Source organism: Struthio camelus, chromosome 4 (genome assembly GCF_040807025.1).
Source record: "Struthio camelus isolate bStrCam1 chromosome 4, bStrCam1.hap1, whole genome shotgun sequence".
NCBI classification, from domain to species: Eukaryota; Metazoa; Chordata; class Aves; order Struthioniformes; family Struthionidae; genus Struthio; species Struthio camelus.
The window spans coordinates 76,326,797-76,539,508 of record NC_090945.1 but is presented as its reverse complement, the minus strand read 5'-3'; the positions used below and the strand labels follow the sequence as shown (position 1 = coordinate 76,539,508).

The following is a 212,712-nucleotide window of genomic DNA, read 5'->3' as shown; positions in this document are numbered from 1 at the left end:
TCAGTTTTTTAAACTCAGTTTGTAATGAGAAAGGTGTACAGATTTTTATAATTTTACAACAGCAGAGTAAGATTTCTAGAGCTTAAGAATTATAATAGAAATGGACACAGCACCTATTAGCTTAATAGCATTTCATTCTTTTTCACTGATAAGTACTTTTTCCCTTGATGTTGAGGAATGCACTTGTTAACATTAGGTTCGACTCGGGGTGTGAATGAATGAGGATATATGCTATGAAAGTAGCAGTTTCCTGAAAACTTTCAAAATTAAAACCGAATTGAAAGTCACACTAGAATCATGCTGGTATTACAATTTTAGAAACCAGGGGAATTTACAGTGGCATTTTGTGGCTTTCAGTTCTAGATGGTAGCTAAAAATTGTTTCTTAATGACAGTGAATGAAACGAACTGGTTATTGGAGCTCACTTCCCAGTGTGGCCCCCTATCCGTGTCAGAGAAACGCGGTAGCAGTTTGAATCAGAGCGAGGAGTGAGCGAGTAGGCTTGGAAACTGATATAACTTGATACCATGCTTTAATGGAGTGTGCTGTCCGAGTATATCCATGACATAGTGTAACCAATGTGACTTTGCACCCACTCAGACTATACCTGTGCTGAGGGTAAAGAGATAAAAGGGGAAAGTTTTTGTACTGTTTGCTCATTTTGATCCATAGGATATGTTATTATATATTTTATTATATATCGTCTGTAGTGGGACTCAACCTAAAAAAATAGTATTAGCACCGTGATAGTGAGAAATATTTAAAACATCTCTGTATTTTTAAGGGGTTTTACCATGTCTGTTTCTTCTTATTTTTTGGAAGGATTTTAATATTGATTTGATGTCTTGTAATAGGGTGTGTATTTGCACAGCTAAATGACTACATTTTTTCCTATCTTCCAGCAAATTAATTGCTTTGTTCTAATCAAGACCAACACTACACTGATAAAACTTAATAAGGGACTCTTTGAACGTTGCACTTTCCTTGTGTCTTGGAAATGAAAACCTGACCTCATAAGGGTAAAAACTTGAAACTCAGATACAGTAATTAGAGTCTATATTAATCTCTGATTGGTATTTTAGATGAAACAAGATAGCTTACCTTGGGTAAGTGCGCCTTAGTGTCTTCCCTGTGGAGAGTAATACAGAATTCTTCAGCTGGAAAAAGAGACAGCTGAGGGGAGATATAATGATGAGTTGAGTGCCATGAAAAGGGTGGATCGGGGTTGACTGTTCACTGTCTTTTCTAACACAAGAATTAGAGGCCATCAGATGAAGCTAGTAGAAGCCAGGTTCAAAACAAAGAGGTGGTTCTTCACGCACGAGTATTAGGCTGGTGAAACGCCCAACCGAGGGATGACGAGGATGTGAAATGTTTACCAGGGCTGCACTTGGAAGAAGTGAAGAGAGACCCACTGGGGATCACTAAAGAGATGAAGCACATAGGATTCAGGAAACCTCTTGAGCTGTGAATCACTGGAGGTGGAAAAGAGCCATTGGTGAAGCGGTCCCTGTGCTTGCTGGGCTCTTGTTCTTCCCCGCACACACAACTCTGGCCACAGCCGGAGGTGGTGCGGCACTGGCTGGACCTTTGCCTGAACCACTATGTCCAAGCTTATGTTTCTGTTTGCAGCCAGAGAGCTGCTATTTCAGCCAAAGGGTGTTTGGAGAGCTTGCACAACCCTCACTCAGGTGCCTGGGCCTGCGCCTTCGCTTCCTGCGCTTTGCTTGCCAGGGGATGAGGTGAAATCCTGCTGTTTGAGCTGAGGAGCTGCTTATGGAAAATTCAGATGTACAAATTCAAGACCATTTGGCTATTCAGCCTCTGTAAATCCATAGCTAGGATAAACTAGATGGTTACCTTAAGGCGTGAGTATAGCGTTACAGCACTGGGACGGGGTATGTTCACCTAAGGGAAAATGTGTATTTATCATAGTTCTTTCACCATCTTTTGAAGGGAATTTAATTGTGCTTTTCTTCCCAGAAGCTACTGAGCTCAAAAAAAAAAAAAAAGAAAAAAAAAGCTGTTTTAAAATTCTGAATGCAGTAAACTGAATTTGATTGTATCAAGGACTGGAATTTAACAGCATTGGAGAACGAAGCTGAGGGCAGGAAAATGAAGGATGTAGAAGAACTGAGTTTTCTTTAATGTAGGGAAAAAAAAGTTGGCACAATGCCTGGAAACCCTGTAAGTCAAGGAACATGGGGAAAAAAACCTATTCTTCCATATACTGCACTGTTTTATTCAAAACCAAACCTGAGTATGAAATGCCAGCTATTGGAATATTGTTTAAAACAATGACTTCTTAGTTAGGAAATTCATTACTTAGACTTAGAATAATATTAGCTCTACTTTTCCATGTCTGGCAGAGTATAAAATCTAAACCTGCTGGAATCAGTTGCAACAGATCATGGAGTTAATAGAAATGAATGTGTACAGCTTGTCTCTGGCTGATGTTTGCCAAGATTTGTGCTATAAGGATGTTGTCCAGTTTTAATTACTGTGTGACTTCAGCATTATAATATGACTTTAAGTTGCCTCATTATACTGTGATTTCCACTACTAATGAAATCTATTAGCAATTTAAAAAGCAGGCCTATTGAAGCACTGCTTGATAGCTTAACCCTTTATCTTGCCAGTTAGCTCCTAAAGGTAATCGGATTGCATGTGGCTTTATTTCTCTTCTACTTTGGCCAGCTTTCCTCTACTGAAACTCCACTTGTATGGAAAGTTGCTCTTGTGTTTCCTCAGTCTCAAAAATGATACATGAAAGGAGAATTTGGTCTTCCAGGCCTCCTGAAGGACTAGATGACTGGTCCCTCTCTTCCAGATGAGAGATCTCCACTGAAATGGTGTATCAAGTACCTGAACCTGAAACTTAAAACTGGTAATTGCAGTGATATCCAAAAGACACTTAGAAAAAACGGCAGCATTTTAAATCTTGTTTAATGTACCAGTTTTCTCATATTTCATTCATTTTCATGGTATCTGATTTTCAAATGGTAGTTTCAATCTCATAGTTTCAGCAACAGGGACTTTTTTTTAAAGGCTCTGTGAAGGATAAAAGAAATACGTGTAAGCAAACTTTAAAAGGGACTTCCCCTTAAGGAGTACTCTGACAGTGCGCCTTGTCAACAGATTTGTGATGTAGCACACATGCAAAATAAACCACTGTGCAGTTTAGCTCTTGGGGCCTGCATAACAACTAAACCAATGTTTTATAAAGGCACATAAACAGGCTCTGCAGAGAGGCTTTACAGGGATTTACTGCTCTGCGGGAAGGAGTCGATACCTAACTGTATCATGTACTTTCTCATGCCCCTGAAAGTCTTCTGGGGGCTATTTGGTGTCTTTCAGAGATGGTGAGTCCTTCTTGCCCTATTTTTCCTGCCTGAAAGTTTTGGTCTGTTTTCTTTGCTTTGCTACAGAGTGCATTGCTTTATTTGTCCTTCTCTTCCTGTGCTGGAATTTGCATTTCTTAACAGAAAACTGTTAAAGCACAGTTGCCTCCTTGTCTTATTGGAGTACAAACAATCATGGTTTATGAGTTTGATTTGATTTTTTTCAGAGGTTGCCTGATTTTCCCCACAAAACTGAAGTTCTTGCCTGTAGTGTTTCTCTGCGGTCATGCCAAGCATCTCTGAAGCAGTGTAGACAGGGAACACTGTCATTCAAAATGGTCCCTACTAAGGCACGGTGTAGCTGGGTGACCCCAGCGAGAGGCGTGCAGTGGCGCAACACGGTGCCGGTGATGCCCGGGTGCCACCCAGAGGTGGCAAAAGTGGCTTTCAAAAGTCCGCAAAGGTTTTGAAAAGTTTCCAAGGGCTCAGTTAGGCAGAGGCCACCACCCAACGGCGAGTCCTTATCAAAATGTGGGAGAAGCCAAAACTGTTGCAAGTTCAATGCACCCCTCCTAATTTTCAACCCCTAGTTGGGTGTTGTGTTAGCAGTGGCCTCTCTTTGGCATCGAGAGGCAGATTTCCAAGTGTTGTGGGAATGTAGCAAACCAGGGTGACAGCAGCGTGGCTCTGCGGACCGTGAGGGTGTTTACCCTGCGGCAAAAGCAAGTGGCAGATCCAAATATGTCACTCTGCCTATGCTCTTGCAACAGCATTTGAAGCTTAATACTGCAGAGCCCGGGTGCTGAGCAACGGTTAGGTCTGTGGACCCTAATCCAATGCCAATTAAAACACAGGAGAAACTTTTGTTGATTTTACTAAAATATTTCCTTGCTGTTGACACACTTATTTTAGAACAACTTATCTTATTTTTAGCCTGGTTGCTCGTAGTCATTTCAGAAAACCATTATCTACTCAGAAGTGCTGGATGATCAGGTGTCTGCAAATCTCGCCTACGTTACTCAAAAGCGTTAGCACATCCAATATATATTACACACGTACCAACGTGTTTTCTAAATTGTTTGTGTGGAAGATAAGGAAAGCAAGGTGCTTATATCTTTTCCATCCTAAGTGACTGCCCTGTTGCACAGTCTAAAAATGTGGTTGCACAGAATTTGATTCATATTCTTGTTTTGTCTGTGGTTTTGGTTTTTAGCATCTATACAATGAATTTGTGACATGAAAATGCTCACTGGATTAATTTCTCTTGCCTTGTCTCCCCAAAGTATTGGGGAATCCTGCACCGCACAAGAATGTTTGTAGAATCTTAAGTGTGTCAAATTCATTTAAAATGTTAATTGTGTGTGTAGTAAGTAAATAATTTATACCACTGGAGCTGATACTATTTCACTGACGTCTAATTTCATTATAGGGAAAAATGGAAAAAAATTATTTTCAGTTATTCACAAGAAACAAGTCTATGCTAAAAAGCATTATATGTGAACTAAAGTTGATATATTTTACAAAGAGGGCATTTTATCCAGAGCTTTGTTTGTGATAGAGCGGTGACTGAACCAGGCCCTGGCATAAAGAAGGAACGGTGGCTCTCTTCCAGGCTGTCGCACTGCTTGCCCTTGTATTTTCTCATTTTCAGAGCTCGGCTCCTGGCAGCCTCCCGCCATTTGAACCTAGCACAGAAGTTATATCGCAGCTTTAGGGAAAATATAAGACAGTATAAAAATGGCCTGCGTTTTATTAGATTTCATAAAGATGTATTTTTAAACCTAGCTTACGCAAATAAATTCCTTTAAAAGGGAATTGTTAAGAATTTTTGCCCAATATTTAAATACCTTAAAGATAGCTCATGTTCTGGAATTTAATAATAGTGGGTTAGATTTTTAGCTTTTAATTAATTCCTTTTGCTCCATTCTAGCAATGCAAAGGGATTGCAGATCTGAGGTAAGGCAGTAGCTGAATGTTTTCCCGGTATAGTGCAAACATCCTGCAGCTGCTCTTCTGCGTGTTCTTGGTGGGTTGGCTAACTGTGCAACTTCCGAGTGGACAAAATGCATCAAAACTGCTCCGCCTTGCGGCAGGCACTGCTAAAAAGTAGAAATGCTCTATCTACCAGAGAGCAAACATGGAGCAAATTGGGGGCCCAGGGGATGAATATCTGTGTACACTAACTTGAAGCAGTGACATGATGGTCCTGAAAGGTCCCCTTCTCATTCACCACCCCCTCCATCTGTGCTTCGGGCGCTCTGTGCCAGAGAAAGGAGGCATGCAGAAATCTGAAGTGCTAATAGAAAATAATGACTAGTGGGACTGGGATGAAATGTAAGTCTTTCAGGTCTATGCCAACATTGCGATGCCACCCAAGATAATCTCGTATCACTTTGCAGTGATGATGTTGAGTCCCGTCCCCATCTGTACCTAGAGCTGTAAGACTCTAGAGCAATCCTATAGCAGGCCTATAGCCTGCATCAAGCCTCATGGCAAGTACTTTAAACACTGCTCATCTGCTCCACTGGATAAGACCATGCAGTTCAAGTCCAAGTCCAAGAACTGTATTCTTAAATATCTTGAATCTGCTCTGGCAGGACCCGCCAACCTGTATCTCATCTCCATTTGCTGCTTGCAGAAGTTACAAGCAGTTGATGTCAGTCTTGACAGACCCATCTAGGATCTTATTCAGGCAAAGGAGCTTTGCCTTTTTTTTTAATCTCAAGGCATTGCAACTCACACTGACAAAACTTATGCTGGTTAATGTCCAGTTTCAAGCCTCAGTTCCAGAGCAGGCTGATAAACTCAAGGCCAGCTAGCAGTTCATCTTACTAAAGCTAATCCTCTTGGAGCGGCATAATCTTACTTCAAGTTGGGGCACAAACCCCAAACTAATGTCTCCCTGTTAATATGTTGAGAACAGCCAGTCAATCCTGTTCAGGTTGTCTGCAGTGTTCAGTGGCACCCATGAGATGTTGTGTCCCTTGGAGAGAGAACGGGGGTCTTTCTTAATGACGTGAGTCTTTGAGAAGGTGCTAGAGGGCTAAGGAAGTGCTATTGGTCTGGAATAGGTCAGTCTGCTAGAGAACGCTGATTCTCTAACTGTATCGTGTCTATTTATGTTGTGCTCTTGTGAGCAAAGGGACAGATACAGAAAAGGTTTGAGATTTCTGCCATTCAGTGCAAAGACATAGAACTAACCCTTGCCGTGGCTTGTCTCATGACAGGGCTCACTCTGCAGTGCCATCACATTTCTTTTTCCTTGCTAGGCAACTGCATAGTTAACAGGCTTGGGTCTTGTGTGAGGAAAAATAAGTCCAGTGTAATTCAAAATAGCCATAACAGAGCTGATCTGGAAGTCCTTCTGGGCCCTGATTTCTCTCTTAAGAGAGCCTAAGTGGGACCCTCTTGCCTAACTTTAGGTGACTATTCTATAGTTGTCTTTACATGTAGGCACAGCTGCTTAGGATACAAATATAATTGTTAGAGATATAGTTAATACTGTTAATGGGGTATAAGGAATAATTTATTTCATCCTCGAGGTGTTCCACACATTTGGACAAGTGGCTTGTACCTTAAAATCTATGTCTCCAGATTATACTGGGAGTCTAGATACCTAACTCAGATGTAAATACACATGCAGTAGATCCGTAAAGTTCGGTGGGGTGAATGTGAGCTGCCAGTTTCTCCTGATGTGTGAACAATAACGTCGGTGACAGCTCAGGTATTACTCTGCAGCAATTACGTTTCTGCAGCAATTACATTTCTGCAGCAATTACAAGGAGTGTGGCACTGGAGGTACAGGCAAAAAGGAAAAAAGAGAGTGAGAAAGAAATACAGCTGGCATATTGGTCACATGGTGGAATTAGCTAAGTGTGTTCTTAAGGCCGGACTGAGGTAGTGAGCAGTGCACAAATAGCTTTGAAGGCAGGATTCATGCAGCAGGGAGAGGGCTGCTCACTGAGAGGGACCCCAGCCTCGTCCTCAGACATCGTCCCTGCCTTATTTTGGGGACTGTGCAGTGGAGGACCTGTAAGTTTTGTCAGGGATGGACTCCCTCTTCTCCCTGTTTTGCTGGCTCTCCCACATTTACCCCGGGGCCTGGGCTGGAGGTCCCAGGGACGTGTTGGGGCTGCATCATTCATCATGCTCGTAAACAAGAGCTCAGAGGCAGAGGAACGGAGGAGAGAAGCTGGAGCGAAGGGTAATGGAGGGAGCTGAGGAAAAAAGGTAACAGGAGGAAGAGACAGGAGGAGAAAAGGGGTGAAGGGCGATTTGAGCCAGACAGGAGAAATCTACCCTTCGAAAGGGAAGATTTCAGCCGCCTTCAGCTGCAGAAGTGAAGCCACCTTCCCTCACACATGCCTGACTTATAGACCGTTTTAAAGCTTGCCATGGGGGCGTCTAATATGCTAATGAAGAAAGTGGGTGGAATAGCAGGAATTTGAGCGCAGCTAAAAATGTACATGCTTAACAATTGCAAATCAGCCTGTGCTGAAGTTACCGAAAAGGGTTGGCATCAGGTGAAGGTGGGTGCCTCTACACCTCTTCTTGTCAGTTTTCAGTGAGCACATGGCTAAAAAAAATCTTACGCCTCTCTATATGGGCCTACTGTTTCAGCCAGGGTTGTTGATAAAGGTTTGTATCCAAGTCCCTGGAAAATGCAGTTTCCTGCTTTCTACTCTTTATTCATAGAGTAGGAGGAACAGCCTCTTCATGCAAACACACCCTAGACTGGTTGCAGGCATAGTAGTTTAGATATGTCATGGCATCAAGGTGCCATGAACAGAACGAAATACCAGCTTGGAACAGACCTCTTCTAAAATCTTGGTTAATTGTTGTGACTAGATCCAGGTCATTGTATAAATGAAATTTCTGCATATAGCATCTTGTAGCAAAGCCACGAATCCCCCACAGACTTGTGTGGTTAGCTGGATGTGATCATAATCTGATTTTATTTTTTTGCAGCTCAAGCTGAGCTATTCCATTTTTACTTTCATATTATTTGATTTTCATATCAGAACTAATGTTTTCTGGACAGGGGCAGGCTCTTTTAATATATAAGCTGCAACTGCGGTGGCTGAGTGTGGCTTAAAGAGTGATTTCATAGAGATGAGAGCATGAAGCCATTGCAAAATCAGTATGCATAAAGGTGGTCAGTTGAAAAAAAGAAAAAAATTCCATGTTGTCTGTATTGTTTGATACTGTATCCTGTCAACGCAAAGCCACAGATGCCAATGGGAGAAAAGTAAATACAAGGTCATGCTCGCAGATTTTCAGTTTGATTAGTATGTTACTCTTCAGGAAAGTAAATATTGGCAGGAAGGACTAGTGTGTGAATGGGTGAAACAGGGCTACACCCTCTGGGGAAGAAGAAGAACAAAAATCAAAAAACACACGTTCCTAGGATGGCTGAAGCTAGAGGAGGGGATGCCCAGAGCTGCTGCCTGCGGCAGCACAGGCCGTTGGAAAGGCTTTGCCTTTAAGTGCGGCGTTGTTTGGGGTCCTACGCTTGCTGTTGCAGTAGGTAGGCAGTGGGGAAAGGCTGTGAAGCACTGGGGTAGGGAGAGGAGAAACAGCTGGATGTCCTCTGACCAGTGGGTGATTCACAAAGTCTGATAGTTTTAGCGGAAGGTAGGCATTGCTCGGAGGGTGGAACGAGCGGTGCGAGATGAGAAGTTACTAGGAGAAAGCGAGAGCAAAGGGGCAACCTCCGAGGGGTACAAGTGAGATGGAGGGGGTGAAAGTGGTGGGGAGAGTGGCGTGAACGAAACGGTAGGTGTTAGAGCAGTTTGGGTCCCTGGAGAGAAGAGAAAGGGGCATGGTGTAGGCAAGTCCAGAATTGTGAGCTGGAGGGTGAGGGAAGCCAAGCCGGGAGAGCTGTGAGCGGTGCTGGAGAAACGGGGGAGGTGAGAGGAGTGAGGGGGAGCAAACACTTGGGTGAAGGCGTTTCTTTCCATCCGAGGATTATCTGTTAAAACGCAGCCGCTCCAAATTTGTGCTTGCTGGATCCCAGCTGCCTAGACACCAGTCTTTTGCAGCTGTGCTTTTGCCAGCCTTGCTGCCACTAGGGGAGGGGAGGATGATTTATAAAAAGATTTGTTTTTTTTCTGTTACAGTGCTGCCAAGGTCATGCATTTCTTTGGGACTGTGAATATGAACAGGAAAGTCTGGGGCGGGAGAGGCTGGGACAGGACTCCAGTTCTCTCTGGAAGCTAAAAAGACGTAGATTTTTTTTCCCCAGCATCTGTGAAACTGCTCTGGGTGTGTGTTGACACCCAGAGGTGTTTGGCGTGTAGGAGCCCATGCCTTTTGGGTGCTATGTTGTTTAAGGTCCATATGAATAACTTTGCAGCCTAGGGTGCTTTTTGGCTTGACTTGAGCCCAAATTTTGCTTTTCCCTTGCTGGAAAAAACAGAACAAGCAAAACGATTTCAACTTTCTTGCACAGTGCGAGTCTTTAGCAAGAGCGATGCAATGGCTTTTCTCTAGGCACTGCTCCAAAACCGACAGAAAAGAGGAGGTGGTGTCTCACCTCTTGCCTGGTGGTGAAGACACCGCTTCTGGGTGGGAGCGGTCGGACTGAAGTGGCTCCTTTCCTGAGGCAGGTCCGAGCAGAGCCTCCCACGTCCGGGCGCCCTGGGCGGCAGATGTTAGCGGGAAGGAGAAGGCTCCTTCAGGCACTGCTGGTGTGGCTGTTTGCCCTTATTTTAAAAACTTTCAAAACTCGCTGACCTTGAAGCACGTGAGTATTAGTCGCTGTTCTGGTGATTAGGCTCCTGTATTGCGTCAGCGGGACTGGTGAGTTTTGGTACCTGCTCCCAGGAGCAGAAGGTGGGAACGATCTCAGCAACAGAGACGAAGGTAATCCTTGAGTGTCAGATAGCTCCAGAAAGGTTTGCAATGTGGTAACTGCGCCTCCAGATCCCCCAAAGGGAAAAAAAAGAGAGGGGGGAAGGTTTGTGCATCTGTCCCGCAGCTCCGCTGAAGCCCGTGCTGCTGCGTAGGAAGCACCTCGTTCCTCCCCAAAAGAGGAAGAAAACGCTGTATTTCTCAGACTAGCCATACTTTTAATGACCTCCGAGTTGCAGGCAGCCATCAGGTTTTATAAATGCGTCTTCGACACAGCACACTTCTGGTTCCCGCAGAGGCTCTAGATCTGACACCGCTTCGTTATGCTGACGATCCCACCGCCTGGAATTGCCTCCTGACCCAGGAAGCTGTGTTTGGACTTTATAACAATAATGTCAGCTAAGGCCTGGGAATAAGATCATCTCAGGAGGCAACGCTGCTCCAGTAGTTGGCTGCCATATGTTAACTTCAACAGGCAAGAAGAAGAAACTGGCTTTGAAAGAAGAAAAGCTTGTTACTTGAATAAACATAGAAGTGTGCAAAAATACACATGGGGGATCAGTTACTCATTAGAAAAGATAATGACTTGTCTTCAGCTTTGCAGCAATAGGTAGATTTCTCAGAAACACGAATATTGGTCAGGAAATAACGTAAAAATTGAGAACACCAATGAGTTTTCAGTCATGTGACAGCCTCCCCTCCATCTATAGGATAGTTTCTCCACAGGTACAAATGCAAATGGATGTGTGTGTGTGTGTGTGTATAAGCTTATCTTTTCCATTTAGGTCTAGCGCACTAACTGATGAAAAATATTAAATTTTATTATTTAATATTGATGGCTGACTCAGCTAATTTACTTTTCATTAGCATTTAATGATTTAGGATGCTTGTTAATATTGTTTCATTATTACTAAGGAGCTCAGAGTCTCAGCCTGGGTTTTTATTAATTAATGTTAAATTTAAAGAAATAAAAATCATTGCAATGTGGGAAGTGAGAAAAGGGCAAACGTACAAAAGGCAGCATGATCATTATGTGATATCCCTCCTGCAGCAAGGATTTCTGCCACTTTCTGCTTGCTTATTGTCTGCATTTTTGCCTTTTCGTTTTCCCTTGATGAAGACAGTATAAAGTGAAAGTGATTGCGGAAACTGAGGGATTTTAGCCTTTGATACAAAAAGATTACAGCCTGCAAACATGATAAAGATTTCCTAGTCTTATTTTGAAACTATTCGTTGACATCAGCAGTAGCAGGGTCTGGCTCTAAATGCATTTGGGTTATGTGCGCCACAGGAAATGTTCGGTATTATGTGTAGCAAATTTAAGAATCAGAACTTGTCTATCTTTAAAAGGATAATGGAAGTTTCTTAGAAAACAACAACCAGATTTTACCTGCAGTTTCCCTGGTGGGATGAGCTATAATACAGGCTCCAGCTCTCAGAGCTGCCGCATTCTCTGTCCTCCAAAAGCCAGGTCTTCCCTCTATTAACTGTTTTCAGATTTCCTCACTTAAATGCATTTTCAGTGCTTTATGGAGCCTCATTTGAAACAGGCGTTAAATGAGGTCTGAAATCTAATGTTAGATGCCTTAGCATTTCTTGAATGTGCTGGGGATTGTTTCCGTATTTTCATAGTTTCTCTACTTGTTGTTATTACATTGGCCTCAAACACACCTGAGCGTTTTCTCCCTTTATGGAAAGCTACCTTCAGTGCCTCAGGAACAGTGAATCATAGATGAAGTGATTTAAGAGGCTACGGAAAGCAGCTCCGCATGCTCATCTGCCTGACTTTTGAGTCAACCATTCCATGCACGCGGGCGCTCGCAGAGAGAAGCGGGCTAGCGGGTTTTCAGGTGCAGCGGCGCTAAGCAAACTGTGTCTTTGCCCGAGAGCAAAGGTGACTTCTTTCACGGTGGGCCTCCGCAGAGATCTGCACGGTGTGCAGTCTTGCAACATCTTAACGTGAGAGCAGCTTGGCAGTCTGTGGCAAAGACGCACAGTGTTGCTGCTGGTTTTGGCTTATCCACCGCTCTGCATAAAGGGGAAGCAAGTGTTTGCACTGGTTGTGCGTTGGCCTCGGATTAGTCAATTCATGAGGTTGGGCTGAGGGCCACTGATTGCAGCACTGGTGCACATGAGTAAATAAAAATGGCTCTGCTTACTGGAAGAGGCTTAAGCTCCATGCTGCTTTTTTGTTTCCCATTACGGCCTTTACATTCGGCGCTGTGCACAGTGGCCGTGGGTTCTCCGTGGAGAGGCCGTGGAGTCAGGCATGAACGCGAGTGTTTGCTAGGAGAAGGGACGTCCCTTCCCGCGTGGTGCCTCTCTGCTGTTGGGGTCATTCCCAGATAACCGCAGGCCTGCGTTGCTGCATTGCTCTACCTGAAAAGGAATAAGATTGAGGAAGGGTTAAAATGAGACCAGTTTACGTGACTGTGGCTGTTTGTGCACGTGAGGTCTCTTTCCCCAAGTCTGCTCCCCGACTGCCCGCGTACGCACACTTGTGCTGCCCGTGTTCAGAGCGTCACAGTGATAACAGGCACAAACCCCTGCAGGATACCTTGTCCTCCATCCCCATGAACTCCTACTTCCTGCTGCTCTGGGGGGTTTCTAATTCAGGACAAAAACAAAATCGCCATATCTCTGAGTAGCTTGTTTGCCAATGAGATAAAAGCTTTCTTCCACCAAAAAATGTGACGTATTTAATTTTTACTGATTTTAGGAGAAGCCTGATGAAGGCAGACTATGTTCTGGTTATAGGTAGCCCACAGGGTCACCAGTCATTTAACATAACTTACAGAAGGCATCCCAAATTTTGCCTTTTCTCTATGGCATAAGCCCTGTTCAGACATCTCTCTGCTGAACCAGCGCAGGCAGCGTACATAGGGATTTTTAGTGATTCATATCTATCTGAGGCCTCAAATCACTGTTCAGTTGTTATTCAGCCCTTACTCAGGGGTATTTCCCACTATACGGTGGTGCTTCTCCAGCAGCGCCTGGAAGCAGCTGTGGCAACTGCTTCCTTTGATAGGGGGGCTATTTCCACAGCTTTAAAGAGGTGCCATCCTTCTCCCCTCCCCGTCTGGTCTTCGCTCCTCTGTTCTCCTCTTTCTGCCGAGCTTTTGGGAAGTCTGGATGAAGCAGCAAGCTAATGGCTGTTTCGCTTTCTTTGCACTATTTGGAGGAGCCTGGGTGGTAAGCAGATGGCTACAGGCCTTTGTACAGGAATGATCACCTAAGTCGGGAATGGGGGTAGGAAGTGGAAATCTGTGTTCCAGCTTTGCCAGGTGTCCCCAGACAGCTCAGCCAGACTCTCCACACCTTGTATTTCCCGTTTGTGAAATGAGGGAAAGTAAGACAGGTTGATTCCTCGAGTCTCTTGTGAAGCTTTATTTATTTCAAATCTTCAGCCAACAATTGATGCATAAGGGCAAAGAATTTTTTTCTGCTTGTTTGTTTTCTGCTGAATCTTGGGGAGACAATTCCAAATTCACTTGGTTCTTGCTTTTCCAAGCCTAGCTGACAGAAGGAAAGTTTTGCACATGAAATTACACCTGCATAATTATGCTATCAAGATTATTACTGTGGCAACAGTCGCAGTAGTAGGATAGCACATCCGGTAGAAATCCCCTCACACATTACAAACCATCAGGACAAACTTGTGCCGGGGTAGCTGCTCTGAACCACAGGGCCTTACTGGCATAGCCGTGTTGGGTTAAAGCACAAAATCACATCCCTTCCCTAGCTGCGCCGGTAAAACTTCAAAGGGTAGAGCAGAACTTAAGCAAGGACTAGGATATTCCTTCTGCTGCTGTGGCTCTGTGGCTTTGGGGTGTGAAGAGGTGTGGTCCCTGCCTGACAGCCTGTGGCTGGCGAAAGCCTCCAGCGTGGCCACGGTTATACCAGCCCAACCTGTGGGGTTTGGTGGTGGGGCAAGGTGGGGCTGAAGCAGACTCTCCTGGTGCAATCTGAGTGCTACTAGCAGTGTACTCTGCAGCCCTGTGAGAAGTGCTTCTCCCGTGTCGCCGTCTCGGCCAAGCACGTAAGGACAGACGTGGCTTTGTTCGGGTAGCTGCAGAAGGGAGCTTTTTAGCACACTGAATGTTTTGTCAGACTAGCGTGTATTTTCTTTCTTCCTAATTTTCCTAGTCTGCTGCTTAAGGACTGTTATTATAAAGAACTGCTGGGCAGGTAACCATCTGTTAATGAGTAATTCTTGTGTCTGATATTGGCATCAGTCTGTTCCATATTTTGCAGGATAGTTCATTAATACAAGGCATTTCCTGAGGAGGCTTGTTCGGAGCTCCTTGTTATTACTTACCATGCTTTTAATTAGCTAGCGAGGGGAAGGAGATGGGAAGTGTCGGAAGGCTAAATGCTTTCTGATTGCAAACAACACTGGATGAGGTCCTCTGGAGGTGCTCTTGGCGGCTCGCTGAGCTCGGGGAGAGGAAAGGTGTTTGCTGGAGATCATCACAGCAGGTGGGGCACTTTGTAAACTCTTCACTCCCCGTGGTTTGGGCAGAGTATCTTGCTAAATGGCGTTCCCATCTATCCGCAAAGACATTAATGATTAACAACGATAAGAGCTCTGCTTACTTAGAAAACTAAAATACCCTAAAGTCAAGTAAATTGCAGTCCCGTGTGAAAGCTCGTTGCTGATTCACCCTCCTGCTTCGGCACAGCCCTGGAAAGTTACCTCTGCCAGGCAAAGCTCTGCGAAAGGAAAGCAAAGATGAAAGTCTGTGCTCCTTTCGCTCTTGTCTTGGCTTTGACTCTGAGCTGTGACTGTTCAAGGATGGTAAGTCCGATTCTTGTGTTTTGGAGCTTACCTACATGCTGGCAGGACGATACTGCCTCGGGGTTGAGTGAGCGAAGCCGCCAACGAGACCAAAAGGAAGAGCGCTTCCAACGAGACACAGACAGGGATTTGCTAGATCAAGGCTCACAGCACTACTGACTAAGCGCGGGCCTGTAAGATAGCTGGTGCCATAGGTATTAGTTACCTGCATTTAAAGAAATTACTCACATCCGTGCCCTGCCAGAGAGGGAGAACGGGCGGCAGGGTCTACCCCAAGTGAAATACTTTACAGAGGCATCTGAGAAACGTGATGATACAAGCAGGTACCTGCAACAGCACGGAGCAAGAGTGCAACCCACCAGACTCTGCTGGTATGTGGTAGCCACACATCCTAGCTGAGGTAGCCACCTACCCCTATTACTGCTTTCATGCCACGTTCTTCAGGGCTTTCAGCATGTGTTTTATTGTGTTTTGTTTTCGGGTATGTCTGCACGACAGCTGCAGCGCTGCTGAGCTCGACTCTGCTAGTTTGCTTAAGCCCTGCCATGGGCTGGCTTTCCTGGTGGAATAGCTGTTCAGCTAACGCCCTGCACCCACAGCTGTGTGGCTCTATGGTTATTCTTACTTTGCTAGCTAGGTTAAAACTACCTCAGATATGCTTAAATGATGCTAAACTCCTAACCATGGATACGTCCCATATCCAGTTCTGCGTTCGTGATCTGCTGCTTGCATGACTGCTTTTGTGATATTTTTATTTTACTACAGTATAGCTGTCAGCACCTTTGGTGGCAGCAGCACTTTATTACCATTTTTTATTACTTCTTATGGCTTACACACAGCTCAGCCTAGTGCTCTTTGCTTGCTGATCAGGAAACGCAAATGAAGTAGGGATTGCTTTTTAAACTAATCCCCTGGGGGATACAGCTAAATGGCAGGAAAGGTCGAAGTCGGGGTTATCATTTGCAACTGTGAACTAGCTCCAGAATACATATATGCTTCCTACAGAGAGAAATAGGAGATATATACCCTGTTAATAGGAAGATATAAGGGAGAAGAGCTTCAATGTTTTTTGTGCTATGCTGGGTTTTCCTGGCCCTCTCAATAGCTAGTGTTTATCTACTCTCTTCTGCTAGAACGTGCCCCAGCTATAATTACACATAAATAATGAAATCCTTGCAGCAACAGAGAGCCAAAATTTCATGGCAGTCCTGGAACGTACATTTGTCTCTGCTGTGTGATTCCCAGGGCGAATTTGTGTCTCCAATCCACATGCTTTTTTTTTTTCTCTTTGTAGCACCACAGAGCTGGGGCACGAAGCGGCTCAAAACATGAGTTCACTCGCCCACAAGGTACAAAGTCGAATCCCATAGGTTTCACGACAGTAAGGACACTCTGCCTGTCTGTATCCGTGCTGTGCAAATAAGTAGTAAGCCTGTCTCTGTTTCAACATGAATTCTTGAATAAGGAATATGGAATGGTTATGACAATATTACTTTCTACGTAGAGAGGAATTTGGGATTAGCTCAGGAAACTAAGGTAATTTTCCTTCAGGCAAGGATTAATGGGAAGGTGCTGTGGTGTATATTCTCTTATACCATGGTGTGGCTGTAGATGTGCAGCTCCCTTTATTTTAATCAGGGTGCTGTCTGCCCTGCAATTTTAAAGTATATAAGCTCTTTGGATGTATGGGTTCAATTTCCACCAAGTCAGTGGAGCAGCTCTTGATCTTTCTGAGAGAAGGATTTGAGCTCCATGTAAATTGCTCCATTGCGTTTGTTTTGATGGCACCTTAAAAATCAGACAGCCTTGCTGTGCATGGACATTACAAACCATTTTGATTGTCCTGTGCTTTTTCTGTTATGGACTGCCTGCATTCGGCCATTAGTGGTGCCTTTATAGCTTTGGGACCTGTATGACCTCTGGGATGAAATATGTCTTCTAAATGGACGTATTTTCACAACTCTTCCAGCCATTTTTAATGGGAGGTATGAGACAGCGAAGGTAAATACCTGAATATTTGACCAGTTGGTTCAGACAATGAAAACCAGGCTTGAACAGTGATAGCAAATGAACTGGCAGTAGCTGCCTTGCGCTGGCAGATAAATGACAAGGTAGGGCAGATAAAGTAGCCACAAATCTAACTGGTTAGGGAGAATTTGGGCCACAGGGCTGGGTTATTTGTCCATATGCCATAGTGCTCATAACAGGCCTCAGCAGCTTTTTGAGGTGACCAGTCTGGGCTTGTGGCTGAGAGTTAACAGACATGACACGTGTGTGCAGACCTGCCTTCCAGGAGCTCAGATCATGACCGAAGGAGCAAACCCAGGGCAAGTAACAACTGTACTTTGTCACAGAGGAATGGAAATACGGGGTGCTCCGAGGTCTGCTGTATTTCCCACGTGCCACCTGCAGCAGTAGCTGGCTTCACATTCATGCTCTTGATTCTTAAAACTGATTGCTTTTAGGTTAATAGTAAAATAATCTCCCATGGTTTTGCACTGGCTTTTTTTTTTTTTTAATCTTTGGTCTCTTTCATTCTAAAGACTCAACTTGAAGTTTTTTTCTGTTAGACTCTCATTGCTCTTCCTTAGACTTTTGGCACTGAGGTGGCGAATGTAGTGCTTGCCCTTTTTAGATGTACATCTTGCCCGATCCCATCTACTTCTCTCCACTGGTAAGGGATCTGCTTATCCCAAAGGAAGATGATATGATCAGAGTTATCTGTCACCCCCTGGCCTTTAAAACCCTGTCTCTCCTGACTATTTCTATATCAATTTGCACTGTTGGGTGCCTTAATTGTTTTAAACTGATGTTATAGTGTAATACGGAGCCTAAAAAGATACTACATCAGAAATCAATTTAATGTGCTATTACAATAATATATAACTAGAAATGATAAGTGCAATTAATGAGTGTAATAATTGACATTTGATGTACCAAGAATAACAATATACTTTGAGCTGAAATGATCTGAGATTTTTCTTCCACCACAGAACCCATTAATCTCTGCTGCTTTAGTCATTGCATAGGAATCTAGGCCTCTTCTTACATACTGGAAGTTGCAAAGACGCAGAATCCAAAGTACTGTTGAAAAACTAGAAGATATGTATCTTTAATGCAGTGCTTTATAAATATACTGTAATATAAGATATCACTGTGGGTTGGTGTTCACCTGCATGATGGGGGCTTTTTATTCTTGTATTTCAGTGTTTACAGAGGATGGAAATTTATGTAAATTTCCTTTTCGGTATGGTGGACGGTTTTACCACTCGTGTTTATCAAATCTATTTTCCCGAAAGAAATGGTAAGTTAACATTGCTCACAAAAGAAGACAATGTTTAAACAAAAATATATTTTTGGTTTTAGTGCTTTAATCTTGTTTTCATAACAATTAACGTGGGCTTGTCCCCACGCCCACCGGGAGCAACGAAGTTCTCCTGCTGATGTCCATGGCCCTCAGATCAAGACTCATGCCAGAAAGGAGCAAACACCAGAGCAGGGTCTCCACGGCCACTTAAAGCTCAAGAACTGCAGAAAAGTCTTTTCCCTGGCCTTCGTACTGGAACTGCAGTTATATTTGTCAGAATGTTTTACAGAGTATTATTTTACACAGTAAGCAGAAATGCTGAAGCCACCTGATGGAACCCCTCCGCTCAAGGAAAGAGGAGGTAGATAAATACTGGTAATAAATGGCACTCCTTTAAAGAACTGTTTGACTTGTGTGGGCCGTACACTTTGTACTGCACTACAGCATGTTTTTTGAGGGAAGGGGTTTTTTTCCCTTGTCTCTAATTTCTGTCCAGATTTGCACAAGACCCCTTTTGGACGGTGTAGTAGTAAGAGTTGAGGTAATACTGCTGTTCTTTAGGTAATGATTTATTCTACTAATATGCTTAAAGCCAGGGATCCTTATTTTGGGCAAAGGTTATTTCACATATGTGGAAGCTTTTACAAGTATTCATTATTCATTTACTTACATTTAGGGTTAGAGGCAGTTTGGGTTAGAGGCAGTCAGGTGGGGACCCTGTTGCAGTAGGAACCAACCAAACAAGACTAACTCTGCAGAAATATCTATCTAATGCAAACCTATCTCTGCAGGCACACCTATGCAAACGTTTCTAATGACTGTATTCACAGAAATCAAAGGCAGTAAAGCAGGGTACCAGTACCAGTAATGTGTGGGCACCAGAAATGTGAAAATAATGCACAGATAAGATACAGAAAAACACTTATAGGCATTATTAGAGATAAATTAGATCATTTTATAGAATGGGCTTGACTTGCGCATGCAGCACATGCATCTGTGCTGCATGTGCTGCAGCACAGCAGCACATTTTTTCATCATCTGTATTTTTTCATCATCTGTGTCATCTTTCTGTGATGGCACATCTGTTTTAAGTGTGAAGTGCTGGTGTAGTATAAACAACACAATACCTACTTCCTTATGCATATAGACATAAAGCTTCAGCCTAGGAGATTTCTGATTTTCCTCAACATTGACAGATAGCAACCGGATAAGAAAAGCCTCAAAGAAACAAGAGTGCCTTAACAAAAGGAAAGGAACTGGAACAATTTTCTAGTTTGAATCCTGTCACTGATGAGCTGTAGCCACAAGGAGCTTCACCTTTGGGCTCACTGAATTTCATGTAGTATTAAAGATGGTTCTTATTAATACACGACATCCTGTGTATTTGCTTTTAGCTAGTTACGCCACAGAAATGGAAAACCAGTGAATGTATGGGGTCCAAGGTTAGAGTGCACTTTAGAGCTGACCATGGACAACTTCCTATTGTGCTTCCTATTTTGGAAAAGCCATTTGCAAGTGAGGAGATCAGGAGAAGGACAGCTGGAGCTGCCTGGTTGTGACAAGCCATCTCACCTCAGCAGCTGACCTTCTGGCCAATGTTCACTCTTCTTTCATAAGCTAAAAGCAACTCAGTGTGTAACTTCAGACACTGTAATGCCAGGAAATGAGGCCTGAATAGCAATTGGGAGACCCGCTCTGGGCATTTTTGTCTAACTTGGCACGAGGCCATGCTGGACTGATGCTGAACAACTTCTCACAGAGGACCCTACCAGGTGGCAGGTGAGGGCAAGGCTTATCTCCTTGCCACGTGTGAGCTGCTAGTAAGGATGGAGACTGTAGTAGGTGGAATGCAACCTGGCTCTTCAGAGATGATTGCAATGAAACACCAAACCAGGAGGTAATGGTGGATTGTCCTGTTCATTGAAAGCTTTCTAGACACTTGGCTTAATCTGGATGTTTTCTGTGCAATAATTGGCTTTTGTGCCTGATCCAGATCCAAGGGTAGCCACTTTAGATATCTTTCTGCATTTACTTCAGTGAGCTCTGGATTATGCACCTAATGAGTCCGTTTTCTTAGTCCTGAGGCTGTATCATTAAAAGCAGTACTTTATACTATGGGCCAAAGCCTGCTCCCACTAGCTTTAATTTTGTTATATATATTCTAGTACTATCTATAACACAGATACAGTGCACCATCCTGTTGTGTTAAGTTCAATAAAAAGACAGACCTCCTTCAAAAAACAGCTAAAAGCAGTCTCGACCTAAATATAAGATAGGCTGCATCATTTGGGTGTTGTGTTAGCTGCTGTGTTAGTTCAAAGGAATAAACACAGTAAGATGATCAGACATGACCTTGTGATTTATAGCATTAACAGTTCAATATCTGTCAGAGTTCTGACTGCAGAAACCCCACCCTGCTTATTCCGGCAGTAACAAACAACACTATATTTTTATAAACATTTATTGAAAACACAAGAGAGAAGACAAAATAATTGCAGTTTGCAAAAAATAAACTTCCTTTAACAGTATCCTGTATTGCATTTCCCTTTAATTATGATCTGTTTTCACAGATAGATCCTTATTTAGCAGTCTCTTATTAGGTGGCATGTTAACTTACCTTTTCTGTTAAAGTAAAAAAAAATAGTTGGAAGTATTGCTAAAGTTCATTCCTACCCCCTTTAAGAGAAAATATTTCAGGAACAAACAGAATAGCAGTGCAATGAATACCCACGACAGCAAAACCCATTTGCAGGGCTGGCTCTTGGGGGTGGTTTGAGTTGCAGCCCTGCCAAGGGATGGGGAGTAGTGTCGGCCCCTGCCTGCTCTCTGGCAGGGAAAGCCTGTGGCTGGGCACTTGCAGGGTGAGCTGGCTGATTTGGTGGAAAACTGCAAAGAAGGAATAATCTTCTGCTGGTCAGTGAGATGAATTGACTTTACTGAGGTCCAGCCCAAGGGAAGTGGTGAGAGCATGTGGCTGATGGGGTGAGAGGTGGGAGGGTGACTACTCCTTTCAGTGACTTAGCTTGGCTTAGCTGCCAATGCCAGGCTGGTCCATAGCTGTGGCATCTCTTTTGGCACACTTTGCAGGTCTTAAGTGGTAAATAGTTTTATCCTTATGCATAGCTGGTCTAGCAAGCAGCTTTTGTTGGGAATGCAGTCGGTATATTAGCGTTTGCTTCACCCAGCGGCATTTTCTGGTGAGCAGAGAGTTAAGCATAGTTGAAGGCAAGCTGTTTCGTCTCATTAGACGTGCCAGCAATGGCAATGCTGGTTGGTAGCCAAGGTTGTTCTTGAGAAGCTGCTCCTTACTTCCTCAACCCCACCTCCTCGAAGCAGCAGATTTTTGGCTCAGGATAGGTCTACTGCTTTGACTTTGAAGATGTTGACTCATATTCCAGAGAAGTCTTGTCCTGTTCAAGATTGCTGGATGTATGGTTGCTCATTGCATCAGGTCACAGGGATGAGCTTAGGGCTGTGCAAGAAGCCTATGATCTTACCATCCTCTCTGGAAACAGGCAAATTCGATCCCCTGGCCACGTACTGAAAACAACATTGCAAAAGAAGTCTTCTTGGCCAGCTGACAGAAGGCAGAAGAAAATTGTTTTCAATAGTTTATGCCAGTCCTGGGTAGGGAAAGAACATGTGGTGGTGGGCAACAGAGTGACCAGAGACCAAGCACCAGAGTCCAGATTTTGCTGGAGCTGGTGACATTGGTGGTTTCTCTGGTGTTTTACGTATAGTCAGGCCCTCTTTCTTGATCAGGGCAACACCTAAAAAGGTCTGAGGGAACTTATGGTCCTTGAACATGCTGATAGCAACAGGCATGATGATAGAGCTCATTCCTTCCAAACTATCTGGCTACGGCCTGAGGCTTTGTTTGCTTTCCAGAAAGTTTTATTTTTAAGGCTCCCCAAATGCTGCTAATGGGTAACAGAGCCCTCCCCTCCTTATTTTGCCTACCAGTTAGGCCTAATTTGTGATGCACCGTTTTGGTCCATCCTAGTCCCGATCCCATTCCCATGTTGTTTACCACACACGAGTTTAAAATGTTGTTTAAATCAGCCCCAAGTAATAGACTTTTCTGGTGTAATTAATTTAGTATCTCTCCCTTTAGGCTTTTATTCTTTTATCAACAATTTTATGTGATAGGCTCATGTAAGACATTGGTACTCTCACAAATTTAGAGAATGAGCTCAAACACAAAGAAATGGCACAAAGAAATGCTACTCAGCCAGTATTGGTCAGTATGACTGCTGGAGGTAAAATCCTGTGAGAGACATAAATGTCACCACATTTTTGGTTGGTCTCCCAGCAAAGAAGAGATTTTTAAAAGGAAAGAAAGGAGGATAATGAAGTAGCTTTGAGGATGTCCTGAGCTTCTCCCAAACAGTAAGTGAAACATGGCAGGAAATAAAGGAGGTTTATATGAATATGCAAAATGTCAGGCATTGAGGGGGCAGACTGGCATCAGAGGAGAGGATCAATGTCTTTGTAGCCACTGCAAGATGATAGGGAATGAGGGGGTCAGTTGTGAAGAGCTTCGAGTGTGAGGGCCAGTGGACTGCGGGAAGCCAGTGGAAGAACAGTGTCAGGGCCTCTAATGACAAGAAACGTTTAGGATGGAAAAAAATGTGGTTCTCCATTTGCTCAGAATTTAGCTGTTGCTGGATAGAATCCAAAGACTACTACTTTTGGTGTAAATTGTTTTTTCCCCTAATGATCAGAATATGCTTAAATTCTTTGTGACAAATATCCAAGTATTTCTCCATTTGGGTGTAACTATACAGGGCCTTTTTCCGTTCCGCTCTCCCATGCTGCTCAATGTAATGTTGCTTTGCTAAGTCAATGATCGTGTTAGTTATAAAACTCTGGATTCTCCTTCCTCGCCATTGGTGGTACAAATGAAGAGTTAAAGTCTGAGGCCATTTTGCCAACAATGACACAAGAAGTACACCGCTGAGAATAACTTTTAGCTTGCTACTCAATTTAATGCTAACGTGGAACAGACCGTCCTGAAAGAGCATGAGCCGCTCCCCACCAAAAGGGCATGGAGAAATTTCCATTAACTCCCAGCAGAGCTGCATGGGCCTTAATGTCTGTGAGAAAACAGCATCTTTAAGAATGTGGTGCATTAATCTGTATTAGGCTATTGAGCACCTTTCCTTTTATGCCCCTTATTTAATTGAGGCCACCAAGCTTAATATGCATGGCCTGCTCAGAAGTTCTGTGGGAACTAAAGCATTTTAAATGTCACATAGCATCTAATTAAGAAGCAAGATAGGGCAGTTAAAATAGTAATGTGCTCTACAATAAAACTGCAGTCTAGCTTGTGAAGTCCTGCGGTGAAAAGATACTTGATAACACAACTGCTCAATGTATGATAAAACTGAGCAGAGTAAAGATAAATTAGCCGGCACTTCAAATAAAGCACCCTCCTATTTCTTGTAGCACCCTGTAGCTATACGTTCCCCTGTGCAGTGACAGCTGGTGCAGCTGATATTTATTATGCTGCATTAGAACTGGTCAGGGAGGTTGTTTTGGTGGAGAGAGCATTGGGATGGGATGTGGACCTCCTGGGTTCAGCCTCAGTTCAGTCACACACTCCTTGGGTGGCCTTCAGGAAGCCTCTAAGTCTACCTCCTCTGCAGAGCGAGGATGTACTCTTGCTACGCCCGACAAGTACTATGAGTCTTGAAGACAGCAGCCTGATGAGGGCAATAAAAGTGCTCAGATAAACCAGTTGTCAAAGTTTGTCTCTCTGGGGCCTCAGCAGGATTCCCATAGGCAGTGCCGTGTGCAGGATGCAGCCCACTGCTCTGAAAAAAGGGGAGCTTATATCTGTGCATTTGGAAATCACCTCCTTGTCAGTCATTTCCTCATTTTGTCAGGCCAGCTAAAAAGTAGAAATACTTTAAAGGAACTGGTTGCAAAATATGTTTGCCACTGAAAGCCAGGAAAAGTCCCTCTGTGGACAAAGTCTTCTGCCTCTGCAGAGTGTTAAAGGTAACAGACAGGGATCAGAAATCGATTGGGTCCTGTTCTGATTGTTTTGTAATGAATAAAGGAGATGTAATTTACTTGCTCTGATTTTGGCTTTTATTCTTTCTTTTTTTAATTTTAGAAAGAGAAAGTAAGTCAAGTTTTTCTGGAGGATTCACTGGAGATCTCAGGTTCTGCTTCTACATCTCATTCTTAATTTATCTTTAGAGAGAAGTGGCGCAGAGCATCTTGAACAAAAAAATCTTATTTTTTCTCAGGTGTTTTTTTATAGAGAGCTTGAATTAAACAGATTTTAATTAGGGAAAAAAGTCTGAATTTCGAGGGGATCAGCTGAAAAGAGTGAAGACCACATAGCTTCAGTGCAAAAATGTATATTTGGCATTTCTAGACTAGTAATAAAAAGAAGGCCCTTGCATATAATGAAGTAATGCTTTTAGGGGCACAGTGGTTTGCAATGGCCCTCAGCCTGGAAACCCTCATGAGCATCTTCCTCTTGGCAGAATCTTTATTTAAAGTAAGAATTCCCACAAGGCTGCTCACAGATTCCTCCACCAAGAGCGGGGGCGAGGGGAGAACGTCTCGTGCTCGCCCTTCGTGCTCAGTGCTTATGAAGGATGCTCCTGCTTCAATTAGTGCGACATTCAGGTTGTTTAAAGCTGCGCTAAACTGCATCTTTGATTCTTTTTAGGTGTTCAACAACACACAACTATGACCGTGACAGGCAATGGGGATACTGTGCTTCGTTACCTAAAGACTACTCAGGTAAGGCAAACCACTGCTGAGTTGCTCCAGATATCTGGCTCCTACTTTGCCTTCTTCGGTAGGAAGGAAGGGTGTCTTCTGTGCTACTTTTATCTGCAACTGAACAAACCTTGACATTAACTGTTTCCGGAGTCTCTCAGTGACTCCCCATAGCCATAGCATAAGGTTGTGCTATCTTTAATATACTTGCTAGTGACCAGTTTGAAGTCATGGAAGGAAATTATGGCCGTGCCAACATGGAAACCTGAACTCCTGTGGAGGTCGAGCACAGCGGTTGTTGTTTTCCTCTCCCGCACAGCTTGGACGGGCCTTTTAGCTTTCTCCTCACTTAATCAGTTACATTTTCTGGCTCCAAGGAATTAAAGTTTTTAAAAGGGGCAGAAACATTTCCCACCCCGTACAACACATTTCCATCACCTACAGCTATCCTTCCTCAAGGTCTCAGAGAAAAGTGCAGGCCTTCAAAAACAGCCTCCCTCACTTGGGAGAATACAAGGAGGTAGGTGCACCCATGGCAGGACTACTGAGGAACAGTGCAACGATTACTCAGCTGAGCAATGCCACAGCTTCATGTGGTCACCATGCTCAAGTGCTGCAACCACCTCACTCTGATAGTCCGTCTGTCTAAAACAGGAAGCCAAGGTCTGCGGCAACCTCTCCTTTCTCTGTAAGTCAATTTTAATTGAGTGGGTTGTTTATTTTTGCAGAGCCTGACCTTGTAAAATGCAGACTACTAGCCACCGTAAGGTCCTCGTAACTTCAGTGGAAACGGGGGGGGATTCTGAAAGGAGACCGGAGCGTTATAGTCTGTTCCTAGGACATATTTTAGACTAAAGATACATTGGGAGTCCCCTTTCTCAAACAAATTATATCACAAGACCATGTTGTCAGATACCCTCTTTTCCACATGGCCCCATAAATAGCCTGTGAGTGTCTTAGGGCAAAATGAAACAGGTTTACTCAAAAGGGTACAGAGTGCCTTTGTCTTGCAGAAATGGCCTGTCATCTGACAGAAACGACACTTGCCACTTGGAGTGGCAGTTTGCAGCCGCCCCTGAGCTGAAGAAAGTATTGCATGAGGGTCCCTGACACACTGAGTGAATGCACTAAGTCCCAGACTATTGTCTGGGCAACGCGCATCTCCGTCCTCAGCGGTACCTTGATAGCTAGCTTGTCTCTGTCTCCCCAGCTTCAAATTTAATGAGCTGGCTGCTTGTGCATCTCCTTCTGAGGCATCTAACTCATTCTGTTCATTTTATAAGGAACCTACATCTCTAGTTCTCCATTTATATAGTGACAGACCAGCACTGAAAAGTTCAGATATTGCACTGATCAAACCTGATGCACCTAAATCTATTTTTGGATGTGCGTCTAAATGCCGATAATCCTCTTTTCTCCTTCATACTGCTTTCAAATGCAACCTGTCTTGTTTAGTCTGCAGGATCCACCTAGATAGCCTCACAGGGTCCCTTCTCACTTTCAAATGAATGGCATGTTTTTAGCATTCGCTCACAGGGAGTTTTCCGTCTTGTCAGGAGCCCTATTGCCAAACTGATTACAGTCTACCAGGACACTTGAAAAGCCAGTGTTAGCTGAATCATACTGAGAGTCTAAAATGAAGTGGTGTGCAGCAGCATCACTTTAAACTTAACAACTTCAAATTATTTTCCAACCTGGCTTTAAAACAGATTAACAGGAGATCAGAGACAAATGACTTAACCCCAAAGCAAGTAGCAACATCAGTGCCTTTGTAATGCAAGCATGTCAAACAGGGATGTATACTTTATGGACAGTTTGCACTCAAAAGAATCTAGTTATGAGTGTTTCACTTACTTATTAATGAATGTCCTCCCAGAGCTTAAAATGTTGGAAGCAGTAACTAGTGACTGCTTTGATCCCCAGTGAAACACTAACTGTCCAGGCGGTTGGTTAACAGGAAGGCTCCTGCCTCACCCTCATCTCTCTCCCTTCTTTTACATCCTTACTGTTTTTATTTTTCCCCTCCTAAGAAAGCAAAGATTTTCCAGGCCCTTTTCATTTCCCACTGTAGTCTTTCAGGTCATGTTTCTGTTGTGCTGTTTCTCCATTGCCATGGAGAGATGCAAACCATCCCAGCATTATCTGCTGCTCCTCTGTGCAGGAAAGCACAGGGCTAATGCACAGCTGCCACCTGAGTGCAGCGTGCCACACAGACCCCCTAGTTAAGCTTGCACAACTGTCATCACTTTTGGGCCCCGAGACAGTCCATTTGGCCAGGGTGAGTATCTGTCCAAACCCAGTATCTGCTTCTCCAGGCCTTCCCAGCGAAGCTGGAGAGAAGGTGGTCAGAGGTGTCCCACAGCATGTGTCTCCGAGTCCCTCTGAGGGTTGGATTTGCCAGGGAGCACTGAATCCTCTCCTTCTCCACACGTCTGGCTGGGCAGTGCCTTGTGCCAGCTAAGAAGGAAGAAGCAGTCAGACAGAATAATACTGAATTTTTAAATCTGACAAATATATGAGTTTATTGTGAAAAAAAAAACCCACTGAAATATACTACATTCTTGAGGGAATCTCAACCACTTTGCAGGCACTTGAAAAACATGAAAAAAAAAATATTTAGGGGGAGGGGAAGAGAAAGTATCCTTCAGCTATGAAAGGTTTGTGTATATACACCAGGGTGGGAAAAGGGACTGCTGGAGAGCGAAGGCTGAAGCATAGACTCTCTCCAGATCCAGCCTAGCATGTGTACATAACAAGTTTACTTGAAATCATTGGGGCTGCTTACAAATTAATGTTGAGCAAGTGTTTAAGGCACTGATCTAGAAAAACACTTCTGCCAACTTCCAGAGAAAGTTTAACCCAAAAGCCCTTAGCTTCAGGATAAAGCTAAGCTCATGTACAAAAGCTCTGCTGAGCGGAGATGATAGCACTGCATTCATCAGAGCCAGGCTTCACAGTAATCACACGCTGAAGCACTGGTTCAAAGCCTATTGAAAGCAGCGGGAGCTTTATGACTGCCCTCAGTGGTCATCTGTTCAGGCTTCAGCAGGATCCTCCACCCTGTGCCCCAGAAATCCCCAAGGAGTGCCGGTGCAGGAACCGATGAGGGACTGCTGTCACACGAGGGGGACTCGAGGGGCTCAGCCCCGCTGTGCGTGGGCAGGCTGGGAGCCTGGGCTTCATCTGAGCCCCTTCAAACACATGGGCCTGATGGGCTGTGCGTATGCATAAATGCCCCTGTCTGTGGGACTTCCAGCTCTTAGGCAGTCTGTTAAGACTACTGCTTCAACTGGGCTGCTGAGTGTCTGGAAATCTTGGGCAAATGGCCAAAAACGCAGGAAGGCCCAGATGGGCCTTGTGACTTCTGCAGAAAATGCCAGATAGCAGTTTTTTTTAAGGGATGCTTGGACTGATACGGAAAGAAGAACTAGAACCATGTGGGCTGCACATGCAGAAGGAAGAGCATCATCCTAGGAGTGACTCTGAGGAAGAGCAGGCTCAGTTCTCGGGAAGGCACGTGGCAGAAATAAAAAGCTTTGGTGAGAAAATGTGGTTAGAAAGGTGAGACAAGCTCACTGCTTGTTCGGCAGAGCCTCAGAGAGGAGAAGCTGCAGTCAAGGAGACTGTTAGCAAGCACCAAGTGTTTTTCCCGTGAGATGGATGCATTGGGGGACTCCCGTGAGAGTGGGGATGCATTGGGGGACTCCAACAGGAACAGTAAGGGAAGACTGAAAGTGCTCTCTGCAGGTTTAGTGTGGGTACAAAAAATGACCTGAGTGCTGCTGTACTAGAAGATGGCCTGAAGAACAAGTCATGGTTTGAATGTGACAGAATAGGGAATACAGAATTTGCCTTTGAAGAAACATTGCAGCATTAAAAATTTCATAACTATCAGGTGGCAGGAGCAGTAGAGTAGTCACTGCCTTTACATGCCCTCCTTCGATGTTATCCTGCAGTGAAACTACCTGGGAATGCAGCCAGGACAGGTATTTGATATCACTTACACCACCGCACTCTGAAGCAAAAATGCTGCTCTCGGCAGAGGGACCTTCACATTCACACTGCTGCAGCAAAGTTCAGGAACGAGTCTTAAGTGCTCTGCATCAGCTTTGCATGTGTGTGGCTGCATTTTTATATGTTGCATGTTATGCTTAGCAAGACATTGTCTAGTTGAAGGAAAACTGACTCTACAGTTCCCCTTGGAGTGTTTGATTAGCATTCAAAAAGAGTATTCAAATGCAGTCAAGCTGCTGGGCCAGCTCTTCAGCAGGTATACATGTGATATTAGTTGACTTCAGGGAGATATACCCCGTGACACCGTTTAAAATCAAGAACTTCTGCTGGCCAACACTAAGGCTCTTACAACTTTTACATTGCACAGGGATGAGTGTGTAATCTTGGCACCCTCCCTCCTCTCCCACCTAGTTTTCCCATGATTTAGAAAATTCCTTTAAAATATAGAGATATACTGGACTGGGCCAGTTTAATCTTGTTTGGTCTGACTTATTTAGCTGTGCCCTTTTTCTCCAAAACTTTTGGCTTTATCCAGCTGTCCATTCATTTTAGAAATAATCCAAAAATCCATAGCAATTTTTTTTTCTGTCGGGAACTGCCCTTTGTGTAATTTGAAAGAGAGATGCATAATCCCAGTCGTTTATGCTGAAATGTGAAATATGCAGGCCAGTGGTCTGGGCAAAAGAAACGCTCCAGCCTCCCCTCCCCAGTGTAAAGGCACAGCTCCATCTCGTGGGCATTTGTCCCATCTCCTTCCTGATGGTACTGGCAGCCCCGGCAACCTCATGCCTCCCTGAACCCTCCAGCGTGGGACAAGTTACTCTGGGCGAAAAGGTTCAGCTCAGTGATTTACTACTATATGAAAGTTTTTGAAAGCTGGGTAAATAGAGTTGCTATGCAGCTTAAAACAAAAACAAGTTAAATTGGCTGGATAAACATTGTTTTAGTTAGATTAATAGGTGGCGTTAAAAATGACAGTGCGTTGACCCAAAACGGTTAATGTAACCAAGCCGACGCCTAGCACAACAAAGCGTGGCTTATCTGGCTGTTATTAACACTGACTTCTTATGTGGCGTTTCTAGATCACTGTGCAAACAACCCTTGCCAAAACGGCGGGACCTGTTTTTTTGCTCATGGCCATCAGATGTACCACTGTGCCTGTCCCGAGGAATTCACAGGAAAGGACTGTGAGATGAGTGAGTATCTTCTTCCGTGAGGTGCTACAAATAAGTAGAGCTTATTAAAGTTGGCTTAATGAAAAGGTAGTGCTGTTGTGATGGGAGAGACCACTGCAGCATGAGTGTTTGTGTAGGCGGGTTTCCAAATGGTTATGACAGACAACCCATTACTGGCAGGACAGTTGAAAATAGCTTGATTATACAGTTATAAATCCAAGTATGTTCTGAGCCAGTGAAGTATTAAACTATGGGAAGCACAAAGCGCCTCTTCCCCTCCCTTTGCTGATTTTAAGATTTAAATATCACTTACATGTTTGGAAACGACTAATAATACCATCTGGTAGGTAGGGTAGGGAAATATGAAAAAGCAGCAAAATTTGAGGTGACACCTTGTCCCTTATGTATATGCAGACATAGGACCATTAAAATTTTTACTGCTATGGCAGCTTTACAAGTATGCAGTTCCTCCACCTCCAGCGGATTTATTTCCAAAAGAGGTCTCAGGCCAAAAGGCTTTGCTTGGGTTATTCCTCCAGTTTTACAGCCGTTGATGTCAGTTGTGTCACTCCCAATTTACTGCACTTCAGGAGAAGAATTGGCTTTTACACACAGGGTTTTTTCAGTTGTGCTTGCTGTTGTTTAGTGAAGCCTTTTTTTCTGCAGCTTTAGACTTCTCTCCTGATATGTGCAAACATGCCTTTTCAGTCTTGGTGCTCCAAAGCACTAACTCCATCTCAGCCCATCACCTGTGAGAATTAACATCTTTGCCTGCAGGTACTTGGAGTGGCTGCTACAGTGGCTGCTTCAGTGGCCTCCACGCCACGGTGGTTGGCTTGTCTGAGAAGCACTGCCAACAACCATATGTCTGTTCAACAAGATGGTGCCATCCCTTGCAAGAAATAACCTCTGAAAGCCTGTGTTATTTTTTACACTGTGTTTTAGAGAAATGTTTTGACGACAGTCTCCATGAGTTCTTCGATATGGACATGAGCTGGTCAAGAACCCAACAAGGAGTGGTGGAGCAGTGTGTCTGTGTGGATGGCCACACTGAGTGCCAGCAGATTGAACACCAAAGTAAGGGGCAATGCTGCCTGGGCAGTATTTTGTATTACCTCTGTCAACCTGCGTGGAGTGGGGATAAATGAAAGTAGGGATGTCAAAGCCCTAGTGGTGTTATACACAGTAACGCTGCTTTTGCAGCCCATGTACCCCACGAGAGAGAACATTTTAACTTTCCTTTCCATGTATGAGCAGTAACATTGATCCAGGAAATCACTTCAGTATGTCCATCCTTATTTGAGGAAGCAATTGAACACTTTAAGCTGAATTTTAGGGACACACCCACATTCTTTCTTCAACAGGGATGTGATCCCGAGCTGCGACACGTAAGAATGTGCAGTAGATTAAATAATAGAAGTGGTAAAATTTCTGACCTTACGAGCTTTGTTCCAGAGCTGTGATGTGCCTGCGAGCCACACCCTGCCCTACTCTTTCCTTGCACACCTACAAGCTTCTTAAACTGTCATCTCACCTCTAGGGTGTCTTCCCAAGCCTATCCTGCTCCTGAGTTCCCAGCGTACGGACTGTACCCACCTCCAGCATCCCATTGGCCCTGCATCTGCCCCCAAGCCCCGTCGCTTTTGGGTGGACGTACCCATTCCTGGCTAGGGTGATGCTTCTGAGGTTTTGCAGCCTCCTCCTGATTTGGTGGCTGCCAGGGGTCGGGTGCAGCTGGTCACCTAGCTGGAGGGCATGTGCTTCAGGTATCACTTATCTGATGAAGCCAGCATGGCACCTCTGTTTTGGAAGAGGCAAGAGAGAGGCCTCATCTGCATATGAGCTGCAGTGTGGCTACCCTGTCATTCAGCCAGGTTATGCAGTCTGCTAATTATGACTTTTATCCTGCCCAGACTCCCAAGTAGCTTGCAATACTGAGTAAGCTGCATAAAAGCCCTTTGAAATAGGTAAGAGCTTTAATTCCCACTTTACAGAGCTGGAAAATGAAGCATGGAGAAAATCTGGCTTTCTGGAACACATTGTGAGTCTGTAGGAGAGCTGGGAAAATCACTGTAACTTAATATTTCCTTTCTGATTCCCAGTCACAGTTTCTAAATACCTGACCAAGCTCACTCCTAGACAACTTGTTATAAATGTTAATGCAGCCTAGGGGCAAACTTGGAATTGGCAGAACCCTCTGTACACAAAGAAATGCTAATACCACCATCGCCACCACTAGTAAAATAATCATCACCCCTGTTTTATCTCCTGTTCATTGATAATATTTTCAATAGCTATGCTGACATTATTCAATAAAAACAAAAACAGTGAGCCAGGCCTCAGTGGGAATATATAAATCAGCATAGCTTCCTCGTCTTCAGTTTGTATCAACTGTAGGTCTCAGTAAAAAGGGAAAACGTTCCCCCAAATATACATACACAGAGAAGGTGTACTAAAATAAGCTAAACTGGACTGCTTCTCTTGTATAGCCTGTATCTTTCATTTGACGTCTAGTTTCTGCTTGTAGGTTGCGTTCAAAATCCTTGCCTGAACGGTGGTGAATGTAAAATGATTACCTTCAATAGGAAAATTGTCTGTGATTGCAAAGGAGATTATGTAGGAAAGTACTGCAATATTGGTAAGTATAACAAACTGCTGGGGAAGGGGGCAATCCAGAGTTTTCACATGTGTGTGAGGCCGGTGTTTTCCAGCCGCTCTGTTGTATTCTGCCTTTGCAGATATTTCGCGTAATGACTGAACTGGAGGGTCATGCAGAAGGTAGCACACAAGTATTTAATGCATTCCTCCAGTGTAAAACATAACACATTCTTCTTCATCGAGACCGTGATTCTACAAATATTTATTCATGTCCTTAATTTTATGGAGAATTAGCCACAAAAATTTTAATCCAGTTACTCATGCCCATAAAATTGAGCACATGCTTCAATCCTGTAGGAGTGGAGCCCCAGAGTTGTATGCTAGTACAAACGCTTCTTCACCAATTCATGTGTTTTATGCTGTCCCCTCATGAAGTAAGGATTTATATTCTGAAAAAATTTAGCAGCTGGCTATATTTGGTAGCCTTAGATTGTTGCACAAGAAGTAGATGAAGATAAAAGGGCACACATTTTATTTTGGTTGTCCTCCACCTTAAATTAATAGCGCATTTAACTCAGCATAGCTTGGCTAAATATCCTTATTTGCACTGATGGATTGGGTAAGAGAAATCTGGCTTTTGATCCTCCTTGTTAGTTCTGTGTTGCTTCTTGTTTGAGGCTGCAGAGGTTTTAATATAACTCTCCTATAGAAGATTTAACATTTCTTGCTGGAGGGGTGAAATCTATTAAATCTGTGCACTATATCTTCAAGTTATATCAGTAGCTACTTTTCAAATACAGCGAGTGTTGTGCATAGCATGATTCTTGCACGTCCCTGGTCTACGAGGAGGAAGGAGATTGTAGCTCTGCCTCTGTGTCCTTTAGCTGCACTAGTAGAGGCTTGTTGCAGGCTTTGCCGATGCCGTTGCATGGGTTTGGGTGAGGGGCACGTGTGCAGCCTGGGAAGGACTCTGCACTGCTCATCTTCAGAGGAAAGTGCTTTTCAAATACATATTTAGTTATCAACGTCCCATGCCCAAAGCTGCGAAGCTGTTCGTAAGCGTTGACAGAGTGTGGCCTGGATTACAAATATCAGGCTGACAGTGTTACAGCTCTAATTCTGGTATCTGTCTGACTAGCTTCGAGCAAGAAATAAGCAGGTGCTCTTTGATTACTTGAAAATAATAAAGCAAGCATTTGGTTTGCTAAACAAATGGCTTTAGATGCTCACGATCCATCTGCATTCGGCTGCCTAACACCCACACACAAAACAGGGAACTGAAAGAGTGTGTTTATCTGTCAGGGCCTCGCAAACAAGTTTAAAAATGAAAACGTCTTTGCCAGGATTTAGTCATTATAAATTCAAGCAAATAAATTAGTGCTGGGGTCTGCTGACCTGATAGTAACATCAGACAAAAGCAACAGCGTTCTGATGAAAGCACCAGGGGTTTGCAATCTCACAGTATGTGGAATTGATTTTTAAATATATGTTGGATTAATTTATTCTTCAACCCTTCAATTTGATGCTGTGAGCACAGCTGGCTTTTCTCTTTGTTTTGCTTTTTGCTATCTTGTATAATGTTCCTTGCCTAACAGGACTGAGTTTTGAGCTTACCCTTAAATCTGAATAGCCTGTGGTTATAAAGCTTGATTCAAAGAAAGTTACAGCATGTTCAAAATGTAATTTATTCTAAATTATTCATTTATAGAGTCAACCTTAACCCCAAGATGTGATCCAAGAATTTCTTCTCTTCCAAAAAAGGAAAACAATCAGCGTAGTAAACGCGGAGTACCCCAAAATGCTGGGTTGTGATATCTCTGAGATCACAGTGATGTCTTTTGCTCTTGACATTTACAAAGACTAACCAATTTTAATATGTTTTTAATAGAAGAACGGCTAATTTTTTTTACCAGCACATCCACATATATTAATAAATGAAGTGCCATCCTGGGTTAGATCCAAAGTCTAATTACTATTGAGACTCCAGCGTAGGCAAAGTAGAGGATGGCTGAGGAGTAATGTAAGTAGCCGCAAATGTACTGAGAAATATTTCTCCTCATTTGAGGATTTTTCTCAGCAGAAGGCTGAGCCATCATATTTCATATTCCTTTACCTGTTTTCCACAGATTAGTCTGAATGCTTTAGCACTCATTTGTGCTTTTGCCTTTCACAGCATGCTGTGTCAAGAAGTTCCAGAATTTAAAAAGCTGTGATGAGAAGCAGCATTGGCTACTGTTAGTTTAAAGCCAACTGCCTGATCATTTCATTTTTCCCTGCTTCGTACTGTGAATAACAGAGATTAATCATAATTTCCGTGATTTTATAGAAGTCTATTTGTCTGCCTGTTAGTTATCTCTTCTTAAAACTACGGAGTCCCAGTCAGGGCGCAAAATCACCTCTCCCCTGTTCTTATAATTCTCCTGCAAGCAACCGTTAGAGCCAAACCCTTCTCATAAAGGTTGTGCAATTGCTGAAAAGTTATGAGCTGACTTAAAAAATACAGGAGGTGGCAAATGCAACACAGTAGATATAAGTAACAAAGATCTATATACAAAGGACTGTGTCTAATATAGATTTCTATTCTTTGTAGTAGTACATTATTTTCTAGACCTTATAGAGGAAGCCGCCAGTACTAAAGAAAGAACTTTCATCTTAAAAATATTCTAACACAATTTATGCATAAGATTTCAGTGAAGCATAATTCTAAAGGTAATTGCATACTAGATAGTAGAATTAGATAATAGATATTTGAATTAGATACAAAAATCGCTCCCAAAACAGATGCCGTTTAATGTTATTCAAGGATCCATTTTTAATTAAGTTTAATTCACAATAATTGCACTTAAATATGCACTTGTAAATTTTCGGAAAGAAACCATTTTGGTGTTAAGAGTAACTCTGGAGACACAGCTCTTGATGAGGGAGCTCTGAATCCAGGCTCTATGTGAAAAACTTAAAATGAATTATCTAACAACCTGTTAGATACCTGTTTTATTTGTACTGAAAGTGTTACAAAAGGGCCCAGGCCCAGCCACATGGGCGGTGATATATGTGAAGAAGTGATAAGTAAGCAACCTGTGAGGGTGATATTTTTACCCCCAGCCTAAGCTGGTATAGTTCTAGCCTAGTAGTCAGCTGAAAGGGGATTGTGAAGATTAGTTTTTTGAGGCGAAGTTTAACTTCATGGGAGGAGATAACTGTCTGTCAGACGGTTATAAATAAGAAATTGTAAAATTACATCGATACTTTAGGTTTCTTTGTAGAGGTAGGAGCCATGGTAGAGATGTTGGCTGAATATAGCGGAAGATAAAGGAAAAGAAAGAGCAGGTGCTACTTGTCCAGAGGATACAGGCTATTCACTTCTGCTAGGTATTTACGCAGATGTTAAAGAGGTTAGTGGAGATGTTGAAAAGGAGTTGTAGAATTTTTTTTGTTGGGGGGTTGGTGCCTTTAGGTTTCTGTGGTTGAAAAACCATCACTGTGTTCAGACTGCAGGCTTCAGCTGGAGTGCAAATGGAAGCTAGTATGTATTATGCTTAACTTCGGGGTTAATAGTGGTTTCTTCCAATCCTTTTCCTCCTTCCTGTGGAGTTCTTGCTTTGGTGTTGTTTTTTCGATGTAGGATGCTAGCTAATTTGGAGGTCTCATTTTTATTTTTAGCTTTATTCTTGATTTTTTGGGGGGGTATGTTAGTAGGGTTTATTTATTCTGTTTCATTAGTTGCCAAGCCTTTTCCTGAAACATTCAGTCTGTATTGATAACTTTATTGTGTTAGTGTTGATTGGAGGAATAGCTGGTAGTTATATGTGGGTAAGTGAGGCGGGATTTAGCTACTCAACTGGATTTTGTGTTTAGAATCATTTTATTCCTTGGGTGATACAATGTTCTTGATTGCTAGTTGGGGTTTCCTGGGGGAGCTTTTCTGTTGTGTTAGAATGGATATAGCAGCTATTCAGGGTCTTTTCTTGTGGAACTATTTCTGAAAGTTGGGTAATAAAACCATTGGGATTGATGAGTTGAGGGTAAATTTCAGTGCTTTTTGTGCTTAAATAGGTGATGCGGTGGGAGGCAAGCATAGGAAAAGTCTGTTTGGATTTGCAGCGCTGTGGTTGTGGGTTACAGGAGACGCTAGGCTTGAGAGTGTTGGGAGGATGGCACGGGGCTATGTATTTTGAGGCGTCTTGGATTATGTGCTTTGAAGTTTCTTGGGATTAAGGTTTAGGTAAGAGTAATGTTTTTTCTAGTATTTTGTTCATGATGAAATATGAAGTTTTGGGGGGTATTTTTGAAAATCCTTCAGTAGTGTTTGTTTGCTTGTTAGGCTATGGGTGAAGGGATTAGAGGGATAACATAGCTTTAAGGAAAGCATGGGTTGGATGCTAATTGTGGTAGATATACAGTTATATAAGAAGATGAGTGTTGCTTTATGTCAGAAGTAGGTTGAGGATTTTTAGAAAAGTAAGATGAGTGAATAGCTGAATATATAATTACATGCAGGAAAATAAATGTCTTGGCCACATCTTTGAGGGTTAAACTGGGGGAGTCTGACATAATAAAAGCAGACAAAAAAAGACAGGGAACCCACCTTTTTAGCGGTTACATGCTTGACTGAAATAGAATGTTTGCAGTTTTCTGCCAAAAAAGGTTGTTTATTAAAGAAATTCCATCTCTAAGGGCAGGAGGGGAAGGTTTAAATCTTTCTCTTCTGAAACTTTAAGAAGTTCATGAGTCTTAACTTTTTGGTTTATGTTTACCAATGTTATTCTGCAATCTACTAGAATGCTTTCAGGTTCGTGTTTAATTCTTTATTTTCTAGGATTCCAGGGAAGAAAAAAGTAATAGGGTGAAGTATAATAACAAGGTGAGTTGGTGGAAAATAATAAAAGGATATTCAACCAGCTGGCTCCCCATTGAAGTATGTCTACTTCTAATAGTTGAAGAGGATCTGTAAGTGCGGTTGGGATGTTTTCTGCTGTTTGCATGTGTGGAGCATTGGGATTAGTAATAAAATTAGGATGGAAGAGAATAAAGCTAGTGCTCTGCCAGGGTTGTTAGGGCTAGAGCATAGATGGCAGAGCAGATAAAAAGTAACATTATGGTTTGATGTAGTTTGGAGGAGTGACTAGGTGGTTTGCAGGGGTAAAGTTGTATGGGTCCCTTAGGAGGTTATTGAAGGTTAGGGCAAGGGTTAGTAAGGCAAAGATAATTAAGAGAAAGCCTATGGTACCCTTGCAGAAAAAGCAGGGGCGGGCTGGGATTTTACCAGATTTTGAATTGTTTCAAAGAGAGTTGCTTGAGCTAGTGTCATCGAGGAAAAACTAGGTATATTAGGCTGACACCTGTAATGATAAATGGTAGGAGAAAGTGAAAGACAGAGAAGTGAGTGAGGATGGCATTACCAATGGAAAATGCCCCTCAGATTCATTGCACTAAGATAGTGCCAATATAGGGGATAGCAGAGAGGAAATTAGTGATAACTGGCTTCTCAAAACAATATTTACAGAGGTGGTAGATGGGAGCAATAACAGCGAGGCTACTCCAATGTCTCAGGTTTCTTTTTAGAGTTAGGCAGTATAAAGGTCCTGGCTGATATAGAAGAAGACACAAACAAAGAAGAAGGGAGCACTGTCTGCATGGAGGTTATGGATGAATCATGTACGCTGGACATCTCGGCAAACTTGGGCTAGAGAAGAGAAAGCTAAGAAGACGACAGTGGTATAGTGGAGAGCAAGGAATAGCTCCACGAGGACTGAGGATAAGGCAAATACCAAGCAGTCAGCAAAAATTTATTCAGTTAGAGATAAGTGTAGGTGGGAGGTCAACAGAGCACTGCTTATTTTTTGGTGTTGGTGGGTACTAAAGTTTCTGTGGTAAAATACAGCAGTGCCTTTTTAGATGACAAATTTTTGCTGTAACCCTAGTACAAGCTAGTATGATTTGTTGATTTTTTTTTTTTGAATTATGTTTCATTTTAGGACCAGTAGCAACTGCTTGGTCCTTACTCTTACCATAGGGACCTTGGCTTGGCAGCAGTGTTAGTTATTGAGTGTTGGTTAACTCAAGGACTAACTGCAGTTTTAGTCCTATTTTGGTTTTATTTAAGAGATAGGACAGTAGTATTGGTTAATTTTTAATTAGTTTTAATAGAGCGTGTGCCTTTTCCTGAAATGTGAGGCAGCTGACATCCTTTGGTTCATAAAATCTGCTAAGTTGTATAATTGTTAATTAGGGAGATGGTTGAAGGGAAGATGTGGAAGACCTGTGGTATGGCAGTGCACAGGCTTTCAGCTCACCTCAAAAGTTTTCAGGCTCATATAGCGTTCCTTTAGGCTACAAAATTGACTTGCTCTTTGGACCATGCTCTTAAGATCTAAACACAAAGACCTACAGGTACAGGCAAAAGAATGGGAGCTTTGAATGCAAATTAGGCACTCAGATGCTTTTGAAAAATCCCATGAGGTAAACCATGCAAGAGGTAGATTCCCTATCAAGGTAATATAGCACTGAGATCTGTTTGTTTCTGCTAGAATTTCTTTTGCCTGCTTACTGACAATCTATTTCCTGAAGATGTTGCTCCTTTTAAATCTGTATACCTGGATATTTGATTGCATTGATCGCCCTGTAAATCATAACTGTTGTGCTAGAATTTAAAATTATCACTAGAAAAATGAAATTGAAAAAAAACCCCAGTCCTTCCTGTTATTTAGGTTATTACCCTTCCAAGCTGTAATAGAATACTAGGAGAGTTTATAGATTTCTGAACTTAAATCTTTATGTGAAAGGATTCAGCTTACTAAGAAAGGAGAAAGTAGATTTGTAGACTAGCTTTTAAGACGAACAGAACTCTCTTCAATTTTAGCTCAGTTGATCTTGTAAGCATTTGCAAGCGCAACGATATGAAGATACTTTGTAGGAGAAATACGTTAGTAAGCCTAGCTGCAGTGAATGGAGTCTGCAGTCTCCTGGAGTTATGACGCAACTTTAAGAGATCTTTTATGCTTTACAAATCCCTTTGTTTTCCCAGGACTAAACCAATTCTTGTTTTACATGTTAAGTTTCTACTAGATTTAATTCACTACAAAGGAACGCCAATTTTTCCAGTATTTCTGCATAGTTTTTGGCTCAGGCAGATTGTTTGTGTGTTTCATAATCAGGCTACAGTTCCAGTGGGGATTTATTTCAGTGTTAGGTGCTGTCAGCCTGGAGCTTTTGTTGCTATTCAATGCAACAAAATTATTTATTTTGTGCATTATTTATGTGCATTATTTGCTGTTACATTAAATCATAAGCCCAAACAGAAATACTGGAAAAAAAACACATACAAATATGTATATATAAAAATATATTGCAAACAAATGATAAAATTATAGAGTTTATTCTGAAGGTAAACCAAATTTTGCTTTGGGAAGATGATTAAGAGCAGTGCTAGGTAAACGTGAAGGTTTTTCAAAGCTCTCAGCATGGCTTTTTTGCATTTCACATGGGACTGTCTTGCTGCCTTACTGCTCTCAGAATACCTGAGGGGTTTTGAATGCTTTATACAATGAAGCAAGACACCTGTAAGAGCAATCTCTGTGAATACTGGAGACTCCTTTCCGTCACACATTTCTTGCCGGTTCAGACTAGTGGTTAGTTGTGTTTGCAACTAGGTAAGCAGCAGCTTCCTGCAATCCAAGCCTTTCGCAGCTTTCATCCCCGAGGTGAACTCACAGCTACTAGCTGTTTGCCAGGAAAGGCGTCAGGCAACTTGTAGGTGAATCACGCAAAGACTGTCCCTTCTGCAAACATCCAACCGAGCCGGAGCTCACCCAGGAAAGAAAATTAACTTACACCCTGTAAAGGGCTCCGAAACCGAACTGGATGTGTGCTTGAAGGACATTTTGGATGGAGGATGTTCTCCCAATTACACCAAGACTTTAGTTTAGTTCATGATTTTCCAAAGACCTTTTTCATCTGGAAAATTGGTAATTAAGACACGGGGGAAGATCTCTTATAAGGGCAGTTGTAAGCAGAGTGAGGGCTTTTATTCTTGTCCTCTTCCCCCTTCCTGCCATTAGAACTTACAGAACAATGCAGACTAGAAATTAATCTAACAAGGCATTTAATAAAATTATTACAGGTTGGGCAGGATTAAGACAAAGCATTATTGAATGTAAGGGTTTCCTAAAACTGTCCTGTCCCTGGATTAGCACCATCAGAGGGAAAAAAATATATTAACAGAATGAAATAGAATGTATGTGGCTGGCAAAAAATACGGTCAAGGCTCAAAAACATTAGCAAAATGGCTGACAAGATGTTTAAGGGGAAAAAAAAAACCCAAGATGCATTGTTTTCTACAGAAAAACTTCTGGAAGATACTCATAAAAATGTTCAGGTATGTAACTACAGAACTTGAGACACAATCTGGGGACAGAAGGATCTTGTCAAATGTTTTCAGGAAGTTAGCAATTTGAATTGGTTGGATAACTTCTGTTTTGATTTGCTTTTAATTTGGTTTAAGATCTGAAACTGCTTTTTACTGAGAATGTAAAACACAAAAACTTGGTGTGACATTCTAACAAAATGTGCCATCCCGACACAATGAGAACGTTTTATGTCAGTTACTTAAACCTCTGGGATTTTCAAAACAAAGCATAAAAGGGAGTTAGTTATTTTAATAGTTATTTTGTATTAAAAAAATTTTTTTTTAACCTAAAAAGAAGATATGGACATAGGTCTGCAGAGTAACTTGGAGCTAGGTTTTTAGGAAAGCAAAGTTCCCTCTGAAATTTTAGGCCGGTTCCACTCTGGCATTGATTGGCAGCACCAAAGGGAAGTGAATGAACAAGAGGATTACATATGTTCTGCCTTCCATTACTTTCTTCCACATAAGAAAATAAATATATTGCAGAGTTATGAGAAGCTGCAGGAGCTGTAAAGAATTCAGAGAGAACAGTTCCCAGTCAGAGCAATCCCTTAAAGCTGCTGAGAGCAGACCACCTACACACTGTTGCTGACAAAGAGGGAAAGGAGATTTTTCAATGCTGCAACAGTTGATAAAAAACTATTAATTAGAAGCAAAAGGGCTATAAAACTGCAAAAGTTCCAGAGAGTTATTTTTAAGAACCGTTTGTCCCTGAATTACAGAAGATAATATGAATTAGGCTTTGTGTATAATTTTTGCTGGCTTTAGATGCATAAGGAGGTGCCCTTTAACGAGGTGTGATGTGGATACTGTAGGGCTACTGCAAGCTTGTCAAATGAAGGTTGTTGGAGCGAAAAGCAGACTGATGGAAAGCTGCTGACGACTGTGTTAACCTGAATGTTTCTCTACAAGTTTTGAGATGAAGAGTCTCTACTCTATTCCCAAAATACTCCTTAGAAAACCAAAAACAAACAAAAAACTGTTTGAGAGCTATTACTGTTGATCTCAGCAAGCTCAGTATGTGAGCCAAACTTCTTCGTTACAGGGGAACATGAGGGATGATTTAGAAGGGGGCCAAATTCTTCCAGTTATAATCTCCTGGCAGCTTTAGCACTGACTGGCAAACATGCAAAACCAGAGGTACATTGGATTTTAAGGCTGACAAGGTTGAGCACAATTTGTAAACACCATCTGCAAGATGTCCAAGTCATTGGTATTGCAGAACATGGCCCTGATCCTGTTTTGAAACAGAATCTGTTGTTTCATCCTCCCAAAAGTAGGCAAGCTAAATCGTTTTGGAATGTAATAAATACAGCACAAATAAAAACAGCACCTGGTACTTCCATGGATAAATGAAAGAATTTAGCATACAGCATGATGGCAACAGACAGGCAAACAGAGCCTTTTAACTTGCTGCTTGCCCAGAAAATAAATGGCAATGTTGCCAAGAAATGGTTGCTATTACTGGAGATATAAATGGAAGACAGCTCTTTCTGATGTAGTCTTTTAAGATTATGGTTGTTAAAATACATGGTTTTTTTTTTTTAATATTATATTCACCCTTGCTGAAATAAAAGGAATTTGATTTAAAGGAGGGGGGGGGATCAGGAAATGCTGTTGCACCATCTCAGAAGTGTCTGCCAAGCCAAGCGAGGAAGACAAGTTGGCAAAGTATTTGTCTGCTAGCTCACATTAAATTCCCACACCAATGTCCTTGACATCATGGTCCCAAATTTATGCCATGTGTTTGCTTGTAATTTTGAGTTCTGTTGCTACACCGATGACTGAGGAGGATAATCAACACCAGCAGTTTATTACTGTAATTCAGTGTTGATTATATGCCCCATTTCCCATGCCACCTTATTCTGTCAAAATAAACACCTCTTTGGCAATAGCTGTCCACGTTGTGGGTTGTGATAGATCATCCTCACAGTTTCTTTCTCAATAGTTAAGCAGTATTACGGTATTATATATTTAAGTATGTTTATATGTTTAAATGAACATTCCAGCAGTCTTGCAGATGTCATGGATAAGTCAGACTGACATGGCTGGGATAAGAAACCCTCCGGAGCTTGGTCACAATTAATCCTCTTTGTACATTAGATGGTTTTGTGTTTCCTTTGGGATAGTCTGAGCTGTGTTTTGAGGTGTAGGCTTTCTGCTCAGGGTAGCTATTTGTATACAAATGCATCCCCATATGCCTTTCAGCCATGATGCTGGTATGTGCTGTTGATAGATCTTGGCAGCTGAGTATACAGGTCGCAGAATGTGTATGTGTCAGACCTATCTGAAGAAATACCCCATGTGCAGGTAACAAAGACATAGGTTTTGAATATGGGAATTCAACCTACTAGCTTAACTTTTGTGAAACTGGTGTATTTGCAATATGTATATGTATAAATGTGTACCTAAAAATATGTGTGTGTGTGTGTGTGCGCGCGTGTGTACACATACACACACATATACAGGTGTGTTTGAGGCTATTAAAAAAAGTCTTTTCCAAACTCATGCCTTTTAAGCATTCACTGGCTGGGCAGGATTGTTTTGGCTACCTTACAACATAGAGATCTCTATGTGAGCTGCCTGACTTAAACTCCCTTTATTGTCAATGGAGAACCAGTCAGTGCAGTTAAGAGTGTTTGGCAAGATTCATCTCATTTAAAAATGTCACCTAAAACAGGCTAGATCAGTTTTGCTCTAGAAATGCCCGTTTCTCTGAATTGACTAAAAAGGGAGCCTCCAGTTATGAGCTGAGTTGTAAGTGTCTAAAATTAGGCTAGATGAATCCCAACCATATTGCTGACTTTGGTGCAAGCTTGCTGACTAAATCTTCCATATACAGTAAAAATGTTAGGACTAATTTTCTGCCGTATTGCCTGTTGCATAGTTATCGGTGTATGTGTAAAATGAGGCTAACTCACTATTCATTTTAAATAGCAGTTTTTGCCACTCACTGTTTTTTAAGTTCTCATTTGCTGGAACAAATTCCTGCGAAAGGCAAAAGGCACTATAGAATTGGGCCCATTGACTCTCTTTTGGGGCCTCAGACATGAAATAAGTATTTATTTAACGTGTAATGTGTTCTGATCCTGACCCGTAAGCTATGTTTTGTCAGTGCCTAGCCATCGCTGCTATCTTGGCAATGGTACAGACTACCGAGGTACCGCGAAGACGACAATTTCGGGACACAGCTGCTTGCCCTGGAATTCAGATTTACTTTACCAAGAGCTTCATGTCGACAGTGTCGAAAAAGCAATATTGCTAGGCTTGGGACCTTTTTCTTACTGCAGGTGAGAAAAGTTCTTGTTTGTTGTGTATTTGTAAGCCAAGAGGTGGATGCACTGTGGGAGCAGCTTTGGCAGGGAGAAGAGCCAGGAATATCAAAGCAGGTGTTTCCCATATCTCGGAAAAGCTAGACTAACTTTAGCAGCCTGACACAAGGGATGTACGTGTGGAGAAGACTGGATCTGGTAGATAGGCTAGATCAAAAGCTGGGTCTGCCAAGAGAAGGCTAGACGTAAAATGATGTCTGGAATTCCTGGTCCTTTTTTTTCCCCAGAATTTTTTTTCACATGGGACCACAGCACAAAAAATTTGAAATTGTTCATAACTGTATATTCAAAAGGAGAAAGAAACGCACTAGCAGACTGAAATGGTTAATTTTTTATTTCAAATTCTTAAATTGTGAAATATGCAATATGAAAGAAGACCATTTTTTGAAAATGAAAAGTTATTTCAGAATGAGAAATCAAAACACTGTACTTACATAATGTCAAAATGGGATGTCAAATTTCTTTCTCAGATTTCTTCCAAAACAAAATTCTTGCGAAATAAGATTTCACAGCATTTTGATTTTGATGGAACTGCACAGATGAGAGACTACATTTTTACTAAAGCTTTCTGTTCAGTTATAATGCAAAGGTTTAGGGTATATAGGCTTTCTCTCATTTATGCTTCCCCTGTCTCTGAGGTCTTCATGAGATCGATGGATATTCACAAATAAAGGAAATGTTTCCATTTAGAGTGATTTCTGGAGACGAGTAAACGTTAGAAATGGTAAAGTTTAGATGCTTCTCCATAACTTACTGGCTGATCTGTATTTATTTTTTGTGTGTGTGGAAGTCAAACTAGAATTTCAGGAAGATCAGAATGTACTGTACTCCCTAATTTGTCTGGTGATGAAAAGCATGAGTGCTCAAAGTACCCCTTCTTCTCTGTGATCTAAAAGAAGCTAAAGAACAGTTCCCTATACCCTCCCTTAACGCAGACTGGCTTGCTTTCCAAAGCTTGGTCCTGATTCAAGCGCTGAAGTAGGAGATTTACAGTATCCCTGTACAGCATGGCAATTTATTGGGCACATACTTAGCGCTCTGATAAATACAGATCCCTTCGGTTTGTATCATTTCAGTGCAGTATTCCCTTGCAGATTTGAAATGCAAAGAATAAAATGGTGTAGGAGCTGATGTTATCATATTCTGTAGAGCTGAGAAAAAAGCTTTTCACTTTTGTCACTTTCTGGGGATATCTCTGCTATACTATATAATCCTGCAGATATCTCCTTCTTCAAATAGTCTAATTTAGAAACATTGTTGGTGGAAGATGACTCAACCTGTATTGCTGCTTCAGTTCTGAAAATGTGAAAGTGCTTTAATCTTTTTCTGAAGAGCAATCAGATTGAAAAGGAAAAAAAAAGTGAAGAATCTTAAAATAATAGATACTGTTTCTGATAAGTTCAATTGAAATTAGAATACTCTTTATCTGGAGCCCTGAACTACCTTGTCTGTTTTTTTTTTTTGGTTATTCTGAAGATCTTTCTCAGTCGTCAAAGTTTCCCTGTATTCTTGAATGAGTAAACTGGGCAAATTTCTGGTTACTTATGCAGCACTGGCAAAGACAGTTTTGCTGTGTCATGGAGAAACCTAGTGGAATCAAGTGAAAAGACCCATTTCACACAAAAGTAAAAAAGGGCTAAATTGATTTTTTTTTCTCTCTTAAAATGCTTTTGAGGAATGTAATATTTTCTTTAGGTTGTCTTGTGTTTCCACAGACTCTCCAGGGAATGTGAACCTGAGCATCTTCTTTTTCGCTAGTTATTCTTGTTACGGATTTTTTTAATGATTCTACCTGTGTTGGAATTTCCTCACTTAAAAAATTCAGCTCAAAAAGGAATCACTCCCATGGGATTTAGTCCTGAAAATAGCTGAGCTGAAATCTGCTAAAGTACCTCAGTGTGGGCTGCAGTTAAACCATGTGAACAGGCTCATGCATCCAAATACTTGCAGGAAAATTTTATTGGCATTGAATCATGTGCCTGCATTTTGGGTCCTGAAGAACCTTAGAAATCTGGCCTCTGAGTATATGCTCAACCAGCTTAGCTGTAAGCATGAGTAACCCTACTGAGAGGCTATTCGGGGCAGCTTTGTTAGGTCAGGTTCGGATGGCTCAGCGCTTGGCTGTCCTCTCAGTCCTCTGCATGGTGCAAGAGAAATAGCAGAAAACATCTAGGAAGTGTGGAACAACATTGTGGTTAATGCTTTGTAATTCATTCTCCCCTTGAATTAATTAGAAATCCAGATGATGATGAGAAACCATGGTGTTACATCATGAAGGACAACAGTTTGTCTTGGGAATATTGTAACGTTCAATCTTGTGGTATGTAAAGGTTGTCTTAAAATCCCTGTTATAAATTAATGGAGAAGATTTATTGATACGAAAACAAGTTTTCACTGTGCAATTTTGAATATTCTACTGTTCCCAGAATGTTAAATATTTTACTGTTTGCAGTAAATCAAATGACCACAACAAGCTGCTTTTGCATTTTTTGGAGTCATGATACAACATGAGATTTTTTTTTTCCTACAATACAGTAGTGTCACACTACCCCTTTCACAGTTTAGTGACCACAGTCATCCCAAGAGCACCAGAATTTCTGCTAGAACATGTAAGACTTCAGAAATGAATGATGCTTTGATACAAATTGTCCTTACTCAGGGAAGTAGGCTCAGAGGAGGGAACGGGCCTCTGTGAGTAAACAGAGGACTGCATCCTGACGGCATACGACGTCAAGTGTATTAATTCCAAAAACTAAAGAGGTCTGCTCTTCACCTTGATCAATATTTAACTGTTGTTAATGTTAAAGCAGGCCTTTAGAACAGTCATAATCTGAAAAGTCATTGTATAAAGCAGTCCTTTTATTCCACACTTATGATTCAAATACATGTGATTTATGACATTAACACATGTGATTATGACATTAATATTTGTCCTTGCCATTAGAATGACAAAGCTCAGACCAGTATATGAAAATGAAGATGTGCTGTGTTGTGCATTGTGTCTCTGCCAGTAATAAAGGTTATATCTGTACTGGTTAATGAAACAGTTATACATCCCAGGCGCATTTAATTTGTACTAATATATGTCTAGCCAAAGTGTTTGGCAGAGATATAGGTTTCAATCTCGCCACTCTCCTGAGTGAGATTCAGTTGCATGTGAACATTTAATGATAATCTAATGAGTCTTTATTTGAAAGACTCCTATGGAAGTTCCAGTCCTTAGAAATCACTAGGATTTATAGTCTGATACCGTATCTCTTTATATTTCAGCAAGCAAGGAAAGGAGGCCACCAGCTCCAGATACTGTGGATACTTTTGCAATTGCCAGAAGACCATGTGGGAGAAGACACAAAAAAAGAAGTTTTGTAAGACCCAGGATTGTTGGGGGATCTTCATCTTTGCCTGGATCTCATCCCTGGACAGCAGCTATATATATTGGAGAGAGTTTCTGTGCTGGAAGCCTTATTCAGACTTGCTGGGTGGTCTCAGCAGCACATTGCTTTGCTAACAGGTAAACTCATCTATTAGTATGACAGTAGGTCCCCTCCTCATAGTCACAGCCTGCTTGTGAATCACAACAAGCCTGAATTGCAACCACAAAAAAGAAGATGAGATTATAGAAGGCCAATGTTTTAAAGCAGATATGGGCAATTTGAGTGCAATTCGTGAGCTGACAAATACCTTGGAGACCTGTTCTCCCGCTAGCTTTTATCTTGTTCCTTAAGTAGTCTTAAAGAAGCTAAGTGACCTGATGAAAAGAATAAGGTAGTGCTGGGTCTAAGAATGGCAGGATGTAGAACAGGAGCTTGCACACATAAGTATCTAGGGAGGGGTAAAAGTATTTAGCTTCTTTTCAGTTACCTGGTTGCATGTTTATGCCTGCTCTGAGGTATAACAAAGATGACTACTCTCGTTGCTGTGTGATGCCTGCTCTGAGGTATAACAAAGATGACTACTCTCGTTGCTGTGTGTTATTCAAAAAGGCTGAAACAGCCAAGCAATGGTTTATTAGAGGCAATAAATTACTGTTGGCTGACAAAAATAGAGTGGGCTGAGCTTTTCCAAGAGCCAAAGGGTAGAATTGAACCACTGTTGAATTTTGGTGGGATTTCGGAGGCAAATTTCCTTGAAAGATTTTTTTTTCTTCCAGCTGTAGGACACTGGAGAAAATGTTGGCTATAGCTCTTATTTTATTTGAAATATTTATTTTTCCACAAATGCTGAATACTTTTCCTGATTTCAGTTTGATCACAGTGATGGGAAAAATATTACATCATTTCACACCCATTGTTCCTTTGCATCGTGAAGAAGCCAAGAGAAACAGAAAACCTCATGCCAGAATACATACACTGATAGCTTGTAGAGCTAATAATACCGCTGTGAATGCTGTACTCAGGCATTTGGAGCTCGAGCCACAATGCATTTGTTGTTTAAATGTTGTGAAATAGCTACTAACTTTGGCAGCTGTTCAGGACATTTCCACCCACTTCCAGCTGGTGGTTTCATACATACAGATTTTCCATAATTGCTGCACTGTAATTTGCGTTCTTCTGTATGGGTAGTACCTCTGAGTTAGCCACAGTTTCAACAGTTTTCCGCTAGGCGACAATAGATACCTGTGCAGCTAACTTTTTGTGTTCTTTGTTTTTTGTAACCCCTCCCTTTTTCCCCCCCTCTTTTCCTGAATAAATCACCATTGATTCATAGATAGTCATAGTAGAACCATTTAGTACCTTTATTCTAAGTACTGTCCCAGAAGGAAACTTCCACTTTGTTTTACAGGCCCCAAATCTGATTTTCAAAGGGGTCGGCTTACATTGTAAGGACACGGAGAAAATCCTGGCCTTACATGTTCATTGAAGAATCTTTTATTGTCTTCTATTTTCCCAGTCATTAAAAAGAAGTAAACTTTGAGCTTTCCTTTGTTAATCATAAGCGTAGTTGCTGTTGTAGGAGAGCTGCCTTCTCTGTGCACTGCAGTTAGTCAGAATTTTTCATCTAGGTAAACTAGCCGTTGTGTATTTGTATCTGACAGGCAATGGCAATGAGCACAAACACAGAGACGACTAGGAAAACTTAGTAGTGTTGATCACTCTGTGTCCGTTAATGATGTATGACAGCAGATATTTCCTACTCCTGCAATGGATAATAAAACATAGAAGTTTTCTGATGTTGACGACACCTGCAAACTAAGTTCATTGTAGACTTAGGCACGTGCCGATCAAATTGGTTTTAAAGCAAGAGCAAAGTTTGAACTCCATCATTTTCAAAGCTGGAGAGTTTACTACTTTTCCAAACACTTCCTGATTCTTTTGAAATTTCCCTTTCTTCCCAACTGTTGTACTGGTTCCTATTAGTTGTCCATCCTTGGACATTGGATATAAGAGTACTGTGGTTTTTTTAAAGTAAGCAGTTGATAACTGAGAAAGATGGTGTGAATTACAAAAACCAAAATCTCCTCTGAATGTGGTTTTTCCCATCAGATCAGTGTGCTGTTGAGACCTTTTTCCACTGAGTGTTTTGTGATTCTAGACAGCAGACGTAACACGGATCGATTTAATCTCGGCGCCAAAGTGGTGAAAGCTATTAGGTGAACGCTGCCCAGATCTTCCTGAGTTGTTGATTTGCCAGCACCTCTAAAATCTTGACCCATGCCTGTAATATCTTTAAAAGCCTAGTTTCCTAGAGAAATTTGCCACTGACTAGTTTTCTGGTCTCTCATTTCTTCCTCATTGTTTATACTCATTGGCAAAGTCTGGTCAAGATTGGCAGAGAGGTAATTAAATTTCTGGTACAAGGATGCCTGCAACCCCTACTGCAGTTTGTTGGACTGCCAGTAGCTGGGCAGTGGTATATTTGGTTTGCCTTTTCTTTCTGTCAAGGAGCTGCAGCCTTTAATCAGGTTAATCAGGACCCACAGAGTCTGGGTGTCCTTATAAGACTAGTCCTCTTTTTCCCCACCAGCAGTAGGTAGGGACCCTAGGAGACAGATAGGTATTTTGAGAGGGTAATATAACGGATGTGGTGGGAAGCTGAGGTTATTACAGTTCACGGGACACACAGCCACTAGAAATTAGATTTTACTTGTCCTGTTAATTACAGAACTGCTTGTTCTTTCTTTTGTGTTTCAGTCCACCAAAGTCCACTATTACAGTAGTTTTGGGTCAGCATATATTTAATAGAACGACTGATGTAACACAAACATTTGAAATAGAGAAATATATCTTGCATCCTCAGTATTCGGTGTTCAACCCTACTGAACATGATATTGGTAAGTGTTTTTGTTCTTACAATATTATATTCTGTTTAGCGGACTTAGTTTATTTATTTCAGTTGTTCTGCCTTCACAGTGGAAAAATCAGAGACATTAAGAGAGGCTTTTGATAGCAGAGGGTTCTACGAGAATTATAACAGCATCTGAAAGCTAGACAAATTCAGATGAGAAATAAATTGCAAATTTTAAATAATTATGGTAATTAGCCACTGGAGCAATTTACCTAGATGTATGGCACATTCATCATCACTTCAAGCCTTTGTATGATTGGGCGTCTTTTTCAACTGAACCAAAAACTGTGGGCTTGATGCAGGAATTACTTGGAAAAATTCTATTGTCTGCATTGTATAGAGGATCTGACTAGATGAATATAATAGCCCCATCTGCTCCAAAAAGCTAGGTTACTAAGAATCATTTTTTACACTAAAGAGAGATTTAAAAATCAGCTGCCTTATCAGTCAAAAGTTAAATGCCCTTCTGATTGACCTTATAACATTAGTCAGAATGACAAAAGATGAGAAACTCACTTCGTTTTTTCTTGATCTGCTCTTATGGAAGCTGGCATGTCTCCCTGGGGTATCAAGCTGTGTGAGCACTTTGTCTATGAGCTGTATAGGGATATCTTAGCTTAGGAATGTGCTGGCTTTTTTGCTCCTGGATGGTGAATATTTCCAACTGTATAGCAAAATGCATTCAGATGATGTGATGGTGGGAGCTCTGTCATAGTAGTACGAATTGAACTTGATTTGAGGCACTACTTTGCTCTGAACTAGCCTGAGGTAAATCCAAGTTGGCACTTTGAGATCCCCTAAATCTTTTGATTGCTCTGAAATGTGGCATGTCTCACAGATATGCAGTGTCCAAGTCTGGGGCTGGTTGAAGATGGAGATCCTAAGACAAGCTCCATTGAAAACAAAAGCCTGATCACAGGCAGAAATCTGGAGGAAAATAAAATGTGGGGGCATGTTTTGCCCGGTCAGTGACTTCTACCGATGCAACAGAAGATTTGTTTGGTGCTGAAACTCTATTTCAAAAAGAAACAAACCACCACATGAGTGTTTGCTGGGAAGTAAAGAGGACTTGGAAGTGGGCAGAGTTGGCGGGGAAGAGAAGGCGAGGAAGAGCAAGCTGTTGAGTGCTGAAGTGCACTTTGTGTTGGCTCCTCACTTTGTGAGATACTGTTTACATGTACCACAAAAAACAAAGAACCTTGCCAGTAGAGAAATAAGATTATCCAGTGGGATCTCTTGCTTTCCACACAACTGTGCTCAGAAAACCTCCAGCTTCTGAAAGCCATGATATAAAGTGCTAATGTACGTGCCCAAGTTGCCTCAGCTCGGCCACCTCTGAGTGGTGTGCCCAAACCAGACAACTGGCCTTGTTACACCAAACACAAAGTCCCCTCATGTGCTCTGCTGCCAAACACAGGCAGTTCTCTACAGAGGACCAGCATTTCTGCTACTTTTGTTGTCTCCCTTCAGGATCAAGCTCATGATGCCATATAACTCTGTATTTACACTTGTTAGACTATGTGCACCTCCCTCCTCACAAGCTTGCCTGACCACTGACCCATCCTTCCCCCAGCGCAGTGAGGTGCAACGGTCACACATGCAGGTTCAGGACAAGCACTACATCACCCAGAGAGACCCAGCTCACTGAAATCCTCTCATAAAACAAGCAAAGCTCTGCTAAAATGGTTCAAATAATCCCTTGACCAGTCAGGACTGGTCCAGAAATTTTGCTGTTTTTAGCCCTGTGAGGGCAGAGTAAAGGTTGAGGAGGTAGCGTAGTTTTCTCTCATGTTCTGAAGCGTGGTTTGAAATACCCTAATTTTTCATTCCTTAGTTTTTGAAAACTTCAATTTTGCTGAACTCAGTGATAGCAAGGAGTTTGAATTACGTCAGCTCTTTCAGTAATTATATTTTTTAATCAAACTGGAATTAGGCATGTGGCCAGACTTTCAGAAACAGTGAGCACTTACACATCCCACTGGTTTCAGCTGAAGTTGTGGATTTGTCACTGTTATTTAACTTTAACGTGGGAGGAGGCATACATATTCTCCATCTTCCCCCTTCTCTGCAAAGGCAGTGAAGCAAAATCTACTCAGTGAGTGCAGCATAAAACAAATATTCCCTCAAGAGGAGGAGCTGAATGTTTCAGCCTTCAATTTACTGTGAAATCAGGTGCTGTTGAGATGAGTCTGTCTGTCTTTGATTGAAATATCTTAATTAAGAGAAGCTTAGGGGATAATTAAAGTTGTATTTGAGACCCATTGCTGCCAATCCCATTAAAAAAAGAGAACAGTCGCTTTATTTCTCCTCTATTTTCTGTTCTGCAGTTTTGATTAAGCTGAAGAAGAATGGCCAGCGTTGTGCCGTCAAGTCCCAGTTTGTCCAACCGATCTGCTTACCGGAAAGTAACACCGTTTTCCCTGATCAGTACAAATGTCAGATTTCTGGATGGGGACACAGGCATGAAAGTAAGTTAAATGACAGAGTCAGTGTCTGGGGAAAAAAATGATGATAATCAAAACATAATGCTCAAGGATATGTTATACAATTTATGGTTTCAGAAAATACTTTCAAAGGGACTTCTGGTGGGATTCATTTTACCTGCCTTTAGATGTTTACAATATAACATCTGAAACAGTCATTCTGAACATCCTTAATAGTTGCTGGAGTTTGGAGTGTGGTTCATTTGACCAAATGTTTGCATCTATTTTAGGATGAGATGAGTTGACAACTCATTAGGTCTCTGTGGAGTGCAAGGGGAGCCCACAGCAAGCAGCTTAGCTGTAGGTACCAACACCGTCCGTACCTGCATTGAGTCAACTGAATCCCACCCCTGGTTTCTCAAGGTGGATAGGAATGAACATAAACTAACCACTGTCAATTTAAACAAAAGTCTGGGACAGAGGAGATCTTTACCTTCACCAGGCAGGAAACTGGAAACACCTATTGGGGGGGGGGGCAGTGAGACCTGGGGCTAAACAGTGCAATGTCCAGCTTGAGAAAGGTGAAAAGAAGGAAATACTGCTTCTCACCCGGTGAGATGGGGAATTTCAAGACTGCAAGGCTTGACCATGCTGCTTTGATGTGGGGACTGCAGGGACCTGTGTAGACAGGCAAGGACGACGGGGAAGCCTGCTGCCTCTTTGGTAAGAGGTTTAGCAAGAGCAAATACAGTCCTGATCTAACTGTGCGATCTAAAAGTAACAAAAGGTAATGGAGCTTTTGATTAGATTATGATGAAATATCACATCTGGAAAGAGGAGTGGACTGAAGGGCTAAAACAGGACTGCTGAGGGAGTGTTCCTGAATCTCTAGGAAATGAGAGAACCTGAAGTGGATTAAAGCCTGGATAGGAAATGGTGCTATTTTAAAGGGCATGGAATCTGACTGGAGAAGCAGAAAGTGATCTGATCATTTAGAATAACTAATATCTTCTAAAGAGATCCACAACATGAACATCACTGAGATGTTAAGCATGTTTGTATGTTGTATTTTGCATTGTATGTCCATGTTACGCTCTTCACGTTCTAAGAAAATGACTTCTTTTTTTTTCTCTCTGGGAATTTTTTAAAGATGTGTCTGGTTATTCAGATGTTCTGCAAGAAACACTGATACCAATTATTCCTGAGGAGAAGTGCAGAAGCCCTGAAGTTTATGGAACAGAAATCAGTGAAAATATGTTCTGTGCTGGATACTTTGATAGCAAGTCTGATGCTTGCCAGGTAATGTGAATTCGCTGCCTGGAGCTGACTCATATGTGTATTATCATAAGATATACTGCAGCGTTACAATACTTCCTTTTGACATTACTGTGACATCTAATTGCTTAGCCCAATTTCCTAAAGAAGTGAAACGGATGTGTCCATAGCGTTTGCTTCCATGGTAATTTTTTAACCCGCTCACTGTCAACTAAGTTCCTCAGAGAAGCAAAAACCTCCAAGGCATTAAATCCCTCCTAGCTTCATAAAAACCAGCTATGCAATGGATGAGTTGCCTTAGCTTGTGGCTGGGAGATTGCAATGTGATGGCAGTGCTCCAGTGGCCAGCTGGCAGCTCTTGCAGAGCCAGCGCCAGTAGCTGCTGCCCCTTGCCTGCGTGGAAATAAGGACACCTGGGTGGGAGGTGTGGAGCAGTGGTGGGGCTTGGAGGGGGAAGGAACCGAGGTTATTATAGTGGACGGATTCTAACAGTGTAGAGTATCAGCCTGTTGGAAACTGTATTTCACGACTCCCACCCTTCATGGAACAACCTCGTCTTCTTACCGCTTTGCAATTCTTCTTGAGTTGTGTCACACTCCAGCTCTGAATGAGGCGACAGAGCTGCTGTGGCGATAGATTAGACTGCTTTTTAAACTAAGGACCAGGCTGTTACTTGGATAAACTTTTGATTGTATCTTTAGTTGGTATCGGTTGCACTCCTTTAGCACTAATTTGGGGAACAGCCAGCACATGTTTAATATTTGGCAGTGGGATTAAGTAAAGAATATAATGTGTACTGTGCGCTGGAGCCCCATAGAGATCATGAGTGTCCCAAGAAAGGTGAAATGGTAGCAGCCAGCAGTGGCTCAGGGTTTCCATGCCAAGATGAGAGCTGGTTGTGGTTATTGGCTCCAAGAGTTCCTACTAGCTAGAGAACTGTGAACTACCTTGCTTGCTCAGTTTTCATTACTTTGCCCAGGAAGTAATACAAGTATTCAGTGTTATAGTTCTGTTCTCACTCCCCGCCCTGGAGAAACAGAGCTGCTCAGGAACAAAGGAGGGAGAAAGAAGGTAAAGAACGAGGGAATGAAGGAGAGAGGAGCTGCACAAAGACAAAAGGTCTAAAGAGAGCTGCAAAGTCTGAGAAACACTGATTTAGAGTCACAGATGTTGCTGCAATACAGTGCTCATGACCTGAAATCATTATTAGTGAATCAATAATTAATTTTTTTCCTTGACAGCAGACTTGTAGTGTGGTCTAAATAGCAATAGCGTAGACCTCTTAATGTCACAACAAATGTAGCTGACCTTTGAATTTTCTTAATGTATGCTCAGGAAATTAATCTATAAACCATGTGATATGTATACAAATATTTCAAGACCAATAAATACCAAGTAGACAATGTGTTCTGCTTGATTATTTTAAAAGATTTTTCTTGGTAACTCTTTTTTTAAATCAGTGAATTGATACAGAAATTGCAATCAGTAGAACTTCTGAGATGTGGAGTAATAAGCAAGGTCCTGAGAAGTAAATTAATCTCAGAGACAAGACTGCATCTGATGTTCCTCATTTGTCAGAGAAATCTCCTAATACAAGGCAACACAATTTTTCTTCCTGCTTTGCTCTCAAAGGAATTTCTTTTTAAATAGAAAATAGATATTTCTCCTTAGTCTCAAACAATTTGGTTTATGATTTCAATGGCATGCTAAATGCTCAGTAGCATCGCATTCAACACATGCCGGTGGGCGCAAGCCATGTAAAATTGCAGCATCACACAGTTCCATGGAAAAGTGTATGTGTGTGTGTATGCAACAGCTCTCTGAACACTTTTGTGATCTCTGAGGGTTTCAATACACTGAGAAACTCTTCAAATATTCTCTGCCTTATGTAATCTATCTATATTACAATTTAAAGTGTTAGCCCTAAGGACTGACTGACTCCCATTGAAACTGAGCCAAGTCATCCATGCTCTTCAGTAAGCATCTGATTCTAAGAGTGTTTCAAAAAGTGTCTTTGGCAAAATCTGGTATTTTGATACCTGTGTTTAATGTGGAATAAAAGAATCCGCCATCGTAATTCAGAATGTTTGCATATGAGATTTGGACTAAAAAAGTGAATATGGAAGCACTAGCCTACTGAAGTTTGATTTTAGAAATTGCTCTTATTGAATTTTTTTTTAATCATACCTGTAACTCCATTTAATGCATGGTTACAAGAAGGTTAAAGTTTTTGCATCAGAAATCTCATTGTAGAAGTCAGAAACATAAGTTATCTTTTCCAGCGAGTCTCCCTTTGGGACTTTCTCTGACTGCTCTTTTTCCAATTATTTTCTGTCAAATTAGATAATCTTTCCTTATTTTTAACACAGGGAGATTCTGGTGGACCTCTGGCCTGTGATAAAAATGAAATCTCTTACCTGTATGGAGTTATCAGCTGGGGAGATGGCTGTGGCAGAGTCGACAGACCTGGAGTATATACGCGAGTGACCAACTATGTAAACTGGATTAACGAGAAGATAGCCCCCCGAAGAAGCACAAGTTGAACACACAAACATGCTACCATTGCAAGCAACGTTCAGCAGTCTTTCAGTTTCACTCAATTGGCGTGAATATTTTATCATAAAATAATATGAAAACTGTCATAGTAATTTTTTGCAATTTCAGAACTGACCCCTGAAAGTAGGCCTAATCCAGCTGATGTTAGTGTCTTTGATCTAGAATTGTAGGGCTGTGGACAGCTCCGTGTACGAGCCTGTCTTTATTTGGCCTAGTGATATACAAACATATCAAGAAAAGTTTACCAAACCCACAACTGTTGATGTCTGCCTGGTGGGGTGCATGAAAAGAGTTATTTGAGTGTTTTCACTCAGTTTCTGGTGGAGGTGTCAGACCTTATAAGCAGCCCATAACAACGTTGTCTTTGTATCCTCAGCTGAGTTTAAGAACATGAAGAAAGGAAAAGGGAGGAGCACCGAGAATGAAATTCCCTTCCCCTTGGAAGCGAGCTCTTAAAGTTCAGGTTGAACGACACCAGCCGAGTGATATAGATCAAGCTGCTCCCCAGCTAACTGCAGCAAACCACTTCTGGGGAAAAAACAGAGGATTTAGGTTGTGATTCAATGAAACATGCTAGAACATTTTTATGTTCCACTGACACAAAATTAGGGCTGTGCTTCAGAGTGCTGCTGAATTTGGTCTGCAATTTTCCAGCACGGTTAATGTAACACCCCCTGAGAGCACAAAGTTTATTACTGAAAAATACTGAAAATCAGTGCACCTGGTTTCAGACGGCTATAGTTAGGACCTTTTGCAGACCCTTATCAGCTGCTCCTCATCCTGAGGACAACAGTGGGAATACTTCACCTTGACAATAAATACTTCTAAATATTTCTTAAATTTGACACTGTTTTAAAGATGTCTTAGATCTTGTTCTGACAAATTGTTTGACTGTTTTGATAATTCAGAAAGGTGGGTTCTGTTCTAGATTTTTAAAATGGATGGCTGGGGTGAAGAGTTTCGTAATGCTTTGCTTGCATGGACCGTGGAATTATTATGGGAACAATCAAAGAAGTTATTACAATATATAGCTGAGGGCTGTGGCTGTGTGCACTGCTCTGTTGGCAAAAAAGGCAGAAACTGCTTTAATATTAAAAGAAAAAAAAGACTCATCTGATAAAGAAGAATGGAAACTTACAACTTTTTAAATACAGGGAATCTTTGGCCATGTCAGTGATGTATATTTGGAAGTGCTGATGTGAAATGTTTTTATTCTCTAATAGTGAACATTTTTGAATTGTCTTAAGTGTTTCAGGCAAAGCTAGTTTTCAGGATATAGAATTTAAAGGTGATGATTGGAGGCTCAGAAACGTATTTTCTGGTAGTACCAGCAGTATCTTCATGGGTCTCTTAGTTGTGGTGAATTATTTCTGTAGCTAAAAGAAACTTTGTAAGGAAAAATAACCAAAAACTGAATTTGTGTAAGGGCAAAGATATAACAATGTTAATCTAGATAAATTATGTAAACTGTTTAATAAAAATGTCTGTGGTCTGTTTCTTGGACTTTGTCTGTGTTGTATATGATTACAATTAAATATATGAATCATTATGTAGGGTTGAGGGCTGGTGAAAAATTAAATAATACTCTTCTGTTCAGGAAAGTGTCTGAAAAGCTCTGCATAAGGATGTATTTCTGCTAGTGGTGTTCCCAGTTTTATGCAAGTGTCGCACAAAATTTCCAGTAGACAGAAAATATGGAGTGGAGAAGCCTGAGTCGCAAAGCTGAGATCTGATTTTCAGTTACAAATACTGTGAATACTAAAAATGAAGGCTTTATTTTTCTGAAGCACTAAACAGGCATTTGAAAAATTGAGATGCAACTCTGGGGTCCTGATGCCAAAACAATCTGAAGACAGGTTGTTTGGGTCTATCTCGTTGGCCATTTGCAGTATGAGGCTGGCTCGGTTAACGCTGTGAAAGGACTTCCACCTTTTACAAGACTTACCGTACCTGCTGATGAAAGACGTGCTCAGTCATCACGAGGGAAGTATTTACTCTCTTTGGGAGTGATTCATTTGGAATAACTTTTGTTGTGCCTTGCTAATAGGTGTCAACCCAAAGCTTATGCCACTCTGCACGGCCGTAGCTGTTCTGTGACTTTGGTTTCATTTTGAAATTAATATCCACCCGCACCAAGTATGCTTTTAATCTAGTGGTTTTGTGTTGTTTATATTCTTCCAGCCTTGCTGCAAAGAGGGTGGCTGTTTGATAGCACACTACTACTAGGTTAGTGGCTCTGACAGCTTCTGTTGCATAGAGCTTTTTAGCTCTCTTGTTCTCAAAACGCATGCTGTTCATACCAGTGTGCTGCAACAGCCATACATCAATAAAATCCTTTTTCAAAATATGTGGAATGTTCACAGATGAAATAGTCCATTTACTGTCTTGAAAGGCCTGTATGACAAATCTGCAGCTGATATTAACTGTCCTATTTTGAAAGCATTAAACTTAATTTGTGGCTTTCAGAATAGCCTCTCTGTCCATTGTTATTGCACTGATTTGGTAGAACTAAACCTCATGACTTGAGGATCTGCTCTTTAGTGAATAGCCCTGTGTTAACCCCTCAGACCCAATCACTAGCCTCCCTAAGCTCTGTGGCTGTAAGCAGGGAAGCAAATTTCCAGGTTAAGCAAGGGGTCCATGCCCTGAGGATATCGTTCCTATGTACTATGTTCCTGGACTCTCTGCCTCCTGCCTTTTCTCTTGAGCATTCCCCGTGGTAATTTTGCCCCCACTTTTTCCTCTCTTTAAGCGCTTATTACTTTGGTTAGAATGAAAATCCAGCATAAATTTACTAGCAAAATTTTGTCTGATGGGAATTTTCCTAACATTTATCTAGAAATTGAATTAGGATGCAAAACCAGTTGAACAAACACACCTGAAATTCATTATGAAACGCACTTAAAGATGGTTTTATTAAATTACATGTTATTGCAGGCAAATTGACCAATTAAAAGGAGAGACATAAACGCAAACATCTAAAAAAAAAAAAAACCCACCCCTTCTATTATACTATTGAAAGACAAATGTACTGTGGTGTTGTTTAAAAAAAGCTGAAGAACTAATTACCATCAAATAAGATGCAGTAGGAGTATTTTTGGAATAATGGACTCTAATTAGGCCATCGCTCATTGAAATAAATCTGAGGACATCATTAGCACATCTTATTCTATTAATTGTAGCAGCTCCGCGTTCTGTGCAAGTGGGCTGTTATCTTGTGACAGTTGCATTACAAAGCAAAAAAAAAAAAGTATTTTTATCTGCGGTAGTTAGCTGAATGTCTTCTGGCAGCCGAGGGGATCGGTAATTACGCTTTCGGAAAGAGGAGTGGGGCGGTACGGCAAAGCCGCTCGTTTAGAGACGCACGGAATGGGGTGTCTCGCCCGCCGGCCCCGGGCCCCGCTCCGGATCCCGCTGCTGGAGGGCGGCGGGGGATCCGGTCCGGGCTTTCGCGCCGGCCCTCGGCCGAGCCGGGGCGCAGGTCGCCCTCGGCGGTCAGCCGCAAAGCCCGGAGCTGGATCGCCGCGGGAGTTGGGGTGGGCGGCGCTCAGCTGCCGAAGGAGCGCCGTCGCGGCGGCCCTGGCGGGGGCCGTCGCTCTCTGGGTGCCCCGTCTCGTGCTATCCGAATCGGAGGAAAAAAAAAACCAGAAAAACAAAACAAGGCAATAAAGTACCACAATAAAACAAAACTCGTCGAGTTTCCTGGGGCCACCTTTCCCCTCCGCGGCCCGGCCCCCGGCCAGTGGGGCGGGGGGCGCCGGGGAGGGCCGCGCCGCGCCGCCCTGGCCGTGCGCCCGCCTCGCTCCCTGTGCCTGTGCGGGGACCTAATAAAGCTATTTTGAAAGTGACCCCTCGGCCAGAGCGCGGGGAGGGAGCAGCGAGCCGGGCGCAGCTGTCCGGAATCATGACTGAAGATGACGGATTCCGTGGTGGTGGAGGGTCACGTCAAGTTGAGAGATGGAAAAAAGGTCCCCGCTCTCGGCGCCCCTTCGGTCCGGTCCCGCTGCGGGCCGCGGCCGGGGGTCCCCGACCGGCTCCCCCCCGTCGCGAGGGGCTGCCGCGGGAGGGGAGAGGGAGCCCGCTCCGGCCCTGGCTAACCCTGTCCTTTTGCCTCTCGTTGCAGTGGAAGAGTAGGTGGCTGGTGCTGCGCAAGCCGTCCCCGGTGGCAGGTAAGAGCGGCGGGGGGGGGCCCAGGCTGTGCCTTCCCCGGCTGTCCCCCTCTCCCCTCCTCCGCCCGGCCAGGGGGAGGCACCATTTGGGGCCCCAGAGAAAGCGAGGCGCCAGCTGAGTTTACACAGCCCTCCTCGAGGTTGGGTGCCGCAGGAGGAGAGCGCCCCGGCCCTCAGCGGGGCTCTCCTCCAGCCATCGCTGCTCTTTCCTCTTTTTTGTTAAAAAAAAAAAAAAAAGGGGGAGGGGGAAGGAGTGTGAAATTATGGGCTCAGTTAGCAAGAGGCCAGGCGGCCAAAAATAGAGGCTACTGAAAGAGCCCCGAAGTGTAACGAACGCAAAGGCGAGGAGGGAGCGCAGGAGAAGCTGCCGGGCTTCATGTTTCCTCCCTCTCGCAGCTCGCGGGGGTCTGGCTGGCGGCCGTTAACGGCTCCTGCCGCAGCGCTTCGCCGCCGGCCTTGGCGCCGCCCCCGCTGTGGTAACCGGCCCCCCAAAATGGCGGGGCGTCCCCCCCCTCCCCTCCGCCAAATGGCGGGGTGCTGCCTCCCCCACCCCCAAAATGCTGGGCATGCCCTGCCTGTGGGAGACTGCTTGTTGCCTGAGTGGAGCCCGGGGGTGGCTTCCCTGGCAGGTTATACGCTATGTACCCCTGCAGCCCCCTCGTAACGCTGCCGCTGGCAGGAGTTTTTCTGGCAACGATGAAACCCGCGCGCTGGTGCCAGGTTATGATGTTTGGAGCGGCCGGAGGAAGCGCTGCCAGCGACTGTAAATTCAGACCTTCAGAATGAAGGTTTTAGTAGCTTCAAGCAATCTGGGCGTTCTGACCAGATATGAAGTAAAACAACTGAAAAACCCACGTTCCAAGGCATGACTATTCGTTTTTGGTTCCTGTTTAAAATGTCAGTTCAGAGTTCTTAAAAAAAAACAAAACAAAACAAAAAAAACAGAAATTTTTTTTCCCCCCCTTAGGGTGGCTGTAAAAAAGTTGACATGTTAAGTTTGGTGGTTATTTTGAATCAGTGTATTGACATGAAATATTTCAGTTTAAAAAGAAAGTGGCATTTTTTGAGTTGAAAACTTAATTTCTGTGTTTTTGAAGGGAAAATTGAAGATTTTATTCAAAGCTGATGTTTTGCTACTGGAGAGGGGAAAAATAGGTTTTAAGAAGCCCATCTTTTTCTAAAGGGGAAAATATTTGGCCCGAGAAGTATGTATTTCCAGGGCTAATTGTTGCCCACGTTTACAAAACGTGAATCCACAGTGCTTTGGGATGGATTATGGAATCATTCTGAGGTTGTTGCTGGCAGACTTGTTGTTTTTGTTAATAAGTGAACCTCAGACCCAACTCCTTGTTACTTGAGTTATTGCAGTTAACTTGTTAGCGTCTTAAATAGTTATTTTAACCTATATCTTGACTGAATTTCTTAAACTTCCCTCCCTGAATGGGCATCTGTTGGTCCTAGTGTTCATATTTAGACATGTGAGTATGGGTCTGGATTTCTAACATGAGGAAACAAAGTTTGAAGGGAGGAAGGGAGGGGAACTTTCTTTGGAAATCTACTGACAGATAATATAGCTTATTTCTCAGAGATACTATTTTTATTATAGCCATTTAAATTAGCCACGTTAGCTAACCCCCAAGGTTTTGCTTATTTGTTCTGTAAATCTTAGTTTTTCTTTCTCCAGACAGGCAGCTGTATTATGGAATCCTTAAATCTCGTGGTTGCAGCTGTTTCTGCTAACAGGTGCAAGAAAACAATTGGGAATGCATGCAGAGTTTTGCTTTAGTTAACAGGCAGTTCAATCCTTCCGTCATTTTTCACCTCTTTGGAGATTTGCCAGCCCTTTTCACAGTAGAGGCCCCTTGCCAGGGTTCAGAGCACACCACCCCAACATTCACTAAATGGAGCACACAGGGCTTTCTCCTTTGCAGTGTGTAAATCAGCTTAAGCAATGGATATTATAACTTCAATATTTACTGTTAATTTCAGTTAGAATTGAGTGCTATATGATAAGAAGGTACCCTGGAGGAAGAGGCTATTGTTATCAAATGCAAAAGGTGAGGGAGTGCTTTTTTTTTTTCTCTCCTTGCCCTTTGCGTTTGATCATGAAATGCCCTTCTTCCGTGTGACTGTGACATTTGGATTACTTTCTTGCATTGCATAGTTACTGGGTAATAACAGCTCCAGGAAGGGGTTAAAAACAAATGGTGGCACAAGCAAATACTAAAAAAAGTAAGTATGGCACATAATGATTATTTAGCAATAGCTACTGTGTAACATTTAACTAGGAAACCTGAGCTGACACTAACAATCTCCCTGGCCATGTAGCCTGCTCACCATTTAGTAGTTGAGTAATCTGTGAACTACTGTGAGAATTTCATATGTGGTTCAATATGTTCTAATGGAAATATAGATGACAATAGTCTCTCAGCTTTAGTGTTTATAATGTGAACAGCTATCATAGAGTAACTGCTAATGTTCAGAATTGATCAGTCAGTTATCTTCCAGATGCAGAAGGCTATCTGGAAAATCACTGGATTTTGGAAAAGTAAAATAATTGGGAAGAGTTTTTACTTGCCTTCTTGTTTCTGACCCTGCAGATTACACTTGAAAAATGCCTTCAATATTTATTCTCTGCATGTGAGGGCTGTGAATTGCTTAGTGGGGGAGGAAACAGAGTTCTTGATCAGACTGACCCTCCAATTGTCAAAAGCACTTTTATTTTGAATCAGAGTACTGAGAATTGTGTTGTGTTCTGTTCTGCCTCATCCTCTCTGACAGTTTTGCTTCTTTTAGATTGTTTGCTCATGCTGGTGTACAAGGATAAATCTGAACGAGCAAAAGGGCATAAGGAGAGGAGCAGCGTGACCTTAGAAGACATCTGTGGCTTGGATCCTGGGCTCCCCTATGAGGGCTTGAATCACACGCTTGCAATCATCTGTCTCTCTCAAGTTGTGATGCTGGGATTTGAGAACAAGGAAACAATGTATGCGTGGGATGTACGAATCCGCTACAGTTTGGGGGAAGGTAACCTTTGTCTTGTCATATTCATTTTTTTTTTTTTGCTTTGAGAAGAAAGCAAAGAAAAGCAGAGCTAAAATGCAAATAATAAAGTACAGTTAAGGAAAAAACTGTCACTCATTTGATGGTGAAGAGTCTGTTCTTTCCTTTGCATCTTAAAGCAGCTGTCTCTTAAGATACGTTTTGAGTATATTACTGCTCAGTACTGGCTGCTAACTGTGAGAGCTTTCAACTTACTTTTTGATTGGGCCACTGAAAGCTTTTAGTGATCCAAGTTCCACTTTTGTCCCTGCAGTTTATTTGGGTTTTTGATGACAGGATTCAGGGTAAGCCTGATTTAAGAGAAGTCGAGTCCTAAATAGAACTCGACTAGTTAAATCCCGGTTTAAGGAACAGCCTACTAGCCTGGAAGGTATTATCTTCGGTAAAATATTTCACTGCTAGTGCTTTCTTTCAGGGTGGGACTTCTCGTAACAAGGAGTGTCATCAGACAGTTTTCCCACCTAATTTCACTCTTATGCACTCCCCCCCACCCCCGTCAGCAGTTCTAAAATATACAGTGGTGAATGAGGAATGGCAAACTGGCAATCCAGAGTAACTAGCCTTTAAGTTTATTTAGTGATGATCGGGGAAAGAGGATGGATGTGTGGAGGTTGCACATTTGCTGTCTTAAACAATCACTAGCTACAACATATTGCAAAGGATATATAACAGTGGAATCGTTCCACTGCAATGTGAGCACAGAAAGGTGGTCTTGGAGTTTTACGCAAGTGTGATATAGCTGCTGAGCTCGTATCTGTGAGCAGTATCAGAATAGAGACATATGGATATACCACTCGGAGCTATCAAATACAAACTGTTGCACAAGGGGAAGGGCTAGAGTGGGTCCCTGAACAACACAGGCACCTATAGCTGGAGTAGGTGGCGCGCTTTGAAAATGTAGCTGTATTGTGTTCCAGTTCTATTAGTTTGCTAAATTTGGGATCTCTGTACAGCATAAACTTGTACTAAAAGAGCTGAAGGAGAGTGCGCAGTTGATAGAGCAGGTCTGGTTTTTGTGATCTTGCACTGGTGCAGGCCTGGCATGGAAGGAGTATTTGATCTAAATGTGGATGTGAAGGTGGTGGGGGTGATAGTGATGGAGGAGCAGAGGGGAAAGAGAGTTAAAGAAAGCCTTGAATGAGGTAAGGATAGAATTTGGTTTATGGGATGAAGCTGTAGTTCCAGATGCAGCACTGGAGTAGAGACAGAGGATGAGAGTGTGTGTGTGTGTGTGGGTGAAGAAATGAGGAAGTCGGGGCACAGATATAATTGGTTGAATTGGCAATAATTTTCGGAACACGTCAGTTGCGGAAAAGCTCAGAAGAAGGACGATAGACCAGAGCATAGAAAACTTGGTCAGGATTTTATCTTTCACTGCAGACTCAGTTGAGTGTAGAAGCCAAATTGAAGGGAATTTAGCTATAATAGGCAGAGTGGAGGCTTTTATAGGGAGAGAGGCTGGTTGACTATTGGGTCTTTTTTTCTTAAAGACTAACAAAGGTGTGTTCTTTGCCCTGGGACTATGGCGATTGGGTGCTGAAAATAGACTGTGGACAGATGACCGCAGAATCTGAGAAGTAAAATTAAAAAGATATTGGGAAAAGAGGGGCTAGACAGGGAAGAGGAAGGTTTTACTGAATTTTAACACTGAAAGTCTGGCCAGGTGGGGAAGGAGAGATGAAGAAGACAGTGCCATATGTGCCAGTGAATTGGGGGTTATGAACCTGGAATGCTAAGGTGGAGAGGAGTTGATGCTGTGAGGATCGCAGAAGTGAGCAAGGTACAGGTCAGGTGTGAAAAAGAGTGCTTGAGCCCACAGCTGATACTGAGGAAGTTGGGAGAGAGGTCAGTGAATAGCTTTGAAGAGGAAAAGATTAGCTAGAGGAAGTGAGGAGCTTAGTACCTTTTCTTCATAGGTACATTCAGCTAAGCAGCTGTGGTTTTTTTTTTTCTTTTTTTTTTTTCTTTTTTCCTAAACAGGAGAAGTAGATGGCTGTGGAGAATTTTGGAAAAGTGATGACTTCTCATGAAAGCAGCATATGACAAAAGCTTGACATCCAGACTTGAATTTTCCTCTACTTTGAGGTTGATCATATTTGGGTCTTCTGTTTCTCTGCAGTGCTCTAGAATCTGAGCTGCAGCTCTTTGTTTTTGGCCACCATTGTAGCTTGCAATGGGTTGTGGCAGTTGTGCTCCATTCTTCATTTATGTGAGGCAGAAAAAAATCCTGCTGCTTCTGTTCCTATTGTTTTATTACTAGCAAAGTAACTCTGGAGTTAACTGCTCAGATGTGTCTGAATAGTATTGAAGATTCCTTATTGAATGTTACTTATCTGGGTGGTTTTGACATCTTTTTCATAGCTTATAGGTAAACAGCTTGTGTTGTGCAGTTGTGTGCCCAAAAGGGGACATCGTATGAATTTTGATTTGCTCCCTAGCAGTACTAGTGGCAAAGCCATAAGTAGAGCTGTGGTTAGATCTATCTCGGGCTCCTTATACATTTCTCTCAAATGACTTTGTGTCTAATTCTGCTGGAGCCTTGGGGAACTTACCAAATGCATGTCATAGATGAGGAGTTGACTTACTGCTAGTTGGTAACTAAGAATAAAGACAGTATTTAGATGAGAAGCAAGATTCAGACCTGGATGAAATTCATGATGCTTGAAGGAACAAGAGGAAGGCAAGAGTGGTTGTAAGAAATGAGACTACTTGAAGGTTACCCTGTAGATTCCTTAGTTAGGAAGCTGTTTGTATGATTTCTTAATGGCTGATCAAAAAGCTAAACCTATGCACTTCTTGATTAAATGCTCCACTGAAAATCTTTGACTGGAAACATAGCAGTCCTGACACTTTTCCAGGTCAAGATAGACTTTGTGTCTAACCATAAGGCAAAACCTTAGAGGAGTAGTGGAGGTCAAGACAATCGTTTGAAATTTAGGAGCTTGCTCACCTGAATTGTTCCCTTGAAACACTTGAAGATTTGAGCCCTTGAAGTGCTCCCATGAGTTTATTACTCAGAATGCAACAACTCTGGAGGAGGAGAAGGGAGACGAGCCTAGAACAGCCCATATTTCAGGTGAGGATCCTTGCAATATGGGGGTTATCAGAGTTGGGATTTGAAGTTGAATCTTGTAAACTCAAATGAGAGTGGTGTTTTTCTTTTTTTCCGCTCCTCTGAAGTTTGAGTTGTGAGATATGAAGAGTTAATAAACATTCTTAGATGTCAGTTACCTATGAATCATTTAATTTCCTAGTCATTTTTAGATGTCTGGGCATCTACATTCACCAACTCCCAAAAGATTCACAAAGGCAGGAAAACATAATTTTCCCCATTTTACTGCTAGGGAAGGCAATACGTGGAAAGGAGTGAAGCAATTTTATTAAAGGTTGCAAATGAGTCAGTGACAGACCTCTGGTTAGAACTTGCCTGTTCCTTTCAGCCTTGCCTTTTCGGCTCCTTGGGCACTGTTAAATGTGCTTGCATTTAGGAAGAAACAGACACAGGCTGTTGGGAGGAAGAGATAGAATCCCTTGTAGGGATGCAAGGATGGGAAAAGGGTACGACTGAAGTGGGGACTAGATATCTCAAATTAGCCAGTTAGGATGTAGCCTGGAAGGCTTTGGATAAATTAATGTCTAATCAGTTGTAGCATTAAGGCGAGATGCATTTTTTTTTTTCCAGTACTAAATTGGCCTAATAGAGAGTAAAGAGCTTATAGCTACTTGCATGGAGTTGTCTGGGCTTCACCTAAAATCTGAATGATTGGTCCACGTCCACACCACTAGGCTCCATCTTCACACCGTGGTTGAACAAAATGACTTATGTTACAGAAGTCACAGTACTTTACTCCTGTTTGCTATAGTAACTCTTTTTTTTCTTCCTTATCTAATAGTTCATAGGTTTCAAGTTTTTGTAGCACCTGGCACTAAACTGGAGAGCGGGCCTGCTACCCTGCACTTCTGCAATGACATATTTGTCCTTGTAAAAGACCTTCCTCCTAGTGTCATGGGGCAGTGGAAGCTCTCAGATCTGCGTCGATATGGAGCTGTCCCAAATGGATTCATCTTTGAAGGGGGTACCAGGTGTGGCTTCTGTAAGTACAGTTGGAAACTACCTTCTAAAAGTTATTTTAAACCTTTTGTAGAAATGTACATGCTAGTTTTGTCAATGTTGAATTCTGAGAAATAACTATGGAGCTTTCAGTCAGACAAGCAGCCTTGTGTTATCAGAGAGTATGTTCTACGAGTAGATTTCTGTAGGCTTCAATGCTGGTGTTCAATAAAAATGTGATTGTGTGAAATCCTGACTGAACGTTGCCACATAGCTCTCCAGAAGACGTTTAGTCAGCTGTTGCTACTGGACACAGAACAAGAAAGAGGTAACGAAATTTTATGGCCTGTGTCATGCAAGACAAATGTAAAGCAAAATGTTTTAATGTCCTGATAATGAAATTATGGTTAATTCTGCTGCTGTTTACAGAGGGAGAATTATACAGAGGCTTTGAGGTTACAGGCAGAATCAAGGCTCTCGTGTTAACGCTAATGTCTAAATCCAGTAGAGGACTTAAGTTACCAGCTTCTAGGAGGCTGCTGCTGCTTCCCTTCCCCATTAGCGTCTTTGCCACTCTACGGAAACGTAAGGTTCATGGGATCAAAAGGAAAGAAAGCAAGCTGAAGCATGCTTCTGTAGCCTAGTAGCTAAGACACCCCTTTAGATGGGGAGAAACCTCTGGTTCTAATATCTTGTTTTAGGACTTCTCACCTCCTCACTTGAGGAAGATGCAAAGCATCTATGCGGAAGCTGTGAAAGAAAGGAGAGCGTTAATGCAGCTGGTCATAATATCATATACATCAGCAAATTTTTTGATTTGGAAAAGTCTTTTTGAAGTATCTTGAATCACTAAGGTGCATAATAACTAAGTGGTCCTACTGTTCTGGTTTATAGAATAGAATAGTTGATGGAGTGATTAATTTGATACTTGCCTAAATTTTAGAATAATACCCACTGAGATTTCAGCCTCAAAGAGTTTGGAGCCACTCCATATGATGATCTGTGATCGCAGATGGATATGCGTATCACCAGTTCAGATGTGAAGCTGTTTGACTTGTGTATTGGAATGTGAAAATAATTGATTTCTTCAACTGCCAATCTAAAAAATAAAAGGATTCTAAGCTGATCCAAATCCAAAGATTATTATTCCTCAGAACTCCTAGCCCAATTTGGGAAGGAAGGGGAAATACATTATTTTGACTGTTTTCCTATAGTGAGAGCTTTTGATTCCGTTTGTCTGTTGAAAAAGGACAGACCTGACTTACAAAGATGGCACATATGGACTATACTGCTTTACTGTGAAATTCCCAATTTAGGGCATTTGTAATGTGAAAGATTCTGGTTCAGATCTTTCTGTGGCTGATTTAGAGACTGTGTTTCGATAGTGATCTGTAGCCTTTGAAGGAATGGGTTATAGGTGTAGCCTGGAAGGAGACAAATCTGTTTTCTTTTAAGGTTATTCTGTTTCACTTAAATATTAAGCGGTGCAGGATCTGGAATCCAAGTGTTTTATTTCCTGGTGGTGTGGTCTAGACCTTGAATTAACTGAATAATTATAGCATTTAAGGGGAAGTCAGAAGTCACCTCCCCCCCGCCCCCCGGTGGATCGTGCAATTGGCCCAGTCTAAACTTGTGTAGGTCCATCAACACCTGCAGAATTGGTTTGAATAGGTTATTTTCCATGCAGAATAAAGCAGTTGTTCACTTCTGCCACTGTTTGCAAAAACCCCTTTAAGTGCAAACTAGACCTCTGTTGGTTTTAAGTTTGTGCACTTTTGTGCAGATGTAATTTGGATCCAAAACCTACCCCAGAAAATCTGCATTCTGAATAAATGCCTCTGGAAAAGTGAGGGTTGGGTTTTTTTGTTGTTTTTTCCTGTAAGCATTCTAGAGTTGAATCATGTTTTGTTTGTTTCTTTCCCAAAAACTGCTGCTGTTTCTGGGCAGTTTTTGTACTGTATCAATTTTTGAGCTAATGAAATCTAGGATTATTTAAATATTTAGAACTTATATTTAAAAAAGTATAGTGAACTGAAATGGAAATGTTAGCTGCCTTTACGTTTAGCAGTGGTTAGATTGATAACTGTTTTAGTCTGTGTAAACATCTAATTCATCAAATAAGAGAATATACAACTTAACTATTTGGTTAGTCTTCCTGAGGCTGCCTAGGGAAGCAGAACATCTGTGTGTTTTTTTCTATTTTATTTTTTGTTGGGTAAAAGGTACAACAGCCCTGTGATATGTTGGCATCAGTTTTTCCTATGACTCTTCAAGCAGGTGCCTCCAGGGAAGAGCTTATCTTCTTACCACTAAGGGCTTTAAATAATGACTTGAATTTGGACGACATAGCTGATTGCAAATGGAGTGTCTGTGGATCACAGGCATTTGTTTTATGCAGACTTCCATTGGAATATGGAAGGAGACGACACATTATTTTGAGCGATAGCCGAAAAGGAAAATGACTAGTAGAAAATAATGATGGCTGTTAAGACTTTGTTCCTCTGAAAAAGGAAACAATTGGGTCTTTCTCTCTCATGCCTTTTCCAGAGGGACTGTTCAGCACTGTCTAACAAAGCGTTTGCAACACACCAAATAGCCCGCTTCTTATGTGTGTTACTCTCTCTGGGAGGGACACTGTGATTGGGTGTGCAGAGGAGATATTTAGGACTACTTAGTGTATATGGCCTTTATGAAAAGGGGATGAATGGATATGATTCCAATTTCAGCTTACTTTTATCCTTTCAAGAATGAAAGGGATAATTGCAGGTCAAAATGAAATGCACTGAGTTGTTTATCACCCTTTGTATGTGGAAGGATCTTTCTTTAGTGGCTGCCTCAACCAAGGCATTTGGAAAATGCAGGATTCACTGGTAGAGCCGAGTACTTTGCAGGCTCGTTTGTGATGTCTGTCTTACAACTAGCCAGCAATTTTCTACTGTGGTGTTTACTGCTGTACTCAAACCACCTCGGTGTGTGTAACGCGGATGCCAGGAGATACACAGGGTGAGGCTGGGTTTCGAAGCCCAGTGCCATCAGGAATGAAGGATGAGTAAAGAAGTCTCTCTGGTGTTTAATGCAAGATTTTTTTTCCCAGAAAGATTCCTAGAGGAGGTAGAGACCACTGATATTTCTCTAATAACCTGTGTAGCTTTGAGTCCTGCGAATTAGCAGAGGAGAAGGTCTACAGGTAAGCTGCAGCAAATTCTGAGCCAGTCTCCTCCCTGCTGGATTATTGTCTGCTTACAAGTGTCTCCACGGCAGTTTCCTAGGAAGCCCTGAAGAGCCTTGCAATGTATGTTCCTTAGTTGTATGACTTTACCCAAACCTTTTGTTCTTCCATTACATATTTGCTGTGTGAAGATTGCCTGTGTCCGGAAACCTGAGTATAGCTCCTACATGGTCACTCATTTGAGGTGACCTAACTGCTGATCATTCATCAACAAGGCACTTGGATATAATGGTAGAGAGCGAAGGTGCATTTCCATAAGATCTAACTAGCATAGTTGGTCCTCAGTTACTGTGTTTAAGCAAACATTCCATCTGTTCTCTTCTTTATCTGTTCTCTTCCTTTGATTTCATAATGAAATGGATCTGTGCTGTTGACTATGCACTGTTTATTCATGATCTGTATTTATGATTGGAATGAAATACAATACTCGTGCTTATCACCCTGCAGTTCTATGTTATGTTGTTAATGACTTTCCTGAATAAAATCAAACCAGTAACATGAATTGTTTTTATGTTATATCAAAAATGTTCAATAGTTTGCATGTGAATATGGACCACCTCAGCCTGTGCATTTCATGTTGAGTACAGTGTTTAGGGAATAACAATTTCGATCTTTTTGTTTGTATTGCATTTGGGTAGTGAATGCTAACACACATTGCAACATTACTAATATATTAGGAACTCATTTACTTTTAATTAATCTGAAAGAATTATTATTCTTTGATACAAAAAATATTGCCAATTCACAAAATATTGCCAATTCACAATAATGATTGGATTTTGAAAGCTAGCAAGTAAATGAACAAAAAAATTCATTTAAAACAACTTTTTCTGTCAATTTTTGCATGGTTGTATGGTAATACAAATGAACGCAGCAACTTATTTTGAAAGATTAGTGGTGCTTTAGTATAGGGAATTTGCTATAGCAGCTCTTTTGTGTTAAAGTATTGATGAATGCTGTCTGTTATGCAGCACTGTAGAATGCTAATTACTGAACATCTATGGTACAGTAAGTAGATAATGTTTTAGAATGAGATTAGAGAGGAACTTCCAGTTTGGATGTCACAATCTAAAAATCACAGAATCATTGAGGTTGGAAGGGACCTCTGGAGACTGTTTAGTCCAACCCTCCTGCTCAGGCAGTGTCAACTAGAGCAGATTGCCCAGGGCTGTGTCAAATTAGGCTTGAATATCTCCACAAGCTCTCTGTGCAACCAGTGTTAGACCACTCTCACAGTAGAAGAGGTTTCTTATGTTTAAGTGAAATTTCTTGTATTTCAACTTATTCTCATTGCCTCGTGTCTTCTCCTGGACACAACTAAGAAGAATCTGGCTCAGTCGTCTTTGCTCCCTCCTGTCATGTATTTATATACATTGATAAGATTCCCTCCTGCGCCTTTTTCTTTCCCGTGCTGAACAATCCCCGCTCTCCCAGCTGATCCAAGTCCTTAATCAACTTTGTGGCCCTTTGCTGGGCTTGCTGCAGTACGTTCATGTCTGTCTTGTACTGGGGGGCCAGAACTGGACACAGTGCTCCAGGTGTGCTACGTAGTGCTGAGGTAGAGGGGAAGGACCACCTCCCTTGATCTGCTGGCAATGCTTCTTTTAATGTAGCCTGGGATGCTGTTGGGGCCTCCTTTGCTGCAAGGAAGCACTGCTGGTTTGTGTTCAATTTGTTACCCACCAGGACCCCCAAGTTCATTTTTTGCAAAGTTGCTTTCCGGCCAGTCAGCCTCCAGCCTGTACCGGTGCTTGGTGTTATTCCTGTCTTGGTGCAGGACTTTACACTTTCTTTTGTTGAACTTCAAGAGATTCCTTTTTGTCCATTTCCCCAGCCTCTGAATGGCAGGACAACCATCTGTTGTGTCAGTAACTCCTCCCAGTTTTGTGTCATCTGCAAATTGCTGAGGGTGCAGTGTCCCGTCATTTAGGTCATTAATGAAGATATGTTGGCCCCAGTATTGACCCCTGATGTACAGTACTAGTGACTGGCTTCCAGCTGGACTTCCGGCTGCTACCTTTGAGCCTGATAGTTCAGCCATTTTTCAGTCCACCTCCCTAGTCACTCAGCTAATCTGTAGTTTATTGGTTTGTCAATGAGAATGTTATGGGAGACAGGGTCGAAAGTCTTGCTAAAGTCAAGATGAGCAACATCCACAGGTAATCACTTCATCAAAAGCTATCAGGCTGTTCAGGCACGATTACTCCTTTGTAAATCTGTGCTGATTACTCCCAGTCACGTTGTTGTCCTTGGTACGTTGGAAATGATTTCTGGAGTTATTCGCTCCATCGTCTTCCCAAGGACAGAGGTGAGGCTGACTGGCCTGTAGTTTCCTGAACCCTCTGTCTTCCCTTCCTGAAGATAGGAGTGAGATGATGTTGTTATTTTTCTTCTCCTCCAGTCCTCAGAAACCTCCCCCAGTCCCCGTGACCTTCCTTGAGATAACTGAGAGTGGCCTTGCAATGACATTGGACACCTGGCCACCTGTGGCTGCATCCCATCAGGCCCCAAGGACTCATATGTACAATTTGTTTAGGTGATCCCTAACCTGATCCTCTTCCACTGAGGGTAACTCTTGCTCCAGAACTTTCCCGCTGGTCTCAGGGGCCTGCGTTTCGTGAAGGTGAATTGAATCTTACCAGTAAAGACAAAGGTGAAGAAGATGGTGAGTGCCCAGCTTTTTTCATGTCCTTTGTCACCACGTCCCTGTTCCATTCAGCATTAAGCCAACGTTTTCCCATGTTTTCCTTTTGCTGCGATATATTTGTAGAAGACCTTGTTGCCCTTCGTGTCCCTTGCCAGATTCAACTCTAGATGAGCTTTGGCTTTCCTGACCTCACGCCTGCATGCTTGGGCAGTGTGCCTGTAATTCTCTTGGGTCATCTGACCATACTTCTACCTCTTGTACACTTCCTTTTTATATTTGAGTTTTGTCAGAAGCTCCGTGTTCTTCCATTCAGGCCTCTTACCACTTTTGCTTGACTTGCGTTTGGAGGAGGTAGTCCTCAAAAATCAAACAGCTCTCCTGGACCCTTTCTCTCTCCAGGGCTGTGTTCTGTGGGATTCTTCCAAGCAGGTTCCTGAACAGGCCAAAGTCTTTTCCTGCGGGCTGATTCTCAGAAGTGGGAGTTGATATTCTAGGTCCATAGGTAAGCCGTTTTTTGAGAGAGAGAGAAAGAGGAGAGGACTGGAAAACAGGAACCTTCTCTGACTGAAGGTGCCTGACTGGAGAGGGCATGCTCTTTCTAAAACATCACTAGAAAACGTGAAGTGATGGTGCTGCTGTTCTGTGTATCTTTTCTGGTTGCTGTACTTCCACAGAGAGTGGGAGACCTGGGTTCCAGGCCTGCCTCAGCCTGCAGAGCTCCAAGTGTTTGTTTCCCTCCTGCTGAAGAGTGATGGGCACCTAGAGAAAGAACAGCTTTGCATCAGTGGAGGGACTGCAGTTTGCCTCGCTGTGTAACTAGGAATGCAAATGTCACTGGGATCAGAAGGGAAAAATAGAGTGCAACTCTGTAGCCTTGTGATCGGGAGCCCAGCTGCAGGTAGAGATGCTAGATTCTGGTCACTGTTCCCAACCTTAAATGCTTAGTTGTGTAAGAAAACCCAGAAATAATGAGATGTATAAACAGCCCTCCTTAACTGTAACTTGCTCTAGATTCAATGCAATTGCTGTGCTTTGAGATTGCCTGCTGATTTGGGCATGTTAAGTGCTGCTCTATCTTATCTCCATGTTGCAGAAAGCCTAAATGATTCATTTCACAGGCCAGAGTGCGAGCTGCCTGAGGAATTTTGTGGTGTAAATATGCGTGGAGGATAAAAATGTGAACGGTGCTGAATTTGCTTCTGGAGCATGAGGCAACAGGATTACTTACGTTATACCAAAATTCAGTTTTTTCTTAGAACCTTAATATAACTTCTGGATGTTGCTTTTAACTAGTGCAATATTCTGTGTATGCCTGATTCTCATACAAATGTAAATCCCCAGGAATGTCATTGTCAAAATGATACTGGTGTAAAAAGGAACAAAGGTGATGCCTTGCCTTCCAAAGGGAACTTACCTGGTTACAGGAAGATTTGCTGCATTTCTTGATATATCGTTAATTGAAATGGTCTTTGAAGCTGCGGTGAGGCATGCACAAGTAAAGAATTTGATTTCTGAATGACTGTCAATTGTTTCTGAAGGTCCAACATAATTTTGAGTATTGGTGTTGCCATCACTCTTTAATCCTTTAGAAAGAAATAAAGTGTGTCTTAGGCATGGAATGTGGTCTTGGGTTTTGCAGATCCTTTTATATCTATGTTCTTTTAAAAATTTTCAACCTAAATCTGTACTTTTATCCTAGATTGTTATTGTGCCAGCATTGTCCTTTAGCATAATGTTCTCTCTCTCCCTGATGATTACCTCCTAAAGTATTTATAGAGCGTTTATTTATCCTATCTATCTGTTTTGTTAGGTTAAATAAACTTCTCTGTCTTGATTTTTCCCTATAAGATGTGGGAGTCTCTCAGTAGCTCTTCTATGTGTTCCTCTTTTTTAGTATGAATTAATCTTTGGTTATGGGCAACCTGAGCTATGGAAAAGTATTTTGGAAAGGGTTCTGCTACGGTTTTGTCCACTGCGTTAGTGCTTTCTTATTTCTTCAGAAATGTCTATCTTGATACCTGGGATAGCTGAGAACCTTCGGTTGCCATGGAAGGGTATTTTTGCATCTTGTCCACTGCATGTGTGCTGTGTTTAAAAAAAAAAAAACCAACCACATTCATTTTGGTTCAAAATAGCCTGCCATGGCTGGAAGCTTTTTGCATGCTGAATTGAAGTTTATCTTGTTGTAAGAGCTGATGCCCTTAACTGAGCACTTACAGACATCTATCTGTAAGCTTAACCACATTTAAATATATGCTGAGTCTTAGTATCTGACTAAGTACCACCCCTAGAAGAAAGTGCTTTTGTAAATGGAACCGAAATAGAAATGTAACTCTGATTATTCTTAACAGAAAAGCATTGGTAAAGGGAGAACATCTTTCTTCAGGTACTTGACTCTTTTTTTCACCTCATTCTTCTGTAGTTCTTCAGCAGTAGAACATAAGTGTTGCAGCAGTAGAACATAGTGTTGAGGGGAAAAAAATGGTTGGTTACTATAGCAATTGTTTTAATTCTTTATCAAAAGCACTTTCCAGTACCCTGTCATACAAATGTTATATAATACTATGCTGCGTCTATTAATGTTGCTTTCCTATAGGTTAAACCATCCCTTTGCTCCCATTCTTCCTGCAAAGTTCTGAATGTGGAGGAATAGTAAATTTAAAGATTTATTGATAATAAATTTCTTACTAAGAGGACCTGATGATCTTGTAGTGTAGGTGGCTTTCCTTTGCCATTCCCCCTCCCTAACCCCCCGCCCTGAAACCCCAGAGCAGAGTTCAGTTTTGGACATTGCTGTGGTAGAACTGAGGTCTAAAAAAAACCTGAATCTTTCCTACCATTCTGTTCCTTGCTTCCTCAAAGAATTTTTCATAAATGTGAAGTACTTTTAATTAAGCTTTTGAATTAGTTGCTCAGTGGATGTTTCTTTCCAACTCCAGAGTGTTTGGTGCTCTATCCAGATAGAGGGAAACCATCTGAGATAATGCTGAGATTCCAAACGTTAAATCTAGGTACGTTTTCAAGACAGATTATATTTAAGCAGGGAAAAAGCATTTACAATTTGCATTTCTCTTGCTCTTGATATCACAATTACTGCATTGTACTTCAAGAGATTAGAAAATACTTTCTTCTGTTTCTGGAAGCTGCAAATAAGTTCATCTCTGGGGCAAAATTCTTTTCTCCGTCTTCCACACCCCCCAGCCTCTGTAGCGGAAGCTCAATAACATGTACGATTTACCAAAAAAATGTATGGGGCATTTGAGAGGTTTGCTTAGAGGAACAGGTTGGAAAAAAACAGCCTTTTGTTTTCCTAGTTCCAGAGCCTAGTTTGAAGTTGTCCTGTGTTTTCCTCCTGACTCTTAGAGGAGAGGAACTTGTAAGGCCCCTGGCTGCTCTGTTTCAAAGAACAAGTGATACTGCTGCAGAGGGGTGCAAGATGAGCAGGTGTATTTCTGCGATCTTTTTGATATTTTTGGTAAAACGATGTGCTTCCCTTCCTTTAGTCTAAAGACTTCTGCAAGTGGCTCTTAATAGTCATTCTGAAATAGTGGAAGTGGCTATGGACACACTAGAAAGGCCAAAGGAGAAGAGCCGTATACGAAATGGAAATTTTTATGGGATTTTTCTCAAAAGTTGTAAGCGGTTGAGATGGTTGACCTAGAGCAACATCTGGAATTTCTTACAGATACTGGCTTGTGTAGATGAAAACTTCTGTGTTAATGTGCAGACATTGTTCTGTTGCTGTCTCCTATGTAGGCTTACTGCAGACTGTAAACCGTATTTTTACTTGACTATTTTGGTTTTAGTAACCACGCCCATGTCATAGTTGGCAATTACGGGAACCCCGATTGGCATTTCCAGCAGAGAGGACAAGGCCTGACTGAGCCAAGTAGCTTAGGATTGAGGCATGGTGATGGAACAGCATGGTGATTGCCATGACCTGAACTGCCAGGGTTGGTACCTGTCCTGTAGCTAAGAGACTTCAGGCTCCAGCATTGTCTGGCAAGTGCTAGGAGGCTAGGAGTAGTAATTCATGGCGGATGACTGACTTCCTCCGTGGTTTCACGGGTGGTGCAGTGATGTAAGTAATTTGCTGGTACTGTGCATTTCCGTGATGTGATTGCCCAGGGGTTTGCTTTTTTAATATGACAAATTAAGTCAAACATTAAGTATTATTAAACCTTGCTTAAAACCTGCTTAGAGGTTTTGTGAAATTGACAACTTTTCTTTAACATATGGGGGACTGTACAACGCTTTACTGCTAAATGCCGCTGAGGGCTGGCTTAGTGTTTCAGCCTTGTGCAAGTGGCTGCAGACTGCTTTTGCTATGTCTCTTACACCACGGAGAGAGAATGAACAAGCTCTTTGGTCCAGTAAACAGCTGCATGGTATTACAGTGATGCATACCACATACTCCTCAGCTTCCAAATGCTTGTGCACCAAATCTGTTCCAACACATGACTAAGATGTATAATTTCTAGTAGAGAATTTCTCAACTGCTTTTTTTTTTTTTTTTAACACTATGGGGAAAAAAAAAGCAATTACTGTTTTTTAATGTATGTTTAAAACATAATTCAGTTAAACCCCAGCTAGTCATTCGTCTCTCCTGATGTGTTTTGCAAGGACCCCTCAGCTTCTTTCTTTTCAGTCTAGTTCTGTCTAGCAAAACAAGAAATAAAACATTTCTTGTGAGGGTTGATCAGATATTATGGTGATTATGTGAACAACAGAGTCTACAAATAAATATTTTATGCATATGTGTATATTAGATTAGTACCCATGTGCAAATGTGCATGCATTATTTGCACTAGTTATATAAAGACTGCCACATTTGCTTTTGGGATTCTTTGCAGAAATCATCCCTTCTGTTAATTGGCCACCTCACATGGAAATGAATTTTTGCCCATATTTACTGGTTTTGATTCTGTTAAAAGCATAGGGTTGTAGAGGCTCTTGAGGGTAAGTAGAACTTTGCTTAATAATAGTAATAAAAGAAAGAAGTTTTCCAAGCATACTTCAGCAATCTTCTTTTTCTAAACAACAACATGAATGTGTAGGAATTTGGCAAGTTATCAAGCCACAGAGTCCACCACTGTGCTTGAGAGATGGATGTCCTCTGTTACGTTGTCTCCATATCCTGCTTGCTTTTGGTGCACGGGATGGGTACATTGTGTGGCCAGAGCCCAGCAAACCCCTGTGCTGCCCTGCTCCCTCGGGAAAGGCATATCCTCTGGCTTCTGGCATCAGTGTGATTCGCGGGGGAAGAGTCTTAAGTTCAGGCAAACTGATTTCCTAGGCTCCCTCTGTTCAGCGGGGAAAAGATAAAGTGGCTCAGAGCAATAGCTAAATTTTGAATCATTCTTGAATATGGGCTTTGCACTCAGCTTTTTCCACTGCAGAGTTCTGTGAGGCTTAGGGATCTGTGGGGGAGAGGAAATGGGAGGTTAGGGGACAAGACTGAACGAGTGACAGTCTGAATCTCTGGTAACAACCTCTGGTAACAGCCTAGTACCTGGCAGGCTGCATAATTAGTGTGGTAATCTCCTAGATGGTCTCTAATAGTAAAGGCAATGCATGCACATGTGCAGTGAGAAAATGTGGGACAACTTGTTTTAAAAAAAAAAAAAAATAGAAAAACAACATCAGAGAAGTGCAGAGGAAGATAGCCTTTACTCTGGGTTACTCTTCCTGTGCTTACGTGTATGTGTGTCAGTCTTCTAAGTTGTTTGAACATAGTGTTAATATTTGTATATCCTGCGTCTTGAGTAATGTTTTTGAGACCTTGTACCCTAGAAATGATTGGCAAGCTAACCTCTAAGTATAGATATAGCTTGTACCAGCAAGTCTATTCTAATGCCAATAGAATTTATAGCAGTTCCCGAAAGGAAACGAACTGTACTAGGAGCAGGGTTTTTCTTTCTTTGACTAGAGAAGTGTTGACCAGTAAGATGTGAAGCAGAAGAAATGTCGTGGGGCAAGAAATCGAGTTATGAAGATGCAGCTAGCAACATTGTCTTGAGTGGATATAAGCAGAGCACAGGCAGAGACTTAGATGTGACATAAGCTGAGAATGATATGAGACTGTGAATCAGAACATGTTCTCTCCTGGATGGTTAGTTTCCTGCTTGCAAGCTAGATCAAACTTACTGAAATAGTTCATTCGGTTTGTAGTCTGCTCCTTGCTGTCCCCTTTCTCTGAATCCCATAGTCCCTTGTCAGGCAATCAAAGCATATCCGTTGCTTAAGTGAAATGGTATTCTGTTTCATGTGACTGGACGTGTGTCTGGAATGCAATGGGAGGTGCAGGCATTTTGGTGAAGTTCAGCTCTGCTGCTTTAGGTAAAAGTGTCAGAAACATACATGTGCATGTCTCTCCTGAGTCACAAGTCAAACTCACGCCCAGGTTGGGAGCCCAAGTCTTTAGGAGAGTAATGTGCAAAACTTTACTGCAGGACTAAGACTGGGTATTCTGATTTTCTAGTGTGCGTGGCTCTGGTGAACTAGCAGCACTTCTTATAGGTGTGTATACTGGTTAAATATCTATTTCTGTCTGCTTATTATTTTTTTTCCTGAAGTCACTTGTTACAGGGATGGGCTGGGGGGGGACGACGGACTTTTGCCTGACAGCTTTAGATTATCAGAAAGACCCAACTATACTCTTTTTTTCCTGAAGTGAGTCGCATTTGGACTGATAACTTTCAAAAATGTTCTGTGGAGCATTTTCAGTCTTGCATGTTGCCTATGTAGCCATGCAGCTCAGAACTTGTTTGTTTGTTTAGTGATTCTCATTCTAATTTGCCTAGGGCTATTCTTAATGAACGGAAAGCAAAATATCAGATTGGAGCAAAGGGTAAAGATCTGATGACAATGTGTGGAGTCTTGTTGCATTCTGTTAGTAAAAGGCACCTTGGACTTGGTCTGAGCTGTCTTAGAAAGTAGAAAAATGGGTGAAATGGCTACTAATTTATAACATGATTCAGCAATATAACCAAAACCTGATCCACTGTGATGTAAAAGGCTGCTCTTTGTTAAAATTGGGTAGCGGTAGAATTAACCTGGTTCATATTGATGAATACACTTTCAGAATCCCTAATATTTGCAGAGCCATGAGTTTATCTTCAAAGTTTCAGGTGTAACTAAGAATAAAAGACCCAAATGGTTGCTAGGCACACGGCTTGTATTTTGGCATTGTTCTGATTGCCCAGGTCTCGGAAAAGTAGCGTAAAAGATTAGGTAGCTATTGAATCTATGTATATTTTGATGATGTCATGTGTGCTGACCTGAAATTTTTCTTTCTGTTTTTTTTCTCTGTAGAATTTGTTGATTTCTGTTCATGACTTGTACTTAGCACTCTTTGGATTGGTATATTATAACTAATGTCAACTAAATATATTTCTCACGTATTGAGGTAAAAAACACATTTTTATGCTGTGCTTTCTTGCAGGGGCTGGTGTGTTTTTCCTTTCTTGTGCTGAAGGAGAGCAGATCAGCTTTCTGTTTGACTGCATCGTCCGTGGCATCTCCCCGACGAAAGGCCCTTTTGGTTTGCGTCCAGTCCTACCAGGTTAATATAGGAAGTATAGAGTAACCACGCAAAGCAGCAACTTGCCATGTCTAGCACTTATTGCTCTGATTGTAATAACAGCTTGCAGATTCCAAGGGCATAGAAAGTGCAAAGTGGTTTTCATTCTGAAATGTCACAGTATGAATTTACCAATTCAACGTACCCAGTTTCCCCTGCTGCTCTGGCTCATTCATGTTTCTGATGATACTGCTAACTTTAGCCTTCTCTTATTTAACAGTACTAAAAAACAGTAATTTGAATTGAGCTGAACCCTAACATTTAGTTTTAAACTTGCACAATTCAACTTGAATCCATGTCTGAATTACTATTTTGATAGTTTAATGAGCTGAAACCTGGAAAACTAACTTCTGGGGCATTTTAAGTTCATCCCAAACACTTAGGAAAAGTCCCGCCAACCTTAGAAAACTTTTGTCAGGCCTCTGGATCACATTACAGTTTTGCAGCTTGAGCTTTTTTTCTGATGTGTGAGGATTAAATTCCTTTTCCTATTTCATTACAGTGCCTGCAGCATTTACCACGTTCAGAGAGGAAATTAGATGGAATCATAGTAAGCCCTATTGCCTTTTGACTTTAGCAGATGAAGAAATGATAATAATATCGAGTTGGAAAGACTGTGCCAAACAGGGCAAGAGTGTGAAAAAGGAGATTGCAGAAAAATATCTGTGAAGTGGTGGTGGGAAGGGAATAGGCTGTAAGAATGGCAAAGGATGAGGCAGGATTTGTAGAAAATGTGCAGAGTTTCTGTTCAAGTGTTAGGCAAATAGTGATAAAACTCTGTCAAACTCTTATTGTTACAAGCATGAAGATAATCAATTGTGGGAAGGAACGTGAAGGAAAAGATTAGGTTTGGGTGTGAAATTTCTGGAAAAGAATTAGTTAAATTAAGGCAAGTGCAACACATACAAGGCACATACATGTCTTTTCTTTCCCATAGTTGTAACACCAAAGTAAATAAAATAACCAAGAAGCACAGTAGGCAGTAAAACCTCATTCTTTTTGTATGATTATGTGTGCTTGCATTGAACTAAGAAGAGTGTAAAAAAACCTGAAAACCAGAAAAACCCCCAACCAACCAAACCAACCCCCCGACACTTAAAACTTTGCCAGTAAAGGCATATTTTTCTACGTTTCTAGAATGGTGTTATGCATATAGAACCCAAATCTTCCATTTAACAGAAATTTATGTCTAGAAAAATTATGCTCCCAAATTACCAAATAAGGTATTCTGTATTACTAATATATATTATTCTGTTATCTTTGCAAAATAATTGCTTTTTTTTTTTTTTGATGCATTCTCTCAGTCGTAGACTTTGAAAAATCTTTTTTAGGAGTATTTAGAAGTAAATTTGCTTTTGCATCTTACAGCTATCAGTTTGGCCCTTGTGTTTGTGCATTATTGTACTTAGGCACATACTACCTTCCCCTCCTTCTTTGAAGGAGTCTGACCTTGCTGAGTGCATGGAGCAGATGGGGGGTATATCATGGGGATTAACTGATGATTTGTAGTGAGATTTGTCTCATCTGCTTCATGGACCTACCTCTAAAATGAGATGAAGAAGAGGGATCTGTCTTGCTTGTCTCATCTGCTTCATGGACCTGCCTCTAAAATGAGATGAAGATGCGCTTAGCCACTAGATAGCACTTTGTTTCCTTGGACAGGAGCAGTGGCATCCATTCTATGTTGCATAGGGAAATGTGCTGCGGTTTTTGCAGACTCCTCTGGGGCCCCTTTCCCAGATACTTTGAGCCCTATAATTTATATTTTCCTGTATCTCTGCTGTCGTCTCTCCCAGTTTCCTGTCACCTCTTCTATGCGTGCCCCTTCACGCAAACTTTGTTTTTTATATTCTCCCCAGACATTCCTTTATTATCTCATTGAAAAGCTTGCACAGACTTGTTTAATGCACATATACGTGTTCAACACTGATGATTCATCCATAGACTAATTTTCCTTATCAATTATGCCATTACACAGAAGGTACTGTATTACTTGAAAAGACCAAGTCTCTCCCAGCTGCATACTCTGTCTGGCAAGAGTACTGAAATTCACGCAAACTGTTGAAAGTGATATGTTAAATAGGTTAATCATCTGCACACCTTAGCTAACTAGATCAAAACTTCCATGTTATGGATTGTACCCAGAAACATATAGTCAGTTACTGGTATTTGCTGAGTGCAGAGTGCTACACAGCCTTAACCGTGCTTTATGTATGCAATGTTCTGGTTTTATGTAATTTAATTTGCCTAGAAGCCTTCCTAGGAAGCAGCTTTCTCTCCACCGTTTGCCTTTTGAATTTGATTTCTTGCTTTTGGCTATGCCACTCCAACTACTTAAAGCAAACATGCTTGAATAACTCTTAAGTATTTTCAAAAAAGGAAAACACAGAGGGCATCTTTACAGAGAAAAGAACTTAATGTGGTGAGAAGAGGTTAGATTGACAGTGTTCTTGGACACCAGTACCCACAGAACAAATGCAATGTAGGGCAGTAATGCAGTCAGCATCTACTTAGTCTATCTTTGGAAAAAGGATAACGAATAAAGCCAGTGGCTCCTTATGTACAAACAGTTTAGTTAACCGAATACTAAATGGAGCACTGAAATATTTGAATATCAGCATGGAATTTATAGGAAGCGACAGAGGCAGGATTGAAGAGAAGGACTGGAAAATGACCAATTCTCTTATTTTTTTAACTCGCCATAGTGATTCTTTAAACAAGCATAAAATGCTCCGTGTCCAGAAGGAGCTTGTAAACTGCATGTGCAAGGGAAATTTGCTTAAGTACAATGTTCACATCTGCGCTTCAGGAATATAGTTTTGAAAAATGTAGCTTATTTCTTTGAAAGCTTGATATTCTTTTAATATGAATGTATTTGCTCATTTCTTGTATTTTATTATGTCATCTGTAAAATATACAATGAAAATACTGTGCAGTGGAACTGTTATACTTGACTGACCATTGCAAGGTATCAGAATCTATTCTGATCTCATAGCTGACCTTATTTTGAGCAGGAAGTTAGACTAGAGGCCTCTTTGAGGTCTCTTCCAACCAGAGTTATTCTGTGATTCTATGGGAGTGGCTAACAAATGAATGTGAATACTCTCACAATAAAAATAATCCCATATGTGTGCATCTAAAAGAAAATGTAAAAGGAAGAGAAGGTTAGAAGATTGTTACAGTTTACTATTGCGTGGTGCTTAGTTTTGGAGCCCTTCAGTGATGCAGAGCTGTACCAGTATACTCACTCTGGTAACTCCATTGGCAAATTGAAGGTTTTGATTTGTCAAAGGCTGCATGATCAGGTCTTAAATTTGAGGCAGATGGCACTGAGTGGGAAAGCAAAGGTAGTGTAGGTATCTGTAGACATTTTTAGGTAGCTTAGCATTTTAATAAGTGACTTCATCAAGGTCACTGGATGGATTGCTTTTTCCTCAGCTGCTAGTTGAAAAATAATTGCCGTAGTTGGCTGCTTCTGTGGTAGTGATTTTTTTTCCCCCTTTCCTTGGAGAACGTCTTTAGAAAGCAGACCAGAGAATTTTATGTTCTTGTCTTGACAGAAGTCTAGATATTGACAGAATGAGTCACTGATTGCATGGTTTGTAACCCATAATGAATTTGCATGCATGTTATTTGAGAAACGCTTGTTTTCCAGGTGTGTGTTACATTCTTCCTGTTCACTTGTAAGATTCCTCTGAAGTTCCAAACATGAACACAGCAAAAGCCTAGCAGCCTGTCAGTGATATCTTTTGTTGCATGGGCAGATCAGTACTCCGCCAATCTGGCGAAGGCTAAAGGACAGTCTTGGTCCTGCAAGCTGGAGAGACCCCAAGTGTAATGTTGATAGTCTTGATGCTCTCTTTTAATTTTGGAAGCTTTTCCAGGCTGCTCTGTGACTGACTGGAGAGTGTGCAGTGCTGCTTGCTGAGGATCTATCTGATGTTCTTTCTTTTTGTCGAAGCTTGATGCACCTTTGATCATTGCAAGACAGCTCTGTGGCTGCCTTCTGCAGTATCTGTGCCAAGTGGATCCTCCTCAGACTTTTACATCTTTTCATTCCTCCAGACATCTTACAAGGTGTGGAGATGTTAGCATGAAGGTGAGGGTCCAGGTCTAATTTGTGAATGTACCTACAGTTACAAAGGAAGACAGGGCAGATGTTCAGCCTAACTTATCTGACTTTGTTTAACACAGTAATTAACCAATGCTGCATTTGAAGGATGCATATAATTTGAGAATATCTTGGGTAGCTGTTGACTTAACTTGATATGATACGTTCTTGTTGACAGGTGCTTACCAAACAACCCTGGAGCTTTGAATCACTGTGAAACTTTATTCATATATTACCGAAGTATTCAAAATCTCCCACGATGAGCAGCTGATGTGGCTCTAATGAATATCCACCAACGTAATATAAAAATAAAATCTCCATCAGAGACATTTTTAGTCCAGCCAAATTTCAGGCAATCCTTCTGCTTTGCCCCAAAGCAGTGTTTAAGGAGATTTCAAAGACTGCCTTGCAGAAAAGGTTTTCCTTCATAGGAAGGGATGCATTTCTGTTTTGGAAATAATAAAGTGCTTCCTTAATTGAAAGGCCTGAGCAAATCTGATTGCCTAGATTCTATAGGACTAAATCACATCAGAGGGTAGATTTGTCTCCAGTTTGGGAAATGAAGGTACTAATTGCACTTACAGTTGCTGGAGCTACTGTAGGATGTTGTGTGGGCTGGAGCTGTCTGAACTTCCTTGGGCAGCTGTCTCAGTACTGGTCATGCTGCTGCTATCCTGCTGAGTTAGTGATATGGCAGATTATTGCATATTTGTTTAGAGGCTTTGTATTGTGCGTGTACAAAGCGTAGCATGATGCCAGCAAATCCATCTTTACTGTTGACAAAAACATCATCGTCACTGATTTTTATTAGGCCTTATTTCTACACAGATGACAGGAGGTTATAGGTTCTGTTCTCCAAAAGGTGTAGGCCAGTGACTTCAGTCCTTAGTCTGCTCTTGTAGCAGAATATCGTGATGAGCACTGGATAATCTGTGTCTGAAAATGTTGGAATAAGAATTTGCTGCTTTTGTGGGAGTGATATTGTACATGTTTTCCATAAAGTCTTACTTTTTTGCATAGAAGATTAGATGATAAATAGCTTTATTCTTTTAAAGTTCAGGGTGAAACAAAGAGTAAGACTACAGCAAGACTGATGAACAATTACTTTTAGTATTTGCCTAAGACTTTAAGTCTATGTACATATGGCAGGCTTTGAAGTTGTTTCTTCAGGTGTCTCCCAGTGCTTGCTGAGAAAGGGTTCTTCTAGTCAGTCTGTTTTCCATAAGACTGGGCAATGAGAGGTCACAGCATGTAACTATGAGCACAGTTTTCAGACAGCAGTTTCTGTTGCATGAGCTACATGGCAGGGAAAGAGTATCTACCTCCTGTCAAAGGAGATCCTAAAGGGGATGTTTAACAAAACAGTTGTCAGACCTATGTGACAAAGAGAAGACAAATGCATGGAGATTCCCTGTCATTAGGTGAAACCTGTTGCGCTCGGTAGCTGTGTATTAGCTGATAGGGAAGTTAGTATTGCTGGCAGTAACAACTGAGTATGTGTAATGCAGAACTTTCTCATTTGCTTTCTCTTCCCCTGCCCCCTCCTTCCTGCCTTGTATTTTATTACAGGCCAGTTTTGCAGGATTGGTTGCCTGACCTTTTTTTTTTTTTTTTGTTAGTTGCAATATCTTTTTTGATTTGCAAGAGGGATATCAGTTACTAAAAAAAACTAATAGTTGCATATGTGCCCTAGTAACATTTAAAAAAAACTATATGCAATCCTATTTCAGAGGAAAGTGGAAGATCTTTCCTATTAACAGCTTTTTGTTGTGAGAAGGGTTGGTGTCTGTTGCATCTTGGTTTGACTTATTTGTTGATCTTTTATGCCAGCTGTATACTGGGAGTGTTTCTAAAACATCTTTGTTGAAACTTTTTGGACTTGAGGGCATTTAACTAGATACAGCAGAGGTAATTGGAGCAGAGGACAATCTGAAATAGGTTCAAGTAGCAGCCTGTAACACTGTATGCCACTGGGCAGATCCTCGCTTAGACCTGTCTGGGTTGCTCTGTAGGTGCTGGTGGCCAAATCTTGAGTCTTCCTTTGGCAAAGGTCCATATGGAAGCGATGGGGGTTTCATTTGAGTAAGCGCTTACACAGGTTGGAGCTAGTGAGTGCTTAGTATGAGTTGTATTGCAGGGGAAGTAAGGGTTTAATATGGAGATAATCCATATCAAACAGTCCTTTTCTGTTTTGGAGGTTAGATTTGGAGAGTGTCAGACATCAAGCAACTATGAGGTCACTGTTTGGGCTGGGAAACACAGAGGTCACGGACGCTGTTTGTCACAGGCTGTGATGGGCAAAGTTACCCTGTCCTTGCTACAAAATCTTTAACTTTCGGTATGTGCTGCTATTTCAGGACCGTGTATAGTATGTCTGGCTTGTGCTCCTAACCTCATCCAGACTGATGAGAAAGATGAAAAACCCCTCTATGTGGGGAAGAAAGCTCAGCATTGTCACTTAGGTTCTTGTGAAGCACTCAGATCTATCCAGGGTAGTTCAGAAAGTTAATGGGGTCAGGGAGGAGAGATGTGGCAGCTTGTTTCTCAGGTAGTTAATAATGTAGGGATTCTCCTAGAGCTTCAGATCACGTGGAAAAGCTGCTTCTCCTGACTGAGCTTGCTGACCGAGCTTGCTTTGACTGCTGTGTGGAGGTGAATGTTTACCCTCACGTGTTGACAACAGTAAACTCAAGTCTTTTAAAATGAAAAGACATGGGTTGAAAATTAAACTGTTTTCAGTATTTCAGCTGGTTATTATTGTAATGACTCAGGCAGAGCAATGTATCTGTGTTCACTGCCCCCCCCCCTTTTTTTTTTTTTTAACTCTTGTTAAATGATTCAGTGATTAAATGATTTTTGTGGTATGCCTTTACTACTAGGTTGATCAGATACACAAAAGTGGCAGTTGTGAGGAAGCTAGTCTATTTTTTGTCTGTCATGAATTCCTGTCTGTGTATAATTATATGGACTACTGAAACTTCTAATAGCGAGCAAGTTAACAGACCATATCCTTTGCAACTGCCGAACGTGGCACGCTTGTCAATGCTGTTGCAATAATCTGTAAGATTCCTCTTGGGATGATAGTGATGATTTCTTTCAACATCTGCTTTTACTGTTGTGCCTTGTTGGAAACCAAATGGTTTAGAGGAAACAGGCCCGTTTCCCGCCGAAAGTTCTTCTACATTCTGTACAACTTTTGATCTTTCTCTTCGTAGTGAAATGGAAGGAGCTTCTTTTGGTGAAGCAATTTTAGCTGAAATGGCAAAACCACTGAAATGTATTGTAGAGAAAAATTCTCTACAATACATTTACATGATTTTTATCATTCTAATTTTAATCTTATATTAAATGGGAAAATAGAGACCCACTAGGGGTTTATTTACTCTGTGACTTCTGATATTAATCAAACATTAAAGTGATGTCTTTGTAAATAGATGATCTGGATCGGTTATGAGGATATCAAATAGTTTAACCACTGTGACTCCAGTTTTATTATGTAGATTTGCACACTTGTAGGATGTGGTCTTTCTTAATGATAAAATTCCCACTGAGATCAGTGAAGTCAGGACTCCTTCTACAGGTCACATGTTATTACCTTTTTCTGCTCTACACCTGATAGGTGGTAGTTACCCTTGTACCTGTTGCCTTGAGTGCTGTGGTGTTCAGGGTTCTGTCCCTGATGGTGACTCATACAGACTTTGGGTATAAGCTCCAAAAGTCTGTGACACTTAGGACTCTGATTGTGTAGCATCTCTCTGGGATATGCTGTAAGGCAGACTGTCCTATACGTTTTCTGATCAAGATTTCCCTCTTCTGTAATAGAAGACCTAAAATAAGAATGCACAGGGGAATACATCTTTTTTTTCCCCTCTTCTTTTTACGTGTCTTCCATGTCCCTTCTTTTTATTTATTTATTTTCTGTTCCTTTTTAAAGATCCAAGTACAAATCCAGCTTATTCAGAAGAAAGATTGGCTCATGAAGCTTTGCAATTAGAGAAGCGCTTGAGCTTGCTGTCCCATACAAGTCGCCAGGGCAGTGGAGGTAAGAAATATCTTTAAAGCAAAAAAGATAAATGGCATTCCCCTCCTTCCCAGGCTGTAGGATGTTTATATATATAAATATAAAAATATTTCAAAAATATATAAAATATTTATGTTTATTATATTTATATATAAATATAGTGTGCATATATAGTGTGTATTTATATACACATATATATACAGTGGGATGCTAAGCTTAAAAGAAAATAAATGTTTAGGATATTTGATTTGGCTGCTCTTGCTTGTGGGGTAGTTTTTAACAGCGTTTTGTAAAGGCCATTGATGTGGATTGGAGGTTTTTAGCTGACAAGAGCGAGTTTTGGATCAAACATTATTAATACAGGAAAATCCTTTAGTGTGTTGAATCCTGCTGAAGTTGTGCATATGCAGCTTGAAAAGAACTGTGTGCATAAAGTTTGATGCTTGATTCAGTACTTTGTCTCACAGTTTGGAGTGAGTCAACTGACTTGTACAGTTCACACAGCAGACTTATAGGAAACTTTTGAAATAAAACCCAGGACTTTTGTGCTTTGGTTCTATTTGTTATTATTCTTTTTCTTCATGGTAATATCTGTACATGTCCCTTCTGGAGTTGTTTACATGTGAAAGCAGAATTGGTGCTTAGCACTGGATTTGTAAAAGGATCTATGGCCTGAACTGCCATTTTAATTGTTTAAGAACAATTCTAGTTCCTCAAAACCTCTGCTTTGCTCTCGAATTTAAAGTTTGCAAGCTTAAAAATTGACCAGTAAAGATCCTCAAAAGCTTAATTATGTGCCTCTGTACATGTCCATGACTACTTTAGTCTTAACACTGCTGAGTAATGTGGCTTGCAACTAAATTCCACTTAGACTTGCTGAGGTTTTTCTTAGTTAGAGTATAGCTACTAGGCTGATGCAAAATAAATGAGATCAGATAGACATGACTATCTTTTGTCCAGTCGCTCAGTGGTTAGAAAACACGTGGTCCAGATTCATATGTATACTCTGCTTGAGATCACTTCTGTTTATGTCCCTGTTATTCTAAGAATGTCATAATCCTCAGAGAATGAGGAGTCCCGTAGTGGGGTTTTCATAATCTATTATTTGAGTTTGGCATAGGAAAATAAAATATTGATGGGAAATACTACAATAGAAAGAGCCTCCCTCTTAATGTCCCTCCCTCCCCAACCATTGCGTTGCGCTCCCGTTTGCTGCGAGCGCATTTGCGTGAATCTGGAGATCTGGTTTCTGCCACTGCCTTGGAGAACATAGAGCATTTTCTATAGGATCCTGAGAGAGCTTCCCTTCCAAAGTCCTTGTCCCTAGAATAGTTGACTAGGAGAAGTGATTTCAAATAAATTCAAGAATTTTATTTTTTTCAATAAAAATATACAGTTTTTGTAAGCAGAGTAACTTTTATTTCACAGATACATCTCTTGAGACTCTGGACATATTGCTGAGAAATACACCAAAGTTTTTGTATTTCATGCCTTCTGACTCAAAGGCTGTATAATTTCATCTCAGAACTTACTCACAGAAGGGTCACAAGCCAATGTCATGTAATGAACGCTGGGGGAAAGGAAAGGATTAGATTTCACAGGATGAATGTTGCTGTTCTGTGGTAATATATATCTAGAATTACTCCACAGAGAGCAGGAGAATTGCTCTAAATATTTGCCCCAGCAACTGAGAATAGAAATAGTTTTGTAATACCAGAAGCTCAGGTCGTGCAAATAAATGTGATTTGCAGCGGACCCTTACCTACCCATCTGGCAACTTATAGCCCAATATTTAAAAATAATACCTACAAAATAATCCTGCTATCAGCCTTTGTTTTCACATTGATTTTAAGAAGGAGGAAAATAACTTTGCACATTATATGTGCTGTTACAGGAGAATGTTTTTTGTGGTGAAAGTCCCCTCGAGTCCTTTCATACCAATGATTAATTTTTTCTTAGAGTGGGTGCCTTGCATGGCTCCAGTCACCTATGAAAATATCCTACTTGCAAGTATCAGTGAGAAAAAAAAACTTCTTGCAATATGTGCGTAAATGGATCTTGGGAGATCTTTTCATATATGGAAACGGAAATGTTATCTTAATAGTAGTATTCCTATTTTTGTTTTTTCCAGTGATGTATGGCTGTGTTTTTGATATGGATATTATAGAGATGTACAGTGTAGGGGACATCAGAGAACAGGACAATCTAAATTGGATTTTATTTTTGCTATCTCTTTAGTGTTCGTATTGATACCATTCAGGTAAGGTATAAACGGATAAAGTAAAACAAGATAATCATTTGGCTGATTCAAATAGAAACATTGAAATCTCTTGCAAGTCTTTGGGGTATAGGTAAAGGAAAATTTTCTTCAGAACATCTTCAGATATTCTGAGAATGTGGAATTTTGTGACAGTTTCCTGTGGTATAAGATAGGAGTATCTGCATTAAACTAACTAACTGTACAGGGGTAAAATACGGTTGAGCAGGGGCAAACTGGGTGCATAAACTGTAAAAAGGTAGCCCTGAATGCAATATGTTCCACAATGTGATAGGGTTATGGTGAAGTAGTATATACTACTTGTGTTTTATTTTTCCTTTGGGGATAGGAATTATTGCAGGCATTCTGGCTTTTTGGTAGAAATTCTCCTTACAAAGCAGATGGAGTCTCGCAATGCTTTCTGTTCGTACATTCTCGCCACACCAGCAGTCTATCCGCTGTGCTTTAAACATGGGTTGATCTGCTCTCTTTTTTTCTAGGAGATGATAGAAGTCTTTCAAGCTCATCTTCAGATACCAGCCACTCAGATGTTAGTGTTGGGAGCAGATTGACAATTTGGCCTGAACAGTCTTCAGCCAGCACTTCTCAAGAGAGTCACGGACTGGCAGCAGCAAAGGGCATTCATCTTGGGGAAGAAAAGACCCATCCGGAAGGGGCACGTGGCACGAGTAAACCACCTCCAAAGCCTCTCCGATCCAGACAGCTGCAGGAAATTGGTCGTCAGAGTTCTTCTGACAGTGGAATAGCTACTGGTAGTCACTCTTCTTACTCTGGAAGCTTCTCTTCCTATGCTGGGAGCTTGGACATTTGCCATGGTGATGAGTTTGGATCATTGCTAAGCTTGCCATTGAACTTTCCTTCAGATCAGAATTTATGTACTTGTCCTCACAGTGAGTCCCGGAGAGGTGCAGGCTCAGAGTATCAGGTTCCCAGCTCTCTCAAACATGTTTATGATATCCCCAGGAGTTTGTTACAGGCAGCTGGTAAAGATGTGCAGCTGAAGAGTGCAGATTCCACGCAACCCAAGGACCAGACCTTCTCACCTCAAGGCACTAGTGACCCAAAATTGCTGGTACCACACTTGGAAGCACGGAGGGCACCTGAGCACAGCCAGGACAGAGGGAGGCCTTCGTCCTTACTCTCAGAAAGCACCAAGGACTCAAGTGATGAGACATACGTGGATTTTGTTTCAAGGTGGTCAGATACAAAACCACAAGGAGAGGTGTCAGACTCCAAAAGTAGTGAGTTGGCACCACCTAGTGGAGTCTCAGCTGACCCCTATGACATATGTAACCCCCACCTTGGGATGACAAGAGCTCTTTTTTCAGCTTGTCCAATCTGTGGTGGAGTAAAGGTAAATACCCAACACTGAGCAGATGCTAACAAAGCCTTCCTTAATTTAACACCGTTAATTTAAAAATTATTTAAGTTACAAGTCACAAACGTTATTATTTTCTTTATATTTTTGACAGGTAATAACTTTTGTGGTGTTTATGCTCAAGCTGAGAGGCTTAGTACATGGTTTTCTCAAAATCTGTGCCTGATCAAGAAAACATTGAACAATACAAGCCATCAATCCTTACTTCTAAATTGACCAGTTTTGATTTTAGGTGTACGGAAGTGACTTGAAGTGGCGGTGCTAGAAGCTTTATGGCACAGGGGAGGGCTGAATTTGTCCTATAGCAATAACCTAGCGTGAAGGACATTGATCTGTCTTGGTGCTGGTGTTTCATGAGAAGAAGAAAGGCAGACCAAATAGTATGTGCTGCTATCTAGGGTGACTACAGTGCATATTTTTATTTTTTTGGGGGTTTCCTTTCATCATGTTAGTTTGTGAGCATGCCTCACACAAGAAGCAGCCAGATCAGTGAAGCTTCTCACTGGGGAAAGAGAAGATAGTCTAATTAGCATGCCAATTCACAACAGGTCACCTAATCCGGTATCATATTTATAACTGGTGGCCAGAGCCACATGCTTTAGAGGAGGTGTACAGAAACTCATTACTCGTCCACTAACAGGATAGCCTCTTTCCAGAGAAAGTTCTTTTTGATCACCAGTTGCAGAAAGGCTTAAATCCTGAAGGATGGAGATTCGTATGCCTTTTCTAAACACATTTGTTTTCAGTTTCTGTTGGTATGATTTGGAAATTCCTATAAATTTCTTTTGAATGCTACTAAATTCTTGGCTTTTTATGGCAGTAAGCTTTATAAATTAATTGTGCATTGTATGAAGAACATATTTCTGTTTCTGTCCCTTCTGGGGAAGACTTTGTTAATGTTTTTGCTGAAGTGGAACAAGATAAAGCTGTTTGTGCTTAAGGGGTCTTGAAAGGCTGGGAGGGTTAGAGAACGTGTTCAAATATAGGGAATGTGTGAAGTAGAGGTTCAGCACAGAGATGTTTGTTTGAGGAATTAAGTACTGCCGTTGAAGTGTGTACATTTTAAATGAGCATGTGGGATTACATAAATCAGTGCTGTGTAAAGGGTTTGAGTGCATAGTATGCTAGAGAGAAACTACAAGATTATAAGCTTGAGGGACTGTTTTGTTCTGAAGCTTTTCATGTGTTTGTATCATTGACTGTCTCCGCAAGCCTGCAAACTAGAAGATGCTCTGTCTGAGGTACTTCTATGGCCTCCATCACGGCAGTGTGTGAGCACCTTGGACATTGCCTTCTGTCGTATATTTATTGTTGCAGCGTTTGGGAGGTAGGGAAGCGCTGGTGTAACAGGCTACAGTGTGTCTACCCTGATGGTCAGGGTCAGTGTTTTTTCAAGGCCATCCTTGCCAGCTGTCTATGTCAAAGGCCCTCTTTAGCCCTCCAGCCTACTTCTGAAAGCTCTGTTGGACTCGAGGGCCTGTGAATCAGCCTCCCGGTTCTGTTCTTTCTGCAGTGTGCTGCTTGTATCTGCTGCCTGTAATTAGAGAGGTGTGGGGAAGGAGGCACAAGACTGTTTCCTAAAAGGGCTCTGCCCTGGGATCAGGAAGCTCCGGGATTAATTTGTTGTAAGCAGCAAGGAAAGAATTAGCTGGGGTGGGGTTAGCTCACATGGTCTAAATGTTTGTGGGTGATCTAACTTGTCAGTTTAGACATACCTTCAGCAATTTATTGAAGTCTACCCTAGGGGGTGGCAGACAGGCACTTGAAATTGAGTATCCCATTGTAAATCTTCAAAACCATTAAGGCTAAATTATGCCACTCCTTCCTTAGCTACCCGTTTGCTCCCCCACCTCCCCCAACTTCCCAAGTCTCATTTTTATTTTTCATATGTACCATCAGGTTTTGTAGTGATTCTCGTTGCCCTAATAATACCAGTTGGCAAGAATCTCAGGAATAATCAGAATTTTAAGTTAATGACAGAGAAAAAATGGTGCAGCGCTCCTGCTAATTCTTGCTTTAGCATGAGATATGTTGTTTGCTTCTTTTTTCCTACCCATTTGAAAGTATTCTGAAAAGAGGCTTCATTAAATGATTCATGGGTTTGTTTCTACTTTTAAAAGAAAAAAAATAACCTTTAGATACATTTTTCTGAATAGTCAAAATGAATTATTTTAGCAGTGTTCGATGGACACTATTTGTTTTTTCTCATCATGAATACCGTGAAAGCACAAATCCATATGCTGTAACTAAAAATTAATTCTTATTGCTCATTCTCTGAAAAGAATACATCTGAGAAACAGTTAGGGCCACATTAGGGCTACAGTTAGTTTTCGCATTTATTCAAATTCATGTTCAAAAGGCTTTGTGCCAATGTTTGGCATGCCTATGCAATTTCAAGTTAAGCTGTTAATTAAATTTTGCTTAAAATTGTGTTTTTAATTGTTTTTAAAAGCCTACTATTTAGAGAGAATGTGTGACCTGGATAAAGCAAAGTCTACAGCACCTAAGTATCTCTTTATTTTCTGCTCTGTATGTAAACTTTGGAAAATCAAGGTGAGATCTGGGCAGGGTATAGGAGTTCAGCATGTGAAGGGTTGAAGACAGGTTGCAGGATGGAGTCATGCATATGGGGAAGGATGGTGGCATTTATGTTTAGGATGGACTAGGTTAAGAATCACTTTGCCAGTGATGAGGATGATGGTGAAAATAATGTAGGGAGAACATATTCTGGGAAAGTGCCAAGATTCAAACAGAACATAGGGCAAGGAATTTGTGTTTCACTCTGGATGAAGAATAGAAATAACATGAAAAAAACCCCACCAAACACTGCTTCTATTACTTCTGTATCATATTTTGTATTAGACATTGGGGATTAGTAAGCAAGCGTGCAGGGTGTTTTGTGTTCTGTTGTATGTTGCCACAGTGTGCTGAAGATGTCTTTCATTACACGCTTGACAAGGTGTGCCTTTGCCACTTAATTTTTTACCTAGGTGAGTTCTTTGTGTAGTATAAGGATATTTTAAGCTCAGAATGTTGGATTGCTGTGGGATTTTAAAGTAAGCTGCAGAGATTTATTATTAGGCTCTATTTTTCAATTTTCAGATGCCTGGCTGATAACGGTAGGAATAGCATTTCACCGTACGTATGTTGCTCTGTAACTTCGTTTGATGCTATAGCTTGAGAAACGTTGTCAACCTTTTCTATAGGGTGTCTTTTTTTTAAACTCCATGATTGTTTGTAAATTTTCTTAGAAGTCTGAAAATAAAATTATTTTCCAACTGCTTTTGTCCCTTTCCATCTGCTAAGTACTGTTTTTATTTTTGCTTTGCTTTTTCTCCCCTGATCCTCCTCCTCTTACGTTTTGAATGAATGTGGAACAATTATGGCTGTTTCTTGGTACTACTTAGTGTGGTGTGCTCGCATCGGTGTTGACAACTTGAAATGTGCCTATTAGGAGGAATGACTTTTCTGTGTTTCTGGCTTACCCTAAACTCATCTTTATGTTGGTGGGAGTTATTATGTGCATAGAAATATTGCTTGATTACAGTTTTGATAGTAAACTTGTCATGACAGGAGAAAAGAAAGCACCAGTTTGTTGTATGTGTCTGCTATCGTCAATCATGTATTGATATTCAGCCACCTATTTTTGCTGATCATTTGAAAATACCAAAAATTCCTTGGAAATGAGGGTCCCAAATTAGGAGCAACTCTATCCAAATCATCTATAAGGTTCCTGCTGTGACAGTAACTGAACGCCTCATAAACTTTGAACCTCCCAGCATATCTGTAGTAAGCTGAAATGCAGGAATGCTATGGTCTCAATTCACAGAGGAGTTTAGGTGCTTTGTCATGTAGCAGGATCCATAGCCGTGAGTGGGTAAGATCCCCTCCCTACACAATGATAGGGAGATCTGGTACCTGCTTTTGGGGGTGGGGGAAGCCGATCCCAGATTAAGTGGGGCATTGCTCCAATTAGCTGTTAGGAAATGTGTCTCTTTTAGTCTGTTCTGTAGAAACTGCTTTATTTTGAATTAAAAAAAATCAAGTACTCAGTAGCTCTGAGAGCAGAGGCCATATGCATGTTTGTACTGTGATCCTTGAGCAGGCACCGTACCCAGCCTATTTAATCACGCACTACCGTGTCCTTGCAGTGCTTGTTAATCAAATGCACCCTCTTGTGAGTGCAGAGTCTCTTGCTAGATGTAGAGCAACTGTGAATACCTGTTTCCATTGTGCGCTGTAGAACAGGGAGAGCCGAGAGAGAAGCGTGGCTAATGTGAGAGGCAGAAAAAGGACTTGAGCTCTAAAGAACAGCTTGCACTGTAGTCTGTTTTGTTGTCTTGCCTGGACTGATTTAACTAAGGTCACGAAAAGCCTGTAACAGGGTGGAGATGTACAGGGTTCAGAAGACTAAGGTTGTGAGACTTAACCTTGGTTTTAGCTGGAAAGTCTCCTTTCGTTGTAAAGGTCGCTTTTGAAAGTGGTAAATGAGAAGACTTGTAAGGTGTAAATTTATGTAGTGAGACTGGAGAAATAGTGGCTGCAGATTACATTGCCACTTCCATGCAATTGGGAATGTTTTAAGCGTTTTTGGTTTTAATCAAGTACTCTTCTAATCTAGTACTAAAATAGGTACTAAAGAAGTCATGATACATTGTTATATACAACTTCATATAGCTGATTTTTTTCTATTAGAGCCTTCACCTCTTTCCCTATGAGAGTGAACGCTTTGTTTATAGTATGTGTATTTCCCTGCCTTTCTCTTAAAGTATAGAAACATGATTATTAGTAATTACACACCTTTTACATCACTTTTCAATAATGTAAAAAAGTTAAAATTTTTGAAGTGCAAGGCTATAACAGTTTATGCTTTGTAGCACCTTCAAAAAAGCTTCAGGCTATCTACACGGGCAGTTGTAAATTCTCAGTTGAGAAGGATGCATTTGTCATCAGTGGCATTGCTCCTGCTTGTATTTCTGTGTAAGCGCCACAGCTCTGGGCAGTTCACAGATACATACCCACTCACCTGCTAGAATTCCTGTTATGTGAGATCTAAGATTTGTCATCAACTGCAGTGGGTGCTGCATAAATTACAAAATGAGTTGCAGATTTTTTCCATGAGTAAATTCTTAATTTACCTTTTTGTTCAATTCATTAAAGTTTTGTTCTGGATTTTTTTTTCTCCTTCTTAACACAACTTCACAGCGGGAAAGAAGCCTTCATTCCCGCTCTCTACATTAGGGCAGTAGGTAATACCGGCAAATTCCAGTCATAAAAGCAATCTATTTTTTTTTTTTTTAAGGCAACACACAATAACAGAACTATAACAGGAACAGTTCACACTTCAGAGGAACCTGGATGTCAGTAGTCAGTATTATTTACCTGAATGACAGTGTGTTGTGAGGCTCTCTTACGCTTTGACTACTGCTTCTGGGTACTGTTGGCATTTGGCATAAATTAGAAAATTTGCATTTGTGCTCTCCTCCTTTTATGATTTAATTACACTTGCTTTTCTTTAAGTCCTGACTGCGATACTTTAACCTGCAGTGAGGTGCATCTTCAGTGATCTGTATCACCACTAAGTGAGGTAACCTTATGCACTGGACAATGATCTGGCAATCTGGCATTATACTTCTATTGCAGTTTTTGTAAAAGGCACTGAAACTGTTACAACAAAGTAGTGGCATTCACAAGGCTTTGCCCAGATTCAAAAGCATCTTTAAAAAGACCAGTTCCCCTTTGACATCTTTCTGGAATAAAAGAAATTTGTGATCATTGCCCTTGACACTAAAATGCAGTCGTTTCTGGAGCTGGGTGTCGGTACGAACAAAAGCATGCAGCAGCATGATGCATCTAAGACTGGAGCAAAAGAACATTCTCCTGTTGAAACTGGCAGGGAAAAGGGGCATAAAAAACGTCAGGCTCAGGGCTTGTAGGTGCCTTTTTTTTTTTTTGTTTTGCTTGGCCAGGAACCCAAGTCTTCCACAGAGTTAACTTCCATCCTCTTATTAAAAAGTCCTTTTGGGACTACTTATGTGCTGTTCTAAGATGTTGCTTGAGGTAGTCCACAGGGGAAAGATGATTCCCCCCGCCCTTGATTTATTATCATTATTTTCTACAATATTATAATGCTTCTTGGAAACAGGCTTCACTCCGAGTAAGCAAGAAGACATCTTGTTTCCATGTACTTTGCTATTGCTGATAAGGTCTGATAAATGTGACTAGACTCTTCCGAAGCTTGCTCAGAGATCACTTACTGGATACAACATTGGGCATCACAGTGAAATGCAGGCATGCCAACCCCACCAGAGCTATGCAGATCTGACTGTTGCTCTTGGCACTGCAGGGGGCTGCCTTCCATCTTACTCAGTGAACAACGCAAATCTGAAAAACAATATAAAATGAAGATACTTTCTGTCTATCACCCCATAGTGTTTGTGACAAGAGTAGAAGTTCTAGTCTCCATTCAGAATAGTAAGAATTAAGCTCTCGGCGCTTTGGGGGATCGCGCACTAAGCGGAACAGATGGCCAACCATGTGCAATGGGAAGGAAGTGCCTGCCACAGAAACACTGGTAAGTGAAATAGTATCAATAATACCAAGATAAGAGTGTCTTTCATAGGTGCATGGAATGTAGGCAATGCAGCTCTGCAGAGTTGATTCTTCTCTGCTAAATAGATACAGTTGCTGGATTGTTCTTCTGTCAGAGAGCCAGTGAAGACATTGATAAATTGTGGTATTGACCTTTTATACCCCTTAGAAAGAACAAATGGGAAAATCTGCTTCCTCCCCAAAATTCAATCAAGTAGGATAATAGCTTTTATTATTACCACAGCTGACTGCTGCCCCTTCCTCTGCTGGTAGCAACAGCTTATGTGAAGAGTGAGAAAGAAGTGTCTTGAAGGAGGAGGAGTCTGATAATGAAAGCTGGGGAAAAATTACTGCCTTTGGAATGTAGAGTTTATGGGGTTTTTGTTTTTGGTTCACTGGTAAAGAGAGTTATCAGATCGCCAGGAACATGGCCCAAATGGGAATGTGGAAGAAATCATCTCTCTCTCTTTTCCTTCTCTTCTCCCAAATTGAAATCTATCTCTTTTTGTAAAAATTCTACAAAATCCTGTAAAATAAGTTAGCAGGGAACGTTTTCTGTCTTCATTTTCCAAAAAGGAGAAAGAAAACATGAAAACAGAATAGGAAAGGACACATTACACTGAACCAATCAAGCTGAGAGAGATGTTAATTCCAATGCCAGCCCCAGGCTGGAAGCCCTAGGTTTGATTCCCACCTGATGTATCTCCTTCTGCAACATCATAAGCAAATTTATGTAGAACCCCCCCGCCCTTTCCCTGACTTCCCTTTCCACAAAATGATTATAGTGCTTATCAGTATTATATTTTTAAGATCATGGTGTAAAGAAAGCTATGCAGAAAATGTTCTGCTTTGATTAACATTCACTGATGCAAAAATAATTGCATGGCTCAGAAAAGGAATTGGTGAGTGTCTGTAGGATAGCAGTCACATGGTCTGGATGTCTAGAGGGTTGAAGCTGTGAGTAGATGGTCAGTGGGGTACCCACCTTTCCTAACAATCCTTTTTCACAGAGCCACTTAAAACTGGAAGCGTGTGAATTAGATGGATGAAATCTGTTAAAACAAAACTGTAGAAACTGTGCTTAAAATTCTTCTACAACCCGTAAGTTGGGGCAAATGAATGGCATTTGTTTTGGAACTGAGATGCCCGATACACCTAATACTCCAAGATAGCTATGGAAATCCAGTCAGTGTGGCTGATAATGTCCCGGATGGGTTTATAATCAGATTAGATCTGTAAGGTATCAGTTGTGTAGTCGTTGTGACTTAGGCAGATTGTAAGTGTTTCTAATATAAGGGTGCAACCCTATACAGAGTTGTACTGCTTAGTCCTTAAAGAGCAAATGAGGCGCTCTGGTGTTGGCCTAGTAACAACATCTTTATTTGTATTGTGATTTTGGCATTGGTTGGCAAGAAGATAGGAGGTGTAGCAACAAAAGGACTAAAGACAAAATTGTTACCTGCTCCACAAAAAACACACTGAAACCAATCTGAAGAATGAATCATGAACGTTTATATTTTCAGACCAATACTTTGTACTAGAAGGATTAGAAAACGTAGGTAAGCTGTTCTGGTATAGAGAGAGGAAAAAATGAATAGATGCCTGCCAAACAGTATCCAAGAGGGACGATTTTAAAGTTGAAGTTTTTTTCTTTCTTTTTCTTTTGAGAGTCATATAGGTAAGAAGTTTGAGATTAGGATTGAACTAGGAGTTTTACCTTATCCATGGTTTTGCTACTGTGGCTTTGACCCACCTACCGCTTTCCTCCAATCTGTAAAATATGGATAGTACCTCTCAGGGCTGTTGTCAGGACTGATTAGATCATGCTTGTGTAGTACGTTAGATGTGGACAATTCTATCTAAGTGCTAAATATATTACTAAATGTAATGCTTTCTAGGTTGCAATGAGAGCTAGAAAGTTGTTTGCTTTTCATGTGAACTGTGGACAGAAAAGGAATTCTAATAGCAATGTTAAAAAAAGAAAATCAACCTGCCAGGATGGAGCAGCTGCTCTATGACTTTTTTTTTCCAATGGTGGGAAGTCTATCACTAATTTTTTATAACTTCAACAAATAGTTCAAAGCCATTCTCTATTAAATGAAGGGTCAGAGCAATGGCACTGAATGTATTATCTGTAAAAATACTTTTTGTGTGAAATTGAACTTGAAGAATGGAATTTTTCAAGAACCAGCAAAGTTATTGAGAAGAAGTTATTAATGCAGGAACCTTCTGGATACAGAAGGTATGCAGATGAAGACATGGCAATTGAGATTTCTTCTCGCTAACTCTGGGATTAACCTGAGTGCTGAGCAGCTTTTTTGACACTTAGAAAGGCGCAAGATATCAAGAACATGCTTGAGAATATGACGGATGTTCAAGCAAAGTTGTTATAGCAGTAGAAGGAAAAAAAAACAAAACAAAACATAAAAGCTGACCACAACCTCATCAAAGATTTTCTCTTTCCTGGAGAAATTTGCAATTTCAGGATCCATAGACACATATACTCTGCCCTTAACAAAGCATTATGGAGAGGCATATTGAGTCAAATCTAGTTTTGCTAATTCTTTTGATCTAGTGATAATTTTTGATTTTTTATTTTTGTTTTTTCTTCCTTTGAGATCAGAAACAGTTTTACGCGAACAGGGATTGAGCAAAACTGCAGGCCTTGCTCCCCAGTAGGATGTGTGAGAGCAGATGACCACAGGGAACTTCAGGAGCAGCTCAGTTTGAGGCTCTTGCAGTTAGGTGTTTCAGCTAGTCAGTTGGTCCCATCTTAAATAAGTAGACACTCACTGAACAGAATTGACTCACTGGGTCAGTTCACTCACATTCAGCTCACTGAGTTGAATTTCCTTGGTGCTGGGCTAACTTAGCTTTAAGTGTAGGAACACTAGACCAGAATCAAGGTGACACAAGGAAACCTTAAAGTTAATTGAGCGGTTGAGTGAATCTTTGTATAGTGTAGAAAATGCTGTCTAGTTCACTTTTACCAGTTACACGCAACCACTTTTGTTCCATTCCTATGTAAGGATGCGGAGGGAAGGACTTGCCTGCGTTCTGGCCATCCTTGTTAACGTAATAATATTTTGACCATTAAAGGATCCCTTGAACAACTCTAACTTGCTTCAGGGTTTAACTTAACTCATGGGTGTAGGACTAAAATGTGGGAAAAATATAACACGGGGCGACTGTTGCTTTTCCATCCCCTTCTGCTTCAGGTCCAGTGAAGGTTTGATGCACCAATCTGCAACAAAACATGATTTTTTGCTGTCGTCGTTTTTTAAGGTTAGACTGAGCTTTTTAGGGCAAGGAGGGTATTTTAAGCCTGAAACAAGTGACTGTTACTAATTTGATCCATGTGATAAATGGCATAGAAATGACAGCCAGGATGGGATGAGTGAATACTAGTCTTGCAGGCAGATTCTAGGCTGCAGTAAAGCCTCTTTTACTCTGCTTGTACGTCTCCCCTTTTCTGTTGTCTTCTGTGTGTTTCCATATTTCCTTTCCTAAAGAAGGGTTTTTCTTTCATCTGAAGGAAGAGAGTTCATGAGGAGGCTTTCTTTGATGCTGTGCAATCCAACAGAGGTCCAAAGGGCAGATAGGAAAGGGGGCTTTAAAGTCGAGATTTTGCTCCGAAGTCTTGAGACATCAGGATGTTGGGTATTTGCAGTATGAACTGCAGCAGCCAGCTGTCAATCAAGCAGAATGAGTGTTTCAACAGCTGGGAATTGGTGGGACATGAACTCTGGCTGTGTTCCCTCTTCCCTAGCCCCATCTCTCGCAGGGGTCTGGATTCTGTGGAATCCTCTGCTAATTCAATGCTGATTGGAAGCAATTTTGAATGTACCAGACATTCGAGCCCGGAAAATATTAAGGAAATCAAAACCTTTTCCAGCTCTGGTTTATTACAAGGGCAGAAATGTTAAGTGGGCTATATCAGGATTAGTAACTGTATCCTTGAATCCTCGGTAGCTCTAGGAAAACTTTTCCGGATGAAGTTTGCCAATTCAACTCATTCCTTGGGAGTCAAAGTCAAGGAGAGCATGTGTGCTATGGAAATAACTGCTCTAGAGAGCTTTGGAAAGCTACAGAATAATTATACCTAATAACTTATAACCAAGCTCTCCTATGTAGGAAAAGCCTGTGAACAGCCCCCATGCATAGTCAAGTATCTGTATCCTTTGAAGCAGTGCAGCTTAATTATAGTTTCATTACCTTTGGCAAACTATAATTTCAGTGATGGGCTGGGGGTAAAGGAGAACACTTATTTTAGTCTTACTATTTCAAGCCTTCTCTCCCTCGTTTGTCCTTTTAGTCCTGTCCGTTTCCTTCTAATGATGATCACTGATTATCTTGTTAGTTATTTTTTGGAGAACTTGACTAACTTTAGCTATAAATGTGAGGTTAGAGTTGGAAAACAGAAAAAAATGAGCGCAAAGGTAGCGGTGCAAGCTTTTCTTTTCTAGTCGTTACTGGTTCATGATTTAGCTCACTGTAGTTCTGTCTATCTGTGGAGTAGGATGCACAGGTTATCACAGGTGTGTATGTTGTGTGTGTGTTTTTCCTCCCCCCTTCCTGTCCTTACATGAAATGAGCTGGAAGGAAGGAATCAGATACCAGTCTAATGTAAACTGGCAAAGCTCCAACAACTACAGAACAGGCCCAGGTGTATTTTTAGTGCTTGTCCAGGGTAGCACAATCTAATTTATTGCTGTGGAACAAGCCTCTTTGGAGAAAATAGAAGCAGCAGCAGACTTTTCCTAGAGCAAGGTGGACATTTCAAAGCCTTACATTTTAACGTAAATGCCACAATCATTGGTTGCCTTGCTCTTGTCTCAAAGAATCTGTAGATGTGGGTCTTAATGTGTCTGTTCCGTCTGATATTTCTCTTTGTCAGCTTTTGAAATATTTCCATATTTGAGCCCTTCTGCACTTCCTGTTTGTTGCTGTAGCTGTGCTGCAGCACAGCTTGAGTTAAATGCTCAATGCTTAAATGCTTGAGTTTTCCTTATTTGCAAAGACTTCCTTTTTCTTCTGGAACAGATGTCTCGGTATTAAAGTCTTGTTGCAAACAGAAAACTTGTGTGAAGGGAAGACGTACTGCAATTTTATATAGTTGGCTGAATTAACTTCCTGTTAATCTGAAACCTTGTAACAAGAGTAATTGTGGTAAGTTAAGATGCTTCTGAGTATAGTGTCAGAAAGGCTATTTTACACTGAAAATTTCCAGAAGTGTCTGTTAATGCTTGTGGGTTGAAGTTCATCCCCTTTCCTGATCGGAGGAGAAATGATTCAATGTCAAGAAATGAATGAACTGTTGAACCTTTTGTCTGATATGTCCCTTCTGGTGTAAATTTGCCATAAATAGCTCGTTTGCTAATCAAGAAGGCAAGAGTATCTGAATCCCTGTGTGTGTATGCATGTGTATGTTACGATTGTCCTTTTCATTTGTTTTCACGCTCCTCAAGGGAGCTGCTAAACAGTTCTTCTGTATATTTATATTACCTTTTAAAATCTTGGAACGGGCTAACGTTCCTTCTGCTGGAGAACTCTATTTCCATTGAGATGTGCAGTGTAAAAGTGTAGAGCAACACTTTCCATTTGTCAAACTGTCCTAATTTCACAGGCATTTCTGCTGCAATGAGATGCTCAATAGTGGCACAGGTAGGCCTGTGAACATTAAAATACAAAAGAAAGGGATCATTTGAGGTGCTGCATCCAGTCTCTGCTGCACCTGGCTTCTTCTGTTCTTTTGTACACTGAGCAAGAAGAATGGGCTCACAACACCACACCACTTATTATCTGCACAGTTACTCTTATTCATAGCTATTTGGATGCCATCTGAGTCTTATTTTCAGTGGTACAGTAATTTTATCTGAGGTCTCTGCCTGAGTGGATTTCACTTGGTACAAAATGAGTGGGATTTAGCAGATCTATTGTATGAGAACACTGAGCCCAGCAAATGTGGGGAAACTGAGCGTATTTTAAATATCTAATGTTCTTGTCGTGGTGTAATGCTACCCCCTGTTGGAAATTGGAATATATGGAATATAAATTGGAATATATGGAAGTAAAGCCTGTTTGACGTTATGTTCATGACTTTCAATTACACTTCATAGGCCTTTAAATAACTGCCAATCTGATTTAAAAAATATATATATTTATAAGGGTAAATATAAAAGATTTTTCCTTCAGCATTCAGAGTTAAATTCAGTTTAAAATGTTTTCTTTTGATGTTAAAATACAACAGCATGCAAAGATTCTTGAAATTTTGTTGTCTTTCTCTAATAGGCTATATATTTGTATTCTGGTAGTTAATGTTGATTTTTATTGTTCATAAATATGTCTACTCAAAAAGACCTTATTGCTTGTAAGAGAGAAACACAGTCCTATCTTTTTGCATGGCTAAAGCTGCTGTAGACAATGTTACTGAGCTGTATTATGAATAACAGTATATGTGTGTTCACCTGTCCAAGTGGCAATGGTTAAAGTAATGCTCAGGATGCCCCACTGAGCCTTCAGCAGTCAGGACAAACATATATTTGAACTCTTGCTTAAGCCTTGCACTTAGAGTTAGTGCATGTATTTTAGGAGAGGTGGCTTAAGTATCAGGAGTCTAGCTGAACAAGGCTTGGAAGAGGAGAGAAGGGAATGTAGTATTTTGTGAAACCATCCCTAAAACCTTCTCTCGTGTATTAAACAGAAAACATCGATAGAACAGATTAGTATTATTACTACTGTATTATTATTAGTATTATAATATTAGTATTATTATTACTGTATTATCTTGGACTAGAAAATATGCTGGGTGTCCTGTGCTCAAAAAAGAAAAAAAAAAATTGTTCCTTTGCATTAAAATTCCTGAACCAATCTTCTGCTGCTGTAAATCATCACAGTTCATCTAAGGAGCTGGAGGGATGTCAATGTACCTACTTTTTTAATTACCTGGAGGAATTGACCCTCTTTATTATGGCCTTAAGCATCTATCGTATGATGAACCTACAATATGTCAGGGTTGCCTGCCTTCGATCTTAGACCTGAATTCCTCTGAAGAGGAATCTCATATTTGGGGAAAAAAAAGAAGTTATTTCTGAGCGGAGTGGCTTTGATGGTTTATTTTAATGGCAATTGTGTGAGGAGGCTTTCATGTTCCGAATGGCAGAATGACTGTTATGAGAACGATCTGGTGAAAGATGAGGTAATCAAGGCTGATCTTAATACATTTCATTGTGTGTCTAGCATCAATTCATAGGTGTATTTGTTCAGAGCTACGTGCTCTGGAATCAGGAGATGCTGTGCTCCAGTTGTCATATCTGATGAATATACTTCATGACATTTGCATGTGGTGTTTTTATTTTTCATGAAGAGTTGTTTTTAGTTTCTGCTCCTACTCTCTAAACCCTGCTTCTGTTCTGAGCATGTTTATCAGATGCAGTGAATTGTTCTCAGAGGCAATTTGAGATGTCCTGCTTTGCCATTTCTTCTGGCTTGCTCAACTCCTTTACCTAGTCATAGCTCCTGCTATGACTATTTTGTTGTTTTTGTCATCTTAAAAGTAGGCAAGCTTGACTTGTAGTAGTGACTGGAAGCAGACACAAACTTCACTGATGTGTTTACACCAGATATTATATATGTATTGGATAGTGTATTGGATAGTGTTGCATAGCTGTTTCCTCTAGAATTTTGCCCGAATACTTTTGTGCATAATGAGATATGCCTGTGATGTTAGAAGGATGTTATTTTGGTGGAAAAGTCAAGCCCTTGACTGTTAAGGAATTGACAGATTTACAGTTGCTCATGCCATCTTGATTTTTACCCACACGAGTCCTTCTTGGGCAGTGAATAAGGCAGACAGCCCAGGGAAAAAATGCCGTGTGGCCATGTAAATGCATGGCAGTCCAGTTGTTCCTCCAGCTCCTGTTGTGACTGTGTGGTATGCAGCATTCTAGGACCCTTTTTAAAAAGGAGAAGACAAGACCAAATCATGTTCTTTACTGCTGTGTCAGCCCATGCCCATTATATTATTAGTAGCAGGGCTTGAAATTTGACCATTTGACATTGCAGCAGAGACTCCTGCCATCTGAATTTGAGGGCTATCGGTGGCAGCTGGAGATGGCTTTTATCTTGGGGTGGAGGCTGGGCAGCTGGAGCCGTGTACTGGCTTTTGTGGTAGCCGTGGCAGAAGGCTCAGCCCAGTTATTCTTTCTCCCTCTTGAGCGAACAATTTCAGAGGATGATAGAGGGAAAGGGTGATTTCATTTCCTAGCTACAGTGTGATGCCAGTGGTCATACACTGGATTGAGCCACTGCCTCCCAGCGGGCAGCTGGGAACCCCATGGCAAGAAGCGGAAAGGCCCCTCTCAACAAAAGCTTTGGAGTGGAATAGGACTTGCAAGTCCTAATTGAAGCATTCCTCTGTAAAACATAGAGAGAAAAGAATTGTATACAAAGCTGGACTAGAACTAACAAACGGTCTTCATTTGTTTTTCGTTTTTGTTTGTTTGTTTGTTTTTGTTTAAACAGCACCTATAGCGCGTAGGTTAGTTGAGCTGTGATCCCGCTAGTTTTTAGGAGGTATATTTTAAAGTGACACAGAGCACTGGTTGCCAGTGCCACTAAAATCATCAGCTTCGCTGCTTCAGAAAATAGCTGATGTTTGGGTTTGGCTGAGCAAACTGAGATGTTTCTGAACTGACTTCAGCAATCTTTCTGTAAGCCAGCAGGCTTGCGACAGATGAAGCTGAGTAATCAGAAGTTCATGGCTGAAATTGGAGCCCTGCACCTGAAGCATGCCTTGGACAGGAGCTTGTTTCATTTGGAGTTGTTATGAAGGAGTCTAAGATTTTACCAGTCATGTAATTGTTGTAATTTTGTTGAAAACCTGATCAACTAGGCATTGTGAAACGGCCCATTAAAGCAGATGACCTTTAAAGGTTACTTCATGTGTCCGTATTTGTTGACCTTTCTCGGGAACTGATTTTCTGTGGCAGCCTAGCCGTTCCAGCTTTAAACTTCACTGGCAGTTTGCTCCAAGAATAAGTCATACTTATTGTATTATTACTTGTTATACTTGTTAATTATTATATTATAACAAGTTACTACTTGTTATACTTGTTAATTATTACATTATTACTTGACCAGAGGATCAAAGACTACCCTAACTATCAGTTTCACAAGGGACTGTTTTTTTTGCTGAAATATCTGAGCTTTGCAGAACTTTGGACATGCTGAAGACTTTTTATTTCCTCCAATTTTCTAAAGGCAATTTAGACTTTTCCATTTTTGTTATGCTAATTCAAGATCTCTGTTTAGGATTTCCGATTGCATCCTTTGCTCCTTTGTGAAGTTGCTCACAGTTCAAGATATTATTGACAGAAACACAGGTCCACCTTGTTGATTGAGATAATCCTAACAGTTTGGATTTAATGCTTTTAAATATCGCATCTTGTTTGAATTATGTTTGATTGATGTTATGATTGCAGAAACTCTTCAAGAGCATCTCCTGAGAGCCTATTACCTTCAGTAACACCCTGGCATTTTAAATTCAATGTAGGTCATGTTTATTTCTTCTGTGGTTCCTTTTCCTAGTGTGGATTACTATAGCTGATTCCGGGCTTGATAAACTGCTGATCTCCTCACCGTAGGACTGTTGGTGCCCCTTCTAGGCACAAGATATATCCTTTGCAACTATTGTTTGCTACTTCCCTCCATGTACAAACTACGTGAAGCAGCAAAAGGATGCTGATGGAGGGTCATCAACTCTGTGCAGCAGGCATGAGAATGATCCTTCGTTGTTAGAGAAGCCTGTTTCATGTTTTCGACTTTTCAGGGTGGTGGTGCAGCTCTAGATCATATTCTTCCTGTAAATTAAGCAGCTGACCAGTGTTGCGGTCTATTCACTTCATGTATGTGTGTGTTTTTGTATGTGTAGGGTAGAAATCTCACAATGCAAGTAGTTGCTTCTTGAATATGAGCTCTTCTTTCACAACAAGTCAGGACCCTCTTATTTGTTTTGAGCCTTTCTTTCGGTCTGAGGATCCTGACTAGGGGAAAGCTTCATATATATGCTCAGACTAAAGCAACTGGTGCCTAAAATCTGTACATCTAGGCCCTTACTAGGTTCAGAATGATGGAGCTATAAAAAGCTGTCAAACTTAGATAAGCTGAAAGAAAAGCTTTCTTTCCAAAGATACACACAGGGAATGACAGAAGCTGTGGCTGATGAGGTGTGTCTGAAATGTTGACAGTTATCAGGCAAATGGCATTTCATTCCTCTTGCCAGCTATGAAGGAGCCCAGCTCAGCATTACAATCTACAGAAGGTGATCTGCTTTTTCTTGGAAGTGTGGTTTCCTCTTTTTTAATTGGCCATGTTTAAAAACACGAAGCAAAAATGTTTTGGTTCTGTGAAAATATGTGTTTTGTTTAGAATAGCTCTCTCTTTCTACCCTTAGAGCCAGTACTGGGAGGGCTTAGCTGGAAGAGCAAATATTCCCTTCTTTCTGCTCTGTCCATCTCACTCGCAAGTTCTTGGCCCCCTTTTTACGCTACAGAGATGGGCTTACAAAATAGTTGTGATGCCTCTGTCAGTATGAATCTGGCAAAAATTCATCCAATAGGAGGAAATTGTGTGGAACAGTTAATCTTTGCTCGTTTCACAGCTTAGATAGGAAGATCTGCACTTTGGGGCTGCATCTTGTGTCCAAAGACTAAAGCTGCCATTAGCAGCAGCGGAGCGGGACTGGGTATGTAGCCCAGGAATGTCATTTCAGTATATAGAGACAGGTATATTTCTATATATGTCTATCTATATCTATATATTGGACTGTATATGTGACTAGTAGTGTTTTAAAATGAAAACGGATCTGGTAAATCGTATGTTTCATTTTTCAATTTAAAGTGATCATATGGATTTTTAAATTTTTTTTTAAGGGAAAAAGAAGGTAAAGACAAAGATTGCTACCAGTTCTCACAGGATAAAAATCTTCTGTGATTGTAAAAAGGATTTATGTGTCATGATGGTTATTTGCACACACACAAATACATGCCAAAGCTTAGGTTCTGTTTAGCTGGTTAGGGCAACAGGGCTAATCTGTGAATAATGATCCAGCGTATCAAACTAGTGGGTTCTTCTAACATACATATTGAACCCTACCCAAGATATTTGGAAGCAGAATATCAAAAATGAATGTCATCTGACAGCAGCCAGATCACTACCAGAGTTAAAATAGCCCTGGACATGTAGTTCATGATGTGCGATATACAAGTGGTGCATATCCGTTTACTGGGGGTGTTGTAACAGTGAGGTGGTTTGAACTAAGTCCATGCATCATACATTTCAACACTCAGCTCTTGGGTCACAGGTAAAAGAATCTACATTAGAAAGGATATTTTAGCTAAATTATTTTATGAATCATAGTAGATTTGTTGGAATTAGATACACACGTTGCTAGTTATTGTCCAAACGTCATGCCAGGCAAAACAAAGGCATGTTATCTGCGTAAGTTTAGTTACCCATTTTCTTCTTTGGCCTAATTGTATGGTAGTTTGAGATTTGTATTATACTTCGCATCTGAAAAGCATGCATATACATTTGCACATTGTGCCACAGTAGTTTTAAAAGGTTCTCCTACAGACAAGAACGTGATTTGTCTTAGTTATGTAGAATAAAAAGGTAGCTTGCAAGCCTCTGATCCCGTTCTTTCTAGTGAGTTGCCTTAGTAGTAGCCCTTGTGAGTTAGTGAAATTTCTCTCTTATTATAGCAGGAAGCCCCATAGTTGCAGAAGAGAATGTGATGTCTTGGAATGAAAACGAAGACAGCAATTTTATAGTCTGGAAAAATCATTTGATAACAAAAGACTTGTTTTATTTTATTATCCTTGACTTTTTTTTTGTCTAATCATATGCGATTCTCCAAGTTATTTGATGTCTTCCATCCATTCACTATAATTCCACTGGTATTTTATCAGTATGTACCATATCCTATCTAATTTTACACATCTAACTTCTGTTTGCATCTTTGCATCTTTCTTTTTCAAATCTAATCTAATCTTTTAATGACGACTTTGGATATTTTTGATATCATCAATCTAGCTTTTAACAATTTGCTTAACCTTACCCACCTAATCTGTGCATTTTTCTGAACAACTATTTAGAATTTATTTTGTAAGAGTGACTAGGAGTTTCAGTCGTGAAATAAGACTCCATTTTGGAACAAACTGTACATATATTCACAAATGTCATCTTTTTAGTTTTCAGTCATTTCCATATCAAATATGATGCTCAGTATAGAAGGAAAATGATGGTTTAAGTTCTGCTGTCACATTCAGACACCTCTCTGATTGATTTTAACTCGCAGTAAGCAGTGCATCACCCCCATTCCTCAAAAGTTTCTGCAACTGAAATGTCATTAAGGGTTCAGTAGCATTGGCTTTTTAATCTTGCTCTTTCTCGCAAAAGTGCTATACTTGTGTAATCCTGAGAGGAGGGAAAAATAGCAAACCTTAATTTGTAAGTAAAGCAAGTAGCTCTAATTTGAATCTACATGGTGAACTGAGGTCTTCGGTAAGTAGGAGCCAAAGCTGTTTTGCAAATAATAACTTTGCCTTAAGTTAAAAAAAAAAAAATCAATCAGTTGTTATAAAAAAAAAAAGTACTCACTTTATTATTTGTTTCTTTGCATTACTGTTGCTTGTAAGATCTGTGATGATAAAAGAAGACCCTGCTCTGGGAGGTTATGTATAAACAAGGAATTAAAATGCCATCCTTTATTCAAAGAGCTTTCAGTCTCCTTTCAGGTCTTGTGCTTTCTGTCCTCTATCGCTATTCATGTTTGTACCATAATTTAGGCTATTCTGATGTGTAAAGCATAACGGAAAAAGAAGTTAAACGTTTTTCAGGGTTGTTGTCTAATTTCAGGCATGGAGTCCATGCCGTGAATGACAGTGAGTCTGTGCAGTTTAATGAATTTAGAGGCAAAAGAACAGAGAGGAAGATAAAGGGTTTTATTTTTCCCCTAAAATAACTTCGGATTGAATTTGCAAACTAAATAGCTACAATTCCCTTCCTATCCTGAAAGTTGTTTAAAAAAACAAACAAGCAAACTTTTTTTTAAAGCAAAAAAGTTGCCAAAAAGATATGAAATCCCTTCTCAGTAGCAAGATTTTATCCATTTCAGTGCTGCAGTTTGCCATTTTTTAGTCCGTTAACTGAACTAGCAGGTGCTGCTTTCAGGGCAGTGTAATCCACTTTATATCCAGAGAGACAAGCAAAATCTGGGAAAATGTTTTTTAATATTATGTTTTAGCAAACCCTTAATAAAATCTTGAGGATGGGGAAGAAGCATTTTTCAACTCTGCTATAAACAATAGATACCAAAAATTGTCATAAATTCTACTGAAATGGAAAAACAGTAGGTTTCCTAAATAAATGGAATATTCCTCACAGTGGACTCCAAAGTCCTCTGCACTTTACCGGTGCAGATACCTATGCACATTCCCCATTGAAAGCAGCAACTTCTGTGGTGGCACACAGTAACTAGAGACACAAATATCATCCATTTCAGTTTAAATTAATAATGGGACACCATTTTCTGAAATACTAATTTTTTTGTTTCAGAAGTGAACTGGAAACAGTTACTTAAATTCAGCGTCTCATATGCTAAAAAAATACAGCTAGCATAAATACCCAAGTAAATATCGAGGCTGTAGGTGGCATGTCTGCAGTAGGATCAGGCGGGAACATCTTGTCCCTGGTGTTCTTTTCCATGTTCAAGGTTGTTTTGTGTTGCGCTTTTCAATGCTGTCCTTTTTTAAAACTTAAAAAAGGTTTGATTGAGCTCTTTTAATGTATATTTTATTGTCTGAAACGGAATCAGTATATTCTTTTCTCCTCTTTTTCCAGTTAATTCCAAGTTCCATCAAAGCCAGTGAGAGTTTTTGCACTTACTTTAACTGAGGTTTTTACCTAATTTTTAATTCTGTCTTATTTTGTTTTTTAATTTTTGAATTCACATTTTTAACCTCTGAAAAGTGGAAGGCAGCTCAGAAGAAAGATTTGCAAGTAGTAAACAAATGGAAGTTGAAAGTTATTGGTATACTGTGAAGAAAGTAAGCTCTGATTCTTGCATCAGAAAGCACCAGCACTTGAAAGTAGTCTGACAGATCGTTTCCCAGAAAACACGATGACTGGGTGTTTCAGTAGTCAGATTTGTCTAGGGGAAAATGATTCCTGCGCTTGCTTTCCCCCCCGCCCCATCCATCTCATCCTTCAGTGTTGCCTTGTTCTGAGTTAAACTGTATATTGTATAATAAACTTTGCGTCTTAATACGTTTGCCATATGAAAATCTTGTGCAGGAATTTGTGTGGCTTGAATTTCTGCGTGGATACTAAGTAAATATATTTTGTTTTGTGCTGAAGAATTTTGGGGGAAGTTAACACAGTGCCTATATGGAGTGGCAGATAAGTAGTGTGTGTAGAGTCCTGAGTGCTTCTCTAAAGAGAGAGGAAGCGGAGCCAGTAGAGCAGTATCTGAGATTACAAGCAAGTCTTGCATTCACAATAAGAAAATTACTGTCAGGTGTTAACATAAAACAAAATATTATTGCTTTGGAATTTTGCAGTATTGTTGCTCAGCTCTAACAGATGTATAGTGTTTTTCCGCTGTGAAGCCCAAAAGTTGCATTTATTAATTGAAAAGAATGAATGATGATGAAGAGTACTTGTTCTTGCCAAGGTCACAGAAAGAAGAGAGATCTCTTTGGGTGAGTGGTGTACAGCAGCGTAGAGTAGACTGACTTCATAGCCTACCGTGATGTTGTAGTGCAGGAGCAGCCTTGATATTGGCTGGAGATCAAATATGCTACCTGTGAGGGTATCATCCAGATGAACTTTGAATGACATAGATAATTTACTTGGGGAGAAACCTGGCCTGCACCCATACTTCGGAACACACTTAATGTTAAATGTGAGTGAGCACTGGTGCTCCATGCCTGACTGCTTTGAGGTGTCCCAGCTGCCACCGTATCACTATGGCAAGAGCAATGCAAAGAAGATGACGTGGTACAAAGCTTTTATAGAAAGACCCTGAAGTCACAGGTAGGATTTGTAGGCGGTTTAAAGTCAGTCTGAGCTCTAGGATATGATGTGTTGGTTTTATGGAGTTGAGCTGGGGATCATTCCAGGCTCCTGGCTGCTCACAGCACGTACCATTTCAAGCAGATACTTAAATACATTAATCCTGTTACCCATCTTGGTGTTGTCTTCCTCTGAATGTAAATTTTGTTGCCTTTTGCAGTTTAATTCAGGACTGATTCGATAGTGCTAAACTTTGCTGTGCCTGCTAGAGTTGTTGCAAGGCAACCAAAGTAAAGTTAGGTAGCCTTTACTAAGGTAAACGAAGGATTCACAACTTACATATGTGTGTTCTGCACACCTTCAGGTGTTGTTTTGCTCCTATTCTTGGCTTTTAAAACACAGGCTAAGCCTTTTTGGTGAAGTGATTTATCTGCCATTTTTCCTATACTTTGTGAAGTTGCTATGTCTTTGTGAAGAGATTTTTCATTCTAAAATTTTCTGTTTTCTTTAGGGAACAACAATTTTACAGTCTGGAGTCTTACCAGCTATACCAGGTAGGAGCTATTTAGTTATTTGCTTTGTTAAATAATAACATTTAAGTAAAAATTTGTGATGAGAGAAACAGCAGATTGTTGGGAGTAGGACTAAAGACTGTATTGCGAAGCATCCTCTTTGATTGTTTTTGCTGCGACTGTAGTATCTTTAGTTGCAAGGGTTAATGTGTTTGCTTTTCCTTTCCTTTTGTAGTCTAAAGAGGCTCAAAGTTGTTATTTTTCATATAAAGCCACTTAGTGCTTTTTCTGTTGACACAGTCAAAGGTCAAGGAAGTGTTCTTTTTAGGCTATGTTAGCACCAAGGGTAAACTTGGTTTGTGAGTTTAGTGTGTAGACCTAGGTTTCTAAATAGCACATGAACATGGGTTAGTTCCTTACCTGATACAACCTGGAGCTGCCTCTCTCATGTCAGTGGAACTGCTGATTGACAGACAAAATCAGTAAAGGAAGGAAGCCAAGTATCTGGCCTGAAAGGATGATTTAGGCACAGGTAACACATTGCCTATCTCTGCGCTGTACATCTGTACAGTAAATATCAATAAAATGTCATCTGGAGTTCTTTATTTAGCCAAGTTGGTCTGGCACCTTTGGTATCATCACTTCACCTCAAAGACAACTTTTCACAGCTCTTTGAGTATGGTAGGGTTTGTGTACTGTGTCCATCTTATTCCTTATAGAAATTGGTGCAAAAATGTCATTTAGCATCTCAAGCATCTATATTCCTTAACTGCTCCCTTGCTTCTTTGAAAATTCAGTGGATCCACTAATTTTATCAGATTCCCTGCTTTCAGTAGATGTAAAACAACTGTTTTTGCTTAGGTTTCCTTATTACTTTTAAACATCTTGGCAAATACATAAGGAAGTATAGCTGCTTGATGCTTGTATGAGTGAATCGAGTTAGATACCTAGGATCAGGAGGTCTCTTTGGAGAAGGTCATGAGTAATTCTGTTCCTTTGTGTCAGCAGGGGAAAATCTAGAAGCATTTAGCAGATCTTGTTCCTAGTTATTCCATTCCAGTCAGTGGAATTACTCTAGATTTCTAAAGGTGCAAGTAGAAGCATGAATTGGATCATTACCTCTAATTTTATCTTTCTTCCTGGTGCTCAGATTTCTAGTCGTCTAATCAACCAGAGGAAAGCAGAGGGCTTTGTATGAGGGAAGTGTGTGTAAATACAGAGGAATATGGGTTTTAGCTGCATGTGGTGGGTATGATATTGTCTCTGCATTAACTTCAGTGCTAAATTGATTGTGGATGCAAGTAAAACGTGACAAAAACTTAATCTTGGACTATTCATGCTGATGAAGGAGTTAGTTATCATGATAAAACCTACCATTAAGCAAATTGGAAATGCAGAAATACAGGATAGATTTTTGGATCCACAGAAAGAGAAGATAAAATAATGGAGAAATTTGAGTAGGCTTTCATATGTTGTGTAATGGGAAAATATTGCTTAAGAAAAAAAATGAATGCATTTTGCAATAAATATAAAATGATGTAGGCATATGCAGCCTTTAGAGCTAGTGACTCTTAAGTTATTAGCCTTCTTTGTGCCTTCTTTGTCTCTTAAATAGTCTCATTATATACCGGTAGAACTTTATTCTTAAATACTATACTATTTTCTCAGAGTACAAAAGCAAACAGCATTTTTTTTGGTCTCATATTTATTATCCGTAGATATTTCATTTTAAAGTATTGCCTTTTATATTTGTGGTCATTTCAAGTATAATTGAATTGAATTTAGTGTTGCAGTGCTTTGAAAATAATACTGTCATATTTGGATTCCTTGCTTTCACCATCTTTAATCCAAGCCACATGCTGAGAGTCTGTTTACTATAGCTTTTTAACAGAGGTCAAGGTAATGGATGCTTTGGAGTTATGTGATGTAAGTATGTCCGCTCTAAAGTATAATTAATAAGTTGTATTTGTGATCATTATGCACTCAGAAAACTGTGATAGGAACTTAGGTTCATCAGAGTAATTCAGATTGCCTGTTATCTGAGGCTGCTGGATTCAGGAGGCACCTAAAGTTAGTGCCTTTTGGACTAAGAAGTTCTTATGGGGCCTATACGTAGTTTGTCGTGAATAGTGAAGAAATTTTGTAGCCTGAACTAGTGGATGCAAATTCAGAAATATGCACGTGGATTTGTGTTTCAGGAGCAGCTTATGTGTTTTGAATTAAGGGGTCATGAATGAGGGGCACATTCAGTGTTGAGAGCTGGAACCCAAACCCAGCACTTTCCTTCACGGAAGACTAAGATAAAGAGCTGATTGTCTTGATTATCTTCTTTCTCGTGCTATAAATCACAGAACTGTAGAAAAAGCAGGGCTCAAGGGATTGTTTAGTTCATACCTCTGCCCAAGATTAGGACGTACTTATGTGTGTGTCTCCAACAGTTCTTTGTTTAGCATGTTCTGCAATGACGGAGAATCCTTAATCCACCTAAACCATCCAAAGTGCTTTTCTATTCCCACGTTTAGACTGCATTTCCAAATAGTTAACTTTAATCTTTCTTGCTGTGATTTAGGCCTGTTACTTAAATCTTGTGCTTCTTCACAGGTCGTTGCAGCAGCTTAGACAGGAAGTTCCATCCCTTCCTTACAATACCTTCTCGCTGTTCTTCAAAATATTCAGCTTTCCTCAGTTGAGGAGATCTCAGCCCTATATTTCCTGTTTTACTGATGACGTTTAAACCGCTAACTGTCTTGTGAAGGGAAAAAAAGGCCACTTTTTCGGTCCTGAGTTGCCAGCCCTTCCAAGTGAACCGAGCAGTCAGGAACCGAAGACTCTGTGAAGCCATAGGCTCCTATTTAGAGGAACCAAATTCAGAATTGGAATGGGTTTGCAGAAGTGCTTAGGCTCCCTTTACAATCCCTGGAGAAGGCATTTCATGCAGGCTCTCTGCACCGTTGTTTCCAGAAGCACTTGTCCCTTCCCATTAACTATAGGGAGTCTGAATGCCCAGGCATTCCCAGGAGCCAGACCCAGCCTCAGGCATTTCAACACCCAAGTTAAACAACTGTAGTGGGAGGTCTGAATTTGACTCCCATCTCCATTCATGACCTCCCTGTACTTCAGTGCAGCAGGTTCTGGCAATGCAAAAATCAATAGCTGGATTGGAAAATAAGCCAAAAAATCTCTTTTCTCCCCCTTAGAAGCAGTGTACTTGCATATTGATAAGTTTTGTGACTCCTGAATTCTCTTTTCTGTCTGTGCAATTCAATTTTTTCCATATCGTAAATGAGCAAATTCATCAGCGTTGCAACAGACTGTCTTGCTATCTGGCAGCCTCTGTGCTTGTAATGCAGAACCTACACAATGCTTGACTAGAAATGTTCTGAGAAGCTGAATTAAGGAACAAACACAAAACAATGCTGTGGATTGGAATTCCGCTAAAGTGTCGATATACTAACTATGAACACAGCATCTCCCGTAAATTGTTCTTAGGTAGATAGGGAGCCAAGGAAGGGAGAAATGAAGAAAAGAAAAGAATAAAATTAAGTAGATAACAGAGACAATGGGTGCTGAAAATGAACTCAGCTGTCTGGCAGCTTAGCTTTTATGATGAAGAAATAGGCTTTCTTCTTTACTTTTTGTTGTTGCTGCAAACCTGTTCAGCCTGATGCACCTATACACCTGTTCCAAGCTTAGGAATAAGCTTCAAGGAATTAATTTAGATCAGTGAGAAATAAGAATTTGGCCTGTACTGTGTTGGCTATTGTTGTTTACGCTGAAAATAGTTTATAATTCACAAAAGTTTAATAGGTCATCAAGTTTTATAAGTTAGCAGTTTTTCAGATGAAGGAAGACAAAGTACACTGTGGTACTTCCAGTGAGGCAGCAAAGGACTGTGTACTGAACAGTGTCCACCACAACGATGTCATACATCATAGAGCTAAACATTTTAATAGAACAATATTATTATAATGAGAAAATGATTAATAAAACCCTGCCATAATATGACATGTTCTTTCTTGACTGTGCTTTATTTTGTAAGTGCACTTAAAATAATTCCTCTAGGAGAAGAAAATTAGGAGCTCAGCAAAAGTGGTTTAGGTAAGCTGATTAAAACATGCAGTGCGTTTACAAGCTAAACCTTGGCCTTAGCGCGTATCTGAATCACTAGGAGCATAATAAGAAAAAAATCTTCGCTGTGAAACCAGCCACTAGTGAACGATTCAGATACTGCTGCTCCAGCATCAGGGCTATGTAGATCCAGCAGGTTTCTGTCCCCTGCTTTGTGGGAGGCAGAAAGTAAGTCCATGACAGTGATCCTTACAGGGTTCCTGATCTGCCTCCCCATGCCTTCTCTGACACTGACATCTGGGGAGATTATAAATCCCAACCCTCTAGATAACAGAGATGAGGAACCTTATTTGCTAACGTAGTGATTATTTTGGCTTCCCCCCACCTTAAGGAACCTTCATTGTGACCTTCATTCTTGGCCTACACAGATCCTGACTTAGGTGCATCAGGACTTTTGGAACGAAAGTGTCTAGTGCAACTCTGAAAGTATAGTTTTCAGAAAAACAGACAATGAAATCCTCGGCACAAAAAATGGTGATGATTCTCACCTAACAGGTCTGTGTTTTTAAGGGTGGAAGGTTGGGCTGTAGTGGCCCTACAGCATGGCAAAATGAGTAATAGTTACAGGTGGTTACGTCGTCTGGAGCTATTTTTGAACGGTCCATGTGCCTGAATGCATTTCTGGTTAGGAGAGGTTCTTCTACTTCTGAAATTCCCCGTTAGACAGGAAGCATTTCTGAACATGGTGAAATTTGTAGAGCAAATAACCATTCTTTTAAGTATTCATCACAGCTTTTATGTATTGCAGATAATGCTATTTGTATGGCATAAAATATATAAAAGCACTTTGAAAACAGGAGAAAAACAAAATCAAGGGAAACTTTAGAAGTCAATTGTACCAGGAAGTCTTTTATTATATTTACATGGCGGGGGGGGGAGGTGTACTTCCAATCTTTCTCCTGTAAAGCAGTAAGTCTAGGCTTTGGATGCTCTTTTAAGTAGGGGGTTTTAAGTAGCGGGGGTATCCATCCTCCAAGATGGATAAGCTGACTGGCTGAGTGGATCAAGGTACCTCATGATAAAGATAATTGTAATTTAATAAGAAGCAGGACTTTATCTTGGAGCGTAGTGTTTTCTTCTGTCCTGACTCCTTGTCAGAAAATCTAGCCTTCAAACTTTGCCCTAATCTGTGGAGGCAAAGGAAAGGCTGAGCAGGAGGAAGTGAGTGCTTAGCATTTGCAGGGTATGTATTGCATGTGTCTGCTAGCTGGTCACACAATAATAAGTAACAGGATTTGAAAATGTCACAGGCTGGGCTCTGTTTAGAGTAGTACTTATTCCGGCTTTTCTCATATCTGTTACTTTTGTTTTCCCCATGGCTTTTTCTTGTGGCGCATGTGCTGTAAATTGCACTTATTCTTGAAGAGTGGGCATAAAGTAGTGACTATGATGTTTTAAAAAAAAAATTCAAATAGTTGCTTTTGTTCTATCTACATCAGATGTCTGAATTCTAATCATAGGTAGGAATACAAAATATTCTGGGAGGAGACAGCAAACTTTCACTCTGTCACATTTTGAATATCTTCTCCCTCTTGCATGTTGAGGAAAGTGGAATGCAAATAATTTTCCAGCTGAACTACTCAGTTTTAACAAAGACTTGAGAGAGTCAGCCACACAGAACTAGATGGCACTGGAAAGTGGAAAAAATAATTCATAATCGCTTGGAAGACAAAAACAGTGATGGAAGGGCGCATCTGTCTCCTACTGGATGCTTAATGTATTCAGAAATGTATCTTGCTAATTGGCTCTTTCCATTGCTGCAAGAGTTGTCCTAGGATTCATGAATGATAAACAAGCCAATATTTATGGTAGCTATAAAGAAGAAGGAAGAAAACATCTGGCCTGATCTCTGTGGACGCGTGTTTATACAAGGCAGTTCAAAGCTTAAAGAAAATTCCATGAGAGATTTGACTGTGTAAATATTTGTTAGTCACCAGATTTGAACGGGAGAAAAATGCAACAGGTCAAATCCTGAAGCATTAGTATGGTTCTTTTAAACCAGCTCCAAATGGGAAAACTTCAGTTTGACCATAAATGGATTTGAATATTTTGCTTTGACTTTCCTTTCCTCTCCTGTGTACTTTTCATAGATCCTGAAAATGTTGTTTAAAAATCCACCTTCCCTGCAGAATGGTTTCTACTGAATTGCACTGAGGGTTTTTTTTGGGGGGGGAGGAGGGGGACCTTAGTTTTGTGATGAGGCTGCAATTATCCGAAAGCTGTTGTCTTCTCCCAAAAGCAAGGCAAAACTTTCACCTGCACAAGGTATATTGTGGTACTCTTAATAATGCAGAAATGGAATGCTCTGATAAGGGAAAAAGGAAAACCAAATGCAGTGAAAATATAAGTAAATCCCCTAATATAGAGCATGCATGCTTTAGTTGTCCTATTTTTGCATTTATTTACATCAACAATCTCATTAAACACAAAATTTCAAAGTGTTTTTACTGGTTAAGTTCTCGCCAGGGTATGTTAAGGTTCTGCAATCTGATCTCGTGCTAACATACGAAATCAGTTCCTGAGTACATAGGCTTTACAATTATTGTTGTAGCCTTGGAATACACTGAGTATACTTTTTGAGTACACAAATACCAGAGAACTAAAGGTTTTAATTCAGTTATGTGTTTCTGAAATACCTGTTTACTACTGTTAATCCCCATTTCTCGTTAAGTGATATCATCTCTGCTTATTATTGAGATTTTATATTACAAAAGTTTAAACAGAATTTTATAAGCATGTACATTATTAGAATTAGAAAATATATTATATGGAAATAAGAAAGAAATTAAGAAAATGTTTTCTTTAGATTCATAGGTGATGTAGATTTCTTAGGTCTGAGACTATTTATATTACAGAATTTCTTCAGAGTTAAAGTTATGTTGATTTTGGATGCTATTTTAAAAACAAGTTGCAGAAAAGGGTCCCACCTGTTCAGGGACTATTCATCAATTTAGACGAGTGTTAATTCTGTACATGATCCTAAACACTCAGCAGCACATGGCACAGCTGCTCTGTCACTAGTGGTGGGGTTACTCATAACCAGAGCCTCCTACCTTAGTTCTGTTAAGTCCAATTTACTTGCACAAGAAGCTCCCTTGAACTTATTCATGTTAGGAAGTGAATGGCACTTATCCTGATGAAGGTGCCCACAACAAGAACAGCAGAGGCAAGAAACTCGTGGTTGGATAGGGATAATGCTCACTGAATAGGCAGGTATAACGCTGATTAGTTTGCTAGTTAAGTAAAGTAGGGATGGATGTATGTATGTGAAGAAACCACACTACGTGTGTACTGTTCTGGATGCTCTGAATTGCTTTGCTAGCTTTTGTTACCTCAAACTTCCATACCTAATACTGTAGTTAGGGCAGATTCTTGCGGATCTGAATAGGGCTGGGGAAAGGAGACTGACTGTACTGTCTGCCATGCCCTCAGGAAAACTTTCCTGGCTGTAACACTTGGAACAGTATTTCACAAGAACCAACTGTGACCTGGATTCAAACCCTGCTGCAGTTAGATCCTTCCCTTAACCTTCACCCTGTCTCGAATTGTTACGTGTTCATGCTGAAAACTGGATGGTGGAAAACTGGATGGGGATTGCTGGAACTGTGATACAGTTCTTCCTATTAACTTTAATGGGTTTTGGATCCAGTCTGATGAGATTTTTAGTGACAGCTTTAAAAATTGTGGTTGGTTTATACCAAAGCTACCTTATGGATTGCAGAGGCAACTCCTTACTCTGAGTCTTCCACTGCCATTTTACTCCTCAGTTCAAGACAACTGTCCCTCCAAGTAAGTTACTACTCAGCACGGACAGCACCCAGTATCTCAGGGGTTTATAGAGGGCATCCTCTCTTCCAAAAGGAAGACATCAGAAGAATTCAAGTATAATGGCACAACCTCAGGATAAAGAATTCAGCAAAAAAAAAGTTAAAAAGAAATTAAGAACAGTGGCTTATACTTCTTACCAGAATTTTTTGTGATGTTTCAGAAACATTTACTAAGAATGCTGAGGCACAGCAGGTACCTAATAATAGCAACAGGAATTTAGAATTAAGATGAATATCTCTTCTTGAAAGCAGGTGCTTCTTCTGTCATGGCAGCTTCTGGATCTCTGAAAGTGCATAAAGGGCATGCTCTGCAAGCTGGTAGGTATAAGTGGTTAGGAGATATGTGTGTGCACATAAGTTTAACTTAATTTAAATTTAAAATGTTAAAAATAATGCATGATTAATTCCCTATTGTAAGATATATATTTCTTTGATTTTTTTTCTGCTTTGCAGGGTTTTGTTAGAAAGGCATTGACAGATGGGATAAGTTTAGAAGAGGCAGTGACAGATGAGATAAGTGTCATTACATAGGCAGTAATCTTATTCACAGCAGTAAAATGCTGCCAGCACTTTAACAAAGGGCAGTCACAAAAAAAAAAAAAACCAAAAAAACCAAAAAACCAAAAAACAAAAAAACCCAAACCCCACAACTCAGGCCATGAGAAACCCTATATCCAGCAATGAGGTGTGGGGAATAAAACTTCCCATTTAAAGATATTTCATGATAATGGAAGAAAACACCAACACCTGCAAGTAAGCAGATAAAATTGTGTTTGTAGCCCAAAACTAATCCCAGTGTGTCGATACTATGGGCATAGCTTTTTAGCTTGCCTTGTCTGAACTGAGGTGCGGTTTGAGGTCATGAGGGGAGCTGGGCATCTTTTTCCAGCTTAGTGCTCTGGAAGCACCAGTGATCTTGTGCAGTCAGGTTTCTTGTGAAGATGATGATTTACACTTGCAAAGCAAAGTTATCTTTGGAAGGGCTAGTTTAAGCACTTTATATGGAGCTTTGTCAGAAATGTTGAAATTATCCATCATGCTGGGGGTGGAATTTTAACATGAGTCTTCCAGATGCTCCCAAGATCACCCACCCGCTTCTCCTTGATTCATGCATTCAAGACGGCTTTGCTCCCACATCCGCATATAGCAAAGCACACAATTAACTTCAGTGGCCTTCAGTGTGGATACCTGTAAAAATGCCCTAGCGCTTATTTCCTTGCTGTTGCACTCATCAGAAAACGCTCACACCACCACCCCAGAAAAGTAAATGCTAGCCACTGTTTGTCACCTCTGACATTTTTTAGTATTATTTAGATTGGAAGGTTAGAAGTGAAAAACAGAAAATAATGTGCTTTGTTTTCGTTGTACAATTTATTAAGCCCAAAGCCATTGATGATATTTCTGTATTCTAGGTCCTAAAGGTGGTTATGAGATGCTGACACTTCCTGCAGAACCTGGAAGTCCTACCAGCCCAGAAGAATCTGGTGAGTAAAGGTCTTTGCAACCAGTTGTAGCAGAAGACACTAATGTCTCCTCTTTTTTTGTTTGTTTTTTTGTTTTCCTTTCTTCCTGTATGTTGTGTATCTCTTTCAGATATTAGTTTTTCAGATGTTGCCCTGTGAATGTGTCAGCTTTACATGCACATACACACACACATGTGCGCACGCACACAAGCACACACGTCTTGGGCCTCTGTTTATGGTATTGGTTGTTGTATTTTCTGAGTTATTTATTTGTATTGCAGATGTCTGAGGATGGTGCTTACATAGGGTCTAAAATGTGAGTAACTCTTTACTAAAGGAAAGTTTGAAGCCCCAGTATCAAACACCATACTTTTCTTCCTTCTCCAGCGATGCTATCTTTTCTTTCCTTTTCTTTGCTTTTTCACTCTTGAATGCCACCATATTTTTGATTTTTACTTTTCTGGTGTTAGGGTTTTTAACTAGTTTTTTTTCTTCCTTTTTCCCCAGGCAGTCATTATGTTCTGCCAATTCTGTCACGATCTCTCCACATTATAACTGTATATTTCAATCTTTTTTTGTCCCAAATTCACCCTTCGTGATAATCTCAAATCCTGGTCCTCTAAATCCCCATCCTCTAGCCTCAATTGATTGAGAAAGTGCTGCTGAAAGCATTGTCCTTGTCCATGGCGCTTTATGCCCTATTTTCTAAGCAGGAGCTTTTGGCTGTTTTCTGCTCTTCAAATAAATATCTCTCTTCAAATAAATATCGCATAAGCCAGGTTTTATAGTCTGAGGGTTTTTTTAGTAGGAAAAATGAAAAGCAAAGTATTTCTGTGTTTACGAAGAAAGCCTGTCTTCTATTAAAACAGCACAGACTAAACAACAGGAGATTGTTCCTTTGCTGACATTAGAGTCTGCCCAACTTCATTCCTGATATGTTTTTTCCTTTGGGTCAAGTTATAGCAGAAATATATATATATATTTTTTTTTTGGCCTGGGATTTCTTTGTTCTTCACACTTCTTTTGCCTCTCTTGCGCAAAGCCTACCGATTAATAGATTGTTCTCCATATATGCTTCTCAGGAAAATACCTTGGGTAGTCTAGATGAGGTATTACATTCAGCTTTTGGAAACCTGTCCACTGTTTAGTTCTGTAGCTTGCTTGTTTTCACACCAAGTAGCTTTGAGGAGTTTTCACTCAAACTCCTGGTACGTCTCTTTAACAGTGTATAGAGAGACCTCAAAATTATCCTCTCCTTCATGACTGTTCGTGGCCCTGTATCAGTCCTAAGCCTGTCATTTGTTAACAACTTTAACTGTTTTCCATGCTATGGTTCTGCCAGATCCCTTTTGCTATGGTCAGGCCGAATCCCTTCGAAATCCGGAATAATTTAGCAATTTCTGTAAACAGTGTTTGAAGATACAGTGATTTCTCTTGCTTGAGTATCTGTTGGCCTATCCCATTCCCAAAACTTTGCCTTGGAACAATTACTTGAAATCTGATGATCAGAAAAATGGTGGGCTACATCATGGATGTTCCATTGTTTTCTTTACGAAAATTTGTCAAAAAAAAAAATGGCTGTCTTTAAAGCCTTTGAAAATTGTGGACTGCCTAGTAGAGGCTCCTTTGATTTAAATAGCTTAAATCTGGAGAGATTCCAATATCCTGGAACCTACTTCAGTCTTTGACAACTCTTACTATGTATGAGCCATCTCTGCTGTTCATAATACAAGGTAAGAAGAAGAAAATATTTTGTTAATGGTCATTCACAGCTGCTGTTGGTAGGATATAAGAAGTCATTCTCTTCTGTGCTCTAAATAGCTGTGGCCACCTTCTTGCCTCTCCATTTCCATCCAGAGAGTTCCTGACTGGTCTCAAAAGGGAAGCAATGCCTGGGACAGATGAAGTTTAGAGGTGAGGTTTCTGTGGGGGCAAGGAAAGACTGAATGGGAGAACTTCAGGGAGAGGAAGAGACCGAGTGTGATACTGTTTTTCCCTTGCACTCCTCAGTCCCGAACTGAATTAACTGCTGGTCCTAAGGTGCTCTCTGTGCAGTTCTTAGCACTCAGAAACTGTCATTTGAGCAATTCAGAGAATATGTGGGAGCAATTTTGAATTCCTTATTTGGTATAGGATTTTACATTTCCATTAGAGATGGGCTTTCCAAATGGAAGTCATGGCATACTTTGAGCTGGATTCTTCCTTTCCTAACAGCTGATCAACCACACGCAGGCATCTTATTACCTCTTATTCAATATAGTATGCTTTTCTCAAGTGATGACAGCCAGTGCCTGGGGCTCTGAGTCTACTGCATGCCTATGATAACTATTTTCCCATCAGCTTACTCAGATACATGTAAATGTGTGAGTGCGGAATTATTTTGTTCTGGTTCTCGAGAAAGCTAGATTTGATTATGGACTAAAGTATTAAAAACAAAACAACCCCCCACCCTCCAGCCCCTATGCTATTGCCAAAGACAAACCCTAAAGAAAGAAAATGGGAAATGTGTTGCAATAAAATGCAATAGCAGTGGGAGGCCAGTAGTGCTAATCTAATGTATTTTTTTTTTATATTTAACAAACTTTGTGAAAAAAGAAAATGAATTCAGAATGAATGATGGCACTTAGGCAGTAACAGCAGTCAAAACCTGTCTTCTCTACAAACTCATTTGACAGAAGCATTTTAGTATCAAGTACTTGCTGATTCGTGCAGGCTATGGAGCATTCCTCCTGGTGCTAACTGAAGTAGGAGTCAACAGCAGTACCTTGCTCTGTAATTACTTAAATGATAACTTCTTAGCACACTCAGGGCTGTGCATCTACCTGTGTCTTTAGCATGTGATTGTGCTGTGGAAGAATCATTGATGTTCTCAGGACCCCTGCTCCCTCGGCCCCTAACTACTTTCGTTGCCTGCCTAAATGTATGCTGCTGAGCAAAAGCAAAACCCAGTGAGTGCTGTGGCCTTTTGGGAGCAAAAAAGCTGCTCAGTTGTCTTCATGCAAACTCTGGAGCTCTTGAAGGAGTATCCTCAAAATAGGCTTTCCATTTTGTCCTGTGAAGTGCTTCGAGTTGGGTACAGCTCGCACAAAGGACAGTTGATGGGAGAAACTGTGCATATTTGAATTCTGGTGATGAGGGGTATTTGCATGTAGTATGTCAAGTGTCAATTTGGCACATGAGAAATATTTCCTGATAGTTTAGCTTCCTCTTAGCCTATCTTTTTCCTAGATATTTTTAGATGGAGAAATTCTTCTATCTCTTTGGGGTTTCCTCTAATGTTCTTATGATCTTTACTATTAGATCGGTTCTCTCACTATCTGATCTACTTCTTTCCTGCAGTTTAAGTCTTTTATTACTGTCTGTCCCTACTAGACATTGTTCCTGTCTTTTTCAGCTCAGTGCAGGGAGGCTGTCAACATTGTCTCCTCAAGCTTGCCTTGCCCTTATTTAAACAATTCTTCAGTCCCTTTTCTCAGGGCATAGTTTCTAGAGCCCTAGTAATTTTGGTTGGTCTCCTCTGCATGATATAATCGTCTCCATGTGTGCCAAAGACAGACTGCTTCCCATGAAGCTTTACTGTGCTAGAGTTGAAAGCCTTGGGAAGTATTGCGTTGCATTCAGTACTTTGGCCTGAAAATTTCTGCATAATGTTTGCTTTCTTTCACATCAGGGATGAGATCACAGGCCTGTGGTCTGCATAGATTCTGACTTAGTCTGTCTTTGAGGATCTTTACTGCAGAATCCTTACTTTTCTCATGTCTCACCTGGGAGGCTGGGAGGAATATAGTGTCTGGCAAGCTGCTTTCAGAATATTTGATGGCACAGTGCTTTTTTTTTTTTTTTTTTTTTTTTGAAATTATAGACATTGTTTGCAATGACCAGTGATTCATAACATTACTTATTTTAGAAGGGGCAGTAGGTTATTCAGCTGACGTCCCTGCATCAGATCGACCCCACAGTGAGACAGCCACCTATGTTAATATTCCTGTCAGTCCTACATCCAAAAAACAACTTCATTACATGGAACTGGAACTTCAAGAACCTAGCACAAGCATCAGAGGTAAGGAAGACTACAGCATTATTTAAACAATAAAGGATGCAATAATGCACAGTGCAAGTGGCATGGGGAATCCTTTTTTTCTCATCTCTACCCGTAGCCTCTTGCTAGCAGAGGAGTTCTACCTCAGTACATAGGTGAGAGAGTTCTCATAATTGCCAACTCTTTGGAAAAGTCTTTTTTAACTAATGAGGTTCTACAAGATGTTGCATCCTTGTGACAGATGCATTGTATGAACTACTTCTAAAGTGAGCATTTCTGAGTCTGTAGAGTTTGACAGACAGTAATTTGTTTGTGTTTTCAAGGTTTTCATCATAGATACTAGTACTAGAAGCTTGTGTAATTTTCCTTACCTGTCTTTGGAAACAGGGCTGTGGGTGTAGGTGAACAGGGCTTGCTCCTGGAGATACTGACTGTAGCCATGCAGCAAATGCTTAAGAATAGAACATAATGTTCTTCTATCTGCTTTCCATAAGGATGTGTGAAAGTGCTTCAGAGATGAAGCCAGCGGGAGTATTTGTTTTTGGCTTTTTATTTTTTCATCTGGTTCTGGGTATTTTGCTTCTAATGCTTAACATGAAGAATTACCGCTTCAACATGCATTGTAGTACCATGTATTATCCCTTAGAGGTGTGGTGCTCCTTCCAGAAAGCTCCTAATCAGGATTTGGCATTTAATTCTTCACACTTGGTATTGATAGGTTTTTCCTATGTAGTTTTCAGCTATGAAAGTGTTAAAAAGTCTTTACTTTTAATTTCAGCAAATGCACAGCTTTGAAATGCTAACACTTTTCCCTTTGTCTTTTTTGAGTGTTTATGTGGCTCTTGTTGAAGTAATTCTAAGTTTCTCGCAGACGTTAATGAAGTTCTCTGTACAACATCCTACGGAGATATGAAAATAGTGATGACTACATTATAAAGACAGTGAAGCAGGCAATTCCATAAACTGACATAAACTTTCCTAAATGTCAACCCCTAACCTCTGCTCAACTTCTGTACCTTTGAAGGTGCCTCTAATGACCATAAATATCTTATTTTTTCATTTCCTCAGCCTCCACAGTTTGTGAATTTAGAGAACTGTTCTGCTCCTCATCAGTGAGCCACTTTTATCTACCTTATTGCCACTTACTGAACTAAACAACACTGTGCCTGAGGCTGAAGGTGGTTGCTCTGGTAAATGTTCACAGAATATGGCTAATCCAGACTAAGAAGAATCCCTGTCAATGCTGCTGTGCTAGCATTGTTTCCTTTTCAAATATTAGGTGTTGTTCATTTACTGTATAATAGCTAAGTGCTGAGAGATGTGCCCCAGAAGTGGGAGAGTTCAGTTCAGTTTTGTCTTCTACTGGGATGAATAGGGGTGAAGTTTCAAACCTGGGGCAGAAGTGCAAGTGATTCAGGCATGCACTTTCTGAGGAAAACTAGATGCCTAAAAAATACGTAGGTAACAGAGCTTTTGAGGTTTTTGAATCGTGGATTTAATGAGTGCTGACAGGTAATCATGTTATTCCCTTTATTATTGTTAACATGTTATTCCCTAGATTATAAGACCAGATTAATATCACATAAGACATCTGTGAAAGAAGAGTCTTAATAATGAATCTTGGGTCAGTTTTACTGGGAATGCATGAGGGGTATAGCCTGTTACATGGGTTTGTTTGCTATTTCAGGGAGTGGATCATCGAGATACGCACAGATTGACATTGCGGCCACAGAGACAGCCCACAAAGTGGGAACGCAGCATGCTCAGTGCCGGGAGGAACGCTTGCAGGAGCTAGAGCAGAAGAAGAAAGGGGCTCAGCAGTGACCTGTCTGAGAAAGAACTTTTTGCTCACTGTAAATTGGTACTAATTTAACTTTCAAAAGATTCACATTTATTGTTAAAATATGCTCATACAAAAGCTGCCATTGTTTATTGTATTTATACCAGATTCATTCCAATATCTTGATTCCTAATTGGAAAGCTGGTAGCATGAGGGGTGTGTGTGCATTTTTCTTTCTTTCTTTTTTAAATTTGGTTGTAAAGTTCAGATTATTTTTTCATATACAATAGCTGTAAGTTACCTTTTTCTATAGTTCTAGAATCTGGAAGAACCTGGAACCAAATCTAGTGATTATTAAACTGAGGCATTTTCTTTAAAGATAGAGAATTTGGATGTGTGCAGATAAGATGATGTGTGTTTATGTGGTATGTGTATGCATGTGTCTGTGTGCATGCATATGTATGTTTTGTATGTAAGCACACACTACTCTGATAAAATATTTGTATATATCTGAGTGTATAAAAATATTTAAAAACTTTATTAATATATATTAATGGGCTCTTAATTACAAAAGCAAGAAAATTCAGTGCCTGTTTTTTTTTTTTCCCCCTCAGGCACAATTTTGTTCAGTTTGTATGCTTATTTATGGACATACTTAACTTTTACCTATGGGTAGTTCAGTTTTAAAACTCACAAAGAGTCCTTTACCTTTGGCTAAAATTGTTCAGATCCAGAAGAGCTTTAAGTCATTTGAAGGGATGTTTGTGGTGCTTGTCTTTTTGAAAACCCTGTTTTAGACACCTTAGGCTTTGATATCATAGCTGCTGGGTACCAGCTGCTGCGTACCAGTTTTTACCAGCTTTTCCTGGAGTTGAAGAGACCTATCATTTTCAAAATCAGGTCTGGGGTTTCTCATATTGAATATCTTAAAGTTAAGATACTCAAAGCCTAATCACTTTTGAAAAACAAGCCCTTTATTTAGATCTCCAAAACTATGCCTTATAATGGAAACGAGCATGAAAATCAGATCGTCCAACTTGCAACTGAAACTTTTGTTGAATAATTCTCTGCTGTCCCTAAGTAGCACAGAATAAGTTCTGTGTGAGAACGTGGTATGTGCAGAGATGCCACAGAGCTGAGGCACAAGGGGATGTTCTGTTGTAATATAGTTTTAGCCTTAAGTCTTTGGCATCTTGCTTTTGTACAGCAAGTGAGATTGTATGATTCAAAACTTGACTTAGTTTCTTGTGTTGTATTCCTGGTGTATGTAATTCTTGTATTCTATGTATTTGTCCTGAGACAAATGTTATTTAAATAAAACATTATGTTAGTGGCCCTACACTAGCAAAGCAGTGAAGAAGAAGAGAGTTTTGGCCTGCAATAGCGTATCAGCTTTGAGCTTCCAGGGGTTATCAGAAGTGATGTCTTGGTTATTATGATTATTTGATTGTGTCCTTTTAAGATACAATATTACATCTCAATTTTGTTTTTTCAGATATGCCTTATAATTCATATTGATGAGTAAAAGTTTTGTGCCAGTGAGGGTTTCACTAAGTGACTTGGGAGCTGAGGAGGGTGTTTGTTTTTGAGGCAGAATTTGGCCTATAAATTTATTTGAATGTAACCTCAATAATAATGTAAAATGTTAGAAGCCTCTCAAATAAATAAATATGTTTGAGAGTTGACAATTGCTACTGTCATTTTTTTCTGTCCTAAGATGTACTTTCCTGTTTATTAGCCTAGAATTCTTCTGAAGGGAAAATAAATATTTACCTTATGAATTTCCTAATTTCAAAAGATTTTTCTTATTTGACAAATGGACAATTCTGATCTACTTTGTAAACCTGTATTCACTACCAATGCAGGAGCCTGGACTTCAAGCCCCTTGGGACCAGTTTTATCTAGGGCCCAGTGCTTACCAGGCCCCAATGAAATGCTATTCACTTAAGGTTTCTCCATTGTAGAACTTGCAGGGTTAAAACTCTTGTTATGTAGCTATTTCTATTTAATATTTAATATGTCCATTGCTTGCGTGAGGCATTGAAATGGTTTCAGTGCTTTCCAGTCTTAGGTTTTTTCGTCAGAGGTTTTAATAATGTGACTTGGAGCTGTTTTTTGGTATCGCGGTAAGTAATCGGAGTCTCAGAGGGCCAATGTTCAGGTGCAAGCAGCGTGGATTTCCTTGCGCTGTAGCTGTTGTGCCCATGCAAAACTGATGTCGTGATGTTGTGAGCTGCTTTTTACCTATTGCAACAGTGCTCTAGTATGCGTGGCAGCAGGATGGAGCGGTGCCCTCGTGTACTGACTCCAAGTCAGTTGGCCTTGATCTGTCATCGGCGTGGGACACAACTTTCTCATCTGTATGGGCTTGGCATTTTGAGATCCTGATACATGCTGGTGATGGCTGCAGTAATTTCTCTTGTAAAAATGTATTTACCAGGAAAAAGTATTACCCGGGTTCTCTGCAAAGGCTGCCTTTCCGTACGTTTCTCAAAACTTGCATCAACTCCTGGGCTTCACACCATGGGTGGAGATTTGACACAGCAGTAAGGAGGAATCACAATTTTAAAAATATTTTTTCAGGTTAAACAGGAGTGTGAATCCGTGCATGTGTATGGTCCTCTCTGTGTGTGTACACTGTAGGAACTTCAACTAGGATTAGCGAGATAGCTGAATGTACATTTATAGCCTTTGTTAATGTCATCAGAATTATCCCACAAGGTTTTCCACAAATGAAATAATCTACTTTTTAAAGTTTAGGCCTTTGTTCCTCTTTTTGCACTTAGCTGGAATAAGACAAATAGATCAGTGATTTCCTCTTAATTTTTTTTTAAACCCCATTCATGTTCTCATGCATTAAATGATGTTGCAAAATGTTTAGGAAGCTGAAGCAGCAGGTCAAACCTTACTATCATGTCTGCTAAAAACTGGTAGCTTGTTCTTACAGTATCTCACAGGCTTCTCTATCATGTTGTAGGTTTGCTAGTTCTGTTGAAGAAACTAAAATTTTTTCATTTGAAGAACAGGAGTTCACAGAAATGGAAAACTTTTTTTCCTAAATAAACAAAATAATATGCCTTTAGCTTTGAGTGGTGGACTGAGGAAGAATGAAAGCCAAACAGTAATCCTATGAGCAGACTCATACTCATCATGTAACTCCCATGGGTTAACTCTAGTAATGCTGTTAATTTACATAGGGCTTCATTCACACGCATGCAGAAAACTTGCGCATGGAAGTGATTTAAAATAAAATTTGTGGTTATTATAGGATGATTCCAAATTCAGAGCTCTTAGTAAAAAACAAAACAAAAACAACAAAAAACACACAACCTCCCACTTTTAACTTCTGCTGGTACAAACTAAGGTTTTGGCCATTTCTAATTTAGCATTCTCCTCGTAATCAGATCTCCTACTGCACTTGGACAACTAATTACCAGCAGGACCAAGCAAAAGATGCTGCTGATAACTTGTGTTAAAGTTCATCCAAGAACGTCCTACATGCTGGCAGTGCCCATTTTGGAGCCGTGCTCTAGGGGATGAGAAAACAGTAGCACTAGCTGTCTGTCAGCAAATGAAGGGTTTGGACAGTTAGGTCTGACCAGGTCAGGTAGCCCTGTGCCCTTTCTGAGCTCTCTCAGATATCCGTTTCGCATGTCTGCGTGTGTTGTGGATGTGCCTCTCTAATCCTGATAGTCTGACTCAGTAGGTTACTGCCAAATGTAACTACTACTTCAGTGGCTTTTATGGTATTGCTCATAGACAGTTACGGACCATTTTTACATGTAAGTATTTGGGCAATGGAATTTCTCCAAGTTAAAAGGTAATGCTGCAGGATGGAGGGCCAGGTTTTGAAGGCATTTAATTGCCTAACAATGCAAATAGTTGTCTGTGTTTTAATAGTGAAGAAGAAACAGGAATGAGCATGTTTAGCCACAAAGCTAAATTCCAGTTGGTGTTTTATGGCATCTAGATGTGTGTGAAAACCTGTCCCAGGAGTTGTTCTTAGCAAATAGATTGGAAACATTTTTTGTTTTCCTCTTGGCTCTGGAGTTAAAACAGTTTTAATTATTGTCATTTAGGAAACTATACTCCTATCAGCATTATGAGTGAATACTGTTGTTTGTTTTTTTTTTTTAAATGAGGTGATGTACCTTTTCTAGGTTGTCTGCAGTAGTCCACATATCCTTCGCTAGAATGACTACAGCAAGAAGATAAGATGTTATAGGTAATTAGCTGCTCATTTCCAGTAAAACTACGCTTTTTTTCAGAAAACAGCATTGTGTTATATTTTAGGTCACCTTCTCTCTGGGAAGATCCTCAACTGTCGTGCAGCCGGTTATGCAAACTTTTTTAGCAATCTAGGTTGAAAGGAAGCATTATTTTAATATCATTAGATGTTAAAAATTACAGTAAGGATGGAAGAATTCGAAGTTATTAAATGGAAATTTGTAAGGAATAGCTATGTAAACATGTTCTTTTTCAGGGTAGGTGAGTAGAACTAAGGGAAAGTGCCAAGAAAATCATCCATTTGGGTGCATTCGGATGATTTTCTTTTTATTCTTTCCCTGAAAGATGGCTGGCCTCAGTGTAGTCTATCTCTGAGGTTTAGGACACTGATGATGAAGCGGTTACAGATTGAAGTCAATTCTTCTGTGAACTTTCTTTGAATGTTTGGGACAGAGGTGATGGGAAAATGCATGTAATTCACATTCTGGATTGCAATACAATAAACAGTTTTATAAATGAAAATGCAGCTGCTGAGTAAACTTTGAGTTAAGTAGAAACTTGAGGGTGAATGAAAGTTCATGACTGTTCACTTTAAAATGTACTTGCTTAAACATTTGTTTGCATCAGAGCATCTAGAAATAAGTCAAATTTATTATCCCATTCTGTGCACAGAGGCGTACGTAACACAACCATTTTCCTGAAATAATAGGTGTCAATTTATTTGAGCAATGCGCGGTTGGGGGGGGTGGGATCAAAAAGCAGATTTAGCATGACAGCAATTTTTCTGTACGAGTACATTATACACTTGTGAAATACCTTAAAAAAATCAAAGAACTTGCTATTGCATAAGTTAAATTTTAGTCATCTGTGGGTTGAGCTCGCAATTTACAGGGAGTTCAACATATACAAAATAGAGCAGATTGCAGGAGTCTTCACGTTCAGTAATAATCTGGCCTTTGGATACCAAATTTCCACTATGTAGTGTGGCGTAAGGATTCATTATGCAACAGCGTCTCTTTCTCTGTCACAGCTGGAAGAGGTACCCTGCAAACTGCGTTTGGCTGTTGTAACACACCTGTAACATCTTTTACTACCAATATTTAGCAGTACTGGACACGAATTAGGAGGACATGAAAAATTAATTTTAGGAGTTCGACGGAGAAGTAGGTAGGCGTCAGCAGAGAGCTGAAAAGCACCAGTTGTTCCTCGCCGGGTGTCAGCACTGGTAGAAGGGCAGTGGTTAGGGCTAGGTGACAGCGTAGTGTTAAGAGTCTGTAAAATGCAGTGTTTGGGCCAGCGCTGAGAGTGCCAATTACGGCGTTGCTTTTTTTACAGCGTGTGGTTGTAGCAATGAGATGAAGTGTCTTGGAGCAGTCTGAGGTTGCTGTTCCGTTTCCTCTGTCAACCAAAATGTGCCAGCACTGTCTCCGCCAGGACTGGAAACTGGGGGATGGTTAAATGGCCAGTTTTTATGTCCGCTCGTCCGTGCCATGCTGTCTTGCTGTACTCACAACAATGTGTGTCTCTGTGTAACGTTGTCCCTGCATCAGGTAACACAAATGGTTCATGTTTGCACTGTATATACGGTCTGGACCTTGGAGTCATTTATCCTCTAGTCTGTGTCTGGTTTTTCTCCTCTGCAGAAAGTATATGAAAAATGAACGTGTGCGTTGGGTGGATGATCGTGGCAGCTGGGTCCTGGTACGAAAGTGAGAGCAACCTGCCTTGACAATGAGGTGTTCTTCTTTCAGCTCTACCAGTGTTATTCGCAGTAGCTGGGGTGTTTTTAAGCAAGGTGGATCAAGTCTCTTGGAAGCCCAAGAATTGGTTCTTAGATGAATTTTTGCTGTTTCTGTGCTTTTTACAGTTAAAGCATTGTACGTGTGACCACAGGTCACATCTGTGAGAATGAATTTCCTGTGATGACCATACCTGTAGTCCCAGGTAGGCTGCGTTTGTGATCTGCTAACAGTAGATGTTCCTCATAGCATGTATACTTCTGGCCAAGCCCTCCCTCATACCGACAAAATTTAACGTGTTTAGACCCTCTCATTCATGTCTACCCAGTTGGGGAACTGTCCTTCAAGATGCAAGTTATAGTCTGCAGCTGGCCACATCCTGAGTTTAAATTGTCACGGGAACCCAGGCCCTGTATACTGCCAAGGTACTTGCCTTGGACAGGCCCAGAGAAGCCAGAAGTAACAGAGTAAAACAAAACCTGGTGGCCAAAAGGAAAGATTGTCCACATGAAAGGGGTTAGTCATGGCTGAACTACCCCCTGCTCTCAGCCTCTGCCTTGTCACTGCAAAGCTGTAGGTGGCTGAAGCTGAACAGGATGATTTGCTTTGTTCCTGGATTTGAAGGAGCTAAGGGGAAAAAATTTTTAATCTCATTGTAGCCTTGTTGCTAAATATGCTCATTCCTGTTTTTTCTCTAACCCCAGATACACGCTGCTGGAGAACTGTGATTCGGACACGTGACTCTCATTTGTGGGTATGTTGGCTGTTTTTCCTTTTGAAAATTCTAGCGTAACTGTTCATTCAGATGGCAATACAGTGAGAAGGAAAACAATTCCTAAGAGCATCCCTGGAAAATCATGTTCTTATCCTAAATTAATAACTAATCATGAATAAGGATTTTGTTTTGTCGTTTTGTAAAGCTCATTTCTCTGCAGGGGAACGGCAGTCAGTTTGCACAAGATCTGAAATAATCAATAGTAAGGGTTTAGAGGCATCACCAAACTGAGGCTGACGCAGACATCTTCTAAGACACGTGCATCCTCTATAGATTGTGCTGATTAGTTGCTTGACGAAGGGCTTGAAAAAGGGGAACTTGAGTGTTCCAGGGCCTATTTAGTTGTGCAGAAGTTTTTCAGTTTTCTGGACTGTTTTTTTCTGTGAGAATCTATGTTGTTTTGGTACAGACTAGGAACAAAGTATAATTTGAAAAATCCCTAAGAAGGGCAGGACAAGCTTACTGCATTTCCCACTACCAGCAAGCAGTCTGTTGTTGAATTCAAATGAGCAGTAATTCACTCCTTGGTTTCTTGAAGTTTAAAATGGAATAAATGCTAGATCAACAGTGGCTGCATCAGCTGGCATGTATGAAGACTGTTTACACCATGACTGGGTCTAATGTCCATGTACATAGGCAGTACTGTAAACGGCAGTCCCAGAACTTGGATCTGAATTTAGGCTGGAGAATGAACTCTTGCCACATTGAAGGATATTTAGTTAATAATTCTGGTTCGAATGTATTCTTGAATTAGAAACTAAAATTTGAATTTTGAGGTTAGACATCTGGACCTGATGCCAAGCTTCACAAATTATTGGGTTTCAGGTGCAGGTTTGCAGTTCTAACTCCTTCTCTCCTTAAAATAATGTAGCTCCCATCCCCCTTTAAAGCAAGTGGCCTAGAAGACTGTAACTGCAGAACGTTATATAGTATTTTATTTCAATAAAAGGCTTATTTCAAAGTGATTAAACACTCACTTTGGCCTATGAAAATCAGAAGGTTTAAATTTATGGTACACCAATTCTTGACATGCAACCTTTGAGATTAAAAAGTGATTAATTTTATTAAAACTGACGTTTGCAGCTTTCTGATATGCTAACACATTGATGAAGGAAGAGAATACCTACATGCTATGTTAATGTTCCCATCATTTTAATATACACGTTAAGCATTTATATTTGTGTGCGGTTTTTCTTTTTGGTTTTTGGAGAGTGGCCTTCTGTCTCATGGTGGCATAATACATACCGATTTGGGTATGTGAGACAGTGCATTAGGGCTATTGATAAATGCGTTTGGTTACTGCACTGTACATGGCTCAACCTGAAACGCTTACTGTGGATGACAATTTATAAATTTATTTTATTTTGGCTCAAAAGGACAGATTTTATTAATACTTTTATTTTACGACTGTTGGTACTAGTAAAAGATCACATACCACCTTTTTCTATAGATTAATGAGCTGCTTCCCAAAAGGTGCTATGTGAATGGCCTGAAATGTAAGTCAATAGTGTACCGTATTGGAAATGATGATCCTGGTAGTTAGAAGCTGTCTGTTACCTGAGGTACTGCATACACAAAAGCAGCTTTTGTCTTTCATAGCTCACTGTTTTCTGTTACAAGGATAGTTCTGTTTGTATGAAAAGCGGAGGTCTATTCTATTGACTTTTATTTCATGACTTGACTGACTTCTTCTAAATAAATGCTATGGAAAGAAAAACTATACTTAAAAATGGTTTTAGAGCTGCCTGTGTAGTATTGGTAGGTTTCTGTATGTGAAATAGCACTTAACAAATAAATACATGAATAAATAAGCAACCCTCAAATACCTCTCTGAAGTGCTGATCAGAGAGGCTCTGTGGTTGATGAGTATGTTGAGAACTAAGTACATGAGCTCTCCTGTTACCTCTGTCTGGATCAGTCCTGAGCTGAAACTGTGCTTGTGCTTTTGACGCAGGAACGTGGGTCAGGGCTGCGAAGCAGTTCCTCAGCAGCCCGATCCCAGTTGCAGTGACCTGGTTGCTGGGCACTGGTGTGTGGAATTGGGACTGGGGACCTGTGTTCTTTTGCAGAGTGTGACTGAACAAATTCACCTGAACTCATGCATTGAATAAACTGCAGAGCTGAAAGTATGGTGAGGAGTTAAGGCCTCTGTTAGCTCCGTCTAGGGTTCATGGAGCGCGTTGCCTGCCACATCCCTGAAGCATCCTCCTTTGATTAGCTCCCAAGCACTGAGGTCTGTCTTGAAAATGTCAACGTGCAGGAACTGGGCCACTACTGGGGGGAGGGGGCTGGGAAGTCAGACAGCAGCTTACAAAATGTAAATGATACCTACATGGTGGATTTAGATACCGCTCTCTATTGCCTATTAGGCATCAAAATTCCTTGGGAGGGGAGAGGGTAAGTCAGTTACAGCCCGAGTGACTGTTCCTTATTTGTCATGATAGAATGAAGTGACCTGAGCTCCTCTACCAGCATGTAGGACGTAACCAAGACTTTCTTAAAATAAATATTATTTTTGTTGTAGTTAATGCCTTGTGTATTTACTTCCCTCTCACTTCCTCCCCCCTAACCTATTTAAGAAAATAAAATCTGTCCTACTTGAAGTCACCGACACATTTATTTAATCTGAGGTTCTTTTTCAGGGCAAAATGTGACAGTCTGTAAAGCACAAAACCTTCTGATCATTTTCTTCTAGTAAATACAGTTCTTGTTCTTCCTCTTCTGCTCCCACTTGTGTATTTCAGATCGTTTCTCAGAGAGGTTTGAAAATCTTGGCAATATGAATAATTACAAAAGGATCAGATGAAATGCCAGTTAAGGAAAAGAAGGTTCAACCATCGTGGAAGATCTGCTAGTTCATTGTTGTTCAGGTGTTTTTCCATGCAGCCTCACCCCTGAACTCCATTATTCACCTTTCACTAGGCACAGGTCTGTATACATGAACCAAGCAGAGACTTGGACCTAAAGATTTATAACTTTTCTTGGCTTTGAATTTTTGTTGCTACTTATGAAAATGCAAGAGTTGTGATTTAAGCTATTTTTAGTCTTTAACATCTTAAGACCACCCACTTTTTATTTTGGCTATATGTTTTGTCTTTAGAGGATTAAAAACACTTACAGCAATAATTAACTGACTTGTACGCATATTGATGTGTGGAAGGCAGAGACAATAGAAACAAGAATGAAATCAGGCTGTTCTACTGGAGACTAGCTGTCTCCAGCTCTCAAAAGGTAGGGGCAGCAGCACAAAGCCTCGACAGGAATTGCAACTATTACTAGTTTCTTCTCTACCCTCTGGCAGGCTCTAACTCAACTACAGAGTACTTTAGGGGAAGTTTGAATCAGAGACAGCAACCACTATTGTCTGATATGGTTTTTTTTCTCCTTTAGGTTTGTGGTCTTATTAAAATGAGGACAATCCTGGGTCTTGTTCTGACCCAATGACTTATTAGGAGCTGGATTAAGTAACTAAAATGAGTGAGGTGACTGTGCTGATATCAATCATCTCCTGTGTTGCCACTGTTGATTTGTGACTGGTTCCTAATTTAAAATTTCTGTGACACGCAAATATTTTGTGAATCTCTTGGCACTTGCCAAGCATTTTCTCTGCGGGAGGCTACCTGGCCTCTGAGCCTGATTACTGTCACAGCTTGCTTGTACTCATCCCTGTCTAAAGGGAGTGACCTCCCACCAGGGTAATAGCTGCTAGGGCATGCTGCAACAGCTGTGCACTCAAAGATAACCATGAGTAATGCTGATCTGACTCTGGTTATGCATTCTGTGAATCCAGTGCCTCATAGTATTCTGAAATTCTTCAAGTAGAGCTTACCTGAAATGGAATAGACTTCAAATATCTGCTACAGATGCAACCCAGGTTTGTGTTATACCCTTTCTTGCTGAGCATACTGCTCCTCTGCCCTCCTTTATGGTAGGCTGAGAAACTCATATTGTTTCCCCTCAAGGGCCAGATTTCCGTCACCAGTTTCTGAACACATTCTCACTGAAAGCTTTCTCCTGCGCTAGGGCAGACAAAGTGCAATCATACCATTCTGTACAACATAACTGGGATTTTATCACTTGACTCAAATGCAAGCAGGTGCTAGCACTAACAGCAGGAACTGCTCAGATCTTTCAGTGCTTTACTTAGCTCCTTTCCTCTTCTGATGTATAGAGTTCAGATTTTTCATGCAGGAGACCATGGAGTAGGCCTATCAGCACGCAAGTTGCAAAATGAGGCTACAGTCACCGTACACCAAACAGACCTATGGTACATGGATTTATTGCTTATTCTACCAAGGGGAAAATGGAACTGAAGGACATAGTGTAGAGTTAATATAACACTTCTGTACTGTGTTCACACTGAAGGATTGAAAAAATTAATTATGATCTTGATGATAAACCTTGGAGCCAATGCCGCCACTGCTGCAGTAAAAAAGGCTGAACAACCTTTAATATAATAGTCAGCTGGGGGGAAAAAGGCACCTAAGCTCTCTTTTGTCAAGTATAAATGGATTTTAGCTGTTGCTGGGCTTACCCCCCCCAAAAAAAAAAAAAGTAAGGGCAGCAACTGAAGGGGCCATACAATATAAACTGCAATAATTGAACCATCTCTAAGGCTGCTAAATTATATTTACTAGAAATTCCAGGTTGCTTCTACTGCCACAACTGGAAATTCTGTATTTAAATTCCAGTGGAGGTGGAATTGCACTGAAATCACAGAACATCACTTTAACTTTGAATGAAAGCCTGGATCTGAAGTGCATGTAGCTCCATTCATTGCTGAATGCCCTCTTGTTTGACACTAAATCTGTCAGAGGGATACTTAGCATTAGGAAGGAATACAGTTATGCTCAAGCGTCCCATGGGACTTGAGTTCAATCAATTATAGTATTTAGGCTACAGTCTAGGACTGTCACATCACCACCATCTGGAAATGCCATTACAACTGGACTTAGCTTTTCAGATGCTGAAAGCTACTGCTCTCCTCTCAAGCAATTCCTTGTGGGCAACTAAGCTACATGATTATTATTATTATTGAGTACCACTGTTAAATTACTCGTACTATTAATGATAGCCTGTGTTTTTAAGTGATGAACAGTAATTCTTTGGAATATAAATAACTAACTGTTAGATGACCTTAAAACAAAAAAAATAGTAAAAACTGATGCTGCAAAGACAGACATGCAGAATCCCAAAGTAGGACTGCTACCACAATTTTGATTCACAGCACCTATGCATTATGAAATAGTTTTTATATACAGAATCATACTACTTTCAATCCAGCTGGGACCGTGGACCAGGATAAATGTATAGAGTGGCTGATTTTAACTGAATGGAGCTCTTAAATGTTTCTCATGGTTAGTGCATTAGGTAAGCAAGGCTTGAAGACAGTTTCCTCCCAAGGCATATTACAGCTACGGAATGCAGTAATGGTAGAACAGCACTACTACATAGCTGTTATGATTTACCTATACTGCACCTTTGTCTTGTTACTGGAACAGTTTCATGTGAAACACTTTAGAAATAAAGGGTAAGCATTATTAGTATGGGAAAATTCAACCCAGATGGCTAATGTTTGCCAAAGTTCTGAAGCTCAGTAGAAAGAGCAGGTCCTGAAAGGGAAAATGGTAATAACATTAACTAGAGATTTTACCAGAATACGTACGGGGCAGAAGCTGGCTTTGAGGGCCTTATGCCTATTCAGAATACAGAAACACATTCTTATTGTGCAACTGCCCCCCCCACCCGCCCCCAAATCTTAAACGCTGATGGGTGAGTGAACTTTAATTCCCTGTAATGAGCATACACGCTCAAAGACAGATTGGAAATTATTTCTCACTGAAGGAGAGGGAAGAAAAAAAAAAAAAGCTCACTGGTATCTTGTTTTAATTTTTAATGACTTAATGTAACAAAACCAAGCAACCATGAATGAGAAAATTGTACACACACATTCAGTAATTTCAGACATGTTAGTCTACAACTAACTTGTGTGAATTGACTTCAGTATTTGTTCTCTCCTTACTCTCTCCGTATTCCTGTAAGTTTCACATACAGTGCAGCTCTGAGTGAATGCTCAGAGTCAGTGGAAATTTTTAGTTACCTTCAGTAGGTAGGCTAAACATGGAAATTATTCAGTAAAAGACTTGCTTATGTTTTCTACCCCTGTTCTAACTTCCTGCATCTCAGTGTTTCTGTCCACTGATCAGGACACCTTGATTATCAGTGTTTTGTTGTTTTTTTTTCACTGCTAGGAAATCTCTGAGAGTTCACAAGTTTTTCCTTTTGACACAACTGCTTATTTCAAAGGCTGGTATTTGATTCAGATATAAGATTTACAAGATCAAGGTTGTGCAAATTAAATATATAGTCTAATTGTTCAACTTGATAGTGCAAGTACAAAACTAGTAACTAAATGGACCAAAAAAAGAAAATTTCTTACAGAGAAGGATCTCGTTCAATCCTTAGTATTTCAGAAGGTACTCCTTGGTCAATCTTGTTCAGAAAAAACATTCTGTTTTGTGTTAATAGATTGACACCATCAAGAAAAGGTGTTTATAATTCGTTGTGTTGAAGGCCTTGAGAAATTCTGCTGGATAAGTCTTGCAAGTGCTTCTTTACCTAAGAAAAAACAAAAAAGTCAAATTGTACTAAACAAATGAACAACGCTAAAAAAAAAAAAATCAGTACCTTATATTCAAATTTTCCTGTCAGTGTATGTGATAACATAGAGCTGAGACCAGGGAGATTACAGGTATTTTATAATGAGGTCTATAAAAAGCAGTTATGCTTGTCAAGAAGCACCCTGTGCTAAACAGGTATGCCTTAAATTCCCCCTCCCCTTGGAAACCACTTGACTTGCATGAAGTAATTCAGCAAGTTTGCACAATAGAGCCTATTCCACAGTCCCACAGTAGAAAGGGAAAGGCAGGAACTGTTGTCCTAGGCTCATGGCTACTGAACATCTTAGTAAGAGAGAGATGTAAGGTTCAGGGCCTGAAACACTGCCTGAACTGAATCTGAGTTTATCACAGCCATCTCATAGGCGCAGCAGGGACAGCAGACCACTATTTTGTACGCAGCCAGTTACATCAGGTTTGTGTGGATAGCACCTTCTGCAGCAAGCCCTCATGGAAGACATAAGCCGCAGAGAAATAGGGGCCCCTCTGGCTTACCCTAAGTGAAGGGTAAATGCTAGAGTTAGATTTGGATGCAGAATAATCACAGCAAAAGCAGAGCTGAGCAACTCAGGTGCAATGATGTGTTAACAAAGCTGCTCCCAGGACCAAAGCTAGCATGTCTACACAGTCCAGCAGTATGTTGTGTAGATTCACTGGCTTCTTTGGTGTAAGCTCAAGCATCTCTGCAAGGCACTGTACTGTACAGCATAGACCTAACCATATGTGCCCCATTCACATGGGAAATAATACTAGTTTTTCCCTTTCACTATTTTCCTTCCTAATTAGATCACCTACAGGGTTAGAGCTTGTTCTGACTATATGACTGAACAGCGCCCAACACAAAGAGAACTTCAATTTTTACTTAAGACTGTAAACGTGAATAATACTTCAACAGCATGAACCATCAACACTGGGAAATCCACACTCTCTCTACTGCTGAGCTAAACTTTAAACATGTATATGTATGTACACTGGATTTATACAGACCTTATATCCTAGTTCTTTTGTCTTTTCTTCCAGCATGGCATATTTCTCTTTGTTTCTGTTCAGATGATCCTTATCTCCAGTTTCCTCTACATGTTTCAGTTTCTGGTGTGAAATCTCTAATTGTTTCTGGTAGTGATGATGCTTTTCAATCTTTGCTTCAAAGTGCTTCAGCTCCTCCTAAGACAACAAATGCACACAGCTTAACAGTATTCTCTTTCCAAGGCTTCCTTTTTCCCTCTCTCTTTCCTTGCAGGCCATGCCTAATGCTATTTTAATGATTCAGGCACCAAAAGCTTTTTCAGCTCCCTGTTTCTTAAGAATGTCTGGACAATACATTGTCAATACAAGACATCATCACTTAAACATCCAATTTTGAAGGCAAGTGCTGAAAAACAACCCACTGAAGAGACCTCAAGAGGAGAATGCTGACAGCTAAAAGGTATTAGGAGATGATAGCAGCAGGTACCAGAGAAAAGCTTACACAAAATCAGAGGGAAGGAGGGAAACAATTTGTGAGAGGCCTCTTTTCAGAATCAGTTCCTGGATTTTCTGCTCAGGCGTCAGTATTTTCTGGGTTTGCACTCCACTACCTGAAATAGGATGAGTTAACTGACAAACAGAACAAAAAGACCTCTTAATGTAAAATGTCTCAAAGGAAGCAGGCAGACTATCTGCGATGTTCAGGGACATGTTTGAGATGGTCTTTAGATAACCCAGTAAGCTGCAGTAGGAACAGAAGAAACAGTAATGTCTTTATCCACCAAAGCATGTCTTGTTTTGCTGCTTCCAGGTATGTGTCCCCATTCAAGCTCTCTTGTGTCTCAGGGCATGTCCTCAGAGAAGATCACATGGACAGCACAAACCATTACAGCCAGTTATGGCCAATTCTGTGCATTACACTGTGAAAAACCCAAACAAATCTTACAGTCAAACCCCTGTTTGACAGAGCTCACTTAATTTTGGTTTCTAGTGTGTTTCAGTCCAGGTGGCTGACAAATTCTTCTCACTTCAAGACAATAACAATAATTAAAAAAAAAAATCCATCATTCTAGTTAAGTCTTCCTCAGTTTTTAAGGGGGAGCTTTTCTGTTTTCAACATTTCTGACAAGAGAATAGTTTCTTTTTGCTATAGAACATCTCAGTCTGTTTTACAATCCACAGTCCATTCAGGACATCTGCTCAGGGTTTTATTGCTCTGATAAATCATTTCAGCTTTTCCTCTGAGATGATGCACCAGCAGAGAGCAGCTTTTACGCCTTTCATTACTTAAACCTTATGAAGGTTGGTGTCATGGTCAGTCAGGAGAAGACATAACTTAAACTACTCAAACAAGGCTCAAATGAATCAGCAAATGACTTTAATTCTCCTTTCATGGAGAGGGGAGCTGTTAAAAGGGGAGCTGTTTCACTGTGACTCTTACTGTCCTATTTTTTTAGGACATCCCAGCATTCACAGTAACAAGACAGGTCTGGTTTGGTGAATGAGAAGCAGGATGGACCTGAAAGCTAAGCTCTGCTGTCTAAGCCATACAAACTTCAGTCTCTGCCACAGGCAGTTAAAACTCTCTCGTTACGTTATCTGGACAAGAAGATTAAGGTGTCCCTAGTCACGTCTTGTAAAGTAAAACTGTAAGTACATGCAAGTCCATGAACAAGCCCTGAAGAATTGCTTCTCCAGGCTGTCAAAGCACACTATTCTCACAGTCTACTCTGATAAACAGGCAGAGTCAGATCAATTTTTTTTCCTCAAAGAATACAATTTGAGTTAAATAATAATTAAAAAAACAGTATGAACACCACAGGAAATTTTTCAACAAATTTCAAATTTTTCCCCTAAAAAGGGGTCTTTATCATGGTACTTCTAGGTTGGTTCCATACTGTTCCAACATAGAAAGTTAGCAGCACAAGGGGCAGACAGGAGAGGGAAATTCTTGGGTTTCTAGCATTCACTGCTTCCCAAAGCAGTAACTACATTGGGACATCAGATAAGACGGGGAAACCTGGTACACAAACAAACAAGCAGGGCCCAATCTTTGAAAGATTTAAAACACGCAACAGCTGCTTTCAGAGGTTTCAACACTTTAATTTTGATGAGTATAATGGAACCTTTCATACAACTAGTTATATCTATGTCTGTATATTAGAAAGATTAAGATCCACGCGTATCTTGGTTTTTTTTGTCTGAGGAGCAATAGAAGAGAAGTGGTTGCACTCAGAGTAACATAGGCAGTGTGCTTCTTCACGCTGGAAAATGCCCTTTCCATAAGAAATATTACTGGAATTCTACTTACCCGAAAAGATTCAAGTTCTTTCTCAGTAAAGTTGGCTGATTTGGCCATGTCCCACAAATCAATCACTCTTGGTTCCTCAAATTCTAAACAGACACATATCACTGAATGAAAATCTGGACACAATGTTTTCATGTCTACCTTGTATAGAAGAGGATGCTTTCATACATGCAAACACAAAGAGATGCACTAAACACTACATTACTAGCTGATCTGTTTAGATGAAAAGGGAGGAAAATCCAAGTTCTTAACTGAAAACTTTAGCACCTTAGTAATTCTTTCTTAAAAAGCAAAACAAACCAGGAACTGATTAATGGAGTTGTTTGCCCTGCATATTGTCTCACTCATCTGCCCCTCTGGGTCAGAAGGAATAATATCCCTTCTCAGTTAGGCACGGAAAACAGAACTATCCTCTTTATAGGATGGTTGATCCTATTCCTGCAGCAGACTTTTAGTGCTGGCTTCTAAATACAGCAGTGTTGTGGCTGTATCTCTTCAGCCCTTAGTTGACAGTGTGGCAATACTGTGTACTTAGATTATATTTTATTATTTGCCCCCTGACTTTTTCTATGAAATTGAGTCAAAAAAAGAAGGAAAAAAAAAAAAGAACAGTATTATCATACCACTAGTTGTGTCATATCCCTGGTGACTGACTTTACGCAAACGCTCAAACCCCTGATTGATGCTTCTTAGCTTGTCTTTGAGCTCTCTGTGTTTGCTGTGCAAGATTTCCTCTTTTACCAGGTTCTCTTCAGATGGGTTGATAACATTCTTGTGAATATCTGTTCAAAGAGAAAAGTTTTACTGATTGTGGGCCAAATCCTGATAGGTTAAAAGCTCTGGAAATCTCACCAACCTGAGGTGAGCAAAAGATGCTCCGTTCTCAGCATCTGAGATTAGTGTAAATAAAGCTCTAATACCACACTCTGAGAAGCAGTAAGTCCTTTTTTAGGTCAATACTAAGTAACATCAATGGCCCTCAATCCTCTGGAGCATGGCAGTACAGAAACACTTTTTAACTCTTACTGGCTCCCCGCAATGATTTTTAAAAGGGAATGTTCTCATTTTCCTAGGTCAGCAATATCCCAATCAAATGGGATGGGAATGGCTGACCAGTCCTGTGCCCTCTTCCCTGGGCATTTCAGGTATAGCTTTTAGCAGACATGAACAAAATAGGACATCAGATGCTGAAATGGCTTCCAGCAGCTATAGCCTGGATGGTACAATGCAGGCATCAAGCTGACTGTGAGCTTTAGAATACTTTAGCTCCAACAAAATTTTAGCTAGGATTAATACAGCAAACTGGATTCAGCCTGTCAATGCTTTAATGCCTTGGGCTGAGAGCCTAAGATTTCAAGCATATGCTCTTGGGCTCCCAGCTGGTGAGATAAAGTCTGCAGCACATAATGTTTTAGGATCTCATCTTGCAGCAGTGACTGTATGCTCACTATTTATTTTCCAGCAAACTACAACAGCCATCATTGCTAATTTGATGCTATCTTCCCTGCTTGAAGCACAGACAAGAATCAGAAAACTGAAATGGCAATACTTTCACTAGCTGGCATGATTTTTGCCAGCTAATGCAGAACTAAACCCAGCAGGTATCTGGGAATGTCAGCATCTGCAAGCAGTTCTGAGAGCAATGTAATGGTCAGGCTTTAGGATTTTCAAAGAAACTTGGAAACAATGGAAGCAATAAGTGGAGAAAGAGCTGTACTGATCTGGAAACATCAGGAAAATATTCAGATACCTTCTGTTCTGCTCACGGTCTCTAACAGAATATTGTATTCACGAATCTTTTCTTTGTGATGCTTAAATTCTCGCCAAAGCTTATCCAGCTCCTCATCAGAGAACTTCCCAGAGGTCTTGGCCTGAAAGCAACATAAGCTCATTATGCTTCCCAGGCCAAGCGCTGTTACATGCACTCAACTGCCAATATTTCTTCCCGCTTCCCACCACATTTAGAAAATGATTAAGTCCAACTTTTCCTTAGATCTTTTGTTTTAAGTCTATTTAAATAAGGGCAGGATCTAGACAGTGAAGGATATGGTGGCTTCACTCATGTCAAAAGGAAGTTTGCTTCAAACTTACAAAGCTGGAGTTCCTGTTATTTACCCAGTGAAAAACCTCTGTCATTTATATGCTGTGGGAAACAATCTGATACAGGAATACGGGCCACTGAGCTACATATGCAAGTGCAGGGGGACTGTTTGCATGAATGATGCAGCCTGATATTAAGCACAGTCTTTATTCAAGAAATCTTATTTTCCTGTCAAGTGAAGACTATCGCTGCCATGTACTTACTTTGCAGAGATCTGTTCCTCACTGGACTAGTTCACAGCAATTAGGGAAGCATTGGTCATACAGTTAGAGCACTGCGTGCAGTGACTAACTCTACTTGCTGCAAAACATGATCAAAAGTGAATGTTTGTGGTATATATGCAGCCTCAACCCTTTTTTTGCTTAGGGAATATTTCTAAGTGATGCATTTTACTGTTCCCTAAAACATATGACATCAAGTCCCTTCAAGAGCCTTATCTAGTTACAGTAACATTTTAAAACCCAGCAAATCTTTTTCTCTGCTTTACTACCACTGCACTAGACTGCTCTAAGAATTCTTTGCTTTACTGGCCTACTTGTTTTTAAAAACTTAAATTATTTCATTTTTGCAGACCAAGACTTGGTCAGTTTTTATTGCCCACACAGACAGTTCACTTTCTGTTTTTAAGCACTAGCAAAACCCTGAAAGTTTCACTTGAACACCATGTTTGGTGTGTCCACACTTAACACTCTCCCATTATTTTAAAACATTCTGTGAAATAGTTCTCTTTGACATGTATATTTTTAAAAAGGCCAAAAACAACAATATGAAAAAGAGGAAAACCAACAAAGGTGTACTACCACACAGCCTAAGATTCACAAGCAGGGAAATTATTGGTTCAGTAAGATTTGAGGAAAAAACTCTTTGTCCATAGAGGGCCCAGGATCTCTTCCACACAGAGCAATGTGGGTGTTTTCTTTGTTAAACACAACCTGCCACTTCTAGTGACCTGGATGTAGATGGGATGCGCTTAGCTTGCAATAACCTGATCACAGCAGCTTGGCCAGTACTTGCAGACAGAGCGGTAAAGTTATTCAGTTCCAAGTCAGGGGGCTCTCAGAAGACACAGACAATAAATAGTTCTGTGAATAAACACTGACTTCCCAAACTGCAATTCCAGGAAATCTCACTCACCTTGCTCCACAGTTTTTCCAGTCTTGGATCATCTAGTGCATCGCTGTCTGTACCATCTTTAATGTAGTTGGTATCAACTAGATGAGAGTCCTTCTTTCCATTCATGCCATATTTAGTCATAATGACTGCAGGAACAGGAGAAGATACAAAACCATTAAAACCAACTATGGATGTATCCAAGTTTAGAAGTTGGCTACATTTTTGACTTCCAGAGATGGATTCTGCAGTGTAAAGGCTAATAGTTTAAGATAGAGAGGTCCCGTGCTTAATAACCTCTTTTGAGAACTTCAGGAATGGAAAAATCTGTTAGTCTCCTGCAGCTCCCTGCTGACCTCCAAAGAACTTGAGCATGCTCCCTGCCTTGAAAGACAACCTGTTATTTAATGGTCCTCTCATAAATGCAGGCACCTAACCATACACGTCTGATGGAAAGTTTAAACCTCTTCGGCAAAGATATACCTTACCATTTAAGTTGCGTCTAAGTTTGGCTTCTTTCTCTCCATCTTCATCGAGCCCTTCAGCTTTCAGTTTTTTCCAGCTTAGCTCATCCTTTTCTTGTAATTTTAGATCGCTGTGCAACTCTGCCAGTTTCACAGCAGAGAGTTGAAGCTAAGAGAACAGAGAAAGGTTTGTATTCAGTTTTGTAGAGTGACCTCTTGCTGCAGAGTTACTTCAGAGGCCAGCACAGCACATAGAATAGCATTTGTTTTTTTTTTACTGAAGTGGGATACAGCTATGTGAATTTAAGAGCATTACGGTATGAGCCACTGCACAAATAACATCTCTTATCTATGAACACTGCTATGCTGCTAGCATATCAGCGTTAACAGATGGTGACAATGTAGCCTTCTCTCTCAGCTCTTCAACTACTTTGAGAACAGTGAAACTATGTAAGGCTTAAGAGGTTGTGTCTTTCCCTGCAGCTTCTCTAGAAAAAGTAACCTTACTTTAGTTCATTCCTGATGACAAAGAATGTGGGGGGAAAAAAAAAAAAGAATTAACTAGTTGTTCCCTGTTCTTTGCTTTGGCTAACAATATGAAGGAAAAAAAAAGATCTAAATGACTGATAGATCAGTTTGCAAATTTTGTGGCATATAGAGAGAAAATAAGAATGGAGAAAACAACTAACGTGCAAGTGGCTAAAGAAGCACTGCTCTAAAATAAGCCAAAACTTTTGAATTTCTTGATTTATAAACAAAGAAATGTAACAAACCATACTAATGCTTCATAACTTCTTCTGTATGTGTTAATAACAAGAAGGTGGGGTGAGGAAAAGCCCAAAGAGGCCATGAAAAAAATTAATAAACTTTAGAGTAATTAAAATCACGGCTAAATTTAAACTTTACAGAACACATTACAACTTCTGATCCCATTAGTATTAAAGCCCAGGAGTCTCCCTATTGTCTTCTTCACCATCTACTTCGGGGAAAACTGTGTTTGATAAAAGCTAAGCACTAAGCAGGAACTAGTTTAGTTAAGATTTTACGTATGTGCTGAAGTCAAGCAAAAATATCAGTGCATGCAGTCAGAAAAACTTCATCATGTACTTATTGCTTTTTTGGAGCAGGATGACCTGGACGGGCAGAGTGTCAGTACAGTGGTCGTACCAAACAACACTGCTTTGCTCTGTAGATTTGTCCCCTGATGCTTCAGAAGGAAGAATGAGTAAAAAGTTTGCTATAAATTGTGAAGGAAATGACTGACCATCTCAGTAGTTCCATATTCTGTTAGCATTCAAGAAGCATGAACTTAATATGCTGTTAGACTGCACAGATACAGAAAAAGAAATCACCAGGAATAATTCAAGTAACAATTAATTCAACTCCTAAACACTGCAAAATCACAATCTTTTAAATGTATGACTTTATCATCAGAGACACACAAATATTATAAGAGATTACACAACTCAGTTTGTCAGAAGTCCTATGTAGATAGCGCGACCTCATAAACACATAGAGCTTTGTGTTTTTTAAAAGCTCCAGAGAAGAATATTAGATCTTCTAAATGGAGAGTTTAGAGATATTTGGTCATTAAAATCAAGCATTTTAATTTTTTAATAAAATCTAATGAACTACATTAAGCTCAGTGTTCTTTAAGGAAAAAAAAATAAAAGAAAAGAAATAAAGATTCTACTCAAGTTTCTTCCAATTCCAAGAATATTTCTCTGACTCTCATTTTAATGTAGTATTAAGTTCAAGTAACTATCCTTTTAGACATTAAAAATCCTTTCAAACTGTCTGCCAGAAGCCCCTTGCCGGTCCCATTTATATACCACAAAGGTGACTACATAGGCTAAATAAAAGCATACACTTCAAGAGCTGTTTCCCTTAGAGATTATCTCATGCAGGCCCCAGAATGAGACCAGGTAAAAAAATGTCAATAGGTAAAGGCTCCACATCACTTCGCTGTTAATAACATCAGACATTATGATGACTGACTAGAAGCAGAGATGAAAAGCTAAATTTAATCATTAAATAACAAAGCTCCTAGTTACTCATTCCTTATGCTGCCTGGAAGTTAACATTTAAGATAGATACCTAGTAAAGCTGGAAATGAGCACCAGAAATCTGTCAATGTTTGCTGGTCCAGCTACAATCATTACCTACAGCAGCACAGTCACCTTGCTTCTGCGTAAAGGAGGAAAGCTTCTTTACTACAATTTTTGAAATATAACATACTCTAGACTGTGGAAGCCACGGCTGCTTTGGAGTGGAGAGCAACCCCTGAGAACAGGTGATATGAGAACTACACTAACTGATTATTGGAGATTAGCAGGCCAAACCATGTACCTTGTGAGACTTACATAAATTTGTCATTGGTTCAAACTGTAGAGTCAGGGTCTGTCTAAGAAGAACTCTTCTAGCAAAATCACTCTGGTTACGTTTTTATATAAATCACACACCTATGGAAAGAGATGCCAGAGAAAAATCAAACCCTCCTTCTGGGGAGCAGGAAGGAACTCTGGCTTTCCTGTTCTTGGTTATTCCTAAGTAATGTTTCAGTGCTTGCTGAATGATTGCTCACGAGACCGTGTTGCAATGCTGAATTGCAACATCCGTCTTTGAGTACAACCAAGGAGTTATTTTCAGTACTACTGATTAATGAAAGCCTTCACCACCAGCAAAACTAAGGAAGGATATTATGTTAGCAATTCTAACATAAGCTTTAATTTGAGTTTTTCCTCCTGTACTAAATTCTGCCCAGACATACTGAAAAAAATCACTTTCTAAAACGCAGGCTGGCTGTCAGTTTAATTCAGAAGTCAAATCCAGGCGGTGGCAAATTTAGGCCAAGTAGGTGCTGCCTGTCTGAAATCTGGCCCGTGTTTGTGAGTTGCTGTAGCTTAGTTCTTCACCCTGGCAGGTTCACCTCCTTTTTACACTGGTACATGTCGGGGCAAGACTTAGGGTAGGTGATGTGCAACATCTCAAATCTGAATTCCAGATGGTCCAGGTATGGGGGAAGAAAAAAAAAAAAGGTAATATCGTTTTACGGGGAAAAAACAGGAGGAAAGTAACAACACTGCCATCATGGTTCATTTCTAGTCTATCGTTGTGTCTTCTCCACCCGCCAGTTCGTGTCCAGAGGTGCATCCGCACACCCACGCCTGTAATGTCACCCCATCCTTCCCCCAGCGAGGGAAGGGGCGGTTTTGACCGTCTCCTTCGGCGGGCTGCGGGGATGGGTGTAACTACAGAGCCTTCCTGGCTGGTGTTTCGACTAAACCCTATCAGTAATAACCAAGGGTGCTGCCGCTGCTCTTGCCTGGGGTCCTCTGCCCGAGGAGGGATGCCTCGCCTCTAGCTCAACAGCTCAGGCTGGGGAAGGCGCATCCAGGACGAGACCCGGGATCACCTTCCTTTGCCTGAAGGAACCGAGCCCTTCCCAGCCAACGAGCCGAACCGCCATGCTCCTCGGGGGCAGTGCTCTGCCTCCCCTCCCCGGGGAGCTGTTCTACTTCACTGTAACTGTGCTGTAGCCCCATCCGCCGCCGCCGGCCGCCATCGCCTCACGCACCGGCCGGCGCCGCGCACCGCCCGCCCCCGAGCCCGGCCCTGCGCCGGCCGCCGCACTCACCCGCTGCGCCTTCTCCCAGACCTGGTTCAGCCTCACCACGCGGAACTCCCCGGCCTCCCGCCGCTTGGTGCCGGCCGCCGCCAAGCCCTCGTTGGCCTCCCGGGAGTACTTGCCCGCCTGGCCGCTCACGGCCAAAAGCAACGCGGCGCCCAAAGCCGCCAGGGCCCGCGGCGCCGCCATGTCGCGCTGCCCACCGCGGCGCGGGGCGGGGCGGGGGACTACAAGTCCCGGCATGCCGTGCGGCCCTCCCGGCGGGCGGCGGCTGAGGCGGGTGGCGGGTGGCGGGTTTAGCGAGGGGAAACCTCGGCGGGGTTTGGGGCCGGGTGGCTGGAAGGTTTGGGCTGTCTCTCTTCGAGGCGGCTTTGTTTCGTGTTTTTACCGCGTTTTCCTCACAGAACGTGCCAAGGGGGGTGTTTTTGCAGGCGCTGTGCTGCAGCCCTGGGCCGAGGGCGAAGGCGCTGCAGCAGCGCCCGGCCTTGGGAGCAAGGCGGGCACCGGCCTGAGCTTGGCCGTCTGCTCCCGTTCCAGACCCTGCCCAGACAGATGGAAAAATCACTTTCTAAAACGCAGGCTGAGCGTCAGTTTAATTCTGAAGTCAAATCCAGGCGGTGGCAAATTTAGGCCGAGTAGGTGCTGCCTGTCTGAAATCTGGCCCGTGTTTGTGAAAGCTGCTGTAGCTTAGTTCTTCACCCTGGCAGGTTCACCTCCTTTTTACACTGGTACATGTCGGGGCAAGATTTAGGGTAGGTGATGTGCAACATCTCAAATCTGAATTCCAGATGGTCCAGGTATGGGGAAAAAAAAAAAGATTTTTTGTGGGGAAAAAATAGGAGCATACTGGCAATATCGTCCTTACAGACTCTGACCCCTCTTGGCTGCTCGATGTCCTGGAGCCCTGCAGGTCCTTCGACGAGGTGGTATTAACAGCTGCACAAGGAGAAGTGAGCGTGACAGGTCTAATCAGTGCTCCCTTGGTCTAACAAATTTTTTTTAATATAAGTACGCCGTTGAGTCAGGAATGTACAGAAACTGAAAAGACAACTTAGGAAGGGCAGAAAGAAAGAACGGGAAAAAAAGAGAGAGTTGTGAAGGGGATGGGAAAAGGCTTGACTACCCCAGATGAGGGGCAGAAGGACTCTGTCCTCCCTTGGTGATGGTGACAGTGGACAACTCTGCCCAGGACAGGGTATAGCGAGAATTTGACCATGGGGAGAGGAAGAAGCTGCAACTGGAGTCATCACTGAAGGGTGGCACATCAGCGGTCCGTGGTGAGAGGCCTGCAGCTCTTATACGGGAATGAACACCTCTGACTGCGTGGTGCCTCCACCGCTTTGTAATGCTCAAAGTATGCCGCTGAAGAGGTGCTGTAGGCCACAAAAGTTTTTGGAGGGGATGAAGTCAGGCTGTATTAAGAAAAAATACATGATGCTGAGAAAATGCCCAGTATGTAATGGGGAGCTGGTATATACACTCCCCCAGGTGTCAAAAATGCACTAAAATTGAGTGGTGCTCTGATGGGAATGCAAGGTACGTGCACTGACATCCAGAACACCCTTCACCTAGGTGTCACTGAGGGGAAGACAGTGAAGAAAGCTGTTATTTCTTTACTCTTTTTTTCTTGATAAATCCTCTACGCACTGCAAAGCGTGTGTAGTATTAGGTCTCCGGCATAGCTAGAACTTTGTGTTTTGAATTTTGTTTGCAAGTTCTGCAAAGTATTGGTGGTTTTTCTGCCTCTCAAGCCTGGCTAATGGTGGAAGCAGGCATGCATGGGGCATGGCATGGGGCTGGAACCCAGGCGGCAAAGGCTCACTTCATAAATTCTCGTTGGACCTCCTGCGTGACCCTGAGCAAATCAAAGCATAGCTTTGTAGTGCAGTCAACGCCAAGCCTTCATGCATTATAAATCAGTCCTGTGAAAACAAATAGATTGCGTAAAAATATAATGAGATTTCTAAAAACAATGCCCTTGGGAGGTTTTTTACTGAATTTCCAATTTTTGAGATTTATACTATGCCTGATAACCAATATAAATGTCTTTGTTCTTCCCCAGTTTCCCAACTCAGTGCTGAGATTCTCAGTCACACAAATCTAGAAGTTGATGCTTTAAGACTAAACTGCCGAAGAGGGTAAAAGCAGCTCAGAGTCACCTCATTTCTAAAGCAAAGGGTATTTTTCTATTTTTGAGCACTGAAGTATGCTAGCAAAATGATGGTGGGGAAACAAGCCTATTAGCCTTCTCCTAGTCTTGCAGAGCTCTCCATGTTGGTTTTAGGATTTAGAGCTTGTTTCAGTCTCAGTTATTATAGTGCGTATATGCATTGGTGAGTCTTTTTGAAACAGAAGGTTTTTGTCTGTCATTTGAAACATTGATTGCTTGAGCTTTTGTTCTCTCTGCAAATAAATTAGACCTCCGTACAGGTTCCCACTCCCTTCCTTGTATTCAGGTATTGTAGTTGTGGGCAGTGCATTTGTTGCCTGAGTGTTTTGAGCTACACAGGGAAAGTTTTGGAAAATAAGTATATAGGCCTTTTAGCATAAAGACATGCTAAAAAACTCAGTGAAAGGTTTGAGAATAACAAACAATTATGAATCCTAAATTTCTTGATTAAGATCAGTTATCAGGCTTATATTATATCCGTGCTATAAATATGATTTTCCCCTTTTAAAGGGGATAAATCAAGATACCCAGCACTACTTAGTGGTTTAGTAAACTACCCAACCTCATAGCACATATCTTGGACAGAGGTTCAAGCCAAGACTGACTTTTCCTTTCCTATCCTTTGGGAAGAGAAACAGAGTAATGTGACCTTTTCTGGAGAATGTAACAGCAAACAAGAAAAATAACTCTGCTACTTTCTAATTCAAAAGTTCACCCAGTTATGGATTTCTATATAGTTGCTCTAGTCTATGGAGTCTAGCATTTTCCACTATCTAGGCTATATTTTTTTGAGCAGTCTGCCTTCTATCTATAGCAACCTCATAGTTTCATTAAAACTGTATTAAATAATACAGAGGATTTCTCTAAGAATATATAAAATGGTTCTTCAAAGAGTCAAGGTTCACTTGTAGCTTCATTTGAGATACCATAGTATCTTTACGTACCAGAATGAGAGTCATGTTATGTTGCCTATTGTTGGCAGTGGGTAAATAGTACCATCTGGGTGGCAACCAGTCCAGATCTTGCCCTCCTGAACGTCTTGACTTCTCTTGGTTTTATGTGTGAAATAACAGATTTTAGCTTTAGCCAAGGTTGTTCTAAGATACTTGGAGACCCTCCCTCCGTCCAAACATCAAAATCAGCTGTCTCGCTCTGCGAGATTGTGTACAGGCTCCTTAAATGACAAGGTTCAGTGCAAACGCAATGTAAGAAATATCATGGGAAGACAAAAGTTGCTTGAAAGTGTCTCCCTGTGCCGTCCTGGTGTGGTGGCTGCAAACCAAATTCTCTGTGGTATGTATCGCTACAATTCGCTACAGCCTGATCTTGTAAAGAGAACCATAGGTGTACCTTAACACTTAGGTATATCCTGTTGACTCTGCTGGGCTTCGTAGGATTTTATTTATATTTAGGATTAAGTCCCAATAGTTTACATTTTTTTTTGTCCCTGTAAAGATCCGGGGACTGAGCTTGCTGTTTATGCTGGTAAACGTTATTGGGTTAACATCAGGAATCGACAGCACAGAAACTTTCCAGATCAAGATGGCTTTGGAATTACCTGCTTGTCTTTGCTCAGTCAGTGACACAAAGTGTTCTCTGAGTCTGGTGTTTGCCTCTCTATGGATTTGTAAATGCACTGGGATCCTTTTTCTTCTTTTACTTTCTGTTACTAATGGAAGAGAGAGCATCATTCTGGATCTTATACCTTCTTTTTCACTTAGCGTGTATAGTTCCTTATGTTCAAATTCAGCTTAAATATTTATTCGAATGTCCTTTAGGTTTTCCAGTACAGAACAGTCAGAGATATATATCTGGACTAACCGAAATCTCTCATCAAAGCACATGCCTTTTTGTCAAGGGATTAAGTCTCTTCTTTTACTGTAGGCTGCTGTGTAACTCTCAGACCAAGGTCAGAGGCAGCTTCTAGACATCAATTTTGACTCCTTCAGGAGGGCTAAAAGAAGCTGGATTCTTCTGACATTCCCTTCAGGAGTCTGTGATAGCTCACAGTGATAGAAAGTCACAGTTGTATTAACAACACTTTGTGCGTTCATTCCTCAGAAGGCCTAAAGGCTTACAAGCTGTACCTGTTACAGCTTTGCAAGCCGTCCTCCTCTGTGCATACTCTGTTTTCAGCTGGGAGAAGTCTGTCCTCCTCCCAGCATCTGTCTCCGATTCTCTGCATGAGTGACTCCACTCCCTATTCTAGTAAACCCAAATAATTTGCCCTTTTCCAGCCTCTGAACTTGTATCTGCTTTGAGCCAAGTCCAAACTGTAGGGAAACTGCTCTGCCGCAGAGTGCATGAAGCCAGTTATTTTCACATGGTCTCTTTAATTTAAGTGAAGTGAAGTAACTGTTTTCTTTTTCTTGAACAACTTCTTTAGTTTCTTTGGATTAATTCTCTCTATTCAAGCAGGAAGTTAAACAATCTCAAACTGAAGAAAATTAATCACGTAATATGCATAAAAGACAAACTGGGGAAATGCTTGTTATCACATTAACTTCTTACCTGTGTCCTTCATGTGCGTTACTCAAGTATCACAGAGAACAAACCAGCTTGGAATTTATTTCTAGATATGCATTCTTATTCTCTTTCTTCTGTGCCTTTTATTTTAGTGAAAGAAAAAAAAACCCAATGTTTGTATAATATTATTTCAAAACATCTCTGTGGAGTAGTTAATTCTCATATATGGTTAACAGTTCTATTGCTATTTATCTTACTAAAAGTACTTCACCTAAAGTGTTTAAGGTATGCTTCAGCTGATGCTGAAGATAACTGTATACAGTTAATAATCAGCTTATGAATTGTGTCCTCCTAAAAAGGATCTTTGTGGCTGATTGAAGTGGACCTTGACTTGTTTTGTGAAAAAACAAAGTATTCATTGGCATTCTTGGCTGTTTTAGTTCTCCTGACCACAGCTCTAGATGACTTCTAGCTGCTGTAGTGGATCCCACTTTTCTTTTTATCCAGTTCCCAACACATGTTTATATAGGCTCTTTCTTTTTTTCATAACTGCAAAGGGGTTAATAAGGTTTACGTAAGTGAAATCTTGATTCATTTCAGTGAGCAGGAGCTTTGATACGGAATAAGCTCAAGATTTAAAAGGAGAGATCATTTCTTTAGCATTCAGATTAGAATTACAGAAACTCTTATTCTTTCATAGTCCCTTTGATACCAGCAAGAACTTAACTGCAGTGAAACTACTTATATTTTTAACACTAAGGGTACAGATAAGTTTTTTTATAGAATTTGGCCTGTGACTTATTAGTATAAAATAAACAATTGGTGTAAAATAAACAAACTAATTGCAAACAGGTATCCCACCTGCCAGAGACAGCTCCTCTCTGAGATGAAACCCATCAGTATAACTCATGGTTGGGGTCTAGTTCAATCAAAAAGCAAGAGAAATTTAATAGAATTTGAAATAACAAAAGGGATTCTGAAAATTGACAAGTGGCATGCTCTTGAATACCATATATTTAAGCGCTACATTTTTTTCTCATAAAACTATTACAAATAATCGTCTGGAACTCTTTTCCTCCTGAATGCTCCTTTGGGGAATTCAGCAGTGCAGTGCAGAAACAAACCTGACAGATGCCTTCCTCTCTGGGGTTCCTTTGCATCAAGTTTCTGTCAGAGTAACTGTGTCTTGTTTCATCAGGAATTTAGTTAAGGACTCCTTAAAAGTACTGTTGCGGTTTAACTTGTTCCATTTCTTCCTACAGAAATGTAGGACAGCAATCCTGATGGCTTCTAGACTGCTGGTTGCTGCTATGAGATGTGAGAATATGAGGTCTTCAGTACTGAGCACATGTGCCAGTGTGTTCATGTTTGGCTATGTTGCCACCTTGAATTGTTTCTGCCTCCTGCTTCTCTGGTAGCTGTTAGGGTGGAGTGGCTGAATCTGGTAGCCTGACAGAGGTGAAGCAGCCACAGCTCCGTGCTCCCAGGTCTGACCAGTAGCGAGGCTGAGAATGTATTCCCAGTAGGCAAGTACAAACACATGTGTACAACACATACATTCATTACATGCACAGCTGGCCACACAGATCATCCCAGACAGACACGCACAGCACTCACACAAACAGCACCAACGGCCTCATCCTGGTCCCCTTGCTGGCTGATCAGGATGAAGGTCCCTGAGTGGGAGATATATATAAGTTTGTACAATGTGGATCCCTCCAGTCGCTGGGCTTAGACACTTAGTGTAGCCAGTAGCTGCCCCAGGATCCCTGGTCTCCCCAGTTACTGGCAACTGGACATACAAGCCCCCAGGATCTGCCGCCCCACTCCAGTTGCTGGTACAGCGTCTCCTCCTCCCCTCCCCCCCCCCCCCACTATGGATCTCCCATAGTGAGAGCAGCTGGCCTTGGACATTCAGTCCATCCTGTAGGTGGTTGCCTCACTCCTGCAGTGTGTGTGTACATACACAGATACACAGATACACACACGCACACGGCTCTCAATCAACCCCTAGGCCCTACAGTTTCTCTAACAGTTGGCTGAGACCCCCCCCCCGGTCCCTCCAGTAGCCAACTCGTTCTGTGGTCTCACTCTTAAAGACACACACATACCTGACCCCCAGGCCACTTAACCTACTCTCTGGCTGGGCCAGCTTGATATTCACAAGCCATCAGGCACTGACTTACACACCCTCGCTCGCTCCAGTTGCTGGCACCCCAGACACACAGGCCCTCTGACCTGTGGTCCCACTCCACCTGTGGTCATTCAGGTCCTTACTTGCTCCAGTTGTTGGCATCACAGACACACGGGCCCTGTGACCTGTGGTCTGACTCCAGTTGCTGGCACTGAGACTGACACAGACACAGGCACGCACACACACACACTCATGCACGTGGAATAGACAGTCCCTCACGCAGGAAAAATAGAATAGAAAAGGAGTTTGATACGAAGATAGGATAGATTGTGCTAATCAGGCGCAGGACATGGCCAGAGAAGTGTACTGACCAGCCCCCTTATTACACGTAACTGGCCCTTTTTATCCCCTTATCCCTCTAGTTTCCCATGTTTGTTCCTCCTCAAATCACCTAGATCCCCTTCTCCCTTTCTCCCCTTTGGTGCCTCCTCTAAGCATCCTGTAATAAGTACAATCTGGAAATGCTCTTCTGCATCCCGCAGTGTGTCCCATACCCCTAGGCAGTAACTCCCTCGGTCGGAAGGGTTCTTTGGAGTGCTGCCCCCGTTGGCTCTCTTGCTGGGTTTCACACCTGGGCCATGGGGCTGGTCTTCACCTGGGTCAGCCCTGGGAGGAGTCGGACAGGGTGTCTGTCTCTCTGAGTAGGTAACTTGGGTTTCTGCACTTGTGCCTCTGTGCTCCTCCGCACTTGTGGGATGAGCCCTTGATAGGCTAATCGCTCTCCTGTGATGGGCCTGGGAGTGGCCGGGGCAGGGTATTATTCAGGTTCCCCCGCCTGGCATTGTCCCTCTGTGCTCCTCTGTATGTGCAGACAAGGTTTATTTATTTATTTATTTATTTACCTAACAGTAGCCACCTTCTGTCCTTCTAACTTGGGCTATGTCATTCCTTACTTAGATACTGTGCAGATGAGCTTTTTATCACATAACCTAACAGTAACCACCCTCTGCTCTTCTAACTTTGGCCATGTCATTCCTTGTTTAGATACCTTCATGAGCTTCCTTCATTTTCTGTTTCAGTGTCACAGCTTTCTAAGTATAGCTGCATAATGCATGCTTTCATCCCTTTATTTTCCTCACATTCCCCTTTAGTTGCCTGTATACCTTTCAAACCTTACCAAACAATACCTATATCTTTCAAAATTTGTGTGAAACTCCAGCACTTTTTTCCTAGGTGCACAAGGAAGAGCTGTATATTGCAGTTCTATGTCATTCAGATATGGCTCAGTATCTTTTTTATATGTGTTCAGCCATACAAAGAACATTTTATTTGCTGGAATATTTGTTATCAGAGCTCTCCAAAACCATTGTGTGCAGATTAAGCACACAGTATTGAGGAGCAGCGATATTTTTCAACTTACTGTTATATGGAGGACTGAATTTTCAATGATCAGCCTTCAAAACTGGCTTGGCATTTTAGAGCATTACAAGCTCTGGCACCAACACTTGAGTGTAAAAGGAGTCGTTTCCATTCTAATAACTGTTCCTGAAGTTCAGCTGTTTAGACAGAAGAAGGGTCATGGGAGCTGTAGAAAACTGAGCCAAATAAGCAGATGGCATCTTCTTGTCCAGCTGAAAGAACTACTTTTCCTGTGAAAGAGTCAGATAGACAATTTCAGAGCTAGAAAAAAATGTATATCACCTGCTACATTTGAGATCTTCCCAGCGGGCATTCACAGAGAAATCTGGCAATGAAGGAGAGACTCCAGCTCAGTTAGAAGAACTCCACAAGCCAAGTGCTAATTTCAGTTGATATTTTGTTATCCTTACTAGCTATGAGGAATTCAGATGAAGAAAGTTGAAGTAGCAGTGGCTGAACATCTGCTCAAGAGAAATGATCCCCACAGGACAATAATTATAGAGGAAGATTAGATTGCACCAGTTCCAAGAATGAGAGTGATTCTTACCATTTTGTTACTTTATAGCATGACATTATAGTATAGCATTTAGTATATTATATAATAATATTTAGTATATTATATTTAGTATATTATATTATTATTAGTATTATCATATTTAGTATATTATAGTATAACATTTTGTTACTTTATAGTATCTCAGGAGCCAAAGGAAAAGACGTGTTCCTTGCCTGAAATGCACACAATCCAAGCAGAGACATGCTGTGAAGAAAGGAAAAAGGAGAAGTTAGACAACAGAGCAAGAAATACTGAGCTTGCAGGTACAAGATAACAAGTGAGTGTGAGCTGTAGGAGGGATGATAAAGTAAGTTTCTTTGCTATAGTTGGGATCAAAAACAAGAGGACAGGCAGGCAAACCTGCACTAGCTGGTGGCTGGTGGTAACCTGCTGTTGTACCCAGTTGTCGCTGTTAAGAGTCTTGCTTCTGCAAGATGGGTTACCAACAAAGAGGAAATGAGCATATTTGGCAAGAAAATTATTTCCTGGGGAAAAGAAAAGTGATTCAATGAAAAGAATGGTTCTGCATAGCATTAAATGTAGCATGATTAGTGGTGAGCACCACAGATGACAAATCTACCAGCCAAAAAATATAAATAAATGTAAATTTAAATGTGAGCCACTTAAACATTTCTATTTGTTTTTCCTAGATAGCATCCAAAATAAAAACTGTTCAGGAAAGACAGAGAAGTAAAGTGAACAATCCAGAATCTGCTGCACTTGGGAGTGAGTAGCAAGATCCAAACATGGCTGTTTTCTGCTACAGAGTTGGGAAGAAGATACACAAAAGGAAAAGGACGAAATCTTCAGGGTACCCAAAATAAGATCTGAATGTCCATGTATTTTCACCTGTGCCAGAGGACATGTTCCTGAAGATGTAGTTGCTGAACATCCTTACTGTAACACAGCAACAGAGCCTGAGCTGGAAAGGTGCTGCTGCCTTCATACCTCCATTCAAACGACATTGGTGATCTGCCCAGTTAAGCAAAGCAATAACAAATCTAATTTCTCTAGTATCATCTTAAGTGGCCCATATCTGTAAGCATTTATTACACAGAATTAATGAGCAGATGGGCAGTGAAACATTTTTGGTGACATTGTTCAAGTATTTTGCATGATGATAGATCTCTCACTACTATGTGCGTGACTGTTAACTGCTGCAGCTGGAAGAGACAAGCGGAAAAGCAGTGTTCACTGCAACCTTGTTGGTGAAACCTTTTCCAATGCTCTTCCTCCAGGCTGCAATACTGTGTGCTTAATGTGTCCTTTAATGTAGTCCTTTCACATATTTCCAATTACAGCTGCAGCTAAGTCAGTCACAGTACAGGATTCGTAGTAATCCTCCATTTTGGGTTGTACATTGTTCAGAACAACTTAAAATCCTTTTGTGTTTTTTGATCGCAGATACATTCACTATTTCTGGCTGTATGGACTATTTTCAAGTGGGTTCTTCAGTCTGAATGGAGAAGATGTTCCGCTTAACTCAACACGGAAGTCCCTGTGTAGGAAAGACTGAAACACATGTATAAATTGAAGTCAGACTTGATTAAAGCTCCACATAGGTTTTGGAGAGGATTCTGACCTATTTTAATAGTTCATAGGGGACTTGCTTTCTATCACTAAACCCTCAGACTTTCATAAATCAATTGTAGGAAATGGGGCTTTGCCACAGTTTTGATAGTTAAAAGTTAGTGACAAGATCTGACCCTTCTTCTTTTCTATGTCAGAGATATTGATCACATTGAATTATTTCTGTTCCACTCCTCAGAAGACTTACAAGAGTCAGACACAAATAGTTGTGTTTAAAAGTTAAAAAATTAATCTCCATAATTATTTGTAATATTATCTTTAAATCTATTGCATCACTAACAGTATCTTTAAATTTGTTGCAGTACTGATAGTGTCAGTGACAAGACTGGCAGAAAAAGACCATCTGCGCTTCTAGCTGGCAATCATAAAAGAAAAATAGGGATGCTTATCCTTATTTCTCCAGCTTTGATGGCTGGACAAACATGCTGAGTCGTATTAGCTGACTATTGACAGTTAAAACAGATCAGGTCAAGCACATTCCCTTGAATATGTCAAATACTATTAATGTTCACAGAAGCAGTAACTTAATTTTCAACAGCACTTACAGCATTGTACTTGATTGGGAAGAACTGGGACTGTTTTAATCCACATTCAGACTGTCATTTATATTTAAAAGTCCTTTATTGCAACAGTTTTCTCGCCAGATGTGTTGCTGATCCAATGTTTAAGAAGTTCAGTTCCTGTTGCCAAGTTTTTTTACTTTGTGAAAACACCTAGTTGTGTTTTTGCCTAAGTTAATGGGGATTTCAGAGGGCATTTTGCACAATAATAGGTGGGATGATCTATTTTGCTTTGCACATTGATTCTGCAGTCTGTGGGGACCTTGGTTTTGCTGTGGAGAGCCTTCTCTCAGTGCCTGACCTGTGTGCGTCTATAGTGCATTGCAGTCTCCGTTGTCATTACTGTGTGTGTCTAAAAACTCTTACATCATAGCTGTCTAACTCACTAAGAACCTGATCCAGAAGACTTTTAAGTCAAAGAAAACCTGTTTACTTACATAAGTTTTGGATAAGGTCTGTGAGGCCCATGCCTGCTCCCGGTGGAGGGATAGAAGATTGTCTCTTAATTTGAAGGTGGGCAGGATATGGTTCTACATTTGGATTAAAGAATCAGTGAGTCTAAGTAGAAGACTGCTTAACTGATGGTGCACAGAAAGCAATGCTGTCACTGTTAAACATGACAGCTGAAGGTGAGCACAGATAATCATAATTTCTGGTATGAATAACATCATCAGAGAAGAGAAATGTAAGAAGCCAGAGGGCTTCATGTCTACTTCTTACTCTTTCTATTCAGCTACTGTGCCATAATATGCCAAACCAAGCTCTGGATCGAACTTTGGAATAGATTGGAGGTGAGTCTCCCAGTTCTGAATTCCTCTCAGAAAGATTGCCCAGTCTTTTTGAGGCAGTGCACAAGAAACAAATAAATAAATAAAGGGGGAACCCTCTTAAAATTGTCATTCATTTCTTCAGAATGGTCTTTGGCCACAGGAGGGCAATACTGTTCTATAATAAATTTGACATGCTTTATTCACCAAAAATCTGATTTTCAAACAGGTACCTGAGGAAGGAATCAGATTGATCATGATTAGCAGTCATTGAAGTCATATTGATCAGGAAGTGGATTTATGCCTTTAGTTATGTTATGTCATGCACAAGTCTCCCCAGCACTGGTGTGAATATCATCCTCTTTTTCAGAAAAGAAATTGCAGCACAGAAACTTGCAGCTGGGATGAGATCTAAGGAACTGCTGCTTCCCCATCCTTGGGTTTAGATTGCTACTGGTTTATGCTTCCTTCCAGACACTGGCACTGAACAGGCGACTGGAACCAAAAGGGGACACAGACAATACAATAGTGAGTATGACAGCCCCTCATGGTGCTGCTGGAGGGTGCTTTATCCCTTGTCCGCAGCTGTTTCACATGGAGAGTTTTACCTGAAAATGGTGAGAATTTGAGAGCATGTGATTCTCTCACTGAGCAGTGAGAGTATTTACCTGGGAAGGACAGGTCTCACTGTTCTTTCCTTGCTTCAGAAAGTTTGAAGGCTCTGTATTTTCCCTAGAGGCCAAGGACATGTTCTTCTTTTCTAGGATGCAGGTGTAGGACCAGGACTTTTAACTTATTAGGTTAATGATTCACGTCCTCTACCTTAGTTGGCCAGATAAATCTTTCTGAAGAGTCCTCTAGCTTAATAGTTAGGGCATTCTCCAGGGAAGCAGGTGCTGCAGATTTTAAATCCCCATAGCAGATGAGAGAGTTGAACCTGCCTTTTTCATAGCTGTGGCTCTCAGATGAACAGGAGGTATCACTGTTGGGTCTTTCAAAAGAAAATGGAAACTGCCACTGTGTTCATAAGGAAGGTTAATCTGGTAGGTGTGCTTTGAGACTAGTGTAAGGGAGAGGCATAGTTGGTTTGCACAGTCTGAAAGTTTAGTATGAGAATGGTGTTCAGTGTAGTTAGAACTGAGATGTTTCTCTGAGTGCTTAATGCATTACTTAACACACTTCAAGTATTTAAATATTTATATGGAAATAATTTGTGGACCCTGGGTACCCTCAGAGTTTGTAGGCAACAGGACCCCTAAAACTAACAGAAAAGAAGAAGGCTTCTAAGGGCCAACTCTCCCATCTGTGTTATTAATATGCCAGGAATTGTTTTCAGGAAAAGCTGAAATCAGGTTGCAAGTTAGAAAGGCAAATTTACAAAGAGGGATAGATTGCCTGCTTCCAATGTAATCTTTTAGGTCAGCTGTAAATGAAAACATTTCAGAGAACGAATGCTACTGAGCTTCCCTTTTAGCTTCTGTTTCTGAATAAAGGCTCAAGGAGGTTGTCTTCTGAAAGACAGTTCCCCTGAGTGGTGTTTTTCGATCTGTAGTTTATACAGTACTTCCGATGGGCCTGCGAAAGCTAGCCAAGTCCTATAGCTTCTCTTTAGAAGTGGCTATACTTCCACCAAATATGTTTCAGGAAGGAAAGAACATTTGTGTCAGGTATGTTTTAAATGTTGAATTGCTTTATTTTGTAAATGTGCTTTCAGTTTCATGATCTGGAACATAATCTTTTGTTTTGCTAGAATAAAGTTTAGTGTGTTTATTTTTAAACTTATCTGAGGTGAACTGACAGTTCTGAGGTACTTGTATCGGCAAGGAAGTAACCAACCCAAGGAAGATGGCAAGCCCTTTGGAGTGCTTGTGACCAAGTTGTCAAATGTTGCCTTCCAAACTACTGGAGTCACTTTGGGAGCTGGTATTGTCAAGTGCTAGGAAAAGAGTGCAATTCCTTCTGGTGAGCATCAACTGATGTCTCTCTAGCAAAGAGCAGGCAAAGATGATGCAGCCCTTGATGAAGTTTTCCCAGCTACTGAGTAGGAGTTTTGGGGGAGGGAGTCCGCGTTTTGCCTCTGGACACTTAGGTAAGACTCCTTTTATCTCATTTTACCCATCACTTAATTTGTATGTACCGTGAAGATATAAAAGGTGTAGCCAACCACTCATGTGTAATGTGCACTTTTGTATTTCCTTCGGTTAATCCCTTTCCCAGTTTCCTCTCCAGGCCCTTTTTTCAAATCCCTTATATGACTTTGAAATCTTATCCTTAAATACTGAAGCCGAAACTTTGAATCGCTGAGCGTCAGTTTTCTAACACTTAAATGTGTGAAAATTGTTATGTGAGTCTGATATTTTCAAATGATTTTTAAATGATTGTAATATTATTTGTTCCCGAGTTCTTTTCTACTCTCTGCCACATTTATATTCCTGGATGAATCTACATGTAACGAATCTCATAAGCAGTTGCATAATAGAAGGCACAAGCAATTGAATATCAGCCCTTACAGTGAAATGTTTTCAGCTACAGAATAGCCTCTTACAGAAGGCAAGATAACTTTACTTTGTGGGCTTTACACAAATTAGCCAAAATACTAAAAAAACACAGGGAATAATGCCCTGCAGGGGGGTGAAGAAGGTGGCCAAGCATTGGTGGAATTTTTCTGATTTGTTGCTATTTATCATTTTCTTCTCCTTTTTTAATAATCCACAGTGATTATTACTTCAAACACTTAAATCCATGGGTAGATGCTTGTTTACTCTTGTACATAAGAGAACAGTTATATTAATCTAGGTCAAGAACATTTAAAGCACCTAATAATCAATTATATAAACTAAAATCACCTCTGACCTCCACCTGGAGAGATGCTGCATTTCCTTTGTTAAGGCTGCTATTCCTTGTGAATAATTCTATCTTTTTTAGCGTTTTATTGTTATGCTTGTTTTTCCTCTTACACTGCCATCTCATTTGGTGATGAGAAAGCCCACTGTGTGTGGGGACCGTTCCTGAGCTCTAGAAAGATGATAGCTCGTTGTCACTTTCCATTCATGTACCCTAGTGTGACGCTGAATTTGGAAAAAAAATATTATTCCTAAACTTTGAGGCACGTGAGATACAGATTTTTATTATTACAAAGAGTGTGCTTTAACTGGTCAGCTGTTCAACACAACACTTAACAGAGCATGGAGGTTTTCGACAACGTGGCCAGCACATACTGGAGGGGCATAATTTCTCCTTTGCTGCCAGCCTCTGCAGGGCAGCTGATATTTTACGGTAAAAGTTTCCAATGTCTTTTAGTCAGCCTTTAACAGGATGCTTATTAAATCTCATGGAGTAGCTAAAGGTTCCTAAGGAGTGATGTGTTTGGCTCTAATGTATAGCTCTTACTTCAGTTGTCTTTTCAGCTCATATGCAGAACTATGCCGGCTGGCAACTGCTATCACCACAGGTAGGCAAAGAGAAAGCTCATAATCTGAATAGGAGGAAAATTGTCCGGACTGTAAGATCTACTTGACTGTCTTGCAGCCTTACAGGGATCTCACACGAGTCTTACAATAGGAGACACTTCAATATGAGTTGCGACTAGGAAAGATAAATAGAATTGATGAGGTGAACTGTCATCTTAGGAATTAAAAGATGAATGTTCTGTTGTCAGCTGTGTCACTGACCTGCTCTTTACCTTTAGCAAGGCCTTTCATCAGTTTTTCTCTCGCCCACGGTTGTCTGCTGGAAGAGCAAGCCTTTTAGGGCAAGAGTTCTGTCTGCCACATTATGTGATTTGGTTGGGCCTACCCTTTTTCGTGGCTTCTAGGCCCCTGTGTAACATAAATGCTAGCAGGCTCTCCTGGGCTATAGAGACACACAACTCTGTAGTCTTTTGAACTTGATGGTTTTTTTAGGTGGTATTATCATCACAAGATGTAGATAGAAAATCTAGGATTGTGTCAAAGGCTGCTCCTTGGCGATACACTGCAATGACAGCTGCTTATTTCTATTTGTTAGTTAGCTATACCAGGGGTAGGAAAAAAAAATAAGAAGCTTAGGTTTTTAAACCTAGTATGCAGCATTCCAAAAGGTCAAGTTGCTGTTCTTTTTACATACAATTTAATTGAAAATGGACAATAGCAATTCTAGATCTTCTTCAGCAATAATGAAGCAGGCTATTGATATGCACCATGTATCCCTGATTAAAATGAGAAGGCTAGGGATGTTCAGCCAATTAGGCAATTTCTGAGACATTGGCCCAATTAGTTTGTAACCATGAGGAAGCAGGTACACACAAAGACACTTTATTGTTTTTCCTAGAAAAAAAAAAAAAAGGAAAAGGAAGTGCAAAGTGCTGAGCATTGTCCCAACTAATAAGACCAGTTAATTGCATGAACTCTCTTGCTGCACTCCATTTTTCCTCAAAAGTAGCTTTATATTAGGTTTTTTTTTTTGCAGCATAGGTAAATATAAAACATAAGAGTTTTCTTTTGTAAGAGGAAATAGCTATCCAACTGTTTTATATATTAGAATTTTGCAAGTAACCGTTTCAGAACAGACATTAAAAATAAAGAACTGAAGATATTAGCAAAGTTCTTTTTAAGAGATTATCAGCGAAATTCACTTACTTAGAGCTATGCTATGAATTGCAGCATGGACAAGAAATTCCTATTCTTGCTCTCCGTTACTTGCTTCCTGGCTGTGTTGGATATCATGTATCTGCAGACAAAGAGTAGAAGTTACTCAGTTTATTGAAAATAAACGAAAAAGGACAAGGTGAGATCTACAGCAGAACATAATGTAATACACATTTCACTTATTAAGTGTGCTGCAGAAGCTCTGAGAATTTTAGGGCTTTGGCCTCAGGTGAGAAGCAGAAGTTTTGGAAGTGTGAGGGTTGTGGTGGGGCGAGGGGGAAACAAAAAGTAACCCCAGCCACAGTTTAGAAAGGGGTATATGTCTTCTCCAAAGATTCTGTTTGGCTTTACTGACGCTGAATTGTTGCAGTAAAGTATTAATGCAGAGACCAGAAACCAAGAATATAGTTTAACATCTGGAGAAATCCTCTAATTTTGTATTGGGAATGCAGCAGTTTCTGAATAACTAGTTCTACAAATCTGTCTAAGAGCAAGTGTCAAAATCTAACTCTCTGGTTAAAAGAATGACTTGTTTAAAGAAGTACAGAAACTGGTGTGTTTTCTATGTGAAATGGACTTGTAGACCATCTTAAACAGGAGTCATTCGTTGTGGAAGATAGTTACAATTACAGACCAATAACTCTCTATATATTCCAAGTTCCAGTTCTGTCTCTCCAGTTTATAAAAATTATACCTTGTAGAGACCCTTATAAAATACAAAGTCACATATAGTAATGTAGTATTTTGCAGGAGTATGTCTGATCGTGAATCTGCCCAAAGTAAGGAAAAATCTAACACTAGGTTTGGAATACCAGCATTATCCTTTTTAATAGATGTCTTTTGTCAGTGGAAAAAAGAAATGTTTTAAAACATTTCTAGAGCTCTAGTAATTACCTCTAGTCTAGGAGACGTGCACAGGGTGTGTGTACACAGATTTGCCAAATTTGTTACTGCAATTGTTTCTAAACTGAAGAGAAGAGAGTTTGACACCGACAAGTAAAGATGGGAAAGTTTCATTAGGATTGCTGGCAATTCAGTCCACCCCATGAAAAAGTACCTACATTGTAGAGACTTTAATCAAAGGTTAAAACTTTGCGTAGTTTGCTTAGCTAGTGTTATAAAACATGTACTTCACAGCTCCCGAGTGTTGGAAAAACAGGTTGATTTAATCATGCACTCAGGGGTTTTACCCACATGAGGGAATTAAAGTTCAGCTACTTTGCTGTGGACTAAATGTTAATCCCAAGGTGACTGGTACTGAGGTGCCAAAGAGATAGTACTCAATTACTGAAGCTGCTGAAGGTTTTTTGGCAGCCTCATGCCTATTCAATGCATTTGTGCTGAGCAAGGAAGCAACCGGAACAAGAAAATAACAACCATGAATCCTTCAAGGAGTGTATCAAGTCAGAATTAAGGAGTTTAATTCTTTTTCCAGCCGAAAATTTCTGGTGGAAAGTGTGATTCTTGTAATTAATGCAGCTACACAGTGGAGTCTGACAATACCTGTGAGGTATTTATGTTGCTGGTAGGAGCAGCAAATACAAAGACATTTACCTGTGGCCCAGTCCTGTCCCAGCAAAGTCGGTGGGAGTCATTGGCGGTCTGCGCAGAGGACTCGCGTGGCTTTGCTGTAGCTAGCTACCGTGGGCTGGAAAGTTTGCTTTAAGCTGTAGTACATCAGAAAAGGCAGTTTGTGAGGGAGCAGAATCCCTTGCTTTACAGAGCTGTCCTGACCTGAATAGCTTTCAATTCCTTCTGCTGCACTTCTCCTGTATTTAAAATAATGAAGTGCTTACTAGACCATGGCAAGTAAGTGTGAGAATGATTTTGTAGCCTGCTAGCTGTGGCATTTCCTTGAGGGATCAGAGCTAGACTCTAGTCACTGAAAACCTAATAGAAAATAGTGAGAGCACATGCTAGATAAGGGTCTCCCTTTTCCAGCTGAATTTTGAATTATTTCTTGAAAAGCACAGATTTAGCAAGAAGGCCTGAGGAAACCCTTACTTTCTGTAGAAGTCTTAAGTGAGCTGTACATTACAGTGTCCTCATGCAGGAATGCGGAAAGAAGATGAGTTACAGCTTGGATGAATACTCTGACATTCAGACCTCTGAGTAAAAGGACAATGAGAGATTACAATTGCGTTATTCTCTGGCTCGGTTTTATGATTTGACTGGTTTTATTTGAGAATATCGGCCATACTGCGAGTGAGCCAGGTAGAGCACCACTGTGAATCGGATGGGGCTTAGGCCTGGCGTAGGTGCTTAGCTTCACATGTTCATCAAGACATAGGCAGTGCTGGCTGTTTTAGCTACCCTCAGGGTTAGATGGAAGCTGAACAGGAGGAGTTTTGAGAGTCCGAATTTTGGAAGAAGGTATCTCAGCTCTTTTATAGATGCAGTCCAAAGGAGGCATAGAGAGAGAGTCTGGTTACAGAATAACAAATTGCTCCACAGGCTCCTGACTTCAGCCTTGTGCCATAACCGTTGTGCCACCTCCCTTTCATAGCATTAAAATGCAAATCACTTTATTTTGTTTTAGCTACCTGTAGCAATGCTAATTATGGGACTTCAACCACTCTTTTAAAAACTGTTCCACTGTGTTAATCATATTTTTGACAGTGTTGCTATTTTGAGCCTGCATTTTCTCTTAGTTCGTGTCACTGTGTGTGCTGATTTATACTCTCTGAATCAACCTTTCTAAATAGCTTCTTCCTCAGAACCCTGGAAGCACTAATCCCCACTCTAATCTTTGCAGCAGGGCAAAAAATGCTCACTAATTCCTTACGTCCCTAAATATGCTTTTACAGACCTCCACACCCACCAACACATTACTTTAATTAGATTTCTTGTCCCAAAGAGGGATGTGTTGCAACCTTATTAGCTTTACCTGAACGTTCTTTCAACACCAGGCAGGTGCAAGGATGAAAAGACCATGTTTGTTCTAGCAGAGCACAAGGTTAAGTTACAGATTATGAACACAGTTTTAGAATATATTTAACAACACAAATCATCATGAGCTTTTCCAGTGTATGTCACCTAGGATCTTAAAAACTCTTAAAAACACGTCTTAGCTGGTAAGCGACAAGAACGCTTCACTGGGTAATATTTTCCCTGCTGTATCCCATCTCTGGGTAGATACCTCCTAGAATATACCTGTGAGGTTTACCTGTTCCATCAAATGCAAGTAAGGCAATTGGGGAGGAGTTGGGAAGACTCCTTTTACTGAAATGCTACCTGGTGATCTTAGTCTCTGATCTGGGTAGTAACTTGTACTGTAACTTTGAGGATTTGTAGAAGGCTGGATGCTTAGAAAGTACTCAAGGATTAACTGCCCTTGCTTATTTTTGATATCCGTTGGGCTGTTGGTGCCAATACTGACTCTTTACTTCCACCCTTTTCACTTCCATATTAAGGTGTAGATTAAACTGTGTCTTTTACTGGTGCCTTCCTATTCATGTATCAGAACATACTGCACATCGGAAGGGACCATTAGAAGAGGGAATTTAGGCAGCTTCCTCTCTTCCTCCCCGTGGTTTTTTTTTTCCTGATACCACTGAAAGACTGCAGAAAGAAAAAAAAAAAAAAAAAAAAAAGAACGCGAGATGCCCCTCTACCTTTTAATCATTAGGAGAAAGAGGCATGCAAAGCTGGTAAACATACAGAATAGAAATAGGTGCTACAATTATCCCACTGTGATTGTTACCTTCTATGGCACTGAAAAGGTAAGCATTGACATGCCTCCTGCCAAGTAACAGTCAAATCAGAATTTCTTAAGTATATCTCACTGCCAAGAACTTCACAATCTACCCATTTAACCAGGAATGAGCATCAACACTCACCTCTTGATGGCAGGTTCGCGTGAATGATACACTTAAACCTTCGAAGTGGGGGCTTAGCCGTCTGTTTGTAGAAGATGTTTTGTTTTTTAATGCACCTACTGTGTCTTTTGCAACATGAATGATGTTTCTCTGGAACGGGAGGCTTGGGTGCTTTGGTAGCAAGTGCTACATGAACCTTTTCCTACAGCTAGAGAATTTAGGAGGTCCTTCTGCCATGTAGATTCTCTGCATGAGATCATGGTTCATATTTACAGGAGCTCTGTTCTCCTTCTGGGCACCTATTTTTGTAAGGACTGTTGGAACATTATCATCTTTGAAATGTGTAATCTTTCATCTTGAACTGAAGAATATCAATAGTGCCACAATTTATGAGGGAATACGCAGACAATATAGTCACAGGTACTATTCCAAAGGAAATCAATCTAAAAATAGAAGTGAAGCGTGATTAAGAATGCTGAAGTTGCAGTTTTCCTCTAGCTCACAAAACTAGAAACAACCACAATCAGTGAATATGTATAAAGCTCTGTTACTATCTCACAACATGAAATTATTAAATGGTATCAGTAATCATTACTAGAATATTAAAATTAATTTTACTTCCTAAAGCATGGATCATAACTAGTTTCAAACTACCAGTTTCTTACCTTTTCTGTAGCACAAAATCTTGGAAATTTTTGCCATTGTCCATAAATCTGGGAGCTCCTACTTTGTAGTATTAAACTCATATTTCATCTGATTCCTATTGTGCGTTTACTCAAGGCCATACAATTCTTCTAATATGAGGTACTGATTCTCCTCTGTATTCTGTCCAAATTTTGTTTCACCAGGAAACTTCATTGACATACTTTTCTTTTGGTTGATGTCATTCATGAAAACACTAACTGACATCAGTCCCAAGACCGATTCTTTAAAAACGCCAAAAGGGAAAGTTGTCTTATCGCTGTCAACACTCTGGCTTTTTCCAATTCCTTACTCATCTTGCAATTTTTGCCTTGATCTCTAACTCAATTTTAAGATGCTGTTACTGGGCTTTGCACCGTATTCAGTACTTTACGGAATGGTAGATCTATTTTATATCTTATTATGAAACTCTTGGGTGTCAGCTCTGCACCCCAGCTCGTCTTTATTCTTTAAAAGACACCTTCCACTTACCAAGTGCTTTATGCTTTACCTTGATTGTAGTCATAGGCAGAAAAAGAGTGTCTGTGATTATCTGTCGAAGCTAAAGTGTTCTTCAAAGGAGAAAATGCAGCTTTCTCTTCTAGAAACTGCAGGTTCAGGCTACCAGATAAACATGTGTTTAGGGTTATGATAACAGATGCATAGTGCCTATGAGTCACCCATATTTTTTAATATCAGATCCAAAATTATAGCTCTTTTTTCGTAATTTGTATTCCAGAGTCATGCCTTCAGAGTAAAAAGGTGAAGAAATGGCATCTGAAAATGAAATATCACGTGGAGAACTTGACAATTTGCCTTTTCTGTCTTGGAGATGGAGTTTAATTATAATCAAAGAACCCTTCAACCTAAATTGCAATTGAAGATTTTACAGCTACATCTGATGGTTCATGTCTTGCAAGTAGTTTCATAGAATGACTTGCATCAGCTTATGCTCAATTTGGTAATAATACTTCTGTAAGAAAGGGCTCCAGGTGAGATGACAGGCAAGGTTTTGAAATCCCTAGGGCTTCACTAGTCCTGAATTTGTTTCTCCCCTCAGTTTTCAAATATGATATTCTCCCACAGCTATGCAGGTCTGATAGCAAATGCCTGCTTTTTATCCTTCTCAGTCAACTCCAATTGGAAAAATCTGAAACTGTAGCTTTAATGAATTGTCATAGCAAATGATGCAGTTTATCTAGTCCAATAGGCACAATAAATGCACATTCTATCTATGAGAAACCTACATGCTTCTTTAATAAAATGATAGTAGGGTATACTGATATTGTATTATATGGATATCAATGTTGTATGGCATCAATATCATAGAGTTACTTTTCCATGATGAGAGACTGAGTCGTTTAGGATACGTTAGTTTTAATTACTCGGCCAGCTGGAACTGTTCCAGCATGTCTTAACCATATCAAGTAATAAGTATAGCTGCAAACGCCTCCTCTTTTCTGAAAGCCAAATTCCAGAGAATAGCCAGAGAAGGCTACAGAGCAAGAGGGAGAGCATAAGCAGGCTCAGGTAGAATTAAAAATGAAAATAGAGAATAGTGACTCTGTTAGGTTGTTAGCATGTAACAATTAAATTGCAATGTTGTAAATGAGTCTATTTTTTTTTCAGCCTCAGATGGTAAAGAAAAGCAGATTTTTGCTTGTCCGAATTACAAAATTGAATTGTAATTAATAGCGCTCAGCTAATTTGGGTATCCTTTCTGAAATTACGGTAACGAAATAAAGGCCTAAATGTTTTGTTCTTGTTTCTGGTGTGCTCTTGCCTTCATCAACGTGTACACTTGCACAGCAGCATTGATAGAGAGTTATTCTATTTGTAGTAATCGCATTATATTCCCCTTAAACTCATTATACACTGGAATTAGTGAAATATAAACCAAGTCTAACCTTCTTCTTTTCCTCATCTTCAGTAGTGGGGTAATACTTAATTCTTTTCCGAAGTGAGCAGTAACTCCTGGGTGCTTACATGGTGCTTGTGGATCCTCACAAAGCACAAAAGAAGGCTAAGTGGACAGTAGTTTAGCCCCTGTGCTAGTCTAACTAATATTTGAAACATGACGTTTATGGATTTTTCCTATATAAACATTATTTTTTGTGTTTTCGAAGGCTTTGTCATAGAATTATGTCATAGCAAAACATCATGAATAACTTTCTTTATAGCTTACCAATCCAATAAAGGACTTGGGAACATGCTGGCCTTTTAAGAGTTTTAACATACCAATGGTTAGGTTGTATTTAAGTACTTTGCTGGGTTAGCGACCAAGGTTTTCTTTTCTATTTGTGATATATTGTTGCTGTGTGTACATGTGTGATATATTACATGACTCAGTTCAGCATGTTATCGTTACAATATTAGGCCATGGATTTGCAGCTAACTTTTTAGCGTGCATCCAGACTGCTCTGAAAGCTTTGTTTTCCTCTCTTAAGCCGTTTCTTGGCTAGAGCTATGGATAACTCTGTCCATCTGAGCAGCCCGTAAATATTACAATGTAAAATATAGGCTGCATTGAAACTTCTGTTGTCATTTAAGAATCTCAGAGCTTTTTACAAATATTACCAGGTGAATGCTCAGAACACAGGGGATTATAACCTGTTTGTCTGAAGCCTGTTCCAAGGGCAGCATCTCATCTCATCCGTCCAAGCTGAGAAAACACCCAGGTACCGTAAATCCTTGTTCTGTGCTGCCTTCGTAACAGGTGCTCTCAGAGGTCCGTTTGGTCAATTTTAAAGTCTGAATGAATGCACTTTTGCTTGGCCTCTCATTTCTATAAGGATTACTATCTTCATCATCTCCTTAAATGACTCCAAGCTGATGAGCACAAACATAATATGATTTGAAGGCCTGAATTTTAGATTGCTTTAATAGCTTCAAGCTGATCATATCCTTTTGCAACTGCTTGCTGTATGCCAGTATACAAGCGCAAGTGCTGGCCCGTTTCTTCTCCCACCTGTTTATGTGAATGGCTGTTTACAGCAATTATATGTTATACAGCCCTCCTCCCCTCCCCGTTTTAATGTCCTTACTTCAGAGTGAGTGTTGCCGGAGAAAATACACTGGTATGAACAGTTAGATTATTATAGGAAAAGCTGAAATAAGGAATTTGACTTAAATCCATCGAACAATTGTTTTTTTGAGAAAATAGTTTTTTCACTGCTTTGCAGACTGTGTTCACTTCAATGTACTTCAGAGCAGGCTATTTATTAGTAAGCAGCATAACATCAGTGGTCAGCACAGAAAAGTGACTTGTTTTTTGTGTACCACAGATTTCTGAAAATACCTTTCAAAGATTTGAAGGGCACCAATAGCACTTTTGAGAGGAGGAGGGTGGCCTCTTGATGAAACACATCGAATCCAGTCTGAAGCTCCGTTCGCTGTAGCTAAGTGACCTGCCTGAATTTGGCTGGGAGGGCCGGCAGGCGTACTGACAGCGTGGAGCTGGAAAGGGAGGCTTCCTCCAAGAAGGAAAAAATGTCATAAAGACAGCTTTTAAACCACTATATTGACTTTTTAATGAGGATTCAGTTGTCTTGAAATGAATTATGTGTATGTGTTGCCTTTCCTATGACGCTTCAAAAAATACAATTTTCAACCCCCGGACTGGAACAAACCTGCAATCAGTTTGCGTCTTGTCAGGTCTATGTCTCTGTCAGATGTTCTTTAAAAGGGCTGTTTGATGGATTTATGAAACAACCTATATAAAAAAAAAAAAAAAAAGCCTTAAAGGTTTCAGGATAGTGTCAGATAGCTGTGAAAGCCACTGATCGCTGGGCAGTTGCAAACGTTTCATGGTGCATTGTGCTGTCTTCCACTGCATCACATCTGCCTTTTTACCTCTAAAACTAGACCCCTGAGGAATGACTCAGGCAGATGTGCTAAGATCTCCCCCTCTTACAAGAGAGGGCTCAGCAGCAAGACTGAAATCACTTCCGTAGCAGGTTTCAGAGCCTGTATTAAGTCTGGGAAAAATAGATCGCTGATTCTTTGCATATATTAAGAAATTTCTTGTTGACTTTACGGGAATATTAAACTTGCCCATTAATCTCATGTGAGCCCTCACGGTAAGTCATCCATTTTAGCATTTGTAGTATTCTAACCCATCCAAACTATTTCCTCTTCAGAACAACTTGCCAAAAATCACCGCAGGCAGAAATTTACAACTCACAGAAATGCGACCTATTAAATTCATAAGAGCTTTGGCAACTAAGCTATACAAGGCCATCACAATTTCAGAAAAGGAGAAATCATTGCAATTTATTTTATTACTATTTAACCGGTCACTTAATAAATGAGGTATCTGTTATATTTGACCTCTTTGTGAGGTGTTAGACTATATTCTTTTGCAGATAACAGGGTTTACTGAAAATCAACACAAAAAACAAACATACTCATGATTTATGCCAAAAAACTTGGCGTATGTGAGTGTTTAGAGATTTCAAAAGAGAAAAGTCACAATGATAGCACGTTATATCACAATAGCTGTTTTGCAGCTAGTGAAAGGTCTCTTCATCTTTGAAGTGTTCAATGCAATCTGCAGATAAAAGTTATAATGCAAAAAGTATTTACTCTGTTATGATTGCTTTTATCCAGTTCAGATAGAAAAATGCAAAGTGCTTATATATGTCCATGAATAGCTATGCAGATATGATAATTTACAAAAATGTAATTTACTCTAACTTGGTGTGATAGTGATCAAAATTATTTTTGGACAGTTCTAAATAAATACGGCTTTTGCAGTTAGGTAGAATGGAAGAGTCAAATGTGTAAAGTTCAAAGCAGCAGAGACAGACGTTTCATGAGATAATGCTGTCTTGTAATATAATTTTTATTAATTCCACTAGGCACAGGTAACAAATTAAAAAATCTCTGTGCAATTTAAAATTCTTCACCCCGTCAATAGTTATTAACGTAATTCTATTTACTCTTTTTCTTAAGCTTTTTAACCTCTCGCTTCACTATGCAATTTTCACTCTCTTGGGATTCTCAGTGAATACCCAGTGGGTGTTGCTGTACTGTTAAAGTGCTTAATTATCAGTGATTAATTATTTCCACACCTAAAAAGGATGGCTTACAACAATGCATTTCTCCTTTGAGAAATTCTCAATACATATGGAGAAAATCTCCATATGTAGATTTTTGGATTTTAGTGAATTACCCAATGCTTTTAGAGGAAGTATTCATATAATTTAGAGCTGTTAAGAAGTTTACACTGTTTTGGCACATGTTACTCTATTAAACACAGGCATCTATTTTGATTCCCGTATGCTCAGTTCTTTAATTCTGCCTATATAATAAGCAAAGAAAAGAACAAGTCTATGCAGGTGCCAGAAACAATTCTTATCGTATGAGGCCACTGCCAGCGCTCCCTGGCAGTATGTGCTGCGTTCTGGCATTAGGGGAAAGGAAAGAGAGGGATTTTTTCCTGTAGTATGACTCTGGGCTCCCGAAGAGCAGTGTGCTATGGCTCCATGGTGAAGAGCTCCAGTCCCATTTTATTTTGTCTTGGAGAAGGCAGCAAGAGCGCAAGGCATGCCAGTTCTGAAAGTCACAGTGGAGGCTATTCACCACCTCATACTTTTATCATTTTTGCTTCATCACCGCTGGCGGTATCCGAGGCTCTTCTGTCACGCAGGCAAATAGCCCTGCCAGATTGGAAGTGTGGAGGTTTGAACCTAATGGCATTTAGGCTAGATATGAGGAACATTGCTATATTTGCCGTATTGCTGTATTTGAGTGAGTCCGTGTTTATTTTTTAATAGAACAAATGAGGACAATTAGTCAACAGACCAACCGTTTGATGGAATCTCTGTCACTGGCAATTGTGATACAAGAGTACAGATTTCCTAAAGGATGTATGACACTGCAAACAACGATACATTGAGGGAGGTCTGATAGTCTGCTTTACGCAGAAAGTTAGAAGCAGAGGTCAAAAATGTCCCTTCTAGTGTTACACTGTTTGAACATTAAAAGCAAAACCATTTCTACATCTCTAAAGAAGTGATCGTTTATACTGTTAATTGCTTTGGCTTGGTATCTGATAAACTCTGCTGCTTTCAGACTTCATAACTGATTTTCCATTTGTAACAATTTGTGATAATGAATAATAGGATAGTCCAGGATTCACTTCTGGTTTTGGCTCTCTCCTGCAAACATTCTTAGTGCTACTGACTTCCATAACTGTCATTTTAATGTTTTCAATCAATTCAATAAAGACAACAGTAATTTTTAGGTAGTGCCAACTTTTTAAAAGTCAGAGTTATGTGGCATTATTTGAAATGCCTTGCAGAAATCCAAACAAATTATTTCAGCATAATTACTTTTATCAGAGAGATAGAAGGCAGGGTTTCCGACATGATTTCAATCAGATTCACAATTTCTAGCTTTAGTGAAGAGAAGAAAATCCAAGCTAGCATTTCGAGTTTCATACTCGAAGTCGACTGACAGATTGACCTCTCCTTCCTAAAAGGTAGGCTTTCACTTGTGAACTCATATCCGTGGCGTACTCATTTACAGTAAGACTGTTTCTGCTCTGCTTCAGTAACTGACAGATAAACTGGAAGTTAGGTTTCAGTTCACATATCAGTTCACATATCTATCACCTAGTGCAGCTATAGGGCTATCCAGTTTTCAGGCTAACACAGAGGAACGATGCAGATTCTCCTATATGCTCATAGCTTTAATGTTCATTTTGGTGAAGACAGTTTTGCCAAAGAGTCCCAATTCAGAAACCACCTGCTGGATTCTCAGAGCTGTAGGGTAAGGACGTGCCCCAGATCTTCCCAAAGCTAATGGAAGTGTGTCTGTCTCAGAACTGATAACTCTTCTCACTCTGCAAGCAATTGATAAAAGGAGACAGCACAATACAGGAGAGATGTGTTTGGAGAAGAATATTCTGGACTAGCATCTTGCAAGTTGTCAGAGCTTGACTGGCTCTAGTGGCAATGAGCCAGGTCACACTGCCTGGAGATTTGGCTCTGTTTCTGATTGTGCTGCTGCTTTTTTTTTTTTTTTTTTCCTCCTACCCCTCCTCTAAAAGATTTTTCCCCATCCCTCAAATTGCAAGTGCAAAAACATGAAGTTTCCTGCATGAAATCCTAATCTCTGAGAGGAATTCCCTGTATCTTGCGGTATCCAATGCGTAATGCAGAGATAACGTACTTCATTTTGTTGATGGCAATGTCTAAAATTTACAGGCATGTTTTTACTTTCACATAAACACAGAAATATCCGGGTTGAGAGTCTGCATTTATCTGGGAAATTCAGAGTAGAAGCAATTGCACTGTCCTGCCTTTGTACTGACAAGCGCATGAGAGATACAGAGATTTTTTCAATTCTTGTTTAGTTAACATGCAGCACAATCAGCATGTTTTCCACTTAGCGTTATTTATGTAATACACTGACAAAGGCAGGTATATGCTTGCTATATGCTTGCTATCTGCTTCCCCGCACCACAGAAACTACTGATTAATAAAAAAAAAAAAAAAAAAAAGGCTACTTTCTCTTCTTAAGGGACTTTACATTCTACATTTCAAATAGGGTAAAAAAATAACAAAAACACCACTGCAAAACAATCAGAGAGATACAAGACTTACAACAATCCCTTCTGTCTCCGGGTCCAAACCATGGAAAATACTACTTCTTGCCTAACCACCACCAGGCTGAAGCGTTCCTGTGCCCTCATCTCACAGATAAAATTAACTGGTTATCTGAACATCATTAGAGAAAAATAATTTGTTTCTGTGTAGCTGAGGGTGGAATCAGGTTTAGGTAGGCCTTGAAGCAGGAGTATAAATGTAGGACGCCAAGACCTGGAATACCTACATGTTGTTTACAAATTAGTGAAGCAACTGCTTATGTTTACAGAGGGCTTACATCTGTTAACCAAGGAAGTTTGACCATGTTGCTATATTTCCTAACTGGAAATGTGATGAATTCAGATAAACCTGGAAGTTTAACCCCATCCTAACGACTGTCCCCTGTCAGGATCTAAAATACAGGTAGACCATTTCCCAAAAGATATTTGCCAAAGCTTTCTTAAAACGCTCCTGCGATGAAGAGTCCACAACTTTCCCAGGCAATCTTTTCCAGTGTGTAATTATCCTAATGGATAAAGCATTTTCTCCTTTGCAGCAATTTAAGTTCATTACTCCCTGTTTTATCCTCAGTGGACATGAATAACAGTTTATTGTCTTCCTCTTTGTTGCAGTCTTTAACACACTAGAAGACCACTGAGTTATACATTCCCATCAAACTGTTACTGGGGTTTCTTATTGTTACGGAGTCTTCCCAAGGCTTTTGATGATCTTTCGTCAAAGAGATCTGTGCATTGCTCAACATATTCATTAATCACCTGGAAAAGGGCATGAACAGTGTGGTCACAAAGTTTGAAGAGGTACTAAGTTATTCATGAAAATAAAAGTGTCAGCTGACTGAAGAACTGCAGAAAGAACTAAATGTCAGAATGACCAGACAATATATTAGCAGATAGACTTCAATATAGATAAAATGATGAGCACAGAAAAAAGTTGTGTGAACTTCACATTTGAAAAGGTTGGACTCCAAACTGGCTGTCACCACTCAGTGAGAAGCTGCGAGTTCAACAGGATCAAGTTCAGGAAAGGCAAACAGGTATCGAAGGCATGAAATGGCTTCTGTGCAATGAACAATTACATAAACTGGGAATTTTCTTACTAGAAACGAGACAACTGGGGATGACACAATGGAGAGCTGCAAAATCTCAACAGGCTTGGAGAGAATAGATAGGGATTACTGCTCTCTGTCTCTTTATATAGAGGAGGTAGGAGTATTGAATGAAGCTAACAGAAGCCATGTTCTAAATGGAAGTGAAGGAAGTGGTTCATCACCTAATTGGTTAGAGACTTGTGACACAAGTCCTTGTCAGGGATGTTTTGATTTCTTTAGCATGGGTTCAAAGGGTTTAAATTTATATGGAATCAAAGGGACAGTGGACAATTTCATGGAAGAAGGGCTCACTGATGGTAACTACATAGAAAAGCATATATAGCCCAGGAAGCCCCTGAGATGAAGCTTGAAGCTGGAAGACTATTCAGGGAAAAGCATACTTGTGCTAAATTTTCCTTCTGGTTATTTGCGGGGACAGAATATTAGGCCAGATGGACCTTTGATCTCACCCAATAGGACCTTTCTTACAAAAAGAAAGTGCACTTACCGGTGCACTTCTGTTTGGCCAAGTGCAACCAATATACGTGAATATGAAATTCTCCGCTTTTTGAAGACAATGGCAATGCTCTCATTGGTGTCAGTAGATTGGGAACTTCATTCTAGGAGCCTCAGCCACAATAAGTTGTCCTGCAAGCGAACACTGGAACAGAGAATCTTGCCAGGACGTTGAATCTTCTGAACATATACTGCAAACTTGAAGGTATAGGAAAATGCTAAGTGAGATTATCTCGAATGCAAAGAACAAACATAAAGATTAATGACAGTCACAGAGAAGGGCTTCACTGTAGTGATACTGTGACTTAACATATTTGAACTTTGAAGTTTTATGCTTTCTCACAAGGGGCTAGAGACCTTATTCTAGAAATAACAGTTTTCAGAAAACAAAATTACTGTGACCACACCATGATAATATTGTCTCATTCCTGGTTTGAGTTAGGCCAATTGAAAGAATCCCACAAGACCAGTTAAAAGGGAAAGGTTTAGGGCAGAGAATGACAATAGATTCTGGAAACAACTTTCAGAGGGTTGACACTGCTGTCCTCCTGTTAATGATTTTATTACAGACAAATCTACAGGATTACATATGGAGAAACTTAATTAGAAGCTTAACTTCTAAAAGCCCTTTTTCTGTTCATGTTGCTGAGGTGTGACAGCCTCATATGTTTGTTCTGATTTTGACATTGGTCATTTCAGTTTCAGCTGCGATCCCCTGCAGAGCTGTAACCAAGTTTCCCTCTGAGGAGGATACAAAATTCATGTATAGCCGTATGGCGCACACCCTGCCTCTCCCACCCGATGGGGATACTGCTGAGGAGCAAATACTCTATGAAATTATTACTCTGAAGTGTCCCAAATAGTGCTAAATGCAAGAAAGTGCTGACTCACTTAACTGCAACTTGGATGCTTTGTAACTAAAGTTTTATGGTAACGTAATGAGATCACATCAGTTCCCAAAAAGAACTTTGTCACCCAGAGAAAATATATGAGTATTTGAGTGCTCAGAGTAGGACTTTAATTTTCCAGTTAATTCTCTTCACAGAACCGTAAAGCCATGATTTATATAGTTAAGTGTGTAAAGTGAAGATGTGTAAAGAGATCTGTGAAGTAAGCTGCTGCTGTTATTTATTGCTTGTCCTATAGCAGGGCTTAGCAATCCAGTCAAGGGTTAGGGCCTGGTGCATGAGGCGTGCTGTATGCACAAATATCAGCAAGCTTGTCTAGTTGGGAAACAGTAAGTGTTTTCCAAAAAATATTTCAGAATGAATTATTCTATTATTCTCTGCTTGTGTCTGGAAATTTAGTTACCCCTTTAAAACCAGACAGAAGCCTGGTTAAAACAATTTGTTCATTTATTTTCTAGCTGAGGAGTTTTGAGAGAGATGGAAATACTGCTAAAAGAAGAGCCGTTTTAAAATGGCTTAGCAATATTTGTGTTAGGATGCGTAAGAATTATGCTTCCCAGTACAGACAGCCATCTGCTTTCCTTTACATTTGGTATAGTTTTCAATTCCTTACTGAGATTCTCATTCCAGATTTTAGTTTTTGACAAAGTGACAACGTTTAATGTTGGATTCAGTGAATATGAATTCAAGTGAATGAGACTACAGGTCAAAGCGCAGAAGAATTGGAACTTTAATGAGGTCTGTCACACTTAAAACACTCTTTCCGTTATCTCAGTGGGAGATGAATCAGGGTCTTATACAGCACACTGTCATATATTCTCCATACAGATATACTACGTGTATGCATGTGAAGAAGCGGTGCGATAGGTGATTCTGTGACTATTACGACGTAACCAAGATGATGCTCCTTTCCTGTCAGGTATTTTATATGCAAGGGTGACGTGGACTGTCACTCCTTGGGCATTTTGTCCAATACTGCATACACATCTGTACATTGAATTAATATACTTGACATCTCCAGTAGGATTTTATTACACTTTTGTCACAAGCAGGGAGCAGTGGGTTGACAGCTTTATGAGGTGAGCAGAGGGACCGTGAGCCTAGGTTGGGAAACAGGAAGACTAGAGCCAGCTCTAGAGGAGAAGGGACAGAAGACAGCTATGCAGCTATGGTCGCATCAGAGAACATACATATTACACCAGGGCATGATGAAATGAATATGATGAAATATATATGAAATGGAACAGCACCCTGTTTCCTTAGTGAACTAGTGGTTAATGATCTTGAGAAATCACCTTTCACTCTTCTTCTCTTCCAGCTTCACCTTGTCCATTCACAATATATTGCTTTACAACAGCTGACTGTGAAAGGATCCAGAAGTTCAGTTTATTTCATTTATCTAGAAGAAGGTTAAAGCCTTAATTAGTATCTGTAAGTACCTGTGTGGGAAGCAGTCTGATTGTAGGTGGCTCTTTAATCTAGCAGACGAGTATAACAAGATTTCAGACAAGGTTTAAAGGCTGAAACTAGAGAATTTCAGACGACAAATAAAGTGCAATTTTTTGTTTGTTTGTTTATTCTTTTTTTAAAGTGAGCAAAGTGGCTCCCAGAGCAATTTATGTAAGAAAAAATATTTCTTTTAGTCTTAAAATTACTAACTTTGATACTCAGGTCAGGTATTCCCACAGAGCAAGTCATTCTGGAATCTCCTTGGATTTAACTTTAAGTTGTTCTTCGTATTATATTTAAAATGTATTATAGTAAAATTCAAAGTCTGTCACAGCATCCTATCAGTTTTAAACTCTTCCTGTCTTACCAGGACACTGCTCTGTTTCAGCTATTTGATTTTTGATATTAATTTTGAAAATGTACACACAGCTGCCAAGTAGAAGTACTGCTAAGCATGCTCTGGGGTATGGATAAATAAGTTGGATGCATCAGAACACAGTTCTTTGAGTAAATATATACTTCAGGGTATGAAGAGGCCTTAATTAGAAAGCTGTGATCAGAGGATACTGGAAAAGACGTGGTAAAGCTTTACACAGGTAAAGATGAAGAGGCAATGAGGGATAATGCCACAGACCATTGGTGGCTAGTAGTGTTCTACATGATTAAGTGTTTTGAGACCACACAGTTAGTATGGAGAAGTTTAGCGTGGAAAAGCTAGAACAGACTGCTACAACAGTGGCTACCAAAGCAACGCAAGCGCTGACATAAAGCTTTGGTAATGCTTCCGTTCCACCTTTCCAGCAGCCAAGCACATCACTGCCTCTCTGCAAGCCATGGCCCTATTGCACTCCATGCGTGCCATGGCTTCGGCTAACCAGCCAGAAATCTTGAGGGTTGGCGGTGTGCTGGCCACGGATTAGAATGATCAAAGCCTCAGTCCATCTGTCCTTCCTTCTTTCTTTCTTTCTTATTTTCCTTCTGCAAAGTTTAACTCCTGTTGGAGACTGTAGTGGAACATTCCACTTCAGTAGGTTATGCAAAAGCCTGGGAAGAGCTAATCCTTTGGGAAGCAGAAAGATATCTATTTCCTGGCCCTATTCTAGTGTATCATGTTATACCTAGATATTTGCATATATTATGGAATAACTATATGATGTATATCAGCTAGGAATATTATCATGGTATGTCATCTAGGTATACCGTGCTATAGGTATATCTTATTCTCTAATCTGAAGGCTCTGAAACTAGCTCCTTTAGGAGCAGTGATACTAGAAAAGATGGACTAATGGTCTGGCAATTTGTAAATTCTTCCTTTTCTTAATTCTTTTGCAATATATGTGTTCTATGAGACCAAGGCAGACTCACCAATATTATTTTTTATCGTATTAAAATGTGAATTCAAGTGTCTCATATGTCTTAAGCCTGCTAATCTTCTAGGAAAATAATATTTGAATGCAATATTTTTTCTTTTGCATAGCTGTGAAAGGGTGTGCAGTCAGTACCCTCTCAGAGCAAAATAGTGTCTTAACACCTGCAGCCCCAAGAAAAAAGCAATGAGACTTCCAAGGCTCCCACTTCTCTGAAGTCTTTTATCCAAGCTAATATGTACTGTTTAAAAGAAATGTTATAGCTGGTACAGTTAAAATAATGTAGGTTTCGTGTATTTCACTTTTCATAACAAGCACTAAGCTCTTTCTTATGCAGGAGACCTATATCTACACCGACGAGGTACTGCATATCACCTGGGCCACTCTTTCTTCCTGCCTTCGTTCCTACATTCCCGTGGGTTGTCTCATACGGCAATAGAAATCTGCAGTTTGGATCTCTAATGTGTATTAAGCTAGGGACAACACAATTGCAGATATACTAATGGTATAAAGAGATGGCTACTTCTGCCAAGTTTAGGGCCACATTTATACTGACCCTGAGGCAACTGACAGACAATAATGACAATGGCACCTGTATTTTATACAGTGCTTTTTGAGTGCAAAGCACTTTGCAAAGGTGGTTACCAAAGTTAAACAATAACAGAAACTGCATCTGCTCTTTGCCTCAGTAACTTGTCCACCCAGCAAGCTACTGACAGACCAGTTCTCCTGCACCATGAGCTAACCCTATCCCTTGAAGTCCCTCCCTGTCCTCACTGAACTGAGCTAGGACTTCCTGCATTTCTTCTGGAAGAAAAGCAGTGGGAGAAGAGAATGAGACATAAGAAATGAGAGAACTGATGTGGTAGCCATAACTGACTTGTGTAGCTCTTTTAAGGGCAGCCCAACTAAACGATACCACTTACATGACAGTTTGAGCAAGCACCATACCTTGATCTCATGGTCAGATTATGTAGATGGTGAGAAAGGTGTTACTGTGCTGTAGAAAGTGGGTGCATGATTGGGGTATTTTAGAAGGAGGTGCTTTTCCCAAAACACAGTAGATGATGGCTTTATGTAGTTATCGGGTGTCTCGTCACTTGAGGAAATTCAAATATGGTTGGGGCCCCAGAACTTAGATGGGACCCCATGTACTGGACCTTCCTGGGAAGAGGAAGCGGCAGTTTTACTGAAGCTTCCACTTCTGTGTAGGCAACTCAGGACATTGAATTTATTATTCTGGTCTGGTGACCTTTGACTGTCCCGGCAAACAACTGCAGACGTAAGGGTAGCATTCCACTTGAAAACACGGCAGCCTGTAGACAGGCAAGCAATTGCTAATGAATAATGTGTTGGTAAATACAATATCCATTTCCAGACAGTGACATTTTACCTTCTTTCTTTTTTTCAAATGACACAAGTTTCATCTCCTAACATTACCCACACTTTAAATGCTCAAATTTAAAAGAAGCTCACTCCATATTGTGGACTCCTTTCACTGGGAGAAAGCTTTCACACCAAAGTGAAAGAAAAGCATTTCAGGAGCTGATTTTTTTTTCTGGTTGGCTTTTTATTATTTATTTTGTGCTCTTTTGTAGGTAAAGCTCCTCCATACAGCTTTTATTCCAGGTGCAAGTTCCCAAGATTAAAATATATACCCTCTATAGAGCTATCTATAGATAGCTTTCTCTTCCTGTTTGAGTTGACATAAGATTTCTTCTTGCATGTTTTGCATGTTTGTGATTCACATTGCTTCCAGCAGTCTCCGTGGCAGTGCACATCCAGCTACGGCTCCTCATGTCTTTTCTCTTCCAATGATGACAAAATTTCCTTAAATGTGGTGATTCTGTTTTCTTAACAGCATTTGCTTCCAGAGGTTTAATTCTCCTCCCCTTTCATATTTTTCCTCTTCATAACTTCAAGGTGGGTGTGAACACAACTGATCTTCCCTCTCAGCCCCATGTGCAGTGGGATGCAATCGATGGGGTAAGTATGGTAGGTTTAGGGAGGAAGGGCACATTCACAATGGTCAGCAACCTTCCCCGTGGCCTGGAGAAACCTCTTCCAATACACACTGCACTGTGGAGATTAGAGGAGGGAGCCTGTTCTGAGCCCTGGTGCCAAGCTTCTTCTCAGGGACTTTCAGGATTGTACAAAGCTTTTCATAAAGCAGCAGCTTAATTTATGAAACATTACCAGAGGGAGCAAAGGGAGCGGAAGGGGCTTTCTAGGGCTTATTTCCTTTTCTGCAGAATGGGAAGCTGCTGCTGTGAGCACAAAGAGGCATTGAATTACGTATCTCCCTGGGCAAGGATCCTTAGCTATGCTATTATTAAAGGCATTATAGTTTATATATAGCTTATATATAGGTTATAGGTTGTATTGCAGGCATTATAGGTTAATCCAGGCCAGTTTCAATGCCTTGTGGGTTTGAAACGTGGGAGAAGTGCCCCATCCCTCAGTGATGTCTCCCTTTAGTGACAGCCTTCCTGTAGGCTAGCCTACTGGCTCCACTGGAGCAGTAGGATCTGTTTTTTCCATTTCCCTGTTATCATGCAGTTAGCAAGAGGACAAAGACTCTCAATCATGGTCAAATAAGGAGGCCTTAGCAGAGCCATGGGATTTTGGACAGTGCTGAGCAAAATTTGCTGACTTGTAAAATTATGCACTGTCTTGTTTATAAACATGCTAGTCTAGTAAGTCCTTGGTTATTTTTCTTTTTAATGACTGTATTCAGGAGGGAAATGGTAGTTGGAGGGCTTGGATAGGGTGATAAAGATAATTCACATCTAAGCCGGACTCACTGTTCAGGAACAAGATCTGCAGAAAAGAGGAAACAATGCTCGGAGCGCTTGGTGAGGAACTGGCTCTCTTTCCGATAATAAGCAGCAGTCAAAACAATACAAGCGATGTTGAAATAAATAAATCAGCTACTGCAAACAGTAGGGATGAGCGTGCTGTCATCTGGATATCCGAATGGACCACCGAATTAAAATAGTGTTTGTTTTGCACAGGCCAATTCTGAAACAATTAATAAACATGAACAAAGTGGTATTAAGCGCAGGAGGTCATAAAACTGACAAGGCATTATATTCACAGTCAGAGAACTGTAGAAAGTAACGTGGAGAGCATCATGGATGTCAGAACAGAGGAAGGCTGTGAGATTTTAGTACTGATATTGTAGTCTATTTTGCACATTATAGTAAAAAACTTGTTAGGTGAGACTGTTAGACCAGATTCTGATCCTATTTACATAAAATTCAGTGTAATATTATTTATAGCTAGAGTAGTTTGCTCTCATTTATGCTTACATAAACTAGAACAAGAGCTGGGGTAGAACCTCTTAATACAATTTTTTACATTAAACTGCATTGTCTTGTCTTGGCTTCCTTTTTCCAATGTTGTTTAGGAATCAATATCGTAATCAACAGTATGCTCATCTAACGTGGATTCTCCTCTTCTTAATTAGTCTTGTGTTCTTCCCAATGAACTCATGGCAAAACCATTTCCAGGACAGTAGAGGATGGTGTATTATTTCCATAATAGATAACAAATAATCATCTCTGATTAAACAAGTTATGATGTTGCAAGAAAGGTATTAAGACACTGAATGAAATAATTGAGTGGGAAGAGAGCGATGCTGAAACGTTTGTCAGCTGTGCAAAATATGTTATTTCTCTATGTACAACTGTTCCCCAGTCTGTAAGCCATTGGACTTATGTAATGATACATACATGCCTTTTGAACCCTGAACCAGGCAATAAGACCAGAGTAGAAACATTAGCCTACTTTCTTCCTATCAGTTTAGAAAACTGCCTTTTTGTTTGGGAACCCAATTCTAGCAGAGATAAATGCTATAACTATTCCAGAAGGCGGAGATACATCTACTGACTGTAGATGAACTCAAGAGTTTGTGAACCCCTGCAGCCAATGGAAGCCATCGTGACACTAAAAATTGCCTTCCACCACCATGTGTATTGGTCAGAGTAAGCCTATCAAATATCCAGTTCTAGAATCTATTAATTTTTCTTATGAAACGTATATGCTCTTTAATCTTCCTTTTTTTCACAAGGGATATCATGAAATTTATTTTTCTGTAGGGTCACAGTCCTACAGCCTATTGAATTCTTTATTTTTAACTGCAGTAATGCCTTCAGCAAGAAGGTGTAAAAATGGATGTATGTGATTTGGTGGGCCAGAATTGTGAACATCAGCACGTAAACTTGCTCTAAACATGGAAATTTGATGTGAGTCAGGACAAACTGAAATGCTAAGGACTTATGTCTGTAAACTTTCCAGGTCAACTAATTATGTAAAGAAGGAAAATAGGTCAGAACAAGCAGGACCTTATTTTCTGTTTGTGAATCGTACATGAACACATCATTGCTCTCACTTTCAATACAAAATCATTTGCTGAATATTGGCTCTACCCAGAGGTGTCTAGTAATTGTTTTCTGATTTTTTTAAATTCAGGTTTTAGATTATCAAAGATATCTCTCACTTTTTAACCCCATTTCCTAATGAAAAGGAATATCATTTTTAGTATAAATATTTAATCCCTCTGGAGCTTATTATCATAGATTCAAAATTAACTTTCTTTGAATATTTTCTTGCTCCATTTTTCAGTTAGTACAGTGGCCAGTCCTAGCTGGAGTGTTTGTAGCAGATAAACACAAAAACAGGCATATAGAGCAAATTCACATAGTGCCCCATGGCAAAGCTACTAAAGGAAACGGCAGTTTTTCATATCAACCTTGATGGACTTTGATCAGGCCCATCAGGAATTTATTTCTGTAGAATTCATTCACTTCTTTAATTTCTCTTTCAGATTAATGAACAGATCCAGAGGGCCTGAATTCACACATCACCCACAAAACATCACGTTCAGCTGTTTCTAGAAGCTGCTGCATAGCTTTTATTTCAGATTGGCTGTTAAATTTGAAGTCTTTTAAAATGTCCTTGCCTTCTGGGGTACTAAGAATTTTGCAGTAAGCAAAATGTCATGGAGTAGGTAAGTTAATTCCATCACATTCCTGTTTCATGCCACGGATTTACACCGGTTCACTGTTTCAGTACCAACCGTAGTTTTCCTTTCAATTAGCAAGAGAGTTAACTTTTGGAGCATATAATCCCCAAATTTAATTCTTTTGGTGTGACTCACTGCCTCTCCCTCATCTGCTAATTAAAAAGGATAAGCAAAGATTTTGTTTATGAAATGCAGCCACAGCTTTCCTTTCTGTCATTTCAGAGAAGTGTCCCCTAAAATGCGTTTATATTTTGTGTTCATTTACATTAGCATAGGCTGCAAACTCATTTCTCACCAATGAGCCAAACCCTATGACCCTTAGCGGGGCTGGGAAAAATAAGTGTGGGAACAGTTCTGTGGTGACAGCTTGCTTTGATCAGTCCATCCTTCTGCGCTCGTTTTAGTATTAAGCTACTCACAGCTGTATCTGCAGAAACTGGGACTATTTTCACAAAGGCTTTCATTACCCATGTCATGATTTTTGCAAATGATTGCCATATATTTGTCAGCCCAGTAGTCTTAGCTGTGTTTTTAACTTGCTGTTCAGAATTCACCATTTACCTTGAGTTATTGGGTGAGTTGAGTAGCTGAAAATGCCCCTAATTAGGTGACTCCCAGGGACCTTTCATGAGGACATCTGAACCCTTTATTCATGAAAGCTGTTGGTGGCTGAGATTGCCGTCACTCCTGCTGCCTGTATTGTTTCCACCAGGGGTGTTTCTCTCTCCCATCCCTTATCTAACACTTCGGTTCTAAACTACTGGAGCAGTGACTGTCTTTCCCTTTTTTTCATTAAAGACCTAGAACAAAGGAGTCCCAAAACATCAGCGAGGCTACTAGGTGCTAGATGAATACATTCAAATATTAGTTCATTAAATGCTATATAAAAAGCAGATGAAAGCTGGTGATATATGTGTCTTGTCAGATTGCCTCACTATGTTTTGGTACTGATGTTCACTGACAATTATTTTCTACCACTTCTCATGTCATCCAATTATGAGCTCAGAAACCAAATTATTAGTATTAAATATAACAGCTCACTTCCTTTTTTTGATCAATTCAGATTGCTCTAAAGTTATGTTATTGGATTATTCACTCTTAAACTGTAGAAACGTGCCGTTTAAGTAACACAGAAAAAAATTCTGAATGGAATCAAATAAGCACGAGCCAAAGAAAAATCCACAGTGGGACTGAATTATTTTGATTAATGTCTATCTTGTTCAGACAGTGTTATTGACAGAAGCAGGGCTGAAAAGCTAAAGTTGCTTTGTTTCAGCAACGCAAGGTCAGTGGGGTCCCAGGGCTGTTCTTGCTGCTGTTCCTCCTGCTTTCAGGAGGAGCAGGGTTTGGTCCAGGGTGCTGAGAAGTCCTCGCTTGCCAGACCCATAATCAAACTGTCCTCCTAGCTGACTTCCAGTTTCTATGTTTCTGCCCCACTTCCCTCCTCTCTTTTGGAGGACTTGGAGAAGACCTCGCACTGGACAGCTGTTCACTGAGACTGGGCGTTAGCTGCTCCAGCTCAGGCGTTGTTATAGCTGTGTGAGCTTCTGAGAGATTCCTGATAGACCAGAGGAGGGTCAGGTCTGCAAGGAGGCAGTCCTGATTTCCACAAGTCTTCTTTCCAGTTTTTCAAAATGCAAATCTTCTTTGCCAGTCAGCTTTTTAGAACAACCCTGTATGTGCTCGGCATATAGTACAAGGACACCAGAGTTCTGGCTGACAGCAAATCATAAAAATAATGTTATCATTCACACATTAACTCTAATGTGTGGTATTTTTCATCGTATGCATGCTCTCTTCATATGCAGTTCATTGTGTTTCATTGCATTGATTTTTGTTGTAAGTACCTTTGTATTAGAGGGGAAGGTATATTAGATACACTTAATTTTCTTTCCCTCTATGGTATTTTACTCTGACTTTAAAAATTCTTGGCATGAAACTAAAAGACATAATAAAACTCATAAGCAATGTAATCCAGCAAGAAAGACAAAGTTCTCGTCTTGGGAAATCTGTATTAAGGAGCTACTTTGGCCATATAGAGAAATTGTTATTACTCTCTCAACACAGAAATAACAAGGCATAATAGCCAACTGAAATGACAAGTTCTGTCTGTTTTGAATTAGAGAGATATTCCGCATTGATTGTATCTCTCTGACAGTTCCATTAAAATGGAACAAGAAATAAAAAGAGATCCAAACCACCTAAAATTACAGTGTTAAAGAACAGTAATAGTCATAATGGAGAGACCCTAATGCTTTTCAGAAATAGCTGTTGCTTCATTTGATTTCAGAGATGACTGGATAGTATCGGTTGACAGAAAGATGCCAATGTGCAGTATTGTAAAGTTTATGAAGATTTCTGGTACTTTTTGTACCAGAATCATGACAAAAACAGCAGCAGATTAACAAAATGGCTTGGTGCTTAGAGTAGAAAACTTTGCTTTTAATATTTTATGTGCCTTGAGTTACAGCAGAAATAAATGGTTATCTCAGGCTGTAATAAAGTATAACTTTGTTTTCTAGAAGCAACCTACATTCAAAGAACTGCACTCTTAATGGAAATATTGAGCAAAACTAAAGAAAGTTATTAAAACTTGGTGTAAATGGCCAAGGAGGGCTTTTCTGACTTCCTTTCTATTTGTCTTCTCCTTTCTATTTGTCTTCCTGCAAAGATGATATTGTAGCAATAATAGTTGTAGGGCAATAATGGATATAAGGCAAGAAGATATATTCAGGGAACCAAGGAGCTCATAAATCTAATAGTACTGGGGAAGTTATGAATCTGATTCTGATTTTTTCCTGTATTGGTGAACAAAAGTCAGTAGTGTCCTCCCAGCTCTCAGTGGAGTCAGCTGGCAGTAAGTGAAGGAAAAAGCAGGCCTTATGTCTTTTAGAAGGGGAAAAGAGGAGATGATCATTCAAATACCAAACGATGTAGTTCAAATGTGAAGAGAGAACAATATATATTGCAAAATGAGGAGGGCAATATGCTGAGCAGATTTTAAGAGAGGCTTAAACAGTATTTGAAATATTGCTGAGGGGGCTACACAAGGTGGGATGAGGAGGTTACCCAGGTAATCTATAGCTTATTTCTCATTTCTGTAGTTATCACTGTGAGGCATAAAGGCCTATTATTCTTAGAAGTGAACATTTCATACATTTTCTTCATTTGACTAGGCTGGAAAACTCATTTATGAAACAGCAGAGGAGATCTTCAGGACTGCTGCAAACACAACTGATGTTTGCTGAACGGATCTTCTACAGTGTGAGTACTGCATTCAGCTGAGCACTGAGGAGAGAGCAAGTATACACAGAGCTTCTTGATCATGTTGAATCTTTTAAAATACGATGGGGTGTTGCCAGCTAAAGATTATCTTTGTTGCTTTGTAATTCTAATAAACAGCTTTAGTGATTGGTTTAATTACTTGGGCCATTTCAATCAAATCACAGCAGCTGTTCAATTTACAAAGCAGTGTGGGATCATCGTCTAAACCTATGGCCTTTTGAACAAAATAGACAAGTGCGAGCAGCTTCCCTCTTCCAGGTATCATTCAGTAATTATTGCTGCATTACAGCTTTCAGGCTTTAGAGCAGTAACATGCATTTAAATAAACAGTTAATAGGACTGTACACAGGGAAATATCTTTCTGACTTTCACAAGACACAACGCTTTCTCTCTGAAGAGGTTAAGACTAAAAAGAGCGAGTGCAGCGTAGCTCCGCAGGAGCATCGCATACACTGTGTTCTGACAAGGCAATGACGTTTGTGATTACTGCTTTGTGTCATTACACTGACGTGCCCATTCACAGCCAATACTATAAGATGCCAGAGAGGGCAGCTGAGACTAGTTTTACCTTTGAATCTTCAAATTATGGGCTGGTGGATAAAGGTCTTATTTTTTTCAAATGCAGTTGTTCTTGGATGGTACCATCTCCAGGTATAATCCCTCCTGAAATAGCGCAGCAGCTCCTGCATTGCCACATGCCTGTCCTGTGGTCTAACCATCAGCTGGGGAAGTGCAAGAAACACGTGGACTGAGCCTGGGGAGGTACAAATTCCTGAGATCTGACCTTGTATCTGATACCCACTGCAGCTATGACACTTGATTGTTGCTATGCTGATTCCACTTGGTTTGGCCTCTTATTTGAGATGAATACGTGAGGGCCATATTTCCAAACTTTCTGGGCACCCACAGCATCAAGAGCATTGAGAGGGTAACATGGGGTCTGAGGACCTCTTGAAACCAGGTCTTGGTGTCCTTTGGAGTGTAGAAGTGACTTTCAAAATGTTATCCTACTTTTTGTATCTTTTTTTTTTGTGCATTTGATTACACAGTTTTTCATGATTTAATTATTAGAACAATTGGTAGATTGTAGTAGAACTATTGCTTCATATGAAGAGATGAGTGACTAATATAATTAATATTGATTAGTATTTGTGAAGAAAAGGACTGAAAAATAAAATTATTTTCATATCAGGATTGCCAAATATCATAAAAATCAAGTTTCCCCTAAGGCAAGGAGACCTTGTTCCTGATGAGGAATGGATTGGCAATATGTGGTCCTCCAGAACAGCTATTACTTGAAATTAGCAGCATTCTCTCCACTATTGTACAGACCCAAATGGACAAATAGTTAGATGATATTAATACCAAATGGGGAGGCAGAACGCTTAGCTTCCTTCAAACAAACTGATAACTCAGCTTTTGCTCAATAACCCATTTTTAGCAGGCTTCCTTTGGTGACAGCTCTGCTCACTGGGCATTCAGTTGTGAAGTGACAAAGACTTATCTAATAATTTCAAGTAATGGCTATTCTGGAGGACCACATATTGCCATAGCTGCGTACCTCCAGCGACCTCTCCGTGCTCATTTTCTCCTGGTATTAAAGCAAGACATTTCAGATACTCTGTGGCATTTTAAATGGGTCTTGGTTAGGAAAGTCAGGCTATAAATGTAAGATAACTATCATGATCAGTATGCAAACAACCACACAAAGTTCATATTCTGCTTAGAGCAATTTAAAATCTTTCCATATTTTCAGGTATGTTGGCCTTAGAGAATCTTTTGAACTATTTTCTAATTTCTCTGAATTTAAACTAATTAATTCAGCTTTAACCCCATTCAAAATGTGGAATTTAGCTGTGGGCTGCTATATGAAATAATTGTCAGTTTAGCACTGGGACAATGGAGTAGCAATGTTCTCATTGCCTGTTTCAGTGCTTTTACTTGTGTAGTTTCTTGGTTATTGTGTTTTTATATCTAGCTATTATAGAGCTACTTGGATTTCAACCAGCAATGCCATAGCCCCAGCACTGACAGGTAGGGAAGAAGGTAGCCTGCAGTAAGACGCTGTTGTATGGGATAGCAGGCTTGTGAGTCAGGAGACAGGGACTCATTTCTCAGCCAACGACCTGCCATGTCTTTTAGTTTCTCTCTGCTTCTTGTTCAGGGTGTAGAAAAAGAGAGGCCTCAAGGTAAAATATTCCCTTTCCAAGTTGCTTGGAATAGAAATAAATGTGATGGAAAAATGATGGTAATGGAAAGGCAAACACAGATAATAACTTTACTCCCGACCATCCCGAGGATGGGGCATGATTGTTTTCTGATTTCTCAAGACAGTTGTGGCCACTTGATGCCATATCATTGGAGACTAATAGCTGCCGTCTTTCATAGCAAAGTTTAGTAAGGTTGGAGAACTGATGAAAATGGCTGGTTGTGAACAAAAACAAATTTTAAGTGATTTATTTCTACTCCTAATGGAAGCAGAATGATGTTATTTGCAGGAATAATTAATTAAATTAAAAACTGAGCTGTAGGGGTGAAATAAACTGTTTTTTTTTTTTTTCAGCTCAAATTCAACTTGGTCAATAATTCTGGCCAAAAGAAAGTGGACAAAAATATTCAAGTATCCACAAATTGCATTGTAGTGAATTGAAATAAATTTGGGCTTTGTTTCAGAAAGGCATTTTTCTATTTAAAAATGAGCCTATATTAAATATACAGTTCTACCTCCATATTCTTGTCATCTTCTGACCGAAAAAACATTCTAAGCACACCACCTACTTTGGTGCAGCTGGACAGAAAAACATAATTATTTTTCAAGAGGGAAGCCACTTTTGCCCACACTAATGTAACCAATATTCATTCATTTTTCAATCAGCTTAAGTGACCATGCTCATTAAATCTCCGTAGTTTGTTTACTTCTAAAACATGTCGATATCTCTTTTCATTAAAGTGAAATACGAGCACTGTAGCAGTCCAGTGTATTCCCATTTCAGATTTACTTTTAAGAAAATTAAGCAATTATCTTCAAGGCATCTATAAATCAGAAAATGCACGTCAAAAACTGTACTAAGTAAATGGCTTCATAATTACAGCTATGCTGAGATGTTTGACAGAGACTCTCACACTGACAAAAATCCAAGTCCCTGCAGAATTACTACGGGGTCAAAAGAATCCTGGCACAGAGGTGCCGAAATGCCAAAACTTTTAAAGCTGCTCCCAGGGTGTGAACTGATGACCCTTCTGAGACTGAAAGGTAAATACAGAGTGAATTCATGCATCGTGATCTTGCTCTGAATATAATTATGTTCAAAACGCAAATGGACCAAGATGTGAATGACTATGAGGGACTGAGGGATTGAGAAGTGCATGAGGAAGCAAGCTTCAAAAGATCTCTCAAATGTTTTTTTGCCTTGGCAGAGTACGTGTTTGGAATGAGTGTAAATGCCTTTCTGACTCCTACGCTGTCAAACGTAATTTGGCATATGCTTGAATGGGTAGGCTTTCGATACCACCTGCAAGTCTGAGGCATAGGCACCATCGCGAGACAATGCCTGGAGACAAGAACTCCATATCCTCCTGCAGCCGATAAGCTCTGCTCTGCAGACCAAAGTGATGGTGGGCAGCTACAGGAGTAGCAGGAGAACTACTTTTTTACTGTGCCGGACCTCCGCCCAAAACCAGTGAGCCAGAGCTAGGTTAGCATTTAGATGAAAGTCAACCCTCTTAAACTGCCATCCCTGAGAAGGGATATTACCAGCCCTAGAGAGGAATTCTTGGCTGTATAACACAGAAAGAGACACAGGGAACATCCACTCAGACGATCGATCAGGAATTTCTCACCTTGCAAAGTCTTATGATTGTTGCAGGGAATGAGAGTGCTGGGTGCTGAACTCACCAGAGGCTTGGGAGGTATCATCCTAAAAAGGCAAAGAATAATGGTGTTATAGCGATTATTCTAGGAATAGCTTTGAAACAAGGAACATGAGATAAGCCTATTTATTTTAATGGATTCAGGGCTACAGACTTGCAGTCCATCTCTGAGTGCATAGTTTTGTTGTTTTGTAAGCCAGAAAGTGGATAACAATCCACTGTCCTATTCTGGGAAATTGCTTCCTTGTATGCCTTCCCTTTAAGTTTTCATAGGGGACTTACTCATTCAACTATTAGGGACCTTTCACACCAATGAGGTTGAACAATAATTCAGTAACCATTTTCGTGCTTGCTTCTAGGAACTAAACCTCAGTCCTATAGAGCTAAAGTAATATATTTGAGTGCAGCAAGTAAATTACCCATCTCGTAGCTGTATGGTGTTTATATCTTCATTTACTGGCCACTAGAGAGGAATGTGAAGAGGACATTGAGTTAGGAAAGAGTGTCTCCAGATTATTCTTTCACACAGTGCTTCTGCATCCTTCTCCCCATGGCTGTTCATCTCTCCCTCACTCTCAGGAATGGCTATGCCTCTGGTGCAGAGCCTCAATGTAGAGATGAGCTGCTGACAAGAAGTATCTCATTCTGCACTGAATGCTTCTGGCTTCTTTGTCTCTATAGAATACAGCAATTCAAACAACTTCGTTGTCAAGGCTAAGCCATGCATCTAGTCCAGACATGCGTCCTGTATCCAATCTAAACATTTTATTAAGCTCTTTGTCTGTCCTGTACTTTCCATGTCAGAGAGGTGGCTTTAGACTTTGGCACTTTAAAGTTCTTTCACTATAGCTACAAACTATGCAGCTCGCTCAGAAGTACATGGGTCTCTGCTGTTGTCAGAGCAATCTGTTTTTTGATGTACCATAGTTATTATGCTGTTCCATCACCTATGTGTAGATTACAGGTACAGAATTTTCAGAATGAAAGCACAAAGTATCCCTGTGAAGATGAGGTTATTTGCTATTAATTAGTCCACATGAACCATTGTTAAAAAAAAATTCTTTGCAAGGTACTTCCCTGAGAACAAACGCTTCATTAATTTTGAACACTTCAGCATGTATAAGCTGTTAAAGTCTGACAGAGTAACGACGGACATTTTAAAAGGAACACCACTCATCGCATACTCACCAATCAAGATTTATTTATTAACCCGATAAGTACCCAGAGTACTTATATTTCCTACTTACTTAGGCTGCAGAACCGTGTAGGTGTCCAGCGTGCAGATTATTCCTCTCAGTAGTATTCAGCACTTCCGATAGAACTTTTTTGTCCTAGTCTCTCAGGTTCTTGTTTGTGTTTGGGTGGCCATTTGGGCAAAAACAATATCCTAGTATAGGGCTTCCCAGTGCTCAGCATAAGGAGTCAAGGCATGACATACAAGGTAATTAGCATGCAAGCTGGTCTTAACGAAGCTATGAAAAAGACAAGGAAGAGAGGGGAGAGAATGTAAAAGGAAAGACAAAATAAAAACAAGCATGAATGAATATTCACTCCGCTGATTTTCATTTCACTGTTTTTGCTGAGGAGTTTGACTTCACTTAGTAGAAGCCTGCTTGGATTCAGCAGAAGAGATCTATGTAGGCAATATTAGGAAAATATTGACATGTGTTCCCTATGTTAGTGTTTTATGTGTTCATCTTTTTCACTATTAGTGGTGATAGGAAGAAATGCAATCCTAAACTTCTAGTAAAACATGAACGCCACTGAAAGAAGTTCTTTGGCTGACACTGCATTCAATTCTATGTAGTTCTGGAGAAGTTACTTTTTAACCAAAATGAAGATCTTTAATAAAAGCTCATTATCAGCCTACTCTACTCTTCTTTTATGCCTGCGAAGACTCTGACAGTTCATCCAACACTAACTCCAGAGACAGAAGTTTTGGCAAATGAATAAAACTTCAAGTCTACTTGATTTCAACTTCTATTTTCAATTAATATTATTGCAGAGCCCAGACTCCCCAGCCCTGCTTCCTCTCCTTCAAGCACTCATAGGCAGAGGCTCCTCTAACCTCATAGTTTATCCACTCTTGTTCATGCTGGATCCCTTCTTCCAGTCCCTAGTTTGGGTAAACTGTCCTTTTTGATCTGGTAATGAACAGTTCTCTTTCTTTTAATGCTATTTTAAATGCTGGCAGCAGCTACTGGTTATTTGAACTTTAGTGTTCATTAATGGTAAGCTTATTACCTATTAGGTTAGCTAATTGGTAGATTAAACTAATGATTTTTAAACTGTATATAATGGAGTATTTCCAGTTACTTCTTATTTGCTGTTAAATTATATATCTTTTCTCACCAGGTGTTCTCAAGGTACTCAAAGCCGTTCAGTTTGATCTATTGGAGGATATCATGAGAATCCATTTGAATAAATATGGTTCTAGATACGTTGAATTTGTTTGATAGAGCATGGTAACTAGGCTGTTGAAATAATAAAAAGGTCAGCTCATGCCCAGGTAGATTGGTTTAAAATGATAGCCACCTATGCAAATGTCTGAATATTTTTGCATCTTCCCTTCTGCTATATGCTACTTTTTAGTTCCTGAAGGACTGAAGTATGAGGGAAGTCTATTCCAGTGTTGTTTCTTTAGGTTTCTTGGAACGGAAATGTCTGAGTTGGTATTATGTTGCGATAATGAGCTTTTCTGAGCTTTTCTTTTTTTTTAATATCTTCCTATATTTTTTGCTACAGTTGGAATTTTACTGGAATTGGCTCCTATAGTTACAGAGCCTCCTGAATAACCTGTCCTCCAACCATCTTCTATTAGGTTGGCCTATTTCCATTAGTTTCTGATTCTATTAAGTTTGTTTGTGCTGGAACCATCTCTACAACTTTGCAGTCAACGTGCCCACAAGTCTCTGTAGGCACTTTGACATTAAGGGTGGACTCTGCTTTCAGCGGTTTCAGCTCACTTTTTCTTTTTTTAATTAAAATCATTTCTGAAGGTGTTTGTTCATTATGAGGCTGATAGTGCCCTAAGACTGTGCCTTACTATAGCAGAGATTACTGTAGTGGTGGGCACTGTTCAAAAAAGGTAGTTATTTTCTATGTCAGAATGCAGGTGCCAAAAAATCACTTCATGGGAATGGGCCATTGCATTGGGCTGATGTTTCTATGCATCTGGAGGCTGATCCATAGCTCAGCCACAGTGACATTTGTCCAGGTGAAAATCCTAGAACATCTTTTCCACCAGAAGTGAAAGACAGAGCCATCTCCTCCTAGCTTAGTATCAATGGAACAGTTCAGGCTGTTTTCAAGCTAGGCAGCATTTTAGTCTCACCTTACAGACTGTCCCCTTCTGAACTCCTCTTACTCCCTCCTACATTAGGCAGCCTTTTAAAACCCAGCCCCTGAAATAGCTGAGGTGGGAATGAAGCCCCTTTGGCTGATTCCTGTTCCCTGCACTTACTTATCTTAGCCATTAGGGCCAGCTGCCTATGGGCAGTCTGTAATGAAGTGGGATGTCCTGTAAGAGAGATACTGCAAAACATTCCCTCTGCTCCAAAAAAAGTGAAACAGGCACTTCTCCTTATGCTATAAATTAAGGGATGTGGGGAGAGGCTACAGGACAGTGGTGGGGGTGGGGGTGGGGGTAACAGTTCCCATTTTTTATGTGAAATCATGCAGATCAGATAAAAGTCTGGCACATTCTGGTGAGTACATATGTCTTCAAAATCTCTTGATTAAAAGAGTAAATTACAAGCTTTTGTGACACTTTGTGGCTTGTGTTTCCTAGCAACAGAGTTTCCTCGGAAGATGACCCTTATCATTTCTGAGTGCCTGCACCTAGAAATTTTAAATAGCCTGTACGGTTATAATGATCTTTAAATAAGCCTTTTCTTTATGAAAGCCTAATTTCCCATAAAGCAGACTTTATTTTCATAGTCTCATGGTAGCTTCCTGATAAAATATGATAATAGCTGTGCTTATTGTAAATAGAATCACAAAGGAGGTAGGTGGTTTCTCTTTCATAAATGTACCTGAGTTAATGTTCAATAAGCCAGCTGTTTTTTCAAAATCTTTTCTTCTTGGAGATTGAGAAAAATAGCCCTTATTTACTGAATGAAGGGTTTAGGGCTTTAAAATCGATATCTATTATTAATACTATACCCCAGACCATACTGTATAGGTGATTGGTAAGTATTTTAATTGCCTTTCATATTTTTTAAATTGAAAATTTATTCAAAATTCTCTCCCCATCCCAAGTTTTGCAAAACTTAGCATTTTTGTTTGTGTGGTTTTCAGGAACAGGTGCATTTGAAACTTAAAAATTTGAATCGAATCCCCTTAGGGTTGAGAGGAACAACAGCGTGAAATAATTCCTACTCTATTGTTGTATTTAAAACATGTATTATTTTTGTATGCATATTTATGTGATAAATACCAACCTGACTACTATCTTAATGTTCCCTCTCTGGAAAGGGGGAAGGATGAGGGGAGATGAAATAGAAGTCAGGTATTACTAAGAGTCAGAGTTCTAATGGAAAGACCATTAACTAGTGCAAAACTGGTTGAAAACTACAAAGGAGTAGTTGTGAGTTGCGTACTGTTGCAGGGGACAGCTATGTCATTGGGGGCCTTCAAAGATCTGTTCTGGCTCTGATGCTATTTAGTATTTTTATTAATGGCCTGAATGATGGAATGGCTTATTAACTTTGCAGAGTTCTCTAGAGGGCTGGCTTAGAATTTGAGTTGATCTTGACACCCGGGGAAGAGAGAGTGCTATCTGATGAGGATGAAGCCCTGGACTCATTCAGGAGTATTCCCTTACAGCTGTATGTACTAGAATAGGTAGCTAAAATGCTCTAAGGAAGAGGATCCATCATTGAGAATGGATTGCACATAAGGCATGAATCAATAATGCCGTTGTATTGCGGAAAAACCCCCAAACACTTTACCTGAGAAGATGTTATGTGAAACACCACTAAAGAAATCCTTCTGCTTTATTGGTCTCTAGTGAGAGTGCTGTATTTGGTTTTGGGCATCACAACTCAGGAAAGATATGACCAAGAACAGTGAAAGAGATTGTGGAGCTAGAAAACACAGTCTCTGAAGAAAACTAAAGGGCACATAGCATTTGATTAGCTTAAGGAAAACTGAGAAGGGGCATAGTAAAAATCTTTTAGTATATAACTGGAATGCCATTGAAAGTGTCAGTTATAAGCTGCTCTCCATCTCCAGAGATCCTCTATCCTTGTCATATGCAAAACTAAGAACAAAGTAAGTAAGTAAAGGAGGATAAGCTAAGGCTACGTATTTTGAATCTTACATGCTAGGAATAGATTTAGTTTTCGAGTGCTCTTTTCCTAGTGGATGAAGAAATATGATGTTATTTTAGAGAATAGCACTCTGAAAGATAATACATGCAGATAAACCGTTCCCAGTTCTGTGTCATCCAGGTTGCAGTCCCCTAGATTATGAAATATACAGGTATATATTTAACATTGAGCAGTGTACAGGCACGTGCTGGACATGTCTTAAATTAGTAAATCTGTATCAGGTATGATGTTAAGGGATGAGGATGAGGCAGAAGGGGGATAGAAGGTTGTAATCATGTAATACACCTTTATAGTTACATGGCACAACACTGTTATCTGGAAAAGGAAAGAGATTCCCTAGGAAAGGGCTTAAGGAAAGGGCTTACCTTTTCTCATCAGCTGTTCTCAAGGTACTTACAGCAGTTCAGTTTGGTCTGTTGGAGGATATCATGAGAATCCTTTTGAATAAATGTAGTTCTGGATAGGGTGAAGTTGCACAGAAAAGAATACTTCTGCATCTCAAATGCAAGCAAAAAAAGCTTCATGACTTAAATAAACAGCTATTGTTTGTCTTGTATTCAGGATGCCCATGCCTGAGATACAGTGGAAGAAATTGCTGGCTTCAGCTGTAGGGGGAACATACGTACTTGCCAGTTATGCGGTGGAAGTTTTCTTAACTTCCATTAATGGTAAGGGCGATCTGGAAGCCTTTCAGAGTAGGTGCAATGACCCGATTCACTGCTGAGGTGCTCTTTGTGGAATCATTTGCACTTCCAGAGGGTGGGTGGAAAAAGTTGCTATTCTGAGTCGTAGGTAGCTATACCTGCCTAAAAGGCTACAAGAGGAGCTGAGCCCTTGTAAACTGAGGCAGAGTTTTCTAGTTTGAGCTTGACACGGGTAGACTCCAGAGCAGTTATGTTTTGGGGCAGTCCGGGTCACCAGCAAAGCATAGCCAGAGGTGAACTAGTGACTAAGTAAGTGGAGTGGGCATGGGGGGAAGGAATGCCTCCCTGTATTCTAGTTTATTTGAAATGGAAATATTACTTGGTGTGAATTACATACTCATCTGCTGTTCTTTCTGTTAAAATAAAATCTCAGACAGATAGCATGTTTCTCTTTCCCTAAGAGATTCCCCCTTGTTCATCAAAGTAGCGGGTACCTCTTTATTCCAATCAGAGCTATTTGCATGCATCTGTGACAGTGGCAGAGCACTCATCAGCAAATTAATAGAAACATGTTCACTCACTATTGGTAAATGCAAAGAATTCTATTGGTTACGATCCATTATATTTAAATAGCCCTTTTAACACAGTGGCTTGTCTCCCAAAGTGAAAAGTGATACGCGTGATAGGGAAATATGTGTTATTTTTGAAACAGCTCAGAGTACTAAATTGTTTAAAAAATTATATGGAAGGCACAAAACACATAGAAAGGATGTTTAGGTGCAACAGGGTAAAAGCATTCAAAACGAGAAGACAGATAAGATAGATAAAAGCACATTATATCATGTACAGGTTGCAAGAGGGAAGGGAAATAAATATTAAGATACAGGCCTTCTCACATCTGTTCCATGTCTTGCCTCTAGAAATTATGTGTGTCAGACCTCTCTAGAAAGAAGTGAATCAGTGTCTAGTTCTCAAGTGTCTTCAGTTGTGTAAGTTAAAGGCTGCTGATATACATGTAGAAAATAAGAGACCTAAGACAGATAAAATTAAATGGTGCCACTTAAATATTACAGAAATGCAGAATAAGTTAGCGTCTGAAGGACATCAGGAGGTCTTCAGACCAATCTGCCTTTCAAAGCAGGGCCTGCTGTGAGGTCAGATCGGGCTGGATTTATGCAGTCAGGTTTTGAAAGCCCTCAAGGACAGAGGCTGCCTTTCTGGATAGCCTGTCCCACTGCTTGACTGTCCTCGTGGCAAAAAACTTTTTCTTATATCCAGTCTAAACCTTTCTTGTGTCAAGGTATGCCTGTTTCAAGGGTCTAAGGCCACTAATAGGCCCTAATTAACTAATCTCACCTGGAAGCCCCATCCTGTGACAACATGCTTTGGAGTCCCATTTAAGCTCAGGCCTGAGCACCCAGTCCTTGCCTGAGCAATGTTGTAAGTTGGCCAGTCTGCAGCCCTGTCTCTGGACCTAGATGGACTTTGCACCCATGTTGTAGCCTTGTTTCCAAACCTGTCTTTGGCCCTGTCTCCTCTTCCTTGTGGCTGGAATCCCTGGGTGGACCCTGAGCCTGGTTCATGACTTGCTGTGCATGTCAATGGACCACGTTACCAGTACCCATCTCTGCCTGCCATAGTCAAACCCCATGAGGCTGTGTCCTGTCAGTGGGGCACTGCCTACACTGCGGTCACATGCAGCTCCCAGCTTGCCTGCCCCTCAGGAGCAACGAGCCCTGGTTGCTCCCTGACAGCCTGTTGTGTCTCACCATGCACCCCTGTTGAAGACCCTGGCTCCATCTTCTTGATGAACTCCTGTGGGACCTGGCTGTCAGGGCTTTGGGGGCATAATAGGTCTGAGTGGCCCTGACCGGCCTCACTTAGGACCTCCCTCCCAAACCCTGCCTGTGGGCCCAGGGACTCCATTTCAGCGCTGGGTCTTCATTCCCTGCCTGAGCTGTGCTGTGCATGTGCTGGTCTCCAGCTCAGCCACAGCTGGCTGAATCTGGCTACCCTCTCTAGCTCTGCCCTGCTTCCTTGCTCAGGTATGTGGTAAGGCCCCTGCCCGGCCAGCTGTATTATCACGCTCTTGGCTTCCCATCCCAGAGGGAACAGCTGGCCCTTGCTGTGCCCTGACGCTGGCAGCTGGCTGTTAGGTTCCCCTGAAGCCATCTTCTCTCCCGGCTGACCCAGTCTAGCTCCCTCAGTTTCTCCTTGCAGGATGTGCTCTGGCCCTCTGGGGGCCCTCTGATCATCTTGGTGGCCCTATGCTGAACTCGCTGCAGTTACCAACGCGTTTCTTGTACTAGGGACGAACACTGGATACAGTCTTATGAATGTGGTCTACAGACGCTTTACTTCCATTCCCAAGTGGAATTTTCACTGGTATCACTGAACTTCAGCCTAGAATGCTTTATTAGTGTAACATTTGAATCCATATCAGTTTAGCAATTTAGCAGCTAATACATGTTTAGCAATTAGAACTAAACAAAAGAACAGGACAGCTTTGTAATGAAATTGTCTAGACCGTCTGCAATGGGAGCAACGTGACTATGTAGATTACTAAGTAATAGGTTACATTTAAAATATTTATGTGATTGTATAGCATTTCATCACTTTATAGTTTTAAGTTAGTAACCTTTTATATATCAGTGAGCCTTGACGTCTGATTTTTTCCCCACTTTCTCTTTTCTAGATAACCTTAGTAAACCCCCAAAATTTTAACACACAAAAAACCCAATGCATATGACACTAATAAACCAAAATTCTCTTATAACCTTTTGAATTATAAAGAATAAGGGAGATATGACTGGACTTGTCCATGAAATCATAAGAGAGTTATTATAGCTTTTTATTATAACTCTTTTTTTATTAAAAGATACATATTACTTGCTATTTAAGTCCAAATTTTGAATCATCACAGATTTTGGCTTTTTCAGTAGAAAGAAATATAGGTGCCTATGGAAAACATAAGTAAGTATTTCCACATCTGGAATCACTGTTGCAGATTTATTTAGTCTGGACCGGTACCGAGGGCTTGTGCAATGTCTGCAGGTATAACCTCTGTTTAAAAACAGCCCACGTGTGCCAAAGACCTGGCAGAACAGCAAGGGAGTTGAGAATATTTAAAGCTTTTGAGATCAAAGTATCACTAATCCAGTGATACTTGGTGACATTACATTTCTGACCTAATTGTTGTATTGCCCTTTTTATATCCTATGGCCTTTGTGGGAATCTGATCTCAGTACGCGGGTGGGTTTGTTGTGGGTGGCAATGATTTGACTTTTGCATCTCATCCTCTACTACCATGCTCCACTGACTACGTGGCTGGTCGTGATAACTGCCCTCTGCCAATTATCTTGTCTCTCTCTCTCAGAGATATCCACCATAAAGCCCTTCAGGAAATGCTAAGAGTCTTTGGGAAACGAAAATCCATTCACTCTCCTGAATCCCACTTTGGGGCTCTGTATAAAGCAAAGCCTCTGCCCTTTGCCGCTTTCAAATTGCGTTTCACTTCACCTCCCTCTGGAAGAAAGCTCTGCTTTGAGGTCCTCAGGAACAACACATCTGCTCTTGTGATTTTTCTTTTCATGGTGGTTTCTACAGCCTTTTTATTTCTAGAGAGTGTAAGGCCATTTCATTGCCTAACCCCATACGAGTGTATGGTTAATCAACAAATGAAGCTATGAACAGTTGCAATGGCTCAGGAAATTATGCATCTCATAATAGATGAATATATGGGCTTTCTGCCAAATGAGGGTGGGCTTAGGTGATGCAGCCCCAGGAGAAGAAGTAATAAGTTAGGGAGTTAACTACTGCCTCACGTGATATGTAGTCAGAAGTTTCTGTGCATAGCAAAAGACGGTCAGGGAATTATATTGATGTCCTTTGTCACCTTATTTGTTTGTGCGGTGATAGAGAGTGAGTAAGGTAACCTCATCTGCATTAAAATTATTAAAATTTTGCTCTTTTCAAACCACAAATATATGCTGAGATAAGGGATGGGAATAAAATATTTCATTTAGGTGTTCTATTTGCAGAATTATTTTGTATCTATGACAAATGGCAGATAGGTCACATTCCATGAACAGTATATTAAAATGCCTTGCAATAAGCAGATGTTAAAGAAAACACTTCTAAAAATATTGTACAGGCCAGTTTTAATTAACCAACAGTTATATGACCAGAAAAACCTTAGCTCAGAGAGAACTGGAACTCGACCTCTGCTAAAAGCCTGTATGAAAGAAGAAATATTTACATCCCTATGCTGACAACAAGTAATTGAGTTAGAGGCCAAAGATGGCATGAAAAGCCATGTGATTTTAAAGCAGATCACCTCTGAGATTATTCTATTTGTTTTCTGGTGTGGAAGCCATTAGGCTGCACATTGTACACTTACCTTCCTAAGTCACAGGAATTTGGAAACTGTGTGTGTGTGTGATTGCCCCCCACCCTTGAAAGCTGAGATTATTATATGCAGACATGAGCTAAGACTTCAAAGAAAAGATGCAAATGTATTTGCAAAGCAGCTACTGGGAGTTTAAAAAGTTGTCCTTTCTTTTTTTTTTTCCAACTTTCACATAACCAAAGCGCAGGCTTAGTGACATGGACTTGATAAATCTAAATAAATGAGCATTTGACTGAACATGTCTTGCTGATAAAATGAAGCCGCACTAAGTACTAAGGGCTCTGCTCTCGCTTAGACAGCTGATGTCCTGTATCATTTTGTTCCAAATTTGTTAGTGGCTGGCCTCCTTCTAGTCTGAATTACAGCTCTCTTCCCGGTTGTGCAATGCCAGGGATTTACTGCAGTGTCAGGAAAGGATTCAAGCAGGTTTTGTGTGTGATCAAATTTACTTTTAAGGGTTGTTGGTTTGGTTTCTTCTGTGTGCCTCCGTGTGTGTGGAGATGTATATATAATGCCGTAAGAAACATAGAGGGACATTGTCTTGGGTCAGGAGCTGCAGGGAGAGCCTTTCTGGTCCATGTGAATAAAATGCAAATAGCCTGAGAATAAAATGCTGCCTCCTCAGCACAGCCCCTGTCTAACTGAGGAGGCCCCACTAACTGAGGAGAGCTTGTGCCAACGAATTCTTTAAATCCAGAGACTGTAATCCTCCCCGTTTTGGGTAGTCCAGAACCCTTTTCTGAGAATATACCTACTCCTATCGTCTTAAACTTGATGCAATTGAGTTTGGGCTCTCTTTCATATCACCCCTACCATGGAAACCTATGGGGTGGAAGGGGAAGACTCATGGATTTTCTTCCCCATAGGGCCTGGAAGCGAATACTTAATTTTGGTATGAAAGGCACAATACGTTTTACAGCTTCTAGTGAGTTCTTTAACTGAACTTATTTGCCTAGGTCATTGAAAGGAACAGAGATGCTTTAAGAGAAGGGAAGTTTGCACCCATATAACCACAGTTGTGCCACATGATGCTAATCCTTTTGCTACAATCATCCTCTGAAGCAAGTCCCAAGGACGAGTGACACCGTGCCATGTCTTTCTGTGCTCAGACACGGTGCTTCTGCATTTGGCCTTTGCTCTGGTGTTTCCCCGTCCAAATTTATTTCACTTAGATTACCTTCATGGGGATGTGAAATTAAGTTCTTTGATGACTCCCACTCACCTGAGAGCTGTTACATAATTTTTCCACATATCCCGAAAGCATGTAAATGTTGTGGAGATGTAAGAAGAGAGGCAATAATGTGCTGCACAGGATACCTGGGTTTTCAGTCAGACTCCAGAATGACTCTTGTGTAGTTTAAATACTACTGATCTCCCTTT

General features: G+C 40.6%; 3 protein-coding genes and 1 pseudogene across 14 annotated transcripts; 2 read left to right on the top strand and 2 right to left on the bottom strand.

Moving 5' to 3' along the window:
• Positions 1-14,783: 14,783 nt before the first annotated feature.
• HGFAC (HGF activator) lies at positions 14,784-58,604 on the top strand. The gene is made up of 14 exons (XM_009686179.2): positions 14,784-14,991; positions 16,286-16,340; positions 18,199-18,295; positions 24,987-25,060; positions 30,136-30,249; positions 31,174-31,305; positions 32,756-32,866; positions 44,346-44,520; positions 46,797-46,882; positions 47,833-48,073; positions 50,694-50,833; positions 53,175-53,315; positions 54,421-54,569; positions 56,915-58,604. The coding sequence occupies exons 1-14, from the start codon at positions 14,926-14,928 to the stop codon at positions 57,086-57,088; spliced, it is 1,755 nt and encodes a 584-aa protein (XP_009684474.2). The 5' UTR covers positions 14,784-14,925; the 3' UTR covers positions 57,089-58,604.
• LOC138067245 (cytochrome b-like) lies at positions 37,670-38,604 on the bottom strand (annotated as a pseudogene).
• Positions 58,605-60,842: 2,238 nt separating the features above from the next.
• DOK7 (docking protein 7) lies at positions 60,843-132,731 on the top strand. Of its 12 annotated transcripts, none has more exons than XR_011141115.1 (12): positions 60,843-61,069; positions 61,225-61,270; positions 64,067-64,297; positions 68,227-68,427; positions 81,705-81,824; positions 89,888-89,995; positions 92,732-93,606; positions 115,808-115,850; positions 124,013-124,081; positions 125,176-125,247; positions 125,508-126,959; positions 127,048-129,104. XR_011141115.1 is itself a non-coding variant. In XM_068943463.1 (12 exons), exons 1-12 carry the CDS (start codon positions 61,016-61,018, stop codon positions 131,087-131,089), a joined length of 2,106 nt encoding a protein of 701 aa, XP_068799564.1. In that variant the 5' UTR covers positions 60,843-61,015; the 3' UTR covers positions 131,090-132,731. The 12 variants fall into 12 exon arrangements, 11 of the variants coding, with proteins under 11 accessions (XP_068799564.1, XP_068799563.1, XP_068799569.1 ...); XM_068943463.1 differs by lacking the exons at positions 125,508-126,959; positions 127,048-129,104 and adding exons at positions 129,134-129,286; positions 130,953-132,731 and having other exon boundaries at positions 124,016-124,081; XM_068943462.1 differs by lacking the exons at positions 125,508-126,959; positions 127,048-129,104 and adding exons at positions 129,134-129,286; positions 130,953-132,731.
• A 10,933-nt stretch (positions 132,732-143,664) lies between these two features.
• Positions 143,665-155,440, bottom strand: LRPAP1 (LDL receptor related protein associated protein 1). Its single transcript, XM_068943461.1, has 8 exons — positions 155,050-155,440; positions 151,437-151,581; positions 150,973-151,097; positions 149,488-149,608; positions 148,361-148,519; positions 147,741-147,823; positions 145,451-145,627; positions 143,665-144,404 (listed from the first exon to the last, which is right to left on the bottom strand). The coding sequence occupies exons 1-8, from the start codon at positions 155,281-155,283 to the stop codon at positions 144,339-144,341; spliced, it is 1,110 nt and encodes a 369-aa protein (XP_068799562.1). The 5' UTR covers positions 155,284-155,440; the 3' UTR covers positions 143,665-144,338.
• Positions 155,441-212,712: the final 57,272 nt, after the last annotated feature.

What these genes read in the sequence shown, in the direction of transcription:
- HGFAC (XM_009686179.2), top strand. Translation starts at nt 14,926, where the DNA reads ATGAAAGTCTGTGCTCCTTTCGCTCTTGTCTTGGCTTTGACTCTGAGC. An exon ending in AGGAAAGGACTGTGAGATGA is followed by an intron (nt 30,250 to 31,173) that starts GTGAGTATCTTC and finishes ACTGTGTTTTAG; the next exon opens with AGAAATGTTTTGACGACAGT. An exon ending in CCAGCAGATTGAACACCAAA is followed by an intron (nt 31,306 to 32,755) that starts GTAAGGGGCAAT and finishes TTCTGCTTGTAG; the next exon opens with GTTGCGTTCAAAATCCTTGC.
- DOK7 (XM_068943462.1), top strand. Translation starts at nt 61,016, where the DNA reads ATGACGGATTCCGTGGTGGTGGAGGGTCACGTCAAGTTGAGAGATGGA. An exon ending in AGTTGAGAGATGGAAAAAAG is followed by an intron (nt 61,070 to 61,224) that starts GTCCCCGCTCTC and finishes CTCTCGTTGCAG; the next exon opens with TGGAAGAGTAGGTGGCTGGT. An exon ending in TACCAGCCCAGAAGAATCTG is followed by an intron (nt 125,248 to 129,133) that starts GTGAGTAAAGGT and finishes TACTTATTTTAG; the next exon opens with AAGGGGCAGTAGGTTATTCA.
- LRPAP1 (XM_068943461.1), bottom strand. Translation starts at nt 155,283, where the DNA reads ATGCCGGGACTTGTAGTCCCCCGCCCCGCCCCGCGCCGCGGTGGGCAG. An exon ending in GACCGTGAGCAGAACAGAAG is followed by an intron (nt 148,520 to 149,487) that starts GTATCTGAATAT and finishes CTCTTTGAACAG; the next exon opens with ATATTCACAAGAATGTTATC. An exon ending in GGGATATGACACAACTAGTG is followed by an intron (nt 147,824 to 148,360) that starts GTATGATAATAC and finishes GTGTCTGTTTAG; the next exon opens with AATTTGAGGAACCAAGAGTG.